The 250841-nt window shown below is 41.9% G+C and overlaps 13 protein-coding genes across 15 annotated transcripts; 4 read left to right on the plus strand and 9 right to left on the minus strand.

Annotated features, from left to right (window-relative positions):
• Window positions 1-52885: 52885 nt before the first annotated feature.
• Window positions 52886-61838, minus strand: LOC142212727 (uncharacterized). 3 transcript variants are annotated; one of them, XM_075280725.1, is made up of 6 exons: window positions 61431-61838; window positions 61251-61345; window positions 58659-59364; window positions 56124-56324; window positions 55282-55498; window positions 52886-53269 (listed from the first exon to the last, which is right to left on the minus strand). In XM_075280725.1, the coding sequence occupies exons 3-6, from the start codon at window positions 59335-59337 to the stop codon at window positions 53083-53085; spliced, it is 1284 nt and encodes a 427-aa protein (XP_075136826.1). In that variant the 5' UTR covers window positions 59338-59364; window positions 61251-61345; window positions 61431-61838; the 3' UTR covers window positions 52886-53082. The 3 variants fall into 3 exon arrangements, with proteins under 3 accessions (XP_075136826.1, XP_075136823.1, XP_075136824.1); XM_075280722.1 differs by having other exon boundaries at window positions 61238-61345; XM_075280723.1 differs by lacking the exon at window positions 61431-61838 and having other exon boundaries at window positions 61238-61350.
• Window positions 61839-61937: 99 nt separating this feature from the next.
• MIS18BP1 (MIS18 binding protein 1) lies at window positions 61938-82645 on the plus strand. Its single transcript, XM_075282613.1, has 17 exons — window positions 61938-62031; window positions 65290-65848; window positions 66274-66351; window positions 67104-67453; window positions 67863-67936; window positions 68285-68415; window positions 68485-68575; window positions 69522-69769; window positions 70246-70391; window positions 71558-71642; window positions 73145-76193; window positions 77350-77525; window positions 78489-78640; window positions 79206-79351; window positions 80354-80441; window positions 81346-81400; window positions 82349-82645. Exons 2-17 carry the CDS (start codon window positions 65401-65403, stop codon window positions 82459-82461), a joined length of 5430 nt encoding a protein of 1809 aa, XP_075138714.1. The 5' UTR covers window positions 61938-62031; window positions 65290-65400; the 3' UTR covers window positions 82462-82645.
• A 1443-nt stretch (window positions 82646-84088) lies between these two features.
• Window positions 84089-168571, minus strand: FANCM (FA complementation group M). The gene is made up of 23 exons (XM_075282626.1): window positions 167907-168571; window positions 166268-166440; window positions 165607-165684; window positions 163992-164150; window positions 122958-123089; window positions 122644-122776; window positions 122095-122178; window positions 120152-120247; window positions 114736-114923; window positions 114405-114611; window positions 112729-112963; window positions 110535-110680; window positions 107252-107404; window positions 104510-106454; window positions 103195-103277; window positions 103004-103075; window positions 99311-99421; window positions 94566-94722; window positions 92545-92648; window positions 90244-90792; window positions 88103-88454; window positions 86205-86496; window positions 84089-84455 (listed from the first exon to the last, which is right to left on the minus strand). The coding sequence occupies exons 1-23, from the start codon at window positions 168538-168540 to the stop codon at window positions 84323-84325; spliced, it is 6216 nt and encodes a 2071-aa protein (XP_075138727.1). The 5' UTR covers window positions 168541-168571; the 3' UTR covers window positions 84089-84322.
• On the plus strand, window positions 134339-158898 carry LOC142214009 (heme-binding protein 1-like). The gene is made up of 5 exons (XM_075282688.1): window positions 134339-134998; window positions 148377-148468; window positions 151645-151786; window positions 153543-153726; window positions 157810-158898. The coding sequence occupies exons 1-5, from the start codon at window positions 134767-134769 to the stop codon at window positions 157979-157981; spliced, it is 822 nt and encodes a 273-aa protein (XP_075138789.1). The 5' UTR covers window positions 134339-134766; the 3' UTR covers window positions 157982-158898.
• A 207-nt stretch (window positions 168572-168778) lies between the features above and the next one.
• FKBP3 (FKBP prolyl isomerase 3) lies at window positions 168779-173498 on the plus strand. The gene is made up of 7 exons (XM_075280732.1): window positions 168779-168912; window positions 170652-170753; window positions 171501-171608; window positions 171700-171835; window positions 172502-172569; window positions 172651-172748; window positions 173345-173498. The coding sequence occupies exons 1-7, from the start codon at window positions 168799-168801 to the stop codon at window positions 173397-173399; spliced, it is 681 nt and encodes a 226-aa protein (XP_075136833.1). The 5' UTR covers window positions 168779-168798; the 3' UTR covers window positions 173400-173498.
• A 6064-nt stretch (window positions 173499-179562) lies between these two features.
• Window positions 179563-237361, minus strand: LOC142214019 (ubiquitin-like FUBI-ribosomal protein eS30 fusion protein). The gene is made up of 5 exons (XM_075282703.1): window positions 237244-237361; window positions 181428-181508; window positions 180660-180804; window positions 180479-180534; window positions 179563-179688 (listed from the first exon to the last, which is right to left on the minus strand). Exons 2-5 carry the CDS (start codon window positions 181500-181502, stop codon window positions 179563-179565), a joined length of 402 nt encoding a protein of 133 aa, XP_075138804.1. The 5' UTR covers window positions 181503-181508; window positions 237244-237361.
• On the minus strand, window positions 190069-191284 carry LOC142212732 (ubiquitin-like FUBI-ribosomal protein eS30 fusion protein). The gene is made up of 4 exons (XM_075280734.1): window positions 191208-191284; window positions 190624-190768; window positions 190443-190498; window positions 190069-190194 (listed from the first exon to the last, which is right to left on the minus strand). The coding sequence occupies exons 1-4, from the start codon at window positions 191280-191282 to the stop codon at window positions 190069-190071; spliced, it is 402 nt and encodes a 133-aa protein (XP_075136835.1). The 5' UTR covers window positions 191283-191284.
• On the minus strand, window positions 198069-199288 carry LOC142212730 (ubiquitin-like FUBI-ribosomal protein eS30 fusion protein). The gene is made up of 4 exons (XM_075280733.1): window positions 199214-199288; window positions 198630-198774; window positions 198449-198504; window positions 198069-198194 (listed from the first exon to the last, which is right to left on the minus strand). Exons 1-4 carry the CDS (start codon window positions 199286-199288, stop codon window positions 198069-198071), a joined length of 402 nt encoding a protein of 133 aa, XP_075136834.1.
• LOC142212735 (ubiquitin-like FUBI-ribosomal protein eS30 fusion protein) lies at window positions 205590-206791 on the minus strand. The gene is made up of 4 exons (XM_075280738.1): window positions 206717-206791; window positions 206132-206276; window positions 205951-206006; window positions 205590-205715 (listed from the first exon to the last, which is right to left on the minus strand). Exons 1-4 carry the CDS (start codon window positions 206789-206791, stop codon window positions 205590-205592), a joined length of 402 nt encoding a protein of 133 aa, XP_075136839.1.
• On the minus strand, window positions 215398-216615 carry LOC142212733 (ubiquitin-like FUBI-ribosomal protein eS30 fusion protein). Its single transcript, XM_075280735.1, has 4 exons — window positions 216541-216615; window positions 215957-216101; window positions 215776-215831; window positions 215398-215523 (listed from the first exon to the last, which is right to left on the minus strand). Exons 1-4 carry the CDS (start codon window positions 216613-216615, stop codon window positions 215398-215400), a joined length of 402 nt encoding a protein of 133 aa, XP_075136836.1.
• Window positions 225732-226932, minus strand: LOC142212734 (ubiquitin-like FUBI-ribosomal protein eS30 fusion protein). The gene is made up of 4 exons (XM_075280736.1): window positions 226856-226932; window positions 226271-226415; window positions 226090-226145; window positions 225732-225857 (listed from the first exon to the last, which is right to left on the minus strand). Exons 1-4 carry the CDS (start codon window positions 226928-226930, stop codon window positions 225732-225734), a joined length of 402 nt encoding a protein of 133 aa, XP_075136837.1. The 5' UTR covers window positions 226931-226932.
• Window positions 232946-237334, minus strand: LOC142214018 (ubiquitin-like FUBI-ribosomal protein eS30 fusion protein). Its single transcript, XM_075282702.1, has 5 exons — window positions 237244-237334; window positions 234769-234849; window positions 234008-234152; window positions 233825-233880; window positions 232946-233195 (listed from the first exon to the last, which is right to left on the minus strand). The coding sequence occupies exons 2-5, from the start codon at window positions 234841-234843 to the stop codon at window positions 233070-233072; spliced, it is 402 nt and encodes a 133-aa protein (XP_075138803.1). The 5' UTR covers window positions 234844-234849; window positions 237244-237334; the 3' UTR covers window positions 232946-233069.
• A 126-nt stretch (window positions 237362-237487) lies between the features above and the next one.
• On the plus strand, window positions 237488-242592 carry LOC142213972 (uncharacterized). Its single transcript, XM_075282614.1, has 3 exons — window positions 237488-237909; window positions 238985-239151; window positions 240194-242592. The coding sequence occupies exons 1-3, from the start codon at window positions 237748-237750 to the stop codon at window positions 241695-241697; spliced, it is 1833 nt and encodes a 610-aa protein (XP_075138715.1). The 5' UTR covers window positions 237488-237747; the 3' UTR covers window positions 241698-242592.
• The last annotated feature ends 8249 nt before the right edge of the window (window positions 242593-250841 follow it).

Consider the following 250841-nt stretch of genomic DNA (forward strand, 5'->3'; position numbering starts at 1 on the left):
CACAACTACTCATCTTCAGTTACAGCCTGTATTATATTTCCAAGCAGCATTCACAGTTCTGCAAGCTACAGAGCTGAAATCTTACAGCTTCCTTTTCAGCTCAGTGTTTGTACGTGTATGGTCTGATTTGCATTCTGGGAAAGTTAATCTTTACATCTGCTGTACATAGAAATTAATAACTCACAATGTGTTGTGGCAGCTCAGCCAAGCTGTTGGTGCATCAACTTTGAAGAAATGTAAGCAGTCTGCCATGACTGCAGGAGGGAACATGAGAGTAGAAATATAGGGGGCTATTCTGGATTGTACAGGACGGTGTGAAAGCTGCTGAGACCGAGACTGCTGAAAGGTAAGGAGGAGAAAAGAGAACATTAGTGAGCAAGAGGGGGACATGGGGGGTACAGGCTGTTTGTGAGCAAGAGGGGGGAATGGGGTGTAGGCTGTTTGTGAGCAAGAGGGGGGGAATGGGGGTACAGGCTGTGTGTGAACAAGAGGGGGGAATGGGGGTGTAGGCTGTGTGTGAGCAAGAGGGGGGAATGGGGGTACAGGCTGTGTGTGAGCAAGAGGGAGGATGGGAGTGCAGGCTGTGTGTGAGCAAGAGGGGGGAATGGGGTGCAGGCTGTGTGTGAGCAAGAGGCGGATGGGAGTGCAGGCTGTGTGTGTGAGCAAGCGGGGGGAATGGGGTGCAGGCTGTGTGTGAGCAAGAGGGAGGATGGGAGTGCAGGCTGTGTGTGAGCAAGAGGGGGGAATGGGGTGCAGGCTGTGTGTGTGAGCAAGAGGGGGAATGGGGTTCAGGCAGTGTGTGAGCAAGTGGGGGGAATGGGAATGCAGGCTGTGTGTGACCACGCAAGAGGGGGGAATGGGGTGCAGGCTGTGTGTGGGCAAGAACAGTATATGGGAGTGTAGGCTGTGTGTGAGTAAGAGGGGGGAATGAGGGGTTCAGGCTATGGTGGTAGGCACTGTTATCAGATAATACTGTGTGGGGACCACTGTGAGCATATAATTCTGTGAGGGAGCTACTATGGAACACATCATATTTTTTGGGGGCCACTGTGGAACATATAATACTGTGTGCTGTCCATTGTGAAGTATATAATACTGTGGGGGGGTCCACTGTGGAGCATGTAATACTGTCCTAGTATTGTTTACATGCCGGACACTGGGCTGCTTACTCACCATATTCTTGATAACTGCAGTTGTAGGTACTAAAGCTGTATCCATTTCGTATCTGAGATATCACCTCAGCGCCCATAACCGCCACTAACAAGTCACTGGCCTCATTGGTTACATGTGAAGTACTGAAGCAGTCACTGCAGATATGTGACTAGTACACCCCATATGAATGGTGCAGTGCTTACGTGAGCCTTATCAATTCTGGCATGGTATTGGGGATGTACTGCCTGAACCATAGACATGGGGTTGTTGATTAAAACATCTTTTTAAATTTTACACCTCCACAGGCCACCCTGGGTTTTCAGTTTATCCTGGAAAACCTCTTTAAGGCTAAAACCCCACTTAGCGAGGCATAGTCAAAAAATGCTGCAGAAAAGACTGCAACGAAAACTCGTCACAGCATTTTTTTTACAAAAAGTTGAAAGAGTTTTCCTCTGTGGACTGTATGGTCCCTATTTTCCCTATACAGAAGACACAAGCATTTTCCATATTGACATGCTGCAATTTTCAAAAATGTGAGCGTTTTTGAAATCGCAGTATTTCCATTGCAGATTTTTTTTCTGTCATGTGTAAATAGCATTAGCCAGAATCCCACCCACTTTGCAGTTAATGTAAAATATAGCACTTTTTTTGCCACAGCGATTTCGCCACTGCCAAAACACTGCAGTGGCGAAAAGCATTCTCATGATTTTCAAGAGTCAAGCATTCTCAAGATACATTTCAAAGTCTAGGAAAGTAGGCAGAGAAGTACAGAAGTGACCGTGACTATATTGACCATCACCAAGCTTTCCCAGAACCTGATATTATTAGGCAAAATGGAATTTCTAATAACATAGCAGAAAGGATAACTCAAGGACATGGATACTAGCGTCTTTATTATTTTAGGAAGGAAATGTAACATGACCATAAATAGCAGCCGGAGTGAAGTGATGTTACAACTTGTCTGTGAACATGTAAAAAGTCAACAGAAAAGTACATGAAGGCTCCATTAAAGTACTCAGCTCCGATATAACACAAAGTGCTGTGGCATTGGACCAAGACGGAGTGTCTGAAGCATATTAAATGACTTGATTGGTCTTAATATTTCATCGGCTGGCTGAGCCCGGCTGAAAGATTCCACGTTTAATATGAAGATGAATGGAGGCCCAAAACATGAATCCTTTTCCCTTAGCTAACCTCCTGCAGGACAACACGATGGCATCTCCTTGACAACACGATGGCTGACATCAGTCACGCCACCAGGCCCGAAAGTCTTCCCAATTGAGGAAAAACATCTTTTACGGCTGACACAGCCATAATGACTGACCTTGAGCCGCGTCTGAGCAAAATGAATGAGTTGAAGAACAAATCTGAACCTAACGTTCTCTCTCTAAGTGTGCACCATACATAAAAAGGCCATACAGACAACTTTGTGACAGAGCCCAAGCTTGATTAACTGTCTTAATTCCACTTGATTAAAGGTTCGGAGGTTGTCAGGGAGCTCGAAATATCTTTCCATGCTGTTAGATACAAATCCCTCTAATGAAACGTTTCACCGCAGCAGCCAAAACTTCTGGAACAAGACGCACAAGTACATGTTTTGTTCTGTAGTCGAAGTAAAAGATGACTCTGAAAGGCCCCCCACCTTTGGTTTTAAGCACAGCGACTGATTTCTCAAGGGAAGAGCGCTCATTCTGAAGAAGCATCCATTACACTAAATGAGTATCTGATGCCCAGAGGAGATGCTGCAGGTGGTGTAGAGAGGAATATCACAATGATGGGCTGATTGTTTACATTCTACTGATATAATCCTGTTAGAGGATTCTGCGCCTAAATTCTGGCAAAATCTGCTGACTCGAGATAAGCAAACTGATTCATAAAGAACCAAGTTAGTTGCAGATATTTAGGATTTTTCACACCACCCCTCCGACCATGAGTATAAGGCTGGTCTTACACATCTGTAATGTAAGTCCGCAAATGGTCCACAATTGAGAGTTTTCAATTGCGGACCATTTGCGGACACATTATATTCAGTGCGGCGTCTTACACCACCGGATATTTTATCCGTGGTGTGCCGGGCTGCAACCAAGGTCCGCAATTTATAGAGCAGGTCCGCAAAGGCCGTGAATTGCGGCACTGCACGGACTCACCCCCTAGAACTCTATGGGCGAGTGCGGCAGGACACGGACGTCTGCGGTGTCTATGTTGCCGATCAGCAACTAGTGTTGCTGATCAGTAACTTGCGGACCGTACAATCAATATGGTCATGTAAGACCAGCCTAATAGTCAGTGGCCCAGAGGAAATAGAGAATAATAATAAATAATCATATGTACCTTCCCTCGCCTCTCCTCTAGGTGTTCCTCTGAAGAAACTTAAAAGTATAATAATAGTACTTCTGGGTTTGACCAAACAATATCAGCCCAAAACTAAATTGATGGGAAAACCTGTAAAATTTGTGAACTGAATCTCGTGATATTTGACAAACACCACTGCTGATATTCCACTGGTAATGTATGTGAACAGGGAAAAAATCCTGAAAAATCCATATTGAATATTGTATATACTGAACTTTTCCCAGCATGTATATTATTACTGCAGGCCCAAGATTAGCCCCATTTAATACAGGGAAATACAGGGCATGTTTCAGACATCAAAGTTTTCTCACTGGTACAACAGCAGCGGAGATGTTGAGCATAAAAGCAATTATGAGAAGGTTTAATCTGAGCAGAGGGTTCAGTGACATGGGACTGCCTGTTGTATCCCTAACTATGTCTAGCCAACCTGGGCTGCTTAAGGTGATGTTCTACAACTCAGTTCTCATACCTTTAGCGACCTATAGACTGACTAGAACAAACCCAAAGCCCAAAGGTTTACAAAGCATCATAGGAATGGCTTGTTAACTCATGAGTAGCCAGCATAAAGCTGAAGAAAGTGCAAAAGTTCTAGTATAAAATGGTGCAAAACAATACATAACAAGGTAAAACATTGTGAAACGCATTATGCATCAGTAAGGCTGGGTTCACATCTGCACCAGAGTCATCGGAGAAACTTGTGGAGAGAAAAGTCTCGCACAGTGAACATCCAGCAGACCCCATTACAGTCAATAGGGTCTGCCAGTGTTTTGTGTAACTGCTGTTTTAGCAGTCCGGCTCTCCTTGAAGCTAGCAGTAAACAGTTTACTAAATAAGAGTGACCCCGGTAGGGGGACACCACAGACAGATACCACAGACACTACAGTCAGATTCTACAGACAGATTCTACAGACACTACAGATGGTTTCTACAGATGGATTCTAAAGATACTACAGATGGATTCTACAGACACTACAGATGGATCCTACAGACAATACAGATTCTACAGGCACAACAGACATTCTTCAGATTCTACAGATGGATTCTACAGACACTACAGTCAGATTCTATAGACAGATTCTACAGACAGATTCCACATACACTACAGATGGATTCTACAGACAGCCTCTACAGACACTACAGACGAATTCTACAGACAACACAGATTCTACAGACACAACAGACACATTGTTTAGATTGTAGAGACGAATTCTACAGACATTACAGTCAGATTCCTGAGACATATTCTATAGATACTACAGACGGATTATACAGACACTACAGAGTCTACAGACACTACAGACAGATTCTACAGACACTACCATCAGATTCTACAGACACTACAAATAGATTCTATAGACAGATTCTATAGACACTACAGTCAGATTCTACATACACTATAGTCAGTTTCTACAGACAGATTCTACAGACACTACAGATGGATTCTACAGACACTACAGACAGAATTTAGAGACACTACAGTCAGATTCTACAGACATTCTAAAGATTCTACAGACATTACAGACAGATTCTACAGACACTACAGTCAGATTCTACAGACATTCTACAAGATTCTACAGACAGATTCTACAGACACTACAGTCAGATTCTACAAACAATACAGATTCCACAGATACTACAGTCAGATTCTACAAACAATACAGATTCCACAGATACTACAGTCAGATTCTACAGACACTACAGATGGATTTTACAGACACTGCAGACAGAATTTAGAGACACTACAGTCAGATTTTACAAAATTCTAAAGACATTACAGTCAGATTCTACAGATAAAACAGATTCTACAGACACTACAGCCAGATTCTATAGACATATTCTACAGATACTACAATCAGATTCTATAGACAGATTCTACAAACACTACAATCAGATTCTACAGACACTACAAATAGATTCTATAGACAGATTCCACAGACACTACAGTCAGTTTCTACAGACACTACAGATGGATTCTACAGACACTACAGACAGAATTTAGAGACACTACAGTTGGATTCTACAAACATTCTACAAGATTCTACAGACATTACAGACAGATTCTACATACACTACAGTCCGATTCTATAAACAATACAGATTCCACAGATACTACAGTCAGATTCTACAGACAGATTCTACAGACACTACAGATGGATTTTACAGACACTACAGACAGAATTTAGAGACACTACAGACAGATTCTACAAAATTCTACAGACACTACAGACAGATTCTATAGACACTATAGTCAGATTCTACAAACAATACATATTCTACAGACAACTACAGTCAAATTCTATAGACAGATTCTACAGACACTACATTCAGATTCTACAGACACTACAGACAGATCCTGAAGACACTACAGTCAGATTCTACAGACACTACAGATAGATTCTACAGATGCTACAGACAGATTTTAGAGACACTATAGTCAGATTCTACAGACAGATTCTACAGACACTACAGTCAGATTCTATAGACAGATTCTACTGACACTACAGTCAGACTCTACAAACAATACAGATTCTACAGACAACTACAGTCAAATTCTATAGACAGATTCTAAAGACACTACATTCCGATTCTACAGACACTACAGATGGATTCTATAGACGCTATAGACAGATTTTAGAGGCACTACAGTCAGATTCTACAGACAAATTCTACAGACACTACAGACGGATTCTACAAACAATACAGATACTACAGACACATTCTTCAGATTCTACAGATAGATAGTATGGAAACTAAGGACAGATTCTACAGACGCTACTGACAGATACTACAAGCACTACAATCAGATTCTACAGCCAATACAGAGTCCATTCCTGGTTTTGGCTCACAATCACTGATACAAAACATTGACCAAAACACAGACATGTGAACAAGGCCTAATACTGTCCAATCATGGCTATCAGTTTCAGACTGGGTAGGGACACAACTCTTAAATATGGAGAATGGTAACACCCATACGTTAATTTATTTATACATTTCTAGGTGGAATAACAGAGGAACAAAACAATTCCAAACCCCCAACATTTATTGTCAATGGTGACCATTTGCCTCCAGTTTAACAGCAAAGGTGTCACCATTCACTATAATCCTGCCTGTGATTACAATGAGGTAATATGCAGCACATGGTGTATACAGCTTGTGCTTAGACAAGATCTCTACCGATCAAGTGTCTGACTGTTATGAGATTGCAGTGGCCAGTGTGAACATTCCACAAACATGGTAAGTGATAACCAAAAAAAATAAAAAAATTTTGAAAATTTGCTCTAATTTCCAAACAATTGCCTATTTTTAGTACCTTTTTAGGGGTTATGTTAATTGGTAAATCCCTTAGCTATTAAGACATGTTAACTAGCAGCATAGTTTCTAACACAGCAGTAGTATAAAAAGCCGGCAATCATTCCCTGCATTGCATCAACATTGGACTGTTTCTGTTCAAAGCACAAAGATAATCAATAGAAAAATAACTGTGAAATCCTCCACAGATATCAGTGCTCAGAAGCTGCATTTCATTAGCCAAGGCCCAAGTCAATCTACGTAAGATGATAGACCAGCTTTTGGCTGCAGATAAAATATTTAGCTACCATGCATTTCCCACAGATGATTTGGAAAATTAATGTACTGTGTACCTGCACTTGACTGGAACAATCCTTCCTTTCCAGATGGAGGGTACTTTTTGCAATTATGAACAGCAAAAGTTAATATACTGGCTGATAAAACAAGAAGCTTTGTATTAGCCTGCTATGGACACACATGCCCACTTTAATGTTTGCCAGGAGTTATAATAAGGTCATTAATCAATGCGGGCCAGATAGCCGCTCCGGTATCACAAAGAAAGTGAAAGTATTTTTATGCCGTACAGAGTTAGTGATGGATGAAAATTTCGTTTTATTTCTCCTCTTGTTAATAAACCAGAAGAACCGCACTGCTGCAGAGTTTTATAGCCAGGCCGATACGCACTTCTCTTACTCGACTTCATATGAAAAAAAAAAAAAAACATAAAAGCAGAAGTCTGAAGGATAAAAATGACCTTGAGGACCTACATATGGATAGAATGTTTAAATAGCAAACTTTTCTGGCAAGTACAAAATTGCAACTTTTTCACCCAATGCTAAGAATAATTTCTTAATATTTCTTTATAGCAGCCAGAGATCCATTTTCCTAGTACAGAGCTTCAAACTCATTGCACAGCAAGAAAGATTAAAGGGAGTCTGTCAGTGGTAAATTGGTTATAAACCTAATCCTAGCACCTTGTAGCGGTGATTCTTCCAGATATTGGAGCCCCATGTTCATGTGAATTAACATTATATTCAAATGCAAATGAGGGAGAGTGCTTTGCCTAGGAATCTAGAATTGAGACTGAAAGCCAGTCAAACCAAGGTGAAGAAATAACTGTCTGATAAATGTGGGGTTTGACCAATGGGACCCCCAGTCATCATGAAAGTAGGGACCTCAGGTGAAAAACTAGTGTCACTCACCTCTCCTGCACTCCAGCGCAACGCCCTGCTGTTTTCTGCCCTCTTCAATGATGTCACAGATGTGGGTTACACCATTGTCATTATACGTCATGATGCCAGTCTGATCCATGTGACGTCTGTGACATCACTAGAGAGGCTGAAGACAGCATGGAGTCACCTCTCCTGGCCTCTGATCATTATACTCTGGGGTCTGAAGAGACCCCAGAGTATAATAATAGCAGTGTTGTTGGGTTAATACTGCCATGAGCAGGAACAGGGATCAGTAAGTAAATAAGTGTGTAATCCCAGCAGGTTACTGGACTACGGCTGCTACAGCGATAAATACACAATTCCATTGACCAAAATAGTAAGTGAAAACTGGCAATGAAAAATAACATTGATATTACAATTAAACATTGTTATTAGAGATGAGCGAACACTAAAATGTTCGAGGTTCGAAATTCGATTCGAACAGCCGCTCAATGTTCGTGTGTTCGAACGGGTTTCGAACCCCATTATAGTCTATGGGGAACAGATACTCGTTAAGGGGGAAACCCAAATCCGTGTCTGGAGGGTCACCAAGTCCACTATGACACCCCAGGAAATGATGCCAACACCTCTGGAATGACACTGGGACAGCAGGGGAAGCATGTCTGGGGGCATCTAACACACCAAAGACCCTCTATTACCCCAACATCACAGCCTAACAACTACACACTTTACACACTCAATACCACCTCTCTGACAGTAGGAAAACACCTTGAAACATGTGTATTTGGCACTTGCAGTGAGGAGAGCTTGTCACCAGCAGTGAATTTGGCCCTTGTAGTAAGTTGAGGTTGGCACCAACATTTGTTTTGAAAATCAGGGTGGATTGAGCCTCTAACCAGCAGAGTTTGGGCAAATTCATGGTGGAGGGAGCCTCTAAAAACCCCAGTTTGGACCAATTCATGGTGGAGGGAGACTCTAAAAACCCCAGTTTGGACCAATTCATGGTGGAGGGAGCCTCTAAAAACCCCAGTTTGGACCAATTCATGGTGGAGGGAGCCTCTAACCAGCCCAGTTTGGGCAAATTCATGGTGGAGGGAGCCTCTAACCAGCCCAGTTTGGACCAATTAATGGTGGAGGGAGCCTCTAACCAGCCCAGTTTGGACCAATTAATGGTGGAGGGAGCCTCTAACCACCCCAGTTTGGACCAATTCATGGTGGAGGGAGCCTCTAACCAGCCCAGTTTGGACCAATTCATGGTGGAGGGAGCCTCTAAAAAACCCAGTTTGGACCAATTCATGGTGGAGGGAGCCTCTAAACAGCCCAGTTTGGGCAAATTCATGGTGGAGGGAGCCTCTAACCACCCCAGTTTGGACCAATTCATGGTGGAGGGAGCCTCTAAATAGCCAAGTTTGGACCAATTCATGGTGAAGGGAGCCTCTAAAAACCCGTTTGGACCAATTCATGGTGGAGGGAGCCTCTAACCAGCCCAGTTTGGGCAAATTCATGGTGGAGGGAGCCTCTAAACAGCCCAGTTTGGGCAAATTCATGGTGGAGGGAGCCTCTAACCAGCCCAGTTTGGACCAATTCATGGTGGAGGGAGCCTCTAACCAGCCCAGTTTGGGCAAATTCATGGTGGAGGGAGCCTCTAAACAGCCCAGTTTGGGCAAATTCATGGTGGAGGGAGCCTCTAAACAGCCAAGTTTGGACCAATTCATGGTGAAGGGAGCCTCTAAAAACCCGTTTGGACCAATTCATGGTGGAGGGAGCCTCTAACCAGCCCAGTTTGGGCAAATTCATGGTGGAGGGAGCCTCTAAACAGCCCAGTTTGGGCAAATTCATGGTGGAGGGAGCCTCTAACCAGCCCAGTTTGGACCAATTCATGGTGGAGGGAGCCTCTAACCAGCCCAGTTTGGGCAAATTCATGGTGGAGGGAGCCTCTAAACAGCCCAGTTTGGGCAAATTCATGGTGGAGGGAGCCTCTAACCAGCCCAGTTTGGACCAATTAATGGTGGAGGGAGCCTCTAAACAGCCAAGTTTTGGGAAATTCATGGTGGAGGGAGCCTCTAACCAGCCCAGTTTGGACCAATTCATGGTGGAGGGAGCCTCTAACCAGCCCAGTTTGGACCAATTCATGGTGGAGGGAGCCTCTAAACAGCCCAGTTTGGGCAAATTCATGGTGGAGGGAGCCTCTAAAAAACCCAGTTTGGACCAATTCATGGTGGAGGGAGCCTCTAATTAGCCCAGTTTGGACCAATTAATTGTGGAGGGAGCCTCTAACCAGCCCAGTTTGGACCAAATAATGGTGGAGGGAGCCTCTAACCACCCCAGTTTGGGCAAATTCATGGTGGAGGGAGCCTCTAACCAGCCCAGTTTGGACCAATTAATGGTGGAGGGAGCCTCTAAACAGCCAAGTTTTGGGAAATTCATGGTGGAGGGAGCCTCTAACCAGCCCAGTTTGGACCAATTCATGGTGGAGGGAGCCTCTAAACAGCCCAGTTTGGGCAAATTCATGGTGGAGGGAGCCTCTAACCAGCCAAGTTTGGACCAATTCATGGTGAAGGGAGCCTCTAAAAACCCGTTTGGACCAATTCATGGTGGAGGGAGCCTCTAACCAGCCCAGTTTGGGCAAATTCATGGTGGAGGGAGCCTCTAAACAGCCCAGTTTGGGCAAATTCATGGTGGAGGGAGCCTCTAACCAGCCCAGTTTGGACCAATTCATGGTGGAGGGAGCCTCTAACCAGCCCAGTTTGGGCAAATTCATGGTGGAGGGAGCCTCTAAACAGCCCAGTTTGGGCAAATTCATGGTGGAGGGAGCCTCTAACCAGCCCAGTTTGGACCAATTAATGGTGGAGGGAGCCTCTAACCAGCCCAGTTTGGGCAAATTCATGGTGGAGGGAGCCTCTAAACAGCCCAGTTTGGGCAAATTCATGGTGGAGGGAGCCTCTAACCAGCCCAGTTTGGACCAATTCATGGTGGAGGGAGCCTCTAACCAGCCCAGTTTGGGCAAATTCATGGTGGAGGGAGCCTCTAAACAGCCCAGTTTGGGCAAATTCATGGTGGAGGGAGCCTCTAACCAGCCCAGTTTGGACCAATTAATGGTGGAGGGAGCCTCTAAACAGCCAAGTTTTGGGAAATTCATGGTGGAGGGAGCCTCTAACCAGCCCAGTTTGGACCAATTCATGGTGGAGGGAGCCTCTAAACAGCCCAGTTTGGGCAAATTCATGGTGGAGGGAGCCTCTAAACAGCCAAGTTTGGACCAATTCATGGTGAAGGGAGCCTCTAAAAACCCGTTTGGACCAATTCATGGTGGAGGGAGCCTCTAACCAGCCCAGTTTGGGCAAATTCATGGTGGAGGGAGCCTCTAAACAGCCCAGTTTGGGCAAATTCATGGTGGAGGGAGCCTCTAACCAGCCCAGTTTGGACCAATTCATGGTGGAGGGAGCCTCTAACCAGCCCAGTTTGGGCAAATTCATGGTGGAGGGAGCCTCTAAACAGCCCAGTTTGGGCAAATTCATGGTGGAGGGAGCCTCTAACCAGCCCAGTTTGGACCAATTAATGGTGGAGGGAGCCTCTAAACAGCCAAGTTTTGGGAAATTCATGGTGGAGGGAGCCTCTAACCAGCCCAGTTTGGACCAATTCATGGTGGAGGGAGCCTCTAACCAGCCCAGTTTGGACCAATTCATGGTGGAGGGAGCCTCTAAACAGCCCAGTTTGGGCAAATTCATGGTGGAGGGAGCCTCTAAAAAACCCAGTTTGGACCAATTCATGGTGGAGGGAGCCTCTAATTAGCCCAGTTTGGACCAATTAATTGTGGAGGGAGCCTCTAACCAGCCCAGTTTGGACCAATTAATGGTGGAGGGAGCCTCTAACCACCCCAGTTTGGGCAAATTCATGGTGGAGGGAGCCTCTAACCAGCCCAGTTTGGACCAATTAATGGTGGAGGGAGCCTCTAAACAGCCAAGTTTTGGGAAATTCATGGTGGAGGGAGCCTCTAACCAGCCCAGTTTGGACCAATTCATGGTGGAGGGAGCCTCTAAACAGCCCAGTTTGGGCAAATTCATGGTGGAGGGAGCCTCTAAAAAACCCAGTTTGGACCAATTCATGGTGGAGGGAGCCTCTAATTAGCCCAGTTTGGACCAATTAATTGTGGAGGGAGCCTCTAACCAGCCCAGTTTGGACCAATTCATGGTGGAGGGAGCCTCTAACCAGCCCAGTTTGGGCAAATTCATGGTGGAGGGAGCCTCTAAACAGCCCAGTTTGGGCAAATTCATGGTGGAGGGAGCCTCTAACCAGCCCAGTTTGGACCAATTAATGGTGGAGGGAGCCTCTAAACAGCCAAGTTTTGGGAAATTCATGGTGGAGGGAGCCTCTAACCAGCCCAGTTTGGACCAATTCATGGTGGAGGGAGCCTCTAAACAGCCCAGTTTGGGCAAATTCATGGTGGAGGGAGCCTCTAAACAGCCAAGTTTGGACCAATTCATGGTGAAGGGAGCCTCTAAAAACCCGTTTGGACCAATTCATGGTGGAGGGAGCCTCTAACCAGCCCAGTTTGGGCAAATTCATGGTGGAGGGAGCCTCTAAACAGCCCAGTTTGGGCAAATTCATGGTGGAGGGAGCCTCTAACCAGCCCAGTTTGGACCAATTCATGGTGGAGGGAGCCTCTAACCAGCCCAGTTTGGGCAAATTCATGGTGGAGGGAGCCTCTAAACAGCCCAGTTTGGGCAAATTCATGGTGGAGGGAGCCTCTAACCAGCCCAGTTTGGACCAATTAATGGTGGAGGGAGCCTCTAAACAGCCAAGTTTTGGGAAATTCATGGTGGAGGGAGCCTCTAACCAGCCCAGTTTGGACCAATTCATGGTGGAGGGAGCCTCTAACCAGCCCAGTTTGGACCAATTCATGGTGGAGGGAGCCTCTAAACAGCCCAGTTTGGGCAAATTCATGGTGGAGGGAGCCTCTAAAAAACCCAGTTTGGACCAATTCATGGTGGAGGGAGCCTCTAATTAGCCCAGTTTGGACCAATTAATTGTGGAGGGAGCCTCTAACCAGCCCAGTTTGGACCAATTAATGGTGGAGGGAGCCTCTAACCACCCCAGTTTGGGCAAATTCATGGTGGAGGGAGCCTCTAACCAGCCCAGTTTGGACCAATTAATGGTGGAGGGAGCCTCTAAACAGCCAAGTTTTGGGAAATTCATGGTGGAGGGAGCCTCTAACCAGCCCAGTTTGGACCAATTCATGGTGGAGGGAGCCTCTAAACAGCCCAGTTTGGGCAAATTCATGGTGGAGGGAGCCTCTAAAAAACCCAGTTTGGACCAATTCATGGTGGAGGGAGCCTCTAATTAGCCCAGTTTGGACCAATTAATTGTGGAGGGAGCCTCTAACCAGCCCAGTTTGGGCAAATTCATGGTGGAGGGAGCCTCTAACCAGCCCAGTTTGGACCAATTCATGGTGGAGGGAGCCTCTAACCAGCCCAGTTTGGACCAATTCATGGTGGAGGGAGCCTCTAAAAAACCCAGTTTGGACCAATTCATGGTGGAGGGAGCCTCTAAACAGCCCAGTTTGGGCAAATTCATGGTGGAAGGAGCCTCTAACCAGCAGAGTTGTGGGAAAGCAGGGTGGAGGGAGCCTCTAACCAGCAGAGTTGGTGGAAATCAGGGTGGAGGGAGCCTCTAACCAGCAGAGTTGGGGGAAATCATGTTGGAGGGAGCCTAGTATTAGCAGAATTGTGCAACGCTTATGGTGGATGAGTATGAGGATGCGGAGGAATTGGAGAGGTTGAGTACAGACATGGAGTTTCATGTTGGGGTGCTTTACACAGGTGGGCACAAAAATGAAGGCTCTATCCAGTGGTGGTTCATTTTTATCAAAGTGAGCCGGTCGGCACTCTCAGCTGACAGACGGGTGCGCTTGTCAGTGATGATGCCACCGGCTGCACTGAACACCCTCTCAGATAGGACGCTGGCGGCAGGACAGGACAGCACCTCCAAGGCATATAGGGCAAGTTCAAGCCACAGGTCCAACTTCGACACCCAATACGTGTAGGGCGCAGAGGGGTCGGAGAGGACAGGGCTGTGGTCGGAAAGGTATTCCCGCAACATGCGCCTATACTTCTCACGCCTGGTGACACTAGGACCCTCCGTGGCGGCACTTTGGCGAGGGGGTGCCATCAAGGTGTCCCAGACCTTAGACAGTGTGCCCCTCGTTTGTGTGGACCGGTGAGAACTTGGTTGCCTACTGGAGGAACTGCCCTCCCTGCCGCCAACGTCACATGCTGGAAACATCTCCATCATATTCTGCACCAATTGCCTGTGGCAAGCATTGATGCGATTGGCCCTCCCCTCTACCGGAATAAAAGACGAGATGTTGTTTTTATACCGGGGGTCAAGGATAGCAAAGATCCAGTACTGGTTGTCCTCCATGATTTTGACAATACGCTTGTCGGTTGTAAAGCACCCCAACATGAACTCAGCCATGTCTGCCACAGTGTTAGTTGGCATGACTCCTCTGGCCCCACCGGAAAGTTCAATCTCCATTTCCTCCTCATCCTCCATGTCTACCCATCCGCGCTGCAACAATGGGACGATTCGAAGTTGCCCGGAAGCCTCCTGTATCACCATCACATCATCGGACAACTCTTCTTCCTCCTCCTCCTCCTCCTCCTCCATTAAACGCAGTGAAGCGGACAGATGTGTGGACCTACTCTCCAGCTGTGACGGATCGGATGCTATCCCTAACTCCTCTGTGTGATCTGAGTTATCCCTGATGTCAATCAGGGATTCTCTCAGAACACACAAGAGCGGGATTGTAAGGCTCACCATCGCATCCTCAGAGCTCACCCTCCTTGTGGACTCCTCAAAGACCCGTAGGATGTCACAAAGGTCTCTCATCCATGGCCACTCATGGATGTGAAACTGAGGCAGCTGACTTTGTGGCACCCTAGGGTTTTGTAGCTGGTATTCCATCAAAGGTCTCTGCTGCTCAACCACTCTATTCAACATCTGAAACGTTGAGTTCCAGCGTGTGGGGACGTCGCACAAAAGCCGGTGTTGTGGCACATGCAGGCGTTGCTGGAGAGATTTTAAGCTAGCAGCGGCTACTGTCGACTTGCGAAAGTGGGCGCACATGCGCCGCACTTTCACCAGTAGCTCTGGAACATTGGGGTAGCTCTTTAGGAAACGTTGCACCACTAGGTTGAAGACGTGGGCCAGGCATGGAACATGTTGGAGTCCGGCAAGCTCCAGAGCTGCTACCAGGTTCCGGCCGTTATCACAAACGACCATGCCTGGGCCCAGGTGCAGCGGCTCAAACCATATTGCCGTCTCATCGAGGAGGGCATCCCTCACCTCGGAGGCAGTGTGCTGTCTGTCCCCCAAGCTGATCAGCTTCAGCACAGCCTGCTGACGTCTACCAACGCCAGTGCTGCAACGTTTCCAACTCGTAGCTGGGGTCAATCTAACAGCGGAGGAGGAGGCGGAGGAGGAGGCGGTGGCGGAGGAGGAGGCGGTAGAGGAGGAGGAGGAGGGGGGTGTTCTTCTCGTGTCCCTGCCAGGAATGTTAGGCGGGGAGACGAGGTACACCGGGCCAGTTTGGGAAGCAGTCCCAGCCTCAACTACATTCACCCAGTGTGCCGTCAGTGAAATGTAGCGTCCCTGTCCGCATGCACTTGTCCACGCGTCGGTGGTCAAGTGGACCTTTGTGCAAAGCGCGGAACTAAGGGCCCGCCTGATGTTGAGTGACACGTGCTGGTGCAAGGCGGGGACGGCACACCGGGAGAAGTAGTGACGGCTAGGGACGGCATAGCGAGGTGCCGCAGTTGCCATCAGGTCCAGGAAGGCGGGAGTTTCAACAAGCCGGAACGCCAACATCTCCTGGGCCAGCAGTTTAGCGATGTTGGCGTTCAAGGCTTGCGCGTGTGGGTGGTTAGCAGTGTATTTCTGCCGCCGCTCCAATGTCTGAGAGATGGTGGGTTGTTGTAAAGAAACGCCTGATGGTGCCTTTGATGGTGCAGGAGAAGGAGATAAGACAGGACCAGGGGAGGATGAGGTAGAAGTCAACAAAGTGGCGGAGGCAGATGAAGTGGTGTCCTGGCTCGTCCTCTGGAGTGCATCGCCAGCACAGTCAGCAGTGGCAGTGGCAGAGGCAGAGGCAGAGGCAGTGGCAGTGGCGTGAACGGCAGGCGGCCTTTGTCCTGCCGTTGCTGCCTGCCACTGATTCCAGTGCTTGGATTCCAAATGACGGCGCATTGAAGTGGTGGACAGGTTGCTCTTCTCAGAGCCCCTAATCAATTTCGAGAGGCAAATTGTGCAGACAACACTATATCTGTCCTCGGCGCATTCCTTGAAAAAACTCCACACCTTCGAGAAACGTGCCCTCGAGGTGGGAGTTTTTCGGGGCTGGGTACGAACTGGAACATCTTGGGAGATTCCGGGTGTGGCCTGGCTTCGCCTAAGCTGCTGACCTCTGCCTCTGCCTCTAGCTACCCTTTTTGGTGCTGCACCTGCCTCAACATCCACACTACTTTCCCCGCTTGACATCCCCCCTGTCCAGGTCGGGTCAGTGTCCTCATCATCCACCACTTCCTCTTCCAACTCCTGTCTCATCTCCTCCTCCCGCACAATGCGCCGGTCAACTGGATGCCCTGACGGCAACTGCGTCACATCATCGTCGATGAGGGTGGGTTGCTGGTCATCCACCACCAAATCGAACGGAGATGGAGGAGACTCTAGTGTTTGAGCATCTGGACACAGATGCTCCTCTGTTAGGTTCGTGGAATCGTGACGTGGAGAGGCAGGTTGAGGGACAATGAAAGGAGCGGAGAACAGCTCTGGGGAGCAGGGACAGTTTGGGTTATTGTTCTGTAAAGCTTCGGAATTTTGGGAGGAAGGAAGACAAGACTGTTGGGTAATAGGAGGAGAGGAGGCAGAGTCTGACTGGCTGCTGGACAATGTGCTGTAAGCGTTCTCTGACAGCCATTGCAAGACCTGTTCCTGGTTCTCGGGCCTACTAAGGTTTGTACCCTGCAGTTTAGTTAATGTGGCAAGCAACCCTGGCACTGTGGAGTGGCGCAATGCTTGCTGCCCCACAGGAGTAGGCACGGGACGCCCTGTGGCTTCACTGCTACCTTGCTCCCCAGAACCATTCCCCCGACCTCGCCCACGGCCTCGTCCACGTCCCTTTCCGGGAGCCTTGCGCATTTTGAATTCCTAGTTAGAAATTGGCACTGTATACCAGTAGTAAAAATTGTGGGTGCACGTAACCCCAATATATTCTTTGAATTCCCAGTCAGACAATGGCACTGTATACCAGTAGTAAAAATTGTGGGTGCACGTAACCCCAATATATTCTTTGAATTCCCAGTCAGAAACTGGCACTATATGGCAGTAGCAAGAAATGAGGGTATTTGTATTCCCAATATACTCTTTGAATTCCCAGTCAGACAATGGCACTGTATACCAGTAGTAAAAATTGTGGGTGCACGTAACCCCAATATATTCTTTGAATTCCCAGTCAGAAACTGGCACTATATGGCAGTAGCAAGAAATGAGGGTATTTATAACCCCAATATATTCTTTGAATTCCCAGTCAGACAATGGCACTGTATACCAGTAGTAAAAATTGTGGGTGCACGTAACCCCAATATATTCTTTGAATTCCCAGTCAGAAACTGGCACTATATGGCAGTAGCAAGAAATGAGGGTATTTGTATTCCCAATATACTCTTTGAATTCCCAGTCAGACAATGGCACTGTATACCAGTAGTAAAAATTGTGGGTGCACGTAACCCCAATATATTCTTTGAATTCCCAGTCAGAAACTGGCACTATATGGCAGTAGCAAGAAATGAGGGTATTTGTATTCCCAATATACTCTTTGAATTCCCAGTCAGACAATGGCACTGTATACCAGTAGTAAAAATTGTGGGTGCACGTAACCCCAATATATTCTTTGAATTCCCAGTCAGAAACTGGCACTATATGGCAGTAGCAAGAAATGAGGGTATTTGTATTCCCAATATACTCTTTGAATTCCCAGTCAGACAATGGCACTGTATACCAGTAGTAAAAATTGTGGGTGCACGTAACCCCAATATATTCTTTGAATTCCCAGTCAGAAACTGGCACTATATGGCAGTAGCAAGAAATGAGGGTATTTGTATTCCCAATATACTCTTTGAATTCCCAGTCAGACAATGGCACTGTATACCAGTAGTAAAAATTGTGGGTGCACGTAACCCCAATATATTCTTTGAATTCCCAGTCAGAAACTGGCACTATATGGCAGTAGCAAGAAATGAGGGTATTTGTATTCCCAATATACTCTTTGAATTCCCAGTCAGACAATGGCACTGTATACCAGTAGTAAAAATTGTGGGTGCACGTAACCCCAATATATTCTTTGAATTCCCAGTCAGAAACTGGCACTATATGGCAGTAGCAAGAAATGAGGGTATTTGTATTCCCAATATACTCTTTGAATTCCCAGTCAGACAATGGCACTGTATACCAGTAGTAAAAATTGTGGGTGCACGTAACCCCAATATATTCTTTGAATTCCCAGTCAGAAACTGGCACTATATGGCAGTAGCAAGAAATGAGGGTATTTGTATTCCCAATATACTCTTTGAATTCCCAGTCAGACAATGGCACTGTATACCAGTAGTAAAAATTGTGGGTGCACGTAACCCCAATATATTCTTTGAATTCCCAGTCAGAAACTGGCACTATATGGCAGTAGCAAGAAATGAGGGTATTTGTATTCCCAATATACTCTTTGAATTCCCAGTCAGACAATGGCACTGTATACCAGTAGTAAAAATTGTGGGTGCACGTAACCCCAATATATTCTTTGAATTCCCAGTCAGAAACTGGCACTATATGGCAGTAGCAAGAAATGAGGGTATTTGTATTCCCAATATACTCTTTGAATTCCCAGTCAGACAATGGCACTGTATACCAGTAGTAAAAATTGTGGGTGCACGTAACCCCAATATATTCTTTGAATTACCAGTCAGAAACTGGCACTATATGGCAGTAGCAAGAAATGAGGGTATTTGTATTCCCAATATACTCTTTGAATTCCCAGTCAGACAATGGCACTGTATACCAGTAGTAAAAATTGTGGGTGCACGTAACCCCAATATATTCTTTGAATTCCCAGTCAGAAACTGGCACTATATGGCAGTAGCAAGAAATGAGGGTATTTGTATTCCCAATATACTCTTTGAATTCCCAGTCAGACAATGGCACTGTATACCAGTAGTAAAAATTGTGGGTGCACGTAACCCCAATATATTCTTTGAATTACCAGTCAGAAACTGGCACTATATGGCAGTAGCAAGAAATGAGGGTATTTATAACCCCAATATATTCTTTGAATTCCCAGTCAGACAATGGCACTGTATACCAGTAGTAAAAATTGTGGGTGCACGTAACCCCAATATATTCTTTGAATTCCCAGTCAGAAACTGGCACTATATGGCAGTAGCAAGAAATGAGGGTATTTGTATTCCCAATATACTCTTTGAATTCCCAGTCAGACAATGGCACTGTATACCAGTAGTAAAAATTGTGGGTGCACGTAACCCCAATATATTCTTTGAATTACCAGTCAGAAACTGGCACTATATGGCAGTAGCAAGAAATGAGGGTATTTATAACCCCAATATATTCTTTGAATTCCCAGTCAGACAATGGCACTGTATACCAGTAGTAAAAATTGTGGGTGCACGTAACCCCAATATATTCTTTGAATTCCCAGTCAGAAACTGGCACTATATGGCAGTAGCAAGAAATGAGGGTATTTGTATTCCCAATATACTCTTTGAATTCCCAGTCAGACAATGGCACTGTATACCAGTAGTAAAAATTGTGGGTGCACGTAACCCCAATATATTCTTTGAATTCCCAGTCAGACACTGGCACTATATGGCAGTAGCAAGAAATGAGGGTATTTGTATTCCCAATATATTCTTTGAATTCCCAGTCAGACAATGGCACTGTATACCAGTAGTAAAAATTGTGGGTGCACGTAACCCCAATATATTCTTTGAATTACCAGTCAGAAACTGGCACTATATGGCAGTAGCAAGAAATGAGGGTATTTGTATTCCCAATATATTCTTTGAATTCCCAGTCAGACAATGGCACTGTATACCAGTAGTAAAAATTGTGGGTGTATATAGCCCCAATTCTATTGCTAGGGGACTTGCAGGGTATTTCTGGGGTGAAGGTGGGGGGGCACACCGTTGGAACGGGTATCGGGGTATATATCGGGTATACGGGAATACACTGACAGTGTATTCCATTCAGGATCCTGGGAAAGCTGGGTTGCGGCGATTGAGCCCGTCAGTGCCACGTTACACTGACAAGCTTCTCCCTGGAATTTAGCTCTTATAAGAGCTGTTGGTTGTCTTCTCCTTCCTATCCTAGCCTGTCCCTGCCTACCCAGAATCTAAGCCCTAGCTAGCTGGACGGAAACCTCCGTCCTCGGTGAATTGCAAGCTCAGAATGACGCGAAGCTGGGCGTCGCTGTTCTTTTAAATTAGAGGTCACATGTTTTCGGCAGCCAATGGGTTTTGCCTACTTTTTTCAACGTCACCGGTGTCGTAGTTCCTGTCCCACCTACCCTGCGCTGTTATTGGAGCAAAAAAGGCGCCAGGGAAGGTGGGAGGGGAATCGAGTAATGGCGCACTTTACCACGCGGTGTTCGATTCGATTCGAACATGCCGAACAGCCTAATATCCGATCGAACATGAGTTCGATAGAACACTGTTCGCTCATCTCTAATTGTTATTAAAAAAATTATATAAATTTAATCATATTAACCCAATGAATACATTTATCAGGTTATATAAACTACATGGTGAATAATACTCAAAATTTATAGCATAAAAAGTCAATGGAAAAATTCTTGTTTGTTTTATTCTTTCTCAGAAAGAGTTTAAAAAAACAGATAATCAACTAGACATATCTACCCCATTAAACATGTCCTCCTTTTCTGGCAAAAAAAACATGCCCTCATACAGTTACACTGACAAAAAAAGTTATAGGTTTTCGAAGGCAATCACGGAAAATTGGTTTGGACCTTAAGGACTAAACTGGAAGGTTACTAAAGGGTTAAGCATTACAGTTGTTTATTCATTTAAATACTCGTTCTGGTGTTAGTCATGTAGGTGGTCCTAAATAGGATTCAATAGCTATTTCTATATGCACCCAGTGCAGGGAAGTCTGCCACCCACTGAGTAGCGCCACCCACTGGACTCCTATACCAGAATGAGTAGTAGACAAGTATAAGTGACATGTTATACTACAGTGTCTCTTAAAAATAAATAAATAAATAAATAGATAAAGAACTATATACCAATCTGCTCTGTTCTCTCTGAAAAATGCAAGTCACAAATCGAACAGCCTGTTCAACATGACGGGTTCACTTTAAGTAATACAGTGTTGCCATGGGAACACAGAAATAAATGGGTTGCATTTGTTGAACATGTCCCCTAAGGTACTGATAACAAAGTACTAGTAAGCAATATAAAATCTCTGTATGGAAACCTTTTATCCCATGAATTTGGATCACCAGTGTTTGTGTCCAACTGGAATTAAAATATCTACACAATATTAAAAAATCAAAAATATTGCAATAATTGTAAATGAAATACCAGGCTGCAGACATGTCAGGGACCAGGTGAAGGACGGCAGGGAAAAGTGGCAGCCACAGGCCGTGTAGGGCAAGAGTAAGAACAGAAGTGTAACATAGCACGCAGTGAGAGCATGAAGTACTCACAGCAAAGCTAAGTGCAGATTGTATAGCAAACTTATGTTTTATATCTAGATCACGATTCTGCAGATTCGGCATTTTTCTCTTAGTATGCAATGACTAATTTTTCCTAATAGATCTTGTTCTCTGAAAAAGTCTCTTATTAGGTTTATAACCCATAAATACTAGTGGTGCATTGCTACAGAGCTGCAGATTTACAGAGTTATAGGAAAAGATGATTTTTATAGTCCTTCTCTGATTCATCAGATCAATATTTCAATTACATTTTAGACAAATAAGCAGAACAAAACATTTCATCTTAGGTGTGAAATTGAGCTGCTAAAATTCTCTCTAATTGCATTCACACCGCTATGGAGTTTGGTGGTCACTGGTCACCAAGCTTCACCTTTATGTCATTTTCAAGAAGTTTCCTACAAATGACAATGGTCACATATTCTCTGGATTGGTGATATAATGTACTATCCCTTGGGTCCCGACAATCAGTTCCATAGAGGCACTGTGCTTGGCTATGTCACACATACAGTCCTATGAAAAAGTTTGGGCACCCCTATTAATCTTAATCATTTTTAGTTCTAAATATTTTGGTATTTGCAACAGCCATTTCAGTTTGATATATCTAATAACTGATGGACACAGTAATATTTCAGGATTGAAATGAGGTTTATTGTACTAACAGAAAATGTGCAATATGCATTAAACCAAAATTTGACCGGTGCAAAAGTATGGGCACCTCAACAGAAAAGTGACATTAATATTTAGTAGATCCTCCTTTTGCAAAGATAACAGCCTCTAGTCGCTTCCTGTAGCTTTTAATCAGTTCCTGGATCCTGGATAAATGTATTTTGGACAAACAATTAAAGTTCAGTTAAGTTAGATGGTCGCCGAGCATGGACAGCCCGCTTCAAATCATCCCACAGATGTTCAATGATATTCAGGTCTGGGGACTGGGATGGCCATTCCAGAACATTGTAATTGTTCCTCTGCATGAATGCCTGAGGATTTGGAGCGGTGTTTTGGATCATTGTCTTGCTGAAATATCCATCCGCGGCGTAACTTCAACTTCGTCACTGATTCTTGAACATTATTCTCAAGAATCTGCTGATACTGAGTGGAATCCATGCGACCCTCAACTTTAACAAGATTCCCGATGCCGGCATTGGCCACACAGCCCCAAAGCATGATGGAACCTCCACCAAATTTTACAGTGGGTAGCATGTGTTTTTCTTGGAATGCTGTTTCTTTTTGGACGCCATGCATAACGCCTTTTTTTATAACCAAACAACTCAATTTTTGTTTCCAAAATGAAGCTGCCTTGTCCAAATGTGCTTTTTCATACCTCAGGCAACTCTATTTGTGGCGTACGTGCAGAAACGGCTTCTTTCTCATCACTCTCCCATACAGCTTCTATTTGTGCAAAGTGCGCTGTATAGTTGACCGATGCACAGTGACACCATCTGCAGCAAGATGATGCTGCAGCTCTTTGGAGGTGGTCTGTGGATTGTCCTTGACTGTTCTCACCATTCTTCTTCTCTGCCTTTCTGATATTTTTCTTGGCCTGCCACTTCTGGGCTTAACAGGAACTGTCCCTGTGGTCTTCCATTTCCTTACTATGTTCCTCACAGTGGAAACTGACAGGTTAAATCTCTGAGACAACGTTTTGTATCCTTCCCCTGAACAACTATGTTGAACAATCTTTGTTTTCAGATCATTTGAGAGCGGGCTGTCCATGTTCGGCGACCATCAAACTTAACTGAACTTGAATTGTTTTGTAGAAAGAAATGGTCCAAAATACCTTCATCCAGGATCCAGGAACTGATTAAAAGCTACAGGAAGCGACTAGAGGCTGTTATCTTTGCAAAAGGAGGATGTACTAAATATTAATGTCACTTTTCTGTTGAGGTGCCCATATTTTTGCACCGGTCAAATTTTGGTTTAATGCATATTGCGCATTTTCTGTTAGTACAATAAACCTCATTTCAATCCTGAAATATTAGGGTGCATGCACACTACGTAACGCCGGGCGTGTATGAGAGCCGTACACGCCGGCATTACGGCAGACTGCCGAACACTTCCCATTCACTTCAATGGGAGCGCTCGTAACAGCGGCGTTTACGAGCGCTCCCATTGAAGTGAATGGGAAGTGTTCGGCAGTCTGCCGTAATGCCGGCGTGTACGGCTCTCATACACGCCCGGCGTTACGTAGTGTGAATGCACCCTTACTGTGTCCATCAGTTATTAGATATATCAAACTGAAATGGCTGTTGCAAACACCAAAATATTTAGAACTAAAAATGATTAAGATTAATAGGGGTGCCCAAACTTTTTCATAGGACTGTATATTATAATGCTCATTTTACTGGCCCCCACATGGTACAACACCTCATTTACTGGCCACAACATGATATAATGTCCCCTTTTCTGGTCCCATACGGTATAAAGAACCCCCTTATCTCCCACACTATATATTGCCTCCTTATTGGCTCTGATACAGTTTGCTGCCTCCTTTACTGGCCTCCACACAGTAAGGGTGAATTCACACTGAGTAAACGCTAGCTTATTCTGAACGTAAAACACGTTCAGAATAAGCGGCGTCTAAAGCAGCTCCATTCATTTCTATGGGAGCGGGGATACGAGCGCTCCCCATAGAAATGAATGGGCTGCTTCTTTCACTCCGTGCAGTCCCATTGAAGTGAATGGGGAGTGCCGGCGTGTACGCTCCGGCATGAGCAGAGCTTGCCGTATACGCCGGCACTCCCCATTCACTTCAATGGGACTGCACGGAGTGGAAGAAGCAGCCCATTCATTTCTATGGGGAGCGCTCGTATGCCGGCTCCCATAGAAATGAATGGAGCTGCTTTAGACGCCGCTTATTCTGAACGTGTTTTACGTTCAGAATAAGCTAGCGTTTACTCAGTGTGAATGCACCCTAAGTGCCCCTTGACTGGCCCTCCACACAGTATATTGCCACCTTGCAGTAAGTGGCCCTTTACAGACCACCATATAGTAAGTGCCCCAGGACCCTACAAAGTTTATCCAATTCCAATACAACCCCTTTAAGAATAATGTCCTATAATGGCCCTTTCACACAGTCTAATGTCCCATAATGGCCTCTGTACAGTATATTGTCGCATGGCAGTCCTCCACATAGCATAATAACCCAGTATACATTATAATACAGAATAATGTTGCATAGCAGCCATCCATATAGCATAATATCCCATATTGGTCCCTCTCTACACCATATAGCATCCAAAGTGGCTCCGACGGTTTTCATTAAATATTTTTCAAAAACTTTGGATTTTGTTGTGCCTTTGGATTTTGGAGTTCGCCACCAACAAAATATTACTATATTCTGAGGTCTCTTCAGACCCCAGAATAAAATAAGCAGAGGCCCATTGGAGGATATTGAATATAACTTACAACAGTGTTACTCACCTCTCCTGGCCTCCTGAATTATTTAGGGTTGTGATTGGTCATCAGTAATGATGGGGGTTATGCTAATGTCATTATGCTAGAGGGCTGAAGGGGAAGCGGAGACTGCTGTGGGCAGAAGCGGTGATTGATAAGTAAATAGCATCCATTAGCGGGAAAAAGATTTAAAGAAAAAACATACTCACCTGTCCCCTGTGCTTTGGTATGTTCCAACGTTGTCCAATCCTGCAGCTCCATTGTTTTCTTTGATGGAAGTCCCTGCCGCACTAGACTGCTAAGGTCAATCAGCGGCCTCAGTGAAGGACACGGGATGTTACAACCTGTGACATCCCTGGGTCCCTTCCTTAGGAACATGGGACGTCACAGCCGGCGAGGACTTCCGGCAAGAGAAGACAGTCAAGCAGCAGGACGGAACTGTGCTAGGAGGACACCAAAGCACAGGGGTCAGGTGAGTAGGTTTTTATTTTTCACCTCCCCCAGCCTAATTAAAAAAAAAATCTTAGCCTGGACAACTTTTTTAATCAATGGCTGCAAGCGTGTATGTACTCTGTTATGTAGACGCTGGCCATGTGTGCTATGGATTATTATTACACAGATCAAAATGCAAGTTTGCTACATGTTGCTAATGCAACACGACATATACAAAGATGCTACATTAGTAAATCCCTACACAGTCACAGGAACTACCATTGTACAGCTGCTACAGGGGCTGCGACTTTAGGGGGGCTGATGGGCCCCTGCTGCTTTTTTGTTTTAAATAAGCCGTTACCTGCTCCAGTAACCCCAGCAGGTACCAAATCCCTATTTATTTACTGACCCCACTCCTCCCCATGACCGCATATCACATCGCTGACGCTGAACAGTGTTAGAACGTCACTGAGAACAATGTGATATGGGATGCACAGGGGCCCCTGGAGGAAAGAATAAGAGGCAAAGATGGCTGTGTGCAGGAAGGTGATCAGTAAGACTGTGGGCCTGCGGCAAGAGTATTTGTTGGGAGAATCTCAGCCAAATGCATTCCGAACCTAAACTGCTATTATTATACAAAGGGGTCTCTTCAGACCACAGAGTATAACGATCGGAGGCCCAGAAGAGGTGATTAAACATAAAAAAAACTGTGTTACTACCATCTCCTGGGCCCCAGTACAACTCCCTGCCTCAGATTATTATACTTAGGATTTTGAAAAGATCCCCATGTACTCTAATAGTTTGTGTGCGGTGAACCCCCAAAATTTCGAGTTATGCCAAACCCAAAATGTTTGCAATATTTGCAACAAACACTGTAGGGTCCAATGTAGGACATTTTACTGAGTGGAGGGACCACTATGGGACATTATACTGTGTGGAGGGACCACTATGGGACATTATACTGTGTGGGGGGACCACTATGGGACATTATACTGTGTGGAGGGGCCACTATGGGACATTATACTATGTGGATGCCACTGTGGGACATTATAGTGTGTGGAGGGGCCACTATGGGACATTATACTATCTGGATGCCACTGTGGGACATTATAGTGTGTGTAAATGAGCATTATACAGCGTGAGGGCCAGGAAAAAGGGCACTTGTGCTGTGTGGAAAAGTTTGCTACGTGGCCCAGTCTTTGCTAGTTACACTGCTGCCCCTACAATTCCTAAATGATCCATAATATTATCCTCAGTCCTTGCTCTCATCCCATCATAGACAAGCCTTTGGAGAAAGATATTCAGCCTTGCTGGAAATGCAAGCCAGCAATTAAAAAAGTCAGACACTTTGGATAACACCATAAAGTCAATTGCCATAGTGTCAGCACCGGGAAAGCAGGCAAGTGCAGCAGATGGGGAATGAATTGGTGGTGTATAGCTCTGAAAACACACAATGAATAATCAGGACAGGCATAAATAAACTATTTGTATTTTCGCTTTGCCAGATATCTGCTACTTTCCCCTCTTTGGCTGCAAGGATGAGCGATTCTCCATCAATCAGTGTTTGGGCTTGGCTGAAGGCCAGTGGATGGTCACAGACCGCGCTCACCTACATAAAGAAGGAATCTGTGTTTGTATGGAGCTGAGCCTACTGAGACAAGGCACACAGATTTGTTATATGTATTTGACCCTTGCTCAGATATATTATTACGGTTGTATTTCTACTAGCGTTCCTACGATCATTTTCACTCTACATTTTCTTGTCACAAATCCAAAATTAATTTTACTTGACTCATAATTTATAAAGACCCATGCACGGGGGTTGATATAGTCGTCTCATTTACATATTATTTTATTATAAAGTCACACCCATAGTGATTCATTGGGTGGCACAACAGGTGATGTCAATACTGCATTACACTATATAGGAATATATCCATTTATCTTATTACCATGTTGCTTTTTTTCTATGCTAAACACTCTAGAGCAGGGGTGCTCACACTTTTTCAGCATGTGAGCTATTTTATAAACTGACCTCGGCAAAAGATCTACTACCCACTTCTTGTGGGCGGGGCCTGGGCGGGCCTATGGGCGGGATGGGCCTGTGGGAGGGGTGTGTCTGTGGGCAAGCCGGGCATGTGGGCGGGGTCGGGCGGAGCGTGAGAGCAGGAGACAGCGGCGTTCTGTGGCCCCCCAGGGATCCCCGGTGTCTGCTTGTTCACAGCGCAGGCTGAGAGTTATCTCTGGACACTTAGCTGTAACCTGCGATCCACCCATACGTCCTTTACGATTGACAGGTAGATTGCGATCGACGTATTGGGCACCCCTGCTTTAGAGTGCCCAAAGGAGCTATCAGGATACTAATAATAAAACATAACTTTTATTAGACCATTAAAAACACCAGTGCTCAAATCCTAACTAAAGCTCAAAATTAGAGATGAGCGAACAGTGTTCTATCGAACACATGTTCGATCGGATATCAGGGTGTTCGCCATGTTCGAATCGAATCGAACACCACGTGGTAAAGTGCGCCAAAATTCGATTCCCCTCCCACCTTCCCTGGCGCCTTTTTTGCACCAATAACAGCGCAGGGGAGGTGGGACAGGAACTACGACACTGGGGGCATTGAAAAAAATTGGAAAAAGTCATTGGCTGCCGAAATCAGGTGACCTCCATTTTAGACGAATAGTGGATTTCAAATCCGGGTCATATGAGAATGTGAACTTTGTGACTATGAGACAGGGATAGCTGTACAGGCAGGGATAGCTAGGGATAACCTTTATTTAGGGGGGAATGTTATTAAAAATAACTTTTTGGGGCTCTATCGGGTGTGTAATTGTGATTTTTGTGAGATAAACTTTTTCCCATAGGGATGCATTGGCCAGCGCTGATTGGCCGAATTCCGTACTCTGGCCAATCAGTGCTGGCCAATGCATTCTATTAGCTTGATGAAGCAGAGTGTGCACAAGGGTTCAAGCGCACCCTCGGCTCTGATGTAGCAGAGCCGAGGCTGCACAAGGGTTCAAGCGCACCCTCGGCTCTGATGTAGGAGAGCCGAGGGTGCACTTGAACCCTTGTGCACCCTCAGCTCTGCTACATCAGAGCCGAGGGTGCGCTTGAACCCTTGTGCACACTCTGCTTCATCAAGCTAATAGAATGCATTGGCCAGCGCTGATTGGCCAATGTATTCTATTAGCCTGATGAAGTAGAGCTGAATGTGTGTGCTAAGCACACACATTCAGCTCTACTTCATCGGGCTAATAGAATGCATTGGCCAGCGCTGATTGGCCAGAGTACGGAACTCGACCAATCAGCGCTGGCTCTGCTGGAGGAGGCGGAGTCTAAGATCGCTCCACACCAGTCTCCATTCAGGTCCGACCTTAGACTCCGCCTCCTCCGGCAGAGCCAGCGCTGATTGGCCGAAGGCTGGCCAATGCATTCCTATGCGAATGCAGAGACTTAGCAGTGCTGAGTCAGTTTTGCTCAACTACACATCTGATGCACACTCGGCACTGCTACATCAGATGTAGCAATCTGATGTAGCAGAGCCGAGGGTGCACTAGAACCCCTGTGCAAACTCAGTTCACGCTAATAGAATGCATTGGCCAGCGCTGATTGGCCAATGCATTCTATTAGCCCGATGAAGTAGAGCTGAATGTGTGTGCTAAGCACACACATTCAGCACTGCTTCATCACGCCAATACAATGCATTAGCCAGTGCTGATTGGCCAGAGTACGGAATTCGGCCAATCAGCGCTGGCTCTGCTGGAGGAGGCGGAGTCTAAGGTCGGACCTGAATGGAGACTGGTGTGGAGCGATCTTAGACTCCGCCTCCTCCAGCAGAGCCAGCGCTGATTGGTCGAGTTCCGTACTCTGGCCAATCAGCGCTGGCCAATGCATTCTATTAGCCCGATGAAGTAGAGCTGAATGTGTGTGCTTAGCACACACATTCAGCTCTACTTCATCAGGCTAATAGAATACATTGGCCAATCAGCGCTGGCCAATGCATTCTATTAGCTTGATGAAGCAGAGTGTGCACAAGGGTTCAAGCGCACCCTCGGCTCTGATGTAGCAGAGCCGAGGCTGCACAAGGGTTCAAGTGCACCCTCGGCTCTCCTACATCAGAGCCGAGGGTGCGCTTGAACCCTTGTGCAGCCTCGGCTCTGCTACATCAGAGCCGAGGGTGCGCTTGAACCCTTGTGCACACTCTGCTTCATCAAGCTAATAGAATGCATTGGCCAGCACTGATTGGCCAGAGTACGGAATTCGGCCAATCAGCGCTGGCTCTGCTGGAGGAGGCGGAGTCTAAGATCGCTCCACACCAGTCTCCATTCAGGTCCGACCTTAGACTCCGCCTCCTCCAGCAGAGCCAGCGCTGATTGGCCGAATTCCGTACTCTGGCCAATCAGCACTGGCTAATGCATTGTATTGGCTTGATGAAGCAGTGCTGAATGTGTGTGCTTAGCACACACATTCAGCTCTACTTCATCGGGCTAATAGAATGCATTGGCCAATCAGCGCTGGCCAATGCATTCTATTAGCGTGAACTGAGTTTGCACAGGGGTTCTAGTGCACCCTCGGCTCTGCTACATCAGATTGCTACATCTGATGTAGCAGTGCCGAGTGTGCATCAGATGTGTAGTTGAGCAAAACTGACTCAGCACTGCTAAGTCTGCATTCGCATAGGAATGCATTGGCCAGCCTTCGGCCAATCAGCGCTGGCTCTGCCGGAGGAGGCGGAGTCTAAGGTCGGACCTGAATGGAGACTGGTGTGGAGCGATCTTAGACTCCGCCTCCTCCAGCAGAGCCAGCGCTGATTGGCCGAATTCCGTACTCTGGCCAATCAGCACTGGCTAATGCATTGTATTGGCTTGATGAAGCAGTGCTGAATGTGTGTGCTTAGCACACACATTCAGCTCTACTTCATCGGGCTAATAGAATGCATTGGCCAGCGCTGATTGGCCGAATTCCGTACTCTGGCCAATCAGCACTGGCTAATGCATTGTATTGGCTTGATGAAGCAGTGCTGAATGTGTGTGCTTAGCACACACATTCAGCTCTACTTCATCGGGCTAATAGAATGCATTGGCCAATCAGCGCTGGCCAATGCATTCTATTAGCGTGAACTGAGTTTGCACAGGGGTTCTAGTGCACCCTCGGCTCTGCTACATCAGATTGCTACATCTGATGTAGCAGTGCCGAGTGTGCATCAGATGTGTAGTTGAGCAAAACTGACTCAGCACTGCTAAGTCTGCATTCGCATAGGAATGCATTGGCCAGCCTTCGGCCAATCAGCGCTGGCTCTGCCGGAGGAGGCGGAGTCTAAGGTCGGACCTGAATGGAGACTGGTGTGGAGCGATCTTAGACTCCGCCTCCTCCAGCAGAGCCAGCGCTGATTGGCCGAATTCCGTACTCTGGCCAATCAGCACTGGCTAATGCATTGTATTGGCTTGATGAAGCAGTGCTGAATGTGTGTGCTTAGCACACACATTCAGCTCTACTTCATCGGGCTAATAGAATGCATTGGCCAGCGCTGATTGGCCGAATTCCGTACTCTGGCCAATCAGCACTGGCTAATGCATTGTATTGGCTTGATGAAGCAGTGCTGAATGTGTGTGCTTAGCACACACATTCAGCTCTACTTCATCGGGCTAATAGAATGCATTGGCCAATCAGCACTGGCCAATGCATTCTATTAGCGTGAACTGAGTTTGCACAGGGGTTCTAGTGCACCCTCGGCTCTGCTACATCAGATTGCTACATCTGATGTAGCAGTGCCGAGTGTGCATCAGATGTGTAGTTGAGCAAAACTGACTCAGCACTGCTAAGTCTGCATTCGCATAGGAATGCATTGGCCAGCCTTCGGCCAATCAGCGCTGGCTCTGCCGGAGGAGGCGGAGTCTAAGGTCGGACCTGAATGGAGACTGGTGTGGAGCTATCTTAGACTCCGCCTCCTCCAGCAGAGCCAGCGCTGATTGGTCGAGTTCCGTACTCTGGCCAATCAGCACTGGCCAATGCATTTCTATGGGGAAAAGTTAGCTTGCGAAAATCGCAAACTGACAGGGATTTCCATGAAATAAAGTGACTTTTATGCCCCCAGACATGCTTCCCCTGCTGTCCCAGTGTCATTCCAGGGTGTTGGTATCATTTCCTGGGGTGTCATAGTGGACTTGGTGACCCTCCAGACACGAATTTGGGTTTCCCCCTTAACGAGTTTATGTTCCCCATAGACTATAATGGGGTTCGAAACCCATTCGAACACTCGAACAGTGAGCGGCTGTTCGAATCGAATTTCGAACCTCGAACATTTTAGTGTTCGCTCATCTCTACTCAAAATCAATTTAATACGACCAAATGGTTGGATTAAATAATCCCAGAATCTGATTTATAAAAATATATACTATAACCCTGATCTGATCCAGACTCAGATGTATGATAGAACTGGAATCAAGGTTAGTTTTCAGTTATTGTGATTCAAATCAGTTCTGTCCTAGTAATAAAATAGTAGACAGTAGCAGCAAAGGGCAGCATGAGGGGGATCTATCTCTCCAAAAGAATGCTCAGACCTAGGTGAGTACCGGGGTCTACCATTAAGGCCCCGGAAATTGCGGTTTTTACCGTACAACGTCATTTTTCTAGCGTGATAATATCCTCCTGATGAGCCAAAGCGGTGAAATGCGTTGAGGAATAGTTATGGAGCAATCTTTATCATAGGGTAGCAAGAACGCTAATGTAGAGAGGAGGGGTCCACTAGATTTAGAGGGTTCATCAGAGTGGGGCTCTGGCATTGAGCCGGGTATTTAAGAATAATGAGTCTTAGTCATCGCTATGACTAAGGAGCTTCGGCTCTGAAACGCATCAGCGGGTCAGCATGTTACAGCGGTATCGTCATTTTGGTATGTCTATGTGAATCCTCATTTTAACATGTCCAAGTTTTTGGCTCGATGTCTTGTCAATGATTTTTATTGGATCGCATGGTCCATTTATTAAAAGCTAAGTTTGAACCAGGATTACTTACCGTGCTGGATATCTTCTTTTTTTGTGACTCAGTTCCCATAACCCTGTGTTATTTGTTTTTTTTTCTATGCTAGCAATATATGAAAACTTAGACAAGAGATAAGGGAAGGGTCGTCTGTACCTCAAAGTTACTTATTTGCATCTCCTGACTAGTCTGCAGACTTTCTGCCAGAAAATGACTGGCATTTGGCTTTTTCTGAATCCCCACCATGTACCGCTCTCTGATGCTTCAGTCCGTAGAGAAAGAATCAAAGGATATCTACCATCAACTGAGACCTCAGGTTCATGTTACATGAAGATGGAGCTGTAGAGAGGACTCCATGAACGCTGAAACCTCTGAAAGGAGGCAACATGGAAACCTCTAGAGACCTGGAACTACAATCCTCACTGGGAGGACCAAAGAGAAAGACCAACATGAAGACTTGTCACAAGGAATGTAGAATAAGCAATGGGTTATTTGATCTTAACAGTGATATTAAGGGATTCCGAACTTCTGAGCATAGTTAATTTTTTTTTCAGACCCCCAAGCATACTGATCAGAAGGCTACGAGAGGTGAGAGAACATAAAAAACACAGTTACTTACCTCTCCTGGCTCCGGAAGGAGTCAGGCTTACTTGGTGATGTCACAGATATCACGTGGGCCAAGGCAACGTAAGCCCCTGCTAAAGTGACGTCTCTTCCATCATTGAAGAATGCCGATATCAGCTGTGAGTGCGCTGGAGCTCAGGAGAGGTAATTAAAAAAGATGACCGAGTAATATTCGAAACGGCTGTTTCGAATAGCATGCACCCATAGGAATGAATGGAAGCGGCCGGCACGCTGACTTTGCTAGCGGCTGGCCGCTTAACCCCCTGCATGTTGGCTGCGTCCTTTCATTCCTATGGGTGCATGCTATTCGAAAGGGGAGTTTTGAATAGTACTCGCTCATCTCTATTAACAGTGTTTTTTATGTTTGTATCCTCCCCTGGATCTCGGATTATTATATGGGACCCCGCCATTCTTAGTTTCACCACTGATCAAGAGGTTAGGTTATCAGTATCAAAATTGGCCCAGGGACCAGAAAACTATATTAAAAATGTTTCTTGGGGTATTTTCCCAAGCTTTAGAACAAATATGTACATGATGCAAGAAGTCCTCACTATAGGAGAGCATAGACCAATATGCAGAAAGTAGTCACATCATGGGGGTAGTTACCAGGGTGGCAGACACAGCTGCTATGAAGCCCAACAACTAAGGGAACCATTTCCACTGAGAGCTAGGGGGCCATTAGTGATAGGTAAGGATGGTGGAGGGGATGTGGGGAACTGAATGGGTTTCCATGTGATATCATTATACATTTATAAATATATAATTATTACTTTCTTCACGTTATGATGTCAAATCTGTACGGGTATAAACTTTCCATTTCTGGCTTTCGTTTGCCTGTAATCTAAAGGTTGCCCACTTATGTTATTAGTTATGAGTCACTAGTCAAAGCTAACAAGGACTAAAACTACAGTAAAAATAACATGATGGATATAGCAGAGCTGGATTAGATTAGCTCTTTGTGGTTGCTATATGCATTGAATGACTGTAAGATCAGATAAGTTTACCTCTACCCCTACGTAAAATCCCAGGTAGAACATTATGGAAAGGTTTGCCAATTGACAAATCCAGCACTGCTATATCTGACTCATCTCTGTTTCCATGAGACCAACTTAAAAAATTCCAAACGGTTGCATTATAAAAGCACAGTGTGCTCCCATTAATTTTAATATGGTGATTTTTACATACTATTCCTGCATAACAGCTTTATGGCAGCATCTCATTGTACGCTGTTTATTTTAATGCAGTGTCCCTATAATATGGAGTGGCCCAGAAGAAGCAATTTCGAGAACTTTACAGCCTTCGACTGTCGCCATACAAAGAATTTGTTTGACTGTAAATCAGCTGTTATCCAGGCAGCGCAGCGTTAATTTGTGATGCTGTAATCTTTTACATGCACTTCTATGAAAGTTTACTCAGTATTTGGAAATATGTGTCTTGGGAGCTATGTCTTGTAGAACCCGATATGGCTGTTTTATAGGACATAAATCCTCAGTTCACAGCTCCCTGCAAGGCAACGACTACGCAACCTCTGTCGTGAATATGGTTGTCTAGTCTGGCACCTTTAGAATCATTGACACAAGGTGGGAGTCAGCATAAAAACTGAGGCATTTTGGAGCGAAATTTTATGGAATAGTCATTTATAAGAATATGGAACATAGCAATATGTATCGCTCATTATTCTGCAGGGAAGGAGTCAGGGCCAGTCACCTGGATGGAGGGGAATGTAACATTGTGTCCCACAACCAGGACGCTCGGGAACCAGTGTCCCATTTACCCCACACCAGTTTTTGTTCTTTATGCATGGCAGCCAGAAGGGCTGTGTTAATCGCTGCTCCTTCTTTCTGCCAATGTATTTGCCCCCCCCCCCCCCTTACCTCTGCTACTAGTATCTTTTTGTCTTGTGATATTTAGGTGACTTCTAGTAGTGTCACAACTTGAATATCTGGAATCTAAGATGCTTTCAAGACGATATCCAGATGTCCCCACACTTTAGCCTACTAGTTAATAATATAGTCCATCCATGGCTTGCTTGAGAGGCTATAGTCTACAGACAGAATAGTGTGATTTGCTGAATCCACTAACTGCCTGCCACTGTGCCTTGGGCCACCTACGACACAAGGCCCCTTTTAGGTTTTTTCTTTTGTCTTAAAGGGATTTTCCAGCCCTAAATCGATTTTTTTTTTTTTTTTTTTTACTCTGAAGACTTATGCACAGGATAGATCACCAGTATGTGATCTGTCAGGGTGCGACACCTGGACCCCACGCAGATCATCTATTCTAGCAGCCTCCAGGTGCAATAAATTGCTAGTGAACAGGTGACACATGCTCAACCACAACCATCCAACCTAGTGAGAATTGAGAATTACAGATAAAGCCTGCTAAAAATGCAGAATGTAAAGAATATTCAGTGGGTCTTAATTCTTTTACACAGCGGGGATCCACTGGCAGTGTCCACGATCACAGACCATTCCGATCATGACAATTAATCTCTCAGATATCGGAGATGTTTTCAAAGGCAGAGAATAAAAAAAACAAAAGTACAAAATGGAAACATGGGAGTTTATTGCGAAACTTTCTAAATTAAAGGCTCTGGAAATCTGTCTCACTTTGCATCATAAACCTGGAGTCCATGCCTTTTATTTAATTTATTATGTATTATTTATTCAAGAAGGGAATTGTTTTATTACCACTGTACTGCTAAATAACTGATTTGTCAGAGATGACATTCTTTGGGTACCAGTATCTGCCAGCAGAGGGAGTCAGAACGACTGTGTAGACAGGAAAGAGAGCTGTAGCGCAATAGTGAACCAAACTCTAACATTCTTTTTTTTTTTTTTTTTGTAATGTTTACCAGTTCCAGCTGCCAGTACCTCGATAGACAGAGACATTGTCTTTACCATGAGAGATCATTTATTAACATTACTAGATATCTAATATAAATGCAGATCAAATAATATGCACAGTAAATACATATTACATTATCCAGGTTTGGAGAGAAATAAAAAAAAAAGCTGCCAGGATGAAGAGTGGGATTACATTAATCTCAACCACTTTGAGACCGCATGCACATATTGCATACTTGAAGAAGGTTAGCTATTGCAAAATCACCAGTATGTGCCTTCCGTTATGTGTCTATGAGGCCTTAAGGTGTTTTCTAGGACTAAAATTAATGACCTATCCTTACAATAGGTCATCAATATTACATTCATAGCAGTCCAACTCCCACAACCTCTATTCTTTGATCCCACCTTGGTCACTTATTTTCCGTGACATCACATGCGTCAGTCATCGTGAATAGGACGGAGCTGCAATACCAGGTGCAGCCGCTATACAATGTATGGCACTGTGTCTGGTAAACAATGAAGAGGTCACAGCTCTCACTAGAAGCAAATCATTTTGGGTGCCAGGGATTAGAGTCTCACCAAAATAATATTCTAAACATAGATCATCAATAATAGAGAAAAACTCGTTAAACCAAAAGGGGTGAATACTTTTTATATACCTCCATATGAAACTAGTTCTAAATGTATATCTGTTTAAGTGACAGTTTTGTAAATATGGCCCCCTTCAAGCCTGCGCCAAAATCACTGTTTTTACATGTGCCCCAGTGCATTATCTGGTTGTGAAGAGAAAGCCCCCAGTAACTATGAATGACCATAAGCTATTTAGAGCTGTCAAATCCATTCAGTGTCCAACATCTGTGCCCTTTTTATTGGATCCGTCTCTTGCTTTTTATTTCCAAGCTGTGTCAGTTCATATTAAACGCTGCCTGCAAGCTTTAAAAGGACAATTGTGGGGCTGTCGGTAAGTTTAGTATAGTCTCATCATTTCCCCTGGCGCCCACAAATCATGTACCTTATCATTTCCCTTACCTTTAACTTTCATTATTCATGAAGGTCACCAACCCCTGGTACTGCCGTGTATTATAATGACTTGTCTTCCCTGTTCATAAGAATATATGAAGTATTATAAATTCTTATAAGGTCTAAGAGGCGCCGAGAAAGACACGATCTCCATTTTCACTTTAGATCACAAGAGGGAAGAAGTATTGTCTAGAGACTGATTGCATTTTGTTTTTGCAGAATTCTCTAATTCAGTCACATTACTGACAGCGACGTGTGGAAGAAATTGCCTTCGCATGTGTAAGTACCAAACATTTTACAGGGACAGATTCAGAAATCCTATTTACTTAAAGGGGTTGTCTGGATTAGAAAACCTATTTTTCAAATATCTTAAATAAGAATTGCATATGGGGTAAAGATCCTACATTTAGAATCCTGGGACTCCCTTGCTTTGGAGGACCTGACACATTCATCAATTACAGAGGCAGTTTGTTGATTTAAATCAGTAGCATGCAATTCTTTATTCCTCCAGCAGTGGTGCTGCAGAAGAATTGAACAGTTGCTGTAGGTTTCTCTAAAGAGTATAGCTGATCACAGGGAATCTAGGTATGAATAGAATGTCAGTATAACATTTAAGACTGACATACAGAAAAGGGCAGTAGAATGGATATGATTTGTAAATGTAGTTTCAGACAGTGTGGAGTTTTTCACTCTTCAGATTTTGCTGTAGATTTACAGCTGGCTTCACCCTTTACATTGTTCAACACAGTGGCGTAACTAGGAATGGCAGGGCCCTGAGCCGAATATTTGACATGGGGCTCCCTGACTCCACCCCCTGCACAAACCACACTCCTGCACACACTATTATGTCCCATAGTGGTGTCTGCAAAAAGTATTATTCCCCATAGTGGCTGCTGAACATACTATTATGCCCCATAGTGGCCCCTGCACACAGTATTATGCCCCAAAGTGACTCCAGCACACACTATTATGCCCCATAGTGGCCCCTGCACACAGTATTATGCCCCAAAGTGACTCCAGCACACACTATTATGCCCCATAGTGGCCCCTGCACACAGTATTATGCCCCAAAGTGACTCCAACACACACTATTATGTCCCATAGTGGCCCCTGCACACAGTATTATGCCCCAAAGTGACTCCAGCACACACTATTATGCCCCATAGTGGCCCCTGCACACAGTATTATGACCCAAAGTGGCCCCTGCACACAGTATTATCCCCCATAGTGACTCCAGCACACACTATTATGCCCCATAGTGGCCCCTGCACACAGTATTATGCCCCATAGTGACTCCAGAACACACTATTATGCCCCATAGTGGCCCCTGCACACAGTATTATGCCCCATAGTGGACCCTACACACAGTATTATATCTCATTGTGGACCGCCTATGAACAATTATTATACCCTGGGGGCTTTTCAGGCCCCAGAGTATAATGATTGGAGACCTACGGGAGGTATTCAAACATATAAAACAATGTTACTTACCTCTCCCTGGCTCCGGTGCACTTCCCGCTTATTTCGGCCATCTTCATGTTGGTACAGACGTCACATGAGCCAGACCTGTGTTGCGATGCATAACGTTTGAGGAGTTTGCGGGCCTAGGGCCTCAATTACCAATCCCCACTTCTATCATAGCTGCATCCGCAGAAGGGGAAGTGTAGGCGGCCGTGAGCAGGAGCAAGGATCTGTAAGTAAATAGGGCCCCATTACATGCTGAAGTTACTCCAGCAGGTAATGCCCTATTTAAAAAAAAAAAAACATCAGGGGCCCGCCACACTCCCTAATGTCCCAGGCGCTGTGCCAACCGCTACCGCTGCTACCGTGATAGTTACACCACTGGTTTGACATAATGTAAATGTTGGGTAACATAATGGGCATGTTATAGATCTGCTGCATGATATGAAATACACACAGATCTGCATCAAAAATCTGCAACACATCTATTATATCTAAAGATGGCTTTACCTGTAGAAGTGTAGAGGTAACAGTCCCTACCAGGCCCTGGACCCAGCCGCATAAAATATACCGCTATGCTAAATGGTACAAGGCAAGTAAAAGCCCCATTATAGATTCTGCAAAGGGGCCAAGGAGCCTTATGTTATGCCTCTGGGTGTTGTCATCTTCAGCATTCATGTCATATTCAGATTATACCCCATAAATTCCTGATAGTTGCAACCTCTGGGGCTCTCACCTATTGGAGGAATGGCTTTAGTGGAGAGGTAGCCATGTTTGGTGCCCTCCCGATAAGAAGTCTATGGGAGGTATGGAGAATACTGCTCTAATTAAATAGATGTATGGCCAGTGTCATCATGCTATAAATAAAAACATAAACTTAAAGCTACCTCTGCACTCGACTAGAGATTATGGGAGCAGTAGCTGTGTAGGAGTCTTCTTCCAAAGTGTCCAGCGAAAACACAAGAACTTCTAGCTTGATTGGCCTCTCCACTGTCTCTTATTTCCACGCACCTCCTGATGTTACTAAGGAAAAATGCAATACATTCCTTTTTTCTGCTGTGTAATACAGAGTGGCCACCATATTTACAGACTGGGCCTACACCATACTATTATTCTGAATGTCAGGAAAGGGTTAAAAGTTCATGTCGCAATTTATTGCAGCCCTTGTAAATTATGGGGAGATTCCCATCTATCACAAATCCATGTTACCTATTTTGTCTCTAGGTCTGTCCCAAGACCTTGTGTATGGAAGGCAGACATCTGAGCCACAGCCAGTAAGACTCCCATCTATGTCACTAGATCAGTCTTTGGTCTCAAACCCAACACCTTGTGTATGCAGTGGCTCAATTAGGAATGGCGGGGCCCCATGGTGAACTTTTGACATGTCTCCTCCCCCTCCCCCTTCCCCCCCGACCGACACCATAGACCTCGACCGACCAACCTCCGAGCCCCTCCCCCCCCGCATTCCTGTGCACTCTATTATGCCCCATAGTGGCCCCGGCACACACTATTATGCCCCACAGTGGCCCCTGCACACACTATTATGCCCCATAGTGGCCCCTGCACACACTATTATGCCCCATAGTGGCCCCTGCACACACTATTATGCCCCATAGTGGCCCCTGCACACACTATTATTAATAGGGCCGCCTACTTGACTTCCTATTCTGCCCAGCTCCTCCTGCTCTACAATGTCTACCAATAAGTATTTGGACACCCATGTAAATGAAGATATCTGCGGTCATGATGTACGACACGTCTTCTGCCGTTAAATAGAAAACAGCATTGGCATTAGTCACATGCAAGATGCCACCAAGTGCAGAGTTATCCGATTTCGAGAAAAGGGTAATTGTGGGGTACCACAGAAATGGTTGATCGTTAAGGGACATAGCAAGTGAACTGAATTTCCCAAAATTGACAGTGGCCTATGTGATTACGAAGTGGAAGGTTGATTGTCGGAATATGCCCCAAGTTGGAAGACCCCCGAAACTGGGAGATAGAGACCAACGAGTGCTGGCCAGAGAAACCGCACCCAACCGATGGTGCACATACACCAGGAGTTTCAACAGGCATCCGGGAGTATTGTGTCGATCAATACCATCCGTAAGGAAGCATCTGCTGGGGTCTACCAACTATTGAATATGAAGAAATGTTGTTTTTCTATTCTACTATAGGTGTCCAAATACTTATTGGTAGACAGTGTATAACAATCATGTGACGGGTTCCCTTTAAAGTGAGGATAGGGGTTTGCCAATTGTATATTTCCTGAAAAATGCTAAAGATGGGATTAAAAGCACTGCATAAATATCATGTCAATGTCTGTATTGAGAAATCACATTACGACAACGTCCGGATCTTCAGCTTGTTTTAGCAGTGGGAAATACAGCTTGAGTCAGCAGGTCACGATCATAAAAATCGTTGTACTCTAGGCAAATGAGAGTCAATATCTCACCAGTCTGCAACCAAAGCTGTTTGATAAAAGATATTAGAAATTGAAAATTAATGTAAAATGAAATAGGTTAGACATTTACATGCTAATGAGAAGAGATGACAGATTAGACAGTAACATTTAAGCGCAGGAATATTAATTTATTTTGACATGTAAAATAAGTAAGTGAAACTACTGCAGAGAATGAAACAAAATCATAATGCGGTCAAGTCACTGGCTGAGCTGTAAAGTCATTTATAACATTACAGACGGAGGTGATCTTTGTGCTAAAACGTCTATTAAAGAACCTTTACACCAAATATCTATATTCCCTAGAAAGTCCTTGAGTCGTCATCTTCTGTCAAGTTGCTAACAATTCCATTTAGTCTTTTGTTATTAAGTATTTCTCCAGATTAATTTCTAAAAGGAGTTTTTCCGGGCTGGGGCCATTTTTGATAGTAGGTTATCAGTCGATAATATACTGGCAGTGCAAGTATTGTATCTCTAGTCTCAGTCAAGTTAACAGGAGCAGCCAAAGGAGTTTTTTTGCTTCTGGAGCCAGTCCGGCAGGGCCATTTTGATGGCAGAGAAAACAGTACGCTTGCACCAGACACTATGATGCTGTCCCAGAGTGCCACTGCTGTCGCTTTGTACCCTCAGGATGCTGAAAGAGTTAAATACCATGGTATCAACTGGTATGGCACAGGCAGGCATGATACGATTATGTCACTGCGCCTGCTCCTTCGACCAGAGAAAGCGTAAGCTAGAAGAGACTATAGATAAATTAGTGAGAACTGGGAATGGGGGCTAAATAAGTAGTCTTTCTCTTATATGAATACGAGGTGAAGGGCACTAAAGGGGCATTATGCTATATAGTAGCTACTAAAGAGACATTATAGTGTGCATGCAGTCCACTAAGGGGCTATTATACTGTGTGGTGGTCTCTAATTCAGCATTATATTGTGTGGAGATCACTAAGGAGACAGCATTCTATGTGACGGGCGTTATACTCTGTAGCGGTCAGTAAAGAGGCATTATACTATGTGAGGGTTACCAAATGGGTATTACATTTTGTGGGGCCAATAGGGGGACATTAGTTTGTGTGGAGGCTTCTAAAGGGGCTAAAGAGGCATTATACTGTGCAGGGAGCACCAATAGGGCATCATAGCATGTGTCCTATAGTGCATTTATGAAAAGATGTTGTGTGTTGCTCAATATAAGTGAGGGCAAATATACTGTATGGGGGCCATTAAAGGGTGATATATACTGTGTGGGGACCAATAAAAGGGGGTCCAGTAAGGGTTCGGTATACTATCTGGGGGCCAATAAAGAGGACTTTATACTATTTTGGGGCCTGTATAATGGACATCCTCCCAAATTTGAAAGAAAAGAAATGGGGACAGAATGTGCAGCATGCTATGCGCGCCATGGCACATTTAGCTCCACCCACTTCTACATTGACTTCGCCCATTGTCATTAAATTTTCTTTGTGTCCCCACACAGTATAGTGCTCCTACAGGGGGCAATTAGATGGGGACATGTTGGTTTAATGTCCCCTTCCAGTTGCCCCCAGTTGAATACAATGATGAAGCAGGATCCGTCTGCTATCGCTTGCCTCAAGGACACGAGCGTACTGCCATTGAGAAAAATGTCACTGGAGCGTGCGCAGTAGGGGAGGGAGCACTACTGCGCACGCGTCAGATTTGAACCAATCCCTCCAGAAGAAGAGGACGATGAAACCGGGGAAGAGCCAGGACTGGAGGGCGTCACCGAAAGAAGAACGAAGAACGAAGAGGAAGGCATGCCAGAAGATGACGTCAGACTGTGCATGACCGCCCACCGTGCACGATAAGTATAATTTGCATATATTTTTTTATGGTTTTATTTTAAAACGGGGGGGGGGGGTTAAAATAGCATTAGCATAATTTTGCTGATAGAGTCCCTTTAATGTCCCCGACTACATCTGCTCCCAGTTTAATGACCCCCCTCCATCTGCCAGTTTAATGCCCCATCCATCGGCCCCCAGTTTAATGCCCCCTCCATTTTCCTCTAGTTTAATGTCCCTTCTTTATCTGCCCCCAGTTTAACATTAAAAAAAAAACACTGATACTCACCTCTCCTCACTCCCCTGCTGTTCTGTCTGAGGTGTCCAGGGTGCCAGAGTGTTTAGGGAGAAGCAGGTGCAAGATGAGTGATGTCATCACATCGTACCTACAGCTCCCAGGACCAGAGCACAGAGAAGCACAGTGGTGAAACAGGAACTTCTGCAGACGGCTCCTGCTTCATCATTGTATTCCACTCCAGACGCAGATGAGTTCAAACCCCGACAAACCTCCCACTGACCGAGACAGCAGGATGGAACCCAGAATCCAGAACTGTCCCGCTGAATCTAGGACGTTTGGGAAGTATAGATCATGAGTATGATTCTCAGCCTCCCTGTCACCCTGTGATACAAACCCACTAGTGATGCACCATTTCCCCCGCAATACACCTCTACTCAAATTATGCCCTGCCCCTGCAATACGCTCAGCCCTCACTCCCAGAAACTTCTGACATTACATTCACATCTGGGAAATTGATTCTTTTGGTCCATTGGACTGTGAATATAGCAGACACAAATAGAACTCGAGGGATCCCATTGACTTTTTTTTAACTGAAATCAATGGAGTGTGAATATAGCCTGTATGTAGCCTTCAATTTACTGGTTGTCATATAAGTGAAAGGCATAGTAACATATAATATTCATTACTGGAATTAAAAACCGAATGCAATTCTTCAGTAACAAAAAAAAGAAAAGTGCTGTGTAAATCCAGTCTTAAACATCAGACAATGCTCAAATCATACCGATATACACTGTCTAGCAATAAGTATTTGGATACCTGTGGTAGAATAGAAAAAAAACATTTATTTATATTCAATAGTCGGTAAAACCCAGCAGATGCTTCCTTACGGATGGTATTGATGGACACAATACTCCTGGATGCCTAGTGAAACTCCTGGTGTATGTGAGCCATCGGTTGGGTGCGGTTTCTCTGGCCAGCACTCATCAGTCTCTATCTCTCAGTTTCGGGGGGTCTGCCAACTTGGGGCACGTTCCGACAATCACCGTTCACCTTCCACTTTGTAATCACATAGGCCACTGTTGATTTTTGGGTAATTCAGTTCACTTGCTATGTCCCTTAAGGATCGACCATTTCTGTGGTAACTTACAATTACTGAAGGTAGAAGAGTTACTCCATGATGTTCATGTATTTTTAACCTTTTGAATTAAAAGTTATTTTTTAAAGTGGCATGCTGGAGTAACTCTTCTACCTTCAGTCTCCTACATCCCGTAGCACATTCTGGGGTTTTCTCTGTGCAGCCTTCTATTGCTGTTGAAGTCTACATCGGCTCTATATTGGCTTTATATCGTTCCAGGTGGTAAGAGCTCCATTATCTTTTTTTGTATGATCTCACAATTACCCCTTTCTCGAAATCAGGCAACTCTGCACTTCGTGGTATCTTGCATGCGACTAATGCCAATGCACTAATGCCAATGTTGTTTCCTATTTAACAGCAGAAATCGTGACGTACATCACAACCGCAGATATCTTCATTTGCATGGGTGTCCAAATACTTATTGGTAGACTGTGTAGAATGACTAGCACTAGCTGGTGGCTTCTTCAGCAGATGTCCCATGCACAAAGTTAGCACCTCTTCATGGCTGGCCACGGATATATTGTTATTAGATTAGACACCTGCGGCTTACATGTTATTACACCATGGCTGGTGGATTGGGGCCAGTAATCCATATATACAGTCTTGAGATTTGTAGCAATACACCGTTAGCCTTCATTTACAGGCAGATTGCAGAGAAAGCAAATAATGATGGTAATCAAGTCTGCTTTACTGTCCTTTATCCCTGCAACCTTGCCATTACAGCGAGCTGCGTCCTTGTGGGAGCGCTCTCTAATTAAAAGACAATCAGTGGAGCAGCAATTAACACATTTATATTGAATAGAGGAACACAAGAAGCTTCTCATAATTCTGTATAGATTTTATATGTGTGCAAGTAACCCACAGCACAGGGTGTGCTTGCCATCTGCTGGTCCCTGGCAGTATTAACCATTTAAATGGCTGGTCCTTTTCAGGTCATACTTACATTATGTAACTTTGGGGTCTTCTGGTCTAATGTACGGGATTAATGATAAACGTTGAAGATGTGATACCATGTTTTCCCCATAACTCACTGTAATATTCACATACATATGTATATAGTGCAATTTATATACGGGGAGAATTTACTAAAACTGGTATTTCCTATGTCAGTGTCAGTAACAGCCCCAGCCTATTAAAAAAAATGCCAAAATTGAAGTCTATGTTAATTTTTTTGGCACAAATCATAATAAATATGTCTGGCCGAGGGATCCCTGTCCTGTTCTCCGTCCTGCTTTGGCCATTTTTGCAGAAAGTGACAGGGTACAAAATATGGGATGTGGTGCATCTTTGACAGATGAAACAGTGCAGATAGGTTAATAAAATGTCTCCAGACTTTATTAGATTTGTCTGATGAATAAAATATTATACCCCTTTAAAATTGGATCTGTCAGATGGATACCACTGTACTGTATGCAATGGTAGACTTTTGAGGGTTTCCATTAACTTGCATATGGAGACCATTGCATAATTTCATTGTGGTTTACATATTATTGCAAGACTAGAGCTTCTATTTTTGCCCCTGAAAACTAGTAACACAACCATATCTTAATCTGTGCAACAGCACAAGGGCCACGGATACATTAGTTAGGGATTTTCTGGATGCAAGTGTTAAAGTGTTGTAAAACTATCCCTCTGCTAGTGAGAAATGACAGGGGCCCTCGGCTCTTGGTATCAACCCTGGGTAAGCAGATGACATCACAGGTAGGGTTCGCTATGTACTGTAGCTTACTGTGAATTTACAATTATGCTTTTGTCGGGTAACTGTTGTAGTATCACGAATGGAGTCTATCTAGTGATAATGCAGAATCTGCCATGTGAATATACCCTTTAAGCTCCTTTAGCACTACTCAGAGACTCCTGTTACTGGAAATCTAACACAATATTCTATGCAAGTGTGTATTATTTTTCATGCATGATATTGTAAGAGTCCTTCTTTATGTTAGCTTGTTGACCACGTTTGTTCACACATCCTTTAGTTCAAGAAGTAATTTTAGCTTTCTTCTCTCTCTCTTTTCTGGAGGCTTTCTGACAGTTTAGATTATAGGACTTACCGTGTAGCAGCTGCAAGTTTCTCCATAATTAAAGTATATTATCTTTTACCGTCAGCTGGCCATAGAGAAGACACTAAGTGCTAGTGAAGCTTGTAGGTGGACGCATTCCTGGATTTAGCTGACATAGATATAGAGTCTTGCGTCGTGTGATCATGATGTGCTCTTTGATGAGTCCTTTTGGGTTTGGCAGCAACATCTTAATTTGTGTCTGCACAAGGCACTCCGGGTCCAATTGACTGTTACAAGAATATCCGTCAGCAGCATTTTAGGACCATCATGGAGACAACTGAGGAAGTGTTCCATGACAAAAGGGGAAAAAAAATCTTGTAAAGTAATAGGGTATCTGTATTTTATTATTCCCAGGAAACTCTAGGTACACGGCTAATGATAAATTTACATGTCACACAGTTGATGAGGATTACCAAAGGTTGACCCTCACCAATTGCTAAAATGGAGGGGCAGAAGTGGTGGGGCAATGCTTGGTGATACAAGCAGACTGATACATGGACTTAGACTCCATACACATGGTCGTGTATTTTCACTGGCCTGTTTATGGAGACATGAGCTCGCAGCAATACTCTGGACAGGTTCTATATTTTTTTTGGCTGGGCGCACTGAGATCAGCTTGGCTACATGCGCATGGTCATGTGCATGTAGCCTTATTCTGTGGGTCCATACACTGCTCTGCTGATGTTTCTAAGGAGAACCGAGCGAAGTATGTTGTATAGTGCTGAGCCAATCTTCCCCTATATATCAGCAATTAATTCCAGTTTCAATACCTGGTACCCCACTGACCAACACCTGACATGTTGCTTTGAGATATCTGCTTCTTTTTTTTCCCCCTCAAACATGACATATCCTTGAGGGCCAGTTCACATCTTCGTTCAGGCCATTTCGTTCCACATGCATTTTTCATGTAGAGAAAAAAGTCCTGCAAGCAGCACTTTTCTTTCCGCATTCTTCGTGTGGAAACCACACAGACCCCATTATAATCTATGGGGTCCACGGGTTTCCTTAGGTAACCGCTTTTTTTATGCAGATTAGGTTTCCATTCATGGGGTCCCCAAGCGAACTCCACCAATGGAAATCCACACACAGATATGAACCAGCCCTTAATGATCTTTCATCATGTAAGGAACTAAAGGTACGTTCACATGTAGCTGATTTGTTACAATATTATGATCGTCTCATACATCAAAATATCCCAGATGTCAGACTTCATAGATCTAATATTTATGGTCCATCCTAAGGTAGGTCATCAAGCTTAGAAACCAGATAACACCTTTAACCCTTATCAAAACTAGATGATTGGTTACGCAAAAATAAGCAATACTTGTACTGATACAAAATGCCACTAAATTGCAGCTTGGGACAGGAGACAGTTTTTGTTGCTTTTTTTTTTTTTTTGGAGTCACATTTTAAAGGGGTTCTATCACTGGGAAAAGTCATTTTTATCTAAACACATGCTTGCATAGGCTTTAGAAAGGCTATTCCACACTTACCTTTAGTATGTAGATTGCTTCAGTGGTCTCTGAATAAGTCCGTTTTTATTCATATGCTAATGAGCCTCCAGCCAGTACAGCAAGTTCCCAGCAGCCTCCTCTCTCCCATTATCCTCTATGTGTGTGAAGCAAACAGGAAGCGAGTCATCAGCAGCAGCAGGAGCCGTCTCCCATAGAAGACAATAGGAGAGGTGTGCACCTTCTATCGTGCACTAGTCTAATTAGCATATGGATAAAAACGGACTTATTCAGAAACCAGTGAGGCAATCTACATACAAAAGGTAGGTGTGAAATAGACTTTCTAAGGGCTATGCAAAGGTGTGATTAGTTAAAAATGACTTTTCCTAGTGATAGAGCCCTTTTAAAGCCCAAGTCAAGGTTCAGCACAAAGGAGAAGTAGTGTTTCCATTATATTCCCATTCCTTATTAACCAACTCCTGGCTTTGGCCTAAAAATGTTCAGGGAAATCTGGAAACTCTATTTCCCTTATATATTACCAGCAGCACAATATGGGGTATTTCTGCTCCTGTGTGCTGGTAGGACAAGAGTCATTTTTAATTAGCATAATTAATTGCAGGGCAACACCCCTATTGGAGAGCTTAAGAGACCTCCCCCCTTGTGTTTTTTTTCTGTCTTGCGTGGTGGGACAGCTGGAGGGAGGTTCTTTTGTTCTCCCATTTTTTTCCTAAAAGGATTTTAACAACTTACTTTTTAGTAGTTTTCTCTTCTTCAATTGTTCTTTTCCTTTCTTTTGGAGCTTTGTGCTCCCAAGGCTTCTTTGTTTCTCCTCACTGCGCTCTGTACGCTTCAGCGGAGCTTCAGCTCTGCAGTCGAGGGAAGTGACGTTACCACTTCAGGCTCCGGAACCTTTAGGCAGTTCCTGTTTCCCTGGGACCCTTTTACTGTTAAGGATTGTTCACACTGCTGTCAGTGTCTGACAGGTAGTGTCCGCTGCTAGTGTTCTTCAAAATCTTGCACGGACATTAGCAGCGGACACTAGCTGTGTCCGTGACATTTTGCATTCATTTAAATGCAAAACCCGACGTAGGTTTTTTCTGTCCGCTTGAAAAGTCGGACATCTTTAGGAACGGACACTTAAGGACAGGCACGGAGTATAAAACAACACACCTGATCTCCATTTAAATGAATGCAGAATGTCACGGACTCAGCTAGTGTCCGCTGCTAATGTCCGTGCAAGATTTTGAACGAACATTAGCAGCGGACACTAGCTGTCGGACACCGACAGTAGTGTGAACGCCCCCTTACACTTTTGTGTCCTACTTCTGGTTGCGCTGGATTGCACTACCTGCCTAGTTTTAAGGCCATTTTCTTTACCGCTGTAGAACAGTATTTATACTCCATAGTGATGCCTATATAGATCTACAAATCTGAGGCTGAAGTGCCATACATCCTAGCATCAGCAATAAGGTCACTGATTGACAGCAGTGGTCTCAATAGAGCAGACATGCCATAGCAAGCTGAAGGTACAGTATATAAAGAAAGACTGACATTATCCCAATGCTAGAACAGCAGGGGATTGAACAGGTAATTGCTATGTTCTTACATTATAACACTTCCTGTGGTTAGCTTAATTTCTTAAAATCCAAGACAAGCCCTTTACTTCTGCTTAACTGTGGGAGTCAAAGCCTATTCATCACACAATAATGGACTAGCCCAAGGTTTAACTTTTGGCTGCCATAAACCTAAATTTACAGTGATATTTAGTTATCACCTGTCCAAGGCTACCGTCAAACTTCAGCTGACTGAACTCTCCCAGAATGCAGTGCAGTGATAACTTTGCATTACATACATTGGCCTAGTTACTAATAGAGAGTGTAAACTTGAGAATGCAACAGATTTCTCGCAGTAGCTAGTGCTGGATGATAAATCTGGCGTATCTTTAGAATGACTAGTCTAACTTTACACCACCCTTTAGTTGACTCTGAACCTATTTTAGTGCATTATGGGCACACTTAAGCCATAGCTCCATTATCCATGAGTAGTATAACATATATATTAGAAACAGAACTGCAAGGCTATCCAACTTTGTACAAACACTACATGTAAAACTGTAAGTCAATGTTCAAAAAAAAAGTGAAGCCTTGGATTAAAGAATGGGTTGTACCTGAACCTTTTGGGGCTCCAGTTGGATCCTATCTGGAAAACTAGATTTATAAAACTATTTGAAGCTATTGCACCTGTGCATGTATGTTGGCTTATTTTTCTGAATTTTAAAATGAGAAATTATAGTGTTTAACCCCTTAAGGACACAGCCCAAGAGTGCGTTAAGGACCAGGCCTCGTTTTTCAAAACTGACGTGTCATTTTATATGGCAATAACTTTGAGACGCTTTAACTTACAAAAGTGAATTTGAGACTGTTTTCTTGTGACACACTGTACTTCATGTTAGTGTTAAAATCGAATCAATATTTGTGTATTTATTATTTAAAATAAATAGGAAATATGATGGAAATTTGCAAAAAACAGGAATTTTCAAAATGTGAACTGGTCTGCTTTTCAAACAGATAGTTGTATCACACAAATACATGAATAAATATTATCTACCATATCTCTACTTTACATTGGCATCATTTTTTGATCATCTTTTAATTTATTTTGGATGTTAGAAGGCTTACAGGTATAACAGCGATTTTCCAGATTTACAAGAAAATTTCCCAAACTCTTTCTTTAGGGACCACTTCAGTTTTGAAGTGGATAATAAAGGCCTATATAACATAAACCCCCATAAATGACCCCATTTTCAAAACTGCACCCCTAAAATAATTCAAAACAGCATTTGGGAAGTTTGTTAACCCTTTAAGTATTTCACGGAAATTAAAACAATATGGAGGCGAAATTTAGACATTTCATTTTTTTTTCACTGATACATTCATATAGCCCTAAAGTTAACACATTCCCAAAGGGTTAAAGGAAAAATTGCATCTCACATTTTGTTATGCAATTTCTCCGGAGCACAGAAATACCCCACAAGTGGGTGTAAACTGATTTTTGGCCACACGGCAGAGCATGGAAGGGAAGGAGCGACACAGGGAGTTTGAAAATTATTCCAACAAAATCTGCTTTTCAGGCACCATATCTCATTTGCAGAGCCCCTAGAGTATCAATTCAAAGGAAAACCCCCCCCCCCCAAAAAAAAAGGACCCCATTTTGGAAACTACATCCCTCACCGAAATCATCAAGGGGTATAGTGAGCATTTAGACCCCACAGCCTTTTCACAGATTTTATTAACATTGGGATGTGTAAATGAAAATTTACTAAAATGTCACTTTATCTCTAAAGTTTTTATTTCCACAAGGGGTTAAAAGAGAAAAAGCCCCCCACAGATTGTTACATAATTTCTCCTGAACACGGCAATACCCCATATGTGGCCATAATCTGCTGTATGGGAACATGGTGGGGCACGGAATGGAAAGCGCGCTATTTGGTTTTTGGAGAGCAAATTTTGCTGGAATAGTTTACAGGTGCCATGTCACAGTTGCAGGGCCCCTAGTGTACCAAAACACTGGAAACACCCAAAAGTGACCCCATTTTGTAAACTACACCCCTCAAAAAATTTATCAGGGGTCTAATGAGCATTAGTATCCCAGACATGACTGCACAGTGGATGGTGGAGCGTGAATATATAAGCTGTGCAGAGTGCATTGGGAACACCAAATTCCCCACTATATCCCCAGTAGCTCCTAAGATTGGGGGGGGATCACTTTGGGGGTCAGTTCTGGTATATTTTCCCTCGTAAGCTGTAAATCTGGGGTGTCTGCTGATATACGCTTATACATTCCCTTCCTGCCGCAGCCAGTTGTTTTAATGATTTGGTGATTTTTTTTTTTTTTGGATTTTTGTCTTCACATTGCTAGATGCTATAATTTGTTTTTTTTCTGGTGATGTGGCCATATAAGGGCTTGATTTTTGCGGGGTGAAATGTATTAAGTAATGACAACATTTCTGGGTTCCTATAAACTATAGAATAAATTTTATTAACTCTTTCTTGGTAGATTAAAACCCCCCCCCCAGCAATTCTGGTATTGCTTTTTAACTTTTAATTTTTTTTTCCACCCAGTGTAGCGTATAAGTAACATGTGACCTTTATTCTGCGGGTCAATACGATTATGGCGATACCTCATTTATATTGTTTTTTATGCGTTACTAGTTTTGCAGCACAAAAAACAATTTGGGGAAAGAAATCAATAATTTTTTCATCGCCAACTTCTGAGACGTGTAGCACTTTTTTTTTTTTTTTTTTTAAATCGGTTGACAAAGTTGGTTGAGGGGTCATTTTTTGCGGGACGATCTGTGCTTTTTATTGGTACTGTTTTGGGGTGTTATCACCGTCCCCGCTGTTACAGCGGGAGCCTGGCTGTCAGATACAGCTGGGCTCCCATGGTGATCGCACGGGCTCTGCTTCTGAGCCCGTGCGATCTCCATCACATACAGGCACGTGGCAATGAGGGAGCTAACTACATTCCCTGACGTGCATGTACGTGAAATAGCATAAAGGGGTTAATAAATTTGATCTGATAAAACAAACTACAATATATATATATATATATATATATATATATATATATATATATGTATATAAAATTGTATTGTGTGTATAAAGTACATATTCTATGGACAAAGGGTCCCATGTCCCCAAGTTCCATAGTGATGAACTTAGTGGAAGTGTGTAAGCTTAACCTTTGCTATTTTCATAGGGGCAGGGACATGGGACCAATGTGATGATGATATTGGTAGGGGTCCCAGAAGGTGGGCATCTACTCTGAACAGGCAATGTATTTAAAGTTGGTCTATTTAAATGCAAAAAAAAAATAATATATATATATATATATATATATATATATATATATATATATATATATATATATATAGATACATACACACATACAGCACTGTTCACACCAGGTGTTTAAATAAATAGCGATGTGGTTATAAACTACTTCTATAATGTATCCTTATTTATAATATTCTTAAAAAAAGTCATCAATATTGTTTCAGGCCCATAATCATTGAAAAATCTTATTATACAGAACCTCTGGGATAAGTCCGTCAAAATAAAATATCTGCACATAATACGATAAAGCCAATTAAAGACATTTGTTTTTTGTAGAGAAATAATTGCTTGGAGAATAATCTATGACATTTTTAATATGCAAATTGCATTTTATAGCTCAATTATTTAATGAAAGAAAATCGGTTTTATTCCCTCTACAACTTTTCCACAAGCTTACAAAATAAATTAAGAAATTCAAAAATCAGCATCTTTATAAATAAAAATTTCCCAGACGTCTCTTGTGTGTCTCGCAGCAGTGTGCAGTGGTGTGAAACGTTAAAGAAAGCAACAGGTCTCCTGATTAACCTTCAAAGTCCATTTCACCAACAGCAGTACTTTCCACTTTCTATGGGTCTCTCAAGGATTAAACCAATTCTGTTAGAAGTTATTTTTCTAAAGGCAAGGATGGCTTCAGGGGTCAGATGCAGGTTGTTGGAAATATCAAGAACACGCAGAGAGCACAGGTTGGCTAAAGCAAACAGTCCTTCTTCAGTCAACCTGGTATTACTAGAAAAGAAAAATATTAAAAGATTAAATACAAATTAACAAAAAAAAAAAAAAAAAAATTCTATATGGCAAATAAATAGATTATTTGATGTCACTAACAGTTAAAGGGGTTGTCCAGGCCAAACTTTTAAAGTTTAAGTCTGGCAGGGGCAGTGAAGAGAAAAAAATATAAATAATTTATATATATAGAGAGAGATAGAGATGTATATATATATATATATATACACACTCACACGTCCCGCTCACTTCGTTGTCGTCCTGCACCTCCCGATTCATTTGCTCTCCCAGGTCTATTCCAACAGAGGGCTGAAGCTGCTGATTGGCCTCAGCAGTCACGTAACCACTGAGGCCAATCAGCAGCCTCAAAAAGAGGACCAGTGATGTCACAGGTAGTGACATTCAGTCCCTTTGCCAATTGGCCTCAGCGGTCACATGACTACTGAGGCCAAATCTGCAGCTTCAGCACAACAATGGAAGACGCCACGGGAGCAGATGATACCAACAATGACAGGAGAGTATGCATTTTTTTCCACTGCCCCCAATTTATTTAAACTTTAAAGGAGCTGTCCATTTTTGCCTGGACAACGCCTTTAAAATGAATGGTCCACCAATAAATGTAACATTTCTCACCACTGTTTGTTCCCCTCTCACAAGGTCTAATATTTCAAGGGCCAGAAGTCACACATGCTCAATTCAGTAGAAATAGGGATACAGTCTTGGTCCTATGTACGTGAAGTCAGGGTCCCAACCCTAAGCTTATGTCAAATAGAGAGACTTCACAAATAGTAGTGTTCAAACTTCGTGTTTTATTTACATAACTAAAACGTGTTTTATTTAACTTACGTAAATAAAACACAAAGTTTGAACACTACTATTTGTGAAGTCTCTCTATTTGACATGCTCAATTCACATCTTGTTTTATGTAGGAAAAGGAGATTTTTAAGATTTTGCTTCTAGTGTGTCAAGTTCTCACCAGCACTAGACATATTAAACGGAGGGTACTCAGACTGATGCTAGCTAGATGTTGCGTTTTGTTTTGTTTCAGATGCTGCTGCAGTTTGAGCCAAAGTCAGCATCAAGTGTTAATACGTTGTAAAAAGAGGGAATTGAAGACACCAGGAGGCGCTATGATGCCCACTGAAAATCTATGAGGTTTTGCGTGATCTAAGGGTCACATGGAGTTTTTTGGCACTAGATTTTGACGCTGAATCCACCTCAAAATCAGCCTCCAATAAAAAAAATTAAAAAAAAGCAAGCCTCCCAATATTGGCAGGCTTTTTTTTGGAGGTTGATTCAGCGTCAAAAAACTCCTTGTACACCGACCCTTAGATTTTGAAAGTTACCTTCTAAAGCAGATCCCTAATGAACAATTTTCCCACATCTCAGCTGCACTGATGTGAAATTTAGGGGTTTTCCAGTCTTATAAGACTCACTATCTAGCCTTTCAATAGGCCAAAGATAATTATAAATTATAATCAAGGGACCTTCACCCAGAAGCCAGTGGATCAGCCACTTGAAGACACAGCAGCACTCTTTGTGAGCACTTCACACACCATGACATTCACATCCATTGGTCACACGGCTTGTTTGCAGTTCTGTTCCATTCAAGTGAATGATGCTGAGCTGCAACACCAAGCATAGCCGCTGTATGGCCGTCTGCTTGGTTTTCAGTGAAGAGGCTGCAGAACTCAACTGAACACCGTGGTCTCTTCAAACAGCATTTGGATAGATCATAAACCAAAGATCGGCTTGGTTTATGACCAAAGGATAGGTCATCGATTTTGTAAACCTGAAAACAACCCAGTAGGAATTTCCCCAGTAGGAAATGATTATTAGAATAACCTGCATGTTATGACACTCAAGGTAATACATCGACAGACCAAGTCCACAAAAACAGCAGCACCTAATGACAGACTGGATACGAAGGTGGCAATAAGCCTCTATCTATTCAAGTCTATGGAATATGCAGAAACAGCAGAGCAACCTTCTACGAATACAGCCATTCAGTTTACCTGAGGTAGAGGTTTTGCAGCTGTGGAAATAACCGTGGAAAGCTCTTCACCAATTCTTCATCATATCCATGGGAAAAACTCAAGTTAAGGTACTTCAACTGGACAGCACTCTTGGAGATCCAGCTGAGCGTGGCATTGGAAATTTTAGTCCCTACTACGCTCAATTTTTCTAATTTAGAACATATTGGACTCACAATTGGCACAAATGGTGCAGCCCCTGGCAAACAAAAAGAAAAAAAAAAATTACATGAGCTTGGAGAATGTAATAAAGTTACATCTGCACAGCAGGAAAAAAAAAAAATAAACAAAAAAATTCACATCTACATGACCACCAGAGACCTACAATGTAAATGGAGCAACATGAGGGACTTTAAAAAAAAATATTGAATAAAAAAAAAATATATATATATAAAATGAAAAATAAATACAAAAATTCCATCATTCATCAATTCACCCCAATGTTATCTGTGGTATGCTGACATGCACCCAAATAAAAATATAAAAATGAAAGAAAAAAAAAAAAAAAAAAAAAAAAAACTGTCCCGCACCTGATAGCAAAGAGGGAGAGCTCTGCCACTGGGACTACTTTTCCCTTGTCAAGGCTTAACAGTCATTGAGGTTCCAGGTAAAATCTAGTTCTCACCCCATGGAGGAGGTAACAGAAGGTTCCAACCCTGGAGGCACAGGGAGGACACGAGAAGACAAAGTGGGGTGAAAGGAAGAGAAGTGACAGGGAAATGAGGAAATTAACGCTTACGTTTTAATTACTTTTTTTTTTTTTTTTTCTTTAAACGCAAGGAGAGACTTGTTACATAAAACATGCAGAAGACGAGTAGACTTACATTCAATCCGGAGCTCAGTGAGTTGAGGCAGTTTCAGTAATAGAGTCTCGATAAATTCTTCATGCTGGAGTTGCTTATGATGCCGCAAGCACACACTTCTCAAGGTGGATAGCTGATCAAGCGCGTTGTTGGACAAACTGGCGCAGGCAGAGTTCATCAGTTCTAATTTGTGGAGCTGTAATCGTGATATACAAGGTTGCTCTAAATTAAAGATGACAAAAAAATATATGTAAATAAAATATGAAAAATGTTTAAGATTTTATTATTCGTGTTTTTTGGAATTTTCAGTTTTCCAGCAGCCTGTAAACATGGGCTCTTCCATGGGAACTAGACATACAGAGTCCTCCAGTTTTGATTTTGAAGTGTGGCATGTGATGGAGCATTGAAAATCTGTAATAGTCCATAGCAGAATATGGAAGCTGCATGCATGCAGATCCATGCAGCAAAAGCTAGACAGAATGCACTTGCTCTCAGCGGGGAAGTAGATTGTCACCAGACGCCTCTGACGGTTTACTCCATTCTTCTGTTCCCAGGAGAAATTTTCAAATCCAGCATGCCCAATTCCTCTTCCCCAGGATAGCTACTGGCAGGACCCCCAAAAGCCGCCCCCTCCCCACATACACATTATTTTATTAGCTGGCCCTGAGAAAATAGTAATGATTGGTAGACCTACATCTAGGGTGTATAGCCAGGTTAAAGATAGACTATTATTGAGGATTTTTTTTTTAAAGAAATAAACATTGGAATAGACTTTAGAAAGGGTATTCTAGTCCTACCTCTCTTTCTCTCCTCCTTGTAGGCATTTTTGAACTATATTGTTTAAAAAAATATGTAAATAAAACTCAGGGAGCATCACAGCGTCATACCATTGGTACAGTCTCCTGGGCGTTCCTTTATGCAGATTAGCTCATCCTCTTCACTGCCTAGCAGCCACCTCAGTCTTCAGCGGGATCCAAATCACGCACATGCGCTTTTCACTCCTGTAGGACTAGAATAAGAATGGCCGGCAGAGCATGCACTGTACGTGCAGCCCGAAGCCAAAGTGGCCGTGTGTACAGTGCGTACACAGGATTTGTTAGGCAGTGAAGAGGATGAGTTAATCTGCATAAAGGAACGGCAGAATGGCCCAAGTGACGGTATCAATGGTGTAATGTTGTGGTGCTTGGGCACAAGGTATGACGCTGTGTTGCTCCCAGAGTTTCATTTACATATTTCCAAAAAACTATATATTTCAAAAACGGCTGCGAGCAGGAGAGAGAGAGGTAGAATGGCTAGAATAGCCTTTCTAAAGACTATTCCAATGTGTGGTTAATTCTAAAACGAAATCCCCAATGATAGGATCTAGAGATGAGCAAACACTATTCGAAACAGCCGTTTCGAATAGCACACTCCCATAGAAATGAATGGAAGCAGCCGGCCGCCTAACCCTAACCCCCCTGGCGTGTCGGCTATGTCCATTCATTTCTATGGGAGCGTGCTATTTGAAACGGCTGTTTCGAATAGTGTTCGCTCATCTGTAATAAGATCCTTAACCTCCTACATTAGGGTTTCCGTCATTCAATCTAGTATTTTTAATGTCAATAACAGCAGTGAGACAAAAAAAACAAAGAAAAAAAAACAAAAAACAACCCTTTGGGTGGGATGGTGGCTGCAACACCTAATACCTCCAATCAGTTGTTCTATGCACTTGATATACAGAGTGTAGCAGGAAGTAGACACCTCTGTTCTCTGTATAGTGGTCAGACCAGATTACTGCAGATCAGGTCTCATTCACTTAAACAGCAGCTAAACTGCAGGGACTCAATTCAGGTACTATACAGAGAACAGAGCTGCCTCTGAGAAACTACATGCACTTGTTAGGCTCCATTCCCAGGGAGTAACGCGCCGCACATTCAGACACGAACACACGAAACAGATCCCACTCACTTCAATGTGTGATGGCTTATGGGCACTACATATTGAAATCAATGGGAGGCTTTTAACCCATTGATTTCAATGTGTAGCGTGCGTGAGCCGGCACATATTGAAGTGAATGGGATCTGTTTTGAGCGCTCACACTCTAACACGTGTATACATGTCTGAATGTGCGGCGCGTTACTCCGTGGGAAAGGAGCCTTACTGGGCTAGAGAGAAAATTCAAACTTTGCTGGAATAAGTGAAGCAATGTGGAAATGGTGAAAGGTCCTCTAAGCTTTTCCAGAGATATATCAGGTAGAGATGAGCCAACACTATTAGAAACAGCCGTTTCAAATAGCACGCTCCCATAGAAATTAATATAAGTGGCCGGCACGCAGACTTTGCCTGCAGCTTAACCACCCGCTTCCATTCATTTCTATGGGAGTGTGCTATTTGAAACGGCTGTTTCGAATAGTGTTCGCTCATCTCTAATATCAGGTAACTCTCAAGTCTTGAAAATCCAGCATGCAACAAATAATGGAAACAAAATTTATATAAAACAGACGGATAAACTTCATCAAGGAGAAAAAAAAAAAAAGTTATGCATGTACTAAAAATAAATACTTTTTACTCGCTCACCTTCAGCCACTGCCACAAAGTTATCAGGAACATTAAAGCACAGAGACAACTTCCACTTATTCATATTTCCGACTGCAAGGGATAGCTCGCGTAGTTTTGGCAGCCTGAATAAAATATACTGGACAGCCCTCTCTGGCACAGTGCCTTCTTTGGAGTGCAACAAAAGAGAATGCAAGTTCTGCAGCAAGACAATGCTGGTTAATGGTAAGACCCCTGAGAAAGACACTTTGCATATAGATAGATGTGTCAACTGCTGGAAAAGGGCAATCTCCGAGAAGATGTCTTGATCTGTCACATTGGTGCAATCTGTTAAATTTAATTGTTGGAGATTAACAAGCGGCCTGAGACCCTGAAGGATTTCCCCTTTCAAACAAGAGTCCATGGTCACACTGGTCAGATCCGGCAAGGAGCTGGTCATCTTCTTGAACTGTTTCAAAGTCACCTTGGTCACTTCCACCGAAGAGATTTTCCTGCTTTGAAGAGTGTCCCAAAAACGGGCATTAAAAACCCCTATGCTTTTGAAGATAATAGTGCTATTTTTCCATAAAGATGGATGGTCAACAAGAGTCCTGAGATAAGAACACGTGGCCCGTACGTTGGCTTTTTCCATTGGAGATAGGTACATAAATATATGCAGGAGAACCTCCTGTGGTAACTGCAACCACTGAATCGCTGCCATCTTTGCAGCAGTGTTCTATAATCCGATCTATATTTCAAGATAAACAAAAATATATTAGGTTTTCTGATCATGAATGATAGACTACTGACAGGCTATTTGTAGGATAGCTGTACATTATCTGATCTGAAGCCCCACCGTTTTCGGCATGCCTGCTAATCAGATCAAGGGGACCCACCATTGTTCACAGCACTGATATATATCTGTGGCGATTCCTGGTATTTCAGCTTAGGAGTTTGATGGTCCCATTCGCTAAGGCCTTGCCTTGTTCAAACAGCCACATGACAGAAGTTTTTGAAACATTGTTTGTACATTTTCAGCTATAGATTCAAGTCTAGAAGGGATCTGTTACAATGCCCCCCAGATGGCTGTAAAACCAGACCACTTCCTCCATTTTTCTCAGCAATTTCTATCAATAAGGCACAGTCTGTACCAGGCACAACCATGACCTGATGTACTGTCCAGTACATGGACAAAAAGGGGCCCTTTCAGTTAGCTGACAAGTGGGCATGTTGGCAGTTGGATTCCCACCAATGAGATAAAGATAGTCCATTATACAGTTACAGTCTTCAAGAACCCCTTTAGGCAGAGGCTCCATGTTGTGGAAACACAGTTTTTTGGTTTAAGCCAAAACCAGGATTGGATTGAGCAGAAGGTAGAGGTACAAGTATTTCCTATATATTTCAATTCCTTTTTTAGACATTCTTGGCTTTGGCTTAAAAAACACACACACAAAAAAAAAAAAAAAAAGCTGCTTTTCAGCAACTTGGGGCTTCAGCCTTAGGGAGATCTCTCTACTTGAAAATTGTGAAAATCTCTATAAAATTGAATTTTATAAGGCTAGAGCTAGATGAAAACAGATGTAAGTTCAGAGTTCACTACTGGTACTGATTTATAAATGACAGGGACTTAGGCTGGCGCTACACGTTATATTACGAATGATTATCACACAGACATCTAATTGATAATGTACCGGTAATTGTATGAACAATCCAACCATCAGCCCTAGCAACTAAACTCCTAGTTAAGCGAGTTTGCAGAACCTACATATCCAATAGCCAACTGAGAGGTTTGTGGTCCACTTTAGTTCCCAGAGATTTATCTGATTGGTTGTTAGGGACAAATAGGGCTGTGTTCACATCTGTGCCTTTATTGCCGAGCTAGTCTAAAACTCGTGATGAATGGAGAACTTTTTCATCTGGCAAAATATCAGGAACCATAAGGGATACAGACAGACCCAGGTATAGTGCTATCCTTTAGGGTAGGCCTTATGGGAACAGCTGAGAAGTACTGTGCTGTGATGTTCAGAGAACTCCCATAGAATCTATAGAAAGAGCATAGCACATTTTGGCTCGGCTCACATCTGCGCTTGCACTCCGTATGGGGATGCCTTTCCCTCTCTGCATGAAAAATGCTGTTCTCTACGCATTTTTCACCCTTTTTCAGATGAAAACCGTACAGAAACCTCTTGGAACCCATTATAGTCTATGGGGTCTGCTGGTTTCCTAAGGTAACCACTTTTTGTATGCGGATTAGGTTTCTGTTCAGGGTGGGGGGGTTCCCAAGTGGACCCCCAAGCACAGATATGAACCTAGCCTTAGCTATGCAGTTTATATAGATGTGATAGAAAGTAGCCCAGCTGTGCTATGCTGTTACCATAGCTCCCATTCCTCTCCATGAAAGTTATAGGAACAACATAGCACAGCACTGATCCCCTGCTTCCATATCTTGCACCCAGGGACCAGAGCAGTTATATTACAAATATAGGAACAATCTTTTAATGCTTATGTAAACAGCACCCAAGTAACTTTTCCTTTGCAGTATTTTAAATAAGTGACCCCCATAGTGTGTGTATGCATACAATGTAACAATCTGCATACAATGTAACAATCTGCATACATACATTTATACCATACCGAAAAACAGTGCTGGTGTGTTTGTGTCAGTGCTGTATATTCCACATCCTGGTGTGACAGATCAAGTCCAGGAGGGCCACAACAATACAGGAAACCTAGAATAAAACAACACAATATACTGTAAGAAGCAATGCACTATATACACACCTATAGCGACCACATACATTGCCCTGCACCCACCTGGTACACAAGCCCTCCCTACAGAGGTGAGCTGTCACACATCATCACTTTCACACACAATAGATCTAATTAGCATATGCAATTAAAACCCGGCTTTAAGGGACACTCCGAATTCGCAGGAGCCGGGTGACAACCGACACTTCCGGGTAGCAGAGGCCCAGCACAGCCGCTCTTTCGCCCTTTTAAAGCGGGGAATACTTTTTCCCTTTTGCTTCCTCACACAGAGAGGAGAAATATGGGCAAGGCAGCGGACATTTTTGTTTGGGGTAGAGTAGATACTATATACAGTCTGTGTGGGAAGTGTCCAGCAGCATGCAGGCCTTACTGAAGCAGATGCAGGTAAGCGATGCATACACGTTCCAGTTTGACGTATTTCGACTTGCTAGTGAAAGGTAAACCGGATATCGAGTGTGTTTTGCCCGTTTCCAAGATGGCTACCGGGCGTTCTGTGGCGCTAAAGGTCGCGATGACGTGTTTCCGGAGGCGTCTTCTTTCCGGCTGGCTGGGCTGTGTCGTAATTCTGTGAATGACCAATGTACGTTCAGAATAGAGGCGCTTGAACAGGCTGATAACGGCTGTATGAAAGGAGCTGGCGGGAATGGTGAGTGAAGCTGCACTTGGGAGGGTGGACTTGTGTTTTTGTGGGGGGTTTTAACCTTTGCTTTACGGGATATCAGTTCCTGGTTCCGTGATTGATGCGTGTGAGCGCAGCTGCTGCAGAACCTCTTGTTCTCTTCTAGACTCTCTGGTCTTGTTCAGCTTGGTGTTACTCAGATGGAACTGGCTGCTCCCGAGCTGTTCCATAGAAAGTGTATAGTGACCTTAGTAAGAATAAACCATCGAGTCCTGTTCAGCTGTTGCAAAGCTATAAACTCCTAGGTTTGTCCTGGCAGGGCATGCTGGGAATTGTAGTTTTGCAGCAGCTGGAGAGCATGGCAGCTCATAGTGTACAATAATAAATGAGTGAGGTGATCCTTGCATCTAGTCAGATTTATTGCTTCTGTGTGAACTGTAATGGTGGCCATATTGGTAGTCACCCAGTAACTACTACATCTGTACAATAGATAACTCGAGGATGTGCTCCTGGATGGGTAGGGGTCTCCTGCCACAGGCTATGCACATCCTGCTACATTCAGGGTGCATTCACACTGTGTAAGGCTAGGGCAGTGAATCTCGTGCAATCAAACATTTCTCATGTTACTGAATGTAGTCGCATTGCGACCCGGAGGCTTCCATGGCTTCTAGTTAGCAAAAATGAGACCGTTGTTTGAATAAAATGTGACTCCATTCACAAACATACACAGCAACCTTTTGATCATGTGATAGAAGTTGTGGACAAAGTCGTCGTGTAGCCCCATCCTAAAGCTCTTGGTGTGTACATCATACATACACATGACTAAAAGAATTACCTTTCTTGACTCTGTTAGGCCAGGATATTCTGGTATACCTGCAGAGAACATGGCGACTGACTGTGGTAGTGTACCTGCAGAGAACAGGGTGGCAGATGATGCCGGTATATTTGCAGAGAACAGGGTGGCAGACTATGCTGGTATACCTGCAGAGTACAGGGTGGCAGACTATGCCGGTATACCTGCAGAGAACAGGGTGGCAGATGATGCCGGTATATTTGCAGAGAACAGGGTGGCAGACTATGCTGGTATACCTGCAGAGTACAGGGTGGCAGACTATGCCGGTATACCTGCAGAGTACAGGGTGGCAGACTATGCTGGTATACCTGCAGAGTACAGGGTGGCAGACTATGCCGGTATACCTGCAGAGTACAGGGTGGCAGACTATGCCGGTATACCTGCAGAGTACAGGGTGGCAGACTATGCCGGTATACCTGCAGAGTACAGGGTGGCAGACTATGCCGGTATACCTGCAGAGTACAGGGTGGCAGATTATGCTGGTATACCTGCAGAGTACAGGGTGGCAGATTATGCTGGTATACCTGCAGAGTACAGGGTGGCAGACTATGCTGGTATACCTGCAGAGTACAGGGTGGCAGACTATGCTGGTATACCTTCAGAGTACAGGGTGGCAGACTATGCTGGTATACCTGCAGAGTACAGGGTGGCAGACTATGCCGGTATACCTGCAGAGTACAGGGTGGCAGACTATGCCGGTATACCTGCAGAGTACAGGGTGGCAGATTATGCTGGTATACCTGCAGAGTACAGGGTGGCAGATTATGCTGGTATACCTGCAGAGTACAGGGTGGCAGACTATGCTGGTATACCTGCAGAGTACAGGGTGGCAGACTATGCTGGTATACCTTCAGAGTACAGGGTGGCAGACTATGCCGGTATACCTGCAGAGTACAGGGTGGCAGACTATGCTGGTATACCTGCAGAGTACAGGGTGGCAGACTATGCTGGTATACCTGCAGAGTACAGGGTGGCAGACTATGCTGGTATACCTGCAGAGTACAGGGTGGCAGATTATGCTGGTATACCTGCAGAGTACAGGGTGGCAGATTATGCTGGTATACCTGCAGAGTACAGGGTGGCAGACTATGCTGGTATACCTGCAGAGTACAGGGTGGCAGACTATGCTGGTATACCTGCAGAGTACAGGGTGGCAGACTATGCTGGTATACCTGCAGAGTACAGGGTGGCAGACTATGCTGGTATACCTGCAGAGTACAGGGTGGCAGACTATGCTGGTATACCTGCAGAGTACAGGGTGGCAGATTATGCTGGTATACCTGCAGAGTACAGGGTGGCAGACTATGCTGGTATACCTTCAGAGTACAGGGTGGCAGACTATGCTGGTATACCTGCAGAGTACAGGGTGGCAGACTATGCTGGTATAGCGGCAGAGTACAGGGTGGCAGACTATGCAGGTATACCTGCAGAGTACAGGGTGGCAGACTATGCTGGTATACCTGCAGAGTACAGGGTGGCAGACTATGCTGGTATACCTGCAGAGTACAGGGTGGCAGACTATGCTGGTATACCTGCAGAGTACAGGGTGGCAGACTATGCTGGTATACCTGCAGAGTACAGGGTGGCAGACTATGCCGGTATACCTGCAGAGTACAGGGTGGCAGACTATGCCGGTATACCTGCAGAGTACAGGGTGGCAGATTATGCTGGTATACCTGCAGAGTACAGGGTGGCAGACTATGCTGGTATACCTGCAGAGTACAGGGTGGCAGACTATGCTGGTATACCTGCAGAGTACAGGGTGGCAGACTATGCTGGTAGACTATGCTGGTATACCTGCAGAGTACAGGGTGGCAGACTATGCTGGTATACCTGCAGAGTACAGGGTGGCAGACTATGCTGGTATACCTGCAGAGTACAGGGTGGCAGACTATGCTGGTAGACTATGCTGGTATACCTGCAGAGTACAGGGTGGCAGACTATGCTGGTAGACTATGCTGGTATACCTGCAGAGTACAGGGTGGCAGACTATGGTGGTAGACTATGCTGGTATACCTGCAGAGTACAGGGTGGCAGACTATGCTGGTATACCTGCAGAGAACAGGGTGGCAGAACTTTTTCTTCCATTAAAAAAACATAAACAAAGACGTCAGAAGAAAATGTCTGTTATGTTGCTTACATTACAGTCAATGTATGTTCTTATTGACTATGGTATCATAAAAATCTGACCACTAGGCAGCAATTGTATGTGCTTATAACATGCACCCCATCCTGGGTTTGCTACCCTACACTGATAGAGGGGAGGGGTAATAGTGGCAACTTTAGATAAGCATATATTGGGCAGCCACTCTCTTTCAGCCCCAATAATGCAGCCAGCTAATTGTGATGTTTGGGGTAATGTTTTATGCAGGTTTCGCATAAAATACAATTTGTGTATCTTACTTCATTCTTCCTGTTATTTCTTCCTCTAGAGAATCATGGAGTGATGAAGTAAGCTTTGCAATGAAGACTTTGATAAGGTTACATATTTTCCAGTGTGCAAAAGGAAGAACCCAAACGGGAGTAAAGTAATCGCCAAAAGGATGTATTTAAAGACAAACCCACCGGGACCATTGAATTCCCCCAGCCGACCTCTGCAGTCCGTTCCTCTGGACCTGATTGCACCCAATAAACTAACTCCACTAAAAGACTTGAAGAGGTTGGCATTCAAAAAGGGGGCCCATGCCAACCCAAATGTTCTCACAAAAGCCCTCCAGTCCACTTTGATCCAAGATCGTGAGGAGTCACCCTACTTTCCAAATGTTAGTGTCATCCAGACATCTCGTGGAGAAGGTGTAGATGTGGCCTCCAGTGGAGGGTTACATATAATGAATGGCCATGGGCCTTTGGGCCTCAGAGGTTCAAGAAATGTCATACAAGCCTTAAATCCTATTTATTACTTTGATAAACCAGTGGATAGTACTATCCTTAAAAAGAAACCAGATCACAGGACCGATATCCTAGGTTCACAATCTCGCAGCACGATGAAAGGTAAGGGTACACTCAGACATCATGCTACATAAACCTTCTTGACTAACTTGCCTCTACTTTGAAGTTGGCTTAAACCATCCTCTGATATGTCTCAAACAATGTAGAGGACATTGGGTCCATATATTGTAGAGAGCCTCAAACTATTCATTTTGGATGTCACCCATATTCTTACCTTATATTTTTTTAATCAGTCTGTGGCAGAATGATTGCATTACTATTGAGGTTTGGGATGGACAGGCCATGGTCAGGTGATGGACACATTGGTGCATGGTCTGATTATTATGCTGTAACAAACTGTGCACCCGTGTGTCCGACACATGACCATGGACTCATTTTTATGTAAGAGAAGTAAGCAGAATGAATGACAGCAAGCAGACATATAGAAAACCATGATGTCTGAACTTTGTGTCTTTTTTCCCCCTCAGGTAATTTTAGATCAAAAGAGAAGATTGGTCATAATGTTCTCCCTAATGGAGATGATAAATCAAGTGCTTCAGGCTCTGGTAAGATTTCTCCTCAGTCTTTCCACTACATAACCTGTCTAAACATGAGATTTCATTCTTCTCATTGCTTAAAGGAACAGTTTGGGCCTTCGATGCCTCTTTGTCAGTAGGTGATGTCATATTCTAGTAATATGCTGAGGTCGCACCAGTGAGAGTTCAGAATACCAAGCTCCAGTCAGCGGGAAAGATTTATTAAGCAACATTTTCCAGAATTCTGATTCATATCGTACTATTAAAGCAGTGCACATGTGGCACGCCAGACTTACCAATTGTTTTAGACACTTCCAGAGCAGTAACCTAAAATGCACCACAATTTTAATGCAAAATACTAAAGTAAACCAACCAAACGTGCCTTCCATTTTGATTATACAGATCTTATGTAGAACTATCTGCCTTCATGGTTACAGACCATAAGCCCTAGGTAGTCTAATGTTTTACTCATACAGACTGTTTGTCTGTTACGTTATGTTCACGTCTGTGCCTGAGAGGTCCAGTGGTCCAGAAGAACTGAGGAGAAAATGGTCAATGTGATGATTGAAATAATGGCAGGCACAAACAGATCCTGCATGATTTTAATGACATCCATTGGTTGTCTATTTTAACTGAAATTGCCATACAAAAACGTTGGGCTTGTCTTTTTCATCTGACGGCCTGCACCGGATGGGAAGCCAGCTCAGGTTTAAACGTAGATGTACATTTGTTAGTTGATGCAATATTTCTTATAACTGGTTTTTATATTCACTGGTTATCAGAGCAGCAAGACGAACATCTGCCTGCTACAATCCCTGAAGAGTTTTTAGTTAACGGCTCCTCACCAAACACAGATAACGTCAACCGAGTTCCAGGGAACGAAGGAGATGATGAAACATCTGAGGAAAACAATAAAGGAATAACTCCTGAGGAGTTTAGACCTACAACTCCAAAGAAAACTTCTGAGACTGCTTCAAAAATGTCCAGCAGTGAGCAAGAGTTTGTGGATCACTATAAAGAACTCTGTGAACTTATAAGTCACTCACAGTTGGTGCAAATTCCTTGTAAGCTGGCGCCACCCCCTGGTCCAGCAGCTGCTCGGAGCCCCATGGCCGACCAAACAAAAGAAAAGGTATTCGATAAAATGATATATATGTAGTGACGTGTGATATTATCCATTCAGGCTATGTCATCATCAATCTGGTAGTCCTTTGAGCACAATAAGAACCCTTCTTACAAAAAAGGATTATGCAGCGTATTAATGGATGCTCATTTAATGTAACGGGTTTTAATTTCTAAAACCTTTATTTAAAGTCCTGCAGTTGTTTTTTCATTTCTCCATGACCTCTAAAATGCAAACTTGCAAATTGTCTTATTGTTTTAAAATGAGAAAAAAAATTACCTTCATTTTTGTGTTTGCAGCTCCTATGTACATCTGTGTGTCTCCATAGCAACAGACTATTGGCAAATGAGCCAAACTTATTGCTAACCTGCTATACACTTAAATAAACACTTTAACTTGCTGTTTGTTTTGACTCTAGGACAAGATCTCTTTAACGGAGTGGATTGTGAAAGGTGTTGAGACCAGAGGAATATGTGTAGAGGGAAAACGTTTGTAAGTATAGTGGTTGTGCATCTTGTGGTGGACCATGAGTCTGAGCCAAGTGAATGAGATTATATTAAGAAGATGCAGCATGTTAATTTTACCTGTGAAAATGCTGTATTTTCCCACAGACTTATATGGGAGGGAGGCAAATATGTTCTCTTGTGTTTTATGATTTGTTTAGATGTGGCCTTAGCCTTAAGGGGTTTTTTTCCACCCGGGTATCTTATTTTCTAGACAGTGGGTATTGACAGTCAAACGTTTTGTAGACAGTATTTAGGCAGTCATTACCTTTCCCTTTTATACATTCAGTGACTTGTTCACATTGTGAGTTTCCACATCACTGCTTTGTTCTTGCAGGGACTTAAAAGATACCTACTGGCATAGTAATATAATTGTAGACCGAATTCAGCGCGACAAATTAAAAACCATAACCGGTCGAGTGTACCAACTAATAGGAAAGGCAGATGTCCACACCATGAATGAAACAGGTATGTGTATGAGCAGCAAGGTGAAACATTACTGGAGGAAGAGAGATTTCTGATGATGTGTCTTTTTAGGGTGCCCGTTATGGGTGATAAAGATGTTTTTGAATGGATTTCCTGAGGACTGGAAGAGCTTTGTCAAATATTTCTGCAAGACGTCGGACAGGTTAGTGGATTGTTGGTCTTCAGGTGATGATAGCTCTTATGCTAAAACTGAGCTCTAGATCTACTTGGTACAGTGTGTATATATAATCTACATTACTGACTTTATTGGACTAAGTGATCACATGATTCCTTGGAATACACCAGAATGATGCAACTGTTGCTTCTTGGCCAGCCTAGAAGTTTGTCAGACATTGGTCACATTATTCTGATATATACATTTGCTGTGTTTCATCACTTACATATACTTTCCTTTGAGAGGATATATTTTCATTATATATGGGCTTGATGGTATATAATCTTCTTTGTAGACATTTTTAAACAATACTTGATATCACTTTCAAATTAATTAATTATCTGGAGAAAATGGTCATATGATACATATTTATTGCATGTTATATAGTTATCCTCCTATCCTGGTTTGGTTATATTGTTCCCCCTGTCTTACCCTACATGTATGCTATTTCTTGGTTTGATTTATGTCAATTTAACTTAATAAAGGATATATGTATTTTTATCTACACTGTGGTAGTTTGCCTTTTTTGGCATTGTGCTTATATTATTTTTAAGCTACTATATTTCTTGCCCTTAATTTATGTGTTGGTTAGTTTTATATCTACCTGTATATTTTGTGTACTGTATGTAACCCCCAAATGTAAAGCACCATGGAATTAATGGTGCTATATAAATAAACAATAATAATAATTGCAAAAGTGAAAAAAACTTCTGGGGAATATAAACTCATGGGGGACATATTAGGTAAAAAAAAAATGAGTACAAGCAGAAGTATAAAAACAAAAAAATCTAAACAACTGATTAAAGCCTGTAAACATGGTCCTTGAGATCTGATTAAGGCTTGAACTATAGGGCAGTGTATGATAGGAAATATGAATAGTGGCATTTGTAGGTTAAAAACCAATATTATAATCTTATCTAACTGTAAAATATAGGTATGGAGCACAAAAGAGGAAATCTAACCTACCCATTCAGCCACAGAAAAATAGCGATGACACAAAGGAACAGGGGAAAAGCAGAACACAGGCTGCCCCAGGCTCCGATACTGACAACAACCATGACTGTCTCAAGAGGAAGGTGGACAGCAGAAAGCCTAAAAGCACTTTAGTCAAGGAAGTAAAGCAAAATGCCCAAATCTTCAAAGCGGCCCGGAGTTCCTCTGCAGACTGCACACAGCTAAGTGGTACGTACTATGTATGTATGTATGTATGCGTATGTGTGTGTGTGTGTGTATACATATGTATGTATGTGTATATATATATATATATATATATATATATATATATATATATATATGCACTTCTGCATTTCAATATCATGTGAGTTGAGGAAATTGTAATCTTCATGCAGCCATCTTTATTAGAGATGAGCGAGTACTATTCGAAACACCCGTTTCGAATAACAAGCACCCATAGGAATGAATGGACGCAGCCGGCACACAGGGGGTTAAGCGGCCGGCCGCTTCCATTCATTCTTATTGGTGTGTGCTATTCGAAACGGCCGTTGCGAATAGTACTCGCTCATCTCTAATCTTTATACCTTTTTATTAGAACAATGACAAATTCTTCAGCAATAACCCTGTGTCCAATGCATTGAAAAAAAGTAAAAGCATTGGCTGAGTGAAAAAAAAATTAGATTTTTTTTTTTTTCCCTCCATAGACTCGTCTAGTCTGTCTACAACAAGCCGCAGTGGTCGTCAAATTAAGCCTGTCCTCAAGTATTGGTGCGGGGAGCGGTTATCAGTCGATTGTCAGATGATTACGAACGTGATCAAAGAGGGAAAAGATGCACTGACATATTCCCTTGTGAGTACTGGATACAACTAGTAAGCTGGATTTTGTGCATGTTTTGTTCATTCTTTAGTTTTGCAGCCTTGCAAATAAATAACCAGCTATGGTATATTTAGAATAAAAGCCATTGATACTAAGTAGTTCTCACAAGTAAAGTACCCACCTATATGGAAAGACTTGTCTTAACAAAACAACCCCTCCCTTTAAAACATCTAAGATTTGGACACTTCCTCAAAAGGGGAAGATCACCAAATCATGGATCTTAAAGTTCTTGCATGGAGCATTAAAGATTACATTATCCACTGAAGCCACCCACTTCAACTCAGTCTACACATACTATAAGATATATGTAACACGATACTGTAGTCCCTTACACATTATGCATTGTGATGGTAACCAGAAAATGGGATCCTTTAACAACGTAATTAAGGCCCCACAGGACGACTCGCAGCTATAAAGCGCTCTGGGAAAAACTGCTTTAAACAGAAAGTTCACAGAGTTTTCCTCTGTGGACTTTGTGCCATAATTATATCAACGGGGATGCCACTGGCGTTTCCGTATATATATAATTGACATACTGTGACTTCCAAAACTGCGGCGATTTTGGAAATCACGGCGTGTTCACGCCGCGGTTTTTACTGCAAAGTGGACATGGGATTCACAAGAATCCCATCCACTTTGTGGTTACTGTAAAACGTCGCAATTTTTCTCACAGCGTTTCCGCCGTGTGCAAATCGCGGCATTTCCGGCCCATGGGGCCCTGGCTTTAAAGAGGACCTTTCACCGATTTGGGTACAGGCAGTTTTATATACTGCTGGAAAGCCGACAGTGCGCTGAATTCAGCGCACTGTCGGCTTTCCTGATCTGTGCCCCGGGTAAAGAGCTATATGTCCCGATACCGTAGCTCATTACAGTCAGAAGGGCTTTCCTGACAGTCAGTCAGGTACGTCCTTCTCCACAGCAGCGCCTATCGCGCTGTACAGTGTGAGCGGGGAGGAATAGCCCTTTACCCGGGGCACACATCGAGAAAGCCGACATTGCGCTGACTTCAGTGCACTGTCGGCTTTCCAGCAGTATATAGAACTGCCTGTGCCCAAATCGGTGAAAGGTCCTCTTTAAGTGTTTTTTTTTTTTTGTTTATTTATTTAAAAAAAAAATTAAAGACTTTTTTTTAAATGCAGGAAAAAGTTCGCAATAGATCTTCTGATAAGAAAAAGAAGGCCCCTACTAAAGAAATACTGCCAATGACTATCCCAGAACAAGAAGGTGAGCAACCCATCTACAATTCTGGAGTATCTTGGGATTTGTTTTTTACACTCTGCTTTACTGTTCCTCTCCTACTCCTTCTGGATATATATGGTGAAAAAGATCCTTTATTGAGGGTCTCTGTAGCCCTTTATCAAGCAAATAAGACCGCTGCCTTGAAGGCCTACTACCAGACTTTAAAACAGACAACAGAATAGAAAGCTCTCCATATTGGGTTGAGCTTTATTGTGTAAAAGAAAATGAATTAGCTAAAATTCAGATAATAATAATACACCTTAGCATATTATAAAACAATATCATATAATGATGTCATAAAGTACCATATAGTGTAAAAAGACATATGGCAGGAAGCGTAGGTTTATAAAACCTATTGGCTACTGTGTCTGATGCTTGTATCTCCAATGATGATGGGGGTGACAAGTTTACCACTGTCAAGTAATGAAGTTGCATCATACAAAGAGCCATGTTGTACAAGGAAGCTGGCATTGTGCCCATTAGTTGTACAGCAGAAATGTCCTGTACACTTGTAGTTCTGTAGTCAGTGGTGTTATATGCTTGATAAATGTGTATGTAAGTTCCAAAACACATTGCACGAAGACCCAATAATAAAGTATTGATACTCTGAAGTCCACACTAAAGGTTCTCAACTATTTTTCTGGAGTGCTATATCCTGTGTGAATGGCATCTGCAATAAGGATTAAGGGACAACAGCTTCATCCAGAGCCCTTACTACTCTGAGCTTATACAGCTTTAGCAAATTTCTATTACATATGAACCCTATGAGGTCGGGTTCACACCAGCGCCCAGTCTCTGCTTTGTGAGTTTCTGTCTTCTGCCCGAGAAATTGGACAGGAGAAAGAAACCCGGCAGTCAGTGTCCGCCCGTGAGTGTCTTCTGATCTCCACGGCGAAAGTGTTTTTTTGTTGTTTTTTTTTAACCGACTTTGTGTCCGGTTAAAAAAAAAAAAAAAAAAGTTTTGCAGTGAAGAGGCAGAAGCCGATTACGGGAGGACACTTTGCAAACCCATTCAAATGAATGGCTTTGAAAGCTGACTGCCGGTTTCCATCTCCTGTCCAGTTTCTTGGGCAGAAGACGGAAACCTGCAAAGCCGAGACCTGTCGCAGGTGTGAACCCGCCCTGAGTACGCTATATGTTTGTTTTCATCTGCCACATACGGATATGTGTATGGTTCAATTGAAAATGACCTTAAGATTGTTGGCTTTGACAATAGGGTATGTCCCTACACAGTGATAGTTTGTACTCCGTGTGGTCAGTATCAGACTGTGTAGGCACACAATGTTGCCAGGGGTTGTAGTCTGTTTATTTTCCATGGAAATAACTAAGGAACCGCACAATGCAGAGTTCTAACAAAATGTGCTTCTTCATAACCCAACTTGATTTGTTTCTCCTTTACGAAAACCTTTTGTTTCTCGGTTGTGCTTTGACTGTATAGTCTTTACATTCTATTTTACTTTTTTCTTTGCATTTTATCTTTCTCTCAGAGCCTCAACACCAGTTAAACGCAATGACTCCGAAATTCAAGGCTACAAATAAGACCAGTCTTAGATTAGACAAAATAAAGAAAAAGAGTATTAAAACTCTTCTGAAGTCTCCTCGAGTGATGCTCACCCCATTGCATACCAAACGGCTTCTAAAATCTAAGTGTTTACAAAATGATGTTCGTTATAATGACCTGAAAGAGACTTTCACAGATGGCGATGACTGTGAACTGGAGGATGAAAAAAGCAATCGTAGGGTTGCTACAAGGAAAGGCACGTGGACAGACGAGCAGAACAGTGATGATGCTGTCACTGAGAACAAAGCTGAGAGTGTCTCCTCTTTTTGTATTAAACGGAAACTGAAAGCTGTTCCTGAAAACACTTTACAAATTCAGAAATCTGATTTTGCTATGGCCATGAGCTCAGCAGATTCTCAGAAAACCTTGGAAAAAGTAGCATTGCTCAGATCATTCTCCAGTAGGGCGCAACTTTCTCGTTCTACACAGGCTCCGAAAGCTCCAACACTGTCATTGGAGTCAGCGGAATCAATTGAAGATGATGATTCTGGAGGAAACTCTAAGAAAAGGACCAAAAATCAGAAGAAATCAAAGCAACCTTTCTGTCCTTCACAACTTCCCAGTGATTCTGAAGTTCCTCATAGTGTGAATAAAGAACATGTTTTGAAGAAGGACACAAAGAAACTGAATAGTCAGCATAGAAAACCTCTTTCTAGTAATGCTCCAGTTTTTAGCAGAAAAACCCCATCGCAGTCCGATTGTGCAGAGTCTCAGGATTCTGAACAAGAAATTACTTCAGGCAAGAATTCTAGAAAGATTTCAACAGACACTCTTAAGAAGCAAGTACCCCTTGAAGTTGCGAGACAACAACCATCTCGTTCTAAAAAAACAATAGGGGACCTAGCAAACTCTGAGAACAAAACTTTTTCTGGAAAGGAATCTAGCACACAGACTAATGTCCAGAAAAAAGAATTGTGTATTGAGCTTAGTCCAAATAGCAAACAACTGAGTTATTTAGAGGAGTCTGAAGATTCATCAGTGGATGATCCAGTTTCAGAAAGGTTTGTGAGTAAGAAGGAAAACACTCCTGAACAGTCTTCTGTAAGGAGAAAACTGCCACCTCGATCAGCAAAGCAGGTAGTTAATTTGGCATACCCAGAGAAGGCTGAAAATAAGCCAGTTTCAAGAAGGGACTCTAAGGAACTGGACGATTCATGGACTCATTCTATACAGCATGTAGCTAGAAGAAAACAGCCTCCTCGTTCAAAACGGCCACAAAAATTTGTATTGGAATCTTCAGAAGATTCGGAAAATGAATCGAATTCAAGTAAGGACTCTAGGCAGGAAACTGACTTCCAGAAGAAACAAAACTGCCCATCTCGTTTGAAAGAAAGACAGAGGCACATTGAGGAACCTCAAGATTCCGAAGAGGGGCAAAGACAAAACTTCACTCACTGTTCTAATCCTCAAGAGAATCAAAAACTGTCATCTTGCTTAATACAAAAACAGAGAAATGTGGTAAAATCTCAGGATTCAGAAGATGAGCCAAGAACAAGAAAGAACTCAAAGCAAGTAGGGAGTTTGAAAAAGAAACAAAAAACACCACCTCATCTAGCTCAAAAACAGAGTGCCTCAGTGAAATCTCAAGAATCAGAAAAGGAGAAAATATCAAGAAAAGACTCCAGAACTTCAACTATTGCTCAAACGAAACAAAGACTTCCATCTCCTCAGGCTCAAAACCAGATTGGTTCAGTAGAGTCTCAAGATTCAGAACAGGAGCAAATATCTAGAAAAGACTCTAGAACTGCAGCTAATACTCAAAAGAAACAGAAACTTTCACGTCAAAAACAGATTGGTTCAGTAGTGTCTCAATATTCAGAAGTTGAGACCATATCAAGAAAAGACTCTAGAACGGCAGGTAATGCTCAAAAGAAACAAAAACTTCCATCTCAAAAACAGATTGGTTCAGTAGAATCTCAAGATTCAGAAGTTGAGACCATATCAAGAAAAGACTCTAGAACGGCAGGTAATGCTCAAAAGAAACAAAAACTTCCATCTCAAAAACAGATTGGTTCAGTAGAGTCTCAAGATTCAGAAGTTGAGACCATATCTAGAAAACACTCTAGAAATGCAGCTAATACTCAAAAGAAACAAAAACTTTCACTTCAAAAACAGATTGGTTCAATAGAGTCTCAAGATTCAGAAGTTGAGACCATATCAAGAAAGGTGTTTATTCAACGGGCCAGTGCACAGAAGACACAAGAACTTACTGAACCTGCTCCACAAAAACGACAACCTGCCCGTTCTGCAAAACTAAAAATTTGTTTAGTAGAATCTCAAGATGCTGTAGAGGAATTCTCTAAAGGTAAAGACTCAAAACAAAGTGGTGGTCGGAAAATGCAGCCATCTTCTGATGCTGTCTCATCTAGAAGAATAATAGGTCAAGAACAGCATAGAGACACCAGTGAGGATGAAGATGTGGGAAATACTGATACTAAACATACAAGACCTCAGAAGAAGTCATTGGAATGGAGTCTGTCAAAAAATAGAAAGCATACGGTTTTTGTGGAGTCAGAGGATAATTCTTCTGAGGATGACGATAATGATTCATGGAAAGAACTAAGTTTGCATAAGGCCCCTAAAAGGGATATAGTTTACACTCCTGCCCCAGCTAGAAGGAAGTCTCATTCAGTAACCTCCCGGGAACATTTCTCAGAGTCTGAACAGGAGAGTGACTCTGAGAAACCTATCAGTCCTCGGAAGAAACCAAAACCACTTAGATGGAATACAGGCAGAAAGTCTAAAGGCAGTGATGAAGAAGTTGAAGATCACAAAGTACCAGAATTTCAAAAGAAAGTAAAGAAGGACAAAAACAAATTAAGAAAGAAAGTTGAGTCTCAACCTGATCAACTAAAACCTCCACAGAGAAACAACACTGCTGCAAAGTCATCAGAGAGTCGATTACCCCTTGATCCATTCTCCGCCTTAAACCGTGAAGAAGAATGGACGGAGAAAGAAGTTCAGAGACTTTACAAGCAAGTATCAGTGTGTTAGTCAAGTTTGTCATGTGTTTGGGCTAGCAATCATCATGGCTTAGCCATAACAGACTTTGGTAGCTTAAGCCCTGCACCCCATGTGATCACTGAGACCAGTGACTCGCAAACCTCACAGTTCACTCTCCAGCAACTGCAGAGTCCACGGAGTTGTCTCAGCTGTCACATGGGGTGTAGGGCTTTAAGGGACCAAGGCACCAGATTGTGTTGGTGAACAACAAAGCATCGGGGGCAGGTGAGGAAATGTTTCTTATTTATTTTAATTAATTGAGACACCTACCCTGGGCCCCTCCATAGTTTGTCCTTTAGCTGAACTCCTTGAGACTTTAAGGAGAATTTACCAACATTGTCAGAGTGATCTAGCCATTAGAATTGTAGTTAAGCTTATCGTTCTGGAAAACGTAATACCATCATTGGAGTCTACCTTATAGTAATTAATGGAATGCTACAGGCAAAACTGATGCACTTTGTTACGCCTGGTGCAGGACCTGAGGATGTAGAGCATAACTTGTATTTGGTGTTCTTTGAACCCCTCCGGCCCTGTAGCACAAAATCAGTTTTTACTAGATATTATCTGTATACTAAAGTGAGGAAAATTGGCTTCCACCTTAGGATTATAGGCTGAAATGAATGGACATGTCCTTTATCAGCTGCCAGCAATGGTCTAATCTTATTGCATCTTTCACTGGAAACCTGGTGGAGCCATAGCCTGAAGTTGTCACCTGGTCATACAAATTCTACAGGTGTAGTCAACCCAGAGTAGAAAATGTTGCCACAAATATGGCACATTATTGTTATCCCTTAATGATAGACCTATGCATTGATCAAAGTTTTCCAGTGATCGCATGACTTTGTATCTACTTGTTTGTGTAGTGTTGGGTGCTACACATTTAGGACACTGTTGTGTCTCAGATGGCTTTTGTAATGGTGGTTTTTTAGAACACCTTGATTTCAGTATGTGTATTCACACGTCCTATATTTGTCCACTTTCATGGATCTCTCAATAGACTGAAGATTATGAGGGATCTATGAAAAATGATGTGTCCAACCCACCCCCAATTCAGTAGAGTGTACAGGGATTCTGCTATGGAGATATCTGGAGTATTAGGATCTCTATTCATAATTGTGTCTCATGCAGAGCTGTGTCCTCGCTGCCAAAGCACAAGAAAGGATTTTGGTTGGATGTCGCCATGGCTGTGGGAAGCCGCTCAGCAGAACAGTGTCAAGAGAAGTACTTGGAAAAACAGCAGACCAAAGCAGCAAAAGCTCCACCCAAGAAGAAAGTCAATTCTAGCAAGAAAAAGAAGCAAGAAAGTAATGAGTCTAATCACTAAAATCTACTCTGTTATAGAGAGTTAGATCTTGTCTATAGAACAGACTGCTATAGAGAAATGTCAGCATGCAGTACAGACAGGTGACCACATGGTGGTAGTGTTATGCACAACATTCCACATATTGATGATGGCTAAGTGTGTTCCTTGTCACTTGGGGCTCATTTACACAAGCACAAGGTCCAGTCAGACCTTATTCTAATCCCTGGTGCTTTGAGAATTTCTATGGATACCAGACTAAGTGTGGGTTTTTATTTTGTGTGTGCAGGTTAAAATATATAAATATTAAACTTTGCTGTGCTGATTAGTTAATGTGGTAAGTGATGGTTAAAGTGTTATTTAGGACATGGCTTCAGGAACATTGCATTGGCAGGGTGATGACCTCCACTTGCATGAAGTCCCTACATATACAGATTATTCATACCCTTGTAATGTGTTCACCCAAGTCACTGTTCTAGTACAAGTAACCTGTTCTTCCTTTTAGGCCAGTATCAGAAGGCCATAATTCTTCCACAACAACCAGACTACCCATAAACTGAACTTAGGCACAGTACCACAAGGTTTTATGGAAATGTAAAAACAGCTATAAGAAGACAAACTTCAGTTGTTTATTGCCCCTCATTCTACATGTACATATTGGCCAAGATGGATAAATCGGTGTACTAATAGTTTTGTGAGCAACAGTGTGTTTACATCCATTATATGTATACTTACCTATTATTCATGGAGAAAAGGTGTCTGTAAGAGAGATTCCTCTTTATTAAGTGCACTACAAGGTATAATGGGATATATGTAAAATTGTGCAAGCATTTAACTATCAATTTGAGAAACGCGCCGCGTGTTGGTGTAGCCTCCACTATGTACAGCCGTGCCATAACTTTACTGTAATGGATCGTGTAGCTTTGTCTCTCCCACAACAATAATGTATTGTATTCATTCTTATCAGGTGACAGTAAAGATAAGGAGGGAGTAAAAATCACAGCCAAAGTGGGGACTCTAAAACGGAAGCAGCAGATGAGAGAATTCCTGGATCAGATGCAGAAAGATGATCACGATGATGTGTTCAGTGCTACGCCATTCCAGAGCAAGAGAGTAAAGGTAACAGTGGCTCCTCTTTTACATGATGCATTGTGACACTGGTTATCTATACACAGTTGTCTGATGTCCTCAGTTACCCAAGATTGATCAATGGATCAAGGGGGTGCACATTTCCAGTGATGTGTCCTTGCACACCAGGTCACTTTCCATTCTAGACTATTGATGAGCTTTGTCTTTATCTCCAGGTCACTAGAAATGGAGAATGATCATTCTTATGTTTTCAATTTCAGTCAAACACCCTATGCTCAGGGTCAGAAAGGAGTTCCAGTAGTTGAGTTCTGACTGATCAGACATCTATGGTCCATACATCACTTTTTAATGACTAATGGGGGTTGGGGTTGATAAGCAAACCTATTTTGTCCAGGATGAGAAAAACATGGCTACAAGTTTCTAAAAGCAGCATCACACCTGCCCATAGGTTTATTTTGCAGTTTAGCCATATGCACCTCAATGCTATTTTTATATCCTAACCAACATGTCACAGCTGGCACATTCAGTATAGTCCTAATAACATCTGATCATCACCTTGCATAATCCACATTGATCTTTTCTTTTACTTGCCTAGCTTCCAACATTCAGAGCGAATCATGAGGATGATGTATTCCAGCTGGAGCATTTCGACCCCACCACACCTTCATCCTCTGTCTTTCCTCTGGCCTACACCCCACAGTGTGAACATATCACTCCAGGGATGATGGGTTCTCTCAATAAGTGAGTAGTCTATTTTTCAGTGACAGATTACAATCAGGACATTTGAGCTGTTGAGATCAGAAAACCATGGTTCCACACTTGTCCATGAGTTTGGTGTTGAGCTGCAATACCAGACATAGCACACAGGCAAGAATGTAATGGTTTCTAGAAGAAAGCAAAAACAAAAAACTTGCGAGTCTTCAGTATGTGATATGTTTTTTTAATGGCTAACTCATAATGATGACAGAATATAACGTTTCGAAACTCCCAGCTTCTTCTTCAGATATGTCTAAAAACACTTTCTGAAGGCTGTATATTTATGTACAACTGGACACATAGGAATAGGATTTCAGGAGGAAGGGGGAAGAGGCTTATTACTATATACATATAAAAATTCAGTTCCCAGGTTCTTTATCTTTATGGCTGTCTTAGTTCAGTGATTTGTATAGAATGACATGAACCCATGTGATCACATTGGGTTCATGTCATTCTATACAAATCACTGAACTAAGACAGCTATAAAGATAAAGAACCTGGGAACTGTGAATGGTTTATATTTATATGTATATAGTAATAATCCTCTTCCCCCTTCCTCCTGAAATCCTATCCCTATGTGTCCCAGTTGTACATAAATATACAGCCTTTAGAAAGTGTTTTTAGATATATCTGAAGAAGAAGCCAGGAGCTTCAAAACATTATATTCTGTCATCATTATGAGTTAGCCATTAAAAAAGGTATCACCTACTGAAGACTCACAAGTTTTTTGTTTTTTATATTTAATACCCACTGGCTAACAGTACAAAAACAAACATTTTCCTTAGAAGAAAGCAGTCATGTTTTCTTAATGTCTTACCTCAGCATTGTGAGGAAAGGGCCACTCACTTTGTCATCTCCCTTACTTATAATAGTCCTGGCTACCGATCCTGGGGTAAAGCTGTTCTTTGTATTTTGCTGCATAGTCTGCTGGTTTTAGGCATGACTAATAATCTGCTTCATTTTACTTTTATTATATAATTTACTCAGATCCAATAATGACAAGTACATGTATAGGATGCAAAAGGGAACAAAACGGGACAAGTTCACAAGCTGGGGCCAGCTAACCAAAAGAACGGTAAGTGTAATGTTATCAGTGAGTGCACGTTGTAGTCCAACTACATGACCATTCTACATGTAACTACCAGCCATATTGCCTGCTCTTTCCCAGCAGTAGTTACAAATGAATATTTAATAGTGTTGCCCTCGCACTGCTCTGTACCAGTATAGCTGGCATTATACCTCACCTTTTCTGACACACGATGGAATAATGTGAGGATGGCAGGCAAGGTGTATGGAGAGAGCTCAGTAGCTGAGCCTTTACCATGTATGGCAGGCGCCAGGGGTATTATACAGCAGTGATGTGAGCTGTTAACACATTAGTTACCATGGTCAATTGTGTCACGTGGCACCATCACCTGCAATTTTATATATTAGAGCTGTGAACAAGATGGTCATGTGATCATCCTCACTGCATTCTGTGATGTCATTTATACCAAGCACATCTCACTGATAGCGTCATCATCTAGGTGATAACTACAGTTATAGCTTTTAGAAGGGGGGGAGAATTGCAAAAATGTATTGCAGTGTGAAGATGAGCTTTTAGATTCTGTTTATGGCATACTTAGGCTTTATATAGTATACAGTATATAGATACAGCTTGTTATAAAACTGGCTTATTTTTGTAGTGACCCACTATCAGGTGCAGTAGACTTCTTTTTATAGAAAAATTATATTTATGTACACAGATTAATGAATATTTTGGCCATTAGGAGGTCTATCGGGTGCTTTTGTTGGCTGTACACAGTTATAAAGCCAGTTTTATTTTAAAGGCTGTAGCATGTCGTAGGCTTTGCTTTTGGTCTCTTCTACATAGAAGCAGGGCAAAGACTGAGCTAAATAACCCACGGCTGTTTACCTGTATGATCTGGAGAATGTGAATTGTGGCTGACTAGCTTGATTTTTGTAATTTCTCTCTTTAGGGTTCCCACTCTCATACAACTCCCACCTCTCGAAGAACATCCATCTTAAAGACAGGTAATAATCTTTTGTGGGTTATTAGATTTAACTCCGATCTATCTACCTTTACTTATGATACCAAGTACAACATGCCAAATAACATACATCGTTCTTGCTGTGCTCATGATCAGTTTGGCTTTTTCTTTGTTTTAAAATCAGTCTATCCATTAAAAAAGCTATTTGTGTGTGTGGGTTACATCTAAATTAACTCTTATTCTCCAAGTGGACTGTAAATCTCTTAAAGAGGACCTTTCATCAGATTGGGCACATGCAGTGTTATATACTGCTGGAAAGCTGACAGTGCGCTGAATTCTATGGACGAGCTGTGTGAGCAGAGGGAGGGGGCGTTCCTCCCCGCTCACACAGTACAGCGCGATAGGCGCTGCTGGGCAGAAGGGCGTCCCTGCCTAAGTGTCAGAAACGCCCTTCTGACACTAAAGCGCTACGGTACCGGGACCGATAAGGCTTTACACCGGGCACAGATTGGGAAAGCCGATAGTGCGCTGAATTCAGCGCACTGTCAGCTTTCCAGCAGTATATAAAACTGCCTGTGCCCAATCTGCTGAAAGGTCCTCTTTAAGGAAAATAAAAGGTTACCAAAATACTTACCAATCTCTACCCTAGTCCTCCATTTCCAGTGGCAGCAGATTTTTTCGTTTGTTTGTTCTACAAGCCCTTGTACATCCCCAGCTGATATCCGGCTGCAGCGGTCACCTAATACAATCACTGCTATAAAGTGTTGCTAGTGAAGAGATGGCTGCTGATACCAGCTGGGGCGCCACCACTCAAACAGATCTACTGCCAATGGAAGGCCAGAAAGAGGAGAGTAAGTTTTTTAAAAAAAATTTGTTATTGATCCCACAGCAGCACTGTTACATAAAAATAAGTCTGAACACTGCTCTAGGGCGTTGTGCGCCTCCAGTTGGCATAAGTAAACTACTCTAATTAATCATTTGTCTTTGCCAGGATCTAAAGACACCTCAGTCATTGGAAAGCTTTTCAAGATGGATGATGCGGTCACATCTGATGAGGAAGAAAAAGATTATTATTTCTCAGACTCCTCTGGGGAAGTCCAGTAAGGACTGTGCCCGATGTACAGATCATTTCTGCTCAGCCTGCTTTGTAACAGGCAATTCTTTGTACAGCTTCAAAAACTCATAACTATTTTGTGTATATTGGTTGTAGTATAAGTGGCAGCTGTTCTTATAAATGTCCTGTATATAGCTCCTGCCTTTTTAATAATCTGCGCTGGCATTTCTTCATCCAGTGGAATTTTAAATTTTGTACCAATGATCTTTGTTTAAAAATTCCTTCTTCAAATCTTTGTTGTGTATTTTTTGTGTTATATACGTGGAATGAGTGCGTAGTTGTCACATTATATGCCAATAAAATTTTAAATGTTATGGGAAAGGAATCAGCATTATTTGCCAGTGGAGTCTGGGCATCACATTCAAGTTTACTGTAGGGAAAGAAGAGTTAGGTCGCCTTTATCACATTCCCTATTATTTAGGGTAAGACTCCGTTCCCACAGAGTAACGCACCGTGCATTCAGACACGTATACACATGTCAGAGTGTGAGCGTTCAAAACAGATCCCATTGACTTCAATGTGTGCCGGCTCATGCACACTACACATTGAAATCAATGGGTTAAAAAGCCTCCCATTGATTTCAATATGTAGCGCCCGTAAGCCGGCACACATTGAAGTGAATGGGATCTGTTTTGAGCGCTCACACTCTGACACGTGTATACGTGTCTGAATGCGCGGAGCGTTACTCCGTGGGAACGGAGCCTAAGAACTGTTTTAATTTTTGAAGCCAAACCAGATAAGGATCATAAATGACACTTTTTTTTTCTTTTTTTTTTCCAGTCCACTCTTGGATTTGGCTTCAAAAACGGCATTAACAAAACTTGAATGTGTCCTTGGTCTTAATGTTGCTTAAATATACGTTAACACATGTTGACTCCTTTCTGTAAAATCCTGTATTTTTGTTTACTCTTTCCTTGCTTGTCACTGTGTACAGAGAAAAGAGATGTAGGGAGAGTCCATTTAAATGGCTATATCTCAGACATTGTGTAAAGGTAGAAATGTGCTTTGGGCATCATATGAAAGAGGATATTCATTTATATCTGATACCAAAAGTTTGTTTTATAATGCCTGAGATATAGCAGTGTGATGTGACCCTCCCCCACACATTTACTCTTCACTTCGCATAGCTCTATACACAATGAGAAGCAGAGGACAGCTCAATAGTGAAGCTAGAGAAAGAGTAAAAAAAATTTGCTAAAGTACACTGCTAGAAAATAAAGCATAATTAAAATGTAGTACTTTTTTTTTTTTTAAGACTTGGGTATTAACGCTGGGTTCACACTACCATGGTTAATGTTGGAGAGTGTGACCAGAGAGAAAGATCAGTCAAGTTTACATTCATGTCAATGGAAACGGACACAGTCAATCCATGTCCATTCTCTGCAACAGACTTTAACAATGGTAGTATGAACCCATCCTAAGAATTTACTTATTTAAAAAATTATTCTGTTTAGGTTGTTTTTTCACAAAAAAGTGACATACATGAGGTATGTTGGTTTTCGGTGCTCTATAGTAGTAGTATGGTAGTAACATCTGAATATACCTGGAGTATGTGATAAGCTCCCTTTAAGTGTCATCAATGTAGGGTACATAAGCACTGACATGTAAGAAGTCAGTATTTTTTTATTTTTTTTTTTACCAATGAGATTTCATTCTAAAGATAATGTTCCTATGAAGCTGGCTAGTAACATATAATGTTGCCATGCTGTGCACACAGTTGCAGTATTACTCTGTAGCATTTATTTACATATGATACAAATAAACACATTATAAAGTGCATAAGACCCTGGCACAGAGGATTTAAGAGCATTGCACTGCAATAACATCCCCTCTGTAGAAAGTTACAAAACGTCACTGTACACTCGGCTTGCGTTTGTCGCTGGCACGTAGCATCTGTGGATCAAACACATAATGGAGGTAGCGGTAGATTTCTTCAGCCTTCTGTTTGCTCACTTTTCCTTTGCTTACAATCTCTTCTACTGAGCTGCAAAAAAAAAAAAAAAAAAAAAAAGTGAAATTTGACAACCAACAAATGTACACGTGAAACACCAAGCATTTATACTGTACTTATCATGGGCCAGTTTTGCATTAAATGTTAGTTATCAATGGTATACACTGAGGATTATTCAACATGGCTGCTTGTCAAGGTCTGTATTAAAAGTGGAGCCCGATACCCACAATTGTACTGGCCCAGACTTCTCTAAAAAAAAAAAAAAAAAAAAAAAAAAGTGGTCAAAGAAGTCCAAGATGGTCTGAGGTTAGTCCCTTACCACTACAGCACCCAAAGACACCAGATTACTAGAACAAAGCTTTACCTGGCACTGCAGGGACAACTAATCTTGGGAATGGGGCAGAGAAGCTGTTTCTCCAAAGAAATGGCTGGGATGTAGGTTTTTGGTCTTCATCTCACACTTAGGATTGGTGGGGTCCTAGAATCCCCCTTTCCAATCATAACAGGATAGGATATTAAATGTATATTCATGTTATGCTGTCATAAACACAGTGGAATCAGTTTTGCCACCTTTTTTTTTTTTTTTTTTAATAGATCCTTGTATCCCTCCTCCTTGCTTTCCATTCAGTACTATCAGTACTGATTGGACAAGGTCACTGTCCAGAGACCCCCTATTGCCATAGGGAACAGTGAGAGTTACCCGTTAACATTTCCAGGAGCAATAACAAAGGAACAGCAAAACACAGTTACGCTAGGTTCACACCTGCGTTCAGCTGTCCGTTCTGTGGTTTCCGTCTTCTGCATGCCAGAAGACGGAAACCACAGACCGTGAGCAGCGGTGAGCGTTTTATGCTTTCCGCCGCGAAACCGTTTTTTTTAATCTGGACACAGAGTACTGCATGTCCGACTCTGTGTCCGGATTATAAAACCCGATTTTGCGGCGGAGAGCATAAAACGCTCACCGCCGCTCACGGCCGGACAGCTTTCTCACCCATTCAAATGCATGGGTGAGAGACTCCTGCAGGTTTCCGTCTCCTGCTCTGTTTTATGCAGGAAACGGAAACCTGAAGTACGGACACCTGGCGCAGATGTGAATGAGTGTTAAATATCTTGTATTTGCCGGTGAGACTTGTGTCCACTGTTAAATATCCGGACCTGGCCTTGTCCACGATAGGAAGAAGTCAGCTTGTTATAAATCAGTGTAGAGGTTTATTAATATCTTGAAGGAAAACACAGGAACAGGGAAAATGTCCAAATAACACAAATATCAGTCAATTGTCAATAGCTTACATCTTCAGAGAAGTTAAATCATCTGGATATCTTGTAGTTACAGCTTGGTTCATGCTTGTCATCTGGTTGGTGGACTTGGGCTGGTTACGACGTCCATGGATGTCCATCTGCCTGGACCACCCACCCTGGTGTTCCCAAAGACAGACCTCCTGGTCTTCCCCTGGTCTTCCCAAAGACAGACCCAGACATGTGTATTTCTTACTCATTTATATTCATGAGAGGGGGTGTTACCTTCCATCTTGTAGCTATGTAAGGAGATTTCTAAAATGGTCTACTCTAACCGCACCCATGCACCCAAAATATAAGACTATGATGTCAGTAGAGTGTTAACCCCATGTCTGCTAGAGAATATTGTAAATATATAATATTTAACAACGAGCCCTCAATGAAAAATGCCCAACAATTACTATATGGGTAATACAAGTATTTACTGGAGCAGACATGTCAGGAGAGCAGACTGAAGCAAACTTCTAACCAGGAATGTTCTCTTACCAGTTTGCCATCTGTCTAACAGAAGTAAAGTGATGGCACAGGTTCAAGGCAGTGATGTAGCTGACATTAGGGATGGACAGGTAAAAATTCAGTGCCTCCTGCTTGTGTCCAGACACCTGGGTGGGGACGGATATTGCATTGCTTTTCCTCTGCTCCAGAGAAGCCAATTCTTTCAGCAACCCTGCCGTCTCCTCTTGGCCTGAGCTGAAGAGAACCTGGACCCCAGCACTTATTAAAGAGGACAATGTGCTGTCATAATACTTGGTCCTCTGGAACAGCCGAGATGTTTCACCTGAAAAGTAAAACAACAGATTTTAGCATTTAGCTGCATCAAGGGGACAATCAGAGATGGCAAACATTACTTCAGAGCTGTGTTGTATACCTGTCCTAGTGAGTGAGGGGGGGGGAGGGGTTGCCTTTTTTGATGCAAGTGTCTCCCAACAGTAACATTTTCTCATTGCCACGGATTAGAGATGAGCAAGTAGTATTTAATAGAGTAGGTATTCGATCGAATACTACGGTATTTGAAATACTCTGTCGAATACCACACAGTAAACGCAGTAAAAACTTGATTCTCCTCCCACCTTCCCTGGTGCTTTTTTTACACCAATAACTATGCAGGGGAGGTGGGACAGGAACTAGGACAACGTAGGCATTTAAAAAAACGTATACCGTAGAGATGAGCGAGTAGTGAAATATTCGACTCAATATTTGACTATTCGATCGAATACCTACTCGCTCATCTCTACCACTGACCAGTTGTAATCTGTGGGGGTTCCTAGTAGCAAGAGGAGACCCATAGCACTTCACATGCAGTTTATGTAGCACATGGATGTGCTGCTCCTCCAGAACAAATGGTGCTCGCGTAAAAGGAAGGAATTTATTACTAAAGGGGTGTGTTTGCTGCTCACGTGGGGGTGGGTTTTGTAAGTTTGCAATGACACATCACAGCAGCATGTGAGAGCAGGGGGATGCGTTATGGTAAATACAGATTCTTCACAGATTGACTGCATGTAAATGACAGTGATACAAGAAGTCTCAAGTAAAATAAAGGTTGCACAAGGGAACAGCAAGTATTTAGCACTGCTGTGGATGTATTTGCAGATAATTTTTGCAAGCTGGATAACCCCTCTAATTTGGCTAGTGGAATAGCTGTAAAAATGCAACTAAAAAGATGCCTCCTCTGAATGTAAAGTAAATCAGCTCTAATGTTTGAATACTAAAAGCTGAACCCCCTGTCATGAGCCCTCCCTTCAGGTCCTGCACAGAATACCAGTTTTGTCTGGAGTGTCTCTTGAAAGAAAAATAGCAGCAAAATGGCTACTGAACCAGCAGCAGTATGTTGTAGTGTACAATGTGATAAACACAGTCAATCCTTTCATTATGTGAATAGCAGCTTTTTTTTTTTCTTTCTTTTTTCTTTTTTTTTTTTTTTTAAAACAGTGTTAATTTGCAAGTCAAAAAAACCCACTAAGTGCAATAATAGCATTTTTGGCTTGCAGGGGCTCGGTTTCCATCATGCTGAAAATCCTACATACTATAAAGTTGATAAATGCTGGGTCCCTTTTCCATGCTCTGAGGTTGCATGTGACTTACAGGCAGCTTGAGGAACTGCACAAGTAGAGGGGGGGAGCGCTTTCACATGGCCTCAGAGCTTACATATAAAAGGTGTCAGTCAACTGTACATAGGTCAAGTCAGCAGGGATGGAAACAGAATTCCTGCACACTAAGAAACACTCGTGACATTTGGTGACAATTTTCATATTGTGAAAACCTATTTTCTCCAAATTGGAGCTACTATTCACACCATTAAAAGGCATTGGGTTGTTTATCACATTGTACATTACAAGATGCTGGTTCAGTATGTATTTTGCTGCCATAGATCAGGCTGACCATACCTGGTTTCACCCTGTCCTTCTCCACAATCAGACAGACCCTCTCGAACATGCTGTTTAAGTGCTGGATCCGATCCACCAGTTTGTTCCTATTCGTGTTGTTGGAGAATTCAGACTGAGATCTTCTCTCTACAGATAAGCGGTTGCTGACAATATAATCACAGCCGCCCAAGGAGCAGATGTCCACTGTGACCCCATGAGTAGTCCTCAGATATGTGATGACCTCTGGTCCGGATGATATTTCTCGGCTGTCGACAAGGATGCACAGGGCATTGGACACAGGAGTCTTTACAACAACAGAATCATTTATAGAAGCTGTCCATGAAGAGTCTGGTTTTCTCTTGCCATCTTCCAGCTGCAGGGATAGAAAAGATAAAACCTCAATATGAAGACCTTGGATTAGAATATAACTCAAGCCAAAAGTTACATAAAAGGGGCAAATGTCCTTATATAATATGAGCATAGATGGGGTGGATATAGTTTGTGGTAACAGGTCACATCTGTGTAATGGAAGAATGGCAAGCCATGATCAAAACTTATAGGAGTTTTCTAGTTTTATTATACAGTGGTTCTAATTTACATAAAAAGGTTGAAATCTTGTGCAGACCCATAACTGAGGGTAGAGAATCTTTACTGGGGTAAAAACAAACAGACCTCTGTCCCGGGGGTACTATGTATCTACAAGTTTTCAGTTTGACGTTTACAAGCTCTCTGATGCATATATTTATATGATAGAGGGAGATAAGCTGAGCTCTGTGATATACAGGTTTATACAATAGAGAGAGAAGCTGAGCTCTGTGATATATAGGGTTATATGATAGAAGAAGAAAAGCCGAGTTCTGATATATAGGCTTATACAATAGAGAGAGAGAAGCTGAGCTCTGTGATATATAGGGTCATATGATAGTTGGAGAGAAGCTGAGCTCTGTGATATATAGGGTTATACAGTAGAGGAAGAGAAGCTGAGCTCTGTGATATATAGTGTTATACAGTAGAGGGAGAGAAGCTGAGCTCTGTGATATATAGGGTTATATGATAGAAGAAGAAAAGCTGAGTTCTGCTATATAGGTTTATAAAATAGAGAGAAGCGGAGCTCTGTGGTATATAGGGTCATATGCTAGAGGGAGAGAAGCTGAGCTCTGATATATAGGGTTATATGATAGAAGGAGAGAACCTGAGCAGTGTGACATATAGGGTCATATGATAGTTGGAGAGAAGCTGAGCTCTGTGATATATAGGGTTATACAGTAGAGGAAGAGAAGCTGAGCTCTGTGATATATAGTGTTATACAGTAGAGGGAGAGAAGCTGAGCTCTGTGATATATAGGGTTATATGATAGAAGAAGAAAAGCTGAGTTCTGCTATATAGGTTTATAAAATAGAGAGAAGCGGAGCTCTGTGGTATATAGGGTCATATGCTAGAGGGAGAGAAGCTGAGCTCTGATATATAGGGTTATATGATAGAAGGAGAGAACCTGAGCAGTGTGACATATAGGGTCATATGATAGAGGGAGAGAAGCTGAGCTCTGATATATGGATTTATACAATAGAGAGAGAATCTGAGCTCTGTGATATATAGGGTTATATAATATAGGAAGAAAAGCTTAGCTCTGATATATAGGTTTATACAATAGAGGGAGAGAAGCTGAGCTCTGTGATATAGAGGGAGAGAAGCTGAGCTATGTGATATATAGGTTTATACAGTAGAGGAAGATAAGCTGAGCTCTGTGATATATAGTGTTATACAGTAGAGGGAGAGAAGCTGAGCTATGTGATATATAGGGTTATACAATAGAGGGAGAGAAGCTGAGCTATGTGATATATAGGGTTATACAATAGAGGGAGAGAAGCTGAGCTATGTGATATATAGGGTTATATAATAGAGGGAGAGAAGCTGAGCTCTGTGATATCTAGGGTTATATAATAGAGGGAGAGAAGCTGAGCTCTGATATATAGGGTTATATAAGGCCCATTCCTCCCATACCAGATGTGATCATTATCAAAGAGGTTTGCCTTTACTTTATGGACCCTTGTCAATTCATATAATATAAATGACTTTACATTAAAGAGAACAAAAAATTAAGTCACACATAAACTGATCATTCTAATCCAGGTATTTAATAAATGTATATGTAGGACACGCACCTTCTCTGGAGAGCGGATAATCCCATTAGATGTTCCAGGTCTATTGATGCTGAATGAAGAGCTCTCCTCTGGCTGGAAATCTAGCTCATTTGACAGAGAAGCCTGGAGATTCAGCCGCATCTGGCATCTGTCCCTTAGAGAAATATCAAACACGTTCCTCTTGTCAGGTCCTGAATGTTTATTCTTAACTGTAGTGTTATTGGGTAATAGTTTGGTAGAAGGTATCAATGACAACTTGGATGGATCTTGAGGTGGAGATTTGATCTCTGACTTCCCTGTCATCCCTCGTTCCTCATCACTAGAGTCATCGTGAATGATGATCCGTCTTTTCTTTTTTACTGGTTGTCCCTTGTTGGTTTCAGCATCTTTAAGCTTCAACCTGCGTCGTGTACGATACTGTTTTCTGCCTCCAACAAAGCTGTCTTCTTCAAGGAGGTCAAAATCAACTTGAACTTCCTCCTCTGTACTGGATTTTTCTTCTTCCTCTTCTTCATCCTGTTCTTCAATGCAGAAGCTGTCTTCCATGTAGCTCTCGTCTTGCTCTGGAATCTTAAGGCAACAAAAAAAGAGGGCCACAGTATGAAGTCTAAGTGGCACATGTGGGACTTACCCAAGGATGGCACAAGAGCTGGTAGCATTCTCTCGAGGTTAGGTAATGGGACAGCTTTCATCACATGACTATGGGTTTCAGAAGACATGCAACAACACAGAAAAAACAGCTATGGGCTTGTTCACATCTGCGCCCCGGGTCTCCGTTTTGCAGGTTTCCGTTTCCTGCCCGAAACTGGACAGGAGACAGAAACCTGCAGTCATTTTTCAAACCCATTCATTTGAATGGGTTTGAAAAGTGTCCGGCCGTGAGCGCCGGCGAGCGTTTTGTGCTCTCCGCAGCAAAAGGTTTTTTGTTTTTTTTAATCGGACATGCAGGACTTTGTGTCCGGTTAAAAAATAAGATGGTTTTGCCGCAGAGAGCACAAAACTGTTACCGGCACCCACGGCCGGACACGGTCTGACAGGTTTCAGTCTTCTGCCTGCAGAAGACAGAAACCTGAGAACGGAGACAGAGGCACAGGTGTGAACCCAGCATAACCCAGAATAATGGTCAAATATTCACCATCAATGGTCAACTGCAAAAAAATAAAGAAAAAAGTCATAAGAACCAATAAAATGCTAAATTAACAAATTAAACATTCATATTTGTTTTGGAATTCTATGTCTATGGTTGACTATATAGATGCAGTGGAGCCAACTTTGGTTTTTTTGACCCCTTAAGGCTAGGTTCACACCAGCAATGTTACCAGTGAGGCATTTCTTCCCCCATTTTGCATGAAAAATGCGGAAGCGTCCTCAAGCAACCAGGAGATTTCTCGCAACATTTTTCGGGTAGAAACCCAGAAGACCCCATTATAGTCTATGGGGTCTGCGGATAATCTCTTTAAGCAGATTGAGATTCTGTTTTTCGGGTCCACTTGGGGAGCGCAGGTGAGAACCTAGCATAAGGATATGGCCATATGATGTCTTCTATTTTTGTACTTTTCATGTATTTTTCTATTGAACCATTATGAGAAACATTTAGCTTATGAATCAAATTTTAATTAACCCTTTCTTAGCGGAATGGGGAAAAAAGTCAGTTGACCATTTTTTATTTGTGTTCTAAATATTGGGAAAACATTTTTTTTATGTTATTTAATACTTTAGAACATTTTATTTTACATTAGTACATACTGGAACTTGAACACTAGGGGGCACAATTGTCGTTATAATAAATGCATTGCAATCATTCTTCTAAGTTTACTTCAGATGATGACTTGGGGGCCTTCAGCAGCCACCTATCACCATGACAATGGAATTGTGAGGGGTGCCGTTTTTGGGGGTTTTTTTTGTTTGTTTGTTTTTTTTTTGGGGGGGGGGTGCAAACTCCTTAGAAACAACCATCATTAATTATATTGTTATCCAAGGGGTTAAACAGCAGGGAACATTGTTTTCACAATTCGCAGCCATTGGAGCAAGATGTTAGCTGTGTGCAGGACGGCTACTGATATGCTCTCCTGATGGCGCCAGATAAGCTTCTGGAAACAGCGCCATGTTTATGATTTTTTTTATTACATTATTTCATAGGAACAGCACCCACCCCTGATGAAATTGTATGTCATGGGGAGGGAACTAGTTAATACAATTTTCTAGGATACTACAATGGATGAAAGCAATGCACTTCTTGTCTGAACTCAGATATTTCACAAAAAGTTGTAGTGCAAATTCAGCTGTTGTGTATCATACAAATCTGTGAAGAATCGTACCCACCTGGGAGAAGACCGCCATACTGTGTCTCTTGTGCACCAGTTTAAATCTACTACCAACATTCGGGCTTCGTACAGACTTCATGTATATTCCATGCATCTCAGAGTCTGGGTTAGAAAAAACATTTACGTTATTGCTGCACATTAACTAGAAGGAAAAGAAATACACATAGTCCTATAAATGTAACTTGGAACATTTTTTTTTTTTTTTAATGATAGCAGACTCAGAAAAACCTAAACAAAACAACACACCCCTATATCGATTTTCTTATTGTGAGATTCACATGCTGCTTTACGGCATATCATTTTAGCAAAGGGTCTTGTCTGAACATGGTGCTGACAGTGTCCAAGTGGCAATCTGAATGAGTTTATTCATTTATATAGCGCCATCAAATTCCGTAGCACTGTACAGAGAGGGTCATTATTATCATCAGTCTCTGTACCCATTGGGGCTCACACGCTAATCTTGCAAATGAAGCTATCTGTATGTTTTTAGTGTGTGGGGAAAAGTCCATACAGACAAAGGGAGAAAGTACAAACTCCATGTAGAGCTTGTGCATAGTCGCATTTATACCAAATACCTGCAAGACAACTAGGCTACACAATAATGAAAGCTGCTTGGAATAGAATCCAGACCATGTCCAACAGTACAAAACTACCACACAATTGATTAATAAAACATAATAAATTTTATCAATACCTACTAAAACAGTAGAATCACATGACATATGAGAGACAATTACATAATACAATTCTGTTGCTATAAGCAAGTGGGGGTAGACAAAACTACATATTACCGACTAGCCAGTAATAGGTAGAAAACAGATGGCCAATAGTTACATGAAGTAGGAATGGTCCTGGATAAGAACCACAATATATAATAATGTATTAATATTATTATAATATATTAATATTATTATAATAATATATTATCTTAACTCACCACAAGTAAGTGACACCGCCAGCGGCCATCTTTATGTTATGTCGGTTTGCTTTCTGCACACAACACTCATCTGGCGGTGTCACTTACTTGTGGTGAGTTAAGATAATTGCTAAGGGTATATAAGGCAATAGTCTGTCCTGGGTAGTTGTCCCCTGACGAAGCCTGCCTGTGTGCAGGTGAAACGCGCGTCGGGTGTTTCCTTTCTTGTTGGTAGGTAAGATGGCAACACTGTATTGTTATACCACCTAGGAGAGATACTGGGTTCCTGGCTTTGTCACACTGCTGTTTATGGTTAGGTGCATCCTGCACCATACATTATTATATATTGTGGTTCTTATCCAGGACCATTCCTACTTCATGTAACTGTTATTGGCCATCTGTTTTCTACCTATTACTGGCTAGTTGGTACTATGTAGTTTCATCTACCCCCACTTGCTTATAGCAACAGAATTGTATTATGTAATTGTCTCTCATATATGTCATGTGATTCTACTGTTTCAGTAGGTATTAATAAAATTTATTATGTTTTATTAATCAATTGTGTGGTAGTTTTGTACTGTTGGACATGATTGTATACCCACACATAAGTTTAAATTTTTGCCTCTTTTATGTGTTATAGAATCCAGACCATGGCAGACAGAACCCAGAATACAAGCCCCTAGACCATCAGGGAGGGTTGGTCAACTCAATAAATAGAATTTGGTAGTATCAGGAGATGTAATTTAGGAGCAATTGTAAGGCCCCGTTCAGACGGGGAGCGGAAGGGCAGATTTGGGCACAGAGAGTGACGCGAGGAGCCGGGCCAAAATGTGCCTGCCACGACTGTCGTGGCTTCCCCCTCCGGAGTAGACTCAAATGAATGGGCCAACTCCAGATGTTGTTGCAGCGAGGCAGACGCCGCGGCTGATCCAGCCACAGAATCCGCCTGAAGAAAGGGCAGCTTGCTTCTTTTTTCCGCTAGCGGCAACATGCTAGCGCTCTCCATAGACCACCATTGTTAGGGGGCAGATTATGACCTGGATTCCATGCCATAATCCGCCCCCTCTGTGCCTGTGTGAACTAGCCCTAACAGTAACACTTACCATTTAAGGCCTGAGACAGCTGAGTGTTGTCATTCAGGAATCCCACCAGTGAGGGGTCCTCCTCATTCTCAGAATCGCTGCTCTCATCGGAGGACACAAATTCAGCTTCTTCTGAGGACAGCTCAGCTTCATCATCAAAGAAATGCCAGGCTGTATGCTGCAAGAGAGTAAGAAAGGAAGCCCATCATGTGACCACCAACATAAAATGACAAAATAACAGCCAGCTATATTCAGTTCATATGGTGGAAACACCAAGCATCATAGCATTCCCTGGCCGGTCATGTTGGATGCAAGGAGGCGGTGAGGTTGGCTGTCTCAAATATCCTCCACTACCACTAGGCTATCTTTCCTGTTTACAGTAAGTGGTAAGATATTGAAAAACTGTGGCTTGCATCTGTTTAAAGTTTACTTGTTTTGTACGCTGTAAAAATTTCTAATAATTACAGTGATTATTTTTATTTAATTAAATAAGTTATTCCTTCTACTACTACTACTACTACTACTACTACTACTACTACTACTACTGTTACTAGACACCTGGAGAAACGTGGCATGGCCTCCCCCTAAACTCATTTGGTCATGTGTACCACTTAACTCTTTTCTTGCCAAGCATGTAGCTCTACATCCTCCCAGGGTGTCACTTGTCTAGCCGAGGACGTAGCTATTACATGCTTAATTCTATTGTCCATATCTCTGGTCTTTAAAACGATACCAAAGGCTTCATGTTAAACCTTACTGTGCCAAAGCGATTCACTGTTGAAAACGGATTAAGATCCCATTGAAGATTTCAATTCCCGACACCATTTTTAACAGCAATTCGCTCAAAATCTGTAAGGGCTATTATGAAGAATTTGGTATCATTTTAAAGATGCGACTCTCATCTTTAGAATGAATCTACAATTATCTTCATAGCCCAAACGAGTCCTGAGATACAGGACTTTAAAGTGTGTCCCGTCCCCCCCATCTTGTGAACTGTAAGGAAAGAGGGGGGGGGGGGGTAGGATTCCTGCAGCATGTACACAGACAGAAGCATTTTCTCTGTCTCTGTGCATAACCTATATGTGACCCCAGGAGGAGGGGGGGGGGGGGGAGAAGGGACTTTAGTCCCTATTTCCCCCCCTCCTGTCAATCAGAGGTCATACTATACTTTTGCTGTCTGATTGTCACATACAGATACAATGTAATTTCCCCATGAGCTTTACTAGTGGGGTATTCTTATGTTATACCATCTAAACAAAACCAGGAAGTTTATTGGCGCAGTCACCCAGACATTTACCATTGTCCAGGTCGCAGCGCCATACAAAGTCGCACCAAACACACAACACATACACAAAGTTGTGAATAAAGTTTACAATTCACCCAATCCCTGTCCTGTCCATTCCTGAGCTTTCTAGAGTAAAATATGGCTCTAGCGATGTCAATTACACACTAAAATAATAGTAATAACAATTATCACTAGAGATGAATATATAGTTTGCTCAAATTTTTATAGGGGGATGGAAAATAGTATTTTTATGTAAAGTCCTATTTAATTTGCATGCACAAAATGGGATGGCGCATTTCTGCGATTTTGGCGTTTCTTTAACACCCGCCCCTGTAAATATATACATGTGTGGTATGTATGAGGTATGTATGAACTCCTCATATCTTGCAATTCTTTGGAAAGTACATTTTGTTTGCAGAAAGGGATTGCTTGAGTCGCACTTTAGCTTGCAATCTCTGCTGCAAAGCTGCATGAAGGTGGTTGTATATATGAAACATTAAGTTGTGTTTTTCTATACTGTATGCTGTGCAAGTGCAAAAAAGTTAGATTTTGGTATCACAGTCACAGTTTGGTAGGTGCAGTATAGCTTTTTAACATATTAGTGAATAACGGCAAAATCCTGTCTGTCTTCTGTATCAGTGTTTTTGGGAGTCCAAGCTCTTGTTGTAGTTGATGTTTGCGGTACATATAGTATAAATGTATACATTGTCTACACCTTAAGCTATTATTTTAAATGTATTTTGTATATGACTGTGAGATTGAACATGAGTTTTAGGTGCAAATATGTGTTTTAGTACATTTTTTCAAAAAATGTTTTGTGTTTGTCACAAAGTTGCATGAAGGTGGATGTGGCTATCGATGACCCATTGAGACATTTGTAATCTTCAGATTGTCTACTTTCAAAAAATATACAGGGTTTAGGGTTCACTTACTTTTCGGGGTGCGTATTCCCTGCATTTTATAGGATGATTTTTTTTTATTATTTATTTTTTTTATTTTTTTTAACATTCCCAGCTTCAAAGCAGATTATTGTTCCTTAAAGTTCTTTTGATCTTCTGAAGACATGTGCATGCGGGTGCAGGCCATAGTGATATGAATGAACTCTGCACATGATGAACTCTTATTTTTAGGAGGTTTGGTGCATATAATTTATTGTTTGGTTTCCACTTTTAACAACTAATATACATTTATTTGCATTTTTTCATAAAACATTCACTTTAAATCAAAATTGCATGAAGGTGTTTGTATACCGAACCAAGTGACATTTTGACAATGCTGCAGGTGTCTACTTTAAGAAAATATATAGGTATGGGGGGGGGGGGGGAGTTGGATGATTTTTTAATGTTGCAATTTAGGTTTGATTTGTCAGTCTCAAAATTGTGAAAATTGCTCTGGCTACTAGAGGTGCAAAATTTCCAGAGATCCTTGGCAGTGAAAGGGTTAAATCATTCACAATGGAGTCTACAAACTTTCCCTATGTCCTAGCCACCAAGGCCATAGATCTTTACATAATCCTACATGCTTCGACAGCCCAACCCCACTACGATATCTAACACAGTAGTAGTATTTATTATACGGTCATATTCTTATGTGTTGGACTGGCCTTTGGACCACCTAAGGCACTAGGAAACACTGCTACCTCCGCACCCCATAAAGTCACATTCCTGGTCTAAGCCAGGAGCCCTGAATACGCAGTGTGTATTAAGAGACATTGTACAGAGTTACACAGTTTATTCCTGACTTGTGATTCAGCTAGAATGTGATCTAGATATGGCCTTTACGTCAGAACTTATTAATTTCTTGTAATGTGCTGCTCACTGAGCTGGATGAGCCGTTACTTCACCCTTACTAAGCAATGTGCATGGAGCGAATGCGGAAAGCAGCATCTTTACTTTATTAGAAGTGGAACAGTTTGTGATGCCATGCCCTTTCTTATCCTATCATGGTCTGTAATATACCAGCTTCCTCATTTGGAAGGTATAAACAAAGCAAGATGGGAAGAGGCACACTGGGACAAAATTATGAAGACTGGTGTTAAGAATGCCAGTCTTCATAACCCCATTGCCAGTGGAGGCTGCACTTGAGCCTCATTTTCATCTTTCTTAATTAAAAAAAAAAAATAAACAGCCTTTCAAGGAACTAGTTCAATAGATGCACTAAACCACACGATGTCCTCTACATGCACTATGACTGGTATGATGCAGAGTTTACTGGTGACAGATTCCCGCTTTCAGTGTCAGGACAATCTTCATGTTTTTGACATTCACAAATAAAACGTGAATTGTAATATAAAAATCATATCACACCCACATGCCTATATATACTTTCAAATGGCACCCAGCACTTTGGCACCTTAATGCAACTTTGCATTAAAGGAGAACAATATATACTGTATGAAAGGGCCACACGGTGGCTCAGTGGTTAGCACTGCAGCCTTGCAGCGCTGAGTCCTGGTGTTCAAATCCCGCCAAGGGCAAAAAACCATCTGCAAGGAGTTTGTATGTCCTCCCCGTGTTTGCATCCCATATTCCAAAAAGACATACTGATAGGGAAAAAATTTACATTGTGAGCTCTATGTGGGGCTCACAATCTCTCTCTCTCTATATATATATATATATATATATATATATATATATATATATATATATATATATATATATATATATATATATATATGTTGTAAGCCGGTGGCTGGTCAGGTAATGGAGGGAGTGTACATCTGACCCAGACTACTCAGGTGGGTGAGATGAGAAAACTCAAGGAATGTTTGTTCTCAGCAGACAACTTTCGTCTGCTGAGCATTTTGGTAAGTGCTCAGTGATGGGCTGTATTTTTAGGAATGACAGGTAGGTTGGTAGTGGGACCTGTCATTCCACCCCCCTCCAGTCCACACTTTGGGGATGTTCCGGCAGCGACTCAGCAGCAGAGAGTCTCCTCGTCAAGGAAGCTTAAGAAGCCAGCTCCAGCAGCAACATTTTGGCAGAGCTTGGCTGGAGAGCTGACAGAGAGGACATATTTTTGGGAGCTGTGTCCTGAATGATTCTACTGGCTTTTTGGATTTCTGTTATTCTAGGTGAGGTAACCTATTCTATGTTTAGTTAGAGCCTAGCCGGGCAGGGATTTATTCTTATATTGTTTCCTTTTGTTGCTGCAGTACCTTTTTGACTGAAAACAAACTCTGTTTTGGACTAAAAGAAACTGGACTTTTGTGTCTATGTCACCCCACCTAGCAACCCCAGACCGTGACATATATGAATTTAGTTTTGTGGCTAAAATTTGGAACCATATAGATAGATATAAATGCTAAAAATAAACGTCAAGGATGCAGTGATCTTTCATGCTACTTACATCTATACAACGTCCTCCAACATGACACAAAGAATAGAGAATCTTTGTTACGTTAGCTATACCATCTGACTATTCAGTACCTATCAGAAATATCAGTTGTCTATGATCTGCTGCATTATGTCGGTCTACAAACCTTCTGCTTCCTATGCTTAGGTCCTCGCACTTTTTTCTTCTTCTTGCCATGTTGGGCATTACCCTTGTGATGACTGGAGGGTTGGTCAAAGTTTTCATCATCGGAGTCGAGCTGTAAATACAGTCAGAATAGTCCATTACAAACTGCCATAAAGTGCAAAATAACAATCCAACAAAGTTCTGAAATATTACCAGGCATTGTTCAAATAATACAGGCAAGCAGATCTAATACTGCTAAACTGCTCTAAAATAATTCTATCATTGTGGCAACCAAATAATACCGCCTACATTACAAAAATACTACCACCAAATAATGGTCATATAACAAAACAGGAGGTTGATGAAGACTTTGGGAGGTCAAAAGTAATAAATGCCCCATGACCTGACCCTATACATCACCTGAGAGCCATATGTGCTTGGATAGGTACGATCTATTGGATTAGGATAGGAAAAGGATTTGTTCTGTAGAGGAGTTAGCTCACAGAGATTGTCTAGATTTTAGGATGTATTATAGAGAGGGCAATAGGAGGCAATGCCCCGTGGTCTCCCTAATTTGGGGTCTACACTACCCTACATTTTATCTGAGCACGGTGTGGTCATATTATTTCAGCAATGTACAGTGCTATATTGTTACACTGCAACAAACTTCTAACTGTGAGAAGTATTAGGCAAAAAGTTCATTTGTGGCAGAGAAATTTTTCGTAAAAAATAATGGCATTTCTATATTAGTGCATTAAGTAACAACCCCGCTGAAATCCTCTAAGTGCACTTGTTGACTTGGCACGAAGTACAGCAAAGTGAGTTTTTCTGACTCATGACAAAGCAGAACTTTTGCTAAACGCTTTGATAAATGCAGTGAAGTCGCCTAAGACGGTAAAAGCACAGCTATTACCATGACATTCAAATATTCACTCTGCAAATAAAAGATGGAGTCGGGGTCACCTACTGTGAAAGAAAGGAGCACAAAAAATAGCGTTGACTAAGGAAGAGTCCAAGGACGAGCAGATCCCATTGCTGCCTTTCAATATTCGCCTTGAACAAGCTGCAGAAAGTGTCTGTTCCCACAATGATGGGCTGTTGCTAGGCGACCACTTGACGTTGACAATCATTTAGGTTTTTTCCCCCCACAAATTGCATGTACTCTGCATTCTCTGCCTGCCTCTGTATAGACGGCGAATATAAGGCGACCGGCGCATCGCTAACTAATTACTAAAGCAACGGGATGACGTTCCTTTATCCTGCACATGGGATGTGAACAAGAGCCGTGCCCTCGCTGCAGTTTGTTGCCATCACCCGCATTGTACATGAATATCCTAATGATGCATATTACTACAGGTATACAGATAATGCAGATAATGGCCGCTAAGTACCTCCTAGGGTAATTTTACATACAATGTAAGGTAAGGGTAAAAAAAAAAAAGTCGACCAAGACTGAATTAGCTGAAATAAGGGACAATGTAACTAAATCATCAAAATATGCCTTGGAATAGGTTATGCCATCTGAGGAGCTGAGATGGGAAAATCAGCGCTATAAAGGAAATGCATTTATATGGTGGTACATTCCAATAACCTAGCATATGCAGATGGTCAGAGACTTCAAGTTCGGAGAGGAGATCAGTTTATATAGATAGATTTACATGCCCAGACACAAGGAGAGATGTGCGGTAGATGCAGAGTATGTGAGAGAAGGATATATGGAACAAGAGATGTGGGGAAGATATATGGAGACAAGGATATATGCGGGGTATATACAGAGAGCGAGAGACAAGGATAGCTGTAGGGTAGATACACAGGTTGAGAGGCAGTGACAATAAATTATGGGGAAGATTCACACGTTGAGAGACAAGGATAAATTTCTTCCCTCATCTCTGTCTACCGCCCAACCCGTGTTCTCCGCTCACTCAATGACCTAACACTTACATCCTCTATTATCAGAACTTCCCATACTCGTATACAAGACTTCTCCCGAGCTGCACCACTTCTCTGAAATGCTCTACCCCGGACAATCAGATTAACTCCCAAATTCTACAGTTTCAAACGCAAACTAAAGACACATCTTTTCAGAAAGGCCTATCACAATTTCTAATGTAAACCCTTCCATACTATAATTAGAATCCCCAAAATTTAACCCTCCTCTGTCCCCGCTCCCACATTTCCCCACATATGATGCCATCTCATGCCAACTTTATAGGTCCAAGCTCCATCCACATGTTAAAGGACACCACTAGTGATGGCTCAAAGTTTTAAGTTTCTGTAATGACAGTTACCTCTATTACAAAAGTGTCTGACCTCTTTATAAGCAATGCCGCCCCTGCTACCTCTTGTGTCACCCACTCTACCTCACAGATTGTAAGCTCTTGCAAGCAGGGCCCTCAGTCCCAGTGTGTGAAATGACTTTCTTTGTAATGTATCTTTCTGTCTGTATTTGAACCCTACAAATTGTACAGTGCTGCGGAATATGTTGGCGCTATATAAATAAAATTTTTATTATATTATTATAAAAGGATATATGTGACATATACATACAGGTTAAGGGAAAAGGGAAAGATATGGGGTAGATACCCAGGATGAAAGACAAGGATAGATGTGCAGTACATATACAGGTCAAGACACAAGAATAGATGTGTGGTAGGTATAACATGTTATTTTGGGCAGTCTTAAAGATTCTATAAGCAATTGTCCTATCAAGACCTTGGAGACTATGGCTTCCAAAACATGCCATGTTTCTATATACAAGGACATCCATGTCTGTCTATCTTGCTCAATTTTCTATGATATCCAGAAATTAAAAATACTTCAAAAGGAGCAATCTTTCCTCAAGAAGGGAAACGGGGTCTCCCAATCAACCCGTCTCACCACTGCAGTGAGTGGAGGGATGGCTGCACATATGCAGGTTTCCCTATTCACCTATATAGGAGTTCACAGAATATCAGACCTTGCCTGCTTGGTTATTCTTGGAACTCCCATCAAAGTGAATAAGCAAAACAGCCAACTGTCCAATCATGGCTGTAACGCACCTTCTCAAACCAAAGAAAGTGACGCAGAGATGGGACCCACATCTTATCCCCTAAATATGAGAGATAGAGAAATCCTTTAAAAATTAAGCAACATTCAGGTCCCATTCTAGGGGTTTTCCAGGACTCACATAGTGATAGCCTATTCATAGGATAGCTCATTAACATGTGATTGGTGGGGGTCAAACACCCAAGATCCCCACAGATCAGCTGGCTGAGTGCCTTCAGTATTTGAGTGAGAACTAGGACCTAATCACTGAATGCCAAGCACAGCGCCATCCATTGCACAAGGGCAGTGCTAGATATTGCAGTTCAGCCCCATTCACTTAAATGGGATTCAACAACTGCTGTACCATATGACCGAAGGAACAGGGAGAGGCCACGGCACTTGTGAGTGCCACAATCTCTTCAAACAGCTGATCTGTGGGGGTCCCAGGTGTTGAAGCTCCAATAATCACAAATAGATAACCTACCCTAAGGATATGCATGTCCCAGCAAATCTTTTTAAAGCTAGATAGTGTGCATATGTAGGACTTTCTATGCTCAGAGCTGTAATCGGCTGTAATTTGACATTAATGGAACCTGCTCGTGGCCAGTGTATGAAGTATTCTGGATTATTACATGGTTGCCCGCACCAATTTATTTTATAGTGTGTATAATTTCTTGAGAAGTAGACTTACTGTGTTAGGGACATGGCGGCGCTTCTTAACCACGGGCATTGGGGAGTCAAAATCACACTCGCTGCTTGGAGTCTGCAAAACAAAATTGAAAACAAACAAATGAAAACCAGAATCGGCGTATTGTTAAATGGTGGAGTCGCATCTCAGCACTTTGATTCACACTTTATCGTGAAACGTTTTAGCCCGCTCACCTCCGGGGACTTGAGGACATCGGCACTGGTCAATTTTCTTTTCCGTCTAAAGACAACATCATCTTCACTCTCTGGGCTGCTGCCTGTTGAGAGACGGCAGAAATCCCAGAACAAAATAATAAGGCAAGAAATGAAAAGGCAAAAACACAGAGAGCGACAGCAATTAAAAAGCAGAATCCAACCCGTAGTGTTCAGTGTCCTGCCGCTAGAGAAACAAAACAACCACCCTGGGATGTCATCATTTCTACAGGGAACTTAAGAAGGCTCATATGGGGGGGGTGATGTGTTGACTTATATAAGAGGAGGAAAAAAAGTTTCTTAAAATAAGAGCAAAATAATTACAATTAAAAAACTAAATTCTTTAAAAATTTATAATATGGACAATGTGCAGGATTTAATTTCCTATCACTTGACAATTTTTCTTTTTGTTTTACTTCGCTTGTAACTATGTATGTCAGCAAAGAGCTGTATGTACAAAATGGAAGGGATGGTTAAAACTTTTTATATAGTGTAAAATGAGTGGAGCAAAGTGAAGCATGTGTGTAATATGGCACTGGCCTCCAGAGAACATTTTTATTCATTTGTTTGGAGTTTTACCAAGTTCAGGAAAGGTCTGCGCACATTAAGGGTGCTAAACTAATTGATCATAGTCTTTACCATGTAATATTCTGGCATTGAAGACTGTAGATCTTCTCTATGTTTTAGAATAAGGGAATGGCCACCCGTCAATCACTATCGTCAGATCAATTATTGATGAGTCCTGTAGTAGTCCATGCAGGATACGGGCTAAGCACCACTTTAAACATCATCCATATCGTCAGGACAGAGATTAAGTGGAAAATCGCAGAGGAGTTCAGGATCCATTGGTCCCGTGCCCACTGCCCAATCTCACTGACCCCTTCAGGTCTGCAGCCTACAAATGGGCAGATTAACATATCAATAAAAATGGACTTATTCAAAATCTACAAAAGGTAGGTATGAACTAGCCTTTCTAAAGGCTATGCAAATATGTGCTTATCTGGAGTCAGTCGGTAACTTTTTTCAGACTTTAGTTACGATATATTCAATACTTGCCCAGACTAACTCAACAGCACCGATGTTCACAATTATTTTGGATGGTATTATACATGTTGCATTATCATCTTTGGGGCACCGTCTAATGCAATTTTATTTGGGGTGCCTATAGTTAGGTCACTAGCATCTCTGCGGTACAGTATTAAGAGGCATCGGGCAGCACAGCAGAGGTAGAAGGAAGATGACACTAAGGACTGGATGGGGTGTTATAAACATGTGTAGTCAATAAACTGGAACATACCAATAGTTATAGAATTATCTGCTCGGGTTTCCAGTTGTTTTCCTCCTGACTTAATAGCAATGGGGGTAGTTTCTTCTCTCAGTCCATTCTTCTTAGTAGGTGTACATAAATTATAATTTGCAGAAGTATTAAAAGAAGTTTTAGTATTATCAATATTTTCAATGGGCAATTTTTGAAGCGATGAGACACAATGTAAATTTTCAGGGGTCTGGGAAAACTTCTCTATAAGTGGGTGTAAGGGAGAGAGTACAGAAATTTGTCTATCAGACAAGGTTCCATAGGTAGAATTTTTCATTCCTGAAGTTAGAGGAGTTGACATGATGCCTCCAGCAACAATACTTTTGGGAGAGGTGGGGGCCTTGAAGTGGTGGTCGGCTTCACAATCATTCTCTGACTGTCCTCCTCCTTCAACTTCTGAAGAATTATCTTCAATGGAAAAACCAAGGTCAAAATTGACAGAAAACAATTCTTGTGAACCATTAAAATCAACATCATCTTCGAGTTTTGGATTCTCCATGGAGCTTGAACAATTTTGTTCGTCTGGTTCTTGTTCCTCAGATAGCAAAGATGGGTCAAACATATTGAAGTTTACCGTGGTTCCTCCATTACCTGACTTGTCCGTTGTACCAGCCTTGCTTGAAGCAAGCTGGTCAATTTCTGCAAATTCGTCATCTTCAAACAAGTCAAAGCTTTCATTAAGGTCATCTGGGAAGGAATTTATTTCCGGTTTTCTTAACCCAGGTGGATACTCTGCTTTATCAGACTGGGAAGGACTAGGAGTCCTTGGGACATCAATGTCAGTATCATTACTCTTACTACTATTTTGGTCTGGGATGAGACCGGAATTGTGTGAAATAAACATATTTTCAATGCTTATAGCATCATTTTCAGCTTTCTCTGGCATATTGATACAAGTATCTCTCTTTGCAGGAGTGTCAGATTTGTCAATGTTACTTTCAGTGTATTCCTCATCTATGGGGTGGCTGGATGTTGGAAATGGGTCAGCATTTTTTAAGTAGGTTTCTTCTCCATCACAGTCAAAAATATTATCCCATACAAGATCATGTAGTGGTTCTTCGCCTACCACACCTTTGGTGTCATTCGTCTCTACATTATCTCCTTTGTCTTGTGGTTGATGTGTAAATACAGAAACTATCTGTTCACGTGGCATTTCTTCACTAACTTTTTTAGGGCCTGGTTCATCTTCTGAACAATCAGGTTGACTCAAGTAATTTTGATATTTTTGTAGATGTAATGGCACAGAAGGTATACCGGCTCTTAAATATCCTGGAGAAATTTCTACAGTGGTCAAGGAATTGAGTTCAGTCACGGGAGGTGGCGAGCATGTTAGAAATTTCTTTACACGTAGTAGCATTTGCTTTACTTCATAAAGACAGCTATTGGCAAACTCCACAGGAATATCTTGAGAATCAGGAGTAGGAGGAATATAGAAAAAATTAGTTCGAGAAGTAGAGTCATCACCATGACTATTATAATCATATTCCGTCTTAGGTGGCGATTTTAACACTGTCCTTTGGCAATTAATTGCTAAAACACCTCCCACATTTGTAACATTCTTGGAAGAGTCTTCATATTCTTCAATTTCCATGTCATTGGCCATATCATAATCAAGATCAACCTCTAAGGTGTTGGCTTCCTCCACCTCTGAAACCTCAACCTCTGAATGTGCATTGAGAAGCTCAACAGAGTCCACTCCTACACGCTTAGAAGTCTTGGGTATTGACCTAAAATCTTCATCAGGCTCAACCGAAGAGAACAAAGCAGAGTTCTTAAAAATCTTTGCATTTTTGATGACTGGTAACTTTTTCTTGGCCTTGGGATTATTGGTTGAGCAACCTTTATTATCTTTAGTACCCTTACGTAATGGCTGGATATCCTCCCTCTGCAAGAAAGCCTTCATTTCTTCGTCATACTTACAGCCATTCTGAAAAATGGTGGAACAAAAGAAGAGTATAGAGTACCTCAATTACATTTAAAAAAATGTACAGAGATAAAACCAATTCCTATAAGCTTCTATTTTGTAAAGTGTGAATACGACAGCTAGAAAACACTCTAGTAATAACTCAATTCTGCACTTACTCTACGGACACAAGAGTACAAAACACATTAATCTATTAGGAGTGTAAGAAAAAAGCCTGACCCCACTCCGTGTGTGTCAAGAAGCTGCAGATAGACAAGCACAGTGACGCCTTTAACAGCATTATAATTAACAAGACATATTAAGAACCTACAAGGAGTAAAGTTATATCTTACAGAAATTTTCAATAATTTCTGTGCAAATAATTTATTAAGAGTACATTAAACCTCAATTGGGTTTTCATACCAGAAGTTATGGTCGTCAAAATATTACATGTTCCCAATAAAACATACTTTTCAGGAACATGGTTCTTGCTATAAAGGCATGTTAACATAATATAGGGAAGGGCGACCGGATCTTTCCCCAGAAATATTAACAGATTACAGTGGGCTTTAGTATCAGCTGTCTGTATTCTTAAAGAAAGTTGTCCAATTTAGGCAATCCCTTTCATTGTTATGGGCAGTGTACGAGGGTTGGGTGCACAAAGACCAGGGCCTGAAGTATGGAGTTCACTCAGCATGCAAATACCAGGCCGACAACCAGACAACCATAACCTAACAGAAACCCTAAAAACATTGTAAATGGCAAACAATGAGATGTGTTTTCGCCTAATGCTACAATGATCTGGTTACAATAGTGCTTACCTCCTCCAATCTCATCTGCTCTATCAATTCCATAACAGCAATGAAATTCTTACACCGATGAGAGTGATCAACAGAGCATGTCGGAAAAGGACGATTCTGCCACAAGCTCCATTCGGACAGAGTTAGTTTGCGGACCTTTTCTGGCACAACTTCCTAGACCACACATAGGAGTAAAAGATGTTAATTTACCTGGTAAAGTTAGCTCATTATATTAATCCAATTGTATATACCATGTGGCTTGGTGTATGGGCAGGCCAAGGAGAAGGTGATATTCCTACACTGTGGGTCTGAGCCACCAACACAATGTAGATGCAGCAGCCAAATGGATAGGCTTAAAATACATTTTACAAGGAGACAAAATAGTTCATCCAGTCTTTGCCTAGCACTGTAATAACCCAGGAAAGAAGTGAGCACAAAATAAAGTCCAGAAGTTCAACAACATGATGCCTGATAGACATATAGTGAGGACAAAAAAAATATTAGTATTACTTCAGACAAGTGTTTGTCTAGTTCAGAAAAGTGTTGTTATCTTGCTTCACCCAAACTGCAAAGAGGCAGGGACATTACAAGTTAGAGAACATATACCACAATAAGGAAATCATGGCTGGGTTTCTGACAAGTACCAGACCATAGAAAGTTCCTTCATTCATGGTCGTATATAGTGCCAACCTATCCATACAACAGACTGTCACCACTAAGAAGGTTGAAAACAATCTTTAAAACGTTCCAAATTTTTAAATTACATATGTGCAAAAATTATTAACTTTCCAGGATCTCGCTTTCCAGGATCACAAAGTCATGAATGTGTAAGGGTGTGATGTAGTAAACAGTCAGTAACTAACTTTGGTCAGTAGGTGGCAGCCAATTGATAAATGCCCATAATGAATTAATTTATTGTGAATGTAAATATTGTTCTTGGATGCAAAGTCTGATTAGAGGAAATTACTGGGACATTTTGGACTCCTACAAGCCTGGCAGTGTGCTGGGATTGCAGTTTTGATGCCTTGCACTGGAGATAGGCAATTGCATCATCCCTTACCAGGAAACAGGAAAAGAGTTCTGTGTGGAGAAGGGTACTGTGCTGCAGCAGGAGGAGATGTGCTGAGGGGAGTGGAGACCTGAACTGTGCTGGATGGCAGCCTGTGTTGTGCTGGCTGTGGACTGAGTCTGGAGACACAGTGTTTGTGGTGTTACTTTTGGGAACGAGTCTGGAAACCTCTGAAGCTCAGAAGGTAAAGGAGACCATATGAGAGAAAGGCCTCAAGGACTTGTAGGTACGGCTTGGCCACATCCACATGTTCCACGTGGGGATATATAAGGGACTCTTACGCTGACACCTTATGATCTGAGAAATTGGCCTGTCTGTTAAGTGGAGAGCTGGAGCATAGGATATAACTACTTGTAAATGAAGACACCATTTCCCTGTGGATTACAAATAGTAGTGTGCAATACTTAGGGTGCACCCCAATGAGGGACCAACCCGGTAGAACCATGTTCTTAAAGGACTTGTATCTGTTACTAGAGATGAGCGAGCACTGTTCGGATCAGCCTATCCGAACAGCACGCTCCATAGAAATGAATGGATGCACCTGGTACTTCCGCTTTGACGGCGGCCGGCCGCTTAACCCCCCGCGTGCCGGCTACGTCCATTCATTTCTATGCGAGCGTGCTGTTCGGATCGGCTGATCCGAACAGTACTCGCTCATCTCTATCTGTTACCTGTTAAGTAACTGTGGGAACTAGGAGTATAGTGTTAGTTTGCTGCAATATTCTGTTCCATATTAGTTTGTATTTCTTCTCTGTTTATACCTTGTTGCATATTTTCCCAGATCTCTATTCTGTGACTTATTCAGTAAACTTTGTTCTGGGAGTTAAAACACTGCGTGTGTCTGTGTGGCATCGTGTACCTGCTGAACCTGTGGGCCCAGCCCTTGGTCCTCTTTCAAATGGACCACAATGAAAGACAAATTAGCGATCCTGACTGGATAGTGTACAGTTAGTGACATATTCTTTAGCCAATGACAATGTGACAAGAGCATGGATGTAAAATTAAAGGGGTACTCCCACGTCACATACTTACCCATCTTCGTTCCTCTAAAATCTTCTGTCTTCCGGCTTTGTCTCGTCATTGGTGGGCAGGGTCACATATGCAAAGCCAAGCGGCGAGATGCCGCTGGCCCTGCGTGCGCGCTCATACACCAGTCTACCCTTCACAATGCAAATACAGACCCGACACCCTGCGGGTCTGTATTAGCATTGTGAAGGCTAGACAGGTTTATGAGCTTGCACGCAGAGCCGGCGGCATCTCGCCGCTTGGCTTTGCATATGTGACCCGAGCAGAACAGCATCGCTTCTGCCGCTGCTGTCTTCATGCAGGGCAGAAGCATAGCGATGTGCCTGTGCCGGCGTCTAACAGTCCCCAGCATCCGCCTATTACAGCGGATGCCGGGGAGTTAGATGCCGGCACAGGTGAAGCCAGCAACATCGCTATGCTTCTGTCCTGCATGAAGACAGCAGCGGCAGAAGCGATGCTGTTATTCCGCTCCTCCACCCCCCACGGAATAGCAGCATCGCTTCTGCCACTGCTGGCTTCATGCAGGGCAGAAGCATAGCGATGTTGCTGGCTTCACCTGTCCCCCAAAGGGTAAACTTACCCCCCCCCCCCCCTCCAGGCTCGCTCACGTGCACTTAGCCCCTCCTCCCTCCCCCCTGAGAGCAGGCAGACACATCACTTGACTCAGGAGCAGCTAGGTCAGGGCTGTGGCCACAAAAAAAATGAATAAAGTAAGATAGTGGCCAAACAAAGCAGTTTTGCTGAAGCAATGTATTTAGGAAAAGTCTTACATTCACATTTACAAGCATTATAGATAGGATCCTTGTGACGGGACAACCCCTTTAATGGAATAATCAAAGTGAGCAAGTTCATGATTAATTGAGCCAGTCTTCAATTTTGATTAATTTCCCAGTCCTAAGAGGTGTGTGTGTGTGTATATATATATATATATATATATATATATATATATATATATATATATATATATATATATATATCTGTGTATAGTCTGGATGAACATCTTTATTAGAGGTGAACACCTTTAACACTTTCCCATTCCATATATTACATATGATTCCTGGGAGCCCATCCTATATATAAATGACATATCATCATATTACTTCTAACTAAAAGGGGCTTTCCAAAAACTTTAAGCCCTTTAAATAAAATTCTCTATATACAAGATATGTCAACTGCAGTCCATATAAAACGACAACATATGCTACTTACAACCATGGGGTCAGCATCTCTGAACAGCTCAAAGTGAGTCTTGGGTAAAGTGACATCTGTGATTCCATCAGATTCCTTTAAACGATACAATCTGTCCCAGGTCTCAAACTCTGCATTTGTCAGTAGCCAGTCTTCTTTCATGGAGTCTAAGGATTTGTGTAATAGCATTTAGGATATACAAGTGTGTTTCTAAGTAACACACAATTAGACCATGAAAAGATTTTAATTATCAATTGCATATATACAGTATATATATATATATATATATATATATATATATATATATATATATATATATATATACACATACACATATATATATATATATACATACATACATACACGCGATGTCCGGAAAGTAAGTACACAAAATCAAAAAGGGGACTTTAGCCGTTATATGAAGCGTTTTTTTATTAATGAACATGTGCCCGGAAATGCACCGTTGTGACGCTGCAGGTAGACCGACATGACGGTTTCCTATCTCTCGCTGCACTATGTGAAACAAGAAACTAAGAAGATTTTTTTTCTTGTGGGAACATGTCAAGTCCGTTGTGCACGCAACGCCTGTGCCAACCTGCGAAGCGCTCGTGAACCGCATCCAGGCTGCATTCGTCGCGGTGAGGGCCATGTCAGGAGTCTGGTGCGTCAATCCATCTCCCGGCGTTGCACTGCTTGCATCGAGGCAGGCGGCCAGCACTTCGAGCAATTCTTGTAAATAAGTAACGGTGATTAAACAGATTTCCCATAAAAGCGCTTTCTCTTTTTCATTTCTCCTTTCACATGGCGCAGTGAGGGATAGGAATCCAACATCTCGGTCTACCTGCAGTGTCACAACGGTGCATTTCCAGTCACATGTTCATTAATTTAAAAAAAAAAAAAAAGGGCATCATATACCGGCTAAAGTCCACACTTTTATTTTGCGTACTTACTTTCCGGACACCCTGTGTGTATATATTCCTATCTGACACCTCATATCTCTTATATCATAATTACAGAGCATGAAAAATAAATTAGAAAAACAGTGTATTCTTGTCTATGGCAGCCTTATAAATCCCTCAAATAAGTTGCTCTCCTGACTACGTAATTGTTCAATCTCTTGCCAGATAAGCTTTTCAGGAAAAGCTGGTTATATGCCATGGTAAGCTGTAATACAGACCACTCAAGTAAAACCTACCTAAATAAACATTCATCCTTACTCTGTAATTGTGTCATGCCGTGTAAGATTTGCCTTTCAGGGTCCCAGGAAACCTATACAAGGTACTGCTAGAATAGGAAGTGCTGAGTACTAAATATACCTATGTAACCCTTTGTTCTGTAATCGTTCCTTAAAGGGGTCTCAGTAAAGCTTTACAGTGTCCCAGCACCAATTAGTGCAGTAAATGCAGAATGCTGAATTAACATCAACTTTCATAAACCCCTTTCTAAGTTATGACACAGCTAGCTAGGTTTACCGTTCAGGAATCTGGATGATTTGCACAAAATTGATAAAAAAACATGTAATCTCCGCTGTTCCCTGGTGTAATTCTGATCTTGTAATTGCATGGTTTTCATTACACACAATGACACTACTTCACAGCATTATAGTGAGTAAATAGTTAATATAGTGAGTAGCTTGGCCCCACCACCTCCGCCTCCACCCCTACCAAACTTCCTGTGATAACATGCTCATGCTTCTAGGTGCTCAGTATCCAATAATGGCACTGCAGAGTGTCAGGAAGCAGTGTCTGACTACTGTATGCCTGTAACATTACTATTGAACAGTTCGGACCAATAGCTTAGCAGATGTATCTGCAGATATAGCTACCAATTAACTATATTTTTTTCCCCTTAGTTTCAGGGTTTAATGTCACTGTAAGGAACACTACAAAACAAACTCCAAGTTAAACCTAGTTTGGTGGGTGAATGCCCAGGGATTAATAGACAGAAATTGTCTATTCCCAACTCACACCCTATGCCTAGTGCAAAGACCTAGGTTTGGTTTTTTTGTGCATCTTTAATGGGTTGAGTCAGTGGAAATTAACTATGACCCCCAAATCACACCCCAGCCTAATAAATGTGGATTCAGTAAACTGCACTTTAGATGAACAGTATATGTACCATGAAGCCTCAATGAATCGTGCTGGGTGTCTAATCTAGTAATCCTTGCCTTATCCAGAGAGATAATCCATCATTACCAGGGTTGCATTTCACACACCTTCTGCATTGAAGAACACTGATGATTTACGATGGGTCACACTAGAACGTCTGTCCTTGGAGGCGGCTCCATCTTTCACGTCGTAGGTTCCTTGTGTGATGAACATTTTGTGCACCACTGGATTGATCCCATCAGGAACCATGCGAGGGCTTTGTTCGTGGAGGTGCAAATCTGTGTTATTTCCCATGATGGCTTTGTAGATACTTCTCTTATTACATTGACTTTGATTATAGGTCTGAAGAAGAGAAATATATGTTAGTAGTGACATGAAGGCAGATGCATCACATAGTTATCACATACATTAAGACCTGCAAAATCTAGTCCCTACATCAATGTGATAATATTCAAGCTCCCCTTTTATTAAAATATTCTACTAAACTTTCCTAAGCCTTGAAAAAAAATGAAATGTAGAAAATAAAATCAACTGTAAAGCACAATATTTCTCAGACACCTAGGAGTAAAGCTGACAGATTACATACAAATTGTTTATCTGTATTGTTGCAGACAAAACCAAAACATTTGTATCATGCAACCTGGGCTTCTCTCAGTGGCCCTGGACTCCCCCCAAGCTTCTCCCAGTCGCTCCAACTCCCCTTTCCCCTCCCCCGGGCTTCTCCAAGTCGCTCAAAACTACCCCCAAGCTTCTCCCAGCGGCCCTGGACTCCCCCTAGCTTCTCCCAGTGGCCTTGAACTATCCAGCTGCCCTAAACAACTCTATCCAGTTGTCCAGCCTCCTGCTTAGAATAGTGTTAATTATTAAAAATAATTTCTGATAAATGGCTCTTCAACTGAACCAAAAGTAGCAGAAAATCAGGAGCATCATACAGCACTTGAAATTGAAGAGAGAGAGAAAAAAAAAAAGGTAAGCAATCCTTTTTTATTTTTTTTTTTATTTCATGTGCCTGGACCCTAATTTTCAGCTACACAGCAGTCAAAGTTGCACAGAGTTGGCATCCACAGTATAGTAATATTGGCTGAACCTGCTGATTTCAATTGGACTGGCCAACCATTTAATATGCCTAATCTTTTTGTTCTTGGGAAGATAAGCCACTGTAGAGAACCCTGGAAGCAGCATTATCTCCTTGCCAAATTGAGAACAGATGCACACACAGCCAAGTCAAGCATGCAAGTTGAGAAGAACAGCTGACAACCAAATGACCAAATGAGTGTTCAACCAACAGCTACCTAAAATGTATGGCCAGCCTACCTAACCAAAATAAATATCCAGATTCCTCCTTGTTTCTAATAATATGTTTATTTTAAGACTGTATGTATACATAGACACTAACTGTAATGTTACTTCAGGTGTAAAGGTTTCCTAAAATATAGCCAAATCAGGAAACTAGAAGTGTCCAATATGTACAAACTAAATCATATCGGTTTTCCCTATGGATGAAAAGGTCACATCTTCCCTGTGTCAGTGTGACTGGCCTCGATTTCTCCTGGAGTACATTACATAGCAGTACCTTAATTGGCTTTCTTGGGAAGTGACCTGTCTGGAAGAAACTACATTGTAACCTGGGGTATGGTTTGTCAAATTACGGTCATTATGAGCGTCATAGTCCAGAATAATAGATAATCCAACACCTACTGAGCAATATTATCAGGTATCCTCCATACAAGTCATAGATCAAAATCAAAAAATTTACTTATGAAATAGTAAATTGATGACATACCCGCTCCTCTCGTCCTTTGCACAATATGACCACTATACGTCCTTGGCGTTTCCTTCCCGTTCGACCCATTCTTTGGACCAGACGGATAGGACTCTTCTGGGCATCAAAGCAAATGATGAGATCCACCTCTCCAATGTCCAAGCCTTCTTCTCCTACACAGGTGGAGACCAGTGTATTATACCCACCCTCCCGAAAACGCTTCACCACCTAGGAAAGGGGACACACATCACTAGGTTTCATTAATGCTACCAGCTCAGCTTTCAGGGCTGCACAATATTTAGGTACCCAACAATGTCGCCAACCCTTTTGGAGAGAATGGTTTGGTACACACCTCAAGCTGCTCCTTTTGGGTGAAACCTTTAACTCCTTTCCCGTTGGATGAATGGCCCACAAAGGTCATAACCCTGACAGTAGGATGATGCTGGTTGAGCATTTCTGCTATTTCTTGGACACTGTCTCGAAATGAAGAGAAGATCATGATACGAGTGTCTTCAGGAGAACTGCTAGAAGAGCTCCGACCTGCCATAAAGAAAAGATGCCAATTCCAGAATAATTTATTAAATTCATATGTATGATGGGGAAGGGGGGAGTGTCGTAGTGATAATGTAAAACGGAGAAAGAAAGAGAGAGACACAGAGACCCAGAGAGAGTGCAAGAGAGAGAGACCCAGAGAGAGAGAGAGACCCAGAGAGAGTGCAAGAGAGAGAGAGAGAGAGATTACTATTGGGAAAAAAAAAAAAAAAAAAGCTTACAACACCATTCTAGAACCACATATACAGGTGAATATGTATACCTATTTATAAAACACTGCATATAGGAGACACATGCACAATATGAATAATGTATTAGGTGTAATCAACTTTTATTGAATTTTTCAAAGAAGGTTGAGAAAACATTACAGAAATCAAAACAAGAATGTCACACACAAAAGAAAAAGGGCCATACGCCCAAGGTCCCACTCAGAAGCCACGCAGGGCCAGAAATAGGATATGCACCTATCACAACCCCCTTACCACAAAAATGTGTACTGGAAACCAAAGTAACAGTTTAAGGGAGCCTTCACACGGCGTAAACACGCGTGTATTTTTGCAAAATACACGTGTAAATATAAGACTCACATTGACTTCAGTGACATTTTACAGGCGTATTTTTACACGTGTAAAAAATGTCATTGAAGTCAATGGGAGTCTTATTTTTACACGTGTATTTTGCAAAAATACACGCGCGTTTACTCCGTGTGAAGGCTCCCTAAAGGAAGCAGGGTAGCAACCCCTGATGAACTGGAGGAGGAGGGGGAGACAAATAACATATAGACCAGACATGAGAAACAGGAGGAGGAGGACACAACCAACAGGGAACACAAGGGGAGAAAGGAGAGAGATCACTGAAGAAGCAGAGCAAAAAAGGATATGCTCCGGTCATCCCGAGGCTCAACTAATGAATAATTTATTAATAGAAATTTTAAAAATAAATGCACTTGAAAAAAAAATTATAGATAGATAGAAAACATACAAATTGGATAGAACACAGATAAAATTCAAGGCAGATATTTTTGCACCTTTGCAGAGTTTATTAAGAGCTTTAGTTGCAACCAGACCAATTAACCAGAAATTAATTAGTGCACCCCCTCCCCACATACCCGATCAATAGGAGCCCGGAGAGAGGGCACTTTTTGCACAATTAACGGTTTCACATGACACAATGAACAAATCATACAAATTGATTTCCTGAAATTAGCTGCTGTGAGATGGCCTAGATAAAATCCCATCCTTCAATATCAGTCACATAAACCACTCGGCTCTGAAAGTATCGTACAGACAAAAGATGGATGCAACTCAAGTGCCTTCGGCCCCCTGAATTAAACCTTGCACGTGCCCAGTTTATTGATGTACTAGCATTTGCTTTGGGAAAAGGACGGTAATTAAAATTTCACTTTTAACTGGTGGTTTAACCGATTATCGAGTCTAATAGTCAATGGCCGGTAAATACTAATGGTTTGATTTGGGGTTTTTTTGTTTGTTTTTTATTTTACATAAACCTCAAAATTGATTTTAAAAAAATGTAAGAAAACATTTGTGTTGTAATAAGATCACAGAAATACGTCCATAAATATATTAATACAAACAATGAGAGGTTAGAATAACAGATCACTGAAATAAACCCACTAGAAGACTTAAAACTGATGGGCTATTTAAAAGGGTCCTTCCAGCCCAAACTGCGTTTTCATACTGATAACCTATTCACAGGATAGGCCATGAGTATATGATCTGTGGGGGTCTGACACCTGAGCCACGCACAAATCTGATCTTTTGGTAGCCCCCGGTGTTAGAAGTTAAAGCAGTAGATAGGGAGGCATGCACAGGCCGCTCTAATTCAAGTAATATAAGTGGAGCTGCAGCCTTGTCCACTGCATAGTGCTGGTTCTTGGGAACTGCAACACCACTGCTATCACTTGAATAGGGGCAGCCTGGGAATGCTACCCATCCATTATTGTAACTTCCAACACCTGGAAGCTGCCAGAACAGCAGATCTGTGTGGGGTCTTGATGTCAGACCCCCACGTTACAAATTTGCAGATAGGCCATCAGTAAGAAAATTGTTTTTGGGGGCTGGAAAACCTCTTTAAGGCTAAAGCCCAAGGTGTGGAAACACAACTTTTTTTGTTGCAGATTTTATTGCGTGGTTTTTTTTTTTGTTTTTTTTTTTTGAGCCAAAGCCAAGAGTGGATTAAGCAAAAGGGAGACATAAAAGAATTTCCTATAGATTCCCATTCCTTTTGTAGCCTTCTTGGCTTTGGCTCAAAACAATGCATGAAAATCTGCAACAAAAAAAGCTGTGTTTCCACACCGTAGGGTCTTAGCCTAAGGCTGAGGCCCCAAGATGTGGAAACGCAGCTTTTGCTGTGGTTTTTTGAGCCAAAACCAGGAGTGGATCCAGCAGAAGGTAGAAGAGCTTCCTATTTATTTCCCATTCCTTTTGAAGCAATTCTTGGCTTTGGCTCAAAACGACGCATGAAAATCTGCAACAAAAAAAGCTGCTTTTTCGCAAAGTGGTGCTTTAGCCTAAAAGCGAGTGAAGAAGTAAAAAGAGGCTGAAAAGCTGTCGGGATCATGTTTAATAAGCACATGTACAGGGTACAGCATTTCAATGAGACAATCTGTGTCCATGATCAGAAGTTTTCAGCTTATTCCATATTCTCAAGCAGAGATCATGAAAAACCTCTTTAATACGTATCATATAAGAAAAGATAAAACACGATTTTAGTGACTCATAAATCATGCCTCTCCAAAATTACGTTTTTCTGACATGACTAATTTTGGGCATTAGCTCGGTCTATTGTCCTGAGTGACCAACATAGGAATACAAGTTTATGCATCCCATAAAAACTGCGGCAAAATAACTCCAATCATTCCAAGAAAGCTGCTGAATACCTGGGCACGCTGTGAGTTGTAGTTTTCACAGCTGTTTGGATGTAAATAGCCACAAGTTATCATAATAATTGGATCTATGTAAAGGTCCATTCACATGGAGGAAAATGGTAAGAAATTTGGTGTGGAATTTCAGCCCTGGGGTAAAAAAAAACAAAAAACTTCTCATTGACTTCAATGGGTTTCTCTAGCTTCCCCCCCCCCCCCCCCGGCAGAAAAAGGAACCCATTGAAGTCAATGGGAGGCTTTTTTATCTCCTGCACATGGCCGTAATTTGTCTGGATTGCCCACATTGAATTTCAGCAGGAAATCCTTTCCTGACCATGGGTGAAGCGACTGACAAAAACATCAAAGGGATCTATAATCCTGTAAATTTGGATTGTCTGACCCATAGGGAATGAATTTGTAGCCAAAACAGTCCAGAAAATTCTGTGCATGACGCCACAATACACAAAACCACCCATATTTGTCAAGGAACAGAAACAAACAAAAATGATGTCTCACTCAGATGGACCCAACACAACAGTCTTCACTGGGAGCTCATAGATTTCAATGGGAACTGTGTAACACTTGTTAGATTGCCCTATAGATTACAGATCTTTGTGGGGGATGGGCGAGTATTCATGCAGAGGGACCTGTGGCAACCAGCTTTTTGCCTGTGGACTCTCCCCTACATTTCAATTTGTCATAATTAGCATTACGGAGAAGGAGGTTGATAATTAACCCTTAAAGTACTGTGAACAAAGACAGACTAACAGAATTTATATACAGTGAAATCTTGCACGTGTGTCAGCCGAGCCTAGGTGTTGTTGACATAAAGGAAACAATGTACTCAGAGCAGATGGATCAAGGCTGGAACCCAATCATTTTATATATTTAAAAAAAAAAAAGCAAAAAAAAAAGCAAGCTAAAATGCACAGATGGAAAAGACTTCTGCAACCCTGCAGGTACCACGCGTGTGTGTATGTGTCATTTGCACTCTCAATTATCCTCTAGCTCCCTCCAACACCTACTGTGTATTTCACCCTCTCATCTAAGTGTATTATGTAACACACAGGTCCTGCCCGTGTCAGCGGCACACAATGCGTTCCCTCTTCATCAAAACCTGTCTTTGTTGGTGCTGAACAAAAGGTATGTGCGCAAATTGGACTCTGCTAGAAAGGAGGCGTTATTTCAGAGATGTTATTTTGTACGGTGATTGAAGGGTACGACCTTAAAAACATCACTGAGTGTGGGGGCATTTAGTGTGTGCATTTGCTCCTACTAGTTCAGATTTGCTATTACAACATATATACATGCATCTATAAAAAGGTGCTCTGTGATAGGACTAGGATCGCTTTAAAAAGGGGGTGTTTTTTATTAAAAAAAAAAAAAAAACACAACACACACACATCTCTCTCTACATATAAGCAGCCAGGTCACACAGGTTTGTCACAGAAGCCTGAAAGAAAGTGTCCTTCTCTGTAGTGCCAGCACAGGGGAAATTAGAAAATATAAACTTTCACCAAAAACGGCATAGAGTGTCACACAAAATGTCCTATCTACCTAATTTAATTCTCTTACAGTGAACACTGGGCTGAATGTCACCCCCTCCCTGATAGAGAAAGGTGACGGAGGCTTCAGAGTGGGTGAGAGTGAAGCTCATTCATTAAAGGGGTTTCCCACCCAGCCTGCTCACCAACTTAGAGGCTGTACGCTCTGTTCACTTCCTGGTTTTCTCGGTAAATTGGTGGGCAGGGTTTCACGATTATACTACATAGGGTGGGAGAGAAAAACAAACTTATATGCTAAAGGACCAAGAGTCAGCTTGCAATAAACTCAGTTTTAGGTCTGTATTTACATACAGAGGTAATAGACTCCCTGTCTCAGCCCTTATCAGCGAAATTCAATTAGCCGACCTGATAACTGGAAAAGCAGGAGATAAACAGCTCAGAAATACAAGCTCCCATCAAGCACTCAGCACCCCTCCCTTCCTGAGAGCAGTGGGCTACGTCATTTGTCCTAGGCAGAGAGATATGATCATCCCCAGGTCCATGGTTATGGAAACGCAGTGTAAACAATTAAGTGAATAATCTCAGATAACAGCCAAACAAAGCAGTTTTGCTGAAGCAATGTATTTAGGAAAAGTCTTGAATCCACATAAGATCGCAGTATAGATAGGATCCTTGAGATGGGAAAACCCCTTTAATACATTTGACCACATTTCCATTTAGAAAGGTAAGAAAATGTCCTGACAACCAGACTCTCCTCGCCTGCATTCATAAACAGGACATACATGAGGGTCAGAAATCCCCACCAGTTACAACCATGACACACTTACTTTGGTTATTCCAATTCTTAAAATGCTGGATCACAACTTCTTCTAGTTTCTTTAGCTTTGGATGACTGTAGATAAAAGGTTTCTTGACTTCAGGTCCTGTAATAAACATAGGAGTAGTAGTACTTAATACGGTACTATGCAGACCATAGTGAAGTGAGGTAAAGGGAATCTGTCAGCAGGAAAACCAGTATCAGTAACTAATGACAGTACATTGTAGGGCTACTTCTACACTTTCCAAAGATGCCTTTCTTATTCTGTATTGTGGCTTCATTTTCATGAAAATCATTATTCTAATGCATATTACCTGAAAAGAGCTTTAGGGGCATTTCTTCTCATGCTGGAGCTTCTCCCTTGGCTCTACATAACCGCCCTATTCCTTTGGTACTCCTTCTGGAAACTTAGACATTTCCAACTGGACTTGTGATTCCCCTTGTCAAGACAGTGTCTCTATAAAGTCTGGCACTGTCTGACATTGTCGAATCAGTACAGAGTATGTAAGGTGCACCCCCAACTAGATGCCCAGCTGTCTGTTTCTTCATACATTTACAGTATAATGGAGAGGTATACAGAAAAGATGCTGCAGAACTGTAATTTCATGAAGTATACAATATCTAGATATCATAGAAGATATGACAGGTTCTGCTTTCTTCAGGAGGCACCACCAGGAATCACAAGAGTTTATTGTATACTGGCAGATGCACGAGGCCAGAATTTCACAAGATGGGCATTTAATGGTATATCTGATAGAAACAACTATAATGGCTAACACAGTACAAAAGTAAGACACTCCTCCTAGTTATCCTTAAGGCTAAGGCCCCACGGAACGTCCCACAGCAATAAAACTGCGATGGCAATACATCGCGGTTCTTCTCGCAAGGCTTTAAACAGAAAGTTCACGGAGTTTTCCTCTGCGGACTTTCTGTTGCAATTATACCTACGGGGAAGCAGTCAGCGTTTCCGTAGGTATAATTGACATGTTACAATTTTCAAAACTGCTCCAGTTTTGGAAATTGCGGCATGTCCGCACGGCTGTTTTTACCGCAAAGTGGGCATGGGATTCGCTAGAATCCCATCCACTTTGCCTGTACTGTAAAATGCCGCAATTTTTCCCGTGGCGTTTCCACCTCAAGCAAATCACGGCGTTTCCATCCCTTGGGGCCCCAGTCTTATAGTCAAAACCAGAACTTCCCTCTAAACCTTTCAGATCTTGTTTGAAGTCCCATAGTCTTTGGTAAGACAACATAACACAGTATGACAATCTCTTAATAAGAATGCCAGGATCAAAGCGCAATTTTCTATAATGTCAGGAAAGCTGATCATGTATGGAGATTAACTGCAGAGATTTCCACTGCAGTGAGGTATACATGTATAGGATCAAGTCTATGCACATAGCTGGATTTAAACCAGATTAACCCACAATGTAAAGACTTGTAAATTGCTGATTTAAAGGGCAGAGTTTTTTAGAACGGAGAGCTAATGTATAACATAGTACTTGCAGGTCATGTCATACAGGGTTAACAATTCAGACAGGAAATTAAATTATAATGTGCCCTTTCAGATTTTATATGTATGGCGAGAATCTACCTTGATAGCGAGGGTCAGCAACTTTCTGCACTCCAGACATTGGAAAACTACAACTCCCAGTATGCTCTATTCACTTCTAAAGGAGTTCCAAGAACATATGAGCAAGAGTGCATGTTGGATTTCTTAACAGCTAGATGGCTGAAGACTGCTGACCCCTGCATTATAGAATTGATTCTAGGGTGAAAGCATCTCTGTACATACAACCCCTGACAGAGCCTGTGCAGCATCACAAAGGAAGTCAGCCACTGAGTGTTGTGCTCTTGGTATGATCAGATTCTTTTGGCTTTGATCAATTGTGCAGTTTGCGCAATAATTTTCTGCCTTGTGTGGAATACTTTCGGCTTCATACATACCATTACCAGAAGAAAACATTGACTCCAGATTCTGGTAAAGATTCATAAAGTCAGCATTTCTGCCAAGCTCATTTCTTGCCCGATTAATACCTAAAACACACACAGAAAAAGAAAAATACTAACCAACTGGAAATGATTATAGATTCAAAAAGTCCATTGTGTCCCAAAATTCCAGAAAATGGAGAAAGGTGTGTGTCAGTTCCTGACTGACACCATCCACCTAACCTAATAGAGCCTAAATAGCATATCAGGCACCAAAACTGACAGCACTTATTGCTCAGGAATGGTGGGAGCTAGAGAAAAAAAGAAAAAAAAAAAAAAGAAAACTATGCCAGAATCAGTGGAGGGGCACCTATAAAAAGATGCAAAGAACTTGACTGAGGTGGTGAAAGGTCCACTTTAAGATCTGTTTATTTTTATGTAGAGCTTCAATTCTGCTGTATAAAGTGGAATAAATACAACTCTGCCACCAGTATGAGAAGTATCACATACAGATTTATTATGGAGTTCAATGTGCTTCTTTGAGCTATGTAAAGTACAATAACATACACTCACCTTTAGAACCATCCATTATAGAGCGCAGGTAGTAGAACAGAGAACGCGTTCCCATCTGCAACAGCAGCTCATAGCCATGATACAGACTTATACAAAGAGCAAAATCTCCCTCCACCACTCCCATCTGAGCCCCCTGTATAAAACATAAGAAGCATACGGAGTACATTGTGTAATAATATGGCCGTACACATATAGCTACAACACACCAATCCAGCAGCCATTACTTTATCTATTATCAGGTGGACCATGACCTATCCAGGGAAGCCCATCTAATCACCACAAGGGGACAGCACAGCTATTCATTGAACACTTACTATTATATTGGAAGGTGGGTTCTTTCTGAACTGATCTCGGGACAGAATGATTTGATATTTTGTTAGGTTGGGAATTTCTCTCCGAGCCAGCACATTGCTTTGTATGAGACGGCTGGCAAATGTCTCCAGAACCTGCAGTAAAAATAGAAAATGTACATTAATTTTACAAAAGAGGAAATGAACATGGAAAGCAACATAACTGAAGAATAAGACAGGTATCCCAGATAAGACACCACTATGAATATTGTTTCTTTTCATAATAGAGGAGAGCAGCTACACAGGATTTCTCTCTTGAAGACCTAGAACACTTGTGTATTACATAAGTATAACAGTTGTGTATAACAGTTCGCTGATTTCATTACTTCCCTTCCCCTGTGGAGGCGCTGCAGGATAACTACACACTTGCTGTCATGTTTCCCCCAAAGATTACAACTGATTGCTGGAGGTAAAAGACCTTTAATATAACCCCTTATAACCAGGAAAATAAAAAGTTCTACACTTCTTTATTGCTTCCATTATCAAGATCTTTGCATACTTTTACTAAAACAATCTTATTCACATCCAGAGTCTTAAAGACTCTATTATATAAATTTAATTTAACTAGCCTCTGCTTGCAACTTTGTCTGCGTGTTGTTTGTGTCGATGATCTGCCTATATTCAGCAAATTGCCGCCGTTGATGGTTTGCCTGCTCCAGCGTTTCAGCAGCTCTTAAGCTGTCCTGCTGTAGAACTTGTTCTCATGCCGTGCCTGTGATTGTTCTAGCATCTCAGAAGCTCGCAGGGACGCCATATAATGAGTGTTTTGTTGGCGTTGATGATCCGCCTGCTCTGGCGTTTCGGCAGCTGTCAAGCTTGCCTGCCACTGAACTCATTCCTCGCACTGTCCCCATGATTGTTCTGGCATCTCAGCAAGTGAAATCACAGATACGTTCACCTGCAGCACACCCAATGTAGTGTATTTGATAATGTGCATCAAATGTTCCACTGAAAATCTGTATGTTGGAGAGACCGGACAGCAGCTTAGAATGCGTATGAATTCACATCGCCATACAATAAGAGAACGAAGAGTTGACCTTCCTGTATCAAAGCATTTTTGTAATGAGGATCACCGATCACATGAAAGTTTTGGTTTTGGGAGGGAATTTCAAATCAAAGAGAGAACAATGCATTCATGAGTGTAAATTTATGACCCTGCTTCAAACACTGGAGGGGGGGGGGCTAAATTTGTCACATGGTTTAATGTCATTTTACAGAAATCACTGACCTGAGACCCTGAGAACTGATAAGGACCTGTAAGTGTTTACATTGTTTCTACCAATTAATAACAATCCTCTACCCCCCCTCCTCCTGGAATTCTATCCCTATGTATCCTTTTGTACATAAATACGCATCCTTCAGAAATGGTTTTAAATTTACTTGAGAAAGAAGCCGAGAGTTCCGAAACGTTGTAATCTGTCATCATTATTAGTTAGCCATTAAAAAGGTATCAACTACTGAAGACTATCAAGTTTTTTTGTTTTTTTTTAATAAAGTACAGTCAGAAGAAGAGGGAAAAGAAGGAACAAAGTAATACATGAGCGCTGAATCAGACTACAGAGGGTTTGTTCGTAGTCTGTAACCATGGAAATACAGGTTTGACAAGGAGCCATAGACACCAAATGGATTCGTAAGTAAGAGTACTAGTAACCTCATTTCTTGCTTTAAGACGACTGGTAAAATGTGCATGGCCTCTGAAACTGAACAGAAGTGGTCATGCTCACAGAGTCGTAATCTTCATTCACCGCTATTGCTGAAGTTAGTTTTATATTTTGTATGTTTGAGAGGGTCGTCACCAAAAACTCTCAAAAGACAAAATTGACTCTGTTTGGGCTTCAGTCTGAAGTAGGCATTGTAAAAAGTGTTTAAATTCGCAGATTACCTTCAAAAACCTTACATTGAATGAGAGTAAGAAGCATTTTTAATGTCACTTGCATCAGTCATAACAGACTCTTCGAGAAAAAAATATACTTAAAAGGGAAGATCGCGTATAAAAATATAATAAATAAAACCGTCCCCTCTTCTGTCAGACAAGGCTATATACTACACAGGCGTCCCAACATTTGAATGGATGCCATGTAATACTACGTTTTCCAGCAGTGGATACTATGACAGATGAAATGCTGCAATGCAATGATTTAATGGCAGGAAGGAAAGGATTTTACTTTAAATTTGGAGAATTGGGGAGGTAAGGGTCCTGTAAGAGCAGAGACTATTACCATAGATTCTTCAGTGTTGTGTGTGCTCTTGACTATACATAATTTGATGTTCCTTCATTACAGCAGGAAATAAGTGTACTGCAAGCCAAAAAAAAAAAAAAATGGTCGATTACATAAGGGAAGGGTCCTTATAGTCTTCAGAAAGAGGTTTGTAAACTATTTACTGCACCAAACCACTATATATATTAAAAAAAAAAAAAAAAAAAAAAAAAACTCACAACCAACCACATATACCAGCACAAACAAATATAACTCATGACCATAAACCTGGTCACATCCATATGTTCCACTGAAATGAGGATCTTCTCGAGAAAAACAAATGGTATCAAAATAGCTGAAACATCATTACTACTGGCAAGTAACCTCAAATGACAGGGCTAAAGGAATCAGTGGGGCAGCACCTACTGAAGGATACAGAAAATTGGACTTGGTGGAGGCGCTGAAAGGTCCTTCTTTTTAAAGGGGCTCAATCAGCAAAATTATGCTAATAGAACCCCACATATGCGTGAATAGCCTTTAAAAAGGCTATTCAGGCACCGTAAATGTTATATTAAACCCCGGTCCTGTTTTTAAATAAAAGCATTAAAACATATATGCTAATCGTACCTGAACGTGCACCATGGGTGGGGATGCACGATACTACGTCATCTTCTGTCACGCCTACCACTTCTGTCTTCTTGTAGTTTCGCCCTCTGGTTCCATGTCTTCTTCCGCCTTCTTGTCTTCAAATCCCACGCCTGCATAGTAGCGCTTCCCTCCGGAGCACTACTGCGCAAGCTCACTTGCCAGTCCCCATAGAACTACACGAGCGAATTGCACGCTCGCAACTGCCATTAAGTAAAATGGTGAGTGAGCCTACGCAGTAGCGATCCGGAGGGAAGCGCTACTACGCAGACGCGAGATTTGAAGACCTCAAGCCGGAAGAAGACCAATAGGAAGCCGGCAGAAGAGACGGGACCAGAGGGCGTCGCTCCAAGAAGACAGAAGAGGCAGGCGTGCCCGAAGATGACGCAGCATCGTGCATCACCGCCCCCTGGTGCACGTTCGGTAAGATTTGCATATATGTTTTTATGCTTTTATTTAAAAACGGGACCAGGGGTTAATATAACATTTACGGTGCCTGAATAGCCTTTTCGCAGGTGCGGGTTTTTTTAGTCTAGTTTTACTGTGGTGCTTATTTAGGATGTTGGCGCACCTCCTTGTTAAAGGTTGTGCACGTTATTTGGCCATGTGCACCTTGCCCCTTTTTTGGTGAAAAAGGCGCAATTGTTAAAAAACAAAAAACTGTGCAATTGCTCCTTTTTAATGCTTTCTAACATGACCGGGCTCTTCTACACTCCCCATTTACTGGTGTGCATTTTCTCCTTTTTTTTGCCCCTTTTTAAAAAGGCAAAAGTCATAAATACAGCCTGAAAATGGTCATGTAGATAAGATAAAATCGTCCTTTAATAGTCCGCCATGGGGAAATTCAGTGTGTTACAGTAACCTGGATAATATATTACAAGAAAGAACACATACAAGGTCAGAATAGCATATAGAAAAGACACTAGGAGTCATAGCAGCATGATAATATGGATACAGGATAATAACAGTAATCTATTACTGAAGGAGACACACAAGCTCAGAATAGCAGAAAGGGGAAAGATACTAGGAGTCATAGCAGCTAAAGAAAAAAGAAAAAAGACTTCAGGATCACTTAGTTCTGTGTGTGGAGTGATCTTCGCTTAGCCTGTTGATTATGTAGCCTGACCGCGGATGGGAGGCCACTCCCCCTTTTCTTGCTAAAAAGCAAAAATAGCAAGGGCAGCATAACATCTATAGTATAGATTCTATACTATCTCGCAGTCCCGCTATAATTTAGTTCTACGACTAGGGGAAATAGATGCTATATGAACTGCAGAGATGTTCCCCATAGAAACAATGGGAGGCAGACCACAGACTTTTTTCCAGATACCACTGCAATTTTTTTTTCTCCTAGTTCCCCCTGATATCAGAACCAGGAAAGTTCCATGACCATCATGTTGTCGCAGGACCTAACCAAAGATGAGGGTTGTACATATCACTTTAAACAATGCAATATCTAAAACGTTCCATTTCCCTGAAAAGCAAAAAGTCTTCAAAAGCACAATTTCCTTTTGGCCGGTATAATCAAAAGGCCACAAAGTGACTGACCATGTAGATTGGACGTGGCAGCTCTAGCCCATATTTACATGTATTGTCTACTCTAGCCCTTCACATTATATAAACCTTGTGAGAGAAGGCACATGATGGAGCCATTAGGAGATGAAAAGTGCTGTCCCCGATTAAAAAGAGAACATTGCGGATTGCTTCTTACATAAACACCTATTCATTTTTACTGCCCAAGTCTTCGCAGTAGCCAATTTAATATCTTAAATGGGTCCTTGAATCCCACAATTATGTCACAACAGTCGCCGACATGCAACTTTATAGTTTATCTGCTCTATAGGATAAAGGACAGATTAATTTTGTTATGTGCGATTACACGGAGTGGGGGCAGCGCAATCCAATCCTCCTACACATGTCAGTGGCGGGCGAGTAACACAATCTATGTGAACCAGTAAACATAACCTACTTTCTAACCTCTTACCTTGATACATCTGTCTGCGAATGACTGGGTCACATAGTTTAAAAAATAAATGACTCCCTTTCTCTGTCATTGAGCTGATTTTTGTTAAAGTGTGCCAATAATGTACATAGGGCAGATTGATTAGATTCGCTGCCACATGGGGTTGTGAATGGCGCCATAATTTCCGCTATATTTCATTACTAGCTGCGTCCAGGCTTTACTGTTATCGCACAGACAATAATGAGCTATAGCCGTCATTATGTTTGTCACCAGGGTGATACATATTATAACAGTAACACGGACATATTCAGGTGACCCCGACCTAACGCCTTTTTCCCCTCATGAAAATTCATGCATATGTTGCAGAGATATTCATTTATTTCACAATATGCAAATGAGCAATCTGGATCAGAGGATGACAAAACTGCTACACCCCATACTGCTCTAACAGGCTGGTGCAAATGGGAGAACACGGACTAGGCGAGATTTCAGAATAGCTCCCTGGCTCCTGTCACTCAAAGAAGAGGAGGGAAGGAAGGATTCAAGCAGTATAGGGAATAGTTTGGAGCAACTTGGTGCTCTAGATAGCTCATTTGTATATTGTGAAATAAATTAATTTCTCGGTTACAGAAGCACAGTCCCCTGTAAAGCTCCTGGCAGTCGATACACGGGATCCTTGTTGGGTGCAGACACTGCATCGGTATTAACATATACACTCACCGGCCACTTTATTAGGTACACCATGCTAGTAGCGGGTTGGACCCCCTTTTGCCTTCAGAACTGCCTCAATTCTTCGTGGCATAGATTCAACAAGGTGCTGGAAGCATTCCTCAGAGATTTTGGTCCATATTGACATGATGGCATCACACAGTTGCCGCAGATTTGTCGGCTGCACATCCATGATGCGAATCTCCCGTTCCACCACATCCCAAAGATGCTCTATTGGATTGAGATCTGGTGACTGTGGAGGCCATTGGAGTACAGTGAACTCATTGTCATGTTCAAGAAACCAGTCTGAGATGATTCCAGCTTTATGACATGGCGCATTATCCTGCTGAAAGTAGCCATCAGATGTTGGGTACATTGTGGTCATAAAGGGATGGACATGGTCAGCAACAATACTCAGGTAGGCTTTGGCGTTGCAACGATGCTCAATTGGTACCAAGGGGCCCAAAGAGTGCCAAGAAAATATTCCCCACACCATGACACCACCACCACCAGCCTGAACCGTTGATACAAGGCAGGATGGATCCATGCTTTCATGTTGTTGACGCCAAATTCTGACCCTACCATCCGAATGTCGCAGCAGAAATCGAGACTCATCAGACCAGGCAATGTTTTTCCAATCTTCAATTGTCCAATTTCGATGAGCTTGCGCAAATTGTAGCCTCAGTTTCCTGTTCTTAGCTGAAAGGAGTGGCACCCGGTGTGGTCTTCTGCTGCTGTAGCCCATCTGCCTCAAAGTTCGACGTACTGTGCGTTCAGAGATGCTCTTCTGGCTACCTTGGTTGTAACGGGTGGCTATTTGAGTCACTGTTGCCTTTCTATCAGCTCGAACCAGTCTGGCCATTCTCCTCTGACCTCTGGCATCAACAACGCATTTCCGCCCACAGAACTGCCGCTCACTGGATGTTTTTTCTTTTTCGGACCATTCTCTGTAAACCCTAGAGATGGTTGTGCGTGAAAATCCCAGTAGATCAGCAGTTTCTGAAATACTCAGACCAGCCCTTCTGGCACCAACAACCATGCCACGTTCAAAGGCACTCAAATCACCTTTCTTCCCCATACTGATGCTCGGTTTGAACTGCAGGAGATTGTCTTGACCATGTCTACATGCCTAAATGCACTGAGTTGCCGCCATGTGATTGGCTGATTAGAAATTAAGTGTTAACGAGCAGTTGGACAGTTGTACCTAATAAAGTGGCCAGTGAGTGTATACAGATAGTTGTGTGGAGTGGCTGATAGATAACATGTATAATATTTATCAACTCTTTATGGTACATGTGCTACAAACAAGTGTCCAATAGTTAGTTCTCAGAATCCCCTTCTGTATTTTGGTGGTTGTAGGTCCTCTGGCGCCAACTAATGGACATTTGTTGGTAGCACATATACCATAGAGATAATCATCCTATAGGCTTCGGCTCCATCAGCCACTCCTCACATATCTGTATCTGGTTTTTGTTTTGTTTGCTTTTTTTTAATAATTTGTGCCTTTACATTGAAGAACAATAGTAATGATTTTTTTTGGACAATGAGTTTAATGTGTTGTATTTGTGTACACACATCTGCACATTTATTTACCCATCAGCCACCTGCTATTTTCCTTCCCTTTTGTCTTTTATTGTTGTATTTTCAATGTAATAACCCAATGAAATGCTTTTAAGTATAAAACACGTTTTAGCCCCAATAACCCACTGTTCAAACTATAGATTGTCCCAGTGCATCTCTGTGAAAAGCGCCATACAGCACACAGCTTTCCCAGGATTGGATCCTTTTGATGCTAGAGAACTTTGGGTTTGAGTATTGGTCCGCAACTACTTTTGTTACCCTATCAAAGCTCCTTACGCTAGGTTTACATTAGCGTTCAGGTTTCTGTTCTTCAGGTCCACTCTGTGAACTAAAAAACAGAAACTCTATCCGCTTAAAAAAGGTTACTCATTTATAAGCTATAATTGGGTCCGCCGGGTTTCCAACTGAAATAAGCAGAGAGAAATATCCTGCTTTCACAACTTTGCTCTTTACATATTTTTAGTGCAATGGCGGTCGGAGTCCCTAAACGTTAGTATCACCACAGCCTTAGGTCTAATGGTCAGGTGTCCCAATATTTTGGTCCATATTGTATACATAGATTCTGCCACGCAACACATACTTGTGTCGGTTTCCAATCTGTCACGGAATACGTCATTCAGTATTACATTTTTATTACATTTATTGCCAGAAATCTACAACAAATTTGCCAGTACAGAATGCTGATACTAGGTCCATTCCTCTTCTCATAGTCCCATACCTTCCTCTTACCATATACTAACACAGTTGCCATATCTAATTGACTCATTTATGGCCGTATAACCCTTCTCAACTCACAACATCCACTTTTATTATATGTTCACTTGGTGACACAAATCTCAGCCACCTAGACTGCTTTCTCTATCTAACAGCCATTAAATGGAACCAGTCAGGCCATTGAGGACCCCCAACCAGTACCAGCAGCTCCCGCATACAATGCAAGCCCACGTCTCACTTGCCCTCTGCCACATAAGATATATCACCTGTTAGGATCACATCTTCCATCTTGTATTCTGTCAGCCATTTTGTAAGCTTTTTCTTATATAAGCTTCATAAGGATGTCTGTTTAGAGTTTAAGAGACCCCTTTAGGGGATAAGGTGTGTGGAATGTTGATGGTTGGGTTGTAACTCCTTATCTGTTTGTGGTGAGAATCTCATAACAGGTTCTATAACCAGTTGACCCTTAGCCACAAACCGGACTGGACAGATAGCATGTGATCATTATCTCTCGTGCTGTGATATATACATCTAGAATTAGTGTAAGATGTTGGTTTACACATAAATATTGTAAATTCTTCTGTATGTCATGAGAAAGGTCATCCCAGGTTGGAGTATAGTAATGAGATGCAGAACTTATCCAATAGTCATGTGCCACAGCTTATGTATAACCAATCGGGTCAAAGTCCAACCTGCTTATGTTTGTATAAATGCTAACTTTCTGTAACAATGAATCAGAATCCATTTTGATACACGACCACCATGTGTCTTCATGATTCTCCAGGCTAAAAGATGGCGGAGGCCGATCTTGGCCTGTTAATTAATTTTCCTTTACAGACAGCATATCTCTGGGGTATTATGATTTGACCTCAACACACCGTTCTTAATAGAAAATGGTAGGCAGAGACCCTATTCCAGATTTTGCACTGGTGCCCACGAGCTTCCATCTACACTTCGAGTATAGAATTTTCATCTGCCCAAAATCATTTCTATGCAGAAGCCAAAGCAGAAGGGAAAGCAAGGAAATCTGAGCTATGTGCTTTGCAGAAATGTGAATGGCCTATAAAAAATTACTTTTTCTAGCCCAACAGTAACATTTCTCAGACATTTTAGAAGCCACTTAAATATTGTAATGGTGTGTGAACACAAGGAAGACTATGGTGCAGAAATATCGGAGGCTGAAAGACAGTTCCAATCAGATGAATAGGGTTGTTTTAGAGACCAGCAAATGGATTTTTAGTTGCATTCTGGCACAAAATCTGATGTGTGGGAATATACAGTTTGCCAGGAGTATTCCTCACCAATCCCTGTCTACAGGGAATTGTGAACGCTCAACCAATCACTGGCCACACTGGTGATCCACTGCAGTCAGTGTATGGATAAGGAGCAGATCCATTTACATGTAACAACTATCACCCAGATAACCTCATTCAGACCTTAGTGCATTTGGCTGCTTATACTCCTAGCCTTATATAAAAGGACCTTTCATCACCTCTCCCTATGATAAAAAGGCATAGGCGACACATGGATTACATCCGAGTGACGCTTGTGCCTCCACGGACTCATTCATTTCATCTAGTGAGCTTGGACTTAAGACCCCAGGACAGGTCTTTTACCTCTCCATTTTACTCACTTCCGCATACACGTGGCCATGATAAAACAATGTCTATGGGACCATATAGAGAATGGGTCAGTGGGCTAGCTATGATAAATAGAGCTAGCTCACTGACAAAGCATAGACCCTTAGTTCCGGCACTCAATGTTCTAGTTACACTTTCTGTCAAGTGGGCGGTCCCAGGCTACCTGTGCTAGCCCAGCAATACCCACCTCAAAGAGCCTTTTTAGCATACTGGGTGCTGAAAATGGTGGACTGTTCATGAACTCGAGAGAAAAAATTCCAACTGCTGGAATTAGTGGGGTGAAGCTTATTAAAGGATAGAAATAGTTGGAACAGTTGCTCCTCCCGAGCCCCCTACACATATGCATGTTCTCGTGATAAAGTGATACACTGCGAAACGCCTAATGTGGAGTCCAAGGGGGCAGAGCATGATCAAAACAGAAGTCACACTCCACGCCCTTTAGGCCCTGCACCAAGCATAAAACTTAGTCTGAAAAAGAACCAGATTTATTACAGTGTCTCAGGATGTATAAGAAACCTGATGCATCTTAGTTTATACCACTTATTACTCTGATCCAGTCTTTTATGCCAATTTTAGAATGCAACAGGTGCACACAATGTTACGTCTTAAGCAGTGCCCCTGGCACTTAACCTATACCCCTTATTAAGCTAGTCGGAAAAAAATGTGTAAAAGTAATATGCCAAAAATGCGCCTGTAAAGGCCTGTAAGAAAGAATCAACACATTATCTGCATATTTTTCCCGAAGGCCCCGTGTCAGGTTTTTCACAAATGTGGGCCTGGGAAGATTGCATAGTTACGTTAGTCATATACCATAGTATACTTGAAAAAACACCTTTGGCAGCCCCTCATCCATTATTTATTACACCCCAAGGCTATAGCATGGGACCCCTGCCATCTGTAAGTCTCTGCTAGCCTCTCAAGTGACTATAGGGACCACCGTGGCCTGTGACTGGTCCTCAGAGGTCACAGGGCGTAATTATACTATGAGCCATAACCCCTTTTGACGACTGAGGCCCAGTCGCTATTTATAATCTGAGGGTCTGAGGAGAAATGGTAGTTTGTGGGGTCGCCAGCCCAATATGGGGGGATAGGGTGACTCTTACTGCAGCGTATACTCCTGGGGATAACAGGGCACACTCAGGGGGGTACATATACCACTGACCTATAGGTTTCTTTCTTACAGTTTCCTTCCTTCTGGCAGTCATCTCATTTGCATAAATTGTTCATTAAAAGAGCTTTCAGTCAGTATCCAATATGGCACATATTCTCCCTAATGGATGGGCGAGACTGACGCCCTAAGGTGTCCAGCTAACTCTGATGAACCAGGAAACCGCAGCATAATCCATTGTCTATTCTCCATCTGAGGACAGCAATGACACTTCCTGACACAGATACATCTGACAATATCCTTGGTTAACAAACTTGGGCTAGATTCAGACATGCAGCTTTATGACCCAAAGCTGGGTGTGAAAATAAAAGGAACAGGAAACGTAACAGTGAAAGACTTTCATGATTTCCACGCCTGAGACTCGCTCATGTGAATAAGCCCTTCTACCTCTGGATCCATTTCTGGCTTGGACTCTGCATGTGTTCTTCCCGCCTTATAGTGATCATACTAGGTCACATTACCTTTGACTTCACATGGCACGTTAGGTAAAACTTACACCATTATACTTCAGAGAGCTAGACACAAACAATGCAGCCTCTATGATAAATTCAGCTCCACTACACTGGTAGGTGTACTATCTGCAGGGATCTGGCATGGACAGAGTTAAGTGCAGTTGACAGCGCTCTCCTCCCCCCATCTGACAGAGCATGTGTCTGTATTTGCCTCTCCCCTCCCTCAAGGGCTTCCTGCACGCCTCCTCTAAAGCTCAGCTTTTAAAAGCAGCAGCAGAGAGCCGCAGCAGCCACGCTCAGCTCCGCTAAAGTCCTGGTAGTGATCGGGTGAGACAGCGGGTATATTATACCCTTGTCCTAGTCAGGGCACTGCCGCCAGCTACTTCCCACAAAAAAGTGCACACAACTTTGCCTTGACCACTGTTGGTTCAGCTGCTCTGCACTGCTGCATTCTGGGAAATTTCAGCTTTCCACATACAGCTCTGGCAAAGTTTTGACTGGTAAAGTCTAGATGGGGCTCACCCAGTCACTATAGCAGTGCCACCACCGCCATAATAATTCTATAGTTAGGTCACATACTTAGCCACGGTTTTGTATCCTAGACAGGATCTATATAGAAAGTTCTAAGCTTTAGATAGAGAAGTTCTAGACTGGATTCCGGTGGCAGGCTTCCCAGCATAGTTTTGGGTTCTAGATAGACTAAAATGCAGCGTGAACGTTGTAGGATGAGCGGAGGGGTGCAGGAGCCCACTGCGGCCGGGCTCATCACTCTAGACGACTTGGACAACATGACGGATGAGCTGGGGTCTGATTCTGCATATAACAGTAACGGGAGCATTGAGGAAGAAGCCGAACCCATGGAAGATGGGGAACAGGACCGGCTACTCAACTACTGGCAAACCGTGGCAAGAGGACATCAAGTTGAGGTGCCAAATGGTAAGAACCATGGTTCAGAATCTTTGTTGATATACAAAATAATTACATGATAAAGACCCAAAGGTTCTAACAATATCTGCTTTAGTTTGTAGGGTTGCCCAAAAAGCCCCACAGACTATAGACAATGATATATCTCTGAATATATTTTACCATCATAACACTGTTGGTACATATAGCTTTACTTATCCAGAGTTTCATGCATAGCAGAACTACAGTGATGACTGACACCACTTTGACAGCCAGAACAGTAGGAACGAGCAACAGAGCACCAAGGTCTATGGAAAGCTGGGTGGCAGCATTAGGAAACTGGAATGAATAGAGTAAGCATCTGGCACCATCTATTGTTACTATATAGCTGACGCACATAAAACGAGATGTTATACTCGTACTAACTTTTCGATAGTTAATCGAGGACTCTGCACATTTCCTATTTGTGTATCAGTTCCTTACCCCTTAAAGCTTCCTTCTTACAGTCAGTGAATGAAAATACTATGCTCTCAAACCTGTACAGGGTAAAAAGTATCGCAGCTGATGGTTTGCAACTATTGTATCCAGTCTACTCAATACTCTGCACACTAGACAGGAGACTCCAGGCTGATGTTTTTTCCTACACTGATACACTGTAGCAAACCATCAGGGCAGGACATCTGTGCTCTCACAGAAGAGAAGAAACAATGTAACTGTGTGACCAGCCTTCAGAGTCTGGATGTAAGAAAGTTTCTATTTCACGGATATGCCTTCAGTTGTCAGGGTATACTGGGAGTTGAAGTATTCCAACAGCTGGATAGCCATACTGGGGAGAACTGTGCCATAAAACAAGACCCTTGCTGTGGAACATCTTCAGTGCCAGGGGTGAGGGCATCATCCCCCAGCACACACTTAAGTCTATTAACAAAGGATTTACATCATAGAGCTTATTCACTCTGCGCTGCGGCCATGAGCAGAAGTGACAGCCGTCCTTGCTTGTGAGGAGGATAAAGCTTCTGTCTCCTGCACCCAACAGTTAGGGCAGATATAAGTAGTGGCTGTAATGGGATTCTTTTTTTTCCCAGCCCTACAGTTAGACCCAATCTCTAATTCCCCTTTATGTTACATTTACAGGAACCTGGAAAGCTGAGTTATGAGGGGATATTTAGCGAAGTCCTCTGTACCTGCCTATGACATGGAGAAATCATTCTATTAGATACTGTAAAGCCATGGAGGGAAATGACTGATGCCCCCATCCCCCCAACTCTGGAGCTTCATGTCCCAGACAAGAAATTCCAGCTCTCTCAGCTTCCTGGATCCTTAAGACATAACCCAGCTTCCAAGTAGACATTCACTTTGGAGAAGAGCAAAAAACTTTAACATTAGATTTCAATTGGTTCAGCACTATAGTTTTATGGTTAAGCAGCCTTAGACATTTCACCTGATAGCCTATTATACTAAGTGTCCAAGTATGCATGTACGGGCAGCATAAGGAAGGTATTCATCTGATGTCTGTATGCCAAAACTTCTCATCCCTTCCTATAGTGCACTATAATAATAACTGCATCATACAGCGTAATGTCAGATTACAGTCTCATGAAGATTTACATATGCACAAACATGATGGACATTAAAAGAGCTAGAAGACTAGAATAGTACAACGCAAGGAAGATGCTAAGGACATATTGTACAATCCGCCTACAGTAGCAGGGGAAAAAAAAATGAATTTTTTGTTTAATGATAAAAAAGCCAGATTACTTCAGAGAACAATTTTCTTTTAGGAAACTACAACCCTCAGACAGACAAACCAACTCTGCTTTAAAAATGGCACTCCAGGCTAACAATATGGATGACCCATCCCAATATAAGATCTGTTGGGGTCCAGACCTGCACCGATCAGATGTTCTCAACATCTCTTAGTGAATGAAGTAGGAAGCAGACAGCGCTGTTCTCAGTATAGTGATTAAAATTAGTTACTGCAGTTTAGATAACATTCAAGTGACCTGCATTACCAGAGCTGGCCACTACATAGAACAGTGCTGTCTGCTTCCTTCTCCATTCTCTGACCATACACATTCTGTTCAGTGTTGGTCACCCATCTAGTATGTATGGGAGTCTCCTGACTCTTCCCAGATGATAGGTTTCAGGAAAGAAAAAGGATCAGGTAGTTGAATTTCATTATGTTCAATTCTTTTGTCTAAATGTATGGCAGCAGTTTACTTTCCTTTGCCTACATTACACATGAACACTTAGTCGAGGTAGGGAGGAATAACGTATAAGTGTAGGGACTGGTAGCAGTTCACAACCCGTCCAATCTGTTAACAGACATATGTCCACCACTGATGACAAATTAAAAAAAAAAAAAAAAAAAAAAAAAAAAGTCAGAAGGCGTCTTCAGGTGAAGAGATTTCAGTTCCACCTATCTTTAGATGTGGGCTTCCAGTGAGTCTTCATACACACATCTTCCTCGAAAATGGCAGTAATACTTTAATGTTGTGGTTCTCCAAATCTGATTTAGTGATCAAACTTTCATGGCGTCATGTGTGTGACTGACTACACCGCACAGACACTATGCCAGGCAGTATTTAGAGGACTGGCAGGGGTATAGTTTGCTTGTGGACAATACAGGTCATTGTCATGTAGTTCACCATTACTGCTGCAGGGCAAATAACTACATCTAAATACACCATGATCGTATCATGATCTCACAACAGAGCATTGAGTACTTAGTCCATCTTCTGTGCATCTCTGTGATGGAGAATTAAATGAACTCCATGGGGAATGTGAGTAAGCCTCCAGGATGGTAAATATGTCTATAATGACCTACCCTATATATAGCCGCACGTGTGCCGTCTGGTCTGCATTTAGAACATAACAAGAGGCAGCATCCTGTTCACCATTTCATATGTTTGCTTGCTAGGACACAACCCCCTATACACATTTTGTTACCCCCTGTTATTTCTGCTGCATGACTGAGCTATTACCCAAAGACTTTCCACCACAGCAGGACAGTATATGCAGGCCAGCAGCTCAGTGTGGAATGGTGCTGCCCGGGGGTCTTGTCAGATGAAATGACCACACCTCTAGCAATGAGAGCAAAGCCAAAAAATAGAATAATCTCACTTTTTCGTTTGTGTTACAGTTGCAGGGACAGGCAGGGCACATGATTGACTCTTTCTTCATACAATGGCAGATTGTCTTATGCTTATGATCAGTAAGTGGCTTAGCAGGCCACCAGATATTCAATGGATAAATCGGAAACCCCTTTAAAAAATAACAAAGGCAGTATCAGCCACCATTCACATTAATCCTCTAGTTGCCTCCTGACTGGGATCAGAAGTGGAAAGTTCCTAAGCAGCAGCAGTCAAAAAGAGTGGCAGAGAAGTCCTGGGATACATAGAACCACCAAATGGATGACAATGCCTTACACAGGCCATAATTAGGCCGGGTTCAAACGGGGTTTTTTGGGTCCGGAATTTGACGAGGAGGCCGCCTCAGATTCCGGACCAAAAAAAAGGCACTCCGCTGAAGATTAGGACCAAATGAATGGGCCTAATCGGGAAGAAGTGTCTTCAGGCGGACGTCCGCGGCTGAATCGGCTGCGGAATCCGCCTGAAGGGTCAATTCAAACAGAGGAAAATGATGAGGAATTTGGTGTGGAATTTCAGCCAAATTCCTCACCATTTTCCTCCGTGTGAATGCTTCTTGTTTTCTGCAAGCAAGAACAAACCTTAATCCTTGGCTATTATATAAACAGACTACAGGCTGCCATAAACAGCAGCTTGTATTCACCTACTATATTTGTAGAACAATGTCAAAGAACTGGAATCAATGGCCTCCAACATACAGTATATTCTAAAGATGGGACCAGGACATAGTGTGGCCTCTACCATATGTCTTGGAATTATTAACAATGAACAGAAACTAAATGGTCAAAATTCCGTTTTGATGCCACCTAGCGAAACATGAACAATGACAGTTTCCATCATGGACACTTTCCAAACCTTTTTTTTTTCATAATTCATAAGCAAACAGTTATAGATTTTTCCTGGAAAAGATTCTTTAAATAATAAATTTCCTCCCCATCTGAGCAAAGAGAGAATAGTAAATGAATACTTTTAGCATTACATTCCTTAACCCCGTGTGTGAATTGAGTCTTTAGGAATTCTTTTGCATAAAACCCAGCTGGTTCAGTCAGAGAACACTTCTCGGACCTAGCTGTCAATTCAGCGGTGAGCGTGAAGCGCGGATAGCACTTGGGAGATGCCATTCAGTGCATTCAGTGACCTTGTATGTTGATCCTGTGGTTGAGGAGCGTGCAGGCCCTGAATTACAAGCCCAGGAAGCTGCTTCGTGTGCCAGCTGCTACAATAAGAGGATTTGAGAAAATCACAGAAAATCTCTTTGCTGTGTATTAAAGTGAACAATACACTTCAATCCCGTCCTTACTTCTATATGAAATCTTATAGTATTATCTGATGAGGTTTGTAAGGAGTCACAATATATTAAGACTCAAACCTGGGAATGTACTGTATGTCATACAGGTGAGTGGGAAAAAGTGGCACGGAGCTCTCAGACTGGAAATGCATGGAAATCCGCAAGTAATATTTCTTTAATCTGGCAGGAAGAGCAAATGGGTTCTGGATTATTAGAAGGTGAAAGTTTACTGGTACAGGTAGGGAGCCTTGAAAAATTAAAAACAGCGTCTGATAATCTGGAATTTCCCTTATTCACACCCAAAAGACTAAGCAGGACAACCCAATTATAATAGGAAAACGTGTGTGTGTGTGTGTGTGTGTGTGTGTGTGTGTGTGTGTGTGTGTCCGTCCGTATATATATATATATATATATATATATATATATATATATATATATACACACACACACACACACACACACACACACACACACATATACACACACACACACCGATTTATTTTTGTACATAATTTAGATATGGTTGCCGTACCTAAACACCCATATACTTAGATGTACATATTTGTAGTCATAGTCTAAATATTCTATGATTATTTAATCTAGAGTAGGGGTGCTCAACTACTTTTGGTAAAGGTCCATTAACCAGAGTCCACCATCAGGTGAAGGTCAGAGTTGAACTGAGCTAAATGTGTCAGTATTTACATATAGGTTAATCTATGCCACTACACCCACCTAGTCCTGTCCATACTTTTTGCTCCCGCTCAATTCCACCCCATCCCTTTTTGCTCCTGTACAATAGTGCCCTCCTCTGTGTACCGCACACAGTGATCATGCCTCCATAGTTCCCCCTCACAGTATACTGGCCTCTCATAGTGACCCCACACATGGTATAATGCCCCCACATTGACCCCTTTATCAACCATGTGCCCACAGGAAACTCTCCATCCTTGCTCTAGCATAATGACAGAAGTCGGGAAAATAACTAATAACCTATTTAAAAATTTAATAATGTATTAATTATTAATAAATTATTTATCCCATACAAGTCCTAGCAGTTGTACAATATAAATTACACCCCCATCTGATAGAAGTGAATGGAATGAGGATCTATAAAACAGACGGCGTACAATGTAAATTGTGAAGAGATCACAGTGCCTGGACTAGAGTCACATAGCTGATCAGCAGGGATCCAGGGTGTTACATACTGTCACACTTGAACACATGGACTAGTAACACCCAGTTTTCATTTATTTATAGATTTCTAGGAACAATAACAGGAACAGCCTGACACAGTGCTATAATAAAATATGTTCCAGCATAATTATTTCATAGGGAATACATCCATTTACTAAACCATACAGATGAGGAGAAGGTCCTCTTTAAGCCATTACGCCTGGGCAGAGTTCATGCATTAATGCTGTACTCCTACAATTATCACGAGGGCCTCATTCATACATCAAAGACAATAACAAAAGTCTAGAGTGTCAGTCTTCACTGTGCTTGAACGTAATAAGAGGCAGCAGGGTGGGGGGAATTGTCCACAGCAGATAGGGGTTCTTACCCAGATGGTACAGTCCACCACCACAGTCACAAGATTTGCGAGAGTAATACTGCTAATACTAATACCCCCTGTAATTTATAATCCAGAAATGCAGGTTTACTGTAACCTGAAGGGCTGAGCTTATCATGTGTACACTGTACCAATGCAAAAGCACATAGTGTGTTTTACAGAATTGCCCAGAAAGTGATGATGATATACATCAGGAATATTTAACTTTAATCTGAGATTAATCTCAATGTAATCTTACTATATGTGCACACGCTAGCATGCACAGAGTCTGTACTTTCATGCATGACTAGGGCACATATACATATATACGCTTGATGAATGTCGATCTGGCAGCTGTAAACACGTGCAGAAGCCCCTGGCAACCATCAATTATTTACATAGTGGAGTATAGATCGTAGATAGATCCATACTATAGAAACAAACATTAACTTTTCAGGCTCAGGAGGATCTGTATAGTGCAACTGGTCCTGATAAACATTAAAACAAAGGAAATGTAACTTAGTGCATCGCTGTTATGAATAGCAAATTCTTATTGCTTTGGTGGCAGAAAATAGCTCTCCATAAATGAGGTTATCCTAGTCCTGACCAACTCAAAGCAGATGGTGGTAGTCCTCAATGTCCTAGCTACTGCTCTAGTGGATACAAGCAAAATGTAAGAGGCCAGGGATTCGATGCTATGGTCTGCCAGTATTGACCGAGGAAGTTCAGAATTGATCTATAGCTCATCCCAGGGAGCGCCATTGTAGCATAGACACAATCCTAGACTGCTGACTGTACATTAACAGTAGGTTTTATGGTGGACCTGCTGGCAATGGCTAATACACTTTACTCTCGTATAAATAAGCGCTTTATAATGTTCAGAAAACATTTCAATAACCTGCTGAATCTGAGAGTGTTAACACCATTTCTAAATCCACAGGAGATACAATTTTCATAGGAGCTCCTAGTAAGAAGGGAGGCAGCTTTTAAGCTTTTAGCACTCATGAATCATATAATTTCCCAGTATGCAAGAAATGTGTGAACACAATTACAACTAAGTAAAAAAAAAAATCAGACAAAATTCTTATAAAAAGCTGTATTACCCATTTACGATGAAACATTGAGTTCTGACCAAGGTATCACTTATGAGCAAATAATCCTGAAAATAAAAGCTGGTTATAATTAATTCTATACTTGTGTATTCCCAAGTCTCTCACTAACTGGGCTTGTGAACAGGCCGGCATTTTACGCTGTATGGCGTTTTTCTATTTGACGTCTGTCGATAGCAGTTTTCACCCTTGAGGGCAAATTCACACGGATACAGCCTCAAAATCCTTACCAAAAAAACGGCTCCCATTGATTTCAATGGTCAGTCGGTCAGTTCTTTTTTCCAGGAGCCATTTTCTGGCTCTCGGAAAAAAAGAAGCGATATGCTCATTCTTTCAGGAGTTGCCTCGTGAGATCCGCCTGAAGACACTCCCTCCCAACTAGGCCTATTCATTTGGGCCTAATCAGGAGCGGAGTGCGCGATTGGATGCCAGTTACAGCTACCCATATTTTGGTCCGGAACTTGAGGTGGCCTCTGCCTCAGGTTCCGGACCAAAATACCCTGTATGAACTTGCCCTAACAGTTGTTGAACCTTGACAAGAGGAGGACATAGAAAGGGTTGTACAGATCTGGAGGAGCAAAGTGATAAAGGGCTTGCCTGCTTTCTGAAGATATGCTCGACTAGGGAATCTTAAAGGGAACTTTAGTTAATAAGAAAAAACAAATAACATTGGCCCACAATCACATATATGCATCTCAAAAATGTGCTTCAACTTGGCACATTTCTGGTGCACTATGGCACAGCCCAGCCTCTGCACCCCGCTTGATCATGGGCCAGAGTGGGGACACCTCGGCCCACAAGATTTACTATAACTCAGAGAACTGGCATGACATACTACAAATCTATGGCAGTCACTGACTGGTGTACAGCTGCAAGTACTTCTGACAGGAATGAATTAAACCTGGTGTAAGAATCACCAGTCTTCATAAATTCCCCCCCCCCCCCCTTGTGTATGGGTCATTACAATAAAATACAGCCCTACAACACTCACATTACATTGCCTTGATTATAGAGAGAGTTTACTAAGATGTCCAATCACACCAAGCTTAGTGGGCCTGGTCTTTGCCTAGTGCTGACACCTATCCTGTATTACAGTTTTGTTTTGTTTTTACTTTTATTTGCAAATATGTTTTGGGGTGAAACATCGTAATAGAAGAAGATCTGAGCCACAAGAGCCAGTTCTACCACTTATATTGAATAGTGGGGTTGGCAGAGCACCACAAGAACCTCTAAGTCTTGACAGGTAAAGAGAAGGCCCCGGCAAGTATCATTAGAAGACTTACTGTAGTTCCCTCAGCACATAAAACTGACGGATACTTCATAAGGGACCCCCTCTGATATCTACAGATACTTTCAGGACATTTTTTGGCATTGAAGGGTCACAAAGTTTAGGGAGCGCTGCTGTCTCTATGCTATGGAGTCTACCAACAATGAGAGCCATGATTTGTACCTGGCAGAGGGACACAGACACTTGCTTCAGGCTGCAGACAGTACAAGGGTTTCATTACATTAAAACTGCACATAACCACCTGGATCTTGAGGAATGTCTGGAGAACTGGAACAACAAAATAGGCCATGTATGCAAAATAGAAAAAAAATACATGTTCTAAGAAACCTGACATATATGAAGACAGATTTGCAGCTCTACAAACCTTCAATTACAAAAATTAAGGGTCAATAAAGCTTATGAAGATGCCTGAAGGAAAACCGATAATCACAGAGTTCAGATTAAGATAGTAAAGTTAGACGGGTGGGAACGAGGGGTAACATTTCCATGGAGCGGCAACTAATGAAACATATGAGGACTATCACAGGCCTGAGGCTGAAGTGTCATGTAGGTCTGGATGATAGAAAAATACAAAACACCAGACAGACGACTCCACCCATTCTATCAGATAAGATCTGTACAACTGGTAGAGCAGGTTTTATTCCTCTTGACAAAGGATTAGACAGCTAATGAGAGGGCATCCCAAACTTCAGTACAAACCTCAGTGCCCGCCCTCTTTTAAAGTGCATCTCCAGTTATAAAACAACTTTGCATAAATGAGTAGTACACGCTACTACAAGAAATATAATCTTAGAATCTTGTAGTATATCTTAATAAAGAAGAACGTATTAGTCTCAGTTCTCCGAGGAAGAGGCTGCCAAAGAAAACATTCAGACAGTGGCTGCTTCTACGCTCTGCTATTGTGGGTTTTGTTTGTTTGTTTTTATCCCTGTGCTGTAGTATGCTTGTAGCAAAGAGTGTACAGAATGAGACAACTTGATTAAAGGGGCTTTCTGGGGAAAAAATGTTTTTTTGTTTTTTAAAAGGTCTGTTAGTGCTATTAATGGGTTAATAAATGCACCCATATATGTTCAGCAGTGTTCTTAGTGATTTCTGGGTGTTTCTGCTCTCCTGCATTTGTTTACCTAATTCAGCTTCCTGCTATGTAACTTCCTTACTAACCCCTCTCACCTCACCCCCACTTCCTCCCATAACCCCCTGTCTCTCTACCTATCCTGCCCACTACTAGTCCTTCCCTACTTACTCATCCCAACCCCATTATATACTTACCTCTCTCCCTTCCTCCTGCAGGATAGCCTATCCTTCTTTTCTGATTCTGCTGGTGCACGCTATTGTCCCGATGCTGCTATGTGCTCTGCAGCAACAATCCACCTCTACTGCACAGGCGTGAGAGCTGCTCCCACACCTGGGCAGTAGAGGTGAATTAATAGCATCGGGAATGCTGCGAGCGCTGGCAGTCAGAAAACAAAGGAGGAACCATCCTTCAGGAAGAAGCCTGGAAGGAAGATAGGCAAGTATAATCTTAGGGATTAGAATCCATCTTCTGCAAAATGTAGCTTTTCTGGTAGAATGCAATGCAAGAACATGAAGATCCAGCTTGGATACCACTGGTGATAGTCTTCCATCACTAGGCAACTTAGACTCCTTTGGGTACGGACTAAAAATTTTTGCCTTTGCACGTGTAAAGGTTTTTAAATGCAGTAATTCCTAACATTTTTACCATTGGTGAACTGGTCTTTTTTGGAAAATCCTTACATTACCCATCAAAAATATATCTAACTGTACAGGAATCAGTGGGTGGAACTAATGAAAGGATGCAAAGAGTTGGAGTTTATGGAAGCATCTCTTTAAAGCCATTTAGGTTTGGTGAGGAAAGACAGCATAATTTTCCTTAACCACTTCAGTACCGGGCCAATTTGTGGTCCAGGACCAGACACATTTTAGGTTTATTATGTATGTGCGGTTTTGAGGTCTGTAAAATTTTTCTCGTATGTCTTAGTCAACTAATTTTTGCGTCTTTTTTCGGGGACACATAGGGCTTTATTTTTATGTTATTTTTATTTTCAAATGTGTTTTAATTTTTTTTATATCCAGGAAAATATAAACAAAATAGGAGGGAAATTGTGTCTGGTTTTCAATTTATAATTTTTTTTTAATTTAATAACACAAAGTGTCACTGAAAAACTTTATAAAATAGTTTTTCCTCTCCGTTACGGTAATTTTTATTTTGTATGGTGTCGTCAGGGGCGGGGCTATAACCTTTAATAACGGCGTTTTATTAATTTATTTTTTATTATTATTTTATTTACATTTTTTAAAAACTTTTTTATTATATTTTTATTTTATTTTTTTTTCCAGATTGTGTCCCCATAAGGTGATAAAAGACCTTTGGGGACATCTGATCACTTTTTTTTTTGTACTTGAGGCTGATTTCTCCTATAACTGGGGCTGGTACATTTAACCTCAGTTACAGGAGGAATACAGACTCCTGCACCACTGTATACACAGTATGCAGAGCTGATCTGAGTCCTGTAGGACCCAGCAGCTCTGGAAGGACACTGCTCCTGGCGGATCACATGTCCGCCGGGTCAGAGGGCAGCTGAATTATGGCTGCGTCCATAGCCGTGTATACAGCGCTCATTGAGCACTGTATACACAGCGATCAAGAAGGCAGGGGAGGTAATAAATCTGCCCTGTCTTCTCTCTAGGAGCTCCGGCTGAAGTTACAGCCGGCTCCTAGTGAAAGCAGCTACACGATCTCCGTGCAGCTGCTGTGTTCTGCTGGACGTACCGGTACGTCCTGGCAGAACTAGACAACCACTTCCCGGACGTATATAGTCTATGGGCGGTCCAGAAGTGGTTAATTCTTAGAGCTATTTTCTGGAAGTGATCAGTGTGTTTTGGACAGCTTTGTTCCTTCTACCAAGGATATATTAAAAAATTATATAATGTAATTGTCTACAGTACTAAATGAGCTTATGTCATGGCTGGAGAAGTCTCAGAAGGCAGGTAGTCAATAAACCTAGAAATGAGCCAATGAGCTTCTATAAAAAGGCTCAACTTTGTCCTAACGGTCACAATAATATATCCATCCTTGTCACTATTGTACTTATTCCACAATAAAAGAAAACTAATTGGACTTTAATGGAGTGTCAGGGTCTGGGGTTGCTAGGTGGGGTGGCATGGACACAAAAAGTCCAATTTCTTTAGTCCAAAACAAAGGTAGAGTTTATTTTCACTCAAAAAGGTAGTGCAGCAACAAAAGGAAACAATACAAAAATAAATCCCTGCCCGGCTAGGCTCTAACTAAACACAGAATAGGTTACCTCACCTAGAATAACAGAAATGAAAAGCCAGTTGAATCATTCAGGACACAGCTCCAAAAATATGACCTCTCTGTCTGCTCTCCAGCCAAGCTGTGCCAAAATGTTGCTGCTGGAGCAACTTCTTAAGCCTTCTTGACGAGGAGACTCTCTGCAGCCGAGTCGCAGCTGGAACATCCCCAAAGAGTGGACTGGAGGGGGGTGGAATGACAGGTCCCACTACCAACCTACCTGTCATTCCTACAAATCCAGCCCAATACTGAGCATTTACCAAAATGCTCAGCAGACGAAAGTTGTCTGCTGAGAACAAACATTCCTGGAGTTTTCTCATCTCACCCACCTGAGTAGTCTGAGTGAGATGTACACCCCCTCCATTACCTGACCAGCCATCGGCCTATAACTTATACCACAATAAAATAAAACTAATGGGACTTTAATGGAGGTAATATTTCAGGAGCCCATAAAGACACATAACTAATGATTCCCCTAAAAAATTTTAGTTACGTTATGGTACCCACATGTAGATTACCACTACTGCTCGGCAGGGCATGGTGGCATAAACCACCCAAGATTGGGTAGTTTTGATGCAGCTCTCCTGTAGGATTCGGTCATCTACAGTAATGCTACTGTAGATCATAGTGGGTTAGCTGCCAGTGATATCACAGTGGCTAGCTTACTGTGATCACGTCTTTGAACTTGGCCTTAGGATCTGTTTTTGTGTACAGTTTTAGTAAACTGCACAAATAATGTGACTTAGGAGAAACCTCTTTAGGGCTACCATTTGCCTAATTTCACTCCTCCAAGCCACTGGCACTTGTATACAATTTAGAAAAAGTTGTAAAAAAAACATAGCATCTGTTGTATGGAATAGTTTGTAATAAATTATTATATTGATGGGAAGTGGTTAATTTGGGTGAATCAGATGAAACTCACTAGTTATTAGGCGGTACTTAATGCCGACATGACCTGAATATCTCAATGCGATTAGCGGCTCTCAGTCTTAGGATGTTCCTGGCAGTGGCTGGAGGCAAAATAACGTGAGATTTGTCAAATGTTCACAGTCCAAAGAGTATGCAACAAACAAAATCTATAAAACTAGACAATGTGTACCAAGTTATCAACCAAACCACTTATAGAAGGATATGAAGCATCTATAGTATTCTGAATATTGCAAAACCCTTAAAGTCTATAGAATCTAAAGAGCTGAAAACCCCAAATATTGCATTATAAAAAGTCACAATTCTTGCTCAGTTTTCTGGTGCAAAAGCCAAGACCACCAACAATCTTATGTTGATGAACTATGTGCATACATAAAGGCTGAATGTGTATATATATATATATATATATATATATATATATATATATATATATATAAATGATGGATGGATAGATAGATAGATAGATAGATAGATAGATAGATAGATAGGATAGATATTATCATTAATAATAATAATGATCTATCCACAGGAGTTACGAGCACTGCAGCCCCTTCAAAGATCTGACCGGAGGGGGCCCCGGGTCTTGGATCTCCACTGATCTTTTATTGATGACTTCTTTAGAGGATAGTTCATCAATATATATATATATATATATATATATATATATATATATATATATATATATATATATATAATTTATTTATTATTATGTGGGCAACCCCTTTAGCTCTGTGACATATTAACACGCATTTTCCCTACCATTACAGATATGGCAGAGCCAATTCAACAGCTAACAAGAAATGGTCGGACAGAAGATCGACAGCAAGTGCCCTTCCTGCTACTGAGCTTAAAGGAAAAGGTATTCTTTATTTATTTAGGCATAATTAATTTAAGTTAAAAGAGTATCCTAAAACTATATCAATTCCACAACTTACTAGCACATTACTATAACTGATCATATACGACTACCACAAAGAATAGAAGAAGTGTCACTAAAAGCACCGATTGAAAAAAGTCACTAAGAACACTGAGAAAAAGAAGTTTGGCCCTGAATTAGTAATCACCGGCGTTAGTTCATTAGCACAGGTTTCCCTTGGTGAGGACCTTGTAAAGGTAAATTGAATCAATAATCAGTCCAGATAATGGAAAGGAAAGTAGAAATAATCTGTGGGCACTTTCCAGCTGTTAGTCTATGGAGGGAGATGCTCCGGCTGGCAGAGTACTCCCTCAGCATGCACTCCGGCAGACTTGTCCTATCCAAGGGAAGTCACTATGGGTTTCCAAGATGTGGCGCTGATTCCAATATTTTTCAGAAGTCTTCAGCTTCCTTTACCAGGTATAGAAGCATGTTACCAACTCACTTTTATATAGACGGGGGCCATCTTTGTGGAGGTAGATATTTATGGGCTAATAATCTTTGTGGTAGAGAGATATGCCATCAATTATAGGAATATGCCAGTCCTATATGTTCAAACTACGTTATTACAGTCCATTAATAACATCTGTCAAAGATCCTCTGTCTGCATCTGTCCCATTGACTATAATGTACACAACATTCTTCTGTCCAAAAAAAAAAAAAAAAAGGAAAACATGATGGAAGAAAGTTTTGGGTTTGTTTTTTTGTTTTTTTAATATGGGCGTGAAGAAAGACAAAGCCTTCTCAGAGAGGGCATTGGCTTCCCTTTGTATCCACTCTGAAGTCCTTAAGATATTTTCTCTAGAAGTTGGATCTCTGAGTATTCTCCATTTACAAATCCTACATAACCATTTAAACCTTAGCTGGAAGTCCACCACCCTTCCCACTGTATTAAAGGCTTAATCAATTGTCATTCATAGTTAATGTGGTTGCCCTTAAGGTCATCATTTCTCAATGTTTTAAGTCCATGTACACCTTCTCACACAAATTACGTCAATGTACCCCCTAAGGCACTCCATACTGCACTTTAAAAGAACAGTGTGAGTATTCCCTACGGCTATGTCGGGTACCTGCTGGAGTTAGCATACCATAGATCTAGGCCAGTGTGCCTCACCGACAACTAGTGGGCGCCTTCCTGATGATTGAGATGCCTCCTAACAGTCTGATAACCACTGTTCTAGGCTATGAATGTTGCAATTCTGACAACCATAGACATTGTGCTTCTGCATAATATGGTATTACAATCTATATGACTTGTGTGGGATACAAGATGTGAATGTTAGATGCTACACCCTTTTTGGGGTTTAATTGCCTTGAATATTACTCCTGCTCATAAAAATTCAATTAAAAACAACAATAAAAAAAAAAGCTTCAAGTGAAAGTTTTTGTTTTTTTAAGTTCCCTGCCTAAGAACTTGTGAGCAGGAAATCAGATTATCAGAATCTCTAATGCGGCACTGAGTGCTTGCCTTGTTTTCCTAAGAAGAACCATGGTTTGTAGGTCAAAGGACTGGGGCACTCTGCTGACCCCCGCTAAATAAATATTATTGCATTCACTGTACTTCACACTTAAAAGGGACACTGCCATCTAAATATAGGAAATACATTCTAGGCCTTATTTAGAAAATGGGTACAGGTAAAAAATAGCCAGGTTCGCCATAGCACTACATGATCACTACTGTACAACATGTAAGTAATACTGTAATCCTCAGCTGCAAAGGTGCTAAAAGCATTCACTGCGAGCACAGATCCATATGTTACATGTAATGTGTACGGTCGTCCAGAGCACGAGTGTCTTCATACCCACTTTCCACTCTGGCTTCATTGGTTTCCATTAGAAAATGACAAATGTTATCTGAATACCAAGAGAAAAGCTGCCAATACTCAGAGTAAATGTTTGGCATAGACAAAAGTGTTTGGGGGCTTCCCAATAGCAAATATTAGGGAAGACAAGGATTGGGTATTTGGATTTCAACATGGGCCTTAGCTATAGGGGGTGCAGCAATAGCATTTGTACTAGGCCATGGACCCTAAATGGGCTTCAAAGGTCTCTTTGACACATAAAATATACCACTATTCTAAAGATATTTGGAGACCCATTACAGATTGTGCATTAGGGCCCAGGAGCTTCAAGTTACAGCTCAGATTTCAACAAACATCTGGAAGCAGCTTTGTGCACTCTGTCCATTCACAACATATGCACAGTTGGCTGAACTGAGCATACATGTTATGGTTGGGGGGAAAAAAAAAAAATCTATGGTCAACTTGAGGATTGAAGCGACTGGAACCATTTTGTCAGACAGTTTTCCAGTTTTGTCTTTCCCTACCTCAAACAGATCAGTATTTTCCTGTTGAATAGTGAATGACAAATATATAATAATTTTCAGGATTGTAAAAAGAGCAAAAATAAATAAATCTACACATCACTAGATCACTCTAATACAAGTTACATAGTAGAGGAGGTTGGATACAAGAATAATGAACTACAACCTTTAAAAAAAAAAAAAAAAAAAAGTCCCATCAACTGGTCAGCAGGGGTATGGGACCTGGAATCGTTCACTGTTGTCATGGGAGGTTACTGCAGCTGGCCATGTAGTGCATGAATAGGTCAGTCTATAAGGCATGGCTAGGCTGGTTCTGCCAATATGACGGACCCAGCCACTCTTACTCTTTCTATTCAGTTCATGAAGGAGAGGTGACGGTTATGTCTTAAATAGAGTTTCTATAGCAGAAAGGGATAGTGCTACCAAAACTATTCATTTGTAGGTATTGATGAGGCCTACAGAACCATCGCTGCCATCTCTGTTCTATGATACATTTGGTGAACACAGACATGCTTTTCGTCAATCCCATTTAAGGTCTCTTGATATGGGCCGACCCAGCAGCAATGCTCGGGAGTGAATGTTTCTCAGGATCTTTGCCTGATGGCCTGTACTTACATTTAGCAGATAATCGTAGTTGTATGGAAATGAACAGATTGTTTGGACCATTCCTAGGATAACAGGCCGAATCATTGCCCCATGGTAATTGGTCTTTATCAGCAAGAATGTTTTGATTTTAATGTATCAGTATGTACCATGTTACTATGAGTCAGTGTAACTCTTGATGTCTCTCTGATAGTGTGGAGAAGTGCTGTACGAGAAAAGACAGTATGGCAAAGCCAAATGGGCTTGTATCAAGATGAATGAAGAGCGATATGAACAGAGTATATGTATGGGGTTCATGAAGCTCATGAGATACATCTGTGAACAGAACTCCTCAGGTACAACATTTCCTACCATGAAGTTTGTTTGTAAAACAACTTAGAGGACTTTTCACCACCTTCGCCAAGCTGTTTGCATCATTTAATAAACTCTGCTACACTGATTCTGACACAGATAAAGTTCTTTCTGCGGCCCCCATTGTTCCGGAGCTATAAATTCTGTTAGTTTTTGGTGCCTGAGATGTTGCTTAGGCTTTGTATTATCAGGTCGGAAGTGTCAAGCAGAAGCAGGAAAAGGGAATGATTCAGAGCTAGAATCAGAGGCAGCCAGTGTCAGAAGGATAGCCTTTGCCTGCTCCTGCCTGACACCACCCTTCTAACAGTAGAGAATCTGAATAGGATATCAGGCACCAAAACTAAAAGTACTTATTGCTCAGGAAAGGTGGGGGCTAGAGAAAAAATACCAAGTGAAACAGAATCAGGGGAGCAGTGCCTATTAAATGGTTCAAGGAGCTGGACTCTGTGAAGGTGGTGAAAGAAGAAAGGTGCTCTCTTTCTTTTCCAGCTGTACAAAGATGTGCGGTACAGAATTGTACATTTGACTTAAAAGGGTTGTCCAGGACTATAATATTGATTGCTACAGCCTCTATACTATTTACCAACCACACCACCGTACATTGTATGGTGGCTGTGCTTGGTATTGCAGCTCTGCACCGAAATTGAAATGGGACTGAGCTGCAGCATGGCCATGTGACCAATGGAGTCATTGACCTGAGAAGAGGAAGTGACGCTCAATGTCATAGTCCTGAAATAACATCTTAAAAAATAAAATAAATAAATTATATTTATATAAAAAAAATTTAAAATAACAAATAAATAAAATAAATAAATCCCATAATAAATAATTTTCCCATCCAGACCGTGGGAAGTGGTAGGGAATGTACTCTCAGCCAGTCACTGGTGCAGTGGTGGTCCTCCTCAGACAATAGGTGACTAAGCGGGTATTTCCAACCATTTCTGCTTAGATGGGAGAGGTCCTGAGTGGAGCGCAGCAGTTACAGGCACTGTCTGTACAGTAATTATAAATTATTGCTTACACAGAGAACGTAGTGATTCAAGTGATTAGATACTAGAACATGTTCTGTATCCAAAAGAAGATCTCCAGGAAGGGTTTACATTAATACTTTCCCCACGGTTATATTTGGACGGAGCCTGGGGTTTCAACTTTGGGTCATTTGATCGAAACTAGCACCTGGGACCTGGGACCTTGTGTTGATATGCCTCCTCTTCAGTGTTCACAGATACATACCATTACTATAGGGACTGGCTTCACTATTGTAATACTATAGCCTGCCAGCCTCCATAATAAAGGTAACTAACAATGAACATGGGAGAAGAGGGAGAAGGTGGTTCAATGCTGATGGTGCCAAGCACTTGTTCGTATAATGTGACCCAGGGTCAGATCCAACCCAGAAAGCAAAAACAAAAGCCTGGAGAGGAAGTATTGAAACCTTGCCTGGATAACCCCTTTAAAGTAAATCCATAATTCATTTTAAGAAAGGTACCATCTTTAGAAATATGCTTAAAAATAATAAAAGCAAGACACCATTTTCCAGTCTCATTTAATATATACAAAAATTATGATTATTATTAATAATTATTAGAATTAAAGCGGTTGTCTGGATTATTATTACTGTTAAAAACTCAAGAAATGCCAATTTATCAGAATTCCAAAAGCGTGTACATACATAACAGTTGAGGATTACACCACAGTATACTGCCAACACTTTACCATAACCATTATTTTTGTTCCTAGGTTCATACCTGGGCATGACCATCCCAATTCTGACAACAGTGCACACCGATGAAGCAAGAACTGGACTCACACGCAGTGTGACGGTGGCTTATTATATTCCAAGTCATCTTCAAGATGATCCTCCTCAACCAACAGACCAGGAAATCATCATTGAGGAATGGCCAGCTACAGTAGTCTTCTCTAGGTAGGCTCTCGGTACAGTACTAGAAGCCTTATTCGTGCTATAGTAGGTGGTGACGTTAATTATACTGTTTGGGGGGGGGGGGGGGCAATAACAACAGCATTAAAAGGAACCCATCATGAGTTCTTACCCACCCTAAAACAATATGAGCATGTGAAGTAATGACCTTTCCATTGGTGCCCCTCACTAAGACTTCTGTTGCTGAACAGTCATGTTATAAGCAAATTTAGCTTAGGTAGTCAAGGGGGTGGTGTTGATTCTTTGAGATCTTAATTTAGTTATATCGATTAATTGTACAGCCCTAATTTGTAGCATTACTTACCTCACTAATCCTCCAGAGCTGCCATTGCAACACTACTTCTTGTGTCCCATCTTGACACAGATAAATCTCCACCACTTCCTTTATGCCACAGAAAGTGACTAACAAGACCCAGTAGGCACCAGAAGAACAAATACAGGGGGTCCATGAGCGAATAATACTTACTTTACCTTTTTCACCAATTCCAACCCTTTCACAAGACATGTTCTCCCATCTGATGTAATTGCTGAGTACAAACTTTTCTATTGCTTAAACCAGTTGGCTTGTTCTCCAAGTGCTTTTAACACTTAAACTTATTGAATAGGAGGAGCAGCCATATACAGTGCTATTCTTTTCCTCTTAACTAATAGCTGGCACAAAACATTTTCTGTATATTTATAGGATTCTATACGTACAAAGAAACATTTAAGCCTCAAAAAAAAAAAAAATACAAAAAGATTTTCAAGTGGAGAATTTTCAGCTTTATGAAAAGAAGTTTAATCCCTCTTCAAGAACACCATTTAAGGGTCTGGATGGCCACTTAGTTACCTTATTCCTAAATAATATATTCTATATAAGAATACATCCCATGTGCCTTTTCCACATGGTCAGGTCTTGCGGGAACATGGCTGATATAATTAGCACATTCTTATCCGACAATCCACTTCTGCGGTCTTAAGAGAAACACTTTGATATTTCTGACAATTATTGGGTTTCAATAGGAAAATGGTCTAAGTGACCTGACTCAAAGCACTTGTATTCAAGGCTGTATAATGATGCACATAACCAGCTGCGGGTACAAGAATAAAAAAGTAATAAAACGCATGGTGAGAACGTCTTGGCCCAAGCTGCTCCCTGCTGCGTCTGCCAAGTAGCCTTAATAAGTAGGGCATCAAAGAGATGTAATAACTCCAGAGAACCTCTATTTACAAGGTAAAAGTTCCTTACCTTAAAAGACATATTGGAAAATGTTTCTCCCCTCCTGAATTTAATCATAATGCACTGAGGTTCCTAAAAGACCACCAACTACCCTGGAAAAAAAACTAATTTAATAGACAAAAAGCAATACAAAAGTGACCCAGTTCCATTCTATCAAAGAAATCACTATCCTACCGTAATGCAATTCATTTGGTTTATGAAATCTCTTCAATCTCCTTCAGCGCCACAAGTGGCTCAATAGCCTGGAGTCCACAAAGCAAATTGGTTTACCCAATCTGACTAATTCAATATACAGGAGAAATTCCAAGTGAGGCCGCGCTAATAGGAGTTTGACATATAGTCCATATACGAGTTCTTGTAGAAACTGCAGTAAATACACTTGTCTTACGCCTTTTTGGAACGTAATCAAGTACTGGTCACTGAATGTATAGGGCAGCGTCTCAGTTTTACGACTCATAGGTCGGAATGTATCTCAGGCTAGTAATTGGGGGATATAGAACTGTTTGCGTGCTCCTTTTGGTGGAATAAGATACTGGTACGCTGATATTAACATACTTTGGTTTATTAAAGATAACACGTTTCAGGGTTCTCTGGCACCTCACATCCAATCTGACTTATAATACAGACTATAGCGCAAATCTGGATGAAAGAAAGTTCCAAAATACCCAGAAGATCTATGTATATGACTGAGTTTCCATCACATTGTAGATACTGTAAAAAAAAAAAAAAAAAAAAAAAAAAAAAAAATTATAAAAGTCCTGATACACCCCCTAGAAATGGTGTGAACACAATGCAGAAACCCAGCCTTAGAAAGGCATTTCATTCATTTCAATGGCCACTATGCAATACTCTATTTCCCCCTATTGTGGTGGTCCTGCAATTGAGGGAGATTACGGAGCACTCAAAAAGGTGGGGTGGCAAAGACCTTAGAGCAGTCACATGCTTACAGGTACACCACCACTTGCATCAGGCAATTTTGGGGTCTATTATTTTTTTGTCCATTCCCCCCTTCCCCAAGAATAGGATATCAAGTTTAAAGTCTGGGATAACCCCTTTTTTTTTTTAACTGTAATTTTTATTGAAAGGATTTCTGTAAAATAAAATACAACACAAGAGTTGAAAACCTAAAAAACATGAACGTGAAGCAATGGGATAACCCTCTTTAAACATGGATAAGACACCTTATGAACAACTTATTTTTAGGGGATTCATATAAAAGTGGGCAAATCCTTATAAAGGTTTAGTATAGATCCTCAATATATGGTCAGTGGGAGTCAGACATCTGGGATCTCCACCAAACAGCTGGTTGAAATGAATGCAGTGTTTGGGTAAGCCCTGAACAGGACTGAACTTCTATAACATGTGACTGATGAACATGGTATCCTCAGCACAGGGAAGAGACTGCAGCGCTCATGAGCACCACAGTGTCTTCAAAAAGTAACATGGCGGGAGTCCCAAGTGTCAGACCCCCATCTATCACCTACTGATGACCTGTCCTAAGTCCCTAAAAACTGCTTTAACTGGCAATACTGTAGTCACTCCTTCTGGTTCCCAAATAATGTAACATACCTACCCAATGGATAGACTTGAAAACTATAAAAGGACAACCATGTAGGCAGTACAAATGGCCCAGGTAGGAGTTTATACAGTGCATTACCATATACGATATACTATCCAATCTGAACTGGTCACAATACTTTCTATTCAATAGATCTCACTGTACTGTGTCAGCATTTTACCACATTTTGTATCATCACATACGTTATGGGGGGGGGGGGGAGGTGATGTTGGGGTATTTGTATGGCCGACTCCATGGCATTGTATTACACTTATGATTTCCACCTTAGGGTTTTAGATGACTGAAAAGCTTGTGAGACCATATGAGGAAAAGGCTTGTTATAATCTGGATAACCGTATCCGTGTGAGCAGAAACACCAGACTATCAGCTGACTGTCTTGTGCTCAACACAGAATCCATATTCCTGTCTTCATGCCAACATGATAAGATTATTTCTCTCCAAAATCACAACAGATATTAGCTAGAAACCTTCCTAATACACAGCACGGGCCAAAACGTCCTTTAAAGTCTATTAGAAATGCCTCCCTCCCCCTCTTTCACCAAGTCTCTTATGTGGGGACTACCATTTTGAAAATCTATACCAACAACCCTGTGAGGTTTTTGTGCCCACCTAAGAAATTATCCCCCACTATGATTCAACAGAGGAAGTCGTACAATAGACACTAAAGAAAATTATGTGCTGGCACTTCCAAAACGAAAACTTCGGTGCTTGTCCCAACTACCAAACTACAGGAACCATTTCATAAAGTTACTCTGTCGATCAGCAGGGTTGCCAGCAGTCAGAACCCAAACTTATCTGACATGGATGGTCAATCCTAAGGATAGTCCATCAATTTGGTAGTCCTGGAAAAAACCCTCTAAAGGGAGTCTGTCCCTAGGGAACCTTATATGCTGGGCTCAGTCATACCTGTACATAAATAAATATATCTATAATTTTCCAGAAAGTAATATTTTTAGTAATATGCAAAAGAGGCTTAAGTACAATGCGTACCAAGGCATACCAGAACTTCAGAGGAGCACTCTTAAAGGTCTTGGACTAAAGGTATGATGGTGGTCAGCATAACGTCCCCTATAATGTACTGTGGATGGTTTGATCGTTTCCGATGAGTTGTCGAATGTCCGCACCTTGGTGGCTTAGTACTACTGAAGTCCTAGCTAGGCTTTCGAAAAAAATCTGTTTGCGGTCCTAAGTCTTGGCGCCCAGTGCAAAAGCCTACATGCCTATCCTCCATGGGTGGATCATATACTAATACTATACTTTCTCATTGCAGGGCATTTACTGGAGCAACAAATGAAGAGACAATCATGCATGAGATTTCCTTGCTGGCCGAGCTATTAGAGTCTCCGGACCTGTGCTTACAAGACACATTTATCATTGCGGGATACACAAACCCTGCGGCGGTCAACAGACGGAATGAGATCTGGTTTTTGCAGAGGCCTTAAATTTTGCAGAGGTGGAGCACAAACGTGAGAGAATGAAGAGTGTCGGCCCTAACAAAAAAAAAAAAAAAAAGCATGGCACCTGCTCCTAGTCATTGTGGGCCAGCATTCTCTGTTGTCTATTGCCACATAAGTGCATGTGCAGATATTATGGCAGTATGGTGAGTAAGGTCTGCTTAATATAAAACCCCGGTGACAGGTTGTTAAGGCAACTGCACATTCACTTACGTGAACTGTCAGGGTCAATATTCAACGTGACATGAGAAAAACCATCGAAGATTTCTATTTTCATAATGAACGGCGATGAATTACACACTCCATTATATACAAATGGGTCACGTAACTGCGGGGTCGGTTTCCATGGTGCACAATAAAGGTCGCCATCTTCTTGTACGTCCATTGCTTTTCAACTATTGGGTAAGATGCCCTTTACGGTGGCCACAGACACGTTGAATCCACCCACTGTTGCCATTTATGGCCATGGATATACTAATAGTTATTATTGGGTTGCCATGGTGACAACATAACGTGTTTACTTTCAGATGCTTCTGGCTCCTTGTATCAGAGCCGCCATTATAGCTTAGATAGTGGCCGTCACTGACACGTTACAGAAGAGGACAACCCAATGACTTATACTTTTAAAGTTGGAATGGATGTGGCCTTTAAAATGAATTGTTCAAGATTATTCCATGATATTTCTAGAGACAGCGCCACTTCTGGACTGTGTGTGGTATTGCAGCCTCTTTACTGATCACAGTAAAAGAGGCTGCAATACCAGACACAACCCATGAAAGAAAGTGGTCTTTTTGTAAATCTGGAGAACATCATTAATTTAAGAAGTATTTCTCTCCAACCTACCGTCACTTCCGCGGTTATCACCAATTCCCACTATTGCCCCATGTCTACCTTCACAAAGACACCTCAATACTGTGGCCCCACGTTGCAGACAAGCTGCTTTTTTTTTTTGCTGTTTTCAGAGCCAAACCCAGGAGTGTCTACAAAAGGAATGGGAAATATAAATGAATGACTTCTATTTCTCGCTTCTGCTCAATCCACTCCTTGCTTTGGCTCAAAAAAAAAAACCTGCTTTACCACAATGTGGTGCCTCTGCCTAAAATAGTTTCTGTCTTACGGATTAGATGTGACCTTTGTCCCTGGTGTGTATAACGAAAGATTGGGAAAGGATTAACCTGAAAAAAAGGAGCGCTAGCTTTAAAATATTAAAACCCTGTCAAAAAGCAAAAGCGGATTTAAGTAGTCTCCAAAGGGTTAAGTAACAAGATGTTCAGATTAACTGATCAATGCAAATATATAGATTTCCATTGTGTTCCTAAGTCTTAGTGTAAAAACTGGAAAAGCAAAAAACCAGTGAACGCAAAAATCAGCCCATACCCAGCCTGAAATGGCTGATAACAGGGAACAAACATAGAGATTAATTGGTGGAAGTGAAGATTTCTAGGGCATGAGATGCAATGCTACCTACACCTCATTGGTGTCAGTATAGATCATATATTATCTCAATGCTATCTATAGGGGTGTTATTCATTGCATACATTTTACCCAATCTTGGGTAGAAGTTCCCGAAAAGCAAGCTGTTTAAGGAGGGTCCCATGTATGACATTCTTCACCAGGACAGCGATAAATGTACATTCCTTATATGCCTTCCAATGAAATTCATGGATTTTCATTAGGATCAATCAATTCTGATGATCCAATAAGATAGACATGGATCATTTATGAAAAATAGAGAAAAACTTCACTTTAAGACATCCCTAGAACCTATATAGTGTCAATCTCATGTATAGGCTGTAAAACCATACTTAGCGGGCCAGTGACATAGATAAAACTATCTCTGACACACCCATCCCCCTATCACAGACATAGGCATAAGGTCTAAAAGGGGGGTAGACTTTATACCCATGTGCACACGGTATCTGTGTAAATATTAATTCCCAAATAATTCGATTTTTTTTCCCAACCCAAATTGTTCCAACATTCTGAGTAGATTAATTCCATAGTATAACTTTAACGTCGTCTGGACACTATTATGTACCACTGTAGAGTTCAATGATAAGATTCAGACTGCCCATTACCACCACTAGAGGGAGTCTAGGATCTTACTGCATACAGTTCATACATTCGCCACAATACTAACAGCATGTATAAAGCTCCTAGTCGCCCTCTAGTGGCAACTAAGGGCAGTCAGGCAAAATTTTACAAATCAAGTATTTCATTACATTCTGAAATAAATCCAGGAAATTGTATAACTACCGTAGTCGCTACCTAATGTTATTTCTGGAACCACTGAGAACACAGGGTAATCTGAAATCGGCTCCACTTTAAGAAGTGACTATAAATAGTGGCAACCAGCAATTTCACCAGTCTCCTTGTACCTTACACAAAGACTGCTTTGCAATGAAAGACAAATGACCCCCAACAGTCACAAGAATAGGGGTCCTAGGTCACCCCATTTGACTGAAGGAAAAGTCGTTGCTGCTTCATTCATCAAAAGATAGTGGTTTCTATGAATACACTGAATGAATTGGCACTGTCCAAAAAAAAATAAATCTAAGTGTATTTTATTAGTGAATGGCCAGATGACTATACAGTGGGTAAAGTGTATTTTTTGTGATAAATATATATTTTAGTAACTGTGCTGTCAGCAAATTCTATATTTGTATAAACTGTGGACGCTTTATTCTGGATCCGCCGCCGGGCGCTGTTGCTTTAAATAAAGAGTATACTTTGTACTGTAGATTGATGGTCTGATAACACATTACATAAAGTGCATCTCCATGGGAGCAAACAGAGGTCTGTAATATTAGTATATCATGTAGGACAAGCAGCATGTAACCCAGCATACTTCCTCTCTATGAGAGTCATATGACTGCAGCGGGTCAGAGAGTTCACTTTTGTTTTTTTAAGGTTAGCTCATATAAATCATTTACTGATCTCCCTGTTATACATAAAGTGGCCAGTAATATAACTGTATACGTTCCTATATCGGCCAACAGATGGTGCACGTATGGAGATAATTAATACCCTATGCCCCTTCTCTCATCTGCTAAGTCCTGATTTAGTGAAGAATGAAGGGGTACAACATGTTTCCCACTAGCTCTTCTGCCGATACAATTTAGGGGACGACCTTTCAGAACTAGTGCAAGGAAGGTAGGAGAATATGTCACCTTTTAACTTCCATGCAGCACTGATATGAGGGAAACGGGAATTTGCCATTCCATTCACCAGTGATGAAGAGAAAGTCTTAAGCAGCCAACGTCTATGCTCAACACCATGCTATAGACTATATTTATTAACTATTTGGAAAGCTGGGTGTGAGTCACTTTTCTATATACTACAGGGGTATTCACACAATTAGAGATTTGTAAAGTACTAATTACACAATGACGATTTACCACCCAGGAGTCTTAAAAAGGCAATGGAACTGTAATGGCAGCCCTATAAATTTAAGTGTGAGGGGCAACACAGTGGCTCAGTGGTCAGCACTAGAGATGAGCGAGTATATTCGATCGAATACCTCCCCTCCATAGACATTGGTGTTTAAAAAAAATATAATAAAAAATAAAAAAAAGGCGCCAGGGGAGGTTGGAGGGGAAACTAATACTTCCCGCCTTTCCGCGTGGTATTCGACTGAGTACACCAATAACTATGCAAATAGAGGTTTTGGATCGAATACTACTATTCAATCGAATTGTAGTATTTGATGGAATACTATTCGCTCATCTCTAGTTAGCACTGCAGCCTTGCAGCACTGGAGTCCTGGGTTCGAATCCCACCAGGAACATCTGCAAGGAGTTTGTATGTTCTTCCCATGTTGCGTGGATTTCCTCCCATTCTACAAAGACACACTGATAGGGGAAAAAAAATGTACATTGTGATGGGCTCACAATCTACATAAAAAAAAAAAAAAAAGTGTGGAATAAACCTAGTTTAACATGATGAACCCTAGTGAACAGTCAGAAAAGCATTAGCTATGGCTTTACCCGAGAATCTAGATAAGTCACCATTGTATGACTGTTGCGTGTACAACCCCTAGGACCACTACCATCCATTAGAACAAAGGCTGGTACTGCAGCTAAGCATGGTTCATTTGAATGGACTGAGCTGCAGTACTAGGCCTAGCCATGACTGTTTACAAGGCACTGTGTATGGATAAACATGGTTGGGAAGCCCTATTGTTTCTTATGTCTTCTGTGATGCTCACATGAAGGTCCAATCTATAAGCTTGTAGATGATGGAGGAACATGTGACAGACATGTCATCTTGCTCCATTCAAATACATGTACATCCATAATAAGAAGATTTCATGACAAGTCTTGCTTTTCCATCATCAGCAATCATCTGGAAGGGACAGCACAGCAGGTCAGCCAAACCACGGGCGTAGTTTATAGAATGTCAAAGTTGACACCTGTCACAAAGTCTCTTGCTTTAGAAGACCTGTCCTGTATTACACAGCCTATTGATTTGATTGGGCATTTTGTAATGTTTAAGATCACTTGTGCTGGTGCTATAGGAAAACAAGTCACGTATAAACTTCCCACAGGTTACAGCTGATCTCTGAGGGTGCCAGTTTCCAGAAGAAAGACACTGATCAACTTATTGTCAAGTAACCTAAGTAGATAAGGTCTAAAGAAGAGAATCCCTTTAACTGGCAGCCAAATAATAGTTTTGGAAGCAGTCATCTGAAACCTATGGCCTCTACATCCTATTATTAATAATAATAATACATTTTATTTATATTGCGCCAACATATTCTGCAGCACTGTACAAGTTATAGGGGTCAAGTACAGACAAATGACATTACAAAGTAAAAGTCAAATCACACAATGGTACTTAGTACCTGCTCGCAAGAGATTACAATTTATGAGGTAGATGAGATTACACAAGAGGTCACGTTGACAAACCAGATTCATTCAATGACTAAAAAACTAAAAATATATACATAAGCACTATATCACTACTTTCATAGCAAACATGCAAATGCCTACTCAAAAGTTAGGAATTAATTATATATATTTTAAGAATTAATAGAGGTGTCCCTTTACACTCTCCTTCACTACTAAGATGCAAACATTATAATTTATTTGCTCTGAGGAGTGCTCGAAATACAACGGTTGCAACCAGAGGCAATAAAACTGCAATATCTGCCGACTGTGCAAAAAGTCAATAAAAAGACTATAAAACGTTTTACCAATCAATCAATAGGATTATCCTGAATTCACCCAAGATATGGCGAGTTCCTGAGATCATGCACTCAGACAGCCTTGTACAGAAAAAGACATTCACTAATATAAAGACCATGGGCACTTATTGTAGAGATCTGACAGTATATGTCTAGCAGGCTGACTAATAGAGTGTATAACATCCACATTACACAAAATGTGGATGGAAGATATAGAAAAAGTCTAGCAATATGCCATAAAAGGTTTGCAGAGACAAAATCCTAATCAAAGAAATAGTATTTTGGTTGACTTATAGGCACAGTTTTAAAACCTTAAGAAATAAGCCACATCACATTGCCACACTCACATGATGGTGTGGAAGGCCTGGGGCAACAAAATTAAGATGTTACACATGCTCTGAGGCAGTCACCTAAATGAGTATTTCCACCGTAGACATTTATGCCTAATAGATGCAGATCCCCCTCCAGGACCCGCACCCATCTTCAAAATCCAAATGACTGGGATAGATTCAAAAACAGCTGAGTAAGAATAGAGGCCACAGAAACTGCAGTTCTGGAAATATTTGCAGGTCCCAGTGCTTCAGACATTTACGGTATATCCTGAGCATTAGCCATAAACTTATAAGATAGGAATACCCATTTAATCGCCTTTTACAGGAATGGTTTGAGTTAACAGACACAACATTTTCGATGAAAACAATACTGCACAATAGCGCCATCTGCTGACAGAATATGAACAGTGCGACACCAGCCCTAGTGCACACCTGACATATCCACATTATACTGTATATACCAGCTAGGAGCCGGGCTCACCTGTATGTAGGACTTCTGCACGGCTTCCAATTCGTCTCCCAGAGGTACCACAAACTTTTCAAGTTGCCTTGCATGGGAATAAGGCTGAATGTCCGGGGAATCCTCCGACCGCAACTCTATCCTGCTGATCAACAGGTTTGATACAACTTGCTGCACAGCCTAAAAGAAGAATTGATTTAGCAGCAACTCTCATTTCTGGAACACATTTCATACTTATACAAATATTGGAGGACTACACTGCATCATTTCTTGACAAAAAGCAGATGAATATAATTATTGAATATATGTTATATGAAGTTCCTACTATGTATTGGTATTGTACATAAGACAAGGGGACAAAACATTCTGTGTGAATCAGTTTGACAGGTATGAGGTTTACAATAAGATTCCTAGTATTATGTACACTATAGACTGGCAGATCCGGCACACTCATTCTCATCTCCATTAGTAAGATGCATTAGTTCTTGTATCAGAACCACAGAAATCACTACCAGGCGGAGGCTCCACGTTGCAGAAAGGCTGGGGAAGGGGGGGTTGTTGCAGATTTTGCTGCAGTTTTTTTTTTTTTAGCCAAACCCTGAAGTCACTATAAGAGGGATGGGAAATATAAAAAAGCACTTATACTTTTTGATCTCCCGTTTGCTTAATCCAACCTTGGCTTTGGCTAAAAAAAAACAAAAAAAGCAGCTTTTGCGCACCATGGTGTCTTAGCCTAAAACATAACTGCAGTAAAACCTGAAAACTCCTAATGCTGTCCAGATGACGATCACACCCGATGTCCCCATACACATGCATTCTCGACTTAGCTGAGAGGTGCATGTGTCCTGAATGGCAGAGAGAAGCAAGACACTGCCAGACTTTCCGGATCTGCCATAATATAGCCACATACCGGTAGCTATGATCACACTGCTGTCATGGCTCCTATACTACCTATTTCTAAACACAAAACTGATGAACCCATTATAAAAGTAATTTATCAGTATAGTTACGCAGAGTGTAAAAATGGAGCCCACAACTCCAGTAATAACCCAGTGTGAGCCTCAACACAAAGAATAGCTCTACAAGAAAAAAATCCTTTTGTCACAGAAACTCAGATTCAGCTTCCAGTATAATGAGTTCTTAAGTTGTATACAACAAACCAGGACTCTGCATCTTATACCTCTGCATGTAATGTATACAGTGCACAGATCTAGTCATTAATTGCAAACCACTTTAAAAAAACATTTTCTAGAAAGTATACAATGAAGCAGGCTTGTTTAGGAGTGAGCTGCTCATGTGCAGCCTGGGTAATGCAGAACTAGGGCTGTGGAGGCGATGGACCAAACCACAGATTCCTGCATGGTTCCCACAGTCCAACTCCAAAAGACTCCTTCATAAATTGCATTGCTCAGCCATGGTCAGACAGAAGCAGTAAAGATCCTCCAATTCAAGAAAACAAGCCAGTGATTCAACCCCTATATAAGTGACAATCTAATGATGCAATACTAATAAATGTATCATGTAATCAAACTTTTTTCCCCTGACTCCAACTCCACCCAAAACTGGGCTAAACTCCAACTCCACAGGCCTCTGCAGAATAGCAAGGCATCATACATAAGACACAACATAGTCTCACCTTGGTATCACTGCCAGGGGTAGCACTAAGAGCCAAGATCCGAAACTGCTTGGTATAATTGCTGAGCTCTCGTACAACCTGGAATTGAATACAAAAGTTTATAATTTAGGAAGACTAAGGAAAAACAAACAGTCTTGCTTTACTCCATAAGCAGCCCCCCCTCCTCCTCTTGGCCATAGGCTGTGTCTAGTAATACAACAACCACTTCAGAGAGGTAGAATTGTAATACCAGACACAGCCTATTAACAAGAAGGGTTCTGTTTCTGGAAAGCAGACCCTTTTTAAATACACATGATACATTTTAGGACAACCCCTCACTAGCACCACAGCCTGGCCACTGTCCACACCCTTTGAAATTAATGACTATGTTTGTGAAATCATTAAATATCCAACAACTGACACTCCAACCTCACAGACCATGGTGTTGGAAGACCACAGTGGCCTTTTTACTGCATACCAAGTATAGTGCCTTGCATTGTATAGTGGTTGTGTTTGGTATTACAGCTTAATCCCATTACTTTAAATGGCACTGAGCTATCTTAGTGGGTGTTAGGCTTTGAACCCCACAGATTATGAATTAAATATCCTAAATGCCAGAAAACTCCAAAGATCCTAAGTCCCAGAAAACCCCATGGATGGTTTTGTTCTGGTTCTAGCTTACCTGACAATACGCATGGTTGCCAAGGGACTTGTGAGCCTCATCTATGACCAGGCATTTGATGTCACTGGCAGGACAGGCACCTCTGGTAAGATCATTCACCATGATCTGAGGAGTAAGGAAGAAGACTCTATGCCTCTGCCATATTTCTTTCCGATTATGAGCCTGGGTGGTTCCTGAAAGCACATGGACAATACAAATAAATGACAAACATAACACATACAGGACCTCGAATCACAGAGCAATATGTAGCATCCAATTATGTAAAGTCATGGAGGATTAAAGGAATACCTTATTAATGGCAGCAGAACATTCATGAAGTGGAGGGCAAGGAGTATGGTGGTATATGTAAAGTAGGGGGCAATACAAATGAGCCCTTTCCAAACAGGTGCCTGTGCTTCTAATGTAATCCGATGGAAGGCATCAAACCTATAGATCAATGGGGCTATGGAAACTATGTTTCCAGACTTGTTTAAAAGGATCACATCAAGAGACCCTCTTTTTCGATGACTTCCAGCAAACATCTAATCTTGCAGAGAAAGTTTCCAACAGCTATACTGCAATTCAACTGCAGCGGCCTCTACAGGGAAAATGCAGAATTACATGCCAGCCACTCAAGTGAATAGCCATCCTTGAAATACATGTTTATTAGCCACTCTCTGCTTTTGGTTGTATACGGTGTCCAAAGCAGGTGACTTATATATATATATATATATATATATATATATATATATATATATATATATATCCTTCCTAACAGGGTCTTTCGGAGTCTAGATCTTTAATATTATTGCAAAACTATTGCAATAAGCCTTCACTATTTACATGCAAGCATTCATGAGGAGCTAATGATTTGGGGCAAGTTCTGTTCAGCCAGATATGTCTAGCTCATGAATAGAATGCAAAAATCTCAGTGAAAAGTGACACAAAGAAAGAGCATTAGAGGGATGAACTCTTAAGAATAAAGATCTGGGGTTTGCTGTCTGGGCCTCAGACCAAAACAAGGCTAGGTTCACACACTGCCGAACTACTAACAATTGAACACTGCACAGTGTACAGAGCCATCTGCTCCTGGCTCCGTAACAGCGCTAAGGAAAGGTTATCAACCTATACTGCGGATTTTAACTTAACTTTTTAATGCACAAAAAAAAAAAAAAAAAAAAAAAAAAAAAGCACATACACGTTAGCAGTGACTACACGGGGAACTCTGAAAACTGAATTTACTGCTGCAGGATTTACAGACAACCAATGCAAATGTTTAATCTGAAGCTGATCTGTGGGGTCCAACCCTCCGGACACCTGTTGGTCAGCACAATGTGGTGTCATGATGCCCCTACAAGTGCATTGTCCCCTTCAATGTTTACACAGGCATACCAGTTCTTCCATAAATTCAGCTGAGTGCTAAAGTCCAGGCTATTCTAGTTAAGTTGTTTTTTTTTCTTATAGGTGGCGCTGTTGAGTAAAAAGTTTACCAATAAATAGTTTTGAGTTGTCCTCTTCTGTCAAACTGTTAAAAACTTATTCCAGTGATCATACATTAGACAGTGTTATGTTTGTATACAGGAAAACCAATACCGTGCCGATGCCCACAGTCACCCAGCCTTCATTATAGTCACAGATTATAGTGGACCCAATTTATTACCTGTCATTTCGGCCATGTGTGACTGAGGAATCCCCATGACTCGGAAGCAGGCTTCAATCTGCTGCGCCACAAGTGGCTTGGTTGGTGCCATGAAAACTATTTTCCCAGAGGGATACCAGCGGTAGAAATTATACATGACCACAGCGGCGATGAACGTCTTACCCAGACCCGTAGGGAGACAGACCAGGGTATTGTGCAGTAAGGCAGCATGCGCCATGTTGAACTGATATGCCCGCATGGGGTAGTTAGTGGGGTAGATCCATACACGACCAGCTGACAAATCAAAGCCAGGCAAGTTCTGGATATCAGTGGCAATAGGAGGAGGGCAAACAGGGGGGCCATTGCTGGTGCCTGGGGGTTCAGGGTCAGTGGTAACTCCTTGGTTTAGGGATCTCTCTGCCTCATACACAGCAACCAGCAGGACATCATCATCATCATCCTCGTCCTGAGCACCATGCTCCACAGAGCTGGCCCAAACCGGTGGATTGGCCCTGAGAGGGGGCCCCTGGGATAAGGCATTCTTCCCCTTTCTGGCTGTCTTCCCTTTACTCTTTTTAGGCTCCGGAGGTCGTTTAGGCTCAGGGGCCACACCGGAGCCCCATGTTTGGAAGAGAGTCTTCTGCTTCCCGTTCATCCCTCCGGCTCCATGCGAACTTTACATAAACACTACATGGTAGTCAGATGGTTGAAATCAGCGCCCCGGAAACACGTCACGAGCAATAGAGGCGCTCACAGTTGTCACTGACACCATGATTTCGGCAGTGGCAGCCTTCCCACATCTAATATGGCGGCAGCAGAACTCTAGTCACGTGACTGTGTCTTCCGGCCTCGCTTCGGCGAATAAAGTTTGCTTTGTTTTAAAAGGATAAAAGAAGAAAAAAGCGCACATGTCATGGCAGCTGCTGCAGGGGAACCCGTGAGGGAGTGGAGCAGTGAAAAGCTTCACAGTGAGGACCTGCCCAAGAAAGATGTCATCGCCTTTCTGCAGCAGCATGCGTCCGAATCGGTACCAGAGCCAAGTCTTATGGGACAAGCCCGGGAGGGGGTGCAGGCAACTCTGCGGCTCTTGGGGAACTACAACTCTCAGCGGGAGGGTCTGGAGGGGATTGTAGTTTAGAAGCGCCACAGAGCAGTTTCATTCAGCTTTATTTCTGATACCAATGACAGAGTAAAGATTCCCACACAGCAATGGTGAAGAGGTGTAAGAATTACTAAGCTTTACTAAATGTCTTCATATTGCGCTAAGGCGGTGACTGCCATGTTATCCTGCAGCGCCCTCACTCATGTTAGTCAATGGAGTTGCATTGTGACCCAAGGGTGCTAGGACCCTCACAAAAAAGTCAAACAATGTGTGACTTTGTGGTGACTAGAAGCAGCAGCAGAATCCTCGAGGTTGTAATGCATCTCTGTTCATACATTTTATTTATATAGTGCCAACATATTCCGCAGCAATCTGTACAATTTGTAGGGTTCATGTACAGACAAAAAAGATACATTACAATGAAATAATCAATTTGCACAATGGGACTAAGGGCCTGGCTCCCAAGAGCTTACAATCCATTCACTAACATTAATGAACAGGGCGACACGGTGATCCTTCGTTATGGAATGAGAGTCGGGGACAAAATTGCCATGTAACCCTACCCTAAATATCTTCCCATCAAGTAGCCCCAGCTAGAATCCATTCCTGTCTAGAATCCTGAGGAAAGGAGGAGGGGGGGGGGGGGGGGGCAACAACTGCTTTGAGATTGTTTTTTGCTCAAAAGGTTGTTAATAAATAATATACTAATTATTCTAATGCGCTGAAATTTCCCCATGGTGGGACTATTAAAAGACTATCTGAATTCAGCGCATTGTCGGCTTTCTAGCGGTATATAAAACCGCATGTGCCCCAGAAGGTGAAAGGTCCTCTTTAAAGAGGACCTTTCATGGGTTTGGGCACAGGCAGTTCTATATACTGCTGGAAAGCCGACAGTGCGCTGAATTCAGCGCACTGTCGGCTTTCCCGATATGTGCCCTGGGTAAAGAGCTATCGGTACCGGTACCGTAGCTCTTCATCATCAGAAGGGCTGTCTGTCAGGTATGTCCTTCTTCAAAGCAGCGCCTATCGCGCTGTACAGTGTCATAGAGGAGGAACACCCCCTCCCTCTGCTCACAGTACTCATCCATAGACGAGTATTATCAGGAGGGGAGGAGACATTCCTCCCCATTCACACTGTACAGCGCAATAGGTGCTGCTTTGAAGAAGGACGTACCTGACTGACTGTCAGGAACGCCCTTCTGACTTTAAAGAGCTACGGTATCGGTACCGATAGCTCTTTACCCAGGGCACAGATCGGGAAAGCCAATAGTGCGCTGAATTCAGCGCACTGTCGGATTTCCAGCAGTATATAGAACTGCCTGTGCCCAAACCCATGAAAGGTCCTCTTTAAGTGAAAAAGCTGACCTGGGATGCCAAACACATGTCACTGTATAGATCTCGCCCTATGCATTCCCTCGCATTCATGGTTTCACTAATCTTATTGCCGTCAGTTCCAACATCCCCTTCAGAAGACATCAGTTTTAACCTGCTTCAGGCACTTCTATCCAAGCAGAGGCATCTTTATTCTTCCAAAGTTTGTATAGGAAATAAATTGTGGATAGTCAAGGTTTATGTGAAAAATTTGAAAGCATGCTAGGAGTTGTAATGCCACAACGGAACTCTGCTGTATATTGTGTTAACAATATGATATTTTTATTCCACAGTTTCTTGCAGAACATAAATTGCTTGGAAACATAAAGAATGTGGCAAAAACTGCAAAGAAAGATAATCTTATCGCAGCCTATGAAAAGCTCTTTGAGACTAAGGTAAGCATAATGGAGTGTTGATCCGTATGGTGACATTAATGATAGGAATTAGTCATTAATGATTTTATTCATGTAGTGAAACATGCTCTCCTGATATGTCTGCTTTATTAACATAATTTCCAGGTTAAATACAATGAAGACCTATTAATTGGATAGGTCATCAGTATCAGAGGGAAAAAAAACAAAACACACTGGCCTGTTCCCCTGTGCCTCCTTTCGCGGTTCAGTCCTACAAGTCTAGTGTTTTCTTCTGGAAGAAATCCCTGTCCCATGTCACGGGACGCTATGGTTGGCGAGGACTTCCGGTAAACGACTGCAGAGCAGTAGGACCGAGCTGCACTAGGAGGCGCCGGAGCGGTTTTTATTTTTTTTTCTTTAAGGGTAGGTCATCATTGTCTTTAGCCTGGAAAACCCCCTTTAAATGCGTGAACATTCAGTGAAATAAAAGTTCTTAGAAGTCTGTGTTGTGCTATTCCTCTGCATCTTTTGGAAACTCTTTTAGAATTGACAACTGGGCGTTACCACTGCACTTGTGTTCTTACGTTGTCTACTACTGTTCAAACAGTATCAGACTACATAGGAATACATTAATTCAATAAGGATCAGCCAATTCATTCATATTTTTCCAGGAGTTGACAAAAAACAATGTTGCCTGTGAAATAAACCCATGAATATCTATAATGAAATGTCACATTCAGGTAATGTAGAGTTACATTCACACTTTGCGCACCATTCCTGCTGTTACAGCGTTTCAAAGGAAAGGACAGTGTGGATCAGGTGACTAAAGAAGTTAAAGATCTTAAGGTCAGTGATGGAAAAACCACTGAAACAAAGCCAGAAGAAGTTGTGGATGATGTAAGTATTATAGACTATATGCCATTTGTGTATTTAATTGCCTGTATTTAGTTATACATTCAGTTATCTTAATCTTTTGTTTAAAAACTAGGGCCCCCCAAAATACACGAAGTCCATTTTGAAGAAGGGGGATAAAACCAACTTCCCAAAGAAAGGGGACACTGTTCATTGCTGGTATACCGGAACACTAGAGGATGGCACTGTCTTTGATTCCAATATCCCTACTAGTAAGAAAATTTTATTTTTTGTTTGTATGCTTTACCCTATATACATACATATATATTCATTTACAATTTACCTTTACTTTAGAGGATTTCTCTTATATTAAAAAATGGACTGCTTTTTCAGAAATGGTACCAATGTTATCTATGGTTGTGCCTGGCATTGCAATATACGTTTAAGCAGTGAGTTGCAGTACCAGATGTAGATTTTGGATGAGAGTGGCGCTGTATTTAGAACTGGAGCAAAAGCTTGAAAAAATTTTGATTAAAGGGAACAGTTATAATAGTGGATTGTACTGTTCCCCTGGATGTGTTCTGCCCTTCATGTGTTCTTTCTAAATAGTCTGAAAAAGTTTTGTTTTTGGATAATGGGGCATTTGCTAGTATCCCAACTGAACTTGATAATCCTATACCTTCACCTAAAAATGTGTCCCCATATTAAACAATGCTGATAACCCTCATCGGGGATACTGACGTCGTCAGGTAACACCGACCACTTTCCTTATGGAAAAATGGCCGCATATGGCCATCTTCATTGAAGTCTAATGGAATTGTGGAATGAGCTAAGTGTTCAATCCCATCCCAAGATGGGAACACCACTTTAACACATTTGTTAAAAAAAAGAAAAAATATACCGGTATATAATCTCATACTTTACTATATATTTATCAGGTGCAAAGAAGAAGAAAGGTGCTAAGCCTTTGAGCTTTAAAGTTGGTGTTGGTAAAGTTATAAGAGGGGTGAGTATAAGTGCACACAATACAGCCCTGTGATTGTACCTATTATTTGAGAAGAGGTTTCTTAACTTAAATTTCTTGCAGTGGGATGAGGCGCTTCTTACTATGAGCAAAGGAGAAAAAGCCAAACTTGAAATCGAAGCAGAATGGGCCTATGGCAAAAAAGGACAGCCTGATGCCAAGTATCCTTTTATCTGGTGAAAAAATAGAAAAACTGCTAGTTCTCTAGACACCATTAGAAATAGCTTACAAGTATTATTATTGGCTATAAGAAACAACAGCAAAAAAAACCTGCCTCTCTGCCATGTGGGGCCTCAGCCTAAATTGTGAAGGAGACCACTGTCTGCCAGTGTCTCTACAGAGCATGATAGTTTACGCAAAAAAACACCATTGTATTGAGGGCTGTGTGATCTGGTTAATTATAGTCTGTTACAGCCACATTTCTGAGACTGATGACAATTACATAATATGAAACAAACTCCCTACATTATAGTTATTAGAGATGAGCGAGTATATTCGATCGAGTACCTCCGCCGCATAGCTCCCAATGCAAAAACACTTCCAGGCGTTGAATTTTTACTGCCCCTCCCACCTTCCCTGGCGCCGGGAGCTATGTGGCAGAAGTATTCGATCGAATATACTCGCTCGTCTCTAATAGCTCCAGCCTGACCTAGGTCTATGTAATATACTCAGTGTACTTCAGTAAAGGACATTAGACCCTTCTTGTATTACCTGAATCATTCAAGATCTTATTACTTTTCCTTAACTGCATTCCCAGAATCCCACCTAATGCTAAGCTCTTCTTTGAGGTTGAACTGGTTGATATTGATTGAAGAGTCTTCTGAATTTTGGCCTCCAAAATGGAATGTGAAATCCTTGTTTACAGAACTGCTGCCAATGTCTGTGTAAATAAACTTGAGACTTCTACTGTACTTGACTTTTCCTTGTCTGCTTCATGATACCAATTATGATTACTTGTGTGGCCACTAACTGTGCCACCCTCTGCGTAATATACCTTACAAAAGAAAAGTGCTGCTTTTCTACCCACCTACACTATGCTGAAAATTGTACTAAATCAGCCTTGGTCTTCCAAGATTGATTGTCAGCTGAATGAAGTATCAGATTACAGATGCACATAGATGGTTATGCGAAGGGCAGCAGAGAGATGCACACATATATATTGCTGCAGTGAATGATGCGGTAAATTTTCCACCTTTTCCTAAGTATTTTATTCACATCAATACAGGTCAGTACCATCCTAATGATGAGGTATTTACATGGGACTGTATCCTGGAGGTTCTGGGGATTGGATTGATGTTTAGGATGGTATAGGAGTCCCTGGAGTATCATTGATATCGAGGGAGACAGGGTCTTTAGGGTACAGCCTGCATCAGAAGGAGAGCAGGGATCCTTAAACTGGGAGCAACTGGATAGGGACATTAAACCCAGGGGGGAAACTGGAAGAGGACATTAAACTGAGGGTAACTACAGGGGGACAGTAAACTGAGGAGAATATTAAACTGGGGCAGCTGGAGGGGCACGGTAATATCCCCCTCCAGCTACCCCCACAGTTTAATATCCTCCTCCAGTTTCCCCCATGGTTTAATGTCCTCCTCTGGTTGCAACAATTTAATGTCCCCCACCAGCTAACTCCACAGTTTAATGTCTCCCTCTAGTTGCCCCCAACTGGGGCAGCTGGAGGGGGACATTAAAGGGGTATTCCCATAACCCTTGTTCCCCAACCCGCAGGCTCTGTGCTCTGTTCACTTCCTGTTTTTGTTTTTTTTTTATGTAGATTGTGAGCCCCACATAGAGCTCACAATGTACATTTTTCCCTATCAGTATGTCTTTTTTGGAATATGGGATGGAAATCCATGCAAACACGGGAAGAACATACAAACTCCTTGCAGATGGTTTTATGCCCTTGGCGGGATTTGAACACCAGGACTCCAGCGCTGCAAGGCTGCAGTGCTAACCACTGAGCCACCGTGTGGCCCCGCCACTTCCTGGTTTTCTGGGCACATTGGTGGGCAGGGTTTCACTTGCTCTGCTATCTGCTATGTTTGCAGTCAGTAATGAGGGATTGGTTGTAAATGCATTACCACAGTATGAAGCTGATGTAGCAGAGCTGGATTTGAGTACGCTTGCATTAAATACAGAGGTATTGGACTCCCTATCTCAGCCCTTATCAGCCAACTTCAATTAAACCGGCTGATAAGTGTAAGAGCTGAAGATAGAGTACTATTAGGGTTATTGTGTGGAGAGCATAAAGAGAAATTGATCAAAATGGGCGGAGTCAATTTAGAAGTGGGTGGAGCTAAATTTGCAGTGGCACACTATGCGCACCACATATTTTGTCCCTCTTTCTGTCCTTTGAAAGTTGGGAGGTATGGACATCATGGTAAGCAGTCTCAACCCTCTAGCACAAGAACTACTGAGAATTGATTTTATTTTAAATATGATTTTTATTGAAAAGAGAAAACTGTGAGAAATTTTACAATGTAAAAAAACAGTTACAAACATAAGAAAAACCAACAGAACTCCAATCAGTAGAACTACAAGGCTGGAACTTCGGATTGCAACCTAAGTGAAGGGGAGTCACAAACATAACCAAATAAACAAGAGACCAAAAGGCCAAATACACAAACGCTACTGAAGCACCAATTCTACGAGAAGACAGAAAAGAGGAAAAGAACCACAAAGCAAAACAAAGAGGCAGAAGCACGGAGGGAGAATTAAGAAGGGAACATAGCCAGAGAGGCACAGGAAAGGAGTAGGAAAAAGAATAAGAGAGACAAGATAGAAACAAAAGAAAACCAAACAATAACAGAAACATTATACCTGAGCACAATACTGGAGAAACACGGGATATAGCAAAAAAAAAAGAAATGAAAATGAAGCCACCTGGGATGATGGTACAGTAAATAAACAATGATCTAAGGGGTCCCCACGGGGTCAGCCTGAGGCCGAAGAGAAAGAGCTACCACCTTACTAGACTCCATATACGAGATCCAAAGGGACCATTGGGCTCGAAATTTGGCGTAAGTATGATTTTTATTGGCCAACATACGTTCCAAGGTGCATGCTAATTCCATATGGTGGAGTAATTCAGTTACGGTTAAGCAAAGAGCAGACTTCCACTGACGAGCGATCATGGTCCGGGCAGCTAGCACAATCTGCCCCAGAACGACCTGCATCTCCAAGGGAAAACTACCAGCATCTAAAAAGCATAGGGCAAGACCAGGAGAAGGACTTATATCAAAACCGGCTATGGTGGACATGAAGTGAAATACCGCCGTCCAGAAGGCTCGAATCAGGGGGCACTCCCACCACAAATGCAAGAAGGAACCTACTTGGCCGCATCCCTGCCAGCAGAGTCTAGAACAGGAACAATCAATGTGCGCCAATTGGGTTGGGGTCCTATACCACCGCAGAATTATTTTCAAGGCCGTTTCCCAATGAGACGCCCCCCTAGAGACACGTTTAACAAACCCGGCTGCAGCATACCAGTCCGACAGAGGAATCATTCTGGCAAGATCCGCTTCCCAACGGAGCAGGTGAAGAGGCTTGACCCGCACCGGGGGAACAGAGAAAAAGTCATAAAACACAGACAACCCACCTCTAACAGGTGAAGACCTATTCCACAACTTCAAAGCCAGTCTGGGAAAGGTCAGTCTAGAGGGCTCATAGGATTGAAAAAAATGATGAAACTGTAAATATTTAAAAAAGTCTGTTTTAGGGAGATGGAACTCATCCTGTAGCTTAGAGAACGACTTAAACCCGTCATCAGAATAAAGATGGGCCACTTTATAGAGGCCCCTAGAGACCCACCCACGGAGTTGCATTTGAAGGAGAAAAGAGGTCAAATATAATAGAGGTAACTTCGACAATGGAACCAGGTCTTCCCTGGAGGTGTACGACAAAAAGTAACGCCAAGCAGTCACGGAGGCCCTAACACTCAGCAAGGGGAGGGGAGTGGTGGGAGGACTCAAATCCTTAGGACGTAAAATACTCATAAGCGGGGCGTCCAGTAGGTTTTCCTCAATTTCGGCCCTACTGGGAATTGAAGAGAACCTGCACTGGGGAAAACTGCTATAAAATAGAAGGCACATAATGGTCAGAAGTTGTGCAGTTCCTCATGTACATATAGAAGCTTATCTGAAGACGTCATCTGTAATATGTCTTGAAAGGCAAATCACCCAGTAGATTCATGCTGCTATAACCACAGAATGCACCAAATACTGCCAAGCTTGTACACTACAAAGAATCTAATGATTCCCTTTGAAGGATTTGGTACATGACTGCATCCTTCAGAACCAATTTACTTCCTTAACGCTCCGTTCCCATGGAGTAACGCGCCGCACATTCTGACACGTAAACACGTGTCAGAATGTGGCGCATCCAAATAGATCCCATTGGCTTCAATGTGTGCCGGCTTACGCTGCTATACATTGAAATCAATTGGAGGCTTTGTAACCCATTGATTTCAATGTGTAGCTTGCGTAAACCGGCATACATTCAAGTCAATGGGATCTGTTTTGAAGCGCCACACTATGACTCGTGTTACATGTCAGAATGCGTGGCGCATTACTCCATGGGAACGGAGCCTTAGAGTATCATGTTTTTTGGAAGCAGATAAGAGAACTCCCCTTACTGTCTTCCAGGCAGGAATGGTAGCCTCTGGCAGTAGGGTATAAAGGTGTGTAGTCCAAGTCGGGTGGCTTTAAAAACAATAATTATTTTAATTAGATGCATAGATTGTTATATATTTAGCTTCATAGGACTTCAGTCACTTATGAAGTTGGGCTGTGGAAAAAGCAGCTGGAATCTGTAATAAAACATCTGATGCAGGAAATTGTGGAGTAAACTCATCAGGGAGGTTCAGCCCCCAAATATTCTTGGGTAAACCAATGCCTGAGAAAAGCTTAGGAAATAAGTTGATGCTACCCAAGTGAAAGATCCAAAGGCCATATGTAATTTGTTAACATTAGTATGGTGTAACAGTAGCGGTACAGTCTGTAACAGATATTCACACATAGGAATATGACGCTGATTGGGGGGAAGATTCTGCGTCCCAATGTATTCAATAGGAAACTGAAATCACAGCAAGATGCTGGAAAAATAAGTGTCCTGCTCTATCTTGCTGCAGAGTTTGTGTCTCGAGACTCCCTATGAATTAGGGCCATTCATCTGGGCCTAGTCAGCAGCGGAAAGCCATGACTGAATGCTGGAACACGGAAAATAAAGAGGAATTCCTCTTCATTTCTGCCGTGTGAATGGCCCCATACAGTAGTTTAGAAACAAAAAACAAACTTTAATGGCCGTGGCCCATAAGATAGTGGAGGTGGCTCCACTTTAATTTTGTATTTTTTTCCCTATTGGTAGGGAATAGTTTTAGTATATATGTGTTCAATGTTCAATAATAAATGTAGAAGCAGAAGCCCAGTCAGACCATTTCCATACAATCCCACAACTCCAGTAATCCAAAAAGAAAGTCAGAAGTGGCATCATCCAAAGTAATCCAACATTTTATTCACCCATAGCAAACATGAACAGCAATGTTTCAGCTCCTCAATGGCACCATTAGCTTATATAGAGAGTTTGAGGCCACATGTACAGTATATACCTGCAAAGGGTTCTGACGTGGAAACTTAGTGTTTAGCTAATAATTCAGCAGAACATATATATTGTATCATTATCACTGCAGGTAGCACTCTATATAGCTTTCCCATTCACTTTGACACCACTTAGGTTTCTGTCCATGCTGAAGTTTATGCATTACCTGAGCTGAGGTCGTGGGGCAGAGCACCACTGGATGGGGCATTATAAAACCTACCCACACAATAATATATTGGATGTAGAAGCTCCTTACTGTATTGGCTATGAATAAAGATGTCAGTTCAGGACCAAAGTGATTTGCCAACTTCATCAAGGTTTCAAATTGTTGCCTCTTGCTATAGGATTTTTTTTATGCCACCTTGTGGTTGACTTTACACTAACATATTTTGGAGCAATTTGGCATATTTTAAGACTCATCAATCATGATTCCTGATTTGTCTTTTTTATGGCCATCCATTTGCATCTGTTAAACTGATCAGCTAAATGGATGCAAAACAAAATGGACAGATATTGGGTGACTGCACCCTACAACACACAATACATCTGGCACCAGGGCAAATATGCCAGTTTTAATTAAAATTGAAACAGAATTCTGGCTTGTTTGACTTCCCCTTAAAGGTACCAATATGTATACACCATATATACGGATATGTATATTGTTATTGGGTAACAAAAGTAATGTAGCAGATGGAATTGGATTTTGAAGCTTTGTGTATGAGCAGAGGTGGATTGTGACATGCAAGGTAATACCTATACCAGTGATGGTGAACCTATGGCATGCGTGCATTCGCCTGAATCGCTCACTTTGGGGAACCTTCCCTGAGGAAGCCAGAACAGGTGAAACGCGAGTTGGGACTTTTTTCCACTACTTTTCATGGTAATTTTATGGCATTTACTTGATAATTTCCTTTCACTATAAGGGAGTAAATTTGACTAACACTACATTCAAACTATACACCACATTTGTGTTGGCACATATGTGTTTTTTTTCTAATGTTGAACACTATGTATTTTTTTGCCCCCTCTTTCTATGTGATAGACAATATTGTATGCTATACTTACCTGTATGATGGTTTATCTGGGTGTGTTTTTTCTTCTTGTCTTTTTTTCAATTTTGTTTTGTATTTTTAAATGTTTATATAAATAAACTTTGGTTATATCTTACATGGATTATGTATAACTAAAAGCTATTAAAAATTAATCCATGATCATTTTGTCTTTTAAAAGCATATGCAGTTTTATTATCAAAATTAAAAAATTAACATATTAACAAATGTCTGATAAATATACAAAATTTACATAAATTATTTCAAAATTAAAAATGAAATCAGTTATTCCATCCCAGATAGACCTGCCGTGAGGGGAAGACGCCGTGACTTAAGAATTGGAATTGGGACCTTTTTTCTTGCCATATGTAGGAACCCCATTAACAAATCTGCGGTTGTACAGCATGCGTTTTTTGGCTCGTCCAGTTTTCTTTTTCTTCTTTTCTTGTTTTTCCACCTAGACAAGAAAGACATCAAAAGTTCAGATTTAAAAAAAAAATAAAAATTACCAACAAAATATAATTGCAAGTTAACATTTCAGTGTAAAAGAATGTCAAACTATGAGAAGCTTCTCTACCAGGTTACACATCAGCTGCATTTCCAATGGGAGTGTTATACAGGATTTGAAAAATAAAAATGCTTTCCCTCCATAAACAGTGCCACACCTGGTTATGGGTTTTGCCTGGTATTACAGCTCAGCTGCACTGAAATAAATAGAGCGGAGCAGCAATACCACGTATAACTAATGGTCATGTGTGTTACAGTTTTCAGAAAAAGGCAACCATCTTTTCTTATAGTGTAAAACCTGTTAAAAAGTGGGTGATCCATTCAAACATGCAGATAGTCAGGACACTTAAGCAACTGGCTAATAAAACCACAGTCATTTCACACACAGCTCCAGATAAGATAGGAATACCCCTTGCTAGGATATCCCATCACTGAAAGATCAATGAAAGTATGAATTTTGGAATACGCCAAGATAATATGGCATGCCTAAGGATATAGGTGCTCAGGGAGGAACCCAGTCCAATTCACACATGAATTAATGAATACCAGCACTCTGAGGTTATTCTTGCACTCTAGATCAGATTTATTGGGTTAAGGCAATCACATGACTTATTCTATGAAATTTCGCTCCATCTTGGACCTTCATCAGACAGTAAAGATTGCCATGTTAATGTAGAAGGCTCTGGTTGAGAGCTAAGCAGCATAAATTACATGCAAAGAAATCAATAAATGGTACTTACTTTGGGGGTCTGACTTCTCACTTTCCCTGCACGAGCAAGCGAACCATGGACTTTACCTGCAAGAAGAATACACTGTTTAACTCTTTGAAGACCCTTCTCAAATATTAGAAAATTCCAATGTACAATGGCTGAATTGTGCTGATTCTTCATAGATCATAGTTTATACATGAAGTTCTCTTACCTCCCAGAAGCCTGCCCGTCACATTCAGGGTGCACTGATCCTGCACCCCACATTCTGATAGAACAGTCTCATCTTCCAGAGAAAGTCCAGAAAATGACACAATCAGATCACAGTCCAAGAGGCCTTCAAGCTCAGCTATATGGGTCTAGAATTGAGAGACAGATGTACAAAAAATATTCAGAACACAAAACCAAAGATGCAAGTCCTAAAACACAGAACTCTTACAATACATCTATAACAACTGTAAATAGTAGATCTTTATGGTACTTCATGTTTGGATCAGTGGAATCAATAGAAATCATGGCTATAATGCTCCCATGTGAGTAAGGCCTAACTCTAAGTACAATGGATTACTATTATTGTACTGATCCCAGATCTCAGTCTGAAATGCATTTATAATTCTGCTAGTTGCCAATAGACAGTCAACAAAAGTTTGTTGCCATATAGATCTTATCCACAATGGCAACAAAAGTTTTCCTTCATCAGTCCTGCACAATTCTCAGAATACACAAGGACTGCTGGGAGATGTCAGCTCTGAGTTATGCAGAAAGTCTTAAAACATCTCTTCACCTAAGCATTCCACTACGGGCACTTAGGAAATTGGCCTTATGACACTGATATAAGCTTACAATTTTCACATCAAAATGAGTTATTTTGGAAGCGGTTGGTTGTAAGACAGTGTTTGAGAGCTAAAAGATGGTCCCGAAAAACAAAGGGGCTGTGTAGCTATGTAGCCCTCCATCAGTTTTGTACTTCTCTAGTACATACCTTAATATTGAACACAGTATCTTGGTTGGACACATCCAGTGTGTGCAGCGTCTGGCCCGTAATGAAAATCTGCATGTTGTACTGAAAAAGAAAAAAGGTAATCAAATATATGTTTTATCTAGAAGATACTAATGTACATGTTTGCAGCTGTTCATGAGCAAGTACTAAATCATATGCTACAGAGGATGATCAGTGGATGGTCATGCAAATACACGTAAAAGCACAATATAGTACTGATAAATAAAAGATAAAACAATACCGGAAAAAGTTTGTGGTCTCTAGGCTTCAGCAGGTTGGCATACAGCGCTTTCTTAAGTCAGTCAAAGAGCTAGTGTCCACTACAGGCTGTCCAGCAACAAGAACTCTAGCTTTTGTCTGGGGTGAGACCATATATACCTATCCTAGTCTCCTCCCCAAGTGATGACAATAGGTGGAGAATTTCCATCCTCCCTCTAGAAACCAAATAACTATGAATGGTCACCTTTCCAGACACCTCTCTGCAGGAACCCCCTGCGGAGATAATGAGTTTAGCAATGGGTATGCAAATGTGATCAGAATGGGACAAACAAAGGGTTTGATAACAGCCATAAAAGCCACACTGTGTTAGGTGTAATACGGACAAGGAATAATACACCACAGAAAAAAATACATAACTGGGGGTCTCTCATCATCACCCCCCTTCCTCCCAAACCATATTTGCCAACTCTCCTGAAATGTCGAGTAGGCTCCCATACAGAGGGGAAACGTCCCAAATGAGTGGGTCTGTCGTCCAGCTAAATGTTACCGCATCTCCCGGACTGCTTCTCATCCTACAGGTGACATGGCCATTTTATGTCAGTCACATAGCGGGAAAAAAAAAAACAGCGTGTTGTTAGCTCATTGCTTGCTCACAACGCCAAAAGGCATGTGACACACATAAAAAGAAGGGAGCACATAACAAGCAACAGGGCCTGGTCTCCCCTGAAAATTTCCAGGGTGTGTTTTGCATACCAGTCCTTTACAACCCCGCTGCCAAATGTTGACAAATACAGTATGTCCAAAGCATAAACTAATACAAAAGTTATATAGCTGTACTTTATAGGAGTTGTCACACTGAGAAAACCCTTTTCTCAAAATCAGCTCATACAGAAGTATTCCATCAATAGATGTCGTCATACAGATGACACCTATATCCACTAATAGGGCATATGCACCAGAATATCATCCGGCATCAATCACTGAGATAAATCTGCTGTATTTATAGACTGCCTGTTCACACAGTCTAACCATTAGTAAATCTGGCCCGCTATTCAAATCCCAACTCTATAAACTGAATACAACTCAGGTCTGGTTCACATTTGTGTTCGGTATTCCATTCGGGAAGTCTGCTTGGGGACCCCCCAACGAAATACCGAACGCATTAAAAAGCAGTTAGCAGTGAAAACACATGGACCCCCTAGACTATAATGAGGTCCGTGTGGTTTTTGCACGGTGTCCGCACAAATCGAGCGGAAAGAAAAGTATTTCAAGAACGACTTTTCTCTCTGCATAACTAGTGCAGACACCACGCGGAAAACACACAGACCCCATTATAGTCTATGGGGTCCATGTACTTTCACTGCTCACCGCATTTTAATGCATTCTGTATTCCATTTAGGAGGTCCTCAAGAGGACTCCCTGAACAGAATACCGAACGTAGATGTGAACTAGGCCTTATCCCTTATTAATTGAGAATGGAGGAGGACGAAGAGAAAAACCTGAACACTGAAAAACATTTATGCAGAGACAAAAGAGCAGATGAAAATAGATGTATTTAGCCTGTATTCTCATGGGGGGTATTGTTTATGTGGTCATGGTGTTTTGTAAATAAAGCTTAAAAAAAAAAATACCTATCTGAAAAAACACAGTAGCTGTACACAATGACAAAATTAGCATTGAATGTCTTCCATTGTGTGCAGCTGCTTTATTGAGTTATGCAATGGTTTTCATTCATTAATAAAGTACATTCTTTCAGATTCCTTTATTCAGCCATGTTTACAAAACTCCATAGAAAGGCGTGAAGAGGAAAGAAAAAGTATTTTCCATGGTCTAGTCCAGCCTTGCAGGCTTTGTCATCTCACCACAAGCTATGGTCATCAGTTTCTTCTCAGTAGTCCATAGTCAGGTGGTAGGATGAAGGAGATATTTGACTTCTTGTTGCTGAACTTTTAGATTGGCTCAAAAATCCGCAGTAAATTTGAGAGAAATAAAAATAAAAAGCATCAGTTTTTCTGCAATGTGCGGTCTTAGCACAATGGAATCTCCTATTGAAGGGAGTGGAAGACGGATAACTCTATATCCACCGCTCCATAGTGTGTACATGCTATTAGCAGAATAAAAACTCTGGGGCTCAGAGACAGATCTTATGGATCCTCACACTGCCCATGGGGACAAGCTGCATGTATTACATGTATTACATGATTTATTACATGATTCCTCTGTGACCATGCCAGGACAAGTCTACAAAGACAAATACTGGTGTGAAATAGCAGGTGATATATGACATACAATAAAATACATATATATTTCATAATAGACATACTGTATTTCTGGTTTGGGCATATTCTACTTTCCAACATCTATTAGGTCACTACAGTTATTGATCAATCCCATCCCAAGATTAGAACACCACTTTAGTGCATGTATTAAAAAAAGAAAAAGTATATATAATACAAAAGTTAATGTATATTTTACCAGGTGCAAAGAAGAAGAAAGGTGCTAAGCCATTGAGCTTTAAAGTTGGCGTTGGTAAAGTTTTAAGAGGGGTGAGTATAAGTGCACACAATACAGCCCTGTGATTGTACCTATTATTTGAGAAGGGGCTTCTTAACTTGTATTTCCTTCAGTGGGATGAGGCCAGTGGTGTAACTAGTAATGGCGGGGCCCCATGGCAAAATTTTGACATGGGCCCCCTTCCTTCGACCGACCCCTCACCCAACCAATCAACCAACCGACCAACCCCCCTGCACCCCTACACGCACTATTATGCCCAATAGTGGCCCCTACACACAGTATTATTTCCCATAGTGGCCCCTGCACACAGTATTATGCCCCACAGTGGCCCCTGCACACAGTATTATGCCCCAAAGTGGCCCCTGCACACAGTAATATTTCCTCTAGTGGCCCCTGCACACGGTATGATGCCTCATAGTGGCCCCTGCACACAGTATTATTTCCCATAGTGGCCCCTGCACACAGTATTATTCCCCATAGTGGCCCCTGCACACAGTATTATGCCCCATAGTGGACCCTGCACACAGTATTATTTCCCATAGTGGCCCCTGCACACAGTATTATGCCCAATAGTGGCCCCTGCACACAGTATTATTTCCCATAGTGGCCCCTGCACACAGTATTATTTCCCATAGTGTTCAGCACACTGTCGGCTTTCCCGATCTGGGCCCAGTGTGAATAGCTTACGGTCCGGTACCGTAGCTCTTCTATGGTCAGAAGGGCGTTTCTGACACTCAGTCAGAGACGTCCTTCTTCACAGCACAGCCAATCGCGCTGTGCTGTGAGAGCCGTGAGGAACGCTCCCTCCATCTGCTCGCAGTACTCGTCCATAGACGAGCATTATCAGGGAGGGAGGGAGGGGGGAGTTCCTCCCGGCTCTCACAGCACAGCACGATAGGCTGTGCTGTGAAGAAGGACGTCTCTGACTGAGTGACAGAAACGCCCTTCTGACCATAGAAGAGCTACGGTACCGCACTCAGCGCACTGTCAGCTTTCCAGCAGTATATAGAACTGCCTGTGGGCAAAATGGTGAAAGGTCCTCTTTAATAGTCCCACAATGGGGAAATTTCAGTGATACAGCATCATGGATAATACAGTAGTATATAACAAGAGAGAAACACATACCCTGTTTCCCCATAAAATAAGTCATCCCCCGAAAGTAAGACATAGCAGAGGTTTTGATGAATTGCACCCCCCGAAAGTATGACATCCCCCAATAATAATAATCTTTCTGCGTAAAGATTGTATGAAGAAAAACATTGCTGCCGGCTGAACACTGTGCGTGATGTTCCGTGTGCACAGGTATGACGGTTTCTCACACCGGTCCACTCTCCCAGCTCATCCCACAGCAGCAGGAACAATGGATACAATGTACGGTATCACAGCAGCGGCAATGCAATGTTTTTCTTCATAAAGTCTTTGCGCAGCAAGCACATATCAGTGTAGCACAGTGGGGGCAGCAGCACACAAAAATATAATAATACATCCCCTGAAAATAAGATATAGCATATCTTTAGGACCAAAATTTAATCTAAGACACTGTTTTATTTTCGGGGAAACACAGTACAAGCTCATGGCAGATAGAGAGATACTAGACATAGCAACTAAAAGAAAGAAAAAAAGACAAACTGCAGGACCATTAAGTTCACTGTGCGAAGTGATATTGATAGTACAGCAGACTGCAGACACAGCTCCGCTACATACATGTCACACACACAGCTTTGCTACATAAACGTCACACACAGAAGGCTCTGCTACATACACGACACACACAGATGGCTCCGCTAAATACACGTCACACACACAGCTTTGCTACATAAATGTCACACACAGACGACTCCCCTACATACATGTCACACACACAGCTCTGCTACATACACGTGACACACAGTTGGCTCCGCTACATACACGTCAAACACAGACAGCTCCACTACATACATGTCACACACAGACACGGCTCCGCTACAAAAACGTCACACACAGACAGCTCCCCTACATACACATCACACACAGACAGCTCCATAATCATTTAGTTCTCTGTGCGAGCGATCTTCGCTTGGTTTGATGTAGATTATGTAGCCTGATCGCGGTTGGAAGGAAGGACTTCTGATAGCGCTCTTTCTCACACTAGGGGTTAAGCAGTCGGTCACTTACAGTGCTGCCAAGTGTCATCAAGGTCTCATACATGGGGTGGGATTTGTTCTCCTGCATGGAGCTCACCACGGACAGTATCCTTCTGTCACCCACTACCTGTACTGGGTCCAGGGGGCTCCCCAGGACGGAGCTGGCCCTTCTGATCACCCTGTCAAATCTATTTCTGTCCCTGGTTGATATACTGCTCCCCCAGCAGGCCACACCGAAAAAGATGGCTGAAGAAACCACAGAGTTGAAAAAGGCCCTAAGAAGTGTCCCCTGGACTCCAAAAGCCATCAGTCTTCTGAGCAGGTAGAGCCTACTGTGACCCTTTCTGTGCAGCGCCTCCAGGTGATCAGCCTAGTCTAGTTTATTATTGAGGAGCACACCCAGGTACTTATAGGTCTTGACTATCTCAATGCATGTCCCTTGGATCTCCATTGGGATCGGAGCACTTCTCCGCTTACTAAAGTCCACCACCATCTCCTTGGTCTTCCTAGCATTAATCCTGAGCTGGTACTGCTGGCACGATTCAACAAAATCACGGTTTATGTCTCTGTATTCCCTACCGTCACCATCAGTGAGGAGGCCTACTATTGCAGAGTCATCGGAGTTCTTCTGTAAGTAACAGCTGGATGAGTTGTGCCTGAAGTCAGCAGTGTACAGTGTGAAGAAAAATGGGGCAAGAACTGTACCTTGTGGTGCCCCCGTACTACAGATCACAGTGTCAGACATACAATCCCGGGCTCTCACATACTGAGGGCGGTTTGTGAGGTAGCCTAGTATCCAGTTGGACAGGTGGTGGTCTAAATATTGTTATATATTTAATTTCAGGGCAAATATATTTTATATATTTAATTTCATAGAAATTCAATCACTGCTCAGTCACTTATGAAATTGTGCTGTGGAAAAAGCAGCTCGAATCTTGCATAAAACAGATCTGATCCAGGAAATTAAATGGTGGAGTAAACTTATCTTGTCCAGTATCAGGGAGTTTCAGCCTCAAATATTTTTGGGCAAGCAATGCCGAGTAAAGCTTAGGAATAAGTTGATGCTACCCAAGTGAGTATTCAAAGGCCATATGCAATTTGATATACAGTCCTATGAAAAAGTTTGGGCACCCCTATTAATCTTAATCATTTTTAGTTCTAAATATTTTGGTGTTTGCAGCAGCCATTTCAGTTTGATATATCTAATAACTGATGGACACAGTAATATTTCAGGATTGAAATGAGGTTTATTGTACTAACAGAAAATGTGCAATATGCAAAATTTGACTGGTGCAAAAGTATGGGCACCCTTATCATTTTATTGATTTGAATACTCCTAACTACTTTTTACTGACTTACTGAAGCACAAAATTGGTTTTGTAACCTCACTGAGCTTTGATTTTCATAGCCAGGTGTATCCAATCATGAGAAAAGGTATTTAAGGTGGCCAATTGCAAGTTGTTCTCCTATTTGAATCTCCTCTGAAGAGTGGCATCATGGGCTACTCAAAACAACTCTCAAATGATCTGAAAACAAAGATTGTCCAACATAGTTGTTCAGGGGAAGGATACAAAAAGTTGTCTCAGAGATTTAACTTGTCAGTTTCCACTGTGAGGAACATAGTAAGGAAATGGAAGACCACAGGGACAGTTCTTGTTAAGCCAAGAAGTGGCAGGCCAAGAAAAATATCAAAAAGGCAGAGAAGAAGAATGGTGAGAACAGTCAAGGTCAATCCACAGACCACCTCCAAAGATCTGCAGCATCATCTTGCTGCAGATGGTGTCACTGTGCATCGGTCAAAAATACAGCGCACTTTGCACAAGGAGAAGCTGTATGGGAGAGTGATGAGAAAGAAGCCGTTTCTGCAAGCACACCACAAACAGAGTCGCCTGAGGTATGCAGAAGCACATTTGGACAAGCCAGCTTCATTTTGGAAGAAGTTCCTGTGGACTGATGAAACAAAGATTGAGTTGTTTGGTCATACAAAAAGGCATTATGCATGGCGTCCAAAAAAAACAGCATTACAAGAAAAACACATGCTACCCACTGTAAAATTTGGTGGAGGTTCCATCATGCTTTGGGGCTGTGTGGCCAATGCCGGCACCGGGAATCTTGTTAAAGTTGAGGGTCGCATGGATTCCACTCAGTATCAGCAGATTCTTCAGAATAATGTTCAAGAATCAGTGACGAAGTTGAAGTTACCCCGGGGATGGATAGTTCAGCAAGACAATGATCCAAAACACCGCTCCAAATCAACTCAGGCATTCATGCAGAGGAACAATTACAATGTTCTGGAATGGCCATCCCAGTCCCCAGACCTGAATATCATTGAACATCTGTGGGATGATTTGAAGCGGGCTGTCCATGGTCGGCCACCATCAAACTTAACTGAACTTGAATTGTTTTGTAAAGAGGAATGGTCCAAAATACCTTCATCCAGGATCCAGGAACTGATTAAAAGCTACAGGAGGCGACTAGAGGCTGTTATCTTTGCAAAAGGAGGATCTACTAAATATTAATGTCACTTTTCTGTTGAGGTGCCCATACTTTTGCACCAGTCAAATTTTGGTTTAATGCATATTGCACATTTTCTGTTAGTACAATAAACCTCATTTCAATCCTGAAAAATTACTGTGTCCATCAGTTATTAGATATATCAAACTGAAATGGCTGTTGCAAACACCAAAATATTTAGAACAAAAAATGATTAAGATTAATAGGGGTGCCCAAACTTTTTCATAGGACTGTATGTATTTTTTTCCTATTGGTAGGGCAAAGTTTTAGTATATATGTGTGTTCAATAATAAATGTAGAAGCAGAAGCCCAGTAAGACCATTTCCACACAATCCCACAACTCCAGGAATTCAAAAAGAAAGTCAAAAGTGGCATCATCCAAAGTAATCCAACATTTTATTCACCCATAGCAAACATGAACAGCAATGTTTCAGCTCCTCAATGGCACCATTAGCTGATATAGAGAGTTTGAGGCCACATGTATGTACCTGCAGAGGGTTCTGACATGGAAACTTAGTGCTTAGGTAATAATTCAGCAGAACATATATATTGTATCATTATCACTGCAGGTAGCACTCTATATAGCTTTCCCATTCACTTTGCCACCACTTAGGTTTCTGTCCAGGCTGAGGTTTATGCATTACCTGAGCTCAGGTCCTGGAGCAGAGCACCACTGGATGGGGCATTATGAAACCTACCCACACAATAATATAATGGATGTAGAAACTTCTTATTGTATGGCTGTATGGTAAGAAATTGGGTGACTGCACCCTGAAACACATAACACATCTGGCACCAGGGCAAGTATGCCAGTTTTAATTAAAATGGAAACAGAATTCTAGCTTGTTTGACTTCCCCTTAAAGGTACCAATATGTATAGACCATATATAGGGATATGTATTTTGTTATTGGGTAACAAATGTAGCTGATGGAGTTGTATTTTGAAGCTTTGTGTATGAGCAGAGGTGGATTGTGACATGCAAGGTAATACTAGTACTGTATAATACATGTTATACTTGCCTCATACACTTGAGTAGTATTGGGCCTTGCACGGATTATGTATAACTAAAAGTGAATAAATCAAAAACTGTGATCATTTTGTCTCTTTAAAACATATGCAGTTTTATTAGCAAAATAAAAAAAATACAAATTTCTGATAAATCTACAACATTTACATAAATTATTTCGAAATTAAAAATTAAATCAGTTCTTCTTTCCCAGATCAACCTGCTGTGACGGGAAGAAGACATGACTTAAGAATTGGAATTGGGACCTTTTCCCTTGCCATATGTAGGAACCCCATTAACAAATCTGCGGTTGTACAGCATGCGTTTTTTGGCTCGTCCAGTTTTCTTTTTCTTCTTTTCTTGTTTTTCCACCTAGAAAAGAAAGGCATCAAAAGTTCAGATTAAAAAAAAAAAAATGTAAAAAAAAAAATTGCCCAAAAAATATAATTTCAAGCTTCTCTACCAGGTCACAAATTGGGAAAGGTATGCAGCTGCATTTCCAATCTATGAAATTTCGGACCTTCATCAGACAGTAAAGATTGCCATGTTAATGTAGAAGGCTCTGGATGAGAGCTAAGCAGCATAAATTACATGCAAAGAAATCAATAAATGGTACTTACTTTGGGGGTCTGACTTCTCACTTTCCCTGCACGTGCAAGTGAGCCATGGACTTTACCTGCAAGAAGAATACACTGTTTCACTCTTTGAAGACCCTTCTCAAATATTAGAAAATTCCAATGTACAATGGCTGAATTGTGCTGATACTTTATAGATCATAGTTTATACATGAAGTTCTCTTACCTCCCAGAAGCCTGCCCGTCACATTCAGGGTGCACTGATCCTGCACCCCACATTCTGATAGAACAGTCTCATCTTCCAGAGAAAGTCCAGAATATGACACAATCAGATCACAGTCCAAGAGGCCTTCAAGCTCAGCTATATGGGTCTAGAATTCAGAGACAGATGGAAAAAAAATATTCAGAACACAAAACCAAAGATGCAAGTCCAAAAACACAGAACTCTTACAATACATCTATAACTACTGTAAATAGTAGATCTTTATGGTACTTCATGTTTGGATCAGTGGAATCAATAGAAATCATGGCTATAATGCACCCATGTGAGTAAGGCCTAACGCGAAGTATAATGGATTACTTTTATTGTACTGATCCTAGATCACAGTCTGAAATGCATTTATAATTCTGATAGTTGCCAATAGACAGTTAACAAAAGCTTGTTGACATACAGTTTTCACATCAAAATGACTTATTTTGGAAGTGGTTGGTTGTAAGACAGTATTTCAGAGCTAAAAGATGGACCCAAGAAACAAAGGGACTGTGTAGCTATGTAGCCCTCCATCAGATTTGTACTTCTCTAGTACATACCTTAATATCGAACACAGTATCTTGGTTGGACACATCCAGTGTGTGAAGTGTCTGGCCCGTAATGAAAATCTGCATCTTGTACTGAAAAAGAAAAAGAATATCAAATAAAGGTTTTATCTAGAAGATGCTAACGTACATGTTTGCAGCAGTTCATGAGCAAGTACTAAATCATATGCTACAGAGGATGATCAGTGGATGGTCATGCAAATACAGGTAAAAGTACAATATAGTACTGGAAATAAGATATAATAAAAGATAAATTAAAGATAAAACAATACCGGAAAAAGTTTGTGGTCTCTAGGCTTCAGCAGGTTGGCATACAGCGCTTTCTTAAGTCAGTCAAAGAGCTAGTGTCCACTATAGGCTGTCCACAACAAGAACTCTAGCTTTTGTCTGCGGTGAGACCATATATACCTATCCTAGTCTCCTCCCCAAGGCATGTCACTAGGTGGAGAATTTCTGTCCTCCATCTTGAACCCAAATAACTATGAATGGTCACCTTTCCTGCCATCTCTCTGTGGGAATCCCCTGCGGACATAATGAGCACAATGGCCTTTTGTTGTGCTCTGGCTATCTCCATTAACATACCCTAATCTCGTTATCCCTAGCAGGGGGCATCCTGGATTTGTGGATTCAAAGCTCCATCAATCAATATTCGTAGACAAGCTGTCTCCTAGGTCATTTTCAAAGAATATATGGTTTTCTGATAATAACTGCCTAGGAGGTGTACACTGGTAAGTTCCCTGGGTAGGCCAGGCCAACCCGAACATTCAAAGTCCAAACTTACTAATGTTGAGAGCAGGAAAAGGGTCCAGGCACAAAACTCATCATTAACCAAAGGTGATTGGGATGTCATCATGGTGTCTACATGATGGGGGCCTCACTACCAGCCATTATACCCCTGGTTTGATACTATGATCATTTGGATAGGAATTATGACTGTTCAGAGTAATTTTGTTTCAAGATGGAGGGCTGAGCACATATCCCTAATGACAACATTCTAGGAGGAGACTGGGCAGAGATAAATTGTTTCCCATGAGAAGACCATGTGGTTGTTGTCTGGATTGTTCTTCTGATGGAAGCCATGTCAGGAGGCTGAGGATTTCTTAAGGACTATAAGCATGTGCCCTGGAGCAGAGATTAATTTGGGTATTTCTATCATTTATATCACTTTTTATTTTATTCTACAGTATTATGCTTTTGTAACCATATTTGCTTGTCGGTCACCCCGATAAATATTTCTGTATATGTTAAATGGCTAGTGCCGAACCATTCGAGGGTAATAAATATATAAAATTTAGAAAGCTTGTTTGGTATTATCTTATAAGACACGGACACTCTCGGGGTGAGAGTGGAAAGTAAGGTAAGAAGAATGACCACAGGTGTGCCAAGTGGAATGGCAAGGCAGGGCAATCCTTCACATTGACAATAATTAGGACAGAAAGGTAATACAAGCCACGCTATTTTGTCTCACAAAGAACAAACAAAGAGGATGATCAGTGGATGGTCATGCAAATACAGGTAAAAGCACAATATAGCACTGGAAATAAGATGAGTTCAATTGTTAATCAGAACATGGTGTGAACAGGCCCTGAGCCTGCGGTCATGGTGTTTTGTAAATGAAGCTTTAAAAAACCAAAATACCTACCTGCAAAAACCCCCGTCTCTATTAAAAGTGTATAAATACACAAAGCAGCTGCTGTACACAATGACAAAATTAGCATTGTATGTCTTCCATTGTGTGCAGCTGCTTTATTGAGTTATGTGAAGGTTTTCTTTAATTAATAAAGTACATACTTCTTTCAGATTCCTTTATTCAGCCATGTTTACAAAACTCCATAGAAAGGCGTGAAGAGGAAAGAAAAAGTATTTTCCATAGTCTAGTCCAGCCTTGCAGGCTTTGTCATCTCACCACAAGCTATGGTCATCAGCTTCTTCTCGCAGTCCATAGTCAGGTGGTAGGATGAAGGAGATATTTGACTTCTTGTTGCTGGACTTTGATTTTTTTTAGATTGGCTCAAAAATCCGCAGCACATAAAAATAAATAAATAAAGAAAATAAATAAGAATAAATAAATAAAAAACAGCAGCTTTCCTGCAATGTGCAGTCTTAGCAGAATGGAATCTCCCTATTGAAGGGAGTGGAAGACGGATATCTCTATATCCACCGCTCCATAGTGTGTACATGCTATTAGTAGAATAAACTTCTTAGCTTGTATTTCCTTCAGTGGGATGAGGCCTAGGAATGGCGGGCCCCATGGCGAACTTTTGACATGGGCCCCCTTCCTCTGACCGACCCCTCACCCAACCAACCGACCCCCCTACATTCCTACACGCACTATTATGCCCAATAGTGGCCCCTGCACACAGTATTATGCCCCACAGTGGCCCCTGCACACAGTATTATTCCCCATAGTGGCCCCTGCACACAGTATTATTCCCCATAGTGGCCCCTGCACACAGTATAATGCCCCATAGTGGCCCCTGCACACAGTATTATGCCCCATAGTGGCCCCTGCACACAGTATTATGCCCCATAGTGGCCCCTGCACACAGTATTATGCCCCATAGTGGCCCCTGCACACAGTATTATTTCCCATAGTGGCCCCTGCACACAGTATTATGCCCAATAGTGGCCCCTGCATACAGTATTATGCCCCATAGTGGCCCCTGCACACAGTATTTTCTCCCAGTGTGGAAACCCATGAACAATTATTATACTCTGGCGTCTTTTCCCCAGAAAATAAGTAATAATCAGAGATACAGAGGAGGATACCTCTCCCTGGCTCCAGTGCAGTCCCTGCTGATGTTGACCTTCTTCCATGACATACAGGACTTCACTTGAGCTTGGGCTTGCATCCCGACACAAGTAGACCTGAAGCCTGCCTGGAGCCAGGAGAGGTAAGTAACAGTGTTTGTTATGTTCCCTCAGCTCCTGCTCACAGCGGCCTCTGCAGAAGGAGAAGCGCAGGCGGCTGTAAGCAGGAGCCAGGATAAATAAGTAAATAGGGCCTGTTACCTGCTGGAGTTACTCCTAGTATCATGTTTTTTGGAAGCAGATAAGTAAACAGAACTCCCCTTACAGTCTTCCAGACAAGAATGGTATCCTTTGGCAATAGGGTATACAGCTGTGGAGTCCGAACAGGTGGCTTTACAAAAATGTTTAATTAGATGCATAGATAAGATAAGATAATCCTTTAATAGTCCCACAATGGGGAAATTTCAGTGATACAGCATCATGGATAGTACGGTAGTATATTACAAGAGAGAAATACATACCCTGTTTCTCCACAAATAAGTCATCCCCCGAAAGTAAGACATAGCAGAGGTTTTGATGAATTGCCTAATATAAGGCACCCCCGAAAGTAAGACATCCCCCAATAAACATTGCTGCCGGCTGAATACTGTGCGCGATGTTCCGTGTGCACAAGTATGACGGCTGCTGACACCGCTGCGATACGTTGTATCCACTGTTCCTGCTGCTGTAGGGTGAGCTGGGAGATGCCCACTGTTCATTCAAAAAATATGGTATGCGGGGGGGGGGGGGGGGGGTGAAGTGACGTTGATAGTACAGCTGACTGCACACTTTCAGTGTGTTTAATTTCTTTTTTTCATATTCAACTACAGTATATGTTTCATTAGATCCAAAGAACATTTAGAAAGAATATCATTCCAACCCCTGATGAAATCATCATTGTAAATAAATGTCGGGTATTTCTTTAACCGCAGGCCACGTGGTATCATATTATTGGCTAAATATTTTTCCAATGTTAAACAGTCCCTTGTGACCTTAGTTTCTTGCGAAAGAAATTTTTCCCACTGATTCATCAAGGATTTCAAATCTGAATTAGTGGTTAGCAGTATAGGATTTTCCTGATCAAATACAGCTGCCGCTTTCGATGCTCTGCCAGCTGAAAGCGTCAACGAAGTATAACCCACAGATGTGTCCATCTTATATAACAAAGCTTAGGGGAGACAACGAAAAAAGTCCATATGAAGTAAATTCCAAGATAAAAAAATAGTCCAGCTCACCCAATAGCTTAAATAACTACTTGATGTTAAGTGATGTTGGTTGTACAGCCGACTGCAGACACAGCTCCGCTACATACACGTCACACACACAGCTTTGCTACATAAACGTCACACACAGAAGACTCTGCTACATACACGTCACACACAGATAGCTCCGCTTCACTATATACATGTCACACACAGACACGGCTCCGCTACATATACGTCACACACAGAAGGCTCTGCTACATACACGTCACACACAGACAGCTCCACTACATAAACGTCACGCACACAGCTTTGCTACATACACGTCACATACAGACGGCTCCGCTACATAAAATAGCATAAGATAATTCTTTAATTGTCCCACGGTGAGGAAATTTCAGTATGTTACAGCAGCATAGTAATACAGGTACAGGATAATACACAGTAATATATTACAGAAGTAGACACGCATAAGCTGAGAAGAGAAGAGCACACCCAGGTGCTTATAGGTCTTGACTATCTCAATGCATGTCCCTTGGATCTCCACCGGGATCGGAGCACTTCTCCGCTTACTAAAGTCCACCACCATCTACTTGGTCTTCCCAGCTTTAATCCTGAGCTGGTTCCGCTGGCACCATTCAACAATATCCCGGTTTAAGTCTCTGTATTCCGTATCGTCACCATCAGTGATGAGGCCTACTACTGCAGAGTCATCGGAGTACTTCTGTAAGTAACAGCTGGATGAGTTGCACCTAAAGTCAGCAGTGTACAATGTAAGGGTCAGTTCACATGTGAACCGTCCGCGCGGGTTTTGACAGAGAGAGAGATGCGGCGAGCCGCGTCTCTCTCTGGTCAAAACCCGCCTGCCGCGACCATCGCAGTCGCGGTTTTCCGCTCCTATGTCGGCTCAAATGAATGGCTTCCGCCTTAAGAAAGGGCATGTCGCTTCTTTTCTCCGCTAGCAGCAGCCCGCCGCTAGTGGAAAAAAGAAGCCCGGCGGTCTGCATAGACCACCATTGTAAGGGGCGGATTTTGAAGCGAAATCCGCTGTCAAAATCCGCCCCTTTGCCCACGTGTGAACTAGCCCTAAAGAGAAATGGGACAAGAACTGTACCTTGTGGTGCCCTCGTACTACAGATCACAGTGTCAGACACACAATCCCGGGCTCTCACATACTGACGGCGGTTTGTGAGGTAGTCTAGTATCCAGTTGGACTGGTGGTGGTCCAAATATTGTTATATATTTAATTTAATTTCAGGGCAAATATATTTTATATATTAAATTTCATAGGAATTCAATCACTGCTCAGTCACTTATGAAGCTGTGGAAAAAGCAGCTCGAATCTTGCATAAAACAGATCTGATCCAGGAAATTAAATGGTGGAGTAAACTTATCCTGTCCAGTATCAGGGAGTTTCAGCCCCCAAATATTTTTGGGCAAACAATGCCCGAGAAAAGCTTAGGAATAAGTTGATGGTACCCAAGTGAGTATTCAAAGGCCATATGCAATTTGATAACATCAGTATGTTTCAACAGTAGCGGTCTGTAACAGATATTTACATGTATTCAATAGGAAACAGAAATCGCAGCATGATGCTGGAAAAATAAGTGTCCTGCTCTATCTTGCTGCGGAGTCTGTGTCTCGAGAATCCCTATGAATTAGGCCCATTCATCTAGGCCTAGTCAGCAGCGGAAAGCTATGACTGATTCCTGGAATATGGAGAATAAAGAGGAATTCCTCTTCATTTTTGCTGTGTGAATGGCCCCATACAGTAGTTAGTTTAAAAACAAATAAACTTTAATGGCCGTGGCCCATAATATAGTGGAGGTGGCTCCACTTTAATTTTGTATTTTTTTCCTATTGGTAGGGCAAAGTTTTAGTATATATGTGTGTTCAATAATAAATGTAGAAGCAGAAGCCCAGTCAGACCATTTCCACACAGTCCTACAACTCCAGGAATCCAAAATGAAAGTCAGAAGTGGCATCATCCAAAATAATCCAACATTTTATTCACCCATAGCAAACATGAACAGCAATGTTTCAGCTCCTCAATGGCACCATTAGCTTATATAGAGAGTTTGAGGCCACATGTATGTACCTGTAAAGGGTTCTGACATGGAAACTTAGTGGTTAGGTAATAATTCAGCAGAACATATATATTGTATCATTATCACTGCAGGTAGCACTCTATATAGCTTTACCATTCACTTTGACACCACTTAGGTTTCTGTCCATGTTGAGGTTTATGCGTAACCTGAGCTCAGGTCCTGGGGCAGAGCACCACTGGATGGGGCATTATGAAACCTACCCACACAATAATATAATGGATGTAGAAACTTCTTATTGTATGGCTGTATGGTAAGAAATTGGGTGACTGCACCCTGAAACACATAACACATCTGGCACCAGGGCAAGTATGCCAGTTTTAATTAAAATGGAAACAGAATTCTGGCTTTTTTGACTTCCCCTTAAAGGTACCAATATGTATAGACCATATATAGGGATATGTATTTTGTTATTGGGTAACAAATGTAGCTGATGGAGTTGTATTTTGAAGCTTTGTGTATGAGCAGAGGTGGATTGTGACATGCAGGTAATACTAGTACTGTATAATACATGTTATACTTGCCTCATACACTTGAGCAGTATTGGGTCTTGCACGGATTATGTATAACTAAAAGTGAATAAATCAAAAACTGTGATCATTTTGTCTCTTTAAAACATATGCAGTTTTATTAGCAAAATAAAAAAAAATACAAATTTCTGATAAATGTACAAAATTTACATAAATTATTTCGAAATTAAAAATTAAATCAGTTCTTCTGTCCCAGATCGATCTGCCGTGAGAGGAAGAAGACATGACTTAAGAATTGGAATTGGGACCTTTTCTCTTGCCATATGTAGGAACCCCATTAACAAATCTGCGGTTGTACAGCATGCGTTTTTTAGCTCGTCCAGTTTTCTTTTTCTTCTTTTCTTGTTTTTCCACCTAGAAAAGAAAGGCATCAAAAGTTCAGATTTAAAAAAAAAAAAAAATGTAAAAAAAAATTGCCCAAAAAATATAATTTCGAGCTTCTCTATCAGGTCACAAATTGGGAAAGGCAGCTGCATTTCCAATCTATGAAATTTCGGTCATTTCAGACCTTCATCAGACAGTAAAGATTGCCATGTTAATGTAGAAGGCTCTGGTTGAGAGCTAAGCAGCATAAATTACATGCAAAGAAATCAATAAATGGCACTTACTTTGGGGGTCTGACTTCTCACTTTCCCTGCACGAGCAAGCGAGCCATGGACTTTACCTGCAAGAAGAATACACTGTTTAACTCTTTGAAGACCCTTCTCAAATATTACAAAATTCCAATGTACAATGGCTGAATTGTGCTGATTCTTCATAGATCATAGTTTATACATGAAGTTCTCTTACCTCCCAGAAGCCTGCCCGTCACATTCAGGGTGCACTGATCCTGCACCCCACATTCTGATAGAACAGTCTCATCTTCCAGAGAAAGTCCAGAAAATGACACAATCAGATCACAGTCCAAGAGGCCTTCAAGCTCAGCTATATGGGTCTAGAATTCAGAGACAGATGGAAAAAAAATATTCAGAACACAAAACCAAAGACACAAGTCCTAAAACACAGAACTCTTACAATACATCTATAACGACTATAAATAGTAGATCTTTATGGTACTTCATGTTTGGATCAGTGGAATCAATAGAAATCATGGCTATAATGCTCCCATGTGAGTAAGGCCTAACGCGAAGTACAATGGATTACTTTTATTGTACTGATCCTAGATCTCAGTCTGAAATGCATTTATAATTCTGATAGTTGCCAATAGACAGTTAACAAAAGCTTGTTGCCATACAGTTTTCACATCAAAATGACTGATTTTGGAAGGGTTTGGTTGTAAGACAGTATTTCAGAGGTAAAAAATGGACCCAAGAAACAAAGGGACTATGTAGCTATGTAGCCCTCCATCAGATTTGTACTTCTCTAGTACATACCTTAATATCGAACACAGTATCTTGGTTGGACACATCCAGTGTGTGAAGTGTCTGGCCTGTAATGAAAATCTGCATCTTGTACTGAAAAAGAAAAAGAATATCAAATAAAGGTTTTATCTAGAAGATGCTAACGTACATGTTTGCAGCAGTTCATGAGCAAGTACTAAATCATATGCTACAGAGGATGATCAGTGGATGGTCATGCAAATACAGGTAAAATCACAATATAGTACTGGAAATAAAATATAATAAAATATAAATTAAAGATAAAACAATACCGGAAAAAGTTTGTGGTCTCTAGGCTTCAGCAGGTTGGCATACAGCGCTTTCTTAAGTGAGTCAAAGAGCTAGTGTCCACTATAGGCTGTCCACAGCAAGAACTCTAGCTTTTGTCTGGGGTGAGACCATATATACCTATCCTAGTCTCCTCCCCAAGTGATGTCACTAGGTGGAGAATTTCCGTCCTCCATCTTGAACCCAAATAACTATGAATGGTCACCTTTCCTGCCATCTCTCTGTGGGAATCCCCTGCGGACATAATGAGCACAATGGCCTTTTGTTGTGCTCTGGCTATCTCCATTAACATACCCTTGCTAATCTCGTTATCCCTAGTAGGGGGCATCCTGGATTTGTGGATTCAAAGCTCCCTCAATCAATATTCATAGACAAGCTGTCTCCTAGGTCATTTTCAAAGAATATATGGTTTTCTGATAATAACTGCCTAGGAGGACATGCCAAAGTTACACTGGTAAGTTCCCTGGGTAGGCCAGGCCAACCCGAACATTCAAAGTCCAAATTACTAGTGTTGAGAGCAGGAAAAGGGTCTAGGCACAGAACTCATTCACCAAAGGTGATTGGGATGTCATCCTTGGTGTCTAAATGATGGGGGCCTCACTACCAGCCATTATACCCCTGGTTTAATACCATGATCATTTGGCTAGGAATTATGACTGTTCAGAGTTATTTTGTTTGAAGATGGAGGGCTGAGCTCATATCCCTAATGACAACATTCTAGGAGGAGACTGGGCAGAGATAAATTGTTTCCCATGAGAAGACCATGTGGTTGTTGTCTGGATTGTTCTTCTGATGGAAGCCATGTCAGGAGGCTGAGGATTTCTTAAGGACTATAAGCATGTGCCCTGGAGCAGAGATTAATTTGGGTATTTCTATCATTTTTATCACTTTTTATTTTATTCTACAGTATTATGCATTTTTAACCATATTTGCTTGTCGGTCACCCCCTGATATATATATTTCTGTATATGTTAAATGGCTAGCGCCGACCCATTCGAGGGTAATAAATATATAAAATTTAGAAAGCTTGTTTGGTATTATCTTATAAGACACGGACACTCTCGGGGTGAGAGTGGAAAGTAAGGTAAGAAGGATGACCACAGGTGTGCCAAGTGGAATGGCAAGGCAGGGCAATCCTTCATATAGACTATAATTAGGACAGAAAGGTAATACAAACCACACTATTTTGTCTCACAAAGAACAACCAAAGACTGATTGTCTCTGCAAAACTGATCAGTTCAATTGTTAATCAGAACATGGTGTGAACAGGCCCTGAGCCTGTATTCTCATGCAGTGTTTTTTTTTTTGTTTTTTTTTTATGTGGTCATGGTGTTTTGTAAATAAAGCTTTAAAAAACAAAATACCTACCTGCAAAAACACATGGGGGGGTCTCTATTAAAAGTGTACAAATACACAAAGCAGCTGCTGTACACAATGACAAAATTAGCATTGTATGCCTTTCATTGTGTGCAGCTGCTTTATTGAGTTATGTGAAGGTTTTCTTTAAGTAATAAAGTACATATGTCTTTCAGATTCCTTTATTCAGCCCTGTTTACAAAACTCCATAGAAAGGCGTGAAGAGGAAAGAAAAAGTATTTTCCATAGTCTAGTCCAGCCTTGCAGGCCTTGGTCATCAGTTTCTTCTCGTAGTACATAGTCAGGTGGTAGGATGAAGGAGATTTTTGACTTCTTGTTGCTCAACTTTGATTTTTTTAGATTGGCTCAAAAATCTGCAGCAAATTTGAGAAAATAAATAAATAAATAAATAAAATACAGCAGCTTTCCTACAATGTGCGGTCTTAGCACAATGGAATCTCCTATTGAATGGAGTAGAAGACGGATATCTCTATATCCACTGCTCCATAGTGTGTACATGCTATTAGTAGAATAAACTTCTTAACTTGTATTTCCTTCAGTGGGATGAGGCCTAGGAATGGCGGGGCCCCATGGCGAACTTTTGACATGGGCCCCCTTCCTCTGACCGAACCCTCACCCAACCAACCGATCCCCCTACATTCCTACACACACTATTATGCCCAATAGTGGCCCCTGCACACAGTATTATGCCCCATAGTGGCCCCTGTACACAGTATTATTCCCCATAGTGGCCCCTGCACACAGTATAATGCCCCATAGTGGCCCCTGCACACAGTATTATGCCCCATAGTGGCCCCTGCACACAGTATTATGCCCCATAGTGGCCCCTGCACACAGTATTATTTCCCATAGTGGCCCCTGCACAAAGTATTATGCCCAATAGTGGCCCCTGCACACAGTATTATGCCCCATAGTGGCCCCTGCACACAGTATTTTCTCCCAGTGTGGAAACCCATGAACAATTATTATACTCTGGGATCTTTTCCCCAGAAAATAAGTAATAATCAGAGATACAGAGGAGGATACCTCTCCCTGGCTCCAGTGCAGTCCCTGCTGATGTTGACCTTCTTCCATGACATACAGGACTTCACTTGAGCTTGGGCTTGCATCCCGACACAAGTAGACCTGAAGCCTGCCTGGAGCCAGGAGAGGTAAGTAACAGTGTTTGTTATGTTCCCTCAGCTCCTGCTCACAGCGGCCTCTGCAGAAGGAGAAGCACAGGCGGCTGTAAGCAGGAGCCAGGATAAATAAGTAAATAGGGCCTGTTACCTGCTGGAGTTACTCCTAGTATCATGTTTTTTTGGAAGCAGATAAGTAAACAGAACTCCCCTTACAGTCTTCCAGACAGGAATGGTATCCTTTGGCAATAGGGCATACAGCTGTGGAGTCCGAACAGGTGGCTTTACAAAAATGTTTAATCAGATGCATAGATAAGATAAGATAATCCTTTAATAGTCCCACAATGGGGAAATTTCAGTGATACAGCATCATGGATAGTACAGTAGTATATTACAAGAGAGAAACACATACCCTGTTTCTCCAAAAATAAGTCATCCCCCGAAAGTAAGACATAGCAGAGGTTTTGATGAATTGCCTAATATAAGGCACCCCCGAAAGTAAGACATCCCCCAATAAACATTGCTGCCGGCTGAATACTGTGCGCGATGTTCCGTGTGCACAAGTATGACGGCTGCTGACACCGCTGCGATACGTTGTATCCACTGTTCCTGCTGCTGTAGGGTGAGCTGGGAGATGCCCACTGTTCATTCAAAAAATATGGTATGCGGAGGGGGGGGGGGTTCCTCTGTGCGAAGTGATGTTGATAGTACAGCTGACTGCCGACACAGCTCCGCTACATACACGTCACACACACAGCTTTGCTACATAAACGTCACACACAGAAGACTCTGCTACATACATGTCACACACAGATAGCTCCGCTTCACTATATACATGTCACACACAAACACGGCTCCGCTACATATACGTCACACACAGAAGGCTCTGCTACATACACGTCACACACAGACAGCTCCACTACATACACGTCACGCACACAGCTTTGCAACATACACGTCACATACAGACGGCTCCGCTACATAAAATAGCATAAGATAATTCTTTAATTGTCCCACAGTTAGAAAATTTCAGTATGTTACAGCAGCATAGTAATACAGGTACAGGATAATACACAGTACTATATTACAGAAGTAGACACACATATGCTGAGAAGAGAAGAGCACACCCAGGTACTTATAGGTCTTGACTATCTCAATGCATGTCCCTTGGATCTCCACCGGGATCGGAGCACTTCTCCGCTTACTAAAGTCCACCACCATCTACTTGGTCTTCCCAGCTTTAATCCTGAGCTGGTTCCGCTGGCACCATTCAACAAAATCCTGGTTTAAGTCTCTGTATTCCGTATCGTCACCATCAGTGATGAGGCCTACTACTGCAGAGTCATCGGAGTACTTCTGTAAGTAACAGCTGGATGAGTTGCACCTAAAGTCAGCAGTGTACAGTGTAAGGGTCAGTTCACATGTGAACCGTCCGCGCGGGTTTTGACACAGAGACAGACGCGTCTCTCTCTGGTCAAAACCCACCTGCTGCGACCATCGCAGTCGCGGTTTTCCCCTCTTATGTCGGCTCAAATGAATGAGCAGACACAGGAGGGTGCTGCCGCTAGGCGGAAGCCGCGGCCCAGCGCGCCGCGGCTTCCGCCTGAAGAAAGGGCATGTCGCTTCTTTTCTCCGCTAGCAGCAGCCCGCCGCTAGCGGAAAAAAAGAAGCCCGGCGGTCTGCATAGACCACCATTGTAAGGGGCGGATTTTGAAGCGAAATCCGCTGTCAAAATCCGCCCCTTTGCCCACGTGTGAACTAGCCCTAAAGAGAAATGGGGCAAGAACTGTACCTTGTGGTGCCCTCGTACTACAGATCACAGTGTCAGACACACAATCCCGGGCTCTCACATACTGACGGCGGTTTGTGAGGTAGTCTAGTATCCAGTTGGACAGGTGGTGGTCTAAATATTGTTATATATTTAATTTAATTTCAGGGCAAATATATTCTATATATTAAATTTCATAGGAATTCAATCACTGCTCAGTCACTTATGAAGCTGTGGAAAAAGCAGCTCGAATCTTGCACAAAACAGATCTGATCCAGGAAATTAAATGGTGGAGTAAACTTATCCTGTCCAGTATCAGGGAGTTTCAGCCCCCAAATATTTTTGGGCAAACAATGCCCGAGAAAAGCTTAGGAATAAGTTGATGGTACCCAAGTGAGTATTCAAAGGCCATATGCAATTTGATAACATCAGTATGTTTCAACAGTAGCGGTCTGTAACAGATATTTACATGTAGGAACATGATGCTGATAGAGGGGGGGGGAGTAGATTCTGCCTCCCAATGTATTCAATAGGAAACAGAAATCGCAGCATGATGCTGGAAAAATAAGTGTCCTGCTCTATCTTGCTGCGGAGTCTGTGTCTCGAGAATCCCTATGAATTAGGCCCATTCATCTAGGCCTAGTCAGCAGCGGAAAGCTATGACTGATTCCTGGAATATGGAGAATAAAGAGGAATTCCTCTTCATTTTTGCTGTGTGAATGGCCCCATACAGTAGTTTAAAAACAAATAAACTTTAATGGCCGTGGCCCATAAGATAGTGGAGGTGGCTCCACTTTAATTTTGTATTTTTTTCCTATTGGTAGGGCAAAGTTTTAGTATATATGTGTGTTCAATAATAAATGTAGAAGCAGAAGCCCAGTCAGACCATTTCCACACAGTCCTACAACTCCAGGAATCCAAAATGAAAGTCAGAAGTGGCATCATCCAAAATAATCCAACATTTTATTCACCCATAGCAAACATGAACAGCAATGTTTCAGCTCCTCAATGGCACCATTAGCTTATATAGAGAGTTTGAGGCCACATGTATGTACCTGTAAAGGGTTCTGACATGGAAACTTAGTGGTTAGGTAATAATTCAGCAGAACATATATATTGTATCATTATCACTGCAGGTAGCACTCTATATAGCTTTACCATTCACTTTGACACCACTTAGGTTTCTGTCCATGTTGAGGTTTATGCGTAACCTGAGCTCAGGTCCTGGGGCAGAGCACCACTGGATGGGGCATTATGAAACCTACCCACACAATAATATAATGGATGTAGAAACTTCTTATTGTATGGCTGTATGGTAAGAAATTGGGTGACTGCACCCTGAAACACATAACACATCTGGCACCAGGGCAAGTATGCCAGTTTTAATTAAAATGGAAACAGAATTCTGGCTTGTTTGACTTCCCCTTAAAGGTACCAATATATATAGACCATATATAGGGATATGTATTTTGTTATTGGGTAACAAATGTAGCTGATGGAGTTGTATTTTGAAGCTTTGTGTATGAGCAGAGGTGGATTGTGACATGCAGGTAATACTAGTACTGTATAATACATGTTATACTTGCCTCATACACTTGAGCAGTATTGGGTCTTGCACGGATTATGTATAACTAAAAGTGAATAAATCAAAAACTGTGATCATTTTGTCTCTTTAAAACATGCAGTTTTATTAGCAAAATAAAAAAAAAATACAAATTTCTGATAAATGTACAAAATTTACATAAATTATTTCGAAATTAAAAATTAAATCAGTTCTTCTGTCCCAGATCGATCTGCCGTGAGAGGAAGAAGACATGACTTAAGAATTGGAATTGGGACCTTTTCTCTTGCCATATGTAGGAACCCCATTAACAAATCTGCGGTTGTACAGCATGCGTTTTTTAGCTCGTCCAGTTTTCTTTTTCTTCTTTTCTTGTTTTTCCACCTAGAAAAGAAAGGCATCAAAAGTTCAGATTTAAAAAAAAAAAAAATGTAAAAAAAAATTGCCCAAAAAATATAATTTCGAGCTTCTCTATCAGGTCACAAATTTCCAATCTATGAAATTTCGGTCATTTCAGACCTTCATGAGACAGTAAAGATTGCCATGTTAATGTAGAAGGCTCTGGTTGAGAGCTAAGCAGCATAAATTACATGCAAAGAAATCAATAAATGGTACTTACTTTGGGGGTCTGACTTCTCACTTTCCCTGCACGAGCAAGCGAGCCATGGACTTTACCTGCAAGAAGAATACACTGTTTAACTCTTTGAAGACCCTTCTCAAATATTAGAAAATTCCAATGTACAATGGCTGAATTGTGCTGATTCTTCATAGATCATAGTTTATACATGAAGTTCTCTTACCTCCCAGAAGCCTGCCCGTCACATTCAGGGTGCACTGATCCTGCACCCCACATTCTGATAGAACAGTCTCATCTTCCAGAGAAAGTCCAGAAAATGACACAATCAGATCACAGTCCAAGAGGCCTTCAAGCTCAGCTATATGGGTCTAGAATTCAGAGACAGATGGAAAAAAAATATTCAGAACACAAAACCAAAGATACAAGTCCTAAAACACAGAACTCTTACAATACATCTATAACGACTATAAATAGTAGATCTTTATGGTACTTCATGTTTGGATCAGTGGAATCAATAGAAATCATGGCTATAATGCTCCCATGTGAGTAAGGCCTAACGCGAAGTACAATGGATTACTATTATTGTACTGATCCCAGATCTCAGTCTGAAATGCATTTATAATTCTGCTAGTTGCCAATAGACAGTTAACAAAAGCTTGTTGCCATACAGTTTTCACATCAAAATGACTGATTTTGGAAGGGTTTGGTTGTAAGACAGTATTTCAGAGGTAAAAAAATGGACCCAAGAAACAAAGGGACTGTGTAGCTATATAGCCCTCCATCAGATTTGTACTTCTCTAGTACATACCTTAATATCGAACACAGTATCTTGGTTGGACACATCCAGTGTGTGAAGTGTCTGGCCTGTAATGAAAATCTGCATCTTGTACTGAAAAAGAAAAAGAATATCTAATAAAGGTTTTATCTAGAAGATGCTAACGTACATGTTTGCAGCAGTTCATGAGCAAGTACTAAATCATATGCTACAGAGGATGATCAGTGGATGGTCATGCAAATACAGGTAAAATCACAATATAGTACTGGAAATAAAATATAATAAAAGATAAATTAAAGATAAAACAATACCGGAAAAAGTTTGTGGTCTCTAGGCTTCAGCAGGTTGGCATACAGCGCTTTCTTAAGTGAGTCAAAGAGCTAGTGTCCACTATAGGCTGTCCACAGCAAGAACTCTAGCTTTTGTCTGGGGTGAGACCATATATACCTATCCTAGTCTCCTCCCCAAGTGATGTCACTAGGTGGAGAATTTCCGTCCTCCATCTTGAACCCAAATAACTATGAATGGTCACCTTTCCTGCCATCTCTCTGTGGGAATCCCCTGCGGACATAATGAGCACAATGGCCTTTTGTTGTGCTCTGGCTATCTCCATTAACATACCCTTGCTAATCTCGTTATCCCTAGCAGGGGGCATCCTGGATTTGTGGATTCAAAGCTCCCTCTATCAATATTCATAGACAAGCTGTCTCCTAGGTCATTTTCAAAGAATATATGGTTTTCTGATAATAACTGCCTAGGAGGACATGCCAAAGTTACACTGGTAAGTTCCCTGGGTAGGCCAGGCCAACCCGAACATTCAAAGTCCAAATTACTAGTGTTGAGAGCAGGAAAAGGGTCTAGGCACAGAACTCATTCACCAAAGGTGATTGGGATGTCATCATGTTGTCTAAATGATGGGGGCCTCACTACCAGCCATTATACCCCTGGTTTAATACCATGATCATTTGGCTAGGAATTATGACTGTTCAGAGTTATTTTGTTTGAAGATGGAGGGCTGAGCTCATATCCCTAATGACAACATTCTAGGAGGAGACTGGGCAGAGATAAATTGTTTCCCATGAGAAGACCATGTGGTTGTTGTCTGGATTGTTCTTCTGATGGAAGCCATGTCAGGAGGCTGAGGATTTCTTAAGGACTATAAGCATGTGCCCTGGAGCAGAGATTAATTTGGGTATTTCTATCATTTTTATCACTTTTTATTTTATTCTACAGTATTATGCATTTTTAACCATATTTGCTTGTCGGTCACCCCCTGATATATATATTTCTGTATATGTTAAATGGCTAGCGCCGACCCATTCGAGGGTAATAAATATATAAAATTTAGAAAGCTTGTTTGGTATTATCTTATAAGACACGGACACTCTCGGGGTGAGAGTGGAAAGTAAGGTAAGAAGGATGACCACAGGTGTGCCAAGTGGAATGGCGAGGCAGGGCAATACTTCACATAGACTATAATTAGGACAGAAAGGTAAATACAAACCACACTATTTTGTCTCACAAAGAACAAACAAAGACTGATTGTCTCTGCAAAACTGATCAGTTCAATTGTTAATCAGAACATGGTGTGAACAGGCCCTGAGCCTGTATTCTCATGCAGTGTTTTTTTTGTTTGTTTTTTTTTTATGTGGTCATGGTGTTTTGTAAATAAAGCTTTAAAAAACAAAATACCTACCTGCAAAAACACATGGGGGGGTCTCTATTAAAAGTGTATAAATACACAAAGCAGCTGCTGTACACAATGACAAAATTAGCATTGTATGCCTTCCATTGTGTGCAGCTGCTTTATTGAGTTATGTGAAGGTTTTCTTTAAGTAATAAAGTACATATGTCTTTCAGATTCCTTTATTCAGCCCTGTTTACAAAACTCCATAGAAAGGCGTGAAGAGGAAAGAAAAAGTATTTTCCATAGTCTAGTCCAGCCTTGCAGGCCTTGGTCATCAGTTTCTTCTCGTAGTACATAGTCAGGTGGTAGGATGAAGGAGATTTTTGACTTCTTGTTGCTCAACTTAGATTTTTTTAGATTGGCTCAAAAATCTGCAGCAAATTTGAGAAAATAAATAAATAAATAAATAAAATACAGCAGCTTTCCTACAATGTGCGGTCTTAGCACAATGGAATCTCCTATTGAATGGAGTAGAAGACGGATATCTCTATATCCACTGCTCCATAGTGTGTACATGCTATTAGTAGAATAAACTTCTTAACTTGTATTTCCTTCAGTGGGATGAGGCCTAGGAATGGCGGGGCCCCATGGCGAACTTTTGACATGGGCCCCCTTCCTCTGACCGAACCCTCACCCAACCAACCGATCCCCCTACATTCCTACACACACTATTATGCCCAATAGTGGCCCCTGCACACAGTATTATGCCCCATAGTGGCCCCTGTACACAGTATTATTCCCCATAGTGGCCCCTGCACACAGTATAATGCCCCATAGTGGCCCCTGCACACAGTATTATGCCCCATAGTGGCCCCTGCACACAGTATTATGCCCCATAGTGGCCCCTGCACACAGTATTATTTCCCATAGTGGCCCCTGCACAAAGTATTATGCCCAATAGTGGCCCCTGCACACAGTATTATGCCCCATAGTGGCCCCTGCACACAGTATTTTCTCCCAGTGTGGAAACCCATGAACAATTATTATACTCTGGGATCTTTTCCCCAGAAAATAGGTAATAATTAGAGATGAGCGAACAGTGTTCTATCGAACACATGTTCGATCGGATATCAGGGTGTTCGCCATGTTCGAATCGAATCGAACACCGCGTGGTAAAGTGCGCCAAAATTCGATTCCCCTCCCACCTTCCCTGGCGCCTTTTTTGCACCAATAACAGCGCAGGGGAGGTGGGACAGGAACTACGACACCGGGGGCATTGAAAAAAATTGGAAAAAGTCATTGGCTGCCGAAATCAGGTGACCTCCATTTTAGACGAATAGTGGATTTCAAATCCGGGTCATATGAGAATGTGAACTTTGTGACTATGAGACAGGGATAGCTGTACAGGCAGGGATAGCTAGGGAGAACCTTTATTTAGGGGGGAATGTTATTAAAAATAACTTTTTGGGGCTCTATCTGGTGTGTAATTGTGATTTTTGTGAGATAAACTTTTTCCCATAGGGATGCATTGGCCAGCGCTGATTGGCCGAATTCCGTACTCTGGCCAATCAGTGCTGGCCAATGCATTCTATTAGCTTGATGAAGCAGAGTGTGCACAAGGGTTCAAGCGCACCCTCGGCTCTGATGTAGCAGAGCCGAGGCTGCACAAGGGTTCAAGCGCACCCTCGGCTCTGATGTAGGAGAGCCGAGGGTGCACTTGAACCCTCACTCTGCTTCATCAAGCTAATAGAATGCATTGGCCAGCGCTGATTGGCCAATGTATTCTATTAGCCTGATGAAGTAGAGCTGAATGTGTGTGCTAAGCACACACATTCAGCTCTACTTCATCGGGCTAATAGAATGCATTGGCCAGCGCTGATTGGCCAGAGTACGGAACTCGACCAATCAGCGCTGGCTCTGCTGGAGGAGGCGGAGTCTAAGATCGCTCCACACCAGTCTCCATTCAGGTCCGACCTTAGACTCCGCCTCCTCCGGCAGAGCCAGCGCTGATTGGCCGAAGGCTGGCCAATGCATTCCTATGCGAATGCAGAGACTTAGCAGTGCTGAGTCAGTTTTGCTCAACTACACATCTGATGCACACTCGGCACTGCTACATCAGATGTAGCAATCTGATGTAGCAGAGCCGAGGGTGCACTAGAACCCCTGTGCAAACTCAGTTCACGCTAATAGAATGCATTGGCCAGCGCTGATTGGCCAATGCATTCTATTAGCCCGATGAAGTAGAGCTGAATGTGTGTGCTAAGCACACACATTCAGCACTGCTTCATCACGCCAATACAATGCATTAGCCAGTGCTGATTGGCCAGAGTACGGAATTCGGCCAATCAGCGCTGGCTCTGCTGGAGGAGGCGGAGTCTAAGGTCGGACCTGAATGGAGACTGGTGTGGAGCGATCTTAGACTCCGCCTCCTCCAGCAGAGCCAGCGCTGATTGGTCGAGTTCCGTACTCTGGCCAATCAGCACTGGCTAATGCATTGTATTGGCGTGATGAAGCAGTGCTGAATGTGTGTGTGCTTAGCACACACATTCAGCTCTACTTCATCGGGCTAATAGAATGCATTGGCCAGCGCTGATTGGCCGAATTCCGTACTCTGGCCAATCAGCACTGGCTAATGCATTGTATTGGCGTGATGAAGCAGTGCTGAATGTGTGTGCTTAGCACACACATTCAGCTCTACTTCATCGGGCTAATAGAATGCATTGGCCAGCGCTGATTGGCCAGAGTACGGAATTCGGCCAATCAGCGCTGGCTCTGCTGGAGGAGGCGGAGTCTAAGGTCGGACCTGAATGGAGACTGGTGTGGAGCGATCTTAGACTCCGCCTCCTCCAGCAGAGCCAGCGCTGATTGGTCGAGTTCCGTACTCTGGCCAATCAGCACTGGCTAATGCATTGTATTGGCGTGATGAAGCAGTGCTGAATGTGTGTGTGCTTAGCACACACATTCAGCTCTACTTCATCGGGCTAATAGAATGCATTGGCCAGCGCTGATTGGCCGAATTCCGTACTCTGGCCAATCAGCACTGGCTAATGCATTGTATTGGCGTGATGAAGCAGTGCTGAATGTGTGTGCTTAGCACACACATTCAGCTCTACTTCATCGGGCTAATAGAATGCATTGGCCAGCGCTGATTGGCCAGAGTACGGAATTCGGCCAATCAGCGCTGGCTCTGCTGGAGGAGGCGGAGTCTAAGGTCGGACCTGAATGGAGACTGGTGTGGAGCGATCTTAGACTCCGCCTCCTCCAGCAGAGCCAGCGCTGATTGTGTGGGGTTCGAAACCCATTCGAACACTCGAACAGTGAGCGGCTGTTCGAATCGAATTTCGAACCTCGAACATTTTAGTGTTCGCTCATCTCTAGTAATAATCAGAGATACAGAGGAGGATACCTCTCCCTGGCTCCAGTGCAGTCCCTGCTGATGTTGACCTTCTTCCATGACATACAGGACTTCACTTGAGCTTGGGCTTGCATCCCGACACAAGTAGACCTGAAGCCTGCCTGGAGCCAGGAGAGGTAAGTAACAGTGTTTGTTATGTTCCCTCAGCTCCTGCTCACAGCGGCCTCTGCAGAAGGAGAAGCACAGGCGGCTGTAAGCAGGAGCCAGGATAAATAAGTAAATAGGGCCTGTTACCTGCTGGAGTTACTCCTAGTATCATGTTTTTTTGGAAGCAGATAAGTAAACAGTACTCCCCTTACAGTCTTCCAGACAGGAATGGTATCCTTTGGCAATAGGGCATACAGCTGTGGAGTCCGAACAGGTGGCTTTACAAAAATGTTTAATCAGATGCATAGATAAGATAAGATAATCCTTTAATAGTCCCACAATGGGGAAATTTCAGTGATACAGCATCATGGATAGTACAGTAGTATATTACAAGAGAGAAACACATACCCTGTTTCTCCAAAAATAAGTCATCCCCCGAAAGTAAGACATAGCAGAGGTTTTGATGAATTGCCTAATATAAGGCACCCCCGAAAGTAAGACATCCCCCAATAAACATTGCTGCCGGCTGAATACTGTGCGCGATGTTCCGTGTGCACAAGTATGACGGCTGCTGACACCGCTGCGATACGTTGTATCCACTGTTCCTGCTGCTGTAGGGTGAGCTGGGAGATGCCCACTGTTCATTCAAAAAATATGGTATGCGGAGGGGGGGGGGGTTCCTCTGTGCGAAGTGATGTTGATAGTACAGCTGACTGCCGACACAGCTCCGCTACATACATGTCACACACACAGCTTTGCTACATAAACGTCACACACAGAAGACTCTGCTACATACATGTCACACACAGATAGCTCCGCTTCACTATATACATGTCACACACAAACACGGCTCCGCTACATATACGTCACACACAGAAGGCTCTGCTACATACACGTCACACACAGACAGCTCCACTACATACACGTCACGCACACAGCTTTGCAACATACACGTCACATACAGACGGCTCCGCTACATAAAATAGCATAAGATAATTCTTTAATTGTCCCACAGTTAGAAAATTTCAGTATGTTACAGCAGCATAGTAATACAGGTACAGGATAATACACAGTAATATATTACAGAAGTAGACTCACATATGCTGAGAAGAGAAGAGCACACCCAGGTACTTATAGGTCTTGACTATCTCAATGCATGTCCCTTGGATCTCCACCGGGATCGGAGCACTTCTCCGCTTACTAAAGTCCACCACCATCTACTTGGTCTTCCCAGCTTTAATCCTGAGCTGGTTCCGCTGGCACCATTCAACAAAATCCTGGTTTAAGTCTCTGTATTCCGTATCGTCACCATCAGTGATGAGGCCTACTACTGCAGAGTCATCGGAGTACTTCTGTAAGTAACAGCTGGATGAGTTGCACCTAAAGTCAGCAGTGTACAGTGTAAGGGTCAGTTCACATGTGAACCGTCCGCGCGGGTTTTGACACAGAGACAGACGCGTCTCTCTCTGGTCAAAACCCACCTGCTGCGACCATCGCAGTCGCTGTTTTCCCCTCTTATGTCGGCTCAAATGAATGAGCAGACACAGGAGGGTGCTGCCGCTAGGCGGAAGCCGCGGCCCAGCGCGCCGCGGCTTCCGCCTGAAGAAAGGGCATGTCGCTTCTTTTCTCCGCTAGCAGCAGCCCGCCGCTAGCGGAAAAAAAGAAGCCCGGCGGTCTGCATAGACCACCATTGTAAGGGGCGGATTTTGAAGCGAAATCCGCTGTCAAAATCCGCCCCTTTGCCCACGTGTGAACTAGCCCTAAAGAGAAATGGGGCAAGAACTGTACCTTGTGGTGCCCTCGTACTACAGATCACAGTGTCAGACACACAATCCCGGGCTCTCACATACTGACGGCGGTTTGTGAGGTAGTCTAGTATCCAGTTGGACAGGTGGTGGTCTAAATATTGTTATATATTTAATTTAATTTCAGGGCAAATATATTCTATATATTAAATTTCATAGGAATTCAATCACTGCTCAGTCACTTATGAAGCTGTGGAAAAAGCAGCTCGAATCTTGCACAAAACAGATCTGATCCAGGAAATTAAATGGTGGAGTAAATTTATCCTGTCCAGTATCAGGGAGTTTCAGCCCCCAAATATTTTTGGGCAAACAATGCCCGAGAAAAGCTTAGGAATAAGTTGATGGTACCCAAGTGAGTATTCAAAGGCCATATGCAATTTGATAACATCAGTATGTTTCAACAGTAGCGGTCTGTAACAGATATTTACATGTAGGAACATGATGCTGATAGAGGGGGGGGGAGTAGATTCTGCCTCCCAATGTATTCAATAGGAAACAGAAATCGCAGCATGATGCTGGAAAAATAAGTGTCCTGCTCTATCTTGCTGCGGAGTCTGTGTCTCGAGAATCCCTATGAATTAGGCCCATTCATCTAGGCCTAGTCAGCAGCGGAAAGCTATGACTGATTCCTGGAATATGGAGAATAAAGAGGAATTCCTCTTCATTTTTGCTGTGTGAATGGCCCCATACAGTAGTTTAAAAACAAATAAACTTTAATGGCCGTGGCCCATAAGATAGTGGAGGTGGCTCCACTTTAATTTTGTATTTTTTTCCTATTGGTAGGGCAAAGTTTTAGTATATATGTGTGTTCAATAATAAATGTAGAAGCAGAAGCCCAGTAAGACCATTTCCACACAGTCCTACAACTCCAGGAATCCAAAATGAAAGTCAGAAGTGGCATCATCCAAAATAATCCAACATTTTATTCACCCATAGCAAACATGAACAGCAATGTTTCAGCTCCTCAATGGCACCATTAGCTTATATAGAGAGTTTGAGGCCACATGTATGTACCTGTAAAGGGTTCTGACATGGAAACTTAGTGGTTAGGTAATAATTCAGCAGAACATATATATTGTATCATTATCACTGCAGGTAGCACTCTATATAGCTTTACCATTCACTTTGACACCACTTAGGTTTCTGTCCATGTTGAGGTTTATGCGTAACCTGAGCTCAGGTCCTGGGGCAGAGCACCACTGGATGGGGCATTATGAAACCTACCCACACAATAATATAATGGATGTAGAAACTTCTTATTGTATGGCTGTATGGTAAGAAATTGGGTGACTGCACCCTGAAACACATAACACATCTGGCACCAGGGCAAGTATGCCAGTTTTAATTAAAATGGAAACAGAATTCTGGCTTTTTTGACTTCCCCTTAAAGGTACCAATATATATAGACCATATATAGGGATATGTATTTTGTTATTGGGTAACAAATGTAGCTGATGGAGTTGTATTTTGAAGCTTTGTGTATGAGCAGAGGTGGATTGTGACATGCAGGTAATACTAGTACTGTATAATACATGTTATACTTGCCTCATACACTTGAGCAGTATTGGGTCTTGCACGGATTATGTATAACTAAAAGTGAATAAATCAAAAACTGTGATCATTTTGTCTCTTTAAAACATATGCAGTTTTATTAGCAAAATAAAAAAAAAATACAAATTTCTGATAAATGTACAAAATTTACATAAATTATTTCGAAATTAAAAATTAAATCAGTTCTTCTGTCCCAGATCGATCTGCCGTGAGAGGAAGAAGACATGACTTAAGAATTGGAATTGGGACCTTTTCTCTTGCTATATGTAGGAACCCCATTAACAAATCTGCGGTTGTACAGCATGCGTTTTTTAGCTCGTCCAGTTTTCTTTTTCTTCTTTTCTTGTTTTTCCACCTAGAAAAGAAAGGCATCAAAAGTTCAGATTTAAAAAAAAAAAAATGTAAAAAAAAATTGCACAAAAAATATAATTTCGAGCTTCTCTATCAGGTCACAAATTGGGAAAGGCAGCTGCATTTCCAATCTATGAAATTTCGGTCATTTCAGACCTTCATGAGACAGTAAAGATTGCCATGTTAATGTAGAAGGCTCTGGTTGAGAGCTAAGCAGCATAAATTACATGCAAAGAAATCAATAAATGGTACTTACTTTGGGGGTCTGACTTCTCACTTTCCCTGCACGAGCAAGGGAGCCATGGACTTTACCTGCAAGAAGAATACACTGTTTAACTCTTTGAAGACCCTTCTCAAATATTAGAAAATTCCAATGTACAATGGCTGAATTGTGCTGATTCTTCATAGATCATAGTTTATACATGAAGTTCTCTTACCTCCCAGAAGCCTGCCCGTCACATTCAGGGTGCACTGATCCTGCACCCCACATTCTGATAGAACAGTCTCATCTTCCAGAGAAAGTCCAGAAAATGACACAATCAGATCACAGTCCAAGAGGCCTTCAAGCTCAGCTATATGGGTCTAGAATTCAGAGACAGATGGAAAAAAAATATTCAGAACACAAAACCAAAGATACAAGTCCTAAAACACAGAACTCTTACAATACATCTATAACAACTGTAAATAGTAGATCTTTATGGTACTTCATGTTTGGATCAGTGGAATCAATAGAAATCATGGCTATAATGCACCCATGTGAGTAAGGCCTAACGCGAAGTACAATGGATTACTTTTATTGTACTGATCCTAGATCTCAGTCTGAAATGCATTTATAATTCTGATAGTTGCCAATAGACAGTTAACAAAAGCTTGTTGCCATACAGTTTTCACATCAAAATGACTGATTTTGGAAGGGTTTGGTTGTAAGACAGTATTTCAGAGGTAAAAAATGGACCCAAGAAACAAAGGGACTATGTAGCTATGTAGCCCTCCATCAGATTTGTACTTCTCTAGTACATACCTTAATATCGAACACAGTATCTTGGTTGGACACATCCAGTGTGTGAAGTGTCTGGCCTGTAATGAAAATCTGCATCTTGTACTGAAAAAGAAAAAGAATATCAAATAAAGGTTTTATCTAGAAGATGCTAACGTACATGTTTGCAGCAGTTCATGAGCAAGTCCTAAATCATATGCTACAGAGGATGATAATAAAATATAAATTAAAGATAAAACAATACCGGAAAAAGTTTGTGGTCTCTAGGCTTCAGCAGGTTGGCATACAGCGCTTTCTTAAGTGAGTCAAAGAGCTAGTGTCCACTATAGGCTGTCCACAGCAAGAACTCTAGCTTTTGTCTGGGGTGAGACCATATATACCTATCCTAGTCTCCTCCCCAAGTGATGTCACTAGGTGGAGAATTTCCGTCCTCCATCTTGAACCCAAATAACTATGAATGGTCACCTTTCCTGCCATCTCTCTGTGGGAACTCCCTGGGGACATAATGAGCACAATGGCCTTTTGTTGTGCTCTGGCTATCTCCATTAACATACCCTTGCTAATCTCGTTATCCCTAGCAGGGGGCATCCTGGATTTGTGGATTCAAAGCTCCCTCTATCAATATTCATAGACAAGCTGTCTCCTAGGTCATTTTCAAAGAATATATGGTTTTCTGATAATAACTGCCTAGGAGGACATGCCAAAGTTACACTGGTAAGTTCCCTGGGTAGGCCAGGCCAACCCGAACATTCAAAGTCCAAACTTACTAGTGTTGAGAGCAGGAAAAGGGTCCAGGCACAGAACTCATTCACCAAAGGTGATTGGGATGTCATCCTTGATGACTACATGATGGGGGCCTCACTACCAGCCATTATACCCTGGTTTGATACTATTATCATTTGGATAGGAATTATGACTGTTCAGAGTTATTTTGTTTGAAGATGGAGGGCTGAGCTCATATCCCTAATGACAACATTCTAGGAGGAGACTGGGCAGAGATAAATTGTTTCCCATGAGAAGACCATGTGGTTGTTGTCTGGATTGTTCTTCTGATGGAAGCCATGTCAGGAGGCTGAGGATTTCTTAAGGACTATAAGCATGTGCCCTGGAGCAGAGATTAATTTGGGTATTTCTATCATTTTTATCACTTTTTATTTTATTCTACAGTATTATGCATTTTTAACCATATTTGCTTGTCGGTCACCCCCTGATATATATATTTCTGTATATGTTAAATGGCTAGCGCCGACCCATTCAAGGGTAATAAATATATAAAATTTAGAAATCTTGTTTAGTATTATCTTATAAGACACGGACACTCTCGGGGTGAGAGTGGAAAGTAAGGTAAGAAGGATGACCACAGGTGTGCCAAGTGGAATGGCGAGGCAGGGCAATACTTCACATAGACTATAATTAGGACAGAAAGGTAATACAAACCACACTATTTTGTCTCACAAAGAACAAACAAAGACTGATTGTCTCTGCAAAACTGATCAGTTCAATTGTTAATCAGAACATGGTGTGAACAGGCCCTGAGCCTGTATTCTCATGCAGTGTTTTTTTTTTGTTTTTTTTTATGTGGTCATGGTGTTTTGTAAATAAAGCTTTAAAAAACAAAATACCTACCTGCAAAAACACATGGGGGGGGTCTCTATTAAAAGTGTATAAATACACAAAGCAGCTGCTGTACACAATGACAAAATTAGCATTGTATGCCTTCCATTGTGTGCAGCTGCTTTATTGAGTTATGTGAAGGTTTTCTTTAAGTAATAAAGTACATATGTCTTTCAGATTCCTTTATTCAGCCATGTTTACAAAACTCCATAGAAAGGCGTGAAGAGGAAAGAAAAAGTATTTTCCATAGTCTAGTCCAGCCTTGCAGGCCTTGGTCATCAGTTTCTTCTCGTAGTACATAGTCAGGTGGTAGGATGAAGGAGATTTTTGACTTCTTGTTGCTCAACTTTGATTTTTTTAGATTGGCTCAAAAGTCTGCAGCAAATTTGAGAAAATAAATAAATAAATAAAATACAGCAGCTTTCCTACAATGTGCGGTCTTAGCACAATGGAATCTCCTATTGAATGGAGTAGAAGACGGATATCTCTATATCCACTGCTCCATAGTGTGTACATGCTATTAGTAGAATAAACTTCTTAACTTGTATTTCCTTCAGTGGGATGAGGCCTAGGAATGGCGGGGCCCCATGGCGAATTTTTGACATGGGGCCCCCTTCCTCCGACCGACCCCTCACCCAACCAACCGATCCCCCTACATTCCTACACACACTATTATGCCCAATAGTGGCCCCTGCACACAGTATTATGCCCCATAGTGGCCCCTGCACACAGTATTATTTCACATAGTGGCCCCTGCACACAGTATTATGCCCAATAGTGGCCCCTGCACACAGTATTATGCCTCATAGTTGCCCCTGCACCAGGGGCGGATCCAGGGCCGGGCGAGCCGGGCAACCGCCCGGGCCTAACAAAATGGTCCCAGTCGGCATGTCCCGATTTCAATGGACGCCGATGAGCTGAATACATAGGCGTTTAAAGCAGGAGCTGTCACAGCTCAGCTCCTGCTTTAACGCTGAGCTCCGGCATTTGTAGCCGCGATGTGATGACGTCATCACATCGCGGCTACAATATGTGTATGAGTGAGAGAGCTGCGGGGGACCGAGGAAAGGTGAGTGTGTTTGCGTGTGAGAACAGCAAGACACTGGGGCAAATGGAGGGGGAGAAAACAGTATGACGCTGGGGAAGATGAACGGAGGGAGAACAGCATGACACTGGGGCAGATAGAGGGGGGGAGAACAGCATGACACTGGGGCAGATGAAGGGGGGAGAATGGCATGACACTGGGGCAAATAAAGGGGGAGAGAACAGCATGACACTGGGGCAGATGAAGGGGGGAGAACGGCATGACACTGGGGCAGATGAAGAGGGGAGAACGGCATGACACTGGGGCAAATGAAGGGGGGGGAACGGCATGACACTGGGGCAAATGAAGGGGGAGAGAACAGCATGACACTGGGGCAGATGAAGGGGGAGAACGGCATGACACTGGGGCAGATGGAGGGGGGAGAACAGCATGACACAGGGGCAGATGAAGGGGGAGAGATCAGCATGTCACAGGGGCAGATGAAGGGGGAGAGAACTGTATGACGCTGGGGCAGATGAACGGAGGGAGAACGGCATGACACTGGGGCAGATAGAGGGGGGGAGAACAGCATGACACTGGGGCAGATGGAGGGGGGAGAACGGCATGACACTGGGGCAGATGAAGGGGGGAGAACGACATGACACTGGGGCAGATGGAGGGGGGAGAACAGCATGACACAGGGGCAGATGAAGGGGGAGAGAACAGCATGTTACAGGGGCAGATGAAGGGGGAGAGAACAGTATAACGCTGGGGCAGATGGAGGGGGGAGAACAACATGACACTGGGGCAGATGGAGGGGGGAGAACGGCATGACACTGGGGCAGATGGAGGGGGGAGAACTACATGACACTGGGGCAGATGAAGGGGGAGAACGGCATGACACTGGGGCAAATGAAGGGGGAGAGAACGGCATGATACTGGGGCAAATGAAGGGGGGAGAACGGCATGACACTGAGGCAGATGAAGGGGGGAGAATGGCATGATACTGGGGCAGATGAAGGGGGGGATGGCATGACACTGGGGCAGATGAAGGGGGGAGAATGGCATGACACTGGGGAAGATGAAGGGGGAGAACGGTATGACACTGGGGCAGATGAAGGGGGGAGAACGGCATGACACTGGGGCAGAGACGGGGGGGACATGAAACTTGGCAGATAAAGGGGGAGAATGGCATGAAACTGGGGACAGAGATAGAGGGGGCATGAATCTGGGGGCAGATGAAGGGTCTATATGAAAATGGGGGAGAGATGGAGGGGGGGCATATAATTTACGGGTGACTGTAGGAGGATTATACTGTGTGGAATCACATGAAAAATGAATGAGAATGGGCGGAGTCAACATAAAAGTGGGTGGTGCCTAATTTGTGACCCCCAGTAAGTAGGGCCCCACCAAAGTCAATTGCCCAGGGCCCCGCAAACCCTGCATCCGCCACTGCCCTGCACACAGTATTATGCCCCATAGTGGCTCCTGCACACAGTATTATTTCCCATAGTGGCCCCTGCACACGGTATGATGCCTCATAGTGGCCCCTGCACACAGTATTATCCCCCCATTGTGGAAACCCATGAACAATTATTATACTCTGGGGTCTTTTCCACAGAAAATAGGTAATAATCAGAGATCCAGAGGAGGATACCTCTCCCTGGCTCCGGTGCAGTCACTGCTGATGTTGGCCTTCTTCCATGACATACAAGACTTCACTTGAGCCGGGGCTTGCGTCCCGACACATAACGATGCAAGCCCCAGCCCTTGTGACGTCACACAAGTAGACCTGAAGCCTGCCTGGAGCCAGGAGAGGTAAATAACAGTCTTTATTATGTTCCCTCACCTCCCCTGGCCCTCAGATCATTATACTTGGGGGGTTTAAAAAGACCCACCCCAAGTATAATGATATTGTTTGTGGGGCTCGTGGCTTTACTTACCAATCCCAGCTCCTGCTCACAGCGGCCTCTGCAGAAGGAGAAGCACAGGCGGCTGTAAGCAGGAGTCTTCCAGACAGGAATGGTATCCTTTGGCAATAGGGTATACAGCTGTGGAGTCCAAATCGGGTGGCTTTAAAAAATTGTTTCATTAGATGCATAGATAAGATAATCCTTTAATAGTCCCACAATGGGGAAATTTCAGTGATACAGCATCATGGATAATACAGTAGTATGTACCAAGAGAGAAACACACACGGTACAAGCTCATGGCAGATACTAGACATAGCAACTAAAAAGAAAGAAACAAAGACAAACTGCAGGATCACTAAGTTCCCTGTGCAAAGTGATGTTGATAGTACAGCCGACTGCAGACACAGCTCCGCTACATACACGTCACACACAGACAGCTCCGCTACATACACGTCACACACACAGCTCCGCTACATACACATCACACAGACACAGCTCCGCTACATAAACGTCACACACAGACAGCTCCGCTACATACACGTCACACACACAGCTCCGCTACATACACGTCACACACAGACACAGCTCCACTACATACACGTCACACACAGACGGCTCCCCTACATACATGTCACACAGACAGCTCCGCTACATACACGTCACACACACAGCTCCACTACATACACGTCACACACAGACGGCTCCACTACATACACGTTAAACACAGACAGCTCCACTACATACATGTCACACAGACACGGTTCCGCTACATAAACGTCACACACAGACAGCTCCGCTACATACACGTCACACACAGAAGGCTATGCTACATACACGTCACACACAGACAGCTCCACTACATACATGTCACACACAGACATGGATCCGCTACATACATGTCACACACAGACAGCTCCACTACATACATGTCATGCACAGACATGGCTCCGCTACATGCACGTCACACACAGAAGGCTCTGCTACATACACGTCACACACAGACAGCTCCGCTACATACACGTCACACACAGACACAGCTTTGCTACATAAACGTCACACACAGATGGCTCCGCTACATACACATCACACACAGACGGCTCCCCTACATACATGTCACACACACAGCTTTGCTACATACACGTCACACACAGACAGCTCCGCTACATACACGTCACACTCAGACGGGTCCGCTACATACACGTCACACACAGAAGGCTATGCTACATGCATGTGTAATGTCCCGGTACTGCTCGTCCCATTCCCTTTAATAGTCCTTGCAGACCGAGATGGTATGGACATTTGCATATAAGGTAAAGAGTTTCCTCCCCCTTCATTCCTTCTATATATTACCAGAGCCAGCACACAGGGGGTCTATTAATGCGCCATCTTGTGGATGTTTTTGTGAACTACACCTGCCTATACTTGCCATTGTAATTTGAGTTGCCAATGTGAAGGAGTGTCCATTATGATCATGTGACCTTCAGGACCAATCAAGCTCTCTTGACTGGCCTGGAGGAGGAGGAGTTACAGCCCCCTCTGGGGGGGTTGGGGACCTTTTGTCTGGGTCCTTTGTGTGAAGACATGGAGACAAGACATGTGGAGCTGAAAATGGCAGCCAAGTCTCAGGGCACTCCAAACAGAGATGTCTTTTCCTCTGTACTCAAGATTCTCCTCAGAGAATCAGACTTCAAGTAAGTCTTTGGGACAAATCTATATTTAAGAAGCCCATAGCTAGTCTGGCAGAATTTGAGGGTCTCCCGCTGCTGACAACCCCTGTATTTGCTCTTCTACATACGTGTACCCAGTTTGTTGAGGACTAACCCCCTGGATACAGGCCATCTTTACAAGTATATACAAGTTTAACTACCCAAGCAACTACTAATTAAACTATCCAAAGCATTCCGGCTCCAAGCTCTATCACCTGCTTAATTGGACACTACCTACAAAGATCGCTGTATTGTATGTGAATAATTACTCCATATGTACATTTGTATTACCTTGTCCTGCTAGTAAAAGAGCAACGGCTACCCCTGAGACCTGGTTGTCTGTTGTCATTGTGAGATACCACGTGGGGGTGGGTAGTCGGGGACATCAAAAAGGAGATCCTGTGCACATTTGGGACCCAGGGACCCCCTGAAATCCGGCCACATCTGATATATTACCCGTGATACCAGCCCTGGCCCTCCTGAGTGTTACACACGTCACACACAGACAGCTCCACTACATACACGTCACACACAGACAGCTCCACTACATACATATCATGCACAGACCAGGCTCTGCTACATATACGTCACACACAGACAGCTCGACTACATACACGTCACACTCACAGCTTTGCTACATACACGTCTCACACAGAAGGCTCTGCTACATACACGTCACACACACAGCTTTGCTACATACACGTCACACACAGACGGCTCCGCTACATAAGATAAGATAATTCTTTAATAGTCCCACAGTGAGGAAATTTCAGTATGTTACAGCAGCATAGTAATACAGGTACAGGATAATACACAGTAATATATTACGGAAGTAGACACGCATATGCTGAGAAGAGAAGATATACTAGGAGTCCATAGCAGCTAAGGAACAGAAGAAAAAAAGAAGAAAGACTTCATAATCATAATCATTTAATTTTCTGTGTGGAGTGATCTTCACTTGGACAAATGTAGATTATACATCTTCATCACGGTTGGGAGGAAGGACTTGCGATAGCGCTCCTTCTCACACTTGGGGTGAAGCAGTCGGCCACTTACAGTGCTGCCAAGTGTCATCAAGGTCTCATACATGGGGTGGGATTTATTCTCTTGCATGGAGTTCACCACAAACAGTATCCTTCTGTCACCCACCACCTGTACTGGGTCCAGGGGGCTCCCCAGGACAGAGCTGGCCCTTCTGATCAGCCTCTCACGTCTATTTCTGTCCCTGGTTGATATACTGCTCCCCCAGCAGGCCACACCGAAAAAGAAGGTTGAAGCAACCACAGAGTTGAAAAAAGCCCTATGAAGTGCCCCCTGGACTCCAAAAGCCATCAGTCTTCTAAGCATGTACAGTCTGCTGTGACCCTTTCTGTGCAGCGCCTCCAGGTGATCAGCCCAGTCTAGTTTATTATTGAGGAGCACACCCAGGTACTTATAGGTCTTGACTATCTCAATGCATGTCCCTTGGACCTCCATCGGGATCGGAGTACTTCTCCGATTGCTAAAGTCCACCACCATCTCCTTGGTCTTCCCAGCATTAATCCTGAGGTGGTTCCACTGGCACCATTCAACAAAATCCTGGTTTAAGTCTCTATATTCCCTATCGTCACCATTAGTGATGAGGCCTAGTATTGCAGTCATCGGAGTACTTCTGTAAGTAACAGCTGGATGAGTTGTACCTAAAGTCAGCAGTGTACAGTGTGAAGAGAAATGGGGCAAGAACTGTACCTTGTAGTGCCCCCGTACTACAGATCACAGTGTCAGACACACAATCCCGGGCTCTCACATACTGAGGGCGGTTTGTGAGGTAGTCTATTATCCAGTTGGACAGGTGGTGGTCCAAATATTGTTATATATATAATTTAATTTCAGGGTAAATATATTTTATATATTTAATTTCATAGGAATTCAATCACTGCTCAGTCACTTATGAAGTTGTGCTGTGGAAAAAGCAGCTCGAATCTTGCATAAAACCGATCTGATCCAGGAAATTAAATAGTGGAGTAAACTTATCCTGTCCAGTATCAGGGAGTTTCAGCCCCAAAATATTTTTGGGCAAACAATGCCCGAGAAAAGCTTAGGAATAAGTTGATGCTACCCAAGTGAGTATTCACCCATAGCAAACATGAACAGCAATGTTTCAGCTCCTCAATGGTACCATTAGCTGATAGAGTTTGAGGCCACATGTATGTACCTGCAAAGGGTTTTGACAAGGAAACTTAGTGTTTAGGTAATAATTGAGCAGAACATATATATTGAATCATTATCACTGCAGGTAGCACTCTATATAGCTACCCATTCACTTTGACACCACTTAGGTTTCTGTCCATGCTGAGGTTTCAGCATTACCTGAGCTCAGGTCCTGGGGCAGAGCACCACTGGATGGGGCATTATGAATCCTACCCACACAATAATATATTGGATGTAAAAGCCTCTTATTGTATGGCTGTATGGTAAGAAATTGGGTGACTGCACCCTGAAACACATAACACATCTGGCACCAGGGCAAGTATGCCAGTTTTAATTAAAATGGAAACAGAATTCTGGCTTGTTTGACTTCCCCTTAAAGGTACCAATATATATAGACCATATATAGGGATATGTATTTTGTTATTGGGTAACAAATGTAGCAGATGGAGTTGTATTTTGAAGCTTCGTGTATGAGCAGAGGTGGATTGTGACATGCAAGGTAATACTAGTACTGTATAATACATGTTATACATGCCTCATACACTTGAGCAGTATTGGGTCTTGCACGGATTATGTATAACTAAAAGTGAATAAATCAAAAACTGCGATCATTTTGTCTTTTTTAAAACATATGCAGTTTTATTAGCAAAATAAAAAAATACAAATTTCTGATAAATCTACAACATTTACATAAATTATTTCGAAATTAAAAATGAAATCAGTTCTTCTGTCTCAGATGGACCTGCCGTGAGGGGAAGAAGACGTGACTTAAGAATTGAAATTGGGACCTTTTCCCTTGCCATATGTAGGAACCCCATTAACAAATCTGCGGTTGTACAGCATGCGTTTTTTGGCTCGTCCAGTTTTCTTTTTCTTCTTTTCTTGTTTTTCCACCTAGAAAAGAAAGGCATCAAAAGTTCAGATTTAAAAAAAAAAATTGCCCAAAAATATAATTTCAAGCTTCTCTACCAGGTCACAAATTGGGAAAGGTATGCAGCTGCATTTCCAATCTATGAAATTTCAGACCTTCATCAGACAGTAAAGATTGCCATGTTAATGTAGAAGGCTCTGGTTGAGAGCTAAGCAGCATAAATTACATGCAAAGAAATCAATAAATGGTACTTACTTTGGGGGTCTGACTTCTCACTTTCCCTGCACGAGCAAGTGAGCCATGGACTTTACCTGCAAGAAGAATACACTGTTTCACTCTTTAAAGACCCTTCTCAAATATTAGAAAATTCCAATGTACAATGGCTGAATTGTGCTGATACTTTATAGATCATAGTTTATACATGAAGTTCTCTTACCTCCCAGAAGCCTGCCCGTCACATTCAGGGTGCACTGATCCTGCACCCCACATTCTGATAGAACAGCCTCATCTTCCAGAGAAAGTCCAGAAAATGACACAATCAGATCACAGTCCAAGAGGCCTTCAAGCTCAGCTATATGGGTCTAGAATTCAGAGACAGATGTAAAAAAAAATATTCAGAACACAAAACCAAAGATGCAAGTCCTAAAACACAGAACTCTTACAATACATCTATAACTACTGTAAATAGTAGATCTTTATGGTGCTTCATGTTTGGATCAGTGGAATCAATAGAAACCTTGGCTACAATGCACCCATGTGAGTAAGGCCTAACTCTAAGTACAATGGATTACTTTTATTGTACTGATCCTAGATCTCAGTCTGAAATGCATTTATAATTCTGCTAGTTGCCAATAGACAGTTAACAAAAGCTTGTTGACATACAGTTTTCACATCAAAATGACTGATTTTGGAAGGGGATGGTTGTAAGACAGTATTTCAGAGCTAAAAGATGGACCCAAGAAACAAAGGGACTGTGTAGCTATGTAGCCCTCCATCAGTTTTGTACTTCTCTAGTACATACCTTAATATCAAACACGGTGTCTTGGTTGGACACATCCAGTGTGTGAAGTGTCTGGCCCGTAATGAAAATCTGCATCTTGTACTGAAAAAGAAAAAGAATATCAAATAAAGGTTTTATCTAGAAGATACTAACGTACATGTTTGCAGCTGTTCATGAGCAAGTACTAAATCATATGCTACAGAGGATGATCAGTGGATGGTCATGCAAATACAGGTAAAATCACAATATAGTACTGGAAATAAAATATAATAAAAGATAAATTAAAGATAAAACAATACCGGAAAAGGTTTGTGGTCTCTAGGCTTCAGCAGGTTGGCATACAGCGCTTTCTTAAGTGAGTCAAAGAGCTAGTGTCCACTACAGGCTGTCCAGCAACAAGAACTCTAGCTTTTGTCTGGGGTGAGACCATATATACCTATCCTAGTCTCCTCCCCAAGTGATGTCACTAGGTGGAGAATTTCCGTCCTCCATCTTGAACCCAAATAACTATGAATGGTCACCTTTCCTGCCATCTCTCCGTGGGAACTCCCTGGGGACATAATGAGCATAATGGCCTTTTGTTGTGCTCTGGCTATCTCTATTAACATACCCTTGCTAATCTCGTTATCCCTAGCAGGGGGCATCCTGGATTTGTGGATTCAAAGCTCCCTCAATCAATATTCATAGACAAGCTGTCTCCTAGGTAATTTTCAAAGAATATATGGTTTTCTGAAAATAACTGCCTAGGAGGACATGCCAAAGTTACACTGGTAAGTTCCCTGGGTAGGCCAGGCCAACCCGAACATTCAAAGTCCAAACTTACTAGTGTTGAGAGCAGGAAAAGGGTCTAGGCACAGAACTCATTCACCAAAGGTGATTGGGATGTCATCCTTGATGACTACATGATGGGGGCCTCACTACCAGCCATTATACCCTGGTTTGATACTATTATCATTTGGATAGGAATTATGACTGTTCAGAGTTATTTTGTTTCAAGATGGAGGGCTGAGCTCATATCCCTAATGACAACATTCTAGGAGGAGACTGGGCAGAGATAAATTGTTTCCCATGAGAAGACCATGTGGTTGTTGTCTGGATTGTTCTTCTGATGGAAGCCATGTCAGGAGGCTGAGGATTTCTTAAGGACTATAAGCATGTGCCCTGGAGCAGAGATTAATTTGGGTATTTCTATCATTTTTATCACTTTTTATTTTATTCTACAGTATTATGCTTTTGTAACCATAATTGCTTGTCGGTCACCCCCTGATATATATTTCTGTATATGTTAAATGGCTAGCGCTGACCCATTCGAGGGTAATAAATATATAAAATTTAGAAATCTTGTTTGGTATTATCTTATAAGACACGGACACGCTCGTGGTGAGAGTGGAAAGTAAGGTAAGAAGGATGACCACAGGTGTGCCAAGTGGAATGGCGAGGCAGGGCAATACTTCACATAGACTATAATTAGGACAGAAAGGTAATACAAACCAAACTATTTTGTCTCACAAAGAACAAACAAAGACTGATTGTCTCTGCAAAACTGATCAGTTCAATTGTTAATCAGAACATGGTGTGAACAGGCCCTGAGCCTGCATTCTCATGCGGTATTTTTTTATGTGGTCATGGTGTATGTAAATAAAGCTTAAAAAACCAAAATACCTACCTGTAAAAACACATGGGGGGGGTCTCTATTAAAAGTGTATAAATACACAAAGCAGTTGCTATACACAATGACAAAATTAGCATTGTATGCCTTATATTGTGTGCAGCTGCTTTATTGAGTTATGTGAATATTTTCTTTAAGTATTAAAGTACATAAGTCTTTCAGATTCCTTTATTCAGCCCTGTTTACAAAACTCCATAGAAAGGTGTGAAGAGGAAAGAAAAAGTATTTTCCATAGTCAAGTCCAGCCTTGCAGGCTTTGTCATCTCATCACAAGCTATGGTCATCAGTTTCTTCTCACAGTCCATAGTCAGGTGGTAGGATGAAGGAGATATTTGACTTCTTGTTGCTGAACTTTTATTTTATAGATTGGCTCAAAAATCCGCAGCAAATTTGAGAAAATAAATAAATAAATAAATAAATAAATAAATAATAATAAAAAACAGCAGCTTTCCTGCAATGTGCAGTCTTAGCACAATGGAATCTCCTATTGAAGGGAGTGGAAGATGGATATCTCTATATCCACCGCTCCATAGTGTGTACATGCTATTAGTAGAATAAAAACCCTGGGGCTCAGAGACAGATCTTATGGATCCTCACACTGCCCAGGGGGACGAGCTGAATGTATTACATGATGTGAAATAGCAAGTGAAAAATGACATACAATAAAAAATATATATATTTCATAATAGACATATTTCTGGTTTGAGCATATTCTACTTTCCAACATGTATTAGGTCATTACAGTTATTGATCAATCCCATCCCAAGATGAGAACACCACTTTAATGCATGTATTAAAAAAGTATATATATGGTAATACAAAAGTTAATGTATATTTTACCATGTGCAAAGCAGAAGATAGGATCTAAACCTTTAAGCTTTAAAGTTGGCGTTGGTAAAGATATAAGAGGGGTGAGTATAAGTGCACACAATACAGCCCTGTGATTGTACCTATTATTTGAGAAGGGGCTTCTTAACTTGTATTTCCTGCAGTGGGTTGAGGCCAGTGGTGTAACTAGGAATGGCGGGGCCCTGTGTCGAATGTTTGACATGGGCCCCCTTCCCCCAACCGACATTCCTGCACACAGTATTATGCCCCATAGTGGCCCCTACACACAGTATTATGCTCCAATGTGGACACCCATGAACAATTATTATTCTCTGTTGTCTTTTCACTCCCCAGAGTATAATAATCGGAGACCCAAGGTAGGATACCTCTCCCTGGTTCCGGGGCAGTTCCTGCTAATGTTCACCTTCTTCCATGACATACAGGACTTCACTTGAGCCGGGGCTTGCGTCGCAACACATAACAATGTAAGCCCTGGTCCTTATGGCGTTACACAAGTAGGCCTGAAGCCTGCCTGGAGCCAAGAGAAGTAAATAACAGTGTTTGTCATGTTCCCTCACTTTCCCTGGCCCTCAGATCATTATACTCAGGGGTCTGAAAACCTCTGAGGTTGTGCCCCTGGATGAGGAGCTTCTTACTATGAGCAAAGGAGAAAAAGCTAAACTTGAAATCAAAGCAGAATGGGTCTATGGCAATTAAAGACAACCTGATGCCAAGTATCCTTTTATCAAGTGATACATATAAAAGAAAAACTCTAGACACCATTAGAAATAGTATACACAACTAAATATAGGGCAAAGATTGGCAAAGCAATGTAAATAGAACACTATGCTAAAAAAGCGCACTGCCACAAAAAATGTTTAGCAAAAAATATATAAAGCTTTATTTAAATACATTTTAAAACATATATAAGACAGAAATAATGAATGGGGTGATACAACCAAACAGAACAATGAAGGCCCAAGATGGAATACTAATGGTTACTGATGAATAAATGACACTTACATTACATATATATAAGGATATGTAAAACATCCATAGTTTCTAAAGTGCATATATAACATACATAGTTTTTTAAAGTGCAAATATTCTGTGAAATAACATGATGCCAAGTAATAAATTACCTATGGGTGGACCTTCATGTAGTGAACGCGCCCCGACACGCGTTTTGCCACTACCGTGGCTTCGTCAGGGGGAAAAAAGATCATCTTTTTTCCCCCTGACAAAGCCACGGTAGTGGCGAAACGCGTGTCGGGGCGCGTTCACTACATGAAGGTCCACCCATAGGTAATTTATTACTTGGCATCATGTTATTTCACAGAATATTTGCACTTTAAAAAACTATGTATGTTATATATGCACTTTAGAAACTATGGATGTTTTACATATCCTTATATATATGTAATGTAAGTGTCATTTATTCATCAGTAACCATTAGTATTCCATCTTGGGCCTTCATTGTTCTGTTTGGTTGTATCACCCCATTCATTATTTCTGTCTTATATATGTTTTAAAATGTATTTAAATAAAGCTTTATATATTTTTTGCTAAACATTTTTTGTGGCAGTGCGCTTTTTTAGCATAGTGTACCATTAGAAATAGCTTATAAGTATTATTATTATTATCTCTAAAAGACGCAGAAAAACCTGTGAAAATAAAACTGCTTTTCTGCTATGTGGGGCCTCGGCCTAAATTGTCTGACAAGAAGAAATGACAGCCATAAGTAAAGTGAAGGAGACTATTGTCAGCCAATAGCTCTACAGAGGACGATAGTCACCCAAAAACCACACAAGAAAACACCATTGTATTGAGGGCTGTGTGTGATCTGGTTAATATGGTCTGTGTTACAGCCACATTTCTGAGACTGATGACATTTACATAATATGAAATAAACTCTGTACATCATAGTGATAGGATACTATTAGCTCCAGCCTGACCTAGGTCTATGTAATATACTCAGTGTACTTCAGTAAAGGACATTAGACCCTTCTTGTATTACCTGACTCATACAAGATATTTTTTACTTTTCCTGAACTGCATTCCCAGAATCCCACCTAATGCTAAGCTCTTCTTTGAGGTTGAACTGGTTGATATCGATTGAAGAGTCTTCTGAATTTTGGCCTCCAAAATGGAATGTGAAATCCTTGTTTATAGAACTGCTGCCAATGTCTGAAAATAAACGTGACATCTTGAGACTTCTACAATACCAATTATGAGTACTTGTGTGGGCACAAACTGTGCAACCCTCTTTGATATATATGTTACCAAAGAAAAATGCTGCTTTCTTTCATCTCTACCCATCTAAACTATGCTGAAAATTGTGCTAAATCAGTCTTGGTCTTCCAAAATGGATTGTCAGCTGAATGAAGGATCAGATTACAGTTTATGGGAAGGGGCAGCAAAAAGATGCACATCGATATGTTGCTGCAGTGAATGATGCAGTAAGTTTTCCACTTGATTGGTGGGAGACCACACTGAGATTGAAAATTTAGTCTAACCCCCACCCCTCCCCACCACCACCGACGCCAGGCTCACACCTGCATTTGCTCGAGGACCCCCTAAACAGAAACCTAATCAGTTAAAAAAATAAAATAAAATAAAGTGTTTACCCTCAGAAATCTGTGACCCCAAAAGCAGGCCCATAATTCCCATTGAAATACTGTTAAGTTTGTTGATTTTACTTTACTTGCTCTTCACTTTAAATATTGTATTTGTTCCCGGTTTGTTTTTTTACTTCAAAATATGATATGTACAGTGTGCATAGGAATTTGTTCATAGTTTTTTTTAAACTATATTTTGGTCCTTCAATGGCTGCTCCCTATTCGCTTTGCCACCATTTATGCATTACCTGAGCTGAGGTCCTGGGCCAGAGCACCACTGGGTAGGGCATTATGAAACCTACCCACACAAAAATATATTGGATATAGAAGCTCCTTACTGTATTGGCTATGAATAAAGATGTCAGTTCAGGACCAAAGTGATTTGCCAACTTCATCAGGGTTTCAAGCTGTGCAATACAACTGTCACCTCTTGCTATAGACCGTTTTCTTTACACCACCTTGCTTTTGACTTTAGACTAACGTATTTTGGCACAATTTGGCATATTTTAAGACTCCTCAATCATGGTTCCCAATTTTTTTTTGTTGTTGTTGTTTTTTGGTCATCCATTTGCATCTGTTAAATTGATCAGCTAAATGGATGCAAAAAAATATAGCAAGAAATTGGGTTAGTGCACCCTAAAAGACATAATACATCTGGCATCAGGGCAAGTATGCTAGTCTTAATTGAAACTCAAACAGAATTCTGGATTGTTTGACTTCCCCTTAAAGGTACCAATATGTATAGACCATATATAGGGATATGTATTTTGTTATTGGGTAACAAAAGTAATGTAGCAGATGGAGTTGGATTTTGAAGCTTCGTGTTTGAGCAGCGGTGGATTGTGACATGCAAGGTAATACCAATACTGTATAATAGATGTTATACTTGCCTCATACACTTGAGACAGTATTTTGTCTTACATGGATTATGTATAATCAAAAGCTAATAAATGTAAATCCATGATCATTGTCTTTTAATATCATATTCAGTTTTATTAGCAAAATTTAAAAAATTACAAATTTTTGATAAAGCAAAATCTACATAAATTATTTCAAAATTAAACATGAAATCAGTTATTCTGTCCCAGATCGACCTGCCGTGAGGGCAAGAAGCCGTGACTTAAGAATTGGAATTGGGACCTTTTTTCTTGCCAAATGTAGGAACCACATTAACAAATCTGCGGTTGTACTGCATGCGTCTTTTGGCTCGTCCAGTTTTCTTTTTCTTCTTTTCTTGCTTTGCCACCTAGAAAGGAAAGGCATCAAAAGTTAATAATTGCATCACAAATATAACTGCAAGTTAACATTTCAATGTAAAAGAATGTCAAACTATGAGAAGCTTCTCTACCAGGTAACACATCAGCTGCATTTCATTTCCAATGGGAGTGTTATACAGGATTTTAAAAATAAGAATGCTTTCCCCCCGCCCCTTAAACAGCACCACACCTGGTTATGGGTTGTAGCTGGTTCTACAGCTCAGCTGCACTGAAATGAATAGAACTGAGAAGAAATACCACGCACAACTCCTGATAAGATAGGTATACCCCTTGCTACGATTTCCTATCACTGAAAGATCAATGAGTGTCTGACTTTTGGAATACGCCAAGATAATATGGCACGCCTAAGGATATAGGTGCTCAGGGAGGAACACAGTCCTATCCACACTTGAATTAATGAATACCAGCACTCTGAGGTTATTCTTGCACTCTAGATCAGATTTATTGGGTTAAGGCAATCACATGACTTATTCTATGAAATTTCGCTCCATCTCAGACCTTCATCAGACAGTAAAGATTGCCATGTTAATGTAGAAGGCTCTGGTTGAGAGCTGAGCAGTATAAATTTCATGCAAAGAAATCAATAAATGGTACTTACTTTGGGGGTCTGACCTCTCACTTTCCCTGCACGTGCAAGTGAGCCATGGACTTTACCTGCAAGAAGAATACACTGTTTAACTCCTTGAAGACCCTTCTCAAATATTAGAAAATTCCAAAATATAAAATGGCTGAATTGTGCTGATACTTTATAGATCATAGTTTATACATGAAGTTCTCTTACCTCCCAGAAGCCTGCCCGTCACATTCAGGGTGCACTGATCCTGCACCCCACATTCTGATAGAACAGCCTCATCTTCCAGAGAAAGTCCAGAATATGACACAATTAGATCACAGTCCAAGAGGCCTTCAAGCTCAGCTATACGGGTCTAGAATTCAGAGACAGATGGAAAAAAATATTCAGAACACAAAACCAAAGATGCAAGTCCTAAAACACAGAACTCTTACAATACATCTATAACTACTGTAAATAGTAGATCTTTATGGTACTTCATGTTTGGATCAGTGAAATCAATAGAAATCATGGCTATAATGCACCCATTTGAGTAAGGCTTAACTAAGTACATTGGATTACTATTATTGTACTGATCCTAGATCTCAGTCTGAAATGCATTTATAATTCTGCTAGTTGCCAATAGACAGTTAACAAAAAATGTTACCATATCCACAATGCAAACAAAGGTTTTCCTTCATCAGTCCTGCACAATTGTCAGAATACACAAGGACTGCTGGGATATGTCAGCTCGGAGTTATGCAGACAGTCTTACAAACTGCTCCTCACCTAAGCATTCCACTACAGGCACTTAGGATACTGGCCTTATGACACTGATATACTGTACGCTTACAGTTTTCACATCACAATGACTTATTTTGGAAGGGGTTGGTTGTAAGACAGTATTTCAGAGCTAAAAGATGGACCCAAGAAACAAAGGGACTGTGCAGCTATGTAGCCCTCCATCAGTTTTGTACTTCTCTATTTCATACCTTAATATCAAACACAGTGTCTTGGTTGGACACATCCAGTGTGTGCAGCGTCTGGCCCGTAATGAAAATCTGCATCTTGTACTGAAAAAGAAAAATATATATTTTATCTAGAAGATACTAATGTGCATGTTTGCATGGCAGCTTTCAGTTTTCTGCCGGAAGAAGATGGAAACCTGGAAGACAGTGTCCGGCCGTGAGCACCTGTGAGCGTTTTGCGCTCTCCGTGGCGAAACGGTTTTTTTTTTTAACCAGAAACAAAGTCCTGCATGTCTGACTTTGTGTCCGGTTAAAAACACTGGTTTCGACGCAGAGAGTGCAAAACGCTCACAGGTGTGAACCCGGCCTTACCAAGAAAAGAACTAACAAAAACTGATCTGTTTTTATTTAACATAGACTCTATGGAAACGGATGGTTATCAGTTTCTATTTGTTTTTCGCATCAGTTTTTTGTCTCCACAAAACGAATCAGTTAAACTGTTAATTAAGGGAGCGTTCACACTACCGTCGGTGTCCGACATGTAGTGTCCACTCCTAGTGTCCGCTCAAAATCTGTCACGGACACTAGGAGCGGACACTAGATGTGTCCGTGACACCTGTCATTCACTTTAATGGGCATCGGGTGCGTTCTTTTGCACTCCGTGCCCGTCCTTTCCTGTCCGCAAGAGAAGATGTCCGACTTCTCAAGCGGACAGAAAAACCCTGCATGCAGGGTTCTTCTGTCCGCTTGAGAAGTCGGACATCTTTACAAGCGGACAGTGAAGGACGGGCACGGAGTGCAAAAGAACGCACCTGATGCCCATTAAAGTGAATGACAGGTGTCACGGACACATCTAGTGTCCGCTCCTAGTGTCCGTGACAGATTTTGAGCGGACACTAGGAGCGGACACTACATGTCGGACACCGACGGTAGTGTGAACGCCCCCTAAATCATCACTTCACATAGTGATGTGAATATACCCGGAGACTGGGTTCTCATGGGGCATCTTTTTTTTTTTTTTTTTTTTTTTTACACGTTCATGCCATTTTCCAAACAAAGCTTTTAAAATAAATAAATAAAAAAAAGTATCTGCAAAAACACATGGGGCTGAACTTTGATTTTTTAGATTGGCTCAAAAATCTGCAGCAAATTTTTTAAAAAAACCCCAAAACAAACCAAAAAACAGCAGCTTTTTCTGCAATGTGTGGTCTTAGCACACTGGAATCTTCTATTTAAGTGAGTGGAAGACAGATCTCTATAACCACCGGATGAAAGATTTCTGTGATGGATTTTACACAATAGGTCCCACTGACAAATGTATCATGGAACTTAACCTTAAAGAGAAAGTATCACTGCCAGTGGCTACTTTATCCCTGGGGATCAGAGACAGATCTTATGTTTCAGAGCCCCAAGGATGCCAAGAAAAAACACTTTTATTCTTTATTCAAATGAGGATCTTGGAGCACATGGGAAGTTTTCTTCTATTACTGAGCACTCTGCTACATCATAACTAAACATGACCATCCTGCATTCAGCTCTTCCCCCTGGGCAGTGTGAGTAGATCCTCCAAGGATCCTCCCAGTGTGAGTAGATCCTCCCAGTAGGGTTGGTCCTCACACTGCCCAGTGGGACGAGCTGAATGTTACATGATTTATTACATGATTCTTCTATGAACATGCCAGGACAAGTCTACAAAGAGAAGTGCTGGTGTGAAAAAGCAGGTGGAATATAATATAATAAAAAAAATATATTTCCTAATAGACACATGGTTTGGGCATATTCTACTTTCCAAAATCTATTGGGTCATTACAGTTGACAGTTTTTATATTATTATTATATCTCACACTCAGTATCTTGTGTTGAATTTTTATGGACTATATTTTCTTATGAATAAAGGCTATGTTTTATCTATATTTGGATCATTTCGTGGTACTAGATACATCTTTGTTTTTTTGTGCATCATACTGTTCGTCCATTGTTGGCTGTGGACTTGGTGCGTTTCATACACACATTATATATATATATATATATATATATATATATATATATATATATATATATATATAAATATTCAGACACAGACAGATTTTCTACTGAGGGATGAAGGAACACAAGACTATCACCAATAGGGGTATATCAGGTGCAGGAATCTCACCAACACCATCCTCTGATAAGTCCTAATCTATTGCTACATGGAAACAATCAACAAGTAGGCTACTGCAGCCTTTCCTTCTTGTAACACAGGGGTAGGGAACCTTCGGCTCTGTAGGTGCTGTGAAACTACAACTCCCAGTATGCTCCATTCACTTCCATGGGAGTTCCCAGAATAGCAGAGCCAGTATGCATGCTGGGAGTTGTAGTTTTGCAACAGCTGGAGAGCTGTACGTTCCCTACCCCTGTACGTACCAAGTACGTACAGGTAACACATGAACACCTGATATCAGTAAATAGATAACAAACACTCTTATAAACCAGTAACATGACATTAGCGCTACTCACATTCTTTATGCGCTATATTCCTAAAAGACCCCGTCCAGAAAGCGATAGCGGTGACAACCGTCGACTCCACAACTCTTACTAATGTTCTCACATGCGCAAAAGTGGTTTAGAAGTCGCCAGCATCCAGATGTATAGACGTCACATATCCCCGCCCACTAACGTAACAAGTAACGTCTCTTAGCGCATGCGCACTGCTAACTGGCTGCCGTACGTAACCGACGCTGAGAAAGTAGGAAGTATTGTGTTGGCTGTTTGCGCACGCGTCTTGGAAGATAGAGAGTACAGCACGCATGCGCGGACTTGTTTGATCGTTGATGGTGCTGCGTAGACGGGCAAGTTTGCAAGGTTCACGAAGGAAGGTGCCCAGGGCTGGCATTAGGGGGTGGTCAGTGCTAGTTTAGTGTGAGGGAACCCTGTTATTGTGTGCCAGTTTAGTGAAGCAGGCCAAGGGCATAATATCAGTGCATCCTTATGTCAGGCATGTTCTAGGCTGGTGGTGCCTACATGGCTGCCTATCACTGCTGTGTTCCCTTCTGTAACAGTGACTCCAGGTATAATGCCGACAAGAAGATTTCATTCCACAGGATCCCAGCCTTTCATGTGGAGCCGCAGAGACACCGGGACTGGCTGAACAGGATCCGCAGGGAGCCGGGCCCCAGTTTTAAGGTAATTAAATTAATCTCCTATAAATGATATAATATAAGGGCTGGTATAGAAGGCGACTTGTCATCCGCTACTATGGCCAGTAGCCCAGTGCAGTCTGTGTGTGGTGTGGCGGTGCTCAAAAGTTCTAGTGGACTGTTGTGCATCCGTGGAACTCCATAGTAATCAATGGGAATCAATGGTTTCCCATACTTTACCAGAAGTCCATGTTAAAAGGGTTGTCCGCTATATGTAAACAAAGCTTGAGTGTTCATAAAGTAAAAGGTTTTCAGATTTTTCTTTTACCATCTTCACTTGTGGTCAGTGAGTAGAAAAGTTCCTAGTTTCACGCAGAGCACACTTTTCCCAAGGAGGATTTGTTACAACCATATACAATGTAGGCTGATCTATTTTACCTGCACCAATGCCTTGTAGGAAATTGAGCAGAGAGATTTGTGCGGCTGCCGGTATTAAAGGGCTACTCCAGGTTGTAAAAAGATAGGTAAGGTGAAGAAAGGGCATGAAATTATGGAGGAAAAACTGCACTCAACCCTGCAATGTCATATGCTTAGGTGCCATTTCTGGCCCTGACCGGAAGCGAAAACCTCAGGTTCATCGTCCACCATCGCTGCTGCCAATGGCTGGCTCAGTATTCTGGGACTGTTCACTCATCCAGGCCATGGAAGCCAGTGAATGGTTAAAGACATATGTGTACAATGAACGGGATATCATTTCTTCTGGATTAGCAGCAATGAATCAGCACGGTATTTTAGGAGACTAATCCATACAGATTAACCCAAACTTCTGCAATTGGTTAACCTTCTGCAGTGTGATATCATGTCACAAAAGACAGCCAAAAACCCCCCAATGAAAATGAATTAGACAAATATTTTTCAATGACTTTTCATTGTTCTTTATTGTATGTTGCATTTTCAGTATCACACATCACCTGTAGACAGGTGTGGCAGTATTTTTTTTACAGAAAGCAACTCTGTTTTTTCTAGTCCTATGCAATTTCATTAACATAATTTACTACTATAATTGGTTTTCGATAAGAAGTTGGTTCTTTTAATGGAATGATATTTCTGTCCTGTTTCAGGTCTCCAGCTGCACCAGAGTTTGTTCCAAACATTTTCTTCCATCTGATTTTGTGAGGACATTAACAGGAAAAAGGAATCTGAAGCCTTACAGTGTGCCATGCATCTTCCAGTGGTCAACAGATGAGATTAGCCAGGAGCAGATGTCTGTTCCAAAGAGGAATTCTGGGTAAAGTTCTTTTATCAGCAAACTTTATGACATAATCTAAAATGTTAATATTAAAGCCCTTCTCTAACATAGGCTTCCTCTAACTAGCAGCTGTTTGCTGCAGGTACGGCTCCTGGAACCCCCCAATATTTAACGGAAGGGGTTTAGTTTGGACATAGGTTTATGACCTAAATTACACTGATTTATAGAAATGAACAAACCTATAATACATGGTCAGGCTTAGTCCTCCAGAGGGGGAGCCAGGCTTACCTATTACTCTGGTTAGGATAGGGAGATGAGCAGGGAACTCTCTTCTAAGACTTTGTTCACAGGGCAGAAAATGAGGAGGAACTTGAGCCAAGCATTCATCTCTGGATTCCCTTCATATTCAACTCCACAAGGCGGGAAACTGAAGCAGAGCATCCGCATTCTGCCACCGACTAGGTCCAAATGAATGGGTCTTATCAGTGGGCTGTCTCAAGCCAAGACTCTTATTTTTTCTGTGTTTTGTTCCATTCTCTCCATCTTTGAAAACAAAGGGAAGGCTGAATCTGCCACTGAATAGAGTGGTGGTTCGAATGCTTTGTTCACATGTGTGAGACTTCCCCGGCAATGTTCTAAAGCAATTCAATATGTGTGAATAGAACTGTAAGTGGATCATGCGCACCACCACACTGTATATATGGGGCACTTGCAGACTCCCTTTCATATAATAACTGGGCACTCCAAATCAACGACATTTTCGCCATACAATGAGCCTGAAATCAACAGCATGTTGGTTATTTTGCTACACGTGGATGCGTTTTTTTTTTGTTTTTTTTTGGAAAAGCTATCCGTATCTAATGTACCGTTATTTGCAGTGGATTGAAAACCTAGAATCCGTACATATTTTGCATGTCTAAGAAAACATAGTCATGTACTTAGTAAAGATATGTAAATAAACTAGTGGAGCATTGTACATCTGTATATGACAGTCAAGCAAAAAAATGCATTAAAGCCTCTTTAAAGTGGTTGTAATGTAACTAACAGATTTTTCTGCTTTCTATTTTCATTACATTGCCAGGAGCAGTAAAAATATGCTTCAACCTATACTGCCTTCACAACCCCAAATACAAAGCAAAACTTCCCAACCAGTGGAGATGATGGCCTCCATACTGGACCACTGCTATGACTTACCTCCTATGACGGACACAGAAATGTTGCACGCAGCCCGTGAGGAGATCACCAGACTACAACAACGCAATGCCACTCTGGAGAAGAATTTGTTCTTTCTGGAGCGGTTTTCCACTGACTCAAGCCTTATTCACTTTTATACCGGATTTAAGGATTATTCCACTTTAAAAGTCATTTTTTCAACCCTAACTGAAACAGAGGGCAGCTCAGTGAAATGGAAGCAGTGCCAACAAGAAGGGGACATGAGTGTCAACGAGGAGCCTTCACCAGAATCAGAGAGCATGCCACAGATTGACCAGTTCTTCTTATTTTTATGCAAAGTTCGCCAGGGGTTCCATGATCAGGATCTAGCTATTCGCTTTAACATCTCACAGACGAGGGTTGCCAGGATTGTTATCACATGGGCGCACTATTTGTATCTTGTCCTTGGGGAAATACCTCTTTGGCGCAGCCGGGAAACTGGGTGCCAGGATGTGCCAGAGTGCTTTAAAGCTTCATATCCTCGTGCCAGAGTAACTTTACATTGTGCAGAAATCAAGATCCAAACAAGCAACACAGAAAGCATACCTTCTCAGATATATTATAATCACGCTGTTTACCAAGGGTTGCTGGGCATAGCTCCTCATGGAGCTGTCATATTTATAAGTCCACTCTATTCTGGGTGTGCATCAAAGAGGGAGATCATTAAGTCATCTGGCATCTTGGAATTGTTGGAACCTGGAGATTGGGTGGTAACCGAGAAGGATTTCCTCATTCAGGATTTGGTGGAATCCATTGGTGCCTTTGTGGTCATCCCTCCTATTATCACAACTGCTGCGCTGCCTAGGGAATGTCGTGAAGCTACGGTAATGTTAAGCCAACCATCAGCAGAACAGAATGCCATGTTCATCCTGGCATCCACTAATGAAGAAGGGCAGGAGACATTGGTTGTGACCACATCTACAGGAGTGGAAGATGCAGTTGTGGAACTGGAACAGTCAGCTGGAGAAGTGGATGTGGTTGAGGAGATTGTGACTGAAGAAAAGTTAGTGGAGGAGGTTGTGACCACTACAGAAAACATAGAAGATGTCTCTGAAGAGCACAATCAGTCTGGAGTGAATAAAGACTTGGCCAAAAGTCACAGGAATGAGATTGTTCTGAAAGATACACATTATGGCCGGGAGGAGGTGGTCAGATGTGCACCACACATAGAGAAGGCCATTGAGGAATCTTCTGGATTAAACAAAGACATCAATGCCCTTGCTCGTCTAAGAATCTGCATAAACCAAGACATAGAGAGGGTCCGCCAATATCACCTGTTTGATAATGTTTTGCCATATGCTTTGGGTGGCATTGCCAATCAGTTATGGGCTGTGTGTGCTATGCTGACTAATATCAATGGGTCACTGAGCTAAACTGTGAATTGTGGATTTAGGGGAACATGCCAGCAGAACGACCGCCATAAATTGGAACATAAAAAATAAGGGGTCCTTTATACTGCCATGGGGGTAAGGGGCACAAAGTTTTAGGCAAGTAATGGGGGGGAAAATACTGCACAGTAGGAATACTCTCAAAAACAGTTTAGGTTTTTTTTTTGTAAATTAAAAAAAATGAAGTTAATTAACAAACGAGAAATGTAAATCACATGAATACTTGGTGTGACCGCCTTTGTCTTCCTTCAATTCTTCTCTGCTTTTCTAGACAATTTTTAAAGGAACATAGCAGGAAGGTTTCCAAATATCTTACTAAGCATCTTCTGTGGATGAAGGCTTTTTCAAATACTTCTATTTCTTCATGTAACCCCAGACAGAGTTGATGCTGAGGTCTGTGGGGGCCATACCATCACTTCCAGGACTCTTCCTCCAAAGGGTGTCCACAACCAAATATTGATGTGATTTAGACTTCTCTTTTGTTCACTCAATTAATTTAGTTTGATAAAAATTAACACTACTGTTTTTGAAAACCTTCTTACTTTGCAACATTTTTCAACACATACTTAAAACTTTTACACTGTATGCAAATATTACATCTCCTGCTCATGTGTCACTCACGTGGAAACGCAGCTTTTTTTTGTTGCTTTTTTTGAGCCAAAGCCAAGCATGGCTACAAAAGTAATGGATAATATACATAAAGTTCTTATACTTCTAAGGGCTCGTTCACATCTGCGTTGTCCTCTCCGTAATGCAGGTTTCCGTTTCCTGCATAAAACAGAGCAGGAGACGGAAACCTGCAGGAGTCTTTCTCACCCATTCATTTGAATGGGTGAGAAAGCTGTCCGGACGTGAGCGTTTTGCGCTCTCCGCCGCGAAACCGGGTTTTTAAATCCGGACACAGAGTCGGACATGCAGTACTCTGTGTCCGGATTAAAAAATCCGGTTTCGCGGCGGAGAGCATAAAACACGGCCGGACCCGGTCTGTGCTTTCCATCTTCTGGCATGCAGAAGACGGAAAGCACAGAACGGAGAGTAGAACGCAGGTGTGAACCTAGCGTCACTACTGCTCAATCCATTCCTGACCTTGGCTAAAAAAAAAATAATTTTTAAACCCGCAGCAAAATCTGCAACAAAAAAATAAATCTGTGTTTCCACAATGTGGGGCTTCAGCCTTAAAGCTGCAGTTTTTCCTATACAGCATCAACCTGGCTATGCTGTGGACTGCAAATGGCCTCAATCACTTGTGGCCTGGGACTTCCACTGTTCACATGATCAGTGGAAGCCCCAGAAGTCCTGGCTCCCACCTGTCATAAAGTGATGGCATAGCATTGCGACATGCAGCCACTGATAAGATAGGAATACCCCTTTAACTATAGTATTGCTATAGTAGCATGCATATGGACATTACTTTGGCTCATCCATTCTGCTAGTCACTGAGGGTCCCAATAAAGGAATTCTGAGTGTATTTATTATGTTTTCTCAATGTAAAATCCCCCATTGAGCCTGTGACACATTCCCATACATGCCTTTCACTTTTTTAATGCCATGCTCGCTTTGGACAATCCTTCTTTGTTAGAAGAGTCTCTAGAGATGAACTGCTAACAAGATATCCCACTGTTGTGATCTTCAGTGATCAGCTGTAACTTATAGGGAAACCCAGTAGCAAGGGTTTCATTTATATGCAGCGCCACCACAGGGGGGAAAAAGATGCATTGCTCGATTCCCATTGAAACAGACAGACACCCATGCCATCCTCATTCACTTAAAGGGGAGTCCACTGTTAATTGCTGTTCATGCTTTATTGCTTTTATTTATAGATGTGCAGATTATTTTCTTAGCTGTTTTTGTACTATGCAACTTGTGCATGAAATACTTCAGCCGAGTGTAAATACTTAAAGGGGTTGTCCAGGATAGATATAGATATATAGATATATATATAATCTTTTTTTTTTTTTTTTTGGAGTGGGGAAGGTGGAAAACCAAAAAAAAAAACAAAACCAAGACATCCCACTTGGGGTCTTTTCACACCTGCGCTCGTTGTCCAGTTTGTGCATTCAGCCGGGTTTCCCTCTTCTGTCCTGGCGAAACTGGACAGGGGACAGAAACCCGGTGGTCAGTTTTCAAACCCATTCACTTGAATGGGTTTGCAAAGGTGACCGCCTGTGTGCGTCTTCTGCCTGTCCGTGGGGAAACATTTTTTTTTTTTTTTTTAGTCGGATATGTAGGACTTTGTGTCTGGCTAAAAAAAAAAACCAAACAAACCAAAAAAACGGCTTCCCCGCGGACAGGCAGAAGACTTACACAGGCAGTCACCTTTGCAAACCCATTCAAGTGAATAGGACTGAAAACCGATCGCCGGAAGAAAAGATGGAAACCTGGCGGAATGCTCTGATGTCTCTCAGCACGGCCTAGTCTTGGTGCTCTTGTGTTCTCTTCTGGTGGAAGGCCCCAGCGCTTGTGACCGCTACCTGTGACAACTTGTGACAATGAGGCTAATCAGCGGCTTGAGATAAAGGACATCACATCCGACAAGGACTTCTGGCAAAAAAAGACAGCAAAGTAGCAAAACTATACCGTGCAGTGAGGGCACCTGGACAGATTAGTATTTATTTTGCCACCTTCCCTGCCTAATATTTAATAAAAAAAAAAAAAAGTTTATCCTGGACAACCACTTTAATTGTCTTACTAATATTCAGTGACCTTCAGAATTTTTTTTTATTTTTTAAAGATTCTAAAAATTGCTGTAGTCTGAGAATGAAGTTTACCAGCAGGATAAAGACTTGTTCATCACAAAGCTTCACCTCTTGTCATTATTGAAATCTATTGAGGCACAGTACTTGCTGTATCTAGGACACCTTGTTATATTCTCTCATATAGAAGCATACCAATCTTCTTGCAGTCTATATAAACAATATTCATCACATCAATCATATGGCACCAGATCCATCTACCAATGTGTTAGGACAAAAATAAAGTCACAATAGATCTTCATCAATACAGTCACGATCAGTTATTTTAGACTAGGGCTATGCAATGGCTGGTTGCATGACCGAAATGTTGTATTGCAACATTACATGTAAATGCTGCCAATGTGGTTGTGCTGCGACACGACAAATCAAACACGTAAAAAAAAAAACAAAGTTTCAAGTGTAACTAAACTTTCGGACGTTTGATTTTCAGTATGTGTGTCATTAATACATTTTGTAATGTTGCATTTTTCACTCTTTCCCTTGAGAGCTGTTCCTGCCTCTCACTGAATGTTACTGTGTACAGGCAGAGAAAGTGAGGGTTGGGGGAGGGTCACTTCAAACAGTTATATCTCAGGCATTATAAAGACTTGCAAATCATGTATTTCATCGGTGCCGGTTTGTCTGCTATGAAGCCTGGAGTCTGGATAGTGTCCCCAGATTGCCCTGAGCCCCACTTACCTGGTTGATCCTGCCCTGGTCTTCTGGAAGTGAGCTGTGCCGTCCGCACAGCTCACTTCCTGTTATGCTCTGTGAGACACATGCATAATACAGGATTAGTGATGAAATCATCACTGATCCAAATTCCCCTTTCTATTGAAAATGTGTTACCGTATATAAAGAAAACCCCCTAAAAATTAAAACAATGGATATTTGGTATTGCCGCATCTGTAACAATCTGTATAATAAAAACAATATTTAATGTACATGGTGAATGAAGGGGGGGGAGCCCCGGAAAAAACTAGCCGGAAGTAGTGATTTTTCGCCATCTCACCTTACAAAATATGCTATAAAAAGTGATCAAAAAGTCATATGCACCTCACAACAGTACCAATAAAAAGCATAAGTTGTCCCGCAAAAAATAAGCCCCCAACCAACACTGTCAACCGAAAAATAAAAATGTTACGCCTCTCAGAAGATGGTGATGTAAAAAACATTGATTTATGTCTCTAAATGTGTTTTTGTTCTGCAGAACTAGTAACACATTAAAAAAAATATTATAAATGAGGTATTGCCGTAATTGTACCGACCCGCAGAATAAAGGCCACATGTTAATTATACTGTACGCTGCATGGCGAAAAATTTAAAAGGTAAAACACAATGCCAGAATTGTTTTTTGTTTTTTTTTAATCCAGCAAAAAAGAGTTAATAAAATGTATTCAATAAGTTGTAGACACCCAAAAATGGTGTCATTACAAAATACATCTCATCCCAGACACAACAAGCCCTTATATAGCCACGTCACCAAAAAAATAAAGTAAATATAGCATCTAGTAATGCGAGGACAAAAACCCGCAAAAATCGCCAAATTCTTAGAACTCAACTGGCTGCGACAGGAAGGGAATATATAAGCTGTGCGAGCGGATATCAGGGAACACCCCATATTTACAGCTTATGAGCGAAAAGACACCAGAAGTGACCCCCAGAGTGACTCCCCCATTCATAGGAGCTACTGGAACATAGTAGGCAATTTGGTGTCTGCAATGTTCTCCGCACAGCTTATATATTCCCTCTTCACCATCCGCTGTGCACTCATGTCTGGGATACTAATACTCACTACACCCCCTGATAAATTCTTTGAGGGGTGCAGTTTTCAAACTGGGGTCATTCCTTTGGGGAATCCACTTTTCCAGTACCTTACAGGCTCTACAAACATGACATTGCGTCCAGATACCAAACATCTGAATCTGTACTCCAAAAGCCTCATCGCGCTCCTTCCCTTTTGCGCCCTGCTGTGTGCCCAAACTGCAGTTTATGCCACATGTATGACACTGGTGTACCCGGGATAACGGACGTAATGTCATATGTGGTTATAAACTGATATTAGGGCACAAAAGGAAAGTAGGCTTATTTGGTTTTTTGAGCACAGACTTAGATGTTTGGTTTTTGGATGTCATGACCCTTTTGAAGAGACCCTGAAATTGCCCTTACAAAATGGGGTCACTTCTTGGTGAATTCCAGTTTACTGGCACCTCCAGGGCTCTGCAAAAACAACATGGCGCCCAGAAAGTCCCTCTAAATCTGTACCCCAAAAGCTAAAAAGCGCAGTGCTCCTTCCCTTCTGAGCCCTGCTGTGTGCCCAAGCAGCAGTTTATACCCACATATATAATTTTTTTGCCCCTCGGGATGGCCCCTTAATAGTTTTAGGAGTGCAGGTCTCTGACAACACAAAGTGGGTGCAATGTATTAGGTACTGAAATGGCATATTTCTTTAAAAATTTCAATTTTCGGGAAGCATTTTTAGTCTCAAAATCATAATACCCCTTGATACATTCCTTGACGGGTGTAGTTTCTAAAATGGGGTCACTTTTGAGGGGTTTCCATTGTATTGATACTTTAGGGGCTCAGCAAATGCAACATGGCACCTCAAAACTATTCCAGCAATATCTGCCCTCCAAAATCCAAATAGCGCTCTTTCCATTCTGAGCCCCACCATGTACCCATACAGCAGATTATGGCCACATATGGGGTATTGCCGTGTTCAGGAGAAATTGTGTAACAAACTGTGGGGGCTTTTAATTCTTTAACGACTTGCAAAAATTTGAAATATGGCGCTAAATGGAGGATTCATTGAAAAAAAAAAAAAAAGTAATTTTTCATTATTATGTCCCCATGTTAATAAAATCTGTGAAACAGCTGTGAAGTCAAAATGCTCACTCTACCCCTAGATAAATTCTATGAGGGGTGTAGTTTCCAAAATGGGGTCACTTTTAGGGGGTTTCCATGGTATTGGTACTCTAGGGGCTCTGCAAATTCAAAATGGCACCTGAAAAATATTCCAGCAACATCTGCCCTCCAAAAGCCAAATAGCGCTCTTTCCATTCTGAGCCCCACCATGTTCCCATACAGCAGATTATTAGCACATATGGGGTATTGCCGTGTTCAGGAGAAATTGTTTAAACAAATTGTGCGGGGCTTTTCTCCTTTAACCCCTTGTGAAAATGAAAACTTTGGGGATAAAGTGACATTTTAGTCATTTTTCATTTACACATTCCAATGTTAGCAAAATCTGTGAAACGGCTGTAGGGTCAAAATACTCACTATACCCCTTGATGAATTCTGTGAGAGGTGTAGTTTCTAAAGTGGGGTCACTTTTGGGGGGTTTCCATTGTTTTGGCACTCTAGGGGCTCTGCAAATGAGAGCATGGCGCATTAAAATTATTCCAGTAAAATCTGCTGTTCAAGCACCCAGTGTCGCGCCTTCCCTTCCATGCGCTGCGATGTGCCCAAATATCAGTTTACACCCACTTGTGGGGTATTTCTGTGCTCGGGAGATATTGAACAATAAACTGTCAGATGCATTGTCTCCTTTAACCCTTTTTGAATATGTTCATTTTAGATCTAAATGAATGTATTAGTGAAAGAAAGTTAAATGTCTAAATTTCACCTCCATATTATTTTTATTCTTATGAATTTATGCTTAAAGGGTTAACAAGCATCCCAAATGCTGTTTTGCATTATTTGAGGGGTGCAGTTTTGAAAATGGGGTGATTCATGGGGGTTTCTATTATATAGGCCTTTACAATTCCTTTCAGAACTGAAGTGGTCCCTAAAAATTTAGTTTGGGGAATTTTCTTGGAAATCTGGAAAATCACTGTTACACTTGTAAGCCTTGTGATGTCCAAAATAAATTAAGGGAGCGTTCACACTACCGTCGGTGTCCGACATGTAGTGTCCGCTCAAAATCTATCACGGACACTAGGAGCGGACACTAGCTGTGTCCGTGACACCTGTCATTCACTTGAATGGGCATCGGGTGCGTTCTTTTGCACTCCGTGCCCGTCCTTCCCTGTCCGCAAATGATGATGTCCGACTTCTCAAGCGGACAGAAGAACCCTGCATGCAGGGTTCCTCTGTCCGCTTGAGAAGTCGGACATCTTCTCTTGCGGACAGGAAAGGACGGGCACGGAGTGCAAAAGAACGCACCCGATGCCCATTCAAGTGAATGACAGGTGTCACGGACACAGTTAGTGTCCGCTCCTAGTGTCCGTGACAGATTTTGAGCGGACACTACATGTCGGACACCGACGGTAGTGTGAACGCCCCTTTAAAGACAAAAAAAGATGATGCCAATATAAAAAGCAGAGATATGGTAGATAATATTTATTCATATATTTGGGTGGTATGACTATCTGCCTGAAAAGCAGAGAATTTCACATTTTGAAAATTTTAATTTTTTCCAAATTTCCACCAAATTTCCTTTTTTTAAAAAAAAAAAAAAATTACAAAAATATTGATTAGTGTTTACGACTAACATGAAGTATAATGTGTTATGTGAAAACAATCTCAAAATCACTTGTGTAAGTTAAAACGTCTCAAAGTTATTGCCATTTAAAGTGACACTTCAGTTTTGAAAAAAGAGGCCCGGTCCTTAAAGGGGTATTCCAATCTACATAATTATTTTTAAATTTGTAGATAATTAAAAGTTAAACATTTTTGCAAATATAAGTAATTAAAAATTCTGCAGGGTTTTAAAGATTTTCTCTAACTTTCTTAGTGGTGACAGTCTGTTATCTTGATCGGTTGCCATGGATACGACACGTCACACAGACAGCTCTGCTACATACATGTCACACACAGACGGCTCCACTACATAGACGTCATACACACACAGCTCCGCTACATACACGTCACACACAGACGGCTCCACTACATAGACGTCATACACACACAGCTCCACTACATACATGTCACACACAGACGGCTCCACTACATACATGTCACACACAGACGGCTCCACTACATAGACGTCATACACACACAGCTCCGCTACATACACGTCACACACAAACGGCTCCGCTACATACATACATACGACCACTAATGCAGAAACTTTCTAAGGTCAGAAAATCAGCCATGATGTCCTTATTGTGGCCGGGATGTCTTCTGATACATGTAGTGTCCCTGCCTGATAACCCGGCTACAATAAGAAAATCATAGCTGGGTTGCTGACAAGTCCCAGACCATAGAAAGGTCCTGCATTAGTGGTCGTATCCATGGCAACCAATTAAGATAACAGACTGTCACCACTAAGAAAGTTAGAGAAAATCTTTAAAACTCTGCAGAATTTTTAATTACTTATATACTTGCAAAAATGTTTAACTTTTAATTATCTACAATTATAGATATGATTATGTACATGGGAATACCCCTTTAATGCACTTCTGGGCTGTGTCTCTAAGGGGTTAAGGATACAAATACTGCTAGACAATCAAAAGCTGTTTAAAAGTTTAGTTACAGTTTAAAATTACAAGTCACACGTAACTTGCAGCAGCGTAGACCTAAATCTAAATTGCATGCCACATATTCGTTTAGTACAGAGATGTGTATGCAGCCTGCTGTTGCACATGTATTCCTATCTTTACAGGTCTCACATAGCTGTATGTCAAAGACTATCAAAGAGAATATTGGAAGAAAGATGGGCAGAGCATTAAGCTGAACATACTTCAGGGATTTCAGATAGCCATACTGTGAGCAACTTGTCAGTAATGGTTTGTCTATGAAGGTTATCATATAGGCACTGGTTCTTAACAGGAATGCCTTAGAAACCCACAGAAGGTTGTGATGCATTGGGAAGATTAACCCATGCATCCTTATCTCCAGTACCTGAAAACCAAAATAAAATAACACCCATGTACCATGAGAACAGTCGATAACAGCCTATTGAACATCCAAAATTTCTAGCGTATGGCCAACTAACGCATCTTTGCAAGACCCATGACGTAAAGCAACCATACAACACCAAGAGCAACTTGCACACAAGCCCTAGTCGACGGCCTAAGCATCATTTGAAAACTATATTATCCAGCACGTGCTAGCTGATTTCCATTTCAGACCAAGTGGGAAAATGAAATCAGAATGACTGACCACTGTTTGGTAGGGCCATAGAAAGTTTGGGACTTGTGGCTGTAATATGAATGCTAAATTACTGCCCTACTATAGACACTGAATGCAACTCTACAGTACACACACAATATGTGGGCTCTGTTCTGGCCTTTTGTACTACTATACGGTGCAACTAAATGTAATGCTTAGAGGGAGAATCTGTAACTCTGTATACCACAATGGGATCATATGGCAAATATAGTATAGACCCCTACATTTCAGTGGTTTTCATGGATCTGTAATATGACTGAACATAAGGTCTTCCATGTGTTAT

The sequence above is a fragment of the Leptodactylus fuscus genome, chromosome 7, assembly GCF_031893055.1.
Source record: "Leptodactylus fuscus isolate aLepFus1 chromosome 7, aLepFus1.hap2, whole genome shotgun sequence".
Classification (NCBI taxonomy): domain Eukaryota; kingdom Metazoa; phylum Chordata; class Amphibia; order Anura; family Leptodactylidae; genus Leptodactylus; species Leptodactylus fuscus.

What these genes read in the sequence shown, in the direction of transcription:
- LOC142212727 (XM_075280725.1), bottom strand. Translation starts at nt 59,337, where the DNA reads ATGGCAGCGATTCAGTGGTTGCAGTTACCACAGGAGGTTCTCCTGCAT. An exon ending in CACTGAGCTCCGGATTGAAT is followed by an intron (nt 55,499 to 56,123) that starts GTAAGTCTACTC and finishes TTTGTTTGCCAG; the next exon opens with GGGCTGCACCATTTGTGCCA. An exon ending in CTGCAAAACCTCTACCTCAG is followed by an intron (nt 53,270 to 55,281) that starts GTAAACTGAATG and finishes TTTCTTTTCTAG; the next exon opens with TAATACCAGGTTGACTGAAG.
- MIS18BP1 (XM_075282613.1), top strand. Translation starts at nt 65,401, where the DNA reads ATGTATTTAAAGACAAACCCACCGGGACCATTGAATTCCCCCAGCCGA. An exon ending in ATCAAGTGCTTCAGGCTCTG is followed by an intron (nt 66,352 to 67,103) that starts GTAAGATTTCTC and finishes ACTGGTTATCAG; the next exon opens with AGCAGCAAGACGAACATCTG. An exon ending in GCCAGCTAACCAAAAGAACG is followed by an intron (nt 80,442 to 81,345) that starts GTAAGTGTAATG and finishes TTCTCTCTTTAG; the next exon opens with GGTTCCCACTCTCATACAAC.
- LOC142214009 (XM_075282688.1), top strand. Translation starts at nt 134,767, where the DNA reads ATGCAGCGTGAACGTTGTAGGATGAGCGGAGGGGTGCAGGAGCCCACT. An exon ending in TCAAGTTGAGGTGCCAAATG is followed by an intron (nt 134,999 to 148,376) that starts GTAAGAACCATG and finishes CTACCATTACAG; the next exon opens with ATATGGCAGAGCCAATTCAA. An exon ending in GCTACAGTAGTCTTCTCTAG is followed by an intron (nt 153,727 to 157,809) that starts GTAGGCTCTCGG and finishes TTCTCATTGCAG; the next exon opens with GGCATTTACTGGAGCAACAA.
- FANCM (XM_075282626.1), bottom strand. Translation starts at nt 168,540, where the DNA reads ATGAACGGGAAGCAGAAGACTCTCTTCCAAACATGGGGCTCCGGTGTG. An exon ending in AGTGTTCTTCAATGCAGAAG is followed by an intron (nt 110,681 to 112,728) that starts GTGTGTGAAATG and finishes ACAAATCCTTAG; the next exon opens with ACTCCATGAAAGAAGACTGG. An exon ending in GTATGGCGGTCTTCTCCCAG is followed by an intron (nt 90,793 to 92,544) that starts GTGGGTACGATT and finishes TGTTGCCTTAAG; the next exon opens with ATTCCAGAGCAAGACGAGAG.
- FKBP3 (XM_075280732.1), top strand. Translation starts at nt 168,799, where the DNA reads ATGGCAGCTGCTGCAGGGGAACCCGTGAGGGAGTGGAGCAGTGAAAAG. An exon ending in AGCAGCATGCGTCCGAATCG is followed by an intron (nt 168,913 to 170,651) that starts GTACCAGAGCCA and finishes TTTATTCCACAG; the next exon opens with TTTCTTGCAGAACATAAATT. An exon ending in AAAAGCTCTTTGAGACTAAG is followed by an intron (nt 170,754 to 171,500) that starts GTAAGCATAATG and finishes CTGCTGTTACAG; the next exon opens with CGTTTCAAAGGAAAGGACAG.
- LOC142214019 (XM_075282703.1), bottom strand. Translation starts at nt 181,502, where the DNA reads ATGCAGATTTTCATTACGGGCCAGACGCTGCACACACTGGATGTGTCC. An exon ending in GACGGGCAGGCTTCTGGGAG is followed by an intron (nt 180,535 to 180,659) that starts GTAAGAGAACTT and finishes TTCTTCTTGCAG; the next exon opens with GTAAAGTCCATGGTTCGCTT. An exon ending in TGAGAAGTCAGACCCCCAAA is followed by an intron (nt 179,689 to 180,478) that starts GTAAGTACCATT and finishes TTTCTTGTCTAG; the next exon opens with GTGGAAAAACAAGAAAAGAA.
- LOC142212732 (XM_075280734.1), bottom strand. Translation starts at nt 191,282, where the DNA reads ATGCAGATTTTCATTACGGGCCAGACACTTCACACACTGGATGTGTCC. An exon ending in GACGGGCAGGCTTCTGGGAG is followed by an intron (nt 190,499 to 190,623) that starts GTAAGAGAACTT and finishes TTCTTCTTGCAG; the next exon opens with GTAAAGTCCATGGCTCACTT. An exon ending in TGAGAAGTCAGACCCCCAAA is followed by an intron (nt 190,195 to 190,442) that starts GTAAGTACCATT and finishes TTTCTTTTCTAG; the next exon opens with GTGGAAAAACAAGAAAAGAA.
- LOC142212730 (XM_075280733.1), bottom strand. Translation starts at nt 199,288, where the DNA reads ATGCAGATTTTCATTACAGGCCAGACACTTCACACACTGGATGTGTCC. An exon ending in ATACTGTGTTCGATATTAAG is followed by an intron (nt 198,775 to 199,213) that starts GTATGTACTAGA and finishes TCTGAATTCTAG; the next exon opens with ACCCATATAGCTGAGCTTGA. An exon ending in TGAGAAGTCAGACCCCCAAA is followed by an intron (nt 198,195 to 198,448) that starts GTAAGTGCCATT and finishes TTTCTTTTCTAG; the next exon opens with GTGGAAAAACAAGAAAAGAA.
- LOC142212735 (XM_075280738.1), bottom strand. Translation starts at nt 206,791, where the DNA reads ATGCAGATTTTCATTACAGGCCAGACACTTCACACACTGGATGTGTCC. An exon ending in ATACTGTGTTCGATATTAAG is followed by an intron (nt 206,277 to 206,716) that starts GTATGTACTAGA and finishes TCTGAATTCTAG; the next exon opens with ACCCATATAGCTGAGCTTGA. An exon ending in TGAGAAGTCAGACCCCCAAA is followed by an intron (nt 205,716 to 205,950) that starts GTAAGTACCATT and finishes TTTCTTTTCTAG; the next exon opens with GTGGAAAAACAAGAAAAGAA.
- LOC142212733 (XM_075280735.1), bottom strand. Translation starts at nt 216,615, where the DNA reads ATGCAGATTTTCATTACAGGCCAGACACTTCACACACTGGATGTGTCC. An exon ending in GACGGGCAGGCTTCTGGGAG is followed by an intron (nt 215,832 to 215,956) that starts GTAAGAGAACTT and finishes TTCTTCTTGCAG; the next exon opens with GTAAAGTCCATGGCTCCCTT. An exon ending in TGAGAAGTCAGACCCCCAAA is followed by an intron (nt 215,524 to 215,775) that starts GTAAGTACCATT and finishes TTTCTTTTCTAG; the next exon opens with GTGGAAAAACAAGAAAAGAA.
- LOC142212734 (XM_075280736.1), bottom strand. Translation starts at nt 226,930, where the DNA reads ATGCAGATTTTCATTACGGGCCAGACACTTCACACACTGGATGTGTCC. An exon ending in GACGGGCAGGCTTCTGGGAG is followed by an intron (nt 226,146 to 226,270) that starts GTAAGAGAACTT and finishes TTCTTCTTGCAG; the next exon opens with GTAAAGTCCATGGCTCACTT. An exon ending in TGAGAAGTCAGACCCCCAAA is followed by an intron (nt 225,858 to 226,089) that starts GTAAGTACCATT and finishes TTTCTTTTCTAG; the next exon opens with GTGGAAAAACAAGAAAAGAA.
- LOC142214018 (XM_075282702.1), bottom strand. Translation starts at nt 234,843, where the DNA reads ATGCAGATTTTCATTACGGGCCAGACGCTGCACACACTGGATGTGTCC. An exon ending in ACACTGTGTTTGATATTAAG is followed by an intron (nt 234,153 to 234,768) that starts GTATGAAATAGA and finishes TCTGAATTCTAG; the next exon opens with ACCCGTATAGCTGAGCTTGA. An exon ending in TGAGAGGTCAGACCCCCAAA is followed by an intron (nt 233,196 to 233,824) that starts GTAAGTACCATT and finishes TTTCCTTTCTAG; the next exon opens with GTGGCAAAGCAAGAAAAGAA.
- LOC142213972 (XM_075282614.1), top strand. Translation starts at nt 237,748, where the DNA reads ATGGCTGCCTATCACTGCTGTGTTCCCTTCTGTAACAGTGACTCCAGG. An exon ending in AGCCGGGCCCCAGTTTTAAG is followed by an intron (nt 237,910 to 238,984) that starts GTAATTAAATTA and finishes GTCCTGTTTCAG; the next exon opens with GTCTCCAGCTGCACCAGAGT. An exon ending in GTTCCAAAGAGGAATTCTGG is followed by an intron (nt 239,152 to 240,193) that starts GTAAAGTTCTTT and finishes TTACATTGCCAG; the next exon opens with GAGCAGTAAAAATATGCTTC.